Source organism: Mus caroli, unplaced genomic scaffold (assembly GCF_978045245.1).
Source record: "Mus caroli unplaced genomic scaffold, Mus_caroli_1 scaffold_7, whole genome shotgun sequence".
Taxonomy (NCBI): Eukaryota; Metazoa; Chordata; class Mammalia; order Rodentia; family Muridae; genus Mus; species Mus caroli.
The window spans coordinates 110,924,946-111,182,445 of NW_028227262.1; the positions used below are offsets into that span (position 1 = coordinate 110,924,946).

Genomic DNA, 257,500 nt, shown 5'->3' on the forward strand with positions numbered 1-257,500 from the left:
TTTTAAAATTAGAAATAATTCATGTATTGTATAACCCACCAATTTACTGTGTACAGTTCACTAGGGAGATTGCACATTAGTTTTTTAAATTATGGTAAAGCATGAAATTTAACACTTTAGCCATTCGGCGGCACTGATTGTCACCATTATCTATTCTAAAACTTTTCTGTCAGTCTAACCCAATATTCTGTAGCCACTAAATAATTTTATATTTTTCTCTGCCTACCCTATTCTCCTCTGATATCTGTAACCTTTTTTCCCTTTTGTATGAGTTTGCCTATTCTACATGTTTCTTGTGTTGACTCATGCAGAATTTGGGTCTGGCTTATTTTAAGTGACACATAGGGTTCCTATAAGAACCTCACTCAAAGGTTTGGAGGTGGCTGGAGAGTTCAGAGCACATAACACCCTTCAGGGGACCTGGGCCCATAGCAGGAGGCTCATAACTGCCTGTGACTCCAGGTCAAGGGCATCCTGGCATCTCTGGCTTCTGTAGGCACTTGCACACGTACATACACTCACACACACACACACACAACAATTAATAAGTAAGTAAATATGAAGAGCTGTAAATCTATGTGACCAGTTCATTCCTCACCTTATTTTGGGTTCTTAACAATTGTCATCTGGAAGAGTCCTTTGACAGTTCATCGTGGAAGGCTGTGTGACATCCGTTATTCTAACTGGTTACTTTAGAGCTTTTACCTTTTAACTTGTCATGTTGTTATACAGTCTCCCACCGAGCTTTTCATCTTCGAGGACAGAGGCGTGCTTCTGTTTCTCTGCGTAACTATTCCCTGTGGCACTGACTGTAGATCTCCAAGATCCCAAACTAATGACTTGTCTTTTTCTTTCCTATCAATCTTCGGGCTTAGCACAGAGTAGACAAGAAGCTTCCTCAGTAAGTCCTGTCCTCAAGGTTTCATGCAGAGCTGCTTTCCCATGTTATATAAGAGTACAAGTTGAATAGCCTTTATCTAAAAGGCTTGACTTGAGATGCCAGGTATGGTGGCGCGCGCCTTTAATCCTAGCACTTAGGAGGCAGAGGCAGGCGAATCTCTGAATCTGAGGCTAGTCTAGACTGCGTAGTGGAATCCTGTCTTTGATAAGGCTTGGATGGGGGCCTGCACAGGTCTGAGCTAGATGGGGTCCCAGCCCTGAGAGGGGAAGTGAGCACACGGCCCTGTCCCTAACACAGAAGCTGTTTTCAAGTGATAAGCACTTAGGGAGAATTAGCTCCCCAGAGGACTTTCACTGGGGTGCGAACCACACGAATGGGCAGGCCTGTGCCCAGCACCAGACAGCCAACACAAAATGAACTCAGTGGCATTTTTGGAGGACTTTTGTTTCCTAGTGATTTCTCTGATCATCTTTTTGTATATACTTTACAAGTCATTTGCTTATATATTGTGGTTTCTGACTGTGTTTTTGTAGGACTTCTCTGTGTGGATGAGGGAGTGTCTGCTTCTACATATCCTCACTCCTTTCTGCTGGCTTGTTTTATCCTATGCTGATGTGTTTGTATATTTTTGTGGGGTTTTGGTGGTGTGTGTGTGTGTGAGAGAGAGAGAGAGAGAGAGAGAGAGAGAGAGAGAGAGAGAATGTGTAATGAGAGAGAACGAAAAGGTGTGGATTGAGGTAGAGAGGATCTGGAAGTAGTTGAGGGAGAAGAAACGATGACCAGAACACATTATTTGAAAAAAATCTAGACGCACGCCTTTAATCCCAGCACTTGAGAGGCAGAGGCAGGCAGAATTTCTGAGTTCGAGGCCAGCCTGGTGTACAGAATGAGTTCCAGGACAGCTACACAGAGAAACCCTGTCTTGAAAAAAACAAAAACAAAAAACAAAATAAAATCTATTCTCAATAAAAATTTAAATTATTTTTAAAGGCTTCGAACCAAAAATGTTTTGAATTTCAAATTTTTCCATGTACTTATCTCCTGAAGGAAATTTTACACAGTTAATTTTAGTAGGCCTTCTTTTTTACTACAGCCTGCCATATCAGGTCAGACACGGGTCTTCCTACTAACACTACCATGTCACAACTCAAAAAGTTTTAGATTTGGGGGCCTTTGGGGTTTGGGGTTTGAGATGCTCCTCCTATACAACACTGGTGACACTTTACCTGGTGCTCTGCTTCACATGTGCTGTACAGTATGATACTGGTTCTGCCATGACCTGTATTATCATTGTGTAGACAACCAATTCCCAAGGCCCTATCATCCTGGGTTCTAACCCACAGACCCAGCTACAGTCTTCTACCCTAAATCAGCAAGAACAGGGAGCCTGGCCACTGCAGGAATGGTCCAGCCCTGGCGTCACTAGTGCTGGCTGTCAGGAGCAGGGCCAGGTCCCCCAGAGCTTTCACCTGACTGCCCTTCCTGCCTCTGGAGGTCCACAGCCCCACTGACCTTCTGCTGGCCTCCTGCCAAGCTGCCCTTGGAAGTGCCCACTTCCCCACTCTCTCCTGAGTGATAAAAATAGTTCACCTTGAAAAGAGCCCGGCCTGGGTCTGTGGTGTTAGGTAACACTTCTGGGGTAGGAGGGCCACTGGAAACCCCATCAGATTCTATAAATACTAGCTTTTTCCCATATTGGATTAGCTGGAAAGTGGCCCTCCTTGCCTAGGCAATTGTTATTTCTTAAAAATAAATGATCAGTGTACAAAAATAGATGAACATCCATTTTTTAAAACCTTGCATAATACACCATAGGTTCTACATCTGCCATCCCAGCAGCCTGTCACCAAGCCACAGGCAGATAGAACTGGTTCCCAGAGTAACCACAGGAGCATAAAGCTCTATGAAAAGCAAGCACTAACCAAGAGCCACTCCACGCTGGCTCTTCCCTGTTTCTAGGTACAGTTCTAGTTAGAAATGAAGACCAGGGTTTGGGAGCCACGCCTTGGTGGCATTAGCACACAGGAGACTTGCCCTTAGAGCTCAAGACAGTACTGTCTCCTGACCTTGGCCAAGGGGATGGGAACTCTGCAGGAAGGATAGGTCATCCCTAAAAATGAATACCCAGCAGTCGGTCCTAGGAGGTCTGAACATAATCACTCAAATTCATATGATGAGGTCTTCAGTCCCTCGCCCATCCTCTGCCCCTCCAGCAGCGTCCCGAATCACTGGGCACCTCTTCCCTTCCTGCTTACACTCTGCTAATTCTCATAGGCTCAGAGCCCAAACTCAGGGCCATTCCCTCCAATTCCAGCTCTCCACCTGCCTGATTCACTCAGACAGACTCCCGTTCTAGTGGTCGGAGGGCTTGGCACCCAGCTCCACTAACTCTGCCACCTGGGGACAGCCTAGACCCACCGCTGATTGTCTCACACGTTCACATGTTAGTTTCTAGAAGTATCAGTGTGCCCCAGACCCAGCCCAGCCCAGCCTGCTCTGCCTGTCTTCCCACGTACTCTGGTGCAGGGCCCAGCCAAGGGCTCTTCCCAGAACAGGTTCTCTTACCTCACAGCCAGCCTGCAGTCCTAACTTCTCCCTTTAACTTTGCAGCACAGTCTCCAAGCAAAGAAAAAATGTCATCAGCTGTGTCACAGTCCACGACTCCCCCTACTCTGACTCCTCCAGCAACACCAGCCCCTACTCGGTGCAGCAGCGCACAGGGCACAACGGCACCAACACCTTGGACACCAAGGGGGGCCCAGAGAATCACTGCACCGGCAACCCCCGCACCATCATCGTACCCCCACTGAAGACCCAGGCCAGTGAAGTGTTGGTAGAATGTGACAGCCTAGGGCCAGGTAACCTGGGACCACAGCACAGCCATGGCATTTCTCTGCTTTTCTCTTTCTCTGCTATTAGAAATGTTAGTACTAGTGAAACAGAGCATATCTAATCATTTCAGGTCATCTACATTGTACACTTGATTTTTCTTCAAGCAGCCACAGTGGGATTCTGCTATATCATACATTATCATCATATTCTATACAGAATATTTTCCTTTTGAAATTCCGAGAGCACAGCTGTCCTCTAGGTGGCTCTGCTTCCGTCATGGTTGATAAACAATGGATGCACCCCACTTTCTTATCAACCGGTTTGGACATTCCTGACATCTTTCTAGGGTAGAGCGAGTATCTGGAAAGGAAGCACATGATCTGACCTTGCCATGTGAGGGTCAGGACTTTGCCTTGGGCACAGAAATCTGAGCTGAGCACATTTCTCTCTCTGCCTTACTTAAAGAACTGACATTGCATGAGGCTTGTCCTGAAAACTGGGCCCTGGCAGAAAGCCAGTGACCTTAGCCTTTGAAGTCAGGCAGCGGCTCTCCATGCTCTTCCTCAACAGCAGCTGCTCAGGGTCTCCTTCACTCCTGCTCACATACAAGAACTGGGAGGCTATGCCAAAGAATCTGTAGGTTTGTTCTTCTGCTACATGCTGTCATCAGCCGCAGCCAGGCCAGGTAGCATCTTTGCGGCGTCAGAAAGGGACCTTCTGTTTGTCATGTGACATGGCCACAGGAGTTACCCTGGAGATGAGGAATCTTCTCTGGTGGTTACCAAGTTGCTGAGATGCTGCTGCTCGAGGAGCTGGGTATGATTAAGATGAGAACTGTGGAGACTTCCACGTCCCCTTCTGAGGGCAGCTGGCAATACTTTCCCAGTATTCACAGCAAGCCTGTGATTGGGCCCTCTTTACACCGGGTAACTCTGCCAGAGAGGAAATGGAAAGAGGCTTAGACTCCTTTCTCCCTTACCGTCTGACTGGGGGTGACCCATGTGGGGTGGGTATGCTCACAGGCCTCTTTCAGGCACCCCCGCTACTCTCTTCAGACATCTGCCCTGCACCCACTGCTGCTCATCTTCTTCATGTCCCAGCTGCCCACAGTCCGGGGAGTTGATGCTGGGTTTCAGAGTCAGTACTCAGGGTGAGAAGCAGAGTGTGGCCCACAATGCCCTGACTAAGAAATAACATGAGGCTGCTGAGCTGCTCAGTAAGGCAGTGTGCATGTGGAATGAACGCCACGGTTATATCTCTAATATAACTAGTCTTCCTAGAAACACGTAGCTACTGTGCTTACCAAACAGAAGAACTGCAAGAGCACAGAGGTTCTCAGAGTGGCCTCTCAGGATCTGCTGCTACAGGTTGCCTGTGCCTAAGCACATTTGCATGCACACAGTGCATGACTGAGCATCTGTTCCCTCGTGCCCATAGAATCTGCATTAGGATAGTGAAGGCTCATTGCAGGCCCATTGCCACCTCACTCACCTCAGTAAGAGAAAGCACTACCTGAGTCTCTTGACCCCTTCAGGCCCTTCCTCCATCCAGGCTCTTCCACTCGGACAGTTTGATCAGCTTATCTTGTCACCACAATAATGCCATAGGTAGGACACTGGGCTCTTTCTAACATTGCCATTTGGCAGGCCCAAGCTGTAATCCCTTGAACTGATTGATTCTTCTTCTAACATCATCCCTACAAGGTTTCTAGGATGCTGGACTAAAGCAGAGATCTGTTGATGATCTGTCACCAAGCAGGGAGGAGCTCGACCCCAGCACACAAGCTCCTGGTGCCTAGAGACAGGGAAGCTCTGCTGACAGCCAAGACGAGCAGCTTCCTGTTTGACCTCATAGCTCGTCCTCAAGGGTCCAGGGTTTGGCTGAGCTCTGAGAATCTAACTGGCTTAGTCTGGGCACTGAGTCCTAAATATAGTCTGCTCCACTGGCACCAGGATGCCTCTGGACTCCTGGGAAGTTCAATACACCAGTTCCCAGGCACCTCCTGAGAGAATTCAATGCAGGGGGTAAGTGGAAGAGGCCTTGGGTGCCAGTGCACATTTAGATTCAGGGACCCACCATCTCCCTCCCAGCAATCAATCTTCCTAGACTTGGGGTTGAGAGTTTCTTAAGAGGTGGGATGTTCCCCCTCTGTCTTCTGCCCAGCCCCATCGCAACCCCCACCCCCACCCCTGAAGTATCCAGTTTCCCTTTGTTCTGGACCCAATACCTTTGCTGGAACACTTCTCCCATTGACAGGGCTTGCCTTGGGCTTTACAACCCTGACTTCATAACCCTGGAACTTGTCAAAAAGTTGATCTATCCCAAGTCATTCAAAGTCTTTTATTATACATGGTTCCTTAGTGTGTAGTGCCATCTGTCCTAAGATAAGATTTAGACCTTATTTAGTCAATTCCAGAAACTCAATGAAGGAAATAAATCATTAGCTGCATGACACAGTGTGAGAGAGCTCAGATATCCTTGTGCTGGTGGAGATGAGGGACTTACTGCCTTCCTTAAAGCATGCTGTCTCCCCTTGGGCAAAGCTCTTAGAGAATCAACACCACCTCGAGCTCCTGTCTCCCACCTGGCATTTCGTTCCTGCCTAGGCTGGCACCCGGAACAATGGGAGGCAGCTGTCCTTCCACTCCAAACCAAAGCCATTTTCTTCTCAACTAATTCTTCTTTGTTCTTTAGCTTTTACAGAGTAGAATGAATATATTAACTGTGGCTTTTAAAGCATACAACACCAATAATACAGTTCATAGGCCTCTTGTGTTCCTTCAGGCATTTGAACCATAGAGCACAGAGGAGGTGCCTGGGGCCTTCTCCCTCACATGTTTGCCTAGGCTCTTGTGCAGGTTCTAGGGACATGCAGTATCTCCTCAACTGTGTGCCTGCTTGTTGCTTGCCTATTATTGGCTCTTGGGTATTGTTCAGGAAAGAGCCTATAGCTTGCACAGGTCTGGTGATCTATAATACCATCCCAGAAGAAGCAGAGACAGGAGGATTGCAAGTTTGAGGGCAGCCTGGGTTACATGTGAGACCCTATCACAAATAAAAGGGAGGAGGGTTGTGGCCTGTACATTTAGGTGCCTTTCTCTGCAAAATATCACTCTGACTTTACTCGGGGTGACGGTCTCACCATGCCCACTGGACAGTCAGAGCCTGTCCTGACCAACCATTAGCATCTCCCAGTATCCTCTACCTCTGCCTCTTGCCTTTATGCTTTGAGATGCTTCCTAGTTGCCGCTCTCACCCCATCTGTTTCCCGGGTGGTACCTGTTACAGTGTCAGGCAAACAGTCGGCTGTAATAAAGCTCTGTGCTCCCTTGGCCAGGTTCTTAAAGCCATCTGATGTAGGTATTGCCCTTCCTCAACCTCCTACCCATTAGGCTGTGGTCTTCTCACCCAGGAGCACCAATCAACTCTCAGAATGTGTTATAATGCAGACTCTTATGCCACCCCCAGCTACAGGTCTGGAATCACAGTGACCAAAGTGTAGAGCAACCTCCTGGCTGGGCAGAGTCTCTACATTGCCAGTAACATAGGAACAGCAGTTATGTCAGGCCGTTCCCCGGGAGAGTTAGTCTCATCCTGTCTGAGGTCAGGAGAACCGCAGCCTTCTTGTAACTTCTGCTGTGTGCTAGGTCCAGCCATTAGCATGATCACATCTGATCCTCTGGGAGGAAACCAGGCAGGCCTCCTCCCTTCCACACACCTCCCAGGTATTGCTATAACACTTCCCCCAGAGGACCAGGGAGTGTGGGGCTAGCGTGGGCCTGCACCTTTACCCTTGATTTTGCTTCTCCTCTCTCCCTCATTTGCAGCTCAAATACACCATGCAGCCAAGGGCCAGAGCCCAGCTGCCTCTCTAGAGTCAAGGTGAATGCCTGACTAGGTCTGGGGGCTAAGTGGTTTATGCCTGGACAGTCTTAGGAACATGTCCTTCCTGGAAGGCTGCTGTTGGGAAAGGGAGGGAGCACATCTAGACAGCCAAGGACATGCGACTGACCTGTGTGGCTGGTCTTCCCCCCTCAGCAATCAGTGCCAGTCACCATTCGTCCTCCTTCAAGTGCAAGTCCTCCAGCACCGTGACCTCCACCAGTGGACACTCTTCAGGGAGCTCTTCAGGAGCCATCGCCTACCGTCAGCAGCGGCCAGGCCCCCACTTCCAGCAGCAGCAGCCCCTCAATCTCAGCCAGGTAAACCCCAGTGGCCACAGGAGTCAGTGCCCTTAACGGGCTCCTTGGCTTATTGCTACCCTAGACCAACCCTGGGAAAGGCCGTATCTTGTTCGCAGAGAGCCAGGCCAAAGCTAAGTGACAGTACTTAGTAACGTGGTGGTAGGACAGACCTGCTGCTCAGAGGGCCCACATGGTGCTGTGTCAGCCCAGCAAAAGGTGGACATGCTGGCATGCTGTTGCCCTGGCCCGCCAGGCTATCCCTGAAGTTGCCTTGCTGCAGAGGTCCTCACAGCCAACACCCAGACCCATGGAGGGAGTACCTGGAGACTTGCATGCATGCCCCAGAAATGTGGGATCTTTACAGGAGAGAGGGTTACTGCTTGGACTCTTTCTAGAAGACCCAATTCTAGAGTGAGATCTCCCATGATGTGGGAAGGCAGTCAGTGAGAGAGGGTCCTTCTCCCCCTTCAATCAAGTGTCCCAGCTTTGCTCTGAGCTTGCTGAATAGCACCCTAGCCTGGTGATTGGCCAAACAGACATTACTTTCTCAATCCAAACAAATCTTCATGCTCTCTGCTTTTGAAGGGAAGCATCTGTTGTCACTCCTGCTTCTCCTTCTGTCCTTCCTCCCCCTCCTCCCCCTAATGCTGTCTCTGCTGCTTTTCCTTCTCAGGCCCAGCAGCACATGGCTGCGGACCGCACCGGGAGTCACCGTCGACAGCAAGCCTACATCACTCCTACCATGGCGCAAGCTCCGTACACCTTCCCGCACAACAGCCCCAGCCATGGCACTGTTCACCCCCACCTGGCTGCGGCTGCCCACCTCCCCACCCAGCCTCACCTCTACACCTATACAGCGCCCACAGCCCTAGGCTCCACCGGCACTGTAGCCCACCTGGTGGCATCCCAAGGCTCAGCACGCCACACCGTGCAGCACACTGCCTATCCGGCCAGCATCGTCCACCAGGTCCCTGTGAGCATGGGGCCCCGGGTCCTGCCCTCGCCCACCATCCACCCCAGTCAGTATCCGGCCCAGTTTGCCCACCAGACCTATATCAGCGCCTCGCCAGCCTCCACCGTCTACACTGGATACCCACTGAGTCCTGCCAAGGTCAACCAATACCCTTACATATAAACACTGGAGGAGGCCTGCCAGGGAGGAGGGTGGAGGAGCTCCCAGGCCGACCTGGAGAGCTGGGATTTTTCTACTGCAGGTGCCGCACACAAACAATGCAAATGGGGCAGGGAGGGGGGCAGTCGGGGCACAAATGAAACTTGAACTAGGAAGTGGGAGGACTTAGAGCGGAGAAGAGACCATTGTAAAAGGAGGGGTAAGGAGGGGAAATCTATGCTTTTTATTTTAAAAAAGAAAAAGGAAAAAAAGAAAAAGAAAAATGTTAGTAACAAAAGAGGACAAAAAGAAAAAACACAGCTCACAACCCATTCTGCACCAAACCGGAAGGAGAAGAGGCGCGAAGGAGCCTGGAGCAAGGGGCCCCAGCTTTTTGAAGAACTTTATGAACTTTTTAAAGATTATTTTCATATGGCAGCAAGTGACATTGAAGAACTTGCTGTCAGGGACACCTGATATGGAAGTCCAATAGATTTTTAATTAATTGAACATAAAAATTAGGGATTTTCCCAGAACTCCAAAAAAGGGTCAACATCCCTTTCAAATATCAGGCTATGGCCTGAAAAGGCTCATATTTGGGGGTTGGTCTGGGGTTGGCAAAGCCCAGTTCTGACTTATTTGTCAGAAATAGCGGGGTCAGCTAAACTAATGGAAGATTCCCCCAGAAGAAGGGCGGGGCTCCTCTTTTGGAGCATTCTGGGTAAATCCCTAAGCAATGTTATTCCTCAGATGTCATTAATTATGTATGTTGCAGTCTTTAGTTTTTTTCTTTTCTGAGACTTTCTTTTCTCTTTGGATCAACCCCTAGTCGTGTAGCACAGGCTAGTGGTTGTCCTGGACACCTTAGAAGAATGTAGCACTGCACCCTTGTTTCCTACCTTGTGTTCAACTCCAGTGATACCAATAGACTAGTCCTCACTATAATTGCACAAACAAAGTGATTTAACATAGGCATGGAACCAATGTGGTAGTCCAGGTGATCGAGTGAGTGTGCGAGCACGTGTGGGTGTGACCGGGGCTGCCACCCTCCCCGTGTGTCCCTTGGCACCGCCGGCCGTCACAGCCCTTGCAGTCTTGATTTTACATCATTCCCTCCTAGTGCCTTAACGACTGACAGACAGAGACATGGCAAAGGGTTTACTTCCACTGGTATTCCAAGAAACTGGTCGGGGCTGGTCGGATGTTCTCAGCTCTTGTGTAAGCTGTTGTAATATTTTACTTGGGTCTTTATGGTTTTTTCATTGTTTTAATGTCATGTGGATTGTCTTTCCTGGGCTCTTTGTGAGCAGAAGGATTTCAGAGAAGCTCGCATAATGAAAAGGGGAGACTCATGGATCTCACGAGGGACGTGGGCGCCGTATGGTGAGGCACACTGGTGACAGCTGGCTCTTTCGGTGAGTTTTACTTTGAGAGTGGAGATCTAGAGAGACTCCTCACCCTGCCCTAGCTGTGCCATGGATGGCGCTAGGGAGTCTTAGGAATGGCAGCTTTGCCAGGCAGCTGCCTCAGTCCCCAAGCCCACCACCTCCTTCTTAGAGCCTTACAGGGAGAGGGCAGGAGATGTTACCTCCTCAGTCCCTCCCTCCTGCACGAAGCCTGGTAGTCTCAGACACACCCACATCTCTCTCCACCAGCTCAGGAGCTAGGCAGGCTCCTAGTTTGGCCAGCTCTCTCCCACTGCAGACCCACTGGTAAGTCTGCTGTCACGTCTGTCCTGAAATTAACCTAGCTCTCCCTAGACAGTTTGATCTCTGCCTGTGAGAGAGAGAATGAGCTGAGGGCTGGAGGGACACTAGCGGGGTGGCCAGAGATCCATTGCACTGAGAAAACACTGCCGTGGACAACTAAGGCTCCAAAGAAACCCACCCTGAGCCCGTGCACCTTTGCTGCAGCCTGCAGACTCTCTCCAGCCTTGAACAGTGCAGTGAGCGGGTAGGAGTTCTCTGTCCTACCAAGAAACTCTGCAGCCGTTGATGTTAGAGACATGTCAGGTCCAGGACGGGGTGAATTGTTTGATCCTGATGTGAGTCCTAGCTGGCTTTTTATCCACATCATCAGGTACAAAGAGGTCTCTGGTCAGCAGTCCAGCATCCTCCAGTCCCCCTCCCTTTCCTCCCTCTTTAGGCCCTGATCAATCTACTGTGAAAGGCCCTCCTCATGATAGCTGTCCTCCTTCAGTAACAAAGCTTACTTAGCTTTTAGCTGTGAAGAACTCTGGAAACTTGCCCAACTTTTAATTCTTATAAAGTCCCTAAACTGGATGTGTCTCAGTGTACCCTGGGCCAAAAAGAAGATACGCTAGACTTGGGCATGGTGTGACCCACTCCAGCCGAGGGCTCACTGGGAGTGGACTGGATGATGCTGGCCTGTGGTAGAGCGCTCCATTTTTCTCTTCCTGGTCAGAATCATGTTATTCCAAGATCAGCTCTGGCTGGAAGTGAGAGAGCAGGAAAGCCATCCATTCGGAGAGGGATACGGAGCAAAGCCTGCCAGGGCCTCTGCAGCATGGAATTCTGTCACAGGCGTCTCTAGCAGCTAGATGGCAGCATTTCCCATGGGGCTGTCTCATACTAAGTCACCATACTAAGTCGCAGCTGACAGTGGGCCTGGCTTGCCCTGCCATGGGCAACACCTGGAAGGCCAGCACTCTCTGGAGCTGGCCTCAGGGGAGAGCCGAGCTCGCCCTTCATCTCCTCCTGTCTGCTTGCGCCGAAGCTTCTCCCTCTTCCACACGTCCTTCCCTTTCTCTTCCAGACCAGGAATGAGTGTTCCTTGCTGCTCATAAAGTTAGTATTGTACTGACTGTTTGCGTTATTGCCACTGTAATTATGATTATTATCACCTTGTTGCTATTTTAGTCAGGGTTTGAAGTATACATTTATTCCAGGTATCTTTGTGTTTTCTTCATAATATTTAAATTTATTTTATTCTTGCTGTGTGTATATGAGTAGACTGGAGGGACATATAGATTAGATGCCTGATCTTGTCAAAGGAAAGAAAAGGAAAAAGAAAAATAGGTAAAATAAGAAAAGGCCCAGGAATTAGGAAAAATTGTTTCTATCAGCTCTGTTCCTCAAAGAAAGACCTACCCTACCACAGAGCAGAGATTTGGATACACTGGCGCCTTCCCTTCTGTGGTACAAAGCCACTGTCAGTGCTGTGTCTTTTGGACCCTTTGGCAGCTTCTCTCACATCCTCTGTGCTCTCCTCCAGGTGTGAACTACTGACGAGATTTTAACCTGCCTCGCATCTGACATGTAGCATAAAAGGCCCCTCTCTCAAAGCTTCCACTAACCCCGCCCTGTCCCTTCACTATTCCCATTAACATACTTGGAGTGTGGCTTATCTCCCTCAATGCAGAGACAGTGGTCCCACCTGGAGGCCATTAGGTACAGTGAGGGTAATGGGCACAGTGTTCCTGTGAGATAGTTCCCTCGTCTGCTCTTCCCCAGGCAAATCGTCCCAGCTCCCAATTCTAGGGACACGAGACAGTCTCACGGGAAGGACCTCTTCTAAATCACTGGCAAGTGAAGGGCACATGGCACCTTTTAGGCCACCCTGCTTCTGAGCTGTGGCTGTGCCCTGCCTGCACTGTGATGATATGTGTGTGTTCACCCCACTACCAGGCAGAAACAACCAGGCCCCCAGTGAAGAAAGGATTGGAGCAATAGCTTCTCCAAACAGAAGACAGCCGCTCTGCAAACCTCATCCCACAACCACCACCACCCCCCACCCCCCGCTATGATCTCAAGTCCCATATTCAGAGCTGATGCATCAGGAGTAACACAGAATCCCAGCTAGTTAGCATCCTCACTAAGTTCCCACTGAGGTGCTCAGCACTGCATCCCTTTACAAAGAAGATGGAAGAAAGGCTGCTGCCCTTGGGACTATACTCTCAGGGGAAGGAGGGCCGCTTAGTCCTTACTAGACCATGTGTCCCTGGTGCATCCTCTGGGTTCTTCTTTAATGAAGATAAACTGCTCGGCATGAGGATGATGAATTCAGCTCAGGTCTGAAATCAGTCTGTGGTACCTTGTGACCCTCAGGTCAGCAGACTGCTGCTGCTCGCTGGTGCTTCCTGGGCCCTGGCACCCATGTCTCTGTTCGTGCGGCGGGGTGATGTTTTAGAAAAGTGGATAAGGAGCAGGCCAGTAGGCAAGGCTTGTGTTAGTGCCAGTTAGCCCTGTGAAATGTTGGATGTTTGATGTGATTCAGAGGGAAAGGGGCTGGGGTGGCCCAGTGTCCCTGACGGTATTACGTTCCCCCTTCCTCGTAACAAAGTTATTTGCAGCTGTACAAGCCAGCCTGGCTTGGTTCTCTTTGTCTAAGAACTGGAACTGAGCAGCCAGCGTAGAGCAGGTCAGGAAGGGAGGTTAACCCAGCAGACAGGAGCTCCCTGGACTGGGTCTCAGATGTTGCAAACACTCATTTTGAACAGTGTGTGGTGGAGGAGTGGGTTGGGTGATGTGAGTGGAGTTTATGTTCTTGGAAACCAGAGTGAGGTGCCTAGGAGGCTTAGGGAAGTATTGCTGCTGGTTCATGATGACGATGGTGACTGGGTTCCCACCTGCCCCTCCCTCCCCCCCCCCCAGGTTCTCAACATCTGGCTAAGGGAGGGTAGGGTGTGGGCGTGGCTCTTGCTGGCCTGCCAAGTAGCTGCTAGGACAGAAAACAGAAAGAAGATTGCTCTGTGCCCTCAGCTAGCAGACAGAATTCCATGAGGCAAGTTCTCCTTTCATGGCCCAGCCTGAGACTGCACACGTACACACACACACACACACACACACACACACACAAACACACCACCAGCCACTGTATCACAACACACTCCACCCCAGGTCTCACAGGCTTTGCCCCTCACTCATGTTTTTCCCTCTTATTTGCTTTACAAATTTTCAGTGGAGAAGCCTAAAGATTAAGCAAGCCTGAGATGTCCTTACCAAATTGGAAAGGAAAAGAAAGCTGTCCCTTTCTATAGCCAAAGAACCCTCACAAAGACATCTCTGGAGATGGACAGATGCATTCCCTGTCCTTCCTGGGCAATAATGACTTCAGTGACCTTCCATTCACCTTTCCTTTCTATCCTGCCTTTTTGTTTTTTTCATTGCAGTTATTTCAAAACCACTCATCTTCAAAGAGGAGTGGAGTAGTGGCCCTAAATGTTGCTACTCCAAGGAACTGATATCCCTCTAGCACTCCTTTGTGATTAATTGATCGCATGCTACTGTGGGCAGCTAGAAAACAAGCGAGCAACCTTCTCTGATGACCCCACACTGTATCCCAGGCTGAGAATGTGCAGGACGGGCTGGCCATGGCAGTATCCGCCCACTCGCCTTAGTCTCCACAAACAGACTCAGACAAGTCCGTCAAAGCCACTAGACAACCAAAGATGGCAAGATAAGGCTTAATTGCAAAAGGAACCTCATGAACTTTGGCACTAAGGCTCACTGTAGGAACCGCCCGAGGAAAGGTTTCCCCGAGTCTTTGGGGTAGCTCCTGAGAAGTAGCTCCAACCAATCTCTTCCCTTCTGACTCAGAGCTGCGAGAAAAGAGATCCTGGAGGTTCCCTGTCACAGAACCCCCATGCTTCCTGGCTTCTAAGCTAGAACCCCTCCCTGCCCCAATCCTTTGAGTGTCCCTCATCACAGACCCATCCAGGAGGACATTATACTAATCGTCTCTTGCTGCACAAGAGCGGTGTCCCTCATGGAAGGACTCACTGACATTTGTTGAGTATCCACACATAGTATGCCAAGCCCTTTCTCGGTGTCCTCTCAGAGATCCATCCCTGGGAAGAAGTCAACACCCACTATGTGACAGATAGAAAAGCTGGCCCTCTGAGGAAGTGGCATGTGTGAAAGGGGAACACAATGCATCTCAGAGCCCCCAGGTTCCTGGTCCTGGTTTTCTTAATCCGATGCTCCCACACCCTGTATGCCAAACACTGTGCTAAGAATTGCTGACAAGCCGTGCAGGACCTGTGCAGAGGAGGCATCTGGCTTGCAGACCCCGGGACCTGTCCAGGCCACCAGCTAATAAGAAGGGAAGTCAGGGCTTGACATTCTGTCTGCTTGGCTCTAGAGCTGAGCTCACACACCAGCCTCAGCTGCCTCCCTTGTATAACAAGGACAGTCCTTTGCAGAATGTCACACCCTGCCTACGGCCGTGTGACAGTGGACTTCAGCAGGTATGTGCAAAGAGGGTTCCTGGATTGATTGGATGCAGGTGAAAGAGGCAGAGTTTGACATTAAGAAAAGTCTCTGGGAAGTTCCTAGGGATTCCTGGAATTCCTGTTTCTAGCAACTAGCTTTAGCCACTCAGGCTGCTGCAGCTCCCATGAGAGTGCAGGGAAGGTGTTCTTTCTTTTAAATAAATACATAAAGATGATTTTTTTTCTTGCTTATAGTTAATCTTAGGAAGGCAATACTAAAAGTATATATTTTTTTTCCAAAATGCTATTTTTTACTGTACTTGATAAATATCATGACAGCTCTGATCTCTGTAATAGGCCCACTCTTCAGCTCTGCACAGAACCGGAAGCCAGGTTCACGCCAAATTTGTAAATACCATGTGGGTCTGTGTCCAGGAACTTCTGTTTTCTATGAAGAAACAGACAAAAAAACAAAAAAACAAAACAAAAAAAAAACAAACAAAAACAAAAAAAGGGGAGGGGGTAAAGGCAAGAGGACTTTTGGGAAGAGAACAAAATTGAATTTTCTTGCAGGAAACGCCCTTCTCAAAGAGAAGGACAACAGCAAAAATGGGCAGAGCAGCCGCAGGATGGGAGGAGGAGGCGGGCCCATGGCGGCGGGGCCATGGCGGAGGCAGCGTTGAGAGTGCTGTGCTAGAAGCTTCGGTTCATCTAGAAATGCTTTAGGGCTAGGCTTTAACTTCTTCAAACTCTGTTTTGGGTGGGTTTCTTGTTTCTCTTGTAAAAATGTCTGTACTGACTGGCTCCAGGCTTGTTTGCCTAAATTCTTAGGTGGTTTACACAAGTTCTCAATTCTTGTAGAACTTTAAATCCATTGGAAGCAAACCCAGCCAGTGTAGAGCTGAGGTCCTGGCTGGTGTCAGTAGGTGTTCTGGAACCCAGGCAGAGCACCTAACAAAGTCTTCAGAAGGTTTTAGCTATCTTACACAAACTGTGACCCTAATGGCAATAATTACCTCAAATGTGGGCATTCGTCCTGGCCTAGCCTTTTTTGAAATCATGTAGCCAGCTTGATCTTGTGATTTCAAAGACAATGAATTGTTCCCTGTGGGCTGAAAGTAAGGATTAATGCATACCCTGGTCACTGTTGCCTAAAGGAATTCTGAGAATAGAATTCTCATCATTACACCAGAAGTGAAACCAAGAAGAGATGAGTCTGTGTGTCATAATCAGCATGCTGTTCAAGTGCAGAGAGCATGTTTCTCTATGGTAACGTGCCCTCTGATTTCTCCACTATCAAGTAAATGACACAATTGACTGTAGATACTCATACATACTTCTGGCTACATTTTATAGTTAAAGTATTTTATAGTTTACATTTAATCTGGTACTTTTTAAAAAGAAAATTGTTTATAACTGACATCTTCAACCACAGCGATTGACTGGCTCTTGTGTTTGAAGCTGCCTCCCCAAGGCAGGCATGTTCCACTCATGCTGTGCCGCAGCCTGATGCATGTGTTTCCCTTATTGTTGCTTTCCAGTGAACCTGAAAGAATGTGAAAGGAAGTCAAGAGGGAATGGGAAAGGGCGAGTCCTGAACCTGGGCCATCCGCAGAGTCCGGTGCCGTGTGTGCCAGAGCTTGGAGGGGCGGTGACCCTGATCCCCGCCTCACCAACACTGTCTTGATATGAATGCTTCCTTTGTGACCAGGCCACTCACCTGGCAGTAGGCGATGCCGGCACTCAGCAGCTCTGCAGGTATGGATGCTGCTCCTGGGTCCGCAGTGAACCTTGGTCAGCATTTTGAGAGGAAGAACCATACCCCTGTGCCCATGTTCACTGGCTGGATTTTCTACATGTTGCTGGTTTTATCAGGGTTTTTTTTCTTTAAAACAAACCCCATGTAAAATAATGTGTATTTTAATTCACCCATTGCCTGGCTAAGATGTGAAACTCAGTTCAGAAGATGGCTTCAGAGCCAAAGGGCTGGGGTGGGCAGTGCAGGATGGTCCTGGAGACTCGGTCCACAGAGGGCTTTGCAGGGATGGAAGCAGGCTTCAGAGACATGAGCAAGAGAAGACAGGAAATGTCAATGTCCCTGACAGTTTTGTAAGGTTTGGGTTGGGTTTTACTGGGGTATTTTGTTATGTTGTGTCTTTCAACAGGTTCTTACCATGTATCCCTGGCTGGTCTTGAACTCACAATGTGAACTGGGTTTTGTTTGGTTTTGGTTTTCTCTTGTGCCACCACTGAACTGTGGAGGACCCGTGGCGACCTGTGGTGACTCCTCACCGCCCATGTTTGCTATGCGCTCACAGCATGCTCTTGTGTCTGTTGAATGTCCTTGTAGAATGTTGTTCTCATGCTTCTTAGTCATATCCTAGGCGTGTGTGTGTGTGTGTGTGTGTGTGTGTGTGATTTGCTTTGCACTAATAAACCAAATGAATTTTGTCTCATTGTCTTTGAAGCTAACCCATGTTTTTAAAAGTGAGAGGTATGGAAATGGGCTTTTCATTATTATTTGAAAAGTAAATTCACTGTAGCATAAAAATAAAAAGGGCTCTGCTGTCTTCTCTTTAGTTCCCTCTCAACCAATTTCCAAATGACTCTCCTGGCCCCATCCCCACCTCTGGCTCCCCACCGCAGATCCATGCTCAGGCACTCAGGATTACCAGAAAGCTCAGCTCTGGGAGCCATGCCCCTGCTCGCTGCCTGCCTGCCTGCCCGCCCACCCAGCTGTTGGTCCATGGATTGCTCACGTTGTCAGTACTCTGGCTCAGGTTATGAGGAAGGACGTGGAAGTTGAAAGAGACTTAACTGTGCCATCCTCTAGCTTTCTATGACTCTCACACACACACACACCATGTGCCCTTCAGAGCAGAAGTCCTATTCACACTGCCTCCAAGTCTTTTGGCTTCCTGCCCTCCACATCCCTCTCTCTTGTGTTACTGCCCATTTAACGCTGGCTTTCTCCCATGGGTTACCTAGGGCACAATCATTTATAGCCCCCAAAGCACCCTTCACCCCTTTAAGTGTGTATTTTAACCAAATGAAGTTGACAAGAAAGACATATGTTGGGGCTGCAGGATTCCTAGTGTAGTAGAAGCATTGTATAGATAGAGATGTTGATATATATGTTTGTGTATATATATATCAAGCCAAATTTCTGATAGAAAAGTATAGCTTTATGGATGAGAAGGAAAAGGAGCCCTCTAGAGGTTGGAGCCAGCCTCGACGTGTCCAATGAGCGAGACACACCGTGCTTCACGCGCAGCTAAGGCCCCAGGACCCGGCCCTGGCCTCACCTCTGCAAAGCTGGGGGGCCCCCGAGGGCTCTGCTGCTCTCTGTGGGTCCCCAGCAGTGAAGGCATAGGAGAGTGAGGAGACAGAGATCGTAAGGACTGGAATCCTTCATCCCTTTCTGCTCTGGCCACCTGCTTTGAGCTACAGCCTGATTATATCACATTTCCAAAAAGTAGTGCCACGAAGATGGCGAGAGAGATCTGTCACAATGCTTAGCTTTCGACTGCCTGTGGCTTCAGGATGCTCAGGACAGAAAGACACACTCCCCAAAACAAGAACATGGAGAAGGAGACCTGGCAGTCCCCATCCCCAAGGCCAAGGAATGAGGCTCCTCCCCCAGGCCATCTCACCTAGATCTTTCTCTACCAGGTCATCTCAGCTCAGTCTTGATAACCTCTGGAAAGCCCTGGCCTGTCGTGTTCCTTCACTGTGTGGTTTCTGTAATAAAGTGTTAATCCATGTTAACCTGTGTGGGGATTATTGCGTGCAACAGTATTTTCTCGTGTACCTCTTTCTCCTCTGTGACGTGTCCCTCTTTTTTTTTTTTTTATTTATAAATGTCTAATTTGTTTGTTTTTTTTTTTTTTTAAGGACAAACCAGTGTGTCGTAGACCTCTCTGTAACCTGCTCCTTAGTCTCATTATAGGTATAAGGATGGATATTTTACTTGGCTTTAGAATGTTTTTCAAGAAAACTAATTCTTAACTGATGAAGTTGTTGCTACTAAAATGCTTGTTTTCATCATGACGTCGTGCGCTTCTAAATTAATCATCATTTTCGTTGTAGAAAAATGGAGTGAATTTATATTAGTCTTGGAAACTAATAATAGCATTGTAAATTTATGAGATGATTTTAACAGAAAAATTATAGAAGAATATAGTTATTTTAATTGTAATATTACTAACTGTAGGGTGAGGCGAGGTCCTGTTGTGGTGAACTGTTATAGCTTGTTACTCAGTTTCTTTTTGATCATTTTCTCGGTCTCTGAGGTGAAGCGAGTTATTAATTGAATCTGTAAACTCACATATGCATATTGTATATGTGTAGCGATGTGATCACACTGTCTTGGAATTACATTAAACTGTTTGGAATCACTGAACTTTGTCCAGCCGCTTCCTTAGCCAAGCCTCACTAGGGGGCGCCATTGCAAGTAACTGCTCCCTGTCTCTGAAAGGAGTCACAGTCCGCATGCTGGAGAGAGGTGGGCCTGTGGTCATTTCACTGCCAATCCTGTGCTAAGTCTCCTGGATCCCCATTACCTCTCAAGCCACGATGACCCGATCTGTGCCCACATTCCTTCCCTGAGACCCGAGGCACGACTGTCCCATGAGCTTGCCAGCATCCCTCCCGGGCCTACATCCTGCTTCTTCACCCTTAATAGCAAGACAACCTCAGTGTGGCTCAGCCCCGTTGCCAGGGCTGCTGTCCCCACTGGAGCCTCACCCAGGCCTGCCTCCACCTACCCACCTTCCCCCAACACACCCTACCTCAGAAAGCCTTGAAGATGTCACAGCTCCTGGCTTCCGTGATTTTGTTGTTTTGTTTTTGGCTGTTCCCCTTTCCCCAGCCCGTCAAACCCCATTGCATTTGGGCTTGAGAATTTGCCTCTCCCGTAGACTTGATATGCGAGCAGCCATTCATGAATTGCCCTTTTAGGCCTGGTTAATTTTAATGAATAATGTTTTTAGGTTCATTCATGTTATAGAGTGGATCGGAATTTCCTTTTGCGGACAGAATAGTATTCCATTACAGGAACATAGCACACTTTGCATGAACATCTGCCCTGCTTTCCCCTGGGGCTTTTCTAACACCACTGTGAACTTGGGAGAGCAAAATTCTCTTCAAACCTCTGCTTTTGGTTCTCCCCATATGTCTTACAGAGGTGGGACTACTGGGTCACATGACAACTTTATGTTAACTTAAAGAGCCATCATAGTGTCCCCATGATGACTCAGTATGCAGCTTCCATGTTCTCCTAGGCACTCTCATCCTGGCCCCTCAGGATCTTCTGCCTCCAGCTCTTGCGTGCTCCCTATTCATCCTCACCACGGGCCCTTAACTTCCCTTCTCACCTCTGCCCTCTGGAGCTGCATACATTACTCCCAACATGCACCTTCTGTGGAGCCACTCAGCTACCCAGCTGATAGAAAAGTACAGCTCTCTGGACAGGAAGGAAGAGGAGCCCTTTAGAGGTTGGAGTCAGCCTGCGTCTAACGAGCAAGACGCCTGAGCAGCTAAGGTCCCAGTACCCAGCTCCTGAGATCTGTTGGTGTAATCCCCCAACTCTGGATCCTCTATACAGACCACTGACCTAGCAGATCCCCTAGCCCCATAGACCACTGACCCTGTAGACAACACAGAACCAGCAGACCACTAATCCTATAGACCATTGAATGAACAGACCCCTGACCCTCTATAGACAACGGACCCAACAAGCCAACAAGGCTCCTAACTAGGAAGACTCTCAATGATAGATTCCCACCCTCTTCAGCTATGCAGACAAGTGGCCCTGTGGCTTTAACCTGGTCCCCTGTACTCCAGACTCCTGGGACTGATAAGAAACATGTCCCCTTTTCACTGACTTACCTCCTTGGATTCCTGCTCTCCAGGGTAACCAGAGAAACCCACCCACAGTTTCCTCAACCCCAGCTCCTCTCCAGCCCTGGCATTTTCTTCCATGTCCTGGCCACTTAGCTTGAAACTGCAGCAGCTGTACTGCCCAGCGGCAACCCAGCTTCCACCTGTAGAAGCAGCTCAGTACAGCCAAGCTCTCCCCTCGCCCCTGCACTCCCAGCATTCATTTATTGATGGATTTATTTGGGGGTACTTGGATTTGAACACAGGCCTTCAGCATGCTAGTCACTCTACTGCTAAGTAGACTCCCCACTCTTCTTTTTTTGAATGTTGAGACAGGGTCTTGCTAATCTACTCAATCTGGCCTCAAACTCAGGAGCCCAACTAGGCCTTTAAGTTGTGATCCCCCTGCCTCAGCTTCCCCAAGTAGCTAGAATGACAGGCATATACCTACAGACTTGGCTCACCATTTCCTAAATACTTGCCCCACTTAAACTCATGAAGACTTGCCATATGGGGCTCTGCTTTTTTTTTTTAAGATTTATTTATTTATTTTATGTATGTGAGCATATTGTAGCTGTCTTCATGCACACCAGAAGAGGGTGTCAGATCCCATTACAGATGGTTGTGAGCCACCATGTGGTTGCTGAGACTTGAACTCAGGACCTCTGGAAGAGCAGTCAGTGCTCTTAACCGCTGGGCCATCTCTCCAGCCCCATGTGGGTCTCCTCTATGCATCTGATGGCACTTCTAAAACAATGCTGGATTCTAAGTAGGACACATGACACCTCTCTGTGTCTTTTAAATTGATCCAGTGGGGTGTTGGGTCTGTGGTGCAGCTCTCTCAGAGTCTTTACTAGGTAGGACTGCTTGTGAGGGGAACGCCTGAGTTTTTCAATTTTTTTATTAGATATTTTCTTCATTTACATTTCAACTGCTATCCCGAAAGTCCCCTATACCCTCCCCATGCCCTGCTCCCCTACCCACCCACTCCCACTTCTTGGCCCTGGCGTTCCCCTGTACTGAGACATATAAAGTTTGCAAGACCAAGGGGCCTCTCTTCCCAATGATGGCCGACCAGGCCATCTTCTGCTACATATGCAGCTAGAGACATGAGCTCTGGGGGTACTGGTTAGTTCATATTGTTGTTCCACCTATAGGGTTGCAGACCCCTTCAGCTCCTTGGGTACTTTCTCTAGCTCCTCCATTGGGGACCCTGAGTTCTATCCAATAGATGATTGTGAGTATCCACTTCTGTATTTGCCAGGCACTGGTATAGCCTCACATGAGACTGCTATATCAGGGTCCTTTTAGCAAAATCTTGCTGGTATGTGCAATAGTGTCTGCGTTTGGTGGCTGATTATGGGATGGATCCCCGGGTGGAAGGCCAGAGGCAGAGGATTATGCTGATGCCTGGAAGTAGCCTCTCTGCGTGGGGGAAAGACAGCCTCTTGGTTTAAGCTGCCACGGGCCACCGAGGAGGCATGGACAGCAGGCTGTGTGGTTGGTCCAAATCAGGTTCAACTCCAGGACCTGTTCTTTATCCCTATGAAATCTGGGAAGTCCCAGGCCCCTGGTGCTTCTATATATTACCTGGGGATAATGTTATATGTGCAGATTGGCCAGACAGCATCCCAAACCCTTCTCACTGTGTCAATCCACTTAAAGTATTGGTTTGTTATTGCTATTGAGAAATCAGTCCCTGGAAGGGAGTTCCTTCTTCAATTTAAAAAAAAAAAAAAAAACTCTAAAAGAAGGGTCACTGAGATGGTTCAGTGGTTAAAGGACACCTGCTGCCAAGCCTGAGAACCTGGGTTTGATCCCAGGCCCCACAGTCCTCTGACTTCCAGAAGCCCAACAAGGCAGATGCGCTCTACACACATGCACTAAAATGCAATCATGGTTTTGAAACATATAAAATAAAATGTGTGGCATTGACTTGGCAGGTGAAAAGAAAAATAAATTGATTTCAAGGCTGTCCAGGTGAGGCTTGAATAAAACTTGGACCAAGATGAAACACTAAAATTCAGCCAAATGACTCCAAGTTCCCAGAGGAGTGACAAGAAAAACATAGTGGGAGTTGGGAGAGGAGGAGCTAGCACTGTCGCCTTGCAACAAAGTTGTGTGTGTGTTGGGGGGGGGGGGTATTTTGTTCTGTTGTTCTTTTATTTTTATTTTTTCTTCTCAGTGAGGCTTGATAGGGGGTGAAATTAACCAAGAATCAGCTGGACATGGTGTTGAATGCCTTTAATCTCAGCACTGCAGAGGCTGAGCACAAGGCCAGCCTGGGCTACATAGTAAGATCTGAGAGGAGGGGCAGTGAGCACAAGTCTATTTGAAAATAAGTAAAGGAAAATTAAATTCAAAATGTGAAGGAATGTGGGAGTAAAAAAGACTCTACCAGGAAAAGAAGGCAGGTGCGACTTACAATCCCAGGACTCAGGAAGCTAAGGCAGGAGGATCACCAAGAGTTCAAGGCCAGCCTGGGCTACATAAGACTGTGGAGAGTTAGCACAGGAAGGAGGAGAAGGTGAGAAAGAGAAAGATTTTTTAAAAGGTTTTAGCAGAAAAATTCAACTGAACGAATGAACTGGGCTCCCCGGACATGTCAGGATTGCAGTATGGCTGCCATTGTGTGTCTTTTCCAGTTCCTTGAAGACTGCACCAATAGGTTAACAGCAAAGCACAGACAGAGTCAACGAGGAAGAAAAAAAGAAAGAAAGAAATTAGGCAGCCCTGAAAACCTGGGAAGGGATTTTGATGGGATGCAGATAATCAAAAGCATATTGCATCTCTGAGGAGATAACATTGCCATGGGAACCTCACCCTGGCACTACAGTTTAGGAATGTCTCCTGTTGTTTGCTTCTGCTCCCAGAACCCTCAGACTGGCTGATAGCTAGAGCCAGGCAGCCTACACACTGCCATCAACAGAACCGAAAGACTCTGCAGAGGATAGGGGACCCCTCAGCATAGCACGCAAAGGAGCAAAGAAGCCCCACCCACCCACCCAAGGCAAGAGAGTCAGAGCCACTGAGGCCTGGCCTCCCCAGCATCTGGATTTCACACCCCAGGGGGATGGATATCAGAACTTCTGTAAGCCAGTGGATTGTCAATGGACATCCCTTTTGTAATTATCCTGCCTCTAGCCTCTTTTACACTAAACAGGGGCCTGGTGGCACATGCCCATCTCTGGGTTCGAGGCCAGCCTGGTCTACAAAGTGAGTTCCAGGATAGCCATGGCTACACAGAGAAACCCTGTCTGGAGGGAAAAACAACAATAAAAATACCGGATGGATAGTAGACAGACAAATGGGGTTTTTACATCCAAAAGGGAGTTTAGGTTTCGCCTTCCATGGGGGCTATGTCAAGGGTGAGGAGGGTTTGTCTCTGCTGCAGAGGTGGCAAGGTGGTTAAGAGCACTGGCTTTCCTCCCAGAGGACCTGGGTTTGATTCTCAGCACCTACACAGTGGCTCACAAGTGTCTGTAGCTTCAGTCCCAGGCAATCTGATTCCCTTGTCTGGCCTCTGCAGGCACTCCATGCACACGATGCTCACACAGACATGCAGGCCAAACACCCATACACACAAAGTCACTCCATCCAAGAGTAAGGACACGCAGAAGCCAGCCGCACTGGTGAGAAGACACGAGGAACCGCATCTGCCTCCACCCAGATGGCAGGTGAAGACCAAGCTTACACTCCGCTAGACAGGCACTGTGGGGGTGAGAACCAGTCATGAGCGATAACGGCCCTTGGTTCAACATGATGAAAAAAAAAAAAAACTTAAAGAGTCCCCAGAAACTTTTTTTTCTCTCTCTACAATATTTTCATAGGGCTCATTGGCTTACGATGAGGATAAGCCAGAAGATGAGGCCACAGAGAGGCAGGATCATGGAAGATGCCAGCCTTATGAACTAGAGGTGTTGAGGAGGAAGGCGTGGTCTCTGACGGGTAAAGGCATCTGCAGGAGACCCAGAGCTCTGCTTTACAAAGGACAGTCTCCACAGGACCTACTCGTACTTAGTACTTAGTACTGTGTATACTTAGGAAAGCCCATGTGATGGAGATACAGACAAGTGAAATTGCCTGTGGACATGAAGAGGTGTTTCCCTGAGGTGGCCCCCCTCCTCAGCAACAGGCATATATAGACCAGCCTCCACCTCAAAGCAAGCCAGCCAGAGGACACTGATGCAGAGGCCACAGAGGAATATTACTTACTGGCTTGCTCTCCATAGCTTGCTCAGCCTGCTTTCTTATAGAACCCAGAACATCTGCCCAGGGATGGCACCATGAGCAATGGGCTGGGCCCTCCCCCATTAATCACTAATTAAGAAAGCTCCCTACAGGCCTGCCTACAGCCCAATCTTATGAAAGCATTTTCTCAGTTGAAGTTCCATCCACTTAGATGACTCTAGTTTGTGTCAAGTTGACATAAGACTAGCCCACACAATAGGTGTGAATAAGCATTTGCCATGTTGAGTCAAATATTAAGAAAGGTACTGAATGGAGTCCACCCTGCACACAGCCACCATTAGCATTAAATGAGGCCTGACTAGGAAATGTCTTTCATTTAGTTGCCTATTTTTTTCATCCTAGGTTCCAACCACAATGTGGCTTGTCACACTGGGATGAGTGCATCTTTCTGGTGGCCCCTCTGCCCCTCTGCTCATCCCCAAGCTGCAACCCTGGAACAAATGCCAGCAGACTCAGAGATGCAGTCATGTCTTTATTCCATTAGTGACTGATAGGACAGCACCACAGCACAGCAGGGGCCCTGCCTGAGGACCCTGGGAAGGCAGGGAGGGCAGAGAGAGCAGCCTCTAGCCCTGGGCTGTTCTCTCCAAGGTGTGGAGGAAGCTGTGCCTGCCTGTCTCACCCAGCAGTCTCAGAGAAGCCACCGGGTCGGGCAGGAGGCTGGGCCAGAAGTCATATAACCCATGTCGCCCCATCTGTCCAGAAGCACCGGGGCTGCAGTGAGGGAGGTTTCCAGGCAGAGCCAAGGAAGGGTGACCCGCTAAGAAGAGCCTGCGTGAGTGTTGTGTATGTGTGTGTACATGTGTGTACACGTGTGTGCTTGTGTGTATGGGGCAAGATGTCTACACTACTTAGCATATGAGATATAACTGCTAGGCCACAGGACCTGCCTGGGGACAAGAGGGACCAGGAACCTTTCGGAGCTCTGGAGCCTGAAAGGGGACAGTGTCAGAGGCCACCCTCCCCACTACTTCCATTCAGAGAGGGTGGTGGCTCCTGTTGGAAGCAAGTTGTGGAACGGACACTGCCCTTGGGCCTGGGCACAGGGGCCACCTTCAGCCTGAGCCACATCACGTATAGGCCATCTTGCTGCACACCCAGGGACGGGTTGTCAGGCACTCCGTTGACACCAGCCTGGTGGGCTCCACAAAGACACACTCCCCCATACCCGAGATAGTGAATCTGTAGTAGAAGAGAAAAGAGCAAGTGCTTGAATGCAGCCCATCACAGGTGCTCCCATGCAGCCCATCACAGGTGCTCCCATGCAGCCCATCACAGGTGCTCCCATGCAGCCCATCACAGGTGCTCCCATGCAGCCCATCACAGGTGCTCCCATGCAGTCCATCACAGGTGCTCCCATGCAGCCCATCACAGGTGCTCCCATGCAGTCCATCACAGGTGCTCCCATGCAGCCCATCACAGGTGCTCCCATGCAGCCCATCACAGGTGCTCCCATGCAGCCCATCACAGGTGCTCCCATGCAGCCCATCACAGGTGCTCTAAGGGCCCTTTGGCCTGTCTCTGCTCCCTCAAGCCATCATGGCAGTATCTTCCTAGACAGACACTGGTGCATCTTTCTGGCTTGGTCCTCCGCTGACTGTGCTCCAGCCATTGGAATTGCTACACACATACACACACACACACACACACACACACACACACACACACACTGATACTCCCTGTCTTCTGTGCCCTGTTTCTATCCTTCTGGGATCCGCTCTAAGGTACCTAGTTCAGAGCCACCCTCTACCCACCTTACCTCCCCCAGAACCCTGTTTGCACCAAGGGGCACCTTACAGTGTCCCTTGAGGCTGTGTGTGTCCCTACCGGTCCCCAATGCAGCCAGCTTCTAAACAGGGTGCAGGCTCTGTACCCTACTCATGTAGGCACTCTGACAGCACAGTGTCAGGAAACACAGGCTAAATTAAGTCATCCTCGCAGGGAGTGACAAACCAGCCCTAGTAATGGGGTCACACTGGAAGAAAGGGGCCGCACGGCTTACAATTCATCAAACCACACACAGCCCTGGGAGCACAACATAGAAACTGCACTGCTGACCCAGTCTGCTGCCTGGGAGCTCAGAGGGTGTTGACCCAAGTGCAAGGTCCCTGCCCAGTGGTCAGCCCTGGAGAGACCCTAGACTCCAGAACTCTCTGGAACACTAACAGCAGAAAGTTTCCAGAAAGGCAAAAGAAAGATTCTTGGGGCTGGTGAGATGGCTCAGCGGGTAAGAACACTGACTGCTCTTCAGAAGGTCCTGAGTTCAAATCCCAGCAACCACATGGTGACTCACAACCACCAGTAATAAGACCTGACACCCTCTTCTGGTGTGTCTGAAGTCAGCTACACCATACTTATGTATAATTATAAATAAATTTGGGCCGGAGTGAGAAGGACTGAGCTAGCAGAGTTGACCAGAACTAGCTGGGCCAACTGGAGCGAGTAGAGGTCCCAAAAATTCAATTACCAACAACCACATGAAGGCTCACAACCATCTGTAAAGCTACAGTGTACTCACATACATAAAATAAATAAATCTTTAAGAAAGGAAGGAAGGAAGGAAGGAAGGAAGGAAGGAAGGAAGGAAGGAAAGAAAGAAAGAAAGGAAGGAAGAAAAGAAAGAAAGAAAGAAAGATAGATAGATAGAAAGAAAGAAAGAAAGGAAAGAAAGAGAAAGAGAGAGATTGAGAAGAAAGAAAGAAAGAAAGAAAGAAAGAAAGAAAGAAAGAAAGAAAGAAAGAAAGAAAGAAAGAAAGAAAGAGAAAGAGAGGAAGGAAGGAAGGAAGGAAGGAAGGAAGGAAGGAAGGAAGGTAGGTAGGTTGGTTCTTCCAAGGTCTAGGCTGAGAGAAAGGAAAAGACACGGAGGGGTTAAGGGGGTGGTGCCCCAAGCACTGGGGTGCCAGGAAAAGCGACAGGAAGGGGAGCCGGCTGAGACTAGCCTTGATGGGCCACATTCATCACCAGCCCTGCTCCAGGGCCTTCTCACTTCAGCTCCTGGGAATACTCATCCCACCACCCACAAGTTGGCAGCTATGCTTCTTCCAAGCTGGCATCCTAGGGCACACTGGTCCCTAGAGTCTGGACTAGAAGCTGAAGTTTCCCAGAAGTGACCTGCCTGTCCTTAAACCTACCCAGCCACTCCCACACACCTACACTACCATCCTCCCACTGCCCAAGACCATGGCCACACCACTTGGGCAATACAGACACAGTGCACCCAACACCTCCCTCGGGGCACTGCACCAGAAGATGCTATCACAGTGGGCAGTTGGCAACCATGGACAACCAGTCAGCAACTGCGTTCAGAGCTGTTTTCCATAGCACAGTACAATCTGGGCTCAATACCTACAGAAGCCACACCTTCCATCATCCCTTGCAACCAGGTATGGACACGTGACTAAGTTCTGGCCAATAGGAGTGGCATAGATGGGGTAATCACAGATAGAGGGAGTCTGCACCCCTCACTGTGAAGCTCTGTGTACAGCAAAGCCACGGAACCAGGGTGGACTTAGGGGATGATCAAGCCCCAGACCCCTACTTTACCCTAGAGACTGGGAATCTCTAGCTAGCACAAAGCCGTGTGTCTCTCTCTGAGAAGGGCCTCGAGGGCTTACACCTTCCCTAGCTAAGCTCATCTCTCTCCCAGGAAATGGAGCGCTCACGTGTCTGGGTCAAACGGGTCCCCATTGACCCAGTGGAAGTCGTCCCCAACTCTGCGCAGGCCGATCCAGGGCTCCCTCCGTGTGAACTTGAACATAAATTCCTACAAAAGGAAAGAGAGAAACCCGGGCATGGGGTGCAGTTTTGTCACTGGGGCATGACCCAAGCCAAGGCTTGGACTGGGAGGGATGGAGAGGGTGTGTCGCTTTGATGGACGGATGAGCATCCTGGACCTCACGCTGCTAGAGTGAGACTGGAACAGCTTCCAAAGCCTGCCATGGATGTACACAACAGCCTGAAAAGGGTCCCATCCTCCAGCCTGCCTTGGCTGAAAGCTGGGAGTTCAGGGGTGGCCCGCTGAATACACTAGATTTCTGGCCAAATCTCACCCCTGGTAGGTTATTCCCACCTCTACTTCTGGATTCGCCCTCTTCAGACTGAATTGGCTCAGCCAGCCAGCCTTGCATGATGGCCTGGGGGGGTTGAGTGTTCAGACCCAGGGGATTCACCTATATACCCATGGCTGTGAGGTGGCTAAGTGACTGCAGACAGGCACACAGCGGGTCATTTTACTTGGGCGTGGGTGTCCCATTAGAGTCAGTCGTGGACCTGAGGGTCCCTGCGTCTGACCACGTGCTCACCAGTTCCTTCTGGCTTTGGATCACCGCCAGCGCCGCCTCGTGTGTATGGCAGTACTGCCTTCCGGTATTCCAGTCCCTAGGCTCCTCCGAGAAGTAGTAGCATTTCCTTCCGTAGAGCAGCCAGTCCTCCGGGCAGGGTGTCTCACACTTGATGCAGCCCTTGGAAGCTTGGAGAAGGGGAAGCAGGCTGAGGTCCGTGAGAGTGCCTGCCCGCCACCCTGTTCCCAGCATGCCCCAGTCCTTTTCCCACAGCTCTCTCCATCTCTCTGGACCTCAACGCCCTTCAGAGACACTGTTGATGCCTCTATGCCTCAGGAAGGGCTCCAGATGAAACGGACAAGAAGGGGGGCCCTAAGGAAGCTGACCAGTGTGTCACCATGGGAAACGGTACAGGGGCAAACACAAGGTAAGATCACTCCTAACCCAAAAAACCCTGATCAGGAACGGACCTGAAAGCCAGAGTAGGACCTGGCAGGACTGCATGCCACTCCCATAAGCAGGCTCCCACTCGCCAGGTATCTCTATAACCCTGCTTATCACTGAACTTCTGGGAAATTCCTTTTACAATTTGAGTCCTGAGCCAGGGAGATAGCTCAGTGACTAAAGACCCTCCAACCTAACTACCTGAGCCACATCCCTGGGACCACAAAGGGAGAGAACGAACTGCAAATTGTACCCTGAATTCTACACCCGTAACCCCACCACTAAATGTGTGTGTGTGTGTGTGTGTGTGTGTGTGTGTGTGTGTATTTCAATTGGGGGATAGAGAGATGGCCTGAGGTTAAGAGCGCTTGCTGTCCTTCCAAACAATTTGGGTTCAATTCCCAGCACTTACATAGCAGCTCAAACCTGTCTGCAACTCCAGTTCTAGGGACCCCATGTCATCTTCAGGCACACAGATACACTCAGAGACATACACATACAGACATGCACATAGACATATACACAGGCACACTCACACACATACATACACACACAGGTATATTGTAAATATACACACACACAGGCATTCACATACAGACACTCACTTACAAACACAGACCCAGAAAGACATACACACAGACACACTCATATACACACAGACATAAATGCACACATACACATGCATACATACATATACACAGAGACACACATACAGACACACACAGACACACATAGACATACATACAGACACACACAGACATATACATATACAGAGACATACACATGCATACATACATACACACAGAGACATACATACAGACACACACAGACGCACATAAACATACAGACAGACACACACAGACGCACATAGACATACAGACAGACACACACAGACACACATAGACATACAGACAGACACACTCACACACAGACATACACATACACAGACATAGATACACTCAGATATGCTCACACACACAGACATACACACTTGCGTGTATATACACAGCCATATATACAGACACACTCACATGGACACAAACATACACACACAGACATACACAAAGGCATATTCATATGCACACATACAGACACACACACACACACACACCCTTGTCTGTCTGTCTCCGGAAGACCATACCAAATGTTCATCAATCTTCCAAGACCTGTCTCTTGGTCTCTTTAGCCCTGGCTGGCCAGGACCTCACCATGCAAACCCAGCTGGCCTCAAAATCACAGAGATCTGCTTGCCTCTGCCTTCTAAGTTCAGGGATTAAAAGCAAGAGCCACAATGTTTGGCTCATTAGAAGTTTTGAAGGTAAGTTTTAGATTTGGATTTTGACACTCTCAGGTAGCCAAAGCTGACTTCAAATTCTCTAAGGCTGACCGTGAACTCCCGATCACCCCACATATCCATCTCTAGTCCTACGGTAACAGGTGTGTGCCACTATGCAGGCCTTAAAGGTAAATTTTAACCTTGTTTGTTTTCTCCATCCATTGTCTGTATGGAGTTGTGCTAACTTCAAATTCCATGAACATGTGTTTGGTTATTTCTTCATACAAATCAATAATTAAAATACTGAGTAAGATAGGGCCGAGAATACACTATATTACCTAAGGAGTTACACTGTCCTGGGGACCTGCAGCCCCATGGACACAGACTCCCTACTGGACACTCTCTAGACACACCTACTCACTGACACAGGTCCACTTGGGAGTACTGGCTGTGATGCGGCTGCCTCCCTGGGTTCTCCTGAGACACAGCTGAGGCTTGCTAGAACCGAAACAGCACACATCCCCTGACCTCCTGACCCAAGCCAAGAACAAAAGAAAAGTAATTCCTCTTGTAGCCTTATTCTAGGCGAAGTCGATCTGGTCCAGTAACTAGGCCCAGGCCCTCTGCTTATCAAACAAGCTGGACGAGGGAGATCGTGATAGACACTGATAGTGTCAGTGGAGTTCCACTGTTTTAATGAGGCTACCTGCTCCTGCTCTAACTGCTTTCTAAAGACCGAAGAGCCTGGTGAGATGGCTCAGCGGTTAAAAGCACAGGCTGCTCTTGTTGAGAACCTGAGTTTGGTTCCCAGCACCACATCAGCAGATAAAATAATAAAAATAAAATCCTTAAAGGTTGAAGACAAGGAGAATGTGGGTGTAGTTCAGTTGATAGGCGCTTGCCCAGCATGCACAGGGCCTTGAGTTCGATCCCCAGCAATCCATAAGCCGGGTGTGGTGGCATTCCATTCAGAGCCTCCAATGTCCCGCTTGCTTCTGGAGTCCAGTACCAGGCAGCCCTCCATGCTTGCAAGCCTTTCCCCTTTAAAATGTTCCCTGTGTAGCCACCAGCGTATTCCCCTCCAAGACATGCCCTTTGGCATAAGGGTGGCTTTGAGCTGAACACAACTGAGAGTCAGCACACATGGGGAAGCCCCCTTCCCTCCCACCCATTCCCTATCTGCCCACCTCCCCTTGCCACAACAACAGCACTTAGTCTAAGATCTTATATGTAGCAAAGCTCAATAAGTATTTGTTAAATAAATGTGACATTTAAAGTCTCATATCTCCAAATTATCACCTCCAAGAGGCACTAGCTGCTTAGCTCCTCATGCCCACAGCACTTACGAACTAATTCCTTGGTACCTCTGCTTCCTGTGTGGATGGTGAAGGGGATGTGGACAGTCCACATGGAACTGTATTGCTTTAGACTACAATTATATTATTAACCTGACACCCAATTTCTAATTTACTATCCCCCATACACCCCCAAATTCCTGGTATGTGGGGGAATTTACCTAGCTAGACACAGGGGGACTAGGTGTGCAGAAACCACACTGCTGACACACTGTGACATGCACACTCACCCAGGATGCTCATCACCACCAGAATGGCAAACAGGAGGACTGCAATGGCTCCTAGCAGAAGGCGTGTGGTAGTATCTAAGGAGAAGACAAACTTGTCAGTGTCGGCTGCCACCCAGTTGCCGGGTCCTAACAGCAAGAGCCTTATGTGGTGGTGAAGTAGAAAATCAAGGGTTCTTTGGAAAGTCGTTTGGATGGTGTTTTTGCTGGGGCAAACACGTGGAGGGATGTTTAAAGTGGACACAGGTGAAAGGCTAAGGCAGACTCGTGAAGGAACCTTTCACTGAAGCAGACACAGGAGAGAGGATGTTCTGCTAAAGCAAGCACGTGAAAGGACACGTGATGAAGGATTCTTTGCTAACAACAGGCATGTATTGGTCCGCCTTGCATTGCGTAGTTGAGCTGCCTAATGCAATTGATGCCATAGAGAGAAATGGACCATAAAACGTCTAGTGCTGTGCTGCAGTTTGTTGTTGCTTCCAACGATTCGGGCTGATTGGATGCACGTGTGGAGGCAAGACATGTGCTGACGCAAAGCACTGGAGGTCACTGGTGTTTGGAGGGCATAAATAGGACTCCAATGAGCAATGGAGACAGAGCTTGGCCTGCTGTTACAGCTAACTGTGCAATGCTTGTGGCTCTCACATCTTCACTGATCTCCACTTCTTTGAGAGAGGCACAGCTGAGAACTTCTCCTGGCATTCTTCCTGGTCCCTCCTGATTACTAGAGCCAAGGATGAGGCCTGGCTGTCGCTTTTGGGTCGTGTCACCACTGCTCCTAATGGGACTCTATTAAACTAGATTGCTGGTGCATCTGTGAGGTGTTTGAGCTGCGACTGCCTGCTGACCTGTGAAGTGAACTGCTGATTTCCCAGACACCACAGATGAGTTACCCCAAAGAACCTTTCTAAACAGGTCCACTTCCCCCACTACCTCTGGGGGATGGGCTACAGGGAGGTTAAAACGCTGAAGAACTATCATTAAAAATAGGATTTGAAAAAAATTAGTGGAACTGAGCACGGGCTGGAATCAGCCCTCAGGGTGACTGTGATGATGCCTGGATTTGAGAGCCACAATTCTGGACCATGACCCCAGGTCTGTCATCCCTCCTGCCCCAGCCTTCTTCCATGGCAGTCACAGCTTTCTGACCTAGATGCTCGTTAGCCCTATGACAGGATCCCTGCTCCCCAGGCCCTCCTCCTCCACACAGACCTCCTGACATCCCACCTGCCCTACGTGCCTGCCACCCACCCACACCTCCAAGCTCTCCTTATCTACTTTTATTTCCACTTTCCACTTAACAGTTTTATCTTTTTCTTTTTTTTTTTTTTTTTTGAGACGGGGTTTCTCTATGGAGTCCTAGTTGTCCTAGAACTTACTCTGTGGACCAGGGTGGCCTTGAACTCATAAGGATCCGCCTTCCTCTGCCACCCAAAGACTAGGATTAAAGGTATATGCTGCCACGGACTGACCTAACATTTTTTATCTTAATAAAGGAAGCCTTTTAGAACTAAAACATAGGGTCTTTGGGGGGGTGTTTGTTTGTTTGTTTTGTTTTGTTTTGTTTTGAGACAGGCTTTCTCTGTATAGCCCTGGCTGTCCTGGAACTCACTATGTAGACCAGGCTGGCCCACGGTATTATGATATGTAGATTTGCATTGTGGTATGTATCTTGTGATCATTGAATTCGCCATTTTAACCATTTTAAGTGCTCAATGAATAGCATTAAGTAGCCAGGCTATCCCCGCTATTGTTTGCAAGCCTTTCACCTCTGTAAGCAAAGGTTCCATACCCACTAAACAGTAACTCCCCTGCCCATGTCCTCTGCTCTGTCCCTACCCATTTGCCTGTCCTGCTGATGTCACGAGTGTAATCTGACATTTCTTCTTTGGTACCAGGCCCACTTCACTTAGCATGTCTTCAAGTCTTATCCATGCTGTCGCATGTAACAGAACCGCACTCCTTTCTGTGGTTCATTATCTCATTATATGGTCTATCTGCAACGGTCAGCTTTAACATGACACGGGCTAGATCGCCTGGGGAGAGCGTTTCAGTGAGGGGTTGTCTAGATCCAGTTGGGCATGTCTGTGGGGGATTGCCTTGACTGTGCTCATCACTGGGAGAAGAGCCATTGCCCTGTGGGTGGCACTCTTCCCTGCTTCCGGCCCTGCTTCAATCATACAGGAGTGGAGAGGGTACGCTAAGCAGTAAACATGCATGCATCTATTTCTCTCTGCCCTTGACTGTGGATGTGATCAGCTGCTTCCCTGCTATGAGGCACTAGAGCCTGAGCCGTGAGCTAAAATAGATTTTTCACCAGGAGTTATGGCAGACTTGCCTGTCTCTCTCTCTCTCTCTCTCTCTCTCTCTCTCTCTCTCTCTCTCTCTCTCTCTCTCTCTCTCTCTCTCTCTTTGTGCATATGTGTGTGTGTGAGAGTGTGTGTGTGTGTGTGTGTGTAGTTAGTAACTGCAGGGGCCAGAAGACGGTGAATAACATACATGGTGGACAAATCTGTTGGAGCCCTGGCTTCCAGTTCTTTGGGAGTACAGGCCTATGAGCAGAACTGCTGCATAGTAATTCTGTATAAAGATTTGAGGAATCACCAAACTGTTTGCCACAGTGATTGCAACATTTTACATTTCTGTACTGGCTAGTTTTGTATCAACTTGACACAGCTGGAGTTATCACAGAGAAAGGAGCTTCAGTTGAGGAAATAAGGCATTTCCTCAATTAGTGATCAAGGGGGAAAGGCCCCTTATGGGTGGGACCCTCTCTGGGCTGGTAGTCTTGGGTTCTATAAGAGAGCTGGCCAGTAAAGGACATCCCTCCATGGCCTCTGCAGTAGCTTCCTGACCTGCTTGAGTTCCAGTCCTGACTTCCTTGGTGATGAACAGCAGTATGGAAGTGTAAGCTGAATAAACCCTTTCCTCCCCAACTTGCTTCTTGGTCATGATGTTTGTGCAGGAATAGAAACCCTAAGACAATTTCTATCAGCAATACTGCAGGGGTGCAGTTTTCCCATGTGCTAGCTGGCACCCACTGGTTTCCCTTTTCTCATTATTGTCTACTTATTGTCACAGTTATTCTCATTATTGTCTACTTATTGTCACAGTTATCTGCAAAGTACTTGGAGGTGTGGGTGCCTCTTCTAAACTCTTTGGCTTGGCATTTTCTACTGTCTTGACCATTAAATGTACAGATACATTGGTGGGCCTCACATTGGTGCTTATGAATCAGCATATGAATATAGGGAGGAAATTGCATTCAATCCAAAGCAACTGTCTCGAAGATGTGGCATCTGGACCCTTCTGACCTGCTCTGGTCTGACAGGTCGCCAGCTGCCAGCCTGCCTGGAGTCTCCCTGAACCAGTGGCCTGAGAGTTTCTCTACCAGATTCTGTGTTGGTTTCTTCTTCTTCCTCTCCCATGTCTGCTCTTTTGTAGTTTGCTCCTTCATCTTGATAAAGCATATATCTCAGTGCCTGCCCCCAGAGGAAGTACAACAGGGGCAGAGAGATGACTGTGTTGTGAAGGGTGTGAACTATTCTTACAGAAGACTTGAACTCAGTTTCAGCACCCAAGTCAGGTGACTCACAGCCACCAGTAACTCCAGATCCAGATCCAACTCCCTCTTCTGGCCTCTGCAGATACTGCATGCACGTGTGTGTGTGTGTGTGTGTGTGTGTGTGTGTGTGTGTGTGTGTGCGTGTGCGCGCGCGCACGCGCGCGCACGCACACACACACCATAACTCCAAACAAATTTTATGAATCCCCATGATGAATAGTACCCTGGGCTAAGTATTATAGATTGGAAATTATTCTTCAGAACTTTGACACAAACACTTCTTTTGGGAGGCCTAGTTCTCTGTTCTCATCATGAGACATTTTTTTTTTTTTTTTTTTGGTTTTTCGAGACAGGGTTTTTCTGTGTAGCCCTGGCTGTCCTGGCACTCACTTTGTAGACCAGGCTGGCCTCGAACTCAGAAATCCGCCTGCCTCTGCCTCCCGAGTGCTGGGATTAAAGGCGTGCGCCACCACGCCCGGCTATCATGAGACATTTTTTTTCAACCTCTTAATTTGCTTCTATTTTGCATGTCACAGTTGTTGGTCATAGATATTTCTGCCTACTTGTGGGCAACTGATAGTCCCCTTCAACCTGGACATTCATATCCTTCAATGCCAGAAAGAAAAAATGAATTATATTATTGATTATTTCTTCTCTTTCATTCTCCGATTTCCTTCTGAAAGTCTGTCTTCAAATGTTTGAGACCTTGGATTGGTCTTTCTCTTTCTTTTTTCCCTCCTCTTCTTCCTCCTCTTCTTCCCTTCTTTCCCCCTCCCTCCTTCTTGTCTCTTTACCTCTTTGGTTTATTCCTGGGAAGATTTCTTCAGTTCTACCCTCTTACCAGGATTTTCTTTTCTGTAAGATAATTTAAGGCGTCTGGGGTTCACTCTAGCTGTGCCATGGCTGTCCTCTCTTAAAGCAATCTGTTCTTGTTGTAATGGCATAGTGCTTTTTTTCTGCAGATACTACTGAGACTTATTTGACAAGAAGAGAGGGAAGAATGTCTGTCCTCCCCCACAGAGTCTGAGCTTCTTTCAAAATGCTTATTCTGATTCCTGGAGGTGCTTGTATTGTTCATACTAAGGCAGGGGGACTAAGGGATTCACTGCAGCCTGAGTCCACTGTGGGAGCACAGCAGAGGTCGGCACTAAGCTCCTCTGGGGCCTATGCTGGGTTCCTCTAGGCTTTCCCTGGGCTGCCCAGGGATCTGTGCTGGGGTCCTCTGCACGCTACACTGGGCTATATCAGGATCCAACAGTACTTTCCTCCAGGGGCCTACACTTATTTCTTCCAGAAATCGACCAATGGGGTCCTCACTAGGATCTTCTAGGGGGCTAAAATGGATTCAGCTTGACACCTATTTGGGGCTCTACCAGGGTTTACACTGTATTCCTCCTATGCTGGGACCCACTAGAGGCTTCTCCAAGAGTCTTCATTAAGCTCCTCCAGGGATCTATACTCAATTCCATTAGGAGCCTATGCTGGGCTCCATTGGAAGTCTACACTGGGTTTCTCCAGACTATGCTGGGTTCCTCTCAGGGACTAAGTCACATCTCTCAGGGGGTCTATGCTGAGTTCTGCTGGGGTCTACACTAGGTTCCTTCAGGGGAGTACACTGACTTCTTCCAGGGGTCTATGCTAGGGTTCTCCGCTAGGATTCTTCAGGGGTCTATGCTGGAGTCTGCACTGGATTCCTTGAGTGGTCTACACTGGTTTCCTGTAGGGTCCAACCTGAGCTACAGCCAGAAACTTTGGCTGTGTACACTGGGAGTCTGGGTGGGTGGCTTCAGGCAGTGCGAGGGCAGAGGCTCCTAGAACCGGGAGTTCTGGCTCAGTGCTATGCTGTCCTCAGAGTAGACTCAGCCCAGTCCTTGACTCCTAGAACTACGCAACGCCACAGTGGAGAGCACAGGGCTACGCATGCCTCCTCCTCACCTTTCAAACCCGTGTACCGAGGACGTACAGTGTGTGAGTTATGTACTGAGGACAAGGACACAGCATCTGAAACCACGTCCCAGGCTTCTCTGCTCCATTCGGGGTATGGACACATAACGAAGTTACCAAGCATCTATTCTGTTTCACATTCTTCATCTCAGAATAAACCTCTCAGGTTTTTATGAGGTATCAATGTCCACAAGGCCTTCCCTATCTGCGAGGCCATATCGGCACACTCAACCAACTCCAGATCAAGATGAGTAAAACGTGCATCAGTACTGAGCACGTACAGACTTTCACATCATGTTGCTCTTCCTTCAACAGTACAGAATGGCAGCTAAGGAGCATTTACATTATGTTTGATATTAGAGTGAGTCTAGAGACCTCGAAGCATATAAGATGTGAGCAGATTCCATGCAAATATGCCATTTAGACTCAAGCACTTGAGTATTCTTGGGTTTTGGGGTCTGATGACGGTTCCAAGTCCTGGTGACCTGTAGCTGCTGAGGGAGGAGGTACGTCTCTGACATGGTGAGTTCTATGCACCACCACTGTGACCACCAGCCTTAAGCTCCTTTGTATTAGAACTGTCTCGAGTTCCTTTGGGTTCCTAAAGTAGGGCTCAGCCATCACTTGGCACAGTTCAGACTGAAACTCAAAATACCACACTGAATGCAGTGTCCTCAAATAGCCTTACAATTCATGTGGGTTGCAGGAACTCAGTAGAAAAGGAGGGTCCGTACATGAATACCCACTGTCACCACAACTGAAGAGCCTCCTCTCTCTCTGTGGGGACACTTCCTCTCAACACTGCAATGTGGGCAGAAGGACAGCCTAGGGCTCCAGACACGGTTCACTGCCGGCCTCCCCGAAGCCTGGGGTAGGCAGTTGGAGTCATTGTGATGCCTGTTTCCCAAGACCACATAACTTAAGTGCCATCACCTGGGTGGCTTCAGAAATAAGGTGTCCCCTCATAGTTATAAGAACCAGAAGTGCAAACATGGAGCAGAACCATGCTGCCTTTGAAGCCTCAGGGGAGCCTTGCTTGAGTCATCCTGCCTCTGCTGCTTTGCTGAATGCCCATGGCCTTATCACTTCATCCATCCCTAGCATGTGTCCTTCTAGGCTATGTCTGTGATTGTCTAAGGACGCCAGTTCATACTGGATCGGGCCCACTGATTCCATTCTGGCTTCCTCTTAATTAAGCATGCCAGCAGAGCCACAGTTCCACCCGAGGGCACATTCTGTGGTTCTAGGAGTTAGGTCCCACCAGGGCTCCTGTGGTGTGAATATAGTTCTACTTTTCATAAGCGTCTAACTGGATAATCATCCCAGTGTGCAGTGGCCCACCTATATGATCTGTATAATCTAGGGTTTACAGGTTCAGACTATCTGGGCTTCTAAATGCATTAGTATTAGAAGACTGGAAAACATGGGCTCTTCATGCCAGATAGATCCCACCCCACCCCCCTCTGCCCACATCCTAAAAAAGACCCATAGCTGACGTCTAAACCATCTGGGACACAGCCTGCCCAGTGTAATCCTGCCTATTTAAAAATGTTCAGATGTGGAGCTTGGTAATTTTTTAAATTTTAGGTAGCTTTTGCCAAATGCATGAGTATGGTTTTGATCAGGAAGTTGTGGGTTTGTGCCCTAATAAAAAAAAACTTTCAACATTAAAAATTCAGAATTGGTGACCACTGAGAAATCTATACAGCCTGAGGTATGCAGAGTCACTCTGTCCCCTCTCTTACCCAGAACACTGTGCCCCACTCTCAGTTCCAAAGCTAGAAATAGCCCTATCTTGAATCACCTTGAGAGTTTTCAGACCCCAGAAGAGCACTCTGGGTCAGTTTTATCAGCCTTCGCTGGGTTTGGAAGGGACAGACTCACAGCCTTCCCCAGGTCAACCTGTCTGGTTTCTGTTTACAGCGCTAACTGTTCGCTGAGGATGGCCCTCTGGACCCCAGTCTTTAGACTGATGCTCTCCTCGAGCTGTGAGGAGGGAAGCATGGCAGACTCTTCAGAGAGGGCAAGAGAGGAGAGCTGTGTGCTCAGAAAGTGCAATTAGAGTCTCTCCAGTTAGCCCCTCTGAGCCCAGTGTCCTTGGTCACACAGGAAGGGAGACAAGCTTTGCCTAGCAGAGGGAAGCAAATCCCTTGGCGGTTTCAAGTGTTAGTGGCGGGCGTGTCCTTGAGTGAGATACTCAACGCCCTCACTCTGCACATCCTCTCCAAGGCTGATCCACTCACTAAGGGTGGAGAGGAGAGTCAAGGTGTAACCAAGCCCATACCCTGCCCCATAAGGTGGGGCCTCAGCTGCATGGGGCAAGGATGAAGGGGCAGCTGCCTCCGGGGGCTCAGCTATATCATTTCAGAAGTTTTTCCAGCTTTCTGTCAAGATAGGGGCCAGACTAAGCAGAAGCTGCAAGCCCACTGGGCTCCCAGGACCACCTGTGAACTGAAGTGAGGGCTCAAAGGACTCAAGTCAAAGGACCCCATCCAAGAGGCTGGTCATCCTTGCTCCCTGGACTCCTCCCTCACCCAGGCTGTCGGGTTCTATGTTCAGGGAGCTGGGAAAGGAGCCACCACAACTGAGCCTACACTCCAGACCTTTCTCTGATTAGCACTGTGAGGTGGAAATCTTGCCATGGTTCACAGACGAGAAAGGTGGGGCGTAAATAAGTGAAGCCTACCAGCTGGGACAGTAGCTCATGTTGACCATCTCTCTGCACCTCACCAGACTATTCTAGGATCTCTGTGAGGGCTGGATATGTCCAGGGCCTAAGATGGTGTCTTAGCACCATAGAAAGAACAAGCCAGCTTAAGGTCCCATATGGTGGCAGCCACTGATGAGAACAAGCCCCACGCTCCTGACTCTCCTCTTTGAATGGAGGTAGGGCACCAAGAGAACTACAAGGTCCTGTAGAACATTCATCAGGCCAAGACACCAAGCACCCGAGAGCCATGGTGGGGGGGTCAGAGGGGGGGAGGGGGCTCTTATGTGCACCAGAGACCAAAAGAAGAGCAATGGCGATATCAGTGCTATCAGTGGTGCTAGTTCAGAGGACACAAGGCTGCACTACAAGAAGATGCCAAGAAGGGTTATGTGCTGGACCACCACAGAGAGAGGCTTGCTTTCCTCCATCCCAGTGTGTGACCAGTGAACAGGCAGGGTCAGTCAGCCACACTGGCAGTAGGAAGGACAAGAGTCAATATATTCAGGGCCAGAGATAAAGCCAGAGCCAGCCAGCCACGCTTCCCTGAAATAGCCCTACCCAGCGGGGTTAAGGGTAAAAGTTAGTAGAGCTGACCCTTTCAAATACCCCCCCCCCAAAAATGAAGAAACACAGACTAGGGAGGGAGTGACATAAGAAATACCATTGGTAGGAGGCAAGCTTAGGTCCCTGGGAAAACCCAACCACTAACCAGAAACACGCATCCCAGAAGGGCTGGTTGGCCTTTAAGCCCACCCAAGCTTCTGGTGGTCCTTTGTAATATCTTGCATCCGGGGAAACTGTGTCCTCGCCTCCATGGTTCCTACCCACTATTAGGCTTCCTTAGAGTCTGCCCCATCGCCTATCTGGGCACAGGTGGCCTTGTCCCTTCCAGGCCACCACCCACCTTCCTCACTGAGGAGCCTTCCACAACAGGTCCTCCCCATGGAGATCTGCTGACTTAACCCCTTGGCAGTGCCTTCGAACAAACAAACAACAAACTTCTGTAGCCTGGCCTGGGTGGTCCCTCAGATCTCTCGCTCATATTCTCTCTCCCCGTCCATCCCTCTTTTCTCATGCCCTCATCAGCACCCAGCACCCTAGGGTTCAGTTATCCACAAGGGATTGGCTAATTCCAGCCACCTCCTGTCTGTTCCACACCCCCAAAAGATCACCTACTCTGAGATGCCCTCCTCTGACTCAGCCCCTAGTTAACGCTACCCAGTTCCTACTAGGTAGAAGCTTGAGAAGTACCTGGAAGATGACCCTCCCTGTGTCCAACGCCTGCATCTCCCGAGCAACACTCACCACTCGCTGGCCGCCAACCCAAGTTTCCTAAATGAGTTTGTGAACTGAATGAAGTCTCTTCGCTCAGTGTCTTCTAGATAGCCTGAGGTCGCTCCCTGAGCCAGTATAACAAGAAGGAATTGGTGGCATCCCAGAATGGCTAGGAAAGTCCTCTGGGGTTTCCTCTCCATCAACCCCATCACTAGCAGGGCGCCCCCAAGGTGCAGGGAATCAAAGCTTTTGCTTTTATGAAGCACTAAATGTTTTCTCTACTAGAGATTCAGGCCGCCACGAAGGTGCTTCACTTTCGGACCCAACTAAGGTTTGGAGCATGAAGCTTGCTCCAAGGTCAAAGAGGGATTTGGCAGCAAAGATTTGTCAAAACAATGACCTGAGGTGGTCCCCAGGGACCCCTTTCCCCTCCCATAGTGACATCTGCCTGCCCTGATACTAACGAATCCCCCAGATCCATTGCTCTGCGAGCTGTCAAGGTGACTGGCTATTTCCTGGGTCTTGACTCGGGGACCGGGGGATGGAAGGCTGAGCGCTTACCCTCCAAGGCCGCCTTCCAGCTGGTGCTGCCCTCGTAGCCCGACCCGGATCGCCTCAGCAGCCCCTCTGGGCGGGCCTCTGCCTCCGCTGGAGAGCGCGGCCTGGGCGCAGCGGGCGCGGGACGAGCTGCGGGGGGCGGCGGGCGGGCGCGCGCGGGGGGCTCCCGGGCCGGCTCCATGCCGCGACGCGCGCGCGCTCCTGCACCGGGCAGCGGAGCCCGGCCCCACGCGCACTCCGCGCTGCGCGCGCCCCGCGGGCCGCCCGGGCCGGCTCGGTACTCCGGGACCGCGGCGTCCGCAAGCCCGGGCTGAGCCCGGCTCCCCGCGCCGGAGACGCTCAGGTCCCCGCCGTGCGCGCCGCAGCCTGCGCGCCGAGCCCCGCGCGGGGGAGGAGCCCGGGCTGCGAGGGAGCCGCGACCGCGGGGCGGGGTTGCGGGGAGGAAAGACAGCCCAGGCCACTGGCCCCACTACCCGCTCCCTCGCAGCTGTGAGCCAAGGTGCTCCTCCTCCAGAGTCAGCTGCTGGGCATCTTCTAAAGTGGGGGGCGTTTCCCAAGATAAGGACCTGGGAAGCCTGCTCCTGGGGTGCCTGGGGAGAACAAGGATGGGGGCTGGGACTTGTCCCACCCCCACCCCCACCCCACCCCCGACTCAGTGCTGTCATGGTCCAAGGGGACAGGGCCAAGCAGCACTGCAACCAGAGAGCCATATCGACCATCTATTACGGTTCAGGGACTTTTCTCCACATTTTGGTTTCTGTGTGACTGTTAACGTTTGCACATGGAAGCCGGAGGTCTTCGTTGGGTATATTCACTCTCCAGTTTTCTTTTTATTTTTAAATATAGGATATCACTATTCAGCCCTAGAACTCGCTATATAGACCTGGATGGCCTCTGACTCATAGCCTGCCTCTGCCCCTCAAGTGCTGAGATTAAAGTCATACGCCTCCACACTTGATACCATCTTTTTTTTTTTTTTTTTTTCTTGAGCCAGGTTCCCTCATTCAATTTGGGGCCCACCATTTCAACTAAAGTGAGCTGGCCAACCTGCTTTACGGATAGGTCTGTCTCCCCACCCCACCTCCCACTCCCCACTGCTGGGTTAGCTGCTCAACACCAGTGCAACTTTTACTTGAGCACTGGGGATCTGAACTTAGTCCTTTAGGCCTGTGCCACAAGCACTTTACCTACTGAGTCATTCCCTCTGCCTCTCTTCTGAGAGTTTTGAGACTGAATCTCACTTATAACTCTGGCTGGCCTGGAGCTCACAGTAGACCAGGCTAGCCTCCAGCAACTGTCCCCCTGCCTCTTCCTCCCAAGTGCTGGATGACACTCATGTGTCATCACAGCCTAGCTAAGCTGCAGGAACTTGTCACATGTCCCAGCCAGCTGAGAATGGACTTCAGGAAGCCTAGGGCACAGCTGGGCCTGGGAGCCCAAGCCAGTCATCCAACTGCTTGGGACACAAAGCAGAAGAATTGAGAGTTCGAGGTCTGCCTGGGTGGGCTACATAGACTGAGGCCAAACTGAAATGTATAGCGAGGTCCTGTCTCAAGAAATAACCAATCAAAAGGGCCAAGGGAGTTGGCAGATATGTGGTTGTCATGGAGATGTGAGGCATCTTGTAGGTCAGATGCCCTCTGTGACCTTTCCTAACCTCTTCTCTGACCTCTAGGAATCTACCATAGTCTCAGCCTCCAGCGTGGGTAATTCTCAGTGCGTGCTCCCACACCCCGTGTGTGTGTGTGTGTGTGTGTGTGTGTGTGTGTGTGTGTGTTTGCTTGTGGATGTGATGTGAGCTCTCAGCTATTACTCTAGTACCAGACCCGCCTGGCTGCTGCCATGCTCTTTGCTGTGATGGCCCTGGATTCTAACTCCCTGGAATTGTAAGATCCCTATAAACTCTTTCTTCTATAGGTTGTGCTGGTCATGATGTGTTTTCACAGCAATAGAAAAGTAACTAAAATACCTAGTATGCACAAAGCCCTGGGTTCTATCCCTGACACCTTATTAATTAGGTGTTATTCAAAGTTATCCTTGATTACATAGTAAGTTCAAGGGCAGTCAGAGCTAAAGACCCTGTGTAGATGATGATAGTGATAGTGACGGTGATGGTGGTCATGGTGGTGATGGTGGTGGTGATGATGGTGGTGGTGGTGATGCAGGAGTTGTGTTAGAAGGAGGTGGAGTGTGAATGCCAAGCACAGTAGTTGTTCCCTCTTAATCCTCCTGGACTAAGACTGGCCATGTTCTCTACTTTAGAACATTCTCCACCTCTCTAGGGAAGCACCTAAGTGGAATGCCACCCTAAATGCTGCAAACCTCATCATATTGGTACAGGAAGCACCAAAGACATTAGAGCAGGTTAGGCAATGGTCACAATTATAGGAAAGTTAACTCTGGAGTCAGGCGCAACGCTACCTTGGAGCAGAGGGTCAGCAAGAAAGCTCTTGCTCTGAATAGGTAAGCTAAATAGACTAAAGACAGAGTAGCTCAGCTGCAGCAGGGGGCTGACTTAGCAGTGTTCCAGCCCTGACCTGCAGACTTGAGAGTCTGATCTAAGACAAGGACCCAACCTCTGGAATCTTCCCAACCCCTAAGGGATCTCTTCATTCCAATGCCTTTGGGGACCACTGCCCCAAAACTGCTTGATCTCATAGCAACTGCTCTGGGGGTACCCAAACTCAGATAAGGCCTCAGCCAGTAAGGGATTGCCAAGATCACAGAGGAGACCTCATGATGGTCACAACCACTGACGTGTTGCTTGTGAGACACAGAGTTCCTAAGCTGGCCCTCCTCTGGGACGTGGGAGGCTAACTCTGCACCAACTGGCCCTGCAGAGCAAGCATATGTGTGAATGCTGTGGGCCTCGGTTCGGCCCACAGGAGCAGTAGGCTGCTGAGCCTCTGCTGGTAGGGGCCTCAGATGCGGGAGTCCTGCTCTGGATACAAGGGCGCCCGTGTTTACATCATTGCTAAACATGCTTGATCAGGACTGAGGTCAGCATGAGGGGCAGAGATCTAAGTGGGCTGCTGAGATGGCTCAGCAGGTAGAGGTACTTACTGCTAAAGCTGAGGACATGAGTTCAGTTCCATATGGTGGAAGGAGAAAACTCCAAGTTATCTTCTGACCTATACACACACGCATGCACACACAGAAGCACACACACACACTTATGCGCATGCGCGCGCACATGCACGCGCGCATGCGCGCGCGATGACTGGGGATACATCCCTCAGCCCCACTCCTTGTTCTCACTGCTCTCCATTCAGAGCCACATCCCTGTGTCTAGAAGGCTCTGTGCCAGGTGTCCCTGCGTTCCTTCTTGTGTCTCAGAATATGACCGTCTACTTCCACTGTTATGTAACTGTGAGTCCTGGCCCACACACCTGGAGTCGGGGGCAGGAGCAGGCATTTCCTTGTCTTCTTTTTAATCAACTGAGGTATAATTTGGGGTCACTGTCCCACTGGGATGATAGGAAATTCCATTTCAACTTTTAAAACTCTTCTTCAGACTCTGCCTCTCCCAGCTGCTCTGCCCCATGGCCACTTCAGTTGCACATCACTGAGTAATGGGCCCTGCTACCCTAAGAAGCCCCAGACCTCTTGACTTTCCCAGATGGAATGAACATTCCTCACCCCAGCAGAGCCTCCAGGAACCTCCCCTCCCCAACCCAAACACCTCTATAATCCCTCCAGAACCTGATATCAGTAGCACAGGTTAACCCTATTTCCATGTTGTCTTGTTCTCTGTCCCACCAAAGTCCTGTAGGCAAGGAGTGGTCTGTCAAGCCCTCTAAAAAAAAATTGCTTATAATTCACAAATCTGCAAAAAAAAAAAAAAAAAGTGAATAGTGTTTATTTCGGCCATCTTCCCACCAGCCTGGTTCATCTTTTCCTGAGTATTGAACATTTCTGAAATGCCTCTGTTAGCTGGACCATGGAAAATACGGATTTGCAAAACCTAAGCGTCCAGGACAGACAGGACAGCAGGAGTCAACTCAGGTTGGGAAGTGCTCACCGAGTGGCAACTGCTCCAGTGGGGTCAGTGTGCCCCAGTTTTCCAGAGGACGAGATGAGGTAGGAAATGACTCCATGTCTGATGCTGGTGAATAATTCATATTTTTAACATACAATATTATATGAAGAACAAACAAGCAGAAAGAGGCGGTCCTGGACTGCCAGGTCACAATGTCTGATTGAAACACCACACAATGTCAAGGTCTGAACAGCCTCCTCACACAGCACAAGTTGACAGAAGTCTCAAGAAAAGCAGTCACTGGATGAGATCCTGAGGACAAACGTCCAAATGAGGCCTCAGGTCACCTCACTGCTTCGGGGGTGGGGATGGGGGGGAGGACAATAAGGACTGGCTTTTGGAAAAATGCTCAAGGAGGGGGGCAACCAGGACATGGGGTGGGGACGGTGCTGGTGTGAAGATTGCAGGCTTTTTCCCTTTGGACAGGGCTGGAGACGTCAGGCTGACCCTCCTCCAATGCTGGCACGGTCAGAAGCCAAGCGAATCACCTAGGAGACTCGTCTACTACACCTGTCTCCTCTGCATTTCCACAGAATACCCGGCAGGTCTCAGCTGTGGGCAGAAAGAGGGCCAGGAGTGGCCTACATGTAACAAAATCTGAAGAAATCATTCATTGTGTGCTCTATACGTTAAGAGGAGGGGAAAGAGCCAGGCACTTAGGAGGCAGAGGCAGGCGGATTACTGAGTTCAAGGCCAGCCTGGTCTACAAAGTGAGTTCCAGGACAGCCAGGGATATACAGAGAAACCCTGTCTCGAAAAGCAAACAAACAAACAAAAACAAACAAACAAAAGGAGGAGAAAGATGGAAAACCAAGACAAAGAGAAGCTCCATGGAGACACAGGAGATAGTTATGATGTGGTCACGGGGTGGCACTGTTCTGTAGTCCTTGACTGACTGTTCCAACCAAATTCTCAGGGACTGGGGAGAACAGGAAATTGTTTGTTGGTCAAGGGTACCAAACTTCCTTAGAGCAGTGGTTCTCAGCCATCCTGATACTGCAGCCTTGATACAGTTCCTCACGCTGTGGTGACCCTCAACCATAAAATTATTTTTGTTGCTACCTCATAACTGTAATTTTGCTACGATTATGAGTTATAATGTAAATATCTGTGTTTTCCAATGGTCTTAGGTGACCCCTGTGAAAGGGTCATTTGGCCCCCAAAGGAGTCACAACCCACAGGCTGAGAACTGCTGTCTTAGCTGTCTTCTGAGATCCACCACACAGCAGCATGCCTATGGTGAATCACACACAGTGAAGTTTGGATTTCAAAACTGCTAAGGGGAATGGAGAGATGGCTCGATGAACAAGCCATTTGCTGTGTAAGCAAAGGGACCAGACTTTGGATCCCCACAACCCAAACAGATGTGAGGCGAGCTGTAATTGTAGCTTCAGAAGGCAGAGGAGATGAGGGACCCCTAAAGCAAGCTAGTTAGCAAGATTAGCCATAGCATAAAGCTCTGGGTTTGCCTGAGAGGTCCTGCCTCGGTGGATACAGTGGAAAAACAATCAAGGATGATTCTAGACATCATCCTCAGACCTCCACATACACACACACACATGCATATCACATGTGTGCACACAGAAATGAATGGGAAAGGAAGGCTGTGGATAGCTCATTTGTTAACACACTAAGCACTCCTATTTAAAAGCTGAATGTTATGACAAACGCGTGTTGTTCTTGCGCGCATCCTACTCAACCAGCAAGAAGCTGCAACAGGATCCTTCTGCACACGTTTATTGGGAGAGCTTGATTGTAGAGGCGAATAGACCCTGAGCCCAGAACTGGTGCTGCTTATATAGGCCTAGGAGAGGCGTGTCTCACACCTGGATTGGTTATGCACTATACCTCATTTGCATGTTCCTCATCCGATTGGCTACTTTCTCTCAGTATCTCACAGAACCTCATTAACATACCTCATTTGCATGTCTCACATCTGATTGGTTATTCTCTTAGTACTTTGCAGAGCCTCATTATCATGCCCGGGCCAGGCAGTGTTTTGGTGAAAAACTTTACTGCATAAATAAGCATTGGTCGTTTGCTCAAACTTATGCGTGGTGGCCACCAGAAGCGTGTGCCACTCTGCAATGGCACATGTGGCTTCCCACATGTTGTAATCCCAGGACTGGGGAGGAGGAGCCAGGTGGATCCCCGGGGCTGTCCCCTGGCACCCTCGCACTCAGGCACACACATGCATGCACACACTGAAACATAAGTCTTAAGTGTTCTTATCAAATGTAATAGATAATCGGGGTCAGAGGGGTGGCTCAGTAGTTAAGAGCACTGGCTGCTCTTGCAGAGGACCCAGGTTCAATTCCCAACACCCACATGGTGGCTTACAACTATCTTTAATAGGATCTGATGCCCTCTTCTGGCACACAGGTGTACATGTAGACAAAGCACTCATGTATAAAATACATAAAGAATTTTGAAAGAGGAATAAGTAATTAAGGGACTTGATATGCAAAATGGATTGAGGTCACACACAGGGATCACCCACAGCAGCAAGGACAGGGTTCTCAAAGATGCGGCCAAGATATTTTCCAGCCCCGGCGGCAGCTTCACATGTGACCACGGGTGCCCTGTCCTGGGATGTGAGCCTGGGTTCACTGAGCTGCTGGCAAAGCTGTCAGGAGGGTTGAATGCAGCAGGCAACATTACAAAGTTGGTGCTTTCTGTCAGTGCTCGTTCCTGGGCAGGAAGAGTGGCTGTGGAGTAAAGGAACGGGAAGGAGGAAAGGGCCACCAGGGATGGGCAAAGTAGCTCCTCACTGATGAAAAGGCCCGTGGGTTGCAAGAGGCCTGCAAGCCCAGCCTTTGTGAGGCAGACACCACTCCCTCATCTCAGGATCTCCCATCAATGCCAGGGAGCATTCACAAAGCCAGAGGTGTCATATCAGCCTCCACTCCTGGAAATGCCGTCCGTTGGACGAGGCCTCGGTGCTCTAACCAATGACTTCCATTGTGGTCTCTGCTGTCGAGATTCTAAGGATGGATTAGAGAAGCCAGTGGGAGGTAGGAGGTGTAGCTCATCTGTGGGCTGCTTGCCTGGCATGTAGTAACCCTGGGTTCCAGCCCTGTAAACTGAACGCGGAGGCACAAACTTATCCATCTCTCAAGAGGTGGAGGCAAAAGGGTCAACCTCAGCTACACAGCCAGTTTCAGACCAGCCTGGGCTACATGAAGAGTGGGGGCAAAGGGGCAGGAAGGCTTGGCTGCTAGGGCCTACGATGTTAGAAGCTGAGCTTAGGTCACATCCCAGCCCAGTCTCAGTGTGTTAACCACTTTGCTCCTCATTCTGACCAAATACCTGACGAGAAACCACTTAAGGGAGGGGGGGGGATTTCAGTTTGCCATTTGGGGTTAAACCACCGTGGTTGTGGAAGAGGTTCAGCAATGTAGAGGCAGGAGCATGAGGCCGCTGGTTCTCTAACCTCTAAAGCACCCAACCCAGCAACCAGCACCCTCCAGCCAGGCTCCTCCCCCTCCTCCTAAAGGTTCCACAGTCCCGCAAAAATAGTGTTCAAAGCTGATGACCAAGTGTGCAAGCACACCACCCCAGGGGCTGGGAGGTGGGGAGTCACACTCAATACATAACAGGGTTTAGCTACCTTTGTGGCTTTACTTCCCGTCTGTGCAGATTGTAACTCCGTTGATAAAATGGTAGAGTGTCTGCCTTGTATGCATGAGGATATAAGTTTGACTCCCAGAACCCGCATTTTAAAAACATTTTAAAACAAACAAAACGCCTGGTGTGGTGGTGTACCCATGTAATTTCAGCACAAGGGACGAAGGCTCACTGGCCAGCATGCCTAGCCTAATTGTCAGGTTCCAGGCCAATGAGAGACTCCGCTCCAAACTCTGTTCAAATGGAGAGGCTGGGGTGGTTCCGTGGTGAAAGCACTTGTCTCCAAATCTAATGGCCAAGAGTTCTATCCCTCATCGTGGAAAGAGAGAACTGACCCCACAAGTTATTCTTTGACCTCTACATATGTGTTGTGGCCCTTACACACTTGAACACACACAAATAAGTGCATGTAGTAAAACGCCGTCCATTTAAGTGTAAGCCTAAGCCTCTAGTAGGAAAGTCATTTCTCTAGCCCACAAAACTTTCACTAAAAATAAGTGATGGCTCCTGCAAAATGGCCCAAAGTTGTCCTTTAGTCTTCACACACGTGTGTATAGGTACACACACACACACACATTTCCTCGTTGCTGTTTGTCTTAGTCAGGGTTTCTATTCCTGCACAAACATCATGACTAAGAAGCAAGTTGGGGAGGAAAGGGTTTATTCGGCTTACACTTCCATATTGCTGTTCCTCACCGAGGGAAGTCAGGACTGGAACTCAAGCAGGTCAGGAAGCAGGAGCTGATGCAGAGACCATGGAGGGATGTTCTTTACTGGCTTGCTTCTCCTGGCTTGCTTAGCCTGCTCTCTTATATAATCCAAGACTACCAGCCCAGAGATGGTCCCACCCACAAGGGGCCTTTCCCCCTTGATCACTAATTGAGAAAATGCCTTACAGTTGGATCTCATGGAGGCATTTCCTCAACTGAAGCTCCTTTCTCTGTGATAACTCCAAGTTGACACAAAACCATCCAGTTTTGCACCATTATTGCACTAAGTTCCACACTTATCTTTTTCCTTGTGTAGTAGCTTTAGTTTGTACCCTGAACCATGTTGGATTTCAGGCTGCATGTAGAAAGACCTTTTAAACAAAGTTGTATCTTCCCATTTGCTGTGCGCTGTTTGTAAAACTTAGCCCAACACACACACACACAATAAAAATGTACCATCTTGGCCCCCTTTGAACTGGCCAGCTCAGTGCTGCTCCTCGTATCTATGCAGCCATCTCCACAGCTCATGTCCTGAACATTCCCATCTTGTAAATTTCTGAACTCACTAGACAACGCCTGCCCTCCTACCCAACCCCTGGTACTCAGCACTGTATTCCTGTCTCTGAGTCTGACCAGTCTATGCCACTGAAACTGCATGTAACTGGGCCCCAGACCTTAGCACAACCGACTCCATGTTGGAAGTGCCAGTGAGCTGTAAAACTCAGCATGTAGCCAGCACCACCTGTCACTGATGAAAACAGAGACCTAATCCATCTAAGTCCATACTTATGAGAAACTCATGTACTAACCTTGCTTTCTGGCTTCTGCTTCTGGCTCACTGTTCTTGTTAACTGAAGTGTGTCAATCCAGAACATGGTCTTTGTGCGTAAAAGCTTATCCTGCGACAATGTCAATGCTACACTGGGATCCTGAGCACCCAGTGCCATCACCAGCCAGCTAGTAAAGACTTAAACCCATATCCAAACCATATCCTTCTCTGGTGAGTACCCCACAACACTGCACAGCCATGTTTTATGAGCCTGGAAGTCTGTGCACAGTTAACATGCATCAGAATGGCTTAGATTTCTTTATTTGATCTTGTTGGAATTAGTAAGAGGAACTCATCAACTTTGCCCTTTTAGCCCCTGAATGCCCCTGGATCCATGTTAAACATAAATCCAAGGGGCGAGCTCATCAGCTGGGTCACCACAACATAGCACGAATCACCTAGTTGCTGGCCAAGAACAGAAAGAGATTGTCTTGCTCTGAGTCGACTTGGCTGCTTCTGTATTTTAGTTTTACTTGCAAACTTCATCCAGCCAACTATGCTACCTTATGCTGTACAGATACTTCCCGGGTTAGCAGCCGACTGCTAGACCCAGACCAGTGAGGGAAAGGAGAAACACGTTGGCTCTTACAGTTGAATGTTGGGACACCCTCAGTCGGACTCAAGCTCCATCACTGAGATAAGCACTACACTCTACCTCTCCATAGTCTGCCTTTGTCTTCAGACTCTGCGCAGTGGAAGGTAGCCACTGAACTGGCATCTTCCCGTGGGCAGAATCAGCAGAGAAAGTTCAGACAAACCCACACCAGCATGAAAACACCACGCACTCCCTGTCTTGTTTATGGTTTCTATTGCTGAGAAAAATACCATAACCAAAAGCAAACTGGAGAGGGAAGAACTTATTTCACTTTATGTTGCGCCCACCTCGGCCGGCAAGGAAGACACAACACGGTCGGATTCTTCTCAACAGCCTTTATTACAGGAACGCCTCAATGCTGCTACGGGGACCCCCGGTACCCAGGGAGGTCTGCTTATATACTCTCAGCCCCCATCCACTCACGGCAGGCCACGTCACCTCACCAGGCACGCAGCTTCAGCCAATCAGGGTGGCAGGGGCATGTCTCCACCAAATATGGACTTGTTTACACCACCAGCATCATGGTGCACCTGCACAGCTCTCACGATGGTTGTGGCTTATTTTCAGGTGTATGAGGAAGTCAGGTGCAAGTCATAAAACTTAGCTGCAGTCCCGGGCGCCATCTTGGGACTGCTGCCACACCCGCTCCTCACAACTTTACAACTGTCAGGACATACTTTATCCAGGGAAGCCAGGACAGCAATTTAAAGCAGAAACCTGGAGATAGGAACTGAAGCAGAGGCCATGGAGGAATCCTGCCTACTAGGTTATTCAGCCTGCTTTCTTATACAACTCAAGACCACCCAGCCTAAGGATGGAACCACCCACCATAGACTCAGCCAACCGACATCACTCATTAATCAAGAAAAGGCACTACTGACTTGCCTCCTGGTGAGTTTTATGGAGGCAGTTTCTCAGTTCAGACTCCCTCTTCTCTAAGATTCTAGCTGCTGTCAGACTGACAACAAACTAAGCAACATAATCATCTCCTGTGACAGTGACTAAGGCTAAAGTGTTGATCACACATCCAGCCCTGGAGTTGGGGTCAGGGCCATCCCCATCCAGATTACGGGACTGGAAGTGGGAAGAGCAGGGAGGTGGTGGTGCACGACTTTAGTCCCAGCACTCGAGAGGCAGAGGCAGGTGGGTCTATGAGTTCCAGGACAGCCTGGTCTACAGAGTGAGTTCCAGGGCAGCTAGGGCTACACAGAAAAAACATTTTCTGAAAGACAAAGAAAAAAAGGTAAGAAAAGAAAAAGGAAAAGAAGAAGAAAGTGAGAAAAAACAGTCCCCAAAGAAAATCCAGGCTACTGCACACAAGGGACCAGGGTCAGTGGTAAAGCTCTTTCCTCCCATGGGTAAGCTAGACCCCAATTCAATCCCCAGTGCTACAGGAGAAAGAGTGGGGGGGGAGAGGGGGAGGATGGGAGAGGGCAGGGGAGGGGAGAGGAGAGGAAGGAAAAGTGGTCAACTGAGATCCTCTTCTAAGAAGGGAAAGACTGCTGTTCACAGAACAACAAAGCTGGAGATGGCACTGGGGTTTGGGACACTTGTTTTAATAGAGGACCCAGGCTCAGTTCTCAGCACCTACATGGTGGATTACAGATGTCTACAGCTGCAGTTCAAAGGGATCTTGATGCCTTCTTTTGACCTGCACAAGCATCAGACATACACACAAGCAAAACACTCATACATATAAAATAAATAAATTTAAAAAGTTATCAGTAAGAGAAAAAGAGGGAGAAGAAAGGGTAACTACCCTGGAGCCCAGTCTGCAGGAGAGCTGTGTTTAGCATTTCCTGAGGGACAATCTGCAGCCCTGAGAAGCTGGTTCTTGCAGAGAGATTGGCTCGTGGGTGAAAATGCTCTCAGTAACGATTCTGCCAAGACCGGCTGCCTCATGCATTAGACTCTCCCAGAGGGTAACAGGAACCTGCAAGGGTCAGGAAGCTCAGCCGCACCAGCTGAGGAAAAAACCCAAATCTGATATGATAAGTATTTTTAACAACAGGAATAAATACAGGCTTTCTTCTTACAAAACAGATATGTAGATAGGCTGTTTTCAGTAAATACGTTATTTAAGTCAATTTTCTTTCTAATTTAATATACAGTATATATGCTTTTAAGAACTCTAATACATGGCCTAGCACTGCTTTCACTCTCTTGAGAACCTATATTGGGACAAGATTCTTGTCCCAGGCACCACAAGGCTGGCCGCAAACACTCTGCTTTCCTTTTGCACACGGCCGCCCTCTAGTGACAAGAAGGGAGTATCGCTGCAATCTGATGAGCTGGAGAAGACTGGCACCTCTATCTGGGTGGAACTTTCTGGTTTATGCACACAGCTTTATGGCGAGGGGTAAACCAGCTGTAGACCCTGCTAAGGAGCGTGGTTGGTGGCCCTGTTCTCCTTGACAACTCGAAGCCTGAAAATATCGCAACGAAGCTTTCTGATGACTGTCCTCCTGGTGACTGCCCAACTGAGAATTGCCCAGAGGGCGCACATTCAGCATAGCAGAGGGCTCCTATTCTCCCTGAGCCAAGGCCTGTTATAGTCTGAAGATTCCTGGTCCCTAAAACTGCTTCCGACAGCCACCTCGCACCAGCACCCCTCTTGTCCCAAGCATATACAGACAAGCATATACAAGCCCGTTGGCACCCATCCCAAACAGCAGGACCAGAATCCTGGCTCCTTAGATCCACCGAGAAAGATCTTTGCCGGTGTTTCTTGCAGCTGTTTTTCTTGGGCAATGGGACTCTTAGCCACACGTGGTGAGTACATCATTTGGAGCCGCTTGGATGCAAGCCGTGAACAGTACCTAACCAAAACTGCCTCACATGGCTGCACAAGTTGCTCACTGCACAAAGATACTGGACCTGGGGTCATGGGGATCTGGAATTCAGCCCTGACCTGATAACAAAGTTAGGCTTGCTGGTGAGGGGTTATCCCGGGAGAAAGGAGCTCAATTTCTAATGAGGATTGTTTTGTTTGTTTTGTTTTTGTTTTTGTTTGTTTGGAAGTGTGTGTGTGTGTGTGTGTGTGTGTGTGCGCCCCCCCACACACACACACAGAGTAAAGTACATGTGGGGGACTTTTTGTCCAGTTTTCACAAAGGCACAAACTGACTGCTACAGTTTAAATGTGAAATGCTGCTTCAGCCTAGGCTCCTTAGCCCCTGTCTTCCCATATGTAGAAAATCCTCCAACGGGCCCAGGACACTCACTGGTTAGGGCTTACTGTAGAGGTTACCCAGGTTCTGTGCTGCCCCCTAGGGACACTTTTGGGGACTAAGGTCAGCTTTCCTGTGGAAGGCTGGTATTGATGTGTCTTTACCCCTCTCTCTGTCTTTGTTCCTCAAGCTTATCTCCAACAGCCAAACTCATCTCTCTTGTTCTCAGAACGCCCCCAGACTGAAATACTATTCCAGCCGCTACATTCAGGTGCCACTGCTGTAGAAGGTATCCCTGGGAGGTCACACTACTTAGTTAAGACCCTCCTGTCTAAGGGGCTGGAGAGCCAGTTCAGTGACTAAAAGCACTTACTGCTCAGGGTTTCGTTGACAGCACCCACATGGCAGCGGCTTCTTACTTTAGCTCTAGTTTAGCAGTTCTCAACCATGGGCCATGTCCCCTCTGGGGGATGGAATGACCCTTTCACAGGGGTTACCTAGGACAGTTGGAAATATCCTATATCTAAAACATGATTCACAACAGTAGCAAAATTACAGTTATGAAGTAGCAATGAAAATATTTTATGGTTGGAGTTCACCACAACATGGGGGACTGTATTCAAGGGTCATAGCATCAACAAGCTGAAAACCACTGCTCTATCTCTAGGGGACCTGATGCTCTCTCTGGTCTCTTGGGGCACTGCATACACATGTGCTGAGTAAGTTTCCTCTAAGATTGAAACATTCCGTCCTTCAGAGAAATTCCTTAAACAGGAAGGTAAACAACACAAACACCTTCAGGAAGTCCCTAAAACTGAGCAGATTCACTAGGTCCTTCTCTGCCAGCATAAGCAATAAAAGCTGAGAATATTTCTCAGAGAGGCAGAATTTAGTTGCAAGTCAAACTGCCAAAAAATACTCTGAGACCAGACCAGCCTGGGAGAAGCAGAAAGCAGCCCAGCTGCCTGGAAGGGGTTTAGTCCAGGCCACTTGGGGAAGGGAGTCTCCAATCTGTTGGCCTGCCTGCAGGCTGTGTAGTGTGCTCCAGGTTCCCAGCTCTGTGGCTGTCACCCACACTGGGGTAGGCCTTGGTGGTGCAGCTGTCTTTGAGTCATTTCTGCTCCTGTAAGTAACCCCAGTAAAACTCCTGGCTCACCAAATTGGACTTTGGTGCTGTCCATTTTCCAGTCTGTCATGGGCTCCCTATTTAGGGTGAATAAGACATTATGTGTTTTATCCCAGAAAAGGTTTTGTCACACAAAAACATGGTGCATATACAAACATTCAGGCAAACAAATATAAATATAAACACAAAATATAAATTAAATTTTTAATTGTTTTAAAAAGATCTTCCAGCCTGTCATTTAGACACGTTCTTCAATATTTGGGGCTCTTCCCATAATTGTACCCATCTAAGGAAGCTAACCTGCCTGTCCTGAAGTAGCAGTAGTGGCTGGGAACAAGAACAGGCTGTTACAAGATTGACACAGGCTAGGGCTTGGATATATGAGTACCTTGTGCCAGGTCATATCAGTCTGAGACAGCCAAGTACAAAGCAAGACAGAACCAGAAAAGTTGACCCTCCCTCCCAGGTATCAGTGGGGTTCCTGAAGCTTTTATCTTGACAGCTTAGGGATATCCACTATCTCCACCCTGCCACCTTCCCAGAGAGGTCAACTTCTTTTTTTTTTTTTTCTTTTAAGATTTATTTATTATATGTAAGTACACTGTAGCTGTCTGCAGACACTCCAGAAGAGGGCGCAGATCTTGTTATGGATGGTTGTGAGCCACTATGTGGTTGCTGGGAATTGAACTCAGGACCTTCGGAAGAGCAGTCAGTGCTCTTAACCGCTGAGCCATCTCTCCAGTCCCGAGAGGTCAATTTCTAGAAGCACTAACCTTTAGAGACAGGCAGAACCAGAGGCTGGTGGGTTTCCAGTGACCTCGCTCTCATCCACAAGCTCTGCAGAGTGGGGTCCATCATGTTTTGCAAGGAGACCCAAATCCTTCCCCACAGGCTAGGCGCTCAGTGAGACGCAGAACAGGTTCTAGAAGAGGAGCTTGAGCAGGCTGCAAAGCACGGAGCCCCTGAGGAAGAATGCGTGCCTGGTCTCAAGGAAAAGTAGGCTGGTTTTTAAAGCCTTGACTTATAAAATAATACCCAGGAGGTCTGGCATAGAGGACGATCGATGGACTGAGACTATTCCCCAGAACAGCCGAATAGTTGGAGAAGGCTCAGTTGGTTCAGGGACGCCCATGGGTTCAAAGGAAGTGCCAGGCCCCAGACTAGAGGGGGCATAAGTGAATGCACAGGACCTCTGAGAGGATGGCGACAGGGCAGGCAGTACCCACATGAGACAGGAAGGGTGTCTGAGTCCTACAGAGATAAGACCAGTGTCTGGAAGCTGCCTTTGCATTGTGTGGGGGGGAGTGGAATGGGGCTTCTGACCCAAGGACACATGGCCTCTTTCAGAACACATTAAGTCCTGGGATCCTTGTATAATTCCCTGAACACAGGCAGCCCTAGAAATGGATTCACGGTGAAGCTGTGATACCCCTTCATAAAAGCAGAATGACATGACTTGGGGAAAGGAGGTGGCATTTCTTATGCCTGAACATCCAAAAGCACATTGCTACCCACTACTGACCTTTGGGGTCCTGTCCATCAAAGAGACAATGATAATGCCACAGTACAAAAGGAAGGTGCAGGGTGGTGGTGGCACATGCCTTCAATCCCAGCACTCGGGAGGCAGAGGCAGGTGGGTCTCAGAGTTTGAGGCCAGCCTGGTCTATGGAGCTAATTTTGGAACAGCCAGGGCTACACAAGGAAACCCTGTCCTGGGGGTTGGGGTTGGGGGGGAGGAATGGAGGAAAAAAAGTAAGGATGGAAAGAAAGAGATAGTAAATTCAACTAACATTGTTAATCAGCAAAGCTGCCCCCAAAATTGAGGGCTGCATTTAAAAGTAAGTCAGATGCCAAGGAGGGCATCCCCCATACTGACATGTGAACCCGCTGGGAACCCTCAGCTCTTGGCTCTCCCGAGACTAAGCAGGTGAACCCCCAACCATACATGCACCAGAACAAAGGACTGCTCACACAGACGGGAGGGACTCAGCATAGCCTCTCCTCTCTGTGCAAGAAGCTTCCTTAAAAAAAAAAAAAAAAAAAAAAAACAAGATCAGACTAAGAAATCAAGACAGATGAGAATCTAACCTGCTCACAAAAGCACAGAGGAGCAGAGAGCTGCAGACTCCTGGCAGGACGGAGGCTGAAGGGCAGCAAGTCACACGTGGCTTTCAGTGATGATGGACAATGACAAGGACAATTCACCGCAGGTGAAAGGATTCAGCAATCCTAGTCCAAATGGGGTGAGGGAGGAGGAGCCATTCACTAGGGGGCAGACAACTGTGGGCCAGGCATGAGAGTGGCTAGGGACTTCAGAAACGGCCTAGGTGGGAAGAGGAGCCTAGGATCTGGGCAGAGGCCGGGGAGAGCCCTGCATGGCGATCTATCACTTATATACCCTTGTGAAAGCCCCTGGGACTCCCAGGCTGGGTTCTACTCACACTGCCTCAGGGTCCTGGCAGCGGGTGGCCTGCAGCAGACAAGGGTGCTCCGCGTGTGCTCCAAGTTTGAGGGAACTGGACCTGTTGTTGTATCTCGGTCTTGGCCAATACTGGAAAAGCATGTGGAACTCTTGTACTTAAGAGACTTTGCCCTATCCCCCTTCCCCTCATCGCCAACACCAATTTCCCTGCTTTCTGATTTCCCTCCAGAATCTGTGATTACTCTGCTTTGCCTTGAACCATAATTATCTGACTGTCAACATATCTGATTAGACTATTGTTTTTAACCGCTGTCATGAGTTTCTGGTGACACACCCTATGCCCATCTCTCTCTTTTTATAAGATTTATTTATTTATTATATGTAAGTACACTGTAGCTGTCTTCAGACACTCCAGAAGAAGGCATCAGATTTCGTTGCAGATGGTTGTGAGCCACCATGTGGTTGCTGGGATTTGAACTCGGGACCTTCAGAAGAGCAGTTGGCGTTCTTAACCACTGAGCCATCTCACCAGCCCCCTATGCCCATCTCTTAGACCTTTGCAAGGTAATCTGAGGTGGGAAAGCCCCTCTATCTAAAAGACTCCCAGACTAGCAAGTCTCATCCCAAATGCCTGATGTATTCACAAGAGGATTTTAATACCCAACCTTGGCTGCCTCCTCCCTTAGCCTCTGAGACCCTCAGACTTTGCCAGTCTGTCAGGAAAAGCTTTCTGTAACCTACCATGTGAGGAAGGGACTGCTTCGACTCCTCGTGTCCCTTGGACAGGCTGTACCACTTTGTCCTCCATCTAGATCTTTCTAAGCATTGAACCACAGACCCAGAAAGATCCGCTCTGACAGGATGATAATCCACGGTACAGGGAAGCTTACCACAAATGCCACGAGTCAGTTGTCCATTCACGCCTATCAGTTATGACCCCACTTCCCAGGAGACTGAGAACCCATAAGTTGCTTAGTCAGCTTTCTGGTACTATGACAAAATATGAGATATGAAGCCACCCAAGATAAAAGAGGGGGAGAAGTCTGAGAAAAAGAACAAAAAACAAAGACACAGCCAGGCTTGGCAGGCTCTGGTGAGCACCCACAAAGCCACTCACTGAGAGGCACGGACGGTGCTGTCGCTCTTCCCCTAATAAACCTCTCTACTTATCTCCCACTAGGGACCACTAGGGACCACCTGGGAGAGTGGCCGCCAAAGGTGAGGAGGGGGTGGATAGACCAAGAGCTGTAAGCCAAACGCTAGACAGAGGTGCCCAGCACAGCCCCACCATGGAAAACCATCTTTTTGCTTTTGCTTGCTCACCCACTGAAAACAAACCTTGAATACTTGCTTGTCTGACCTATCTGTGCCCTGGTGTGAATTTTTCTCTCTTTGGAGCATAAGAATTATAGCGGCTGGGATCAGAAGGATTTGGGGGGGTGGGAGTGGGAATCTCCCCACCCACAGCAGAGGACAATACTGGAGTTTTTTGTCCAAGACTGGCTGGGTCCCTGGCTTTAAGCATGAGGCAAGGCAGAATATCATGGTGAGAGAGGGCTGTGCCCGAAGTTACTGCTCCTCTTATGACAACTGGGGTGGGAGAGGCAGGAGCAGAGTACCCTTCAAAAGGCAATCCAGTGACCTGTTTCTTCCAGCTGGGCCCATCTGCTAAGAGCCCATTCAGCTATGGACTCATCAATGGATTAACCCACTGATAAGGCTAACACTCTAGGGCTCCAATCCCCATTCAACAGCACCTGAAAACCAGGCCTTTAACACATGCACCTTCATGGAGGGCACTTCATATCCCTACCATAACCAGGGTGTGACTTCCAACAAGGGTGGTGTGTGTTCCAACATGCAGATGACTCAGGGAGGTGTCTCCCTTTGTGTGAGGCTCTTCTCCCGGTCTGCAGCAAGCTTCCATGCATGCAGCAGGAAGGTCTGCAACAGGGTTGTCTTCTCAAGCCTGTGGCTGCCTCATTGGCATGACAGATGGGAGCCACCTTTTGGGCCTCTACAGGCCTTGCCCAACTACAGATGAGTCATTTACTAAATAATAACTGCCTCATGTCTCCCAATTGAAGACAGACAGCCCTGAGAGATGCAAGAGGTACAGGAGGCATGTGCCTAAGGAAACGTGAAAGTAAGACCTGGTCTGCTGTGGCAGGCCAGGACCGTTCCTCCACACCAGCCCAGGACCTGCAGAAACCAGATCAGCCAGCGTGGGGATGGTGAATAAACCTGCGAATAAACATGACCAGGTGCTGGCCTGGCCTCTGCCTGGTGTCTGCTGAGAGCCATTTGCTGCATATGGTGGAGAGTATCCCATAGTAAATAAAAGAAAACCATGCCAGAGATAGCTTGATTTCTATAACAAAGCCACTCCCAGGAGGAAGCTATTAACTCATGAGCAGATTTAAAGTTTTATTTATTTATTTTATGTATATAAGTACACTGTAGTTGCCTTCAGACACCAGAAGAGGGCATCGGATCCCATCACAGATGGTCGTGAGCCACCATGTGGTTGCTGAGAATTGAACTCAGGACCTCTGGAAGAGCCATCAGTGCTTTTAACCACTGAGCCATCTCTCCTGCCCCTTCATGAGCAGAGTTAAAGATTTTGTTTAGATTGTTTTTTACATGTACACTTCCTTTGTTTGTACATATTTAAGTGTTCCATGCACATACCTGCTACTGGAGTTACACAAGTGCCGGGGACCGAGCCTGGATTCACTGCAAGAGCAGCAAGTGCTCTTAATCTCCGAGCCATCTCTCTAGCCCTGGTGAGTGGATTTAGCCATTCTCAGGACTCGTGGCCCGGTCACCTCCCCAAAGCCCCCTCTCCAAACACCATGAATTTGGAACCTGGGGATTATGTTCCCCACACATGAATCTGGGATTCAAAGCACTGGAAGAAACTTCCAGAGTGATCGCAAAGAGTTAGTAGGCACAGTGGCTAGCTGGAGTGTGCCACCTTTGATGGAAACCAGGTTTGAAAGTCACTGGGGCAAAATTAACATGGTCTCTAGTGTGGTGACGCTGTTAGCTCAGTGAGAGGATGGTGCTGGTGCTCTGAGAGGAGGGGGTGTGTGCTGAGAGAGGACAGTGCTGGTGCTCTGAGAGGAGGGGGTGTGTGCTGAGAGAGGATGGTGCTGGTGCTCTGAGAGGAGGGGGTGTGTGCTGAAGCTTTGAAGGAGGAAGCTTCAGGAGGTTTGCTCTCCCCATCAAGGGCTCAGGAACAGAAAGTGTGTTTGCATGGGAACAGAAAAAGAAGGCAGGTATTACAAAATTCCAGCTGCAGGATCTAGGTGAGAGGTATATTTTGGCTATCGATATTATTTATTGACAAAATATATAACTAAAGCAATGGAAACGAGGGAGGGGAGGGAGGGGGAGGGAGGGAGGGAAGGAGAGAAGGGAGAGAAGAAGGAAGGAAGGAAGAAAGGAAGGAAGGAAGGAAGGAAGGAAGGAAGGAAGGAAGGAAGGAAGGAAGGAAGGAAGGAAGGAGTGATTCTGGCTCAGTTGGAGGGCAAGTGCATCTTGGTGGAGAATGATTGACAGCGGGAGCCAGAGGCAGCTGGTCACACTGTATCCTTAGTGAGGAACCAGAGGAGCAATGACCACTGGTTCTCAGTTCCCTCTCCCCTTTTATTCAGTCCAGGACCCCAGCACATGAAGTGGTGCCATCCACACTTAGGGCAGGTCTCCCCCCCAGTTAAACCTCTGGAAAATCTAGGGGTGTGTTTCCATGATGATTCTAATTCCAGTCAAACTGACAGTGAAGGCAGATTCCAACATTTTGCAGTCTTTCCACTGTCCTTAATATTTAAATTTCATCAACTAAAAACTAGGAAGAAAGGAAAACGGAGACGCGGTAAAGCAGGCACCCTGCCCGCTGCCTGCTTGGCATTATTTATTAGCAAGTATTCACTAAGCCACTGGGTGACATCATCCCAGAAGCAGGTTAGGCATGTCAGACCTTGGGCATGTCAGACCTTGATCTCAGAGCAAGTATTTCTAGAGAGCTAGAGTTCAGCACTAAATGATAAAACAGACACGTGAGTGTGCTAGCTTCTCACAGTGCTCAGGGTTGTCCAGGATGAGACTGAGCACCATGGGGGAGGGGTGCCACTGGAGCATGGGTGCCTTGAAACCTCTGAGCAGGTGGAGGAACATAGACTAAGGTGGAGCCATGCCAGAAAGCCAGCTCTGAGGTGACCACCCACATGTCCTTGTGTGTCTCCATGGATGAGGGCAGTTTAGGATGTCCCAGGGAGGTGACATAGCTAGAAATTCAAATGATCCGTGTTTGTTCCTCAGGCAATCGAGCTGTGGTAAAATCACTCTTAGCTCTTCTGTCTGATCAAACAAGCAGATACCATCAGCATTAGGCTTCCTTGGCCAGTGAACTCCATGGTGTGGTCAGGGTTCCTGCTGGGCCACTTCCTGGAACCAGCCAGTGATCTGAAACTGGCATTAGGGGGAATCTCATTGGCCCTTTAGCCCGGTTAAGAGACTGGCCCAGACAATTCTCAGGAACACCATTAACAAATGAAAAGACATTCAACCTCATACTCATGCATAATTAAAGAAATGCACATTGAAATTCAATATTTTCACCCATGTGTTGTTTAAAAGCTAAGGAGATTGATAACATGGGGCTGTGGTGAGTCTGAAGGGAACAGTCCTTACAGACTGTTTGCCCAGCCTCTGATGGGTGACTTGGCACTACTCATCACATTTGAAGTTGTGGCCACCCTTCAACACGGCAGTTTCACTGAACGGAATCTGTTCTGAGATACTCAGAGGTGTGCTCTTTAAACAACACAGTACGAGATTGTCGATGGAGTTATCCCCACAGCATGGGCAGCACTGAGGTATTTAACCACAGTAACAGTTCAAATGCTCACCAGCAGAGGCAGACATTAAAAATAAAGATAGCGTTGGTACACCGGCAGTAATAGTGAGTGAGCGCCATTACAAACACCCAGGAGGCTACAGTGCCAAACATCACTCTTGATGAGAACCAGAGATGGAAACAGGCAGCTGTTGCAGGCGCCTGAAAGTGGCAGCTCCCATGTGCTTGGTTCTCTGGCCTTACAGAGAGGGGGGTGGGGAGGGAGGGAGGGAGGGACGGAGGGAGGGAGGGAGGGAGGGAGAGAAAGAGAGAGAGAGAGAGAGAGAGAGAGCGCTCTGGTTTCTTACCTCCTTCTGAGTGTCCCTGCCTTGAGACTATATACAATGGAATGACCTAAGACTCCAGGCCAGACACTAACCCCCAACCACCTTGGTGCTTAATCTCTTAAGATTTTCATCATGAAAATGGTTTCTATCTAGTCCCCCAACTTCAGCCTGTCTCCTAGCTGATTTTAGAGTTACCTCTTCAGAACGGGAAATGGCACAGTAGCCTTAATGAGGTTCTGTTGAAACTCTTTGAGGGGAAGCTATTTCTTCCTGTCAAAGAATGCCTTGGGTGGATAACTAACATTCTAAACTACCCAAAACATAAGAGTTACCCCACTGGGCTGCTTGCTGAGCCACCACACGGAACTCCAAGTGAGGGCAATTGAGAGAAGACGGGAGGAAGGAAGGATGGCAGTGGATGTCTGACCTTCTTTTCAGCATCTCACCCATCTCCTCCAAGGATCTGGATAACTCACTAGCTTCCATCATAGCAGTTAGAAACGGCTTCTGGCACCAAGGCTCTTGTGCAATGAGAGCAAAGCCTGACTCTTATTTTAAAGGAACCCAGAGATTTGGAAGGACTTGGGCTTCCTGCCACTTGCATTTGAGTAAATGAGATGCTAACCATGACGGTTAGTTTAAGATGTTAACCTGGCACAACCTATAATGACCTGGGAAGAGTCTTAATTGAAGAGTTATCTAGATCAGGCTGCCTGTGGGCATATCTGTGCGAGACTGTCTTGATTGGCCATTGATGTGGGAAAAGCCCAGCCCAGGTGGCCTCACTCCTAAGCCGGAAGTTTTGAACTGTGTAAGAGAAGTCAAGCTAAGCACAGACAAACAAGGAACACGAATACACGTCTTTTTCTCTGCTGCAGACTGTGGACATGTGACTGCCCTGACTTTCCCTCAGGAATGAAATAGAACTGAAACTAGAACACCAAAGCTTGGCAAAGGAACAGGACACACAGTAAAAAGAAAGATACACGGTGTCTCGTGAAGCCCAGAAGACTGAACGAATGAGCCTGGCGCCCAGCCACGACCAGGAACCTTGAGACTGGGACGGTATTTGCAGATCTTCCGGCAGCTGCTTCCCCGATGGTTCTGATACTTCCAGCTCTGCCTTTCCTACATTTGGAGTGACATATTCCTAAAAGGAACACCTCACATGCCAACTGAGGCCATCACAAACATGCTGAGCTGACCACCCAGGATGGCAGAGCCCTCCCAGGAAGCCAGCTTACTAGGTCGGAGAAGCTGCTAGGGTAAAGTCCCACAGGCTGAGTGCAGTCAATTACCCCCTCAATTCTGGAGACCAGAAATTCAAGATCAAGGTGTTTGGAGGGCCAGTTCCTTAGGAGAGCATCTCTTCTTTCCCCTCCTGGCTTCTCAGAGCTCGCTGACATCCCTCATGATTTCCTTAGTGTTTTTGTTCATTTGGCTTCTGGATGCATTATCCTGATCCCTGCCTTCAAGTTCTGGCATTTTCTCTGTGCACAGGTCCCTCAATGTCTTCTTTCTCTAGAGATACAAGCTACATTGGGTTAGTGTAATTTTCTCTCAACGAATTACCTCTTCAGTGACTGTTTCTAGCTGAGGTCCGGTGAAGGAAGACTTTGATATATAAACCTGTATTGGGTGGGAAACAGTTCCCCCTGAAATAATGAAAATGGGGAGAAGCTGAAGACAGCAGACCTGAGACATCAGAGCCTAAGGGAAGGAGGAAAGCCAATCAGCTCTGGTGTTGGGGAAAGTGTGGGTGAGAGGGACTCTAAGGCAAGAAAAGTACTCAGGTGTGTTGGTGCACGCCTGCAATCCCAGTGCTCAGAGGTGGAGGCAGGAGAATCAGGAGTTTAAAGCCATCTCCATCCGCTTCATCTCCAGGTTTGGGAGAACCTGGGTTGCTGGGAAAACTCGAAAACAAATAACAACAAAACAAAACAGGAAGAGAGTGAGAAAAGGGGCATGTCGAACCATCAAAGGTTCTAAGGGCCACCATACAAAGAAGAGCACCTGCTGGACTTGGTGACAAGGGTGCCTGCTCCCCACAACAAAGGTGTTGGAAAGGTAGAAAGGACAGAAAAGAGAGCAGAGGTTTAAAATGCACTAGGGACATGGACTGAGGTCTCGGGTGGGACAGTTCTGTTAAGAGAAGGTTGATGGTGACAAAGGGTGCTAGGGATCAAACCCAGGGTCCCTTATGCCAGGTGTGAGCATCACTGAGCTACTCCCCCCACCATTTTTTCAGTCTGGGTTTTTGTTGTTTGTTTTTTGAGACTCCATCTCCTGTAGCTCAGGTTGGCTTGGAAATCACCATGTATGGTCTGGAGCTGCTGATGTCCCAAGTGCTGGGATTATAGACAGCCTATCCCCACCAGGAAATATCACAGTCCCATGCCTTTTAAGATGCATTTTCATGGGACTAGGAGAAGACAGCTCAGTTGGTAAGGGGCCTGTTGTGCAAACACAAGGGCTTGAGTGTGACCTCCAGAATGAATGTCTTGTTCACCTGAAGTCAGACTTTGACTGAATTTGAACTTGTTGTTCTTTTTTGCTGTTGTTTTTCTTTTTCTTTTGTTTGTTTTTTGTTTTATTTTGTTTTGTTTTTCAAGACAGGGTTTCTCTGTGTAGCCTTAGCTGTCCTGGAACTCACTCTGTAGACCAGACTGGCCTTGAACTCAGAGATCCGCCTGCCTCTGCCTCCCAAGTGCTGGGATTAAAGGCGTGCACCACCATGCCGGGCGAGCTGTTGTTTTTCAAGACAGGGTTTCTCTGTGCAGTCCCAGGTGTCCTGGAACTTGCTCTGTAGACCAGGCTGACCTCAAACTCAACTGCCTCTGCTTTAAACTACCTCTTTTATCTGCTAGCCCTACCCTGGAGTACTGGTTAAAAACAGTAGTGGCCTCATGCCTCTTCAGACTTAGGAGGTTCGGGAGGGACCTTAACAAATCTGTATTTTAAAAGGCTATTTAAGAACTGGAGAGATAGTTTGTCAATAAGAACTTGCTGCCCTATCATCAGAAATCAAGTTCAAATCTCAACACCAACATCCAGCAGTTCACAAATGCCTGCAACTTGAGGTTCAAAATAGCCGAGCCTCAAAAAGCAGGCATATGCTACACACATGTCAACACTACAAGTAAGTCTATAATAACAAAAACTGTATTCAAGCCAAGTGTAGTGGTGCATGCCTTTAATCTCAGCATGCTTTTAACTCCGTGAGTTCCAGGACAGCTTGATCTACATAGCGAGTTCTAAGATAACCAGGACTACCTAGAGAGATTGTCTCAAAAAACAAAATGAAACCAAAACGGCAAAACAAAATAAAATAGGACAATAGCAACAAAAATCAAGACAAACAGAAAAATCCACAAAGTTGTCTTCGGGCCATCATGCTACCTCACTAAGCTGGTGGAGCGCATGACACTTCATGGGAAAATGAGCATTCTCTTCTCGATTTTTTATTTCGTTTTTATTTTTGTTGGTTTCACTATAAACTCAGGCTGGTCTGAACTTGCTATGTAGACCAGGCTGGTCTCAATTTCACAGAGATGTCTCTGCTGCCAGAGTGATGGGGTTACAGGCATGGACCAAAGCGCCTGGCTCATTCCTCATTCTCCATGTTAAGTCTACAAGTAGTCAAGCTCCCAGAGTTGGAATCAGGACTTCAACCTTTCACTTGCTACCAAACCACAACCGGTGACCCTGTCGCCATCACTTTTCCTTGTTCTGATATGTCTGAAGTCCTTATCCACGCTGATTTAGCCAATCCCTTCCCACTCAGTCTACAACTGAATCCACCCGCAGCACAGAGCCAGCAGGGGTAACGGGTGGGGCTCGGGATGAAGGAGAGGAAGGAATCTGCCAGTCTCTGGGTTCCCAATGTTGCCTTAAGAGCCACCGCCCACTCTGTGACTCGCTCAACCGGGTCCTCCCAGCAACCAGTGCCACGGGAAGGCCAGTCTGGAGCTCCGAGGGTGTGGCCAATCCATAGCCACAGCCAATCACACAGGGTCCTCTAGTGAAGCTGTTAGTTGACAATGTGAACGACCCGAAACTTCTGGGGACCTAGCCTAGAACGCGACGCTCGCACTGCGAGTCTCGAGTCGGCGCGAAGGACGGAGCGGACCCGGGAAGCGTCGAGAGGAGGCCAGGGTGAGACCCGGTCCCCAGCGGAGCCCTCGGAAAGCTCGGAAATGGAGCCGCCGCAGGTCCCGGCCGAGGCGCCCCAACCCAGGGCCTCCGAAGACAGCCCGAGGCCGGAGCGGACCGGGCGGGAGGAGCCGGACGCTCAGCCCCAGGAGCTCCCGGAGAAGTCTCCGTCTCCAGCCCTGTCCGGTTCCCCTCGCGTACCTCCGCTCAGCCTGGGCTACGGCGCCTTCCGCCGCCTGGGCTCGTGCAGCCGCGAGCTGCCGTCGCCGAGCCCCTCGTGGACCGAGCAGCCCCGGGATGGCGAGGCGGAGCTGGAGCCCTGGACGGCGTCAGGAGAGCCCGCGCCCGCGTCCTGGGCGCCCGTGGAGCTGCAGGTGGACGTGCGCGTGAAGCCCGTGGGCGCGCCTGGGGCTAGTCGCGCGCCCTCGCCTGCGCCGTCCACGCGCTTTCTCACCGTGCCAGTGCCGGAATCGCCAGCCTTCGCCCGCCGCTCCGCTCCCACGCTCCAGTGGCTGCCCCGCGCCCCGTCACCAGGCTCCACGTGGAGCCGAGGATCGCCGCTTGCCGCGAACGCCACCGAGTCTGTCAGCCCCGCTGAGGGTTGCACGGTGCCCCCGGGCTCGCCCGCCTGCCGCTGCCGCTGCCGCGAGCCCGGGCTAACCAAAGAAGATGACGCGCTGCTGCAGCGCGCAGGCATAGATGGCAGGAAACTGCCGCGGGCCATCACGCTCATAGGTGAGTGCTCAAAAGTGCTCGTGCCCGGTCCCTGAACTAGACTAACCAGGAGCCAATCTGGATGCCCCCAAATGCATCCTGCTTCTGTCTCCGAATTAATAAGAATCAACCCAGGATCCTGCCCCTAGCCCTCCTCCCGAAAACTTTCCTTCCTTCTTAGTGTGCGCAGCATCTTGGAGAAGTAGAACTCTGGGTAAGGTGAGGGGAGGTGATTCAGAATCACGTGGCAGTGGTGGCCTGGGTACACTTCCAAGGGCTGGGCTCCTTTCCGCCTTCAGGAGGGTCATCCATCAGCACGCACACTGAGCTGGCCCCGCGCCAGATGGCATGTGTTTTGCTTTCCTTGTGAAGGAGAGGCAAGTCTAGCAGTGCAGAAAGCCCCTGTGTTGGTGTACTTTTTCTTACTGTGATAAAACGCTGACCAAAAACAACTTGGAGAGGAAAGGATGTATTGCCTTAGAGGTTATAGTTTATCATCAAGGGAAGCCAAAGCAGGAACCTGGAGGCGGGAACAGGGAAACAGGAGCAAAACCACGGAGGAAAGCTGTTTACTGGCTTTCTGCTCGGCTTTCTTTCTTGTACCACCCACCCCACCTGCACCCGCCCGTAGTAATTAAGAAAATGCCCTACAGACTTGCCTACAATCTGTACTTGCCAATCTGGTGGGTGCATTTTCTCAAGGGAGGTTCCGCTTTCCAAAAAAATCTTAGCTTGTGCCAACTTGATAAAACAGTAACCAGTACAGCCCCCTAAAGGTTGTTAGTCCCGAGTAAGGAATTGCTCTGTTATGGTTGGTTTACTGGGCCATTCTAGGTCGTGGGTGGTGGAGGTTCATATTAGCCTGGAGAGAACAGAGAAAGAAGCCTGAAGGGACTAGAACCTTGCCCAGTAAGCAAACTGCCCAAACGTGGGGTAGTGGAAAAGTTAAGCGATAAGGAGCACCCAGGGGTCCTCAGGTTGGGGGAGGGCTCAGAGACTTAGTCACGAAAAACTTTTAGAACCTCTGTGAGCAGATTTCTGCAGTGTGGGATGAGTTCGCCGTTGCTATTGCAAGTTTCCCACACGCTCGCTCGGTGCTTCTAGTTGATGCAAACTTGGTATCTTGCAGTGTGAACATCAGAGGTCTGACACAGGCTCCCTAGTCTAAGGATGCTATCAGCAGGGCAGTGCTTCTCTCACTGAGGCTCCTGGGCGGATCCTTTACTTCACCTCAGTGAGAGATCCTTCACTGTTGATCCCAAGTAGTATTAGGTGGGATCCATCTGCTCTGGCACTTTGTCTCCCTCCTCTCAGGTAATGACCCTCGTGATTACACTGAGACCAGGACAGCCTCGATTTCAGGGCCAGCTGAGCAGTAACTTCACCTCCATCTGAACTTTAATTCCTCTTTGACAAATGGCCCTAGTTTTGTCACTGTTCTAGGGATAATGACATGCACCTCTTTAGGTGTATGAGTGTCTGCTTGTATGTCTGTATACCACTTCCATTCCTGGAGGCCAGAAGAAGGTGTTAGATCTAGAACTGGAAGTAAAGGCAGTTACTTTGGAAGCCAGATTGTGGGTGCTGCGAACTGAACCCAGAGCCTTTGCAAGAGCAGCCAGTGCTCTTAACCACCGAGCCGTCTCTCTAGCTCCTTCATCAGATCTTTTAAAGAATCGGATTGTTGGGTTTGTTCTAGAAATTAAACTCCTACAGTGTTGTGGAGGAGGGCTGAGGCAAACGCCAGGCTGAGAAGAGACAGGAACACTGGCAGAGGGCAGGATCAGGAGGCAGAGCAGTGGGCAGGACCACGGGCCGGGTACAACTAAGCGAGCTGAAGGATGGAGATCTCTCCCACCATTCTGGTGGGTAACTGGATGGTGGGCCATATGCCCATCCACAAAGGAAACCATGGGGAGAGTTAGAGAAATAATAATAAGGTGCAGGATCCTGCTTGGATGAGGAATTCTTCCAAGTGCTTGACCCTGGGAGATCAAGCCGATTATCACGAGAGATGCAGTCTAAGGCGAGACTCTGACTTGCTGGATCCCAGCTGGTAGATGTCACAAGCTGGATACTTCTCAGCCCTGTGTGACCTTGGAAGGAGCAAGCTACTGTGGAGAGGGTTGGGAATGCTGTTGCTTAGTCTAGTCCCTTGTTTCTTTGGGCAGGTACCCTGAAGGAGCTGTCTAGCTGTTAGTGAAGGTACTGAAGACCAGGAGACACATTTAAAGACAGGGTCTCATATATGCTAGCTGGTCTCCAACTCACTATATAGCTGAAGAATGACCTTGAACATCCAATTCTCTGGCCTCCACCTCCAACGAACTAGAATTACAGGAATGTATCACTGTACCTGGTTTGTGTGGTCCTGGGGCTTCATGCATGCTGGGCAATACTCTACCAATTGTTCAGGCAGCTGGCGAAGCAAGAGGAGGTCATGAAGCTGAGAAAGGGAATGGTGGACCACATGCCCTTCACAAAGGAAAGTGTGGGAAGAACGGGAGGAATAAAAGGTGCCTTGGTCTGCAGGATCCTATTTGGATAACGATCCAGTCCCACATGGTGGATGCTTCTCCCTGGGTCTTGGCTTGGATTTACATTCTCTCACCCCCAAGGGCAACTTAGGGCTCTCTATGTCATACTGTTTGATTGTGCCTCATTATCCCAGGATTCTCCACACAGGCAGCGATTGCTCCTTCTAAGTATCTCCTCGGGGGGGATGGAAGGGAGAGGCATGGACTTGCCCACACCTCCAATACCTGGCACATCAGTGTCTTCTCAGTCTGTCTGTCTGTACAAGTCAGAACGTGTTATTCACCAATCCCTCTGGGGAGAAGACAGGGTGTTTGATCTCGGGGGTTGTCTTAAAATTAGCACACGTCCTATGGAGAAGGATCTGAAGACAAGCCTCACCTGGCCCCTGTCTTCCATATTGTGCAGGCAGTAGGGAGCATTAAAAAAGTGTAAGCACAAGTCAGTTTGACTACAGTGTAGAGGGCGGGCCAGGGAGACTGTTGGAATGAGGCTGGGGGAAGTGGACTCTTTGGAGACGAGACACATTAGAATTCCAAAGATGGTTCAGGTTTTGATGGGGTAGTGGGGTGGTTAGGAATTTGAAGCAAGACTGTTCTTGGTACTCAGTGCAGAGTAAGACCAATGTCACCGCATGGAGGGGACAGAGGCCCTGAGCAGAAGGAGGTGAGCCTGTCAAGCCTGACTCAGGCATAAGCCCCTTTTTGTTCTTTTGGGGACATCATGTCCTTTAGCAGTAACTGCGGAATCTGCAGGTCCAGGGTTGGGGGAAGGGAGAAGACATTAAGGGAACCTGGGTGTGTCTTATGTTCTTACAAGTTGAGTGTGTATAGAGGGTATCTGTGCTAACTGTGTGACTAAGAGTCACCTTGTAAACCCAGCATGGTGACTCACACTGCAGCCCCAGCTCCCAGGAAAGTCAAGCAGAGGACTAAGTGTCCTTGGCCACCTGGGCCACCCTGTCTTATTTTTGCCTGCTTGCCTTTTTTTTTTTTTTTTTTTTTTTGGTTTTTCCAGACAGGGTTTCTCTGTGTAGCTCTGGCTGTCCTGGAACTCTGTAGACCAGGCTGGCCTCGAACTCAGAAATCTGCCTGCCTCTGCCTCCCAGGTGCTGGGATTAAAGGCGTGCACCACCACATCTGACTGCCTGCTTGCTTTTTGACATAGTTTCTCTGTGTAGCCTTGGCCATCCTGGAACTCCCTCTGTAGACCAGGCTGGCCTCAAACTTAGAGATCCACCTGCCTCTGCCTCCCAAGTGCCTGGACCACCACCACCCAGCAGAGACCCTGACTTTTAAAATGAAAATGTGGCAGATGTGGTGAACGGATGCCTGCAATCCCTACGTGGCGCGGTTGTACAAAGAAGTTGCTGCAGGTTTGAAGCTAGCCTGGTCCAGAAAGCTCCAGGCCTCCTGAGCTGTAGAGAACCTATTTTCAAAAGAGAAAACAGAAAGCAGTGGTGTGGGACCTTGCTCTTTGGCTCTGTGGGGGTCCTCACCAAGCTCAGCAACTTGGCATTAGGTGGGTGTCCCTACCTGGTGTGGGACAACTTACCCACTGGGCTTTTTCATGCTTTGCTTTTTGAAGGACAAAGCCAAATCCAGGTTCAGATGCAAGAGTCGCACTGACTATAGTGGCTGGTGGGTTTATCCTCCTTGTCTTGGCCAAACTTTCCAGTTCTGCTCTTATTCTTTGCAAGCCTTAATTTAAGGCTGGAACACAGTTCGGTGGTAGACCTTTTGTCGAGCATGAACAAGACCCTGGTTCAGAGCCCTGTTGGAAATGAACCTCAGCTTATGCATACTCTTTGTTGCTAGTGGTTTACTTCTAACGTGTATGTTTTGCCTGTGTTTATATCTATGCATCACGTTCCTGGTGCCTGCAGAGTCTGGAAGACGACATCTAATCCTTTGAGACTGTAGTTGTGAGCTCCTATGTGGCTGCTGGAAATTGAGAGTCCTCTGGAAAGGCAGCCAGTGTTCTTAACCCCTGAGCCATCTCTAGCCCCTGGTCTGAAACTCTTTTTTCTTTACTGAACAGGAAAATACCTGTAGAAGGTGCTTTTATTATGTCTTAATATTTTTATAATTGTATATACACTGGGTAACAAACATATCTTTATTCCATCAAGCTACTTAATATGCTACCTCAGATAGTTACTAGTTTTTTATTGGATATTTTCTTTATTTACATTTCACATGTTCTCCCCGTTCCTGGTTCCCCCTAAAAAACACCCTCTCCCATCCTTTCCCCTTCCCCCTGCTCATCAGCCCACCCACTCCCATATCCTGGCCCTGGCATTCCCCTACACTGGGGCATAGAGCCTTCACAGGACCAAGGACTTCTCCTCCCATTGATGTCTGACTGGCCTGAAACTCTTGATGCCTCTGCCTCAACCACCTGAATGCTGGGACTGCAGACTTGTGCCACCACACTTGGCTGTCTGGCTTCTTTGACTTAACATGTTCCAACTTAGCAGTTTATTCTTTTTAATTGCTGGTTAGCATTTCTTGGCATAAATATGTTGTTTTGATTATACACTTATTGGCTGATAGAAATCCCGAGGATGGGAACGAGACACTGTGGTGCCCCAGCACTTGGGAGGCAGAGGCAGGCGGATCTCTGAGTTCAAGGCCAGCCTGGTCTACAGAGTGAGTTCCAGGGCATTGAGGGCTATACAGAGAAACCCAACCTTGAGGGAGAAAATACATATAAAATGAGCATGATAACTGCGCATTGATGCAGTCATCCCTCACTGACTCCTTGTGGACATGATGTGACAGCTACCTCAGGCTCCTGCTGCCTCCCCCCACCCCCGGGATGAAAGGTTCTCTTTAACTGGGAAGACACCTGATATTCACTCTCCGGGTGACTCAGCTATTAAAGCTGTGTCTTGGGCCAGGCATGATATTCTTAAAGGTGACATTTATATTCTTAATGGTGGTGGGTGACGTGCATGCACCACTGGATGTGTGTGGAGGTCAGGCAGAAAACTTATAAGAGTTGATTTTTCTCCTACCATGCGGGTCCCAGAGATCAACACCAGGCTTGGTGGCAAGCACGGTCACCTGCCGAGCCATGTGCCAGCCTTGGTTACAGCCTGTGATCCCAGCTTCTCAGAAGGCTGAGGTGGGAGGAACAAAGGCGTGATACCAGACTGGGAAACAGTAAGACTCTATCTCAAAACAGAAGGATAGCTGGGCGTGGTAGTTAAACCCGGCTCTCCAAAGGTAGGGACAGGTGGATTTCTGTGAGTTCAAGGCCAGCTTGGCCTACATACCAAGTTTCAGGCCATTCATGACAATAGAGAGAGACCCTGTCTCAAACAAAACAAAACAAACAAAAAACCCATAAGGATAAGATAACAGAAAAGACGTGGGTGTGTCCTGTCTCCTGTTGTTCATACTCTCATTCCCTGCCCACAGCCTCCCATACCTCATGCCCTTGGTCCTGGAGCCACTGACAAGGCTCACAGCTGCAGAGAACTGAGTTTGTACCTGACTTCTTCCATGACTTCAGACCTGGAAACACAGCTGGGTTTTGATGAAAAAAAAAAAAAAAAAAAAGGAGTGAAATGTAGCACCGGGACTTGACCTTGGTTGACCTTGACCTGTGGCATTACAGTTTAGCCCCTGCTGGCTCTTCTGTGGCATGTTACCCCTAGTGCCCTGGTTCCTCCATCCTCTGCTGCCTGTAGGCACCTGGCACACACTGTACATGATGTGTGCCAGCCCCTTGCTGTTTTGTAGAGCCTTCCTCTTCTAAGCCATGTGAGAAGGAAGTAGACCGTACTGTAGCATGTCTCTCCTGAATATAAGGTTCTGATCTAACCTGGGTGCTTTGCCTCTGTGGCTCGAACCAAGGTAACCATGCAGCTGGTGTGTGGGGTGAGACAGAGACCTGTATAGTTCTGGGTTGTACGTAGTTGGGGTGGCCTCTTATAACTTGCCTTTCTGTTTGCTCTCCAGGGCTGCCCCAGTACATGAAGTCTCTGCGCTGGGCTCTGGTGGTCATGGCTGTGCTGCTGGCCGTCTGCACTGTAGCTATTGTGGCCCTGGCCTCTAGAGGAGGTATGCTAGCTATCCCGTCCCTCTTCTGTGTATTTGCAGCACCTTTGAGGCCAGGGAGGGATATGAGGTGCAGCATAAAGACACCAGCCTTATTTAGCAAAGAAAAGAGAGCTTGACCCTTTCTTCCCGGCAGTCACAGCCTATAACCTGACTGCTAATGAGAACACCAGCCCCTATCCAGGGGAACTTGTCACAGCTGTACAACCTTCCAGGGGCCCTCTCTGGCCACCATCCTTCCCACTGGACACTTGTTAGCTCCCTACCCATAGATTCACCTCCTTAGCCAAGGTTGGGACCATGATTTGTTTTCTCAGTGTATTGATGCATAGCTCCTTAGACACTCCCCTTGACTGACAAGTCTCTGCTTTCAGGAACCAAGTGCCAACCATGCCCTCAAGGCTGGATGTGGTCTCAGGAACAATGTTACTACCTCTCTGAAGAAGCCCAAGACTGGGAGGGCAGCCAGGCATTCTGCTCAGCCCACCATGCCACACTGCCTCTGCTGAGCCACACCCAGGTGAGAATGGCTGGCTAGGAGAGGGTGTGTGTCACCCCAGATCCCTGAATCTTAGCTCTGGAAGGATATCCCCCGCCCTTGTGTGTGTGTGTGTGTGTGTGTGTGTGTGTGTGTATCTGTCTGTCTGTCTGTCTAAGTTAGGGTTATATTGCTGTGATAAGACACCATGACCAAAGTCAACCTAGGAAGGGAAAAAAAAAGATTTATTTCATCTTACAGTTTTCAGTCCTTGCTGTCCTTGGTGGTCATCCCATGGTCCTAACATCTCCAAATTGTTGAGGTCTCCACTACAACTGGGCTGCACCTTCACCTAGCCTCTCCTGGGCTCTCTTCAGAGACTCTGACCCTGCCACATGGGTAAAGTCTCAACTTCTCTCTATGGTCCCTTCAATCCTTTGGCTTCTACTTCAACTGAGGCTGCACATTCACCAGTGGCCTCTCATGACGCCAAGCCTCAGCTGCTCTCCATGACCTCCTCATGCCTTCAAAACCAGTACCCTCTGAGGAGCTCTTACACATTACCAAGGTTGGCTACTAGCACAAGGTAAAGCCTTGGCCTTCTCTGGACCACAAAATTGTGCCTCGGTGATGCTAGTCTCTTCTTAATCACAGCCCTAGCTGACTAGTATCAATTGGCCAAGCAAAGCAAAGCAAAGGTGTCACTATCATGGTTCTTAATTCAAAAATATCAAATGGCTCTGATAGTCTTTACAGGACTCTCAAGTTTCCCCTGTCGCCATCTCTACCTGCTCTCAGCATTACCTTCTGAGACAATGTTCCCACAGCAGCTCACTGAGAGCTGAGTACTCCAAGGGCTTTCCAGCCTAAGGTTCACTATCCTCCCAAAACCACATGGTTAGGTCTGTCACAGCATTTATAGCTAGTTGGGATTCCTACTGCTGTGATAAAACACCGTGATCAAGAGCTCCTTCTGGAGGAAAGGGTTATTTCCCTGGTAGCTTAGAGTCCATCTTCTAGGGAAGGGAGGGCAGGAACTCAAGGCAGGAACCTGAAGGCAGGAGCTGATGCAGAGGCCATGCAGGAGTGCTTACTGGCTTGCTCTGCATGGCTTGTTCAGCCTGCTTTCTTACATGGTCTGTATTAGTCATGGCTCTCTTGAGTAAAAAAACTTATAGAATGAATATAAATATTACACACAAACATGCAGGTTTTCTGTATATATATGTGGGGTTTATTAGAATGGATTCAAGCTGTGGTCCAGTTAGTCCAACACTAGCTATCTACCAATGGAAGATTCAAAAATCCAGTAGTTGTTCAGTCCATGAGGCTGGATGTCCTTACTGGTCTTCAGTGTCTGCCAGAATCCTGAAGAAGTAGGCTGACTCTAATGCCAGTGAAAGAATGGACTTGCTAGTGAGAGTGAGAACAAGCAGGCAAAGAGAGCAAGCACAATGCCAGGCCACCAGCAAGCATCCTGATCATCTCCCATAAGTGCAGGTATTTTGCAAGATCTTTGAGCGGATAACTTCCTGGAAAGGTGTGCTGGAATCCTGCAGAAGCCTCAGGGAAAACAGATGCCCTGGTGAACCATGATATGCAAAGAGTAACTGCCTGCTTTTCCCCTCAGGATTTCTTAAGAAAATACCGGATCACCAAGGGCTCCTGGGTGGGGGCCCGACGAGGCCCTGAAGGCTGGCACTGGACTGATGGGGTCCCCTTGCCATCCCAGCTGTGAGTACCTGGGTTCTCTCTTTCTCTGTTGTGCTGTAGCCTCCTTTTGCCCCATCCAACCTTCAGTACTGATAGGAGAGGGGGTTAGCATTGGCTTATCCTTTCACTCCAACCCGGGTGTGGGTCCCCAACACATTCACCCAGACAGAACTGTCATGGCTGCTTTTCAGGTACAAGGTCTGTAGCTTAGGAATTTGGTGTTTCTGCCATGTAGCTGACCATTGGGGGATACTGCTAGGGCTCTTTCCAGACATTTCCTGCCTGTATAGTGACTGGCACAGTACTGAGCGTGTATAGAAGACAGGTCCCACAACCTGAGTGTTTTCTCTCTCTCCTCCCTCAAATTCACCCCACTGCAGATTCCCGGCAGACAGTGAGGACCACCCAGACTTCAGCTGTGGGGGTTTGGAAGAAGGCAGGCTCGTGGCTCTTGACTGCAGTTCTCCTAGACCCTGGGTCTGTGCCAGAGAAACCAAATGACTTAGTCTCCTGTGTTAGACCTGTCTGGAGTTGTCCCCATGGCTTTTGCTTTGGTGTGACCAAAGTATCTGACAGAAACAACTTCAAAGAGGCAAGAATGAGCAGGCTCGCGGTTTCAGGGGGCTGCACCTGGCAGAGCTGCCCAGTCCACCGCAGCAGAGGAAATGCTGGAGCCAAGGGGTGGGAACAACCTTCAAAGGCCTGTCACTGTTGACATACCTCCACACCAGGCTCTACCTCCTCAAGCTCCCAAGTCACCCCTAAACCCAGCACTACCAGCTGGGAACAAACCTGTGGCGGACATTTCAGACTCAATCCAGAGCATTCCTATTACAAATCCCCTCAAGATTCATGACTGTCTTGTCTTGTTTTGAGACAGGGTCTCTCTCTCTGTACCCCTGGCTGGCCTGGAACTTACTGTGTGGTCCAGGGTGGCCTTAAGTCCCTAGGCAAGCCTCCCAAGTACAGGAATTACAGATGTGTGCCACCACACCCAGCCCATGGCTAACTCAATGCAAAATGAATTCAGTCCAATTTCAAGAGCCTCTATAGTCTTAACAGTCCCAACGTTGTTCAAAGACTCTCCAGGTTGGTAGTCCCCACAGCAGTGTGTGGGGGAGCTGCACCAAACCTCCCCACCTCCCATTTCCTTCTTCAGCCAGCCTCATGCTTCATAGAACTTTCCACTAGCCAAGCTGGGGCACCTTTGTTCTTCTGACCAGGCGCCCTAACTTCTCCCTATGCTGGTCTCCAGCAGGTGAGTTCCCAAAGGGAGGCACCAAACCTATTCTGAGATGGCTGGCTGGGATCCCATCTAAAGGAGTGGGGTACCAAAGGGAGGTGGTGTCCATCTTCCCTCCCCCCTCAAAAAAACCCCACAAGTTCACAGACTAAAATATTTTTTTTTTCAAAGACTAGGCCCTCACAAGATGGTTTAGCAGGTAAGAGCACTGTCCCAGAGGACCCGGGTTTGATTCCTAGAACTCTCTCAAAGTGTAACTCCATCACCCACCCCACCTCCCATATCACACCCCCACCCTCAGGCACTGCATGAACATGGTGCAGATATACAGCCAGAAAAAATACCCATACACATAAACTGAGGGGTGGGGCTCGTAGAGACACATACACTAAATAAACTTGAAAAAAGATACACACACACACACCTGGGCATGCCTGTGAAGGAGCTCGGTTAAGGTGAGAAGATCCATTTTAAATGTGAGTGGTAGCATCCTAGGGCTGTGGTCCTGGGATGAATAGAGAAGTAGGTTGAGCACCAGCATTCATCCCTCCCTGCTTCCTGGCTGCAGCAGTGTGAGCATAAGCCTCACGCTTCTGCCAGGCTTCCCCAGAATGTTGGCCTGCACCCTCAAACTGGGAGCCAAAACACTCTCCCTCTAAGTGGTCAGTATTTCATTGCAGCAATAAGAAGAGTAGCTAATATATTAGCAAACTGCACTGTGGATTGAGTAAGCACCCCTGGAACATCTGGCCATGCCCTGCTCCCTAACATCTTCCACAAGCTATTAAGGATCCCTGCCGCTAGGTACCCATCCCTGATGCCTCTCTGGTTCAGGGCTTAAGATGTGTTCATTCTGAATTCATTCTTTGGGAGAATGAGCTTGTTTCAGCTTGCTTCCTGCCCTTGTTGCTCATAGGGATATTTGCAGATGAAAACACAGCTGCACTGTCCTGGCATCCCTACACTACAAGTCAATAGTCTGTGTGTCAGTCTGTCCAAGCAGCCAGCACCTATTTAGAGAGCATCAGCTGAGGGAAAACCCTAAGCAAGAGAAAAAAAATCTAGAACATCTATATCCTTACAATTAGCACAGATCTTTGAGACTTTCTACGTTGCAGGCTGTTGGATGTCAGTCAGTAAATAAAGCCAGCAGCATTGTCATTTATGATAAGGATCATGCCTTTGGATTGAACTGAGTCCCTTTCAAACTATGCAAGTTCTAGTCCCCAGAACCAATAATGTGACCTTTATGGAAATATTGTTGGTGCACACTCAGGTGAAAATGAGACCAGTCATGTAGCTGGTCAAATATGACTGGTATCTTTATAAGAACTTTATGGCCAACAAAAAGGCTCAGCTGGTAAAGCACTTGCTGCACAGCCTGGTAACCTGAATGTGATCCCCAGAATCCACATAGAGGAGGAAGAAGAGAACTGACTCTCACCTCCACATGTGCACAAGCCCTGACCCCTCTCACGCACGCACACACACATACATACATGTAACTTTTAAAGTCTAATGCTGGCAAGATAGCTCAGCAGGTGAAGGCACCATCAAGCTTGATTTCAATCCCCAGGCCCCACAGGGTACAAGGAGACATTTAGACTATCTGTAGGGAGTCTGAGAATAAAGGCATCAATCAGTTAATCCTGCCTCTCAGAGATATCAGTTCCCATTTCTCAGTCTTAAAGGTATGGTTTAGTCCCTGCCAAAGTTCTGACAACCTATGCTTTGGAGAGAAGCTGGCCTTGAATTGCAAAGGCATTTCCCCACAGTGCACATGGATCTGTGGGTTAAGGGGTGTGTGTGTGTGTGTGTGTGTGTGTGTGTGTGTATCTAAGGACATCCCAGGAGCACTGGGGGCTCCAAACAGCAATACTAAGCAATTCCAGCCAGGAAAGCCATCTGTCTTCTTACATTAACAGCTCTTGTTTGTGCTATCCAGTGTACTTACCTGTATTCACACATCTAATTCCCACCATGACCTAGTAAACGAGAAAAGCTAGATTCTAGGATATAAACAACAAATTGTAAATAGGACAAATAGAAAAGGGAAATTGAAGTTGTTTCTCTTCATATAATCACCTTTCTCCTTTAGGACCACAGGAGGAACACAGTCACCAAAAGTGCTTAAATGTCCTCAAGTCAAGAGATAGCCAACTTAAGCTGGAAGCTTCTAGTCAAAAGAAAGGGCTCTGAACACCTTAGGCAGGCTCTAGTGCCACCCCGGGATTGCTGAACTGCAGCCAGGAATGAAGTCACACTGCAACCAAAGTGGAAACTTCCACATTGCACTGAAATATGAAGACAATGGGAGGAGGGGAGAGTTTTCAGAACGGACAGCAGGCAAATGGTACAGTGAACAGTAGGAATCTTCCAGCCTTGTGTTACTCTGCTATTCCAAAGCTGAGACTCAAAGAGGATAAAAGAATGCCGGACAGCCGAGGGAGGTCAAGAGTGCAGACCCTGGAGATGTGAATCCACACTTGCTCAAAGAAAACATGCAAAAACCAAAAAACACAAAGAGTGAAGAGACCATGGCGTGTGTGTGTGTGTGTGTGTGTGTGCAACCTTACAGTGGATTATACTCAGATATGAAAACACATAGCTCTGGGGCTGGTCCAGTAGTTAAGAGCACTTGTAACTCTTGCAGGGGACCTGATTTGGTTCCCAGAGCCCAGCTGGTGGCTTACAAGCATTTGGACCTGCAGCCCCAGATCTGAATGCCTCTTCTGACCGCCACAGGTGCTAGGAGTGAACATAACATACATGGAGGCAAGGCACTCACACACGCTTTACATTTTCTACTTTATTTGTTTACTTATTTATTTAATTTTGTGGTTGTTTGTGATGGTCTTTTGATGTAGTCCTGGTTGTCCCAGAACTCAGTAGGTAAACCAGGCTGGCCTCAAACTCATAGACATCCTCTTGCCTCTGGCCCGAGTGCTGGAATTAAAGGTGTGTGCTATACATATGGCCACGTCTTTTTTTAAATGCTTGTCTTTTGTATGTGTGCTCGTGCATGTGAGATGTGCTTGTGCACACACATGAATGTAAGTGGGGTGTGACACTGTGTATGTGGAGGTTAAAGGTCAATCTTGGGTGCCAATTCTCATTTTTCACCTTGTTAGGCATGGAGTCTGTTATTCACTGTTGCACATGCCAAGGCAGCTGGCTGCCAAACTTGGCTTTCTCCTCTCTGTTCCCATCTCATGGGAGGAGCCTCCACATCAGGCTTTCTATAAGTTCTGGGGGGTCCCGCAGGTCTTTACACTTGTGTGGTAGACACTGTTCTACTGAGCTACTTGTCTGACCTGTAAACGTTTGTCTACCGATAGACACAAACACAGTTGAGTCTCTGGAAAAGCAGCCAGACTTGAAAGGGCTACTGATAATTCTACCTCTGCTAGTCAAAAGGAGACAGAATTAGTTTGAGAATAGAGATAATTCTGCCAGAAATAAGGCAAGACAGGCTTTTCAATGGTGGGATAAACTTGTCAAATTTACTGAGTATGTAATTGCTGAAAGTCACTGGGGAAAACTCCATCTCAAAGTTTTTGTTGAAGAGGCAGCCTTTCAGGCATTTTTCTTCTCTCCTTTTTCTTTTTTGCTTTTTGGCTCTGTAGACCAGATTGTCCTCGAACTCACAAAGATCCACTGTAGTGCTATATAACACTAAAAGCCTGTGTCACGACTGCCCTGTCCTTTTAAGCACCTTGATCATATAATTTGCCATTAAGTAAACTTGGAACAAAAAGAGTTGCAGGCTAAGAGTCAGTCTGAACTGAATTTAAATCACTTTGTCCACTGATTTCTTGAGCAGTTTTTTGGCTTCCTTAAACCTAAATATCTGAGAAACTAGGGAACGTAGGCAGTTCTTTAATGCTCGGCTGTTCCTCAGTCTGCCTCTGGTATGTAGTCACATAGCTAGTATGTGATAGAACCTGGAGTTCCAGAGTTTGTCAGCTCCTGCCCTGCTTAGCATTGCCTTTAATATTTCTAAGCCACCCAACATGCTTCTGATGGTGCTCTGTGGCTTTTACTTTTTAGATTCATTTATTTATTATATGTAAGTACACTGTAGCTGTCTTCAGACACCCCAGAAGAGGGCCTCAGATCTCATTACAGATGGTTGTGAGTCACCATGTGGTTGCTGGGATTTGAACTCAGGACCCTAGGAAGCACAGTCAGTGCTCTTAACTGCCAAGCCATCTCTCCAGCTCCAAGCTCTGTGGCCTTTCTTGTAGAACAAATTCATCAGCAAGCAGGAGCATCAACTACAAGATGTACAAGGAGGAAACAGATGTTCTGCTCTAACACATTAAGAAAAAAGGGGGGAGCAGGATGTGCCAGAGCTGCAGGTCTATTTTAACAGGCAAGACAGGTGAAGAGCTCTGAAGCTCAAGGAGTCTGAATGCCTCAGTGCAGAAGGGCAGGTGTGACTCAGGCTCATTGTCCTGCAAAGGGCCTCATGTGTGATGAGGATGTGTGGGCCGTTGCTTCTCTATCCTCCAAGAATGGTGGCAGGGCCTCCTTATACACAGGACCACAGAAATCACTATTTGGGGTGGTGAACAGAAACTGAGAACAAACTGTAAGAAATTGTATCAGAACAGCCAAAGGTTAAGAAAACAGAGACCAGAGCCAAACAAAAGCAAAGCTTAACCCTGGCTATTCAGATGCTGACTCCCAAGAGCACAGGAGGTGAGCATCTTAGGAACATCATTGGTTTTCTCATGACTCTCGCTCTATCTTTTGCTGTTTCTTTTTTCAAGACATGTTCTCACTATGTAGATCTGGCTATCCTGGAACTGTGTAGACATCACAGAGATCTGCCTGCCTCTGCCTTTCTGAGTGCTGGGATTCAAGGCCTATGGCACTACCAGACTTCGCATGAGTTTCTTACGGTCACTTCTAAGACCTTCCAGCAAACATCCATCACTCTTTTGGTAGTGGTGATTTCAGGACTCAGTCCCCAGCTGCTCTCAGCTTCAAAGCTAAGAGCTATCAGCTTGGAGCTCCTCTGCCTGCGTCGAAAGCCTTGTAATCATGTGTGAACATTGACAAGCATACCTGGATGTCAAACTTAGAATCTTAGAGGAAGAAAGTGACCATGTGGATGTGGTTAGTGCTATAAACAAAATATTTTAGCTTCACTTAGAATAGCAGGTAAAGCTTCCAGTCCATCATTTTGAGTAGCTACTGCCTGACAAACCAAGAAATAACAGCAGGAATATAATTTTACAATATGAAGCCAATTACCTTTAAACGGAAACTAGAATGGTTATCTTGGGGTCGAGGAAAATTATTTCCCAGGGAGGAACAGTAGAGGACATTCTAAGATGTCTTAACCGGGCTGAGTAGTAAGTATATACAAATCAAGCTACACTCTTTTTTTTTTTTTTTTTTTTTTTTTGGTTTTTCGAGACAGGGTTTCTCTTTATAGCTCTGGCTGTCCTGGAGCTCACTTTGTAGACCAGGCTGGCCTCGAACTCAGAAATCCGCCTGCCTCTGCCTCCCGAGTGCTGGGACTAAAGGCGTGCGCCACCACGCCCGGCCAAGCTACACTCTTAACTGCACACAAATGGTTTACAAAATCTTAAGCTGCTCCCTCTTAGAAACAGAACTGAAATTACAGGGTGTGATGGTTTGTATATGCTTAGCCCAGGGAGTGGCACTATTAGGTGTGGCCTTGTTGGGGTACATGTGCCACTGTGGGCATGGGCTTTAAGACCCTTGTCCTAGCTCCCTGGAAGCAAGCCAGTCTTTTACTAGCAGTCTTCAGATGAAGATGTAGAACTCTCAGCTCTTCTTACACCATGCCTGCCTGGATGCTGCCATGCTCCTGCCTTGATGATAATGGACTGAACCTCTGAACCTGTAAGCCAGCTCCAATGAAATGTCCTTATAAGAGTTGCCTTGGTCATGGTGTCTGTTCACAGCAGTAAAACCCTAAGACAGAAGCTGGTTGGGTCCAGGGACTGAGGTATTGTGATAGGCCTGGCCATGCCTTTGTTTAGAAAAATGTGGATTTGGGGACTTTGGACTGGAAAGCAATGTAATGCTTTAAGTGTGGCTTAATGGGTCATTCTAGTAGGAATATGGAAGACTATGTTGCTAAGAGTGATTAGAACTGTGCAGACCTGGCACAAGAGGTTTTCAGTGGAAAGTTTCAGTTTATGGCATAAAGACTGTTTTTGTGGTATTTTGATGAAGAATGTGGCTGCTTTTTGCCCTCGTCTGAAGAATCTACCTGAGGCTAAGGTAAAGAGACTTATACTAATTGCATTGACAAAGGAAGTCTCAAAAAATCCCAATAGAGACTTTGTACTCTGGTTTAGCTTTATGAAGAGCATTTTAATGAAAAGGAACAAGGTAAGAAAGGAAAAATACAAAATATATGGTTCAAGTATTAAAGGGACACCAGGAAGTAGAATGGAAGAGAGTGGGACTTTGGGGCAAGATTCCATCCAGCTAAGTTTAGGTCAAGGTATGGTGATACACACCTTTAATTCAAGGAGACATAGCCAAGCAGATCTCTAAGTTTAAGGCCAGCCTGGGACAAAGCAAGTTCTAGGAGATGAAAAGCTTAAATCCAGGCATGGTGAACCACACCTTTAATCCCACCATTTAGGAAACAGGCACGAAGATCACTGAGTTCAAAGTCAATCTAGAGAACAAGTTCCAGAATAACCAAGCTTAGGCAGAGTAAAGGCACTGAAAACAGAAAGCTGGTGAGAACAGAATAGGGGGCCATGTTCCAGTGCCAGCAGAGCTCTGCAGCTGCTTCAGCCATGTGGCTCTGGCTTTAGAATCAAGAATAGATGAGACTACTGGGACAACTGATACTGGATTGCTGGAGCTAAGAAATTACAGTGGTTAAAGAGAGACCAGCATCACTGAGGTGAAATCTCTGTGAAGTGTTTTCTGAGAGCACAAAGAATCTGTGTTTCAGAGATAGTCAAGGTTGTACTTCATGCTGCAGCTGGACTTGATAATGTATAAGAATCACCCAGGTGGTACTGGTTTTGAAGGTATTAAGGGGTCACGGAGAGCAGCTGAGGCTTGGCACTATGAAAGGCCATGGAAAGCCATTGGTGAAAGTGCAGCCTCAACTGCAGTTGATGGCCCAGGACTGAAGGGGCCATGCAAAGAAGTTGAGGCTTAGCAACACGGAGAGGGCCTATGAGAGGCTATTAGTGAAGCCTCATTGCAGCTGAAGACTCCATGTATTGTAGATGCTACTACCATGGAATTATCATAAAGGACAGCAGCAGCAGTGGAGTAGAGTAAACCAGAGCCTAGAGTGCTACAGAAGGCAGAGCTGGAGATGAGACCCAAACCCTTTGGAGGAGCTCGGATCACGAACAAGAAGTTGTAACTGTTGAAGTTGCCTTAGAGACTCCAAGATGCCAGACCTGTGCGATGCCTGCTGAGGAAAGCTACTAACAGGAAGTGAGTGGAACCAGTCCAGGAGAATGAAGTTTGTTGCAAGTCAACAAAGATGAAGAAGGAGTTGGAGATCTGAAGACCGCTCTGACATCAGACATGGAGATGCAAGAGTTTGCCCAGCTGGTTTCTTGACTTGCTTTGATGATTACAGTTAAGTAACTAGATGAATCTCAGAAGACACTTTGAACTTTGGACTATTACCATGGTTAAGACTGCTGAAGACGACTGGGACTAAATATACCTATGGTGAAAGATCCTGACAGAATGTAAAAGGTCACAGAAGCCCTGAAATTGGCAAAATAGATTTCATTGTTAGCACAGCTAGCTTCACTGATTTAGAAAAACAGAGGTGCTTTGGCCGCTCCTTGAACCCGTGTGTCTGCCAATGTTCTGACCCATGTGTGTGCCCACTGCTGAAGTCCACTGCCAGGTGTTTGTGATATTGGTTGCTGGGGAAGAGTCGGAAAATCTCCCCAGCAACCACAACCGGGGCCAATCCGCAGTTGCTGCACCTGCACCAGACTCTTCCCTTGAACCCCTCCCATACCCATTTCTTGAGAATAGATATTGTTTAGATCAGGAAATCCCCTACTCCCTCCTTCTCCTTTCCCCCCTGAGGACCTCTAAAAACTGGGACCCCTTTCCCCTCGGGGTCGACTCCTCTACCCCTGCGTGGGATATGAGTCATCCCCAGAGCTCTGGCTTTCCCCGAATAAATAAAAGCCTCATGTGGTTTGCATCAAGCTTAGTCTCTCGTGAGTTCTTGGGGGTCCACTATTATCCCGAGACTTGAGTGAGGGTCTCCTTTCGGAGGTCTTTCAATGGCTAGGTATGAGCCCCATAGACTTATGTCTTTAAACACACCTACAGGGGCAGGAAGTGAAATGTGATGGCTTGAATTAACTTGGGCGAGGGAGTGGCACTATTAGGAGGTATGGCTAATGTGTGTGTCACCGTGGGCATGGGCTTTAATACCCTCATCCTAACTGTCTGGAAGCCATTCTTCTCCTGTTTGCCTTCGGGACAGAATGTTGAACTCTCAGCTCCTCCTGCTCAGTGCCTGCCAGGGTGCTGCCATGCTCCTGCCTTGATGATAATAGACTGAATCTCTGAACCTGTAAGCCAGTCCCAATTAAATGTTGTCCTTAAAAGAGTTGCCTTGGTCACGGTATCTGTTCACAGATGGGGATGGGTCTGTTGGGTCTGTTGGGTACTGCTCTGCTGTTGCTATATTCTGTACCCCAAGATCTGATTGCCCAAAGATGAGAAAATTCTCACACATATCAGTTTTTGTTGTACAAACTCAAAACTATTGGCTAAATAAAAATAGCTACAGGCAATTACTGAATGGAATAAAGGTAGGCAAGTTTTCAGTTACCTGGGAGGTAGGGACCACTAGGAAATGAAGTAGAGAGGAAGAGGGGAGGAGTGGGGGTGGTGGACAGGGAGAGGGAAAGGGAGAGGGGGAGGGGAGAGAGAGAGAGAGACATGAAGAAGGTGAAGAAACAAGGTTTCCATTGGTCATGATGGACCAGCAGCAAGTGCCAGAATAAAATGCCTCCCCAGAACACCAGACTGCTGGAGCAGAAATAGTCCAGGAGGATTCAAATATCAAGTATTTGGGGAACACAGGGAAGTCGCCAGGTAAGAGAACTAAATTAGAGGTAATCCCCCAGAAATTTCGCAGAGCCTAAGAAATAAATCATAGTTGAAGCTCGATGGGGTTAAGTATAATTCTTCTATTTTGTGTTTGTATTTGGCACCAAACGTGTGGCACAGAACCAACTGAACCTGAGACAGGTCATTGGATACAGGTACAGCATACCTCAAAAACTGGGCTGCAAGGGTCAGAGTCTATCCTAGAGAGGTAACTGGGAGGTTCCCTCTCTGCATAAGATGGAGCAGCACTCCCCCAAGCCAACCACATCAGGCAGGAGGAGGGAAAGACAGGACCACCCTACGTGGGAAGCAGCTGAGACAAAAAATATCCATGTTTAGCTCACAGAGTAAAAAATTATAGACCTATATAGAAAAGGTATCTAAACTAACTCCAAACTAAAAGGAAAAATGAGATTTCATCAAGTGAGCAGAAATAGACCCAGCAGAAATTGTGGTACCTCTTATTAATGCTGAGACTGCCTCATTAAAATGAACATTAGTAAAGAGCTTGCAGTACTTTTCTGGGAAGAAATTAACAACAAAAGCCCAAAAGCAAGTAACCCCAGATTATAAGAAGAGCTGATCAGACTCTCCCTCATATAATAAAAGGACACCGATTTTTGGAGTCCCTACATTTTATGCTTATGCAAATAAATCAGGAAAGGCAGGATATAAATCAGAAAATATAAGTAAGGGAGAGTCCATATGATTGGTTAAATATCAGAATTACATGCAATTCTTATGGTATTAGATTTTAAAGAATCTCTTAATTTAGTGACTGACTATATGTAGAGTACTGTTTTGCATATAAAAAGTGGTGAATTTATTCAGGATGATTCTGAATTGATTTCACTATTCAACTACAAGTGATCAAAAATAGTACTCGGACGCTGTGCCCTCGCTCGGCTCTCTCCGCCCCCCGCGCGGGCCGCGGGCTGCGCCCGCAGGCAGCCATGGCGGCGGGCGCCGGGGCCAGGCTGGCGCCGCGCTGGGTAAAGGCGCTAGGTGAGCCGCTCAGTGCCGCGCAGCTGCGGCGGCTGGAGGAGCACCGCTACACCGCGGTGGGAGAGTCGCTGTTCGAGCCGCCGCTGCAGCTTTACTGGACCTGGCTGCTCCAATGGATCCCGCTCTGGATGGCCCCCAACACCATCACCCTCATCGGCCTCGCCATCAACCTGGTCACCACACTAGTGCTCATCTTCTACTGCCCTACGGTCACGGAGGAGGCACCATACTGGACATACCTTTTATGTGCCCTGGGACTCTTTATCTACCAGTCACTGGATGCAATTGACGGGAAACAAGCCAGAAGGACAAACTCTTGCTCTCCCTTAGGGGAACTATTTGATCATGGTTGTGACTCTCTTTCCACAGTATTTATGGCCATCGGTGCTTCCATTGCTGTTCGCCTAGGCACGCATCCTGACTGGTTGTTTTTCTGCTCTTTCGTTGGGATGTTCATGCTTTACTGTGCTCATTGGCAGACTTACGTCTCAGGAGTGTTGAGATTTGGAAGGGTGGATGTAACTGAGATCCAGGTAGCTTTAGTGATCGTCTTTATGTTGTCTACATTTGGAGGAGCAACAATGTGGGACTATACGATACCTATTCTAGAAATAAAACTGAAGATTGTTCCGGTTCTTGGAGTTGTAGGTGGATTAATATTTTCCTGTTCAAATTATTTCAATGTGATCCTCCATGGTGGTGTTGGCAAGAATGGATCTACTATTGCAGGCACCAGTGTCTTGTCACCTGGACTCCACATAGGATTAATTATTATATTGGCAATAATGATCTATAAAAAGTCTGCAACAAATGTGTTTGAAAAACACCCTTGCCTTTATACTTTAGTGTTTGGATGTGTCTTTGCTAAAGTTGCACAAAAATTGGTGATAGCTCACATGACGAAAAGTGAACTATATCTTCAAGACACTGTCTTTACTGGGCCAGGTCTTTTATTTTTAGACCAATACTTTAATAATTTTATAGATGAATATGTTGTTCTGTGGATCGCAATGATCATTTCCTCATTTGATATGATGATATACATATGATATATGATATACATATGATATATGATATTCTTTGTGCCTGCAAATTTCAAGACACCTTCATCTAAATATCTTCAAGACTTCATGTCAACAAGCACCGGAACAGGTTTACAAGCATATTGACTGACTAGTAGCCCAAGGAAAAGAGGAGAAGCAGTTAGGGGAACCCATGTATGAAGGATATCTCCCTATACAGGAGGCTAGTATACTAACTATAAGGTTATGTTTAAGTATAAAATATAAATCTGTAGCTTCCATTATGTCTACATCAATAATGAATCCCTTGTCGTTGACTTATCACATATGTTATCAATGTAATATAATGTATGCATTAGAAACAAGAACAAAAAATAGATTTAAATATTAAGGACAATAGGAAATTGTACCCCAATAAGTCTAAATAGCATTATGTCTACAAAACACCTATCAGACTTGGGGTTTGATTGCCAAAGGATTACACAAATATTCAGAACTTAAAAGAACTTCTATCCATCTTGTCAGTGACATTTGATTGATACAACTTGAAAAGTGAGCTCATAATACTAAGTATCTAATGATAATACTATGAGTCAAGTGATACACTGAGATATTTGTATGTACTAACCATTGTTCAAAAGAGGTATGCTAATTATAGACATACTTTAGTATGCTATCTAGAATTTAAAGCAATGATTGTGGGATTCTGTTGTACTAATTCAGCATAACATGAATCTTTGAGGGTAGCTTGTGCCTTAAACTTGTGTCCAAGTAAACAATTTATTTCCATGGGAAAAAAATGAACCTTAAGTCCCCAAAGAAGACGAAAAAAAAAAAATAGCTCAAATAATTTATAGGAAACTGGTAACTTGGGAAAATGGCAAAAAAAGGTGTAAGGGGGAAAAAACCAAGTGTCAGTATTCAACACTGGGTACATTAAGTACTGATTATCTTTTCTATTCTCAGTTGAAAATATTTAAGAATTGCTTTATAAATACCACAATTACCTTAACACTCTTCAGAGCTTATGACCCATATGACCTCATCTCTAATTTCATACAAAATCTTCATAGGTTATATACCATATAATGAAAGAAACAGACAAATAGTGTACATGTGTATTTTAAGTATTCTAAGCAAGAAGAAGAGAGTTGAAAAAGTGTATGTTTCTCAAAAGGTAAAAATATGTGAATACAGAGAAAACACTCTGAAGTATTTATGCTGCATATCTAACTCTTGGGATAGATTCTCAAGGTTTATATTCCATGTTGCAGACATAGCTAAGCTTAACATGGGTGAGGACCCGGCTTGATCTACTAGCAACACCTACCCCACCCACCTCGAATAAAAAGGAATTAAAGAATTGGACTGTCCTTTTAATGTTAAGGCTAATGGTAGAAGGGTAATTTCTTCCTAGACAATAAAAAGAGTATTATATAGACTTGTCTAAAGTCCTTAAAAGGTGGGTTATAGAACAAAATTTTTAAAAAGATAGTTTTCCTTCTGATATGTTTTGTTTTTATGAATGATTCATTGAATGCAGTTTCAGCAAAACTAGGAAGCTCAAATGACTTTAAAGAAATGCTGAAACATCTCAAATATGTATGAAATTGTTTTTATAAGTTTCTCTGTATAAATGCCTATTTTTAAAGTTAAAAACAGTTCAAGTTTAGAAATGAATGTGAAATCAAGCTTCAGTATATTTACTGAAAATTACAATGGAAAAGATACCTAGGAAATACATATTTGAAGACAGATATGAAGTACTTCAACCATAAATACCTTTAGCTGTGTTTGTGATAATGCTCTTAATCATTACTAGGGGCATCTGTCATTTAAATATAGACTAGGCAGTTAAGTGGTATTTTGATGAACTTGCAGAATGAAATATAAATCTACATATTAAAACCGATACTTGGAAAAAAAAAGTACTCATTCATTGTATATAACACATATAAGATCTCATTAGAGTCTTCTAGAACAAGGTAATGATGAAATCGATCAGCTTTTGATAGGAAGTATGCTAGAGGCTTCAGAATTTCATAAAAACGGCATGTTAACAGCAAAGGTTTAAAGAAAGAATCTTCTATCATGTGGCAACAAGCCAAAGAAATTGTAAAGAAATGTCTTATTTGTTCTTTATATAACCAAACTCTATTACCTGCAGGAAGAAACCCAAAAGGTACCCAGAGAAATAAAATTTGGCAAGTGGATGTTTCATTTTGGAGTTTGGTAAACTGTGTGTGTACATCATATTACAGACACATATTCAAGAATTGGGTAACTGCTTTAACTTCTGAAAAGGCTGGTTCTGTGATGACACATTTATTAGAAGTTATGGCTATTATGGGAATACCTGTACAAATTAAGATTGACAGTGGTTCAGCATGTCTCTAATAAAATAAAACAATTTTTTACATATTATAAAGCATGTTATAGGTATACCACACAATCCTGCAAGAGAAGCAATCACTGAGAGATCTGATATTTTAAAAGAGATATTTTACAATCAGAAAGGGGCAACAAAGACCCCCAGAGATAGATTACATAGCACTTGACTGACTTTAAATTTTAACATGCTATCGATTACATAGCACTTGACTGACTTTAAATTTTAACATGCTATCGAACAAAAAAATCTATAGCTGCTGAGAGACACTGGGTTATAGAAAAAACTGCTGAACTAAACCAGCCTGTTTTAAAGGTGTCCTAACCTCAGAATGGAAAACAGGAAATGTACTGGGGGAAGGGATATACCTATATTTCCACAGGGGAAAAAACCCTGGAGTCCTTCCAAATTGGTAGAAACCAGGTAAGGGGGAGGGGGTGTGTGACCCTCCTGAGGATCTCAACCACAGAAAAGGAAATTTTAAAAAAAGGTAATGTATATGTTGAGCTCTCTATATGAGAACAGCTCTTAAGACTGACTGAGAATTAAATATCCACGTATAGTCGATAAATATTGTTGGCTACAATGTCCTAAGGACTTACCATGGCATTCTTTTATGGCACAGAATTTATATTGCCATTTGTTTACAATCCAAATTAGCCTAAGAAAAACAGATGTCTTTTACCTGCTCAAATAAAAAGAATCTTGGTCCTTAGCTAACTGCAATGTGCACCTTGCACATTCCATACATACGTTAATACACAACTTTGTAAAAGATTATATGTTCACAAAAAATAACATTGAAAATAGTGGCCTTGACAAGATTCACCCTTAGGGATACTGAGACACCTGATTACTACCCCAAACTGCCTCAATGTTGTTTGCTCAAAAGACTTTCAGAATAGCTTCAAAGAAAGCTGTTGACCCCAGATGACCTCAATTCATCCACCTACATTCTGATTCAGTCAGGACTTCACTTATGCCTAAACTTTCTCAGAGTACAGAGACTGGACAACAAATGCTACAACTAGCTTTCCTAAGACTAACCATTCTCCAAATCTCCTTGGCCTCCAAGAAAGAAATACTATGCCCCAAATAAACATGAAGCCATTTTAATATAACAAAGTTCCATTCCATTAAGCTGAGGTGAGTATGTTTTGGTAGTTATTTTTGAGTGGAGGATGCTTATTATTATAAAGGGGTCGATACAGTTATTAAATGGTCTTGACCAGTGAGAAAACATGGTATAGGAGGTTAAATTTGAGGGTTTCCCTTTTCTTTTATCTGTTTTCCTTATGTACGGGGAGAAGGGCTGAAAACAGAAAAGGGGGTGGGATACAGGACTATTACAGGAATAATAGGAAAGATAGATTGCTAAATCTACTCCTGAATAAACAAAAAAAAACTGCTTATAGCCATAATCTTACATTAATATGGATTTATGAATATTGATACACAAAATTAAGGTTATACTTTGTTACATTTGTGTATTTTATTATATTGGTATAAGGCTTTGCATATTGACACAAAATTTGAGGTTATTTTTGTTACAACATACTTTATATTAAGTTTTATTTCTTATATAGTCATTTGAAGATGTAAAATTCTAGTCCTTTTAAAAGCTGCTATTACAAATTGTTCAGGATAAATAAGTAATACAAACTGATAAACAATCAAACTTTCCAGTCAGATACTAGACCAGTTTATCACAAAATATGCTTCCTGGGTTAACCAGACAGTAAATAGCTAAAAAAAAAAGCTTATCTACTCAGATATGGTATCAATAGATGGTCTTCAGAAACCTCAGAGACTTAACAGTATACAGCATTTAGAGAGATTTTTATTAAGGACTTTTTTGATGAGACATGTCAACTTGGAAGAAGATAAGAGCTTCAAAGGACCTCCATTTGGAGATAGCTTCAATTACGCAAGCTAGCCACAGGGGGGGGGAAAAAGCCCTAACTTCATCTGCAGACAGAATGCTGTCCAAAATGGATAAAACATGGACACAGGCAAAGTCGATTGCCAAGTTCTGCTAAGACAGAGCAAGAAAGTCCTTCATAATTCCTGCTTCACCAAAGTTTGTCAGATATACTGGTTCAGAAGGCTGAAGACAGATGCTCCAATGTTATATATAGACATTTCTAGCAGACAGTTCAGGCAGCCAACTATGTCATTTGTATTAATTTTGAAAGCAGCTTGCCTGTGCTTCCTAGATATTCAGGTAATATTTATTCCTTCTCAAGTCTCTGATGGGGTTGAAGACTGGACAGTCATGGTCTCACAAATAATCGTAAGGTTACAAAGAATTTAAGCAAATGTTCTAGGGTCTCAGATGTTTTAAGGATGGTAAATGCAAGTTATGAAGGTTGGAGTAGGTGAACATTTAAGTTGCAGGTGTTTTAAGGTTGGTATTGAAGGTTAAAGGATCTAGAAGTGTTTTTTTTTTTAATGAAGACTAGAGGAAATTTTAAACAGGTGTCTTAAAATTGGTTAAGTGCAAGTTGAAGTTAAAGAATTTAATTGCTTAAGGTAGTAATGAGAAAAGTACTGAACTGTGAACTCACCAAGACAGGACAAACAGAAGACTTTCTCATAAAGCTGCCAAATACAAATGGAGTGAACATTGTGAATGCAATTACACCAGGGATTTCATAACTGTTTAATAAAAATCTTTACTGTATGCGACAGCCAACTGCTGTAGGGAATAAAGGCAGGTGGGTTTTCAGTTACTTGGCTGGGGGTTGCAAGTAGGGACCACAAAGATTGGACCAGCAGCAAGTGACAGAATGAAATGCCCCCAGAACACGAGACTGCTGCAGCAGAAATAGTCCGGGAGGATTCAAACACCAAGAATTTGGGAGCACAGGTGGAGACTCAGCCAGCCTAGTGCTAGAGAACTAATTAGGGTAATCCCCCAGCAACTGAGCAGAGCCTAATAAATAAAGCATAGTTTGAGTCTCATTTGATAGACAGGGATAAGCCTAATTCTTTTATTTTACATTGATCTTCAGAGAACATTATTGTCCTGGGAACTTGGGCACCTTGGACGTGAGAAGGTAAGAATGTAACGTCTGGGTGTTTTTTCACCGTCCATGTGTGTAATGAAGGCTGAACTTAGGTTGTCAGCCTTACCCTGCAATGGCTTTCACTTGCTGGGTCATCTTGTCAGCACTTAGGAGAAACTTAAAATAAAAAATTAGAACATTATACACTTGGAATCACATTTACATTTTAAAAGATGTCATTGTTCGCTGAGCAGTGATGGGGCACGCCTTTAATCCCAGCACTTGGGAGGCAGAGGCAGGTGGATTTCTGAGTTTGAGGCCAGCCTGGTCTAAAGAGTGAGTTCCAGGACAGCCAGGGCTACACAGAGAAACCCTGTCTAGAAAAAAACAAAAAAAACAAAACAAACAAAAATGTTAGTGTTCTCAACTATGTATATGCACCTGTTAGGGAAGTTGTCAGTGGACACCAGTTCCAGATGGTACCACATGACATGGGTTGGGAACCTAACCCCAGTACCCTTCATTGTTGCGGGAAATATTAAAAAAAAAAAAAGACTGGTTCATCCCCGCCTTTGTGCCAGCAACTCTCTGCCCTGGTAGCCTGGCCTGCCATGCACTGGTGGGCAATGGCAAACCTGAGATAAACCTGTGTTTTATCTCATGGAGCTGACTTAGAACTCCACAATCTCTCTATACAGTTTGCTAGGTTCCCACTGGCGGGTCTACCACTCCAACCCTGTGCTTCAAATCCCCCATAGCCTTTGTGGTACACATTTGGCAAACCCAGGCTTTGTTGTCATACCTTTCACTCTTGAACCCAGTTGAACCCTTGCATGAAGGAAACCGCCACATAGACTTGGTTCAGAAACAATGGTAACTCAATCTCGGGACACAACTAAAACCTTGTCTTGTGAGCCCTATTAAATCTGATTCTTTCGGTGGCAAACCCTGACAGACCTGCCAGGATATTGGGAAACTCTAGCAGCTACATCTTGTCCTTATGCTATCCCAGTTCCAAAAGGACCTAACTCTCTCCTCCTTCCTCCATCCAACCCGGAAGTCCCTCGTACTCACCCAGTGATTGGTTCCTTTATTCACTAGATTGGTTCACAAGACCAGCACCAGGTCCATCCACACTTCATGAGCCGTGTTCTTAAGCCGAGTCCTCCCTCTACCCCCATATTCACAATTTTAAGGTACCAATATTTATTTTTATAGAAATAGAAACTTTTTAAAAAGGCCAAGGAGTAGGCAGCACATAAACATTGCCACTCAATGTACGGAAAATGTCTAACACCCTAAAAGGCTTACTGCTCAGCAGCAAGCCCTAATAAGGCTTACAGGTTATTTTTGCCTGTTTAATTCACATGAAGAGAACTGTACAGTGTCCTCTTTTGAGTCTAGCTCCTTCAGTTGAGTATATGAAGTTACTCATTGCTATATACATTAGCAATTATTTCCATTGTGTGGATGCACGGCAGTCTGATTTCTAGTTGATAGATCTAGTATTTGTGGTTTGGGGATTACTATAAACACAACTGCTTATAAGCATTCAAATACAAATCTGTGGAGTCTCCTGGTTTTTTTTCCCCCTTGGGCAGCAAGACGACTGAACTGTGTTATGGACATGCCTAATTTATAAGCAGCAGCTGTGCCATTTTCAGTCCTTTTGGGGGTTCCAGTTCTTCACCACCTATACTAGCACTTGATATTGCTATACTGCCCCTCTGTGGGCCATTTCAGTAGGTATGCAGTGGTGTCTCAACGCTGACCTCAGGTACTTTTTGTGTATGTGTCCATTTGTGTTATCTATTAGTGTGATTCTGATAAGGTTCAAATATAAAATCTTAAGAAATAGCCGGGCAGTGGTGGCCCACGCCTTTAATCCCAGCACTCATGAGGCAGAGGCAGGCGGATTTCTGAGTTTGAGGCCAGCCTGGGCTACATAGTTAGTTCCAGGACAGCAGGGCGACACAGACAAACCCTGTCTTGTCTTGAAAAGCCAAAAAAAAAAAAAAAAAGCAGTTTCCCCCAAAGTAAGTTTGCCAGTTTTGTTTTATACTGAGGTTCGCCAGGTCATGGTGCCAGCCTGACTAAGAAGAGGACGCTCCTGGGAAACGAATGAGGAACCACCTCCTCCTGCTGTTCAAGTACAGGGTCCTGGTGCTCAAAAGGAAGAAAAGCAAAAGACGAAAATGGCTAAATTTAAGGTCCCTCCAGCCACTGCCTCTGACTGCAGTGACATCCTGCGACTGATCAAGGAACTGGCTAAATAGGAATACATAGAAGATCAAGTCATTTTAACTGAGAAAGATCTCCTAGAGGTTGGTTTTGGAGAACACCACTTCTACCACTGCCTGGTTGCAGAAGTGCCTGAAGAGCACTGGATCCCTGAAGGACACAGCATTGTTGGGTTCGCCATGTACTATTTTACCTATGACCCATGGATTGGCAAGTTACTGTATCTTGAAGACTTCTTCGTGATGAGTGATTACAGAGGCTTTGGTATAGGATCAGAAAATTTGAAGAATCTAAGCCAGGTTGCCATGAAGCGTCGCTGCAGCAGTATGCACTTCTTGGTAGCAGAATGGAATGAACCATCTATCAACTTCTACAAAAGAAGAGGTGCTTTGGATCTGTCCAGTGAAGAGGGATGGAGGCTCTTCAAGATTGACAAAGAGTACTTGCTAAAACTGGCAGCAGAGGAGTGGGCGTGCCGGTGTAGACAATGACAACCTCCATTGTGCTTTAGAATAATTCTCAACTTCCCTTGCTTTCTATCTTGTGTGTAGTGAAATAGAGCGAGCACCCATTCCAAAGCTTTATTACCAGTGACATTGTTGCACGTTTGAAATTCGGTCTGTTTAAAGTGGCAGTCATGTATGTGGTTTGGAGGCAGAATTCTTGAACATCTTTTGAAGAAGAACAAGGTGGTATGATCTTACTATATAAGAAAAACAAAACTTCATTCTTGTGAGTCATTTAAATGTGTACAATGTACACACTGGTACTTAGAGTTTCTGTTTTGATTCTTTTTTAAAAAATAAACTACTCTTTGATTTAAAAAAGAAAAAAAGAAAAACCAAAAAAGAAGAAAAAATTGAAAATATACATAAAACTCTTCTAATACTTAACATATTACACACTATTTTTATATGTATGTAGATATACAACTGGATCATTTGAAATAAGTACCAAATATCATGTCTCACGTGAATACTAAAAATAAGGTTTTTTTTTATGTACTGCAAGTTTATCATTATATAATTAACAAGTTTTTTCCAGTCTATATAATCTCTCAGTTTCTCTATTTTTTCTTACTTTTTTCCTCCAAAGGGCATGGTTTTTCTATTGTAGCCCAAGTTGGCCTCAGAATCATGGAAATTCTCCTGACTTTAATGTGTCTAGATAACAGGCATGCAACAACATGGCCAGCTAGTCAAATACCTCTTTTAGATCTAACTAGACTACAAACAGAGTTATTGGTTAACCTAAATCTTTGACTCTTTGAAGAAAAACTAGCCAGTTGTTTTGTAAAGTAACATACATTTAGAACTTACCTTATTTTCTATAAACTGGAATTTGAACTTAGATTCACTCTAGGCCTATTTTTGAGATGGGTCCTTTATATGATTTCAAAAACCATACTTTTACAAGTGTGCTTTGTTTAAGGCTTAAAAGCTGCTCAGGCTGGTGTTGAACTTCAAATCCACCCTCAGCTTCCGAACTACCCTCAATTGTGGTACCAGAGCACTCACCATGCCTTGCTCAGCAGCAAACACTTTTGACAATATAATTTTCATAATGCTAGGAACTGAAACTGGGACATCATACAGGAAATGGAAGTGCTTCAATCCAGCCCTCAAGTCATTTATACTGCACTTTCTTTGGGGGAAAATTCAGGAACCTAAAAAACATATAACTCACACCCCAATTTTACTAACTTTGATATATTTTTTTCATGTTTTTCTCAGTTCAAAAGAAAAAGTTAAAGTAAAAAAGACTGTAACAATGGTGCTTTGGAAATAGGGCAACACCACGTACAGTTATCCTTCATAGATGTTGGCTTTGTCCCAGGCATTCCTGACAGTCTTTTATAAATGTGTTCACTTGGTAAACTGGAAACTGGAGTGCCCCTACTGACCTTAAACTTGCCAAGCACATGCCTCAGCCTCACAAATGCTTCAGCACTGAGATAACGGGCATAATTTATCATGCTTTTGTTCCTTTCTGCTGTTAAAAAAAAAAAAGTTTAAACTACACCCGCTGGTCTGTGCCTATGTTCCCAATATTTAGAAGGCTGAGACAGAAAGTTTGCAATTCAAGGCAAGCCAAGGATACATAAACAAGATCTCATCTCTAAAACTCAAGAGTATCTAGTAATCACACAAATGGCCATTATTTTTCTGCTCTTTCACATTCACAAATGGTCAAATGCCTGTCATTAAATTTTGGGAACTGCCCTCCATTGTACAGATCTATAATCTTGGGCAGTGAGGCAAAGGCTCAAAGGTCAGGAGTTCAAAGTCATACTGTGTTACACAGTGAATTCTAGGTCAGCTTGCACTACATGAGATCTTACCCTTCAAAAAGTGATCTTAATATATACTAGCTTTACTAGTTAATATATTATTTCCCCTATATTCTAGAAGAACAAAAGGTGTTTGTTAACTACTAGGTAGTCAGTAGGTAATTAGATCTTTAATGCAGAAACTGCTGTTTCAGTATGTTGGTTACATATGGTTTTTATTCAGGCTTGTCAATTAAGAAATACAAACCGAGCAACTCTTGGTTGCTTCTACAGGTCCAACCTTTCCTTACAGAAGCTGCTCAATCCAGCTCTGAAGTAGTGCAGCATAGGCAGCAAGAGATTGGGTGGAGCCACAAGTCATCTGAAACCCAGAGTTAAGTCTTTACTTCCTTTCGTGCCTTGTACAGAAAGGCACTGTTAAGATGTTACAAAATAGAAAATACCCACAGCAAATAGTTCTAGTGGCAACTTACTATCAACAAGTTACAGTGGTGGTGATGGTTCTCTTCATTTTTTTTTACAATTATAGTCTTTAAACTCCACACACACACACACACACACACACACACACAAACACACACACACACAAGTGCTATTATGAAATAGTCCCTGGCCCCCACCCCCCTCAGTATACTGAACATAGCAGTTTATTAGAACAAAAAAAAAAAAAAAAAAAAAAATCAAGACAAGTCTGATTTCAAATTTTCAATATAAAAGCAAAAGTATGTAATGCAACAGCTGTTCAACTTCAAACTGTATAGGCCCCTAACAAAACAGCCCCATATTTAAATTTCTCCAGCACACAATCCAGTAGAAATGCTCAACTGCAATCAACTAATAACCAACGTGAACAGAACCTTAGAAAAGAAGTTATATTACTCCCCTTCACCCTCTCCTCTTAGAGTTGGAGGAACAGGTATCAGGAAATATAAAAGTCAAAGGAAGAAGAATTATAATGAAAAAAAAATCCTAAAGCTGCTGCTGTTTGGAATAGAAAAGAAGACAGTATTTTACAAATGTTCAAAAACTGCAAGACATTAACACAATTCATTCACTATCATTCCTAACTTGAAAGAATAGAGAACAGTATCTCATCATATAAACTGTTATGTTCAGGTTCACAAAAAACTATGGATGTAGTTTTAGGCTTTATGAAGGAAAACAGGTTCAGTTCAAATCACTGGATACTGTACATCTAGTCTGACTGGATCGGTGTCTAGAACTGCTCACTGTCACCCTGAACAACTATGAACGACAGCATGTAACTCCATGGGAAGCTTAAGGATTGAAGATATGTACACAGCTAGTTAGATCTCCCCTGCTTCACGCTCTTCAGAGCTCCTCCTGTCTTCTGATCTGCCATTAGCACTCTCATAGAACCGCTTCTTATCTTTTCGATCTCGGTCACGAGGTGATCTGTCTCTTGAACTCCTGTCTCTGTCACGTGATGCTAAGTCTTGATCTCTGAATCTTTCTTTTGAGGATCTGAAAAATATTAATTTGAGGAGCAAAATATGTTGGGACACCCAAAATCCAATGAAAGAATAGGATCAATATTTTCTGAAAGCTGAAGAAATAGATAAGAATATATCTGAGAAGAGAGTTTCTTATAGAATAGAGTCCTACTATACAGCTGAAAAGGGCACCAAAACAAAATTGGGAAGAACAAATAGCTATACAGTTAAGGGTAAAAGAGCCTAAACTAAACAATGTATTCTTAGTATTTCAGAGATAAAGTTTCTTCAACTAATAAAAAGGCATTTAGTATAAAAACATAAAGTAATTGCTTTTATAAGTGAAAAGTATCAAGATTCCAAATTGGATGGAAACCAATGAATTTGTATAGCAGTCATCTCTTGTGCTAAATAAGGATTTGAAGTGTTGTAAATCACAAGATCAGGGTGTATGAGTCGTTCTTTCCTATCAACTTTAAAAATGCAGAAATGCAAAACCATCCACAGCTTTCTGGTTTTATACAAACAGGCTTCAGCCACATTTGTCTTATGGGCAGTATGTTGCAAACTAGGTAAGAGAACTACTTAATATGGCTTTAAATAACCATTTGCTAATTTAAAAATCTGCTTTACAATTCAAGTGAATTCATTACACCAAAATGTAGAGTATCAAAAAATGATCACACTATAATAAAATTCTGCCGGGTGTGGTGGTGCACGCCTTTAATCCTAGCACTCGGGAGGCAGAGGCAGGAGGATTTCTGAGTTGGAGGCCAGCCTGGTCTACAAAGTGAGTTCCAGGACAGCCAGGGCTACACAAAGAAACCCTGTCTCAAAAAACCAAAAAGAAATAATAAAATTCTAACTGTTCCTAGTACTAGTATCTTCATTCTAACCCCATCTTCAAAGATACATAATAAACAAAACACCCTCAGGTATGCAACCAGAAAAAAACAAAACAGAAACACATTATGTAGAACCTAACTATATTGGTTAGCATAGAATATATACTTTTCAACACCTAAAATGAATTAACAACAAATATCACATTTATTTAGTTCTTTACAGGTGATACAGAATGTTTATACATAATTTATCTCAATCAAGGTTAGAATTATAATCAGAGGCACTGCCAAGTCCTGCATAATACTTATTTTTTTTTAAAGTTGGAGTTTAAACTTGGATCTCAATATGCTATGTTTGCATGCTACTAACCCAGAAAACACAATACTTTCAGAAAAACATAAGGCAAGATAAAAAATACTATTATAACCAGTTTAAAAATATAGATAAGGAGAGTATTGTAGTTTGAATATAAAACAGTCCAAAAGGCTCATGTACTGTTGAAGACTTGAAACTGGTGATAGTGCTACAGAAAAAGGTGGCTAGCTCATAAAGATGGTACAACCGCTGAATTAACCCACTGTTAAGTTCATAGCTAAACAGCCATTAGGAGGTGGTTTCTGGCAGGAGGAAACAGGTCAAGAGGGGTCTATTTTATTATAACTAGTACCCTGTTCTTTGTTCTCTATGCCATGGTGTTCTGGTTAGGCATGGGCCCAGAAACAATTCAAAAGTGGCCATGAGCCGGGCGTGGTGGTGCACGCCTTTAATACCAGCACTTGGGAGGCAGAGGCAGGCAGATTTCTGAGTTCGAGGCCAGCCTGGTCTACAAAGTGAGTTCCAGGACAGCCAGGGCTATACAGAAAAACCCTGTCTTGAAACAACAACAACAACAACAAAAAAGTGGCCATGAACTGAAATCTCATTTTCACGTCACAAAAGTGTGAGCTAAAAATAAAGACCTTCCTTCTCACAAATTGTTTCAAATACTTTGTTGTATACAAAACTATGGCAACAGAAACGAAGATTTAAAAAGCTTGAAAAATCAACACCAATTTCAAGCATTCTACTTGAAGTTATATAAGCCTTTTTCCCCTTTTGTTTTCGGAATCAAGTTCTCTGGCCTCAATTTATGACAAGCCTCCTGCGCCTCAGCCCCTCAAAAGTTATCATTTCAGGAGCCCCTGCTAAATAAGCATTATACAAGGAAAAATAATAATAACCACATTCCAAGTCTACACAAGCCATCTTCAAAGCTTCTATTAATGATAGAAATGATCACTAAGAACAATGACATTAGATGCTGGCAAGTCCCTGAGGTCAGTGATAACTGAAAAAGAACAAAGACACGAACTAATGTTTGTACAAGATTTCAAATATCCTCCTACACACTATTTGTTACTTGTTACTACTAGTGAAAGCCTAATAAGCCAAATGTCTCTATTATCTCTATTTAATGAAATATGGAAAAACAAAGGGATGTAATTAAATTATTTGGCAAAGAATTCTGAACCCAAGTAGTCTGACTTTGAAGTCTACTATAGGACAGAACACCCCCAAAAGCACAAAATTGCTGAAGGTCCTCACTGACCTATGGGAACTCTTGCCAAGACAAGGTTCATATAGACAACCTACTTGTAGTAACAGAGATAAGTACTTCACAGCAAGGGCAAGAAAACAGCAAACGGCCAAGACTTTTAATGGACTCTTTTTACCATCAAAAACTAAACTCACATATATAACAATAATTTGATGTTATATATTTGAAATAACAAGTAATCATTTGCTTTTTTGTTAAAAACAATGATGTTTTAAAAGTAATTTGAATTCAAAGATATGAAATACTCTTGAGAAAAGCAAAATTTTTAACAATTTTACAAAAATAATCCTCTCTTGAACACGCTGAATATGGTGGGAAGTTTTCCTATATAACTAAACTTCCCAAGTTCAGGAAGCCTCAGGATGACACAATAATAGGACAGACTCCCCACCCATCCCTCCCACCTCCATCACCAATAAAGACAAGGAAGATAAACATCAGAAAAATGACAGCTGAGCAGGTCAACACAAGAATCATCTAGATCCTTTATTGCCTAAGCCACCCGATTCTCAGATTTAGTGTGCAGATTTAGAATCATAAAGAACATTACCAGAAAAAAAAAAATGTTTCTGGCCACTGCACTAAGGACAAACCCAGTTTTGAAATGTAAGAAGCCTACAGATATTTTCCTACTTGTTTAGTTACAACCAGTTATTCAAGCCTGATCCATTACCTAAAACCATTTTTAAGGAATCATTCTGAAAATTTTCCTCATCTAAATTTATGTTATTTACCCTACAATATTCAGTTTATCACTTTATGATCTGTGGCTAAGTATTCTCCCACACAGAAAACTCCATAGAGCAACATAAAAATGGTTGTTTATATACACTACTATTACTTTGCTATTTTTTAACAAGCCTAGCACAGAGGAAAGTATCTAATTCATAAAACCAGGCAGGGTGTCATATGCCTATAATCCCAGCACTCAAGAGGAAGCTGAGGCTAAAGGATGAATATGAGATCAATTTGAGCTACTCAAGAGCTTGGCCTCCTGACCTCTCCCGCAAGCCCTCCCCCAACAGACAGACACACACGGAGACACACACACACACACACACACACACACAAACCCCTACCTAGTTAAAAATCACTTTAAGGGCTACTAAGAACATAGACAGAAATACACAAAATAAAAAGCTGATTGAAAGCCTATTAAGAAACTCAGCTTGTGATTTCAGGGAATGGGTCATTCAGTCTAACAAAGATTTTGTCAGCTTTCTGTGGGTTTAATTTATGTGGAGTAAGCCACAGAAAATTTAATACTAGTAACTAGGGTTTCCAAGTTTTTCTCCTATATTTACCTAAGAATAGTTGTCAAGAAGGGAAAAAGTAATTTTAAGTATAATTTATGCTCTATAGGATTATGGGACCTGAATTTTGGGAATTAAACAGCTCCACTATATTCTAACCCTTTGTTAGCTCTCACTATATAATCAGTGTCCGCTCTCATTGCATCTTTTGAAGTTTCCTGCTATACTAAGGTGTTTTGTAACTTCCTCCAAACTCAGAATATTCCCATTACACTAAAGGTGAACATGAAAATGTATGATTTATACTGTAGATTAAACAACATAGTAGAATCGGTTTGCTCTTTAGAAGTGCACCAAAATGTGGAAAACAGGCAAACAAAGCTAAACAATGCTTTTAATGAAAGGACTTCTCAGAGTCCCTATTTGTTAATACATATTGGAAAACAAATAAACAAAACCCCCTACAACTCTCAAGAGTATTAGTACCTAAAATTATTTGCCTATAAAATAGTTTTTATCAGCATCCCTCCCGTCTCCCCAACATTCCAAGTAAAGAAAAGCAATGGCCTCTGCACATACTGGCTTCAGTTTCTTACTCTGGCTCATGCATTAACTGTGCATGAACTACTCATACAATCAGAAAAAAAATGTATACACCTACAATTGAGTACATATCAATATATCAGGTGCAGGTTTCAAGCCAATAATCTAAGCATAAGTAACATAAGAAACAAAAGGCTAAACCATAAAGGTATCTCCGCATCCTCTGATCGGCACTTCAGTACCTCCTCTTGGATCGCTCTCTGCTCCTATCTCTTGAACTGTGCCGACTTCTCTGGTGGCTACGGCTGCGGCTTCGGCTACTTGACCTGGACCTGTGGCGATGGCGTTTCTCACGAGACTTGGATCGAGTCCTCCTCTTGCGTTCTCGTGACATGGAGCGAGATCGGTGTCTGCGATGCTCTCTGGATCTAGATCTACAAGAAAGTAATTTATTTCATTGTTAGTGCTATAAATCTCATTTACACTAATAAAGTCCTTTCTTTTTTTTCTTCTTTTTTTTAAAAAAGGGGTTTTAAAAATTTTTTTACTTTTAAAAAGTTTTTGTGTGTACACACACATTAAAGAACATAAGTGTAGGTCAGAGGACAAACTTCTTCCATAATGTGGGTCCCAGGAATTCAACTCAGGTTATCAGGGGTTGGTGGCAGGAACCTTTAACCAGCTGAGCCGGCTTGCCAGTACTGAGAAGTTATTGTTCAGTAGCTGTACTTGATGGCAATTGTATTCTAAATAAACTATATGTGTAATGGAAATAAACTGCTAATGTGTTATTGGCTAGATACTAAGATATCAAAATAAAAACAAGAGTACCAATTCTCAGAAGTCAACCAATCATTTATAAATTTAATGTAGCTCAGTGGTACAGAACTTGCTTATTATCCAAGGGGCTAGTAAGATCCACACCCATTAGTAGGGAAAAAGGAAAAAAGAAAGCTAAGTAGTTAAAAGTGCATGCGGTACAACCTTGAATACTAGAGTACTACAGCACAGACCTGTAAATGCCAGCTCAGAAGGCAGAGGATAGACAAGTGTAGCATAGACCATAGCCAAAGAAACCCAAATCTCAGACAGGGACCATACAGCATTAAAAGCATAAGCAATACAGCATTTCATTAAAAGCATAAGCAATGCTTTTAATGAAAGAACTTCTCAGAGTCCCTATTTATTAATACATATTGGACAATACCAAAGCCCTCTTTTGGCCTTCATAACACACACACACAGTTGTGTATACAGATAAACACATACAAATACACAAACAAAAACAGAAATAAAAAAGGATTAGAGCATATTGTGAAAAATTGATTTTGAGGCCAGCCAAGACTACATATACATAGTGAGATCCTTTTAAGAAGCATTTATTTATTTCGTGTACACTGACACTGTCTTCAGACACACCAGAAGAGTGATCAGATCCCATTACAGGTGTTTGTGAGCCACCATGTGGTTGCTGGGAATTGAACTCAGGATCTCTGGAAGAGCAGCCGGTGCTCTTAACCGCCCAGCAACTTCTCTAGCCCCCTTTTAAAAGTTTTATCAGGAATATGGAAGAAAAATTAAGGCAACAATCAGTATTACAACTTCATGCCAATTCTTAAATTTTTCTGCTATTCATTTAAGCATACTTAAAAATTTTAGGGGGCTGGAGAAATAGCTCAGCAGGTTAAAAGTGGCTGCTCCTCTTCTATGACACAGTTCAGTTTCCACCCTGCACCTGGGTAGCATATAATTCCAGCATCCCTAATTCCAGTTCCAGGGAACCTAACACACTCCCCCCGGTTTCCAAGGGCATTCCCTCTCCAGCTCCCAAACACATAGGACATGTGCTCAAAAATAAAATTAAATCATATTAAAAGAATAATAAAGAACATTTTAAGAATAAACCACCCTTTCTCTGAATTATATTTTGACCATTAAAGTTCTAAATGTCAATGGTAAGCCAAATATTACAGTGTAAACAAAACAAAACAAAAACCAAAAGACATAAACAACAACAACAAAAAAAATCAGGTGAGCATTTTACAAAAACATGAATGTGTGTGGTGGACTGTGTGTGTGTGTGTGTGTGTGTGTGTGTGTGTGTGTGTGTGTGTGAGATAAAGATGTAGATAGCATGAATAGAACAGAAATATGTGAGGGAAAACAAAGATAAGTTTACTGTTTAGCTTAAAGTCACTTTAAGAGGACAGAAGTGATGATGTGGGTTATGTATGCTTGTAATCTCAGCATTTAGGAGATGAAGGCAGAAAAGGTAACTCATCAACAGCATGGGATACTATAGCTAGAACATGGCAAAAAAGGAAAAAAGAAAAAAACACAGACACTGTTTAAGTTGGATTGTATTGATAACTCCAAATTTAAAACAGATAAATCTAAGGGCATATAAATTATACCTAAATAATATAAAACATTTCAAGTTACCATTAAAATGTAGCATTTTTTTCATAATTTCAAAAGCAATTAATTAGGTGACACAATTTGTTTGTAAATATTTTATTATAATTTTCTTCTTTAAAAAATTTACATTATTTTTAAAAAATTTTGAATTTAAATCTTGAAATACAAGGTTGGCCTTGAACTCACAGTGCTGGGATTGAAGGCACAAGCACCATATCTAGCTACAGAAGAACTTTCATATAAAAATGTTTTTAGATTTCATTTTTATATGTATGAATGATTTGCTTTAATGAATGCCTATGAGGTATATGCATGCCTGGTATCAACAAGGTCAACAGAGAGCACCGGGTCCCCGAGAGCTGGATTATGGACTGCTATGAGCTACCATGTGAGTGCTGAGAACAGAAGTCGGGTCCTCTGCAACCAGTGCTCTTAAACACTGAGCCATCTCTCTAGATCCTATAGAAGGATTTTAAAAGCACTTAGCTCCAGTCTATACTATATAGTCAAATAAATGTACATATTGTAGACTTCATGTTTAACCACAATTGAATAGTTTCTTCAACAAACAGAATTTCCCATGTAGTCAAAGGCAGCTGAAACCTTGCTCTGTGGAACTGTGTAATCCTGTATCGTGTTATCTGTGTCATCTGAGGCTCTTCCTTCTGCTCATGAGCACTGGAATTCCAGGCAAACACTGGGGCTATAGGAATGTGCTTCCTATGACACCTGGTTCTAAAAACAGGCACAGGAAAGCTTTCTGTCCATTCCTCCATCCATTTAGTGTGACAGAAAGATTGTTTTATTTACCTGTCTATCAAAAGAAAGATCTATCTATCTAATCTATCACAAGAGAAAGAACACCAGAAAAGATGGTACAGGCCTTAAATCCTGGCATTTGAGAGGCACAGGTAGGCAGATCAAGCCTGGCCTACATGGTGAGAACAGGCCAGACTGGATACATAGTGACACTCTGTCTCAAAAGTAAAATAGGGGCTAGAGAGGTGGCTGCTCTAAGAAAAGCCAGGTTCAATTTCTAGCACCGACATGATGGCTAAAACCATCTTTAACTACAGTTCCAAGGGATCTGGGCACAAAGCATGGATGCTGTACAGATAGATACATGTAGGCAACACCCATATACTGATAAAATGATTCAAAGGAAAAATTAGGATAATTAAATCCACTTAAAAGAAATTTCACCAATGATGTTTTGTTTAACCACTCTTGAGCTCGTTAACCTATTTCTAATACATAATCCAATACAACTTTTTAAAATGTCAAGATAATAATATATAAAATATTTACTATGTACCTAACACCTTTTATTTACAAGAGAAAAAAATAGTAAAGTAAAATCAAGCTCCTGCATTGTTGGAGTTTATAGTTTAGAGACAAGTTTCTAGAAATCTACCTCTAGTAAAGAAATAAGTAAATGGAAAAATGGGTAGTAATAGTTTACATAGGAACAGGAAGAACAGGATATTCTGACAAGATCCCACTGAAAAAGAGAATAAGCCAGCATTGACAGGAGCATTCATGCATAAAGTGCTGGAATGGGAGCACGTTCAACATGGGGGAAGGACTAGAAGAATCTATTGAGCTACAATGAAGTGAGCAAACAGGAGCAGCTTGAAGACTAAGTATTTTATCATTCAAACCAGGAAGCTCTAAGCAGTGTGTTATATAAAGTGAATGGAAGTATTATTGTGTGAAAACAAAAATATCTTATGGCACACTGGAACACACTGTCACCCCACTAAAAGCTATGTTATCAGATGTGGTCACAGCTCAGCATTAAGGAGAATAATGAACTCAAAACACGATCCTGCCTAGAAAAATTAATAAACTAGGCATGCAGACATATGCCTGTAATCTTTCCTAACAGTCCATGTGATGGGAAAGACCCATGAGTTCCAGAAGACAAATTGGAGTCAAACAGGGCTACACAGATGGCTCAACAAGACTCAAAAAGAAAACCAAGCAAATCCCATACAACAGCAGCAAAATCCCAAGTAAAAGGCTATTTGTATTTCCAACTGAATTTTGTTTTTATTTCAAATTGCCTTTAAAAAACTCCTGTCACATACATATTTACTATATTTCTAAAAAGTTTTTTTTGTGTGTGTGTGTTTGCTTGCTCATTTAAACCAGAGTGGTAATGTACAATTCTACTTTGATAAAACTAAGTAGTAGTTCTGACTATGTTCTGAGCAGTTACTCTTCAATTGCAATGCTCACACCTGAACTACCAAAGAGTCAGTGGTAATTTTTTGTTTGTTTTGAGACAGGGTTCCTCTGTGTATCCTTGGCTGTCCTAGAATTTGCTCTGTAAACCAGGCTAGTCTAGAACTCAGTAGATTGCCTGCCCCTGCCTCCTGAGTGCTGGGATTAAAATCACACACCACCACCACCTGGCTAGATCACTAGTAATTTATTAATTCTCACTGAAGTTTAAAAGAAATATAATCTAAAAACATACATTTGAAAACTACAGCTTCACTATTATATCCATATGCTACAGTACCTACCTTTTGGTATTCTTGCTATGTGATCGGGACCTAAAAAAAGAATATCTACTTTTAGAAAAGTGACTAAAAATTTTAAACTGGCACAATGTTCTGCTATATGACAATTTTCTTGAGTTCTGACTTTATGTTACTTCTATAAAAACAAGGCATATACTTGAATGAGAGTCTCCCCCAACAAACAACAACGAAACTCTATAGAATTCCCCTCCTTGTCACAGAAGTTCCTTTAACTAGGCACCTGGCTTAGAAAACAATATACTTCTGGTGACTGAAACTGTCTGCTTATCATAAAAACTTAATTCTCCAAAACCCACTTCCTAAACTAGAACAAAAACAGACTTTTTTTTTTCCTATAGCTTTTACACTGAGCTTTTCTCTTCTGGAAACAAAAATGTTTTGGTATGTAAAATGAGCATTCCGAACTTAACAACTTCACACTATAGTCCTAGAAAAATGATGTCAAACTTACACCTTTGTCTACTTACACAAATTATATTCTTTTATAAAGAATACAGAAAATTAGACTATAAGAAAATTAGTATTTCTAATTGTGTGTGTGTGTGTAAACTTGGGTGTGCATGACTTAAAAGGTTAGAAGTATTGGATCCCCTGAAACTAGAGTCACAAAAAATGATTACCTGTCCAATGTGGACAATGGCAGTAACAAGACTCAGGCCCTCTGTGGAAGTGCAGGTTCGTGTTCTCAATCACTAAAGCCATCTCTCTAGCCCCAAAATGATTATATTCCTTCATATTTAAAAAATTTTTGAGGGCTGGAAAGATGGCTCCACGGTTAAGAGCACTGACTGTTCTTCCAGAGGTCCTGAGTTCAATTCCCAGCAACCACGTGGTGGCTCACAACCATCTGTAATGGGATCCGCTGCCCTCTTCTGGTTTGTCTGAAGAAAGCAGCAGTGTACTCCTATACACCAAATGAATCTTTTTAAAAAAATTTTTTTTCCGGGCGTGGTGGCGCACGCCTTTAATCCCAGCGCTCGGGAGGCAGAGGCAGGCGGATTTCTGAGTTCGAGGCTAGCCTGGTCTACAAAGTGAGTTCCAGGACAGCCAGGGCTATACAGAGAAACCCTGTCTCGAAAAACCAAAAAAAAAAAAAAAAAAAAAAAAAAAAGCCGGGCGTGGTGGCGCACGCCTTTAATCCCAGCACTTGGGAGGCAGAGGCAGGCGGATTTCTGAGTTCGAGGCCAGCCTGGTCTACAAAGTGAGTTCCAGGACAGCCAGGGCTATACAGAGAAACCCTGTCTCGAAAAAACCAAAAAAAAAAAAAAAAAAAAAAAAAGATTTTTTGCCTGTATGTGTACATGTATGTTAATCATGATTTTGTTTAAAAAAAAAAAAGTCTTTGCCTACATATGTATATGTATGTTAACCACGTACATGTGTGAGATCAGAAGACACTGGCTCCCCAGAACTACAACACTGCAGTAGTTTATCTTGTGGTATGAATGTATATATAATGGAAAGCATGTTTAAAGTATGCTTTGGACTGTCTTAACTATATATAGTTCTATTCATTCATTGTCTGTGCAACCAGGGGAAAGTTATATATCCTACCTTATTTAATCTATCATTTGTTAAGAAAGGAATAGCAATATAAATGTGAAAAGTGTAAAATATTCCCCAAAGTTTGACATGCTGATGATCTGGTCCCCAACTGGTATATCTAATCATTCAGAGCTAACTGGATCCTAAGTATTCTTACCTAATGGATAAATACTGACAATTTTTTTAGATGTATACATGTATATTGCAAGCTTGTGGATATTCATTCATGGAGGTCAGAAGGTTTTAGATCCCATGGAGTTGGGAGTTACAGGCAGTTGTGAACTGCTCAATGTGGCTGCTAAGAACTGAACTCGGGTCTCCTCAAAGAGCAGCAAATGTTCTTAACCATTTCTCCAGCCCCTACTGGCAGATTCTAACTGTTGTTAGGTTACAGAAACCAGTAGGTGCGACCTAGTTCAAAGAAATAGGCTCTGTGAAAGGTGGGTATTATCCCTGGACTTGTCCTGAAAACATTTTGTGTGTGCCTATCTTGAAGTAAGCAACTTTTCTCTACCATGGCTGGATATACCTTTCAGCCACCAGGATGTTCGGCTCACAGAAATGTAGCGAGCAAACCAGGTGCTGAAACTTCTGAGACCACAAGTCAAAATAAATCTTTTTAAAGCTCTTTTCTCAAATATTGTTTGTTTGTTTGTTTGTTTCTCTGTGTAGAACCTGTGTAGACAGGGTTTCTCTGTGTAGCACTCTGAGGCTATCCTCGAACTCAGAAATCCGCCTGCCCTCTGCCTCCTGAGTGCTGGGATCAAAAGCGTGCGCCACCACCGCCCAGCTTCTTTTTTTTTTTTTAAGGTAGTCTTACACTACAGGGCAAGATAGCTTTAAACTAGTTACTCTCCTGAGTGCTAAGATTACAGATATGAACAACTACACCTGCTTTTTTTCATTTTGGGGAGAATGAGAACTCACTATGTAACTTAACGTACTACACAGATTAAGCTCAAAGCTGCCAACCCTTTTATTTCAGTTTCTTATGTTAGGATTATAGGTATGAACTACCATGCCTTGCTAAACACTTCTCCAATAAGGTTATATTTTGCAATCAAAAGAAATTGAGGTCTTGAGAATTGAGATTGGTTATGCGTCCACCATAACTCATAAACTGGGGTAAAGATGTGAGCCTCAATAGTGTGGGACTTCCTGTCTAGGCATATTGGTTGGCACTGCAATTCTCCTGGTCTTTCATCCCCAGAGGTCCCAGTTCCGCCCTGTCCACTGCTGCATCCCAAGGGTCTATAATGTTACCTGATACACAACAGGTGAGCTATGAATGCTGTCAGGGCTTACCTCCGTGGCACTGGGGGAAAATTCAGGCCCAATAACCCCAGTGCAGGGGGAGTCAGAAAAAGGATTACAAAGTAATCAACTGGGGACTGGAGAGATGGCTCAAGCACTGACTGCTCTTCCGAAGGTCCTGAGTTCAAATCCCAGCAAACATATGGTGGCTCACAACCATCGATAACAAGATCTGATGCCCTCTTCTGGAGTGTCTGAAGACAGCCACAGTGTACTTACATATAATAAATTATATATATTAAAAAAAAAAAAGCTGGGTGGTGGTGGTGCACGCCTTTAATCCCAGCACTTGGGAGGCAGAGGCAGGCAGTTTTCTGAGTTCGAGGCCAGCCTGGTCTACAGAGTAAGTTCCAGGCAGCCAGTGCTGCACAGAGAAACCCTGTTTCGAGAAAAAAAAAAAAAAAAAAAGTCAACTTTCTCACCATCTACAAATATTGCAGTCCCACAAACTATTTCAATCAAATCTTAAACTGAGAATTCCAACATTATTTAAAATGCTATCTACTCTATACAAGTAAGACCAGCCTAAGACCGAGTATAGTGACTACTACTTGAAATTTCTGCATTTAGGCAGTTGGTTTGGGTTTAACAAGAAAGTAATATAGATGTGGTATACAACTTTTAATCCTAAAAATCAAGAGGCAAATACAGGCATATCTCCATGAATTCAAGGCCAATCTATTCTATATAGCTCTAGGATGACCAGAGGAGGGGGTATAGAGAGACCGACCTTGTCTCAACAAAAATAGTGATATCAACAATAAATTTATAATTAATTGCAAAAATCAGTTGCGGAGAACAGTCCTCTGACTTACACATATACAAAAAGGATACAGACACGCCATACAAACAAATAAACAACAAAAAACTGGAATGAGGAGGAAAACCTCAGTATATACTAACAGAGATAAGCTCTGAAGTAACATTGCTAAGTGGAAACAGAGATAGGGGAAGTAGCAAGACAGTGAGAAACACAGAGAAAGAAACAAAGGATTTCTCAAAATAGGTGACAACAACATAGCATTGTACAGTTTTGCCCTTAAAGTAAAAAAGATTGCCAGCTAAATTCCACCAACACTGGGGCCAGTGAAATGAACAGACACAGGAGTGCACGCGCATGCACACACAAATTATGAAATGCAAAATAAAGTTCACCTAAACTGAGAGTAATATGCTAAGACCTTTTAAGTTAGCATGACCAATAAAGGGTTTTAATTATTTCGAGACACATGTTAACTCTGAGAGAAAGTATGTAAGTATCATAGATGTAATATAATCACAAAACACTAAAAATCAGAAGAGGTAAATTTCTTTATGGCATGACTGTCTACTATAAAGTTCTGAAAAGGTGCTGTAAACAATGTCATTTGTGTCATGTAATTTTAGTTGCCAATGGGTAAAAATGACTTAGAAGGATGTTTAAACATACTAAATATGATGAATACTAAATTTAACAATGTTAATATAAGCAGACGTGTGTACGATCAAGTTGTATCGAGTTAATGGTGTTGTACACCTTTAATCCCAGCACTCAGGAAGCAGAGGTAGGATGATGTCTATAAATTCAAGGCTAGACTGGTCTACACCGTGAGTTCCAAGTCAGCTCAGACTACACAGAGAAACCCTGTCTCAAAGAACATAAACCAAAATTACAGCTCCTACAATTGAGAAAATAATAGTTTAATATAAAAATTAAAACTCCCATATATTTACTCAAAAAGTATAAAATAAACAAAGGATAATCTTTTGCACTGGAGTCCTTGCCTGGCACACAACAAGAACTGGGCTTAAGGCCTAAGACTATAACCAAAAAGTAGAAAAGGCCAAAATTCTGTGTTATAAAGGTACAAATCTACCCTAATATGAATTAATCAATGGGTAGTAAAAGGTTTTACTGTAACTCATATACTCTGAAGACATGAAACATCCTTTATTCGATTTTCCACAAATTTTGAAAAGAATGAGATCAGTTTAGTTGACTAAGATCTGTTAACCCTGAAGATCTCTAGCATAAAAACACCCAAGCATACTCAAAAACCTATGCTTTCTAAGTTTAAAGTCAAATCAGATTTTAAATGAAGAGATGTTAAACAGGTAAGGCTTGTGTACTCACAGTTCCAAATTCAAAACTCCAAATTTCTAAACATTTCTGGTCTAAAGCATTTTACATAAATACAAGCTATTGAATCTGTATTATTTCTATTGAAATAGTCTTGCATAGTAAAATTTTTCAGGGCAAAAGTTTCAAAATTTCCATGTCCAGAATCAATTTAATGGCATCTCCAAGTCCTATCTCTTTCAGGCTGGAGACTTGAGCTTCAAACACAAGCACTATTTCTGACTCAGTACATACCTCCTCAGTTTCTCCCGTTCTTCTCTCTCCCTCTCTTCTCTTCGTTTCAGACGTTCCTGGTTTCTCTTCTCCTGCTTCTCAGCTACAACTCTCTTTAAGGTAATAATTATAAAATCAGTCATAAATTCACTGGGCATATCCCTTAATTATCTTTACCTGAAACCATATCTGGCTTCCCACATAGTACAATTAGCATTAATATAATTTAAAATTTTGTGAGGTGCTACAATTATTAGACTTCTAGAATTGGTCTTCCAGAATTGTAGAAAACATGCAAAACCTCATGTTTCACCACGATTTGATTTTTTACCACGATTTGATTTTTTTTACAAGCAGGAAAAGCAAGTATGCCACTAAACTCTAGTCCCACCCACATCATTCCTCAATGACATTTAATAATTAATTAATAATAATGGTATTATACTACATTGTCAACAGAGTCTCAATACCGCCAAATCAGAATAAACAATACCATTCAAAGCCTAACTAATTACAGTACAGGGAGACTGAGACAAGAGGACTACCAAGTTCAAGATCAGCCAGAGGTGCAAAATGAAGCCAAAGCCTTTTATCAATGAAACCGGGGGGGGGGGGGGGGGGGGAACTGATACAGACCAAAAGAATCAGGTTACACAAGATAAAGGGGCATTAATTTAAACAATGTACCTTTAATTCTTCCAGCTTCTCTCTTATTTCAATAAATCCCAGGTGCAATTTACCCCCAAAATGATCAGCAAGTCGTCTATCATTATCATGAAGACCTAAATAAGCAGAACAGACTTCACAGACACGAAGTTTCTGCTGTTGAAAGCTGGAAGCTGGCATAGAATTCCGATAAACTTCCTAAACAAAAGCAAGAAAAACAATGTTCACACAAATGTCCTTAAAATAATGTAAGAAAATATACTATATTTAAATAAAATGTTTTATAGTAAATCCTTTGAGAGGCAGCTCTGTTGGAGGTCAAGGCTTAAACTCTCCTTTACTTTCCGTCTCCCTGTGATGCCAAGACAACAGATGAAAGGTTATCTTCACCAGGACTCAGATGATTTGTACTCACACATTTCATTTAAATGGTATTCTTAATACACATTGGTAAATTTGCCAACCCACTATCCTGGTTTTCTTGTTTTTTGTTCAAAGCAGTTAATAATATAGTTTCCAAATCCCTATGTAGCTTTGGCTATGATAATACAGATAAAATAGCTGGATACAATCTACTGTAATTGTCATGAAAATAATATTCTAATAGTTTGAAGTCAGGAAGGAATTGACAAAGCAAAAAATAACAACAACTTAATCTTTGGTTTCATAAAGGTTTACATGACTATATTGCTGTAAACTATGAATAAAGGAAAAAAATTCCCTTTATCTCAATATAAATTTTAAGGGGATTTTTTTTTTTGTGCGGGTTTGAGTACATACACCAAATATATGGGAGTGCCCACGAAGGCCAGGTGTCGGATCCCACAGAACGGAGTTACCAATGGTTGTAAATCACATTATATACAACTGAATACAATCTATGTGTAGCATGGGAATAAGGAGGTGGTTTCTTTTAAACTACCACAAGCGGGTATAGCAACTAAAACAATTTGTTTACATGATATAAGATTACTGACCTGTCCCATAAAACAGCATATTGTACTGCTATAGTAAGTAAAATCACTGTAGAAAAGAGTAGGTAGCACAGTGTATATAGGTGTGTTTCTTTTATGTGAGTAACTAGTTTAATTACACGTATGAGTTATAAATTTCAATACAGCAATGCTTCCAATTGTCCCAAAAATACTTTGAGACAAAACCCAACAATGTAACAGCAACTGCTTAAGTATTTCTAAAGTGATTTAATTTTCTTTAATAAAATTTTTAATAAATTTGAATAAAATATATATATTCTCTAAGAAGTATAGACACTAACCTTTTACCACTATTAAGAATTTACCTCTTTCCAGGATAATTGGGTCTCATAATAAGACCTTATCTCAAAATAAAACAAACAAAACGAAAAAAGAAAAAAGAGATTTTACCTCTGCTTCTCTTTTCTTTGCCCGTGCTTTTTCTACTTCATCCATGACTTTCTGAGATTCTTCCACATTTCCTTCAGCTCCTAGTTGTTCCACTTTGGCCAACAACTTGCCTATTTCCTCATTTAACTCATGAACACGCTCTGCCTAGAAAAACAACAATAAAAGATCATGAATGATAAATAAAGTGAGGACCGGAGAGATGGCTCAGCAGTTAAGATTACAGGCTGTTCTGTTTCAATTCCTAGCACCCACACTATAGCTAATAACCATCTGCCGTTCTGGAAGATCCAAAGCCCTATTTTGGCCTTCAGAAGCACTAGGATGACATGTGATACACAGAAGGCAAAACATACATATACACAAAACAGTAAAATTACAAAAAAAAAAAAAAAAAAGCAAAAGGAACATACACAAGGTATTTCAGAAACGCATAAAAGACTCATTTATGAAGCAAGACAAGAGTCTTGCTATAGACGAACAAGGACTTCATTCCCAACCCTCCTTCCTGTACCTCCCAAACACAATTTTAAATCACGACACTTGGAAATGAAAGCTTTAAATTAATAGAAACATCCAATATTTTTTATACTAGGGTTTTTTCCTTAAGCATTTTTTAAGATATGTTTTTATTTATTTATTTGTGTTTATTTTCTCTATTTTCTGTATGAGTACTCTGCTGCATATACACCTGTGTGCCAGAAGAGGGCATCAGATCCCTTTAAAATGGTCGTAAAAATATAATAAAGGTGCTGGGAACTGAACGCAGGTCCTCTTGAACAGCAGCAAGTGCTCTTAAACACTGATCCACCTCTCCAGACCCTGGAAAATACCAATCTTAACAAACTAGTGTGCCAATAATAGTTACTTTTTTTATTAGGTATTTTCTTCATTTACATTTCAAATGCTATCCCCAAAGCTCCTATACCCTCCCCCCGTCCTGCTCCCCAACCCACTCACTTCTGCTTCCTGGCCCTGGTGTTCCCCTGTACGGGGCATATGATCTTCGCAAGACCAAGGGCCTCTTCTCCCAATGATAGCCAACTAGGCCATCCTCTGCTACATATGCAGCTAGAGACACAAGCTCTGGGGGTACTGGTTAGCTCATATTGTTGTTCCTCTTATAGGGTTGCAGACCCCTTTAGCTCCTTGGATACTTTCTCTAGTTCCTTTATTAGGGGCCCTGTGTTCCATCCAATAGATGACTGTGAGCATCCACTTCTGTATTTGCCAGGCACTGGCATAGCCTCACAAGAGCGAGCTATATCAGGGTCCTGTCAGCAAAATCTTTCTGGCATATGCAATAGTGTCTGGGTTTGGTGGTTGTATATGGGATGGATCCCTGGGTGGGACAGTCTCGTGATGGTCCTTCCTTCTATCTCAGCTCCAAACTTTGTCTCCATAACTCCTTCCATAGGTATTTTGTTCCCCATTCTAAGAAAGAGCAAAGTATCCACACTTTGGTCGTCTTCTGGCGTTTTATGTGTTTTGAAAATTGTATCTTGGATATTCTAAGTTTATGGGCTAATATCTGCTTATCAGTGAGTGCATATCATGTGTGTTCTTTTGTTATTGGGTTACCTCACTCTTTCTTAAAGTACCCCCAACCTAAGATATTTCTTTCCTCAAAGATCATAGTATGTACAAGGCTCAAAGCATGCATATGCTACATATACATACATGAAAGTAAAAGAGTCATGCACATAAAAATATAAGTCTTGCTGGGCATTGGTGGCATATGCCTTTAATCCCAGCACTTGGGAGGCAGAGACAGGTAGATCTCTGTGAAATTCACAGCTAGCCTGGTTTACACACTGTGTCCCAGAACAGTCAAGGCTAGAGATCCTGCCTCCAAAAACCAAAAGGGGGAAAACAAAAGGCTTAAAATTATTTTTTAAAATGATAGAACTATACATGTATGTGAATGAATAAATACATGCATGACTAACAAATTCTGAGTAATATATAATTATCAATAGTACTGTTATATTCTTGTTATATTAGTTGTTAACATTTGAGTAGGTAAAAATTCTATAGATAACTTATCAATAATCAAAAAGTTGGACCGTGCCTGGCATAGAGGCTTTATTGATCTTAGCACTCAGAGGCAAAGGCACGTAGATTCTTTGAGTTCAAGACCAGCCTGGTCTATAGAATATGTTCTAAGCCAGCCAGGATTACACGCAGTGAAATCCTGTCTTAAAAACAGCACAAAGAAAAAGAAGTCAGTGAATAAGACAGGGTAAAAGTATACTTTATAATCTCAACACTTGGGAGGCAGAGACAGAGGCAGATCTCTTGTGAGTCTGAATCCAGTATGGTCTAAAAATGAGCACCAGAACAGACAGGGATACAAAGAGAGTCCCCTATTTCAGGCAATTACAATAAAACCGGATAAAACAAAAAACCTTGATACTTTGAACTAATGAAACTCTTACCTTTGCAGCCACTTCAGCACTTATCTCTTCTTGAGTTTCTGCTAATCTTTTCTTAGATACTTCTGTTCTTCTATCACAATCTGCAATGAATGACTGAAGATGATCCATGGCCTAGAAAATTTTAATATAAAACAATTACTACCACAAATCAATGTTATCATGAACAATCTTCACAAAACAATGTATTTTGAGTAGTGGAAGAAGCCCTAGGTAAATAAATGCTTTCCTATCACACAGGAAGCCCTGAGATTAATTTCCAACCCTCCTGCAGCCTCCTCTTGAAACAAGAAAATCACAGGGCTGAAGACATGTTAGTGACAGCATGTGTGAACCTCTGGGTTTCAAGCAATTCTAAAAAATAAAAGTTCAGGAAAAGGAAACAAACAAACAAAAACCCAAAACCCTCAAAACAGTAATAAAAAGTTTCATTCCTATGGTATCATAGGAAAAAAAAAAAAAATCCAAACAATGACAATTTAGAAGTACACTCCTGTCATCTCAGCACTGAGAAAGAAAGAATGGCAAACTGAAGAGTGGCTTGAATAACAGCATGTGCCAAGTCAACCAAAGCAATACAACTAAGAAAAGGTCTCAACCAAGCCAAGATGACTTGATTGCTACTAAGCCTAAAGACTTGAGTTTCATTTCCAGGATACACAACAGAGAAACAATTCCTACAAGCTAATCTTTGACCACAGACAGACAGGGACACAGACACACACAACATGGAAGACCACTATAATGTCAATAAGATTTATTTCTGGATATCTAAGTAACTATTTGTATCCTGTGGTTTTCAAATTACAATAAAGAGGAAATATGCCATAACAAATTTAGCAATGCCTGGATCAGGAAAAAAATGCAAACAAATAAGGTATATCTGATTTTATAAAATAAATGTCAAATCACTAGGCATGATGGCACACACCTTTAATCTTAGTTCTTGAGAGGCAAAGGCAGACAGATCTCTGAGTTCAGGGCCAACCTAGTCTACATAGCTAATTCCAGGACTGCCAGAGATACGCTGAGAAATTTTCTCTCCAAAAATCAGAAGGAAAAAAAGTAAATTTAAAAAACAAGCATTCAACTGTAGCAGTTTGAATGAGATATCCACCATATACTCAAGCACTTGAAGACTTGGTCCACAGTTGATAGCCTTCTACAGGTCACTAGGTCAGGCTTTAAGGTTTCAAAAGCCATTGCCAGTTTGTTCTCTCACTTGTTTGCTGCCAGGCCTCCCTGCCATGAAGTGAATGTAGACTATTATTCCTCTGGAACTTTACATCCAAGTTAGTTACTTTGGTCCTGGTGGTTTTATCACAGTAATAGCAAAGTGACTATTATGTACATCAGCTAAAAATAGAAATTTATTGTACAAACACTGAACTTAAAAATGAGACAAGAAGCTGGGCGTGGTGGCGCACACCTTTAATCCCAGCACTTGGGAGGCAGAGGCAGGCGGACTTCTGGGTTCAAGGTTAGCCTGGTCTACAAAGTGAGTTCCAGGACAGCCAGGGCTACACAGAGAAACCCTGTCTCGAAAAAAAAAGAGACAAGAAATTCCACAAAGTTAAATCACAAAACAAATCTACTTTCATTTCCTTATATAAAGTCAAAGATAGCATCCTAAAGTAGTAAAAATAACAATGAACTCATCAAGAAATATTATTGGTTCTACGAAGTAGCTATTTTGGCTGTTTTTTTTTTAATATATATAACAGAATAAATCCAAGATGTACAAAGGATTTAAAATAAGCCCCTCACAGGGCTAGAAATATAGCTCAGCACTTGCTTTTCTTGTAAAACACCTGTGTTTGGTCCACAGTATCCAATGTAGCTCAGCCATCTGTAACTACCAGGGTATCTGATGCTTCATGAGTATCAGATATGCACCTGATGAACTCAAAGATGCACACTCAAGTGCAAAACATTCGAACAGACACACGTACAAAAAAAAAATCTAAAAACTGAAAATAAAAACATAGAAGAGGAAAACAGATAAGAATTATTTTAGGTCAAAATTGAAGAGATTTTTCAAATTGATAAAATAAGTATTATAAGCACTGATTAGACAGTATAAATAAAAATACTATCTAAAGGCAAAGTCATCAAAAGAAAAATAAGATAGGAAAATGTATTTACACTATACACAAGAAAATGGGTTGACTTTCATAATTTATAAAAAATTATTAAGTCAACCAGAAAGCTGATAACACTCATGTTTAGCAAAGCTGAAAAATCCATGGCATTATGCATAATGTTAAATACGATCAGCACATTCACCTTCACACATAAAAATGCAAAATTAAAACCCTTACACTCATTCTCTCCTGTTTGTCAGCAGTGCTTTGACAACAGTGTGCAGCACAAAAGGGAAAATCCTTGTAACTTATGCCCAGACAGTATTAAATGTATTTCTATAGATGGTTTTCATTTCCATTAACGAAAGTTTTTAGATGTTCAAAGAGACAGTAGGACCTATTTATTGCTAGCTTCAACTAAATAAAATTACCTAATTTCACTGATGAAGAGCAGATTTTTATTGACCACAATGTCTTATGTACATGTATTTTAAAAAAAAAATGTAAAAAGTTTTAAGAGATATGTTCTGTAAACCATATTGTGTAATTTAATTTCTCTTTGCCTGCACATATATATGTATAGGCACAGTGTCTACAGACATCAGAAGAGGGCATCAGATCTCCTAGAACTGAAATTATGCTTGTGACCGAAAATATGAGTGCCCTTAACCATTAATCCCCACGTTTCTCTATCTTTATACAAGAAATCTTTCTTTTGTCTTCCTCTTCTCCCCACCCCTTCTTCTTTATTTGGTTTTCGCTTTGAGACGGGCTTCTGCTCTGTAGACCAGGCTGGCTTTGAATGGAAGATTTGCCTGCCTCTGTCTCCCCCGTGCTAGGTGTGCCCCACCACCACACAGCAAGAAAGTCTTCTATAAAAAGAATGATATTAAATCACTCTATAACTCATAGATACCTAAACAGCATTTTCTATTTCTTTTATTATTTTACATTAAAAGCATGCCAAACTGGGAGGTGGGTGGGGTGGGATAAAGTGAAGCAAGCCTCTTAATCCCAGAACTTGGGAAGCAGAGGCAAGTGGATCTCTGAATGTAAAGCCAACCTGGTCTACAGAGCTAGTTACAGGACAAGCAGAGTTTAAAACTTTTGTCTTGAAAAACCATTAAAAAAAAAAAAGGGGGGGAGTGGGAGGGAGGGTAGCAGTGGCAGGCAGTGGTTGGTGGCAAAAACAGGTGGATCTCCAAGTTCAAGACCAGCCTGTTCTACAGAGCGAACCCCAGGATTACCAGAGAACTGCACAGAGACCTAGGGGAGGGATGGAAGGATGGAGGTGAGGGTGTGTGTGTGTGTGTGTGTGTGTGTGAGAAAGAGAGAGAGAGAGAGAGAGAGAGAGAGAGAGAGAGAGAAGGGGGGGCAACATGGTTCAGAGGCTGCAGGATAGTCTGGAGATAAGTGCTTGCTACTATCAGTTAAGACTTTTATACAGCTGGGCAGTGGTGGTGCATGCCTTTAATCGCAGCACTCGGGAGGCAGAGGCAGGCGGATTTCTGAGTTCGAGGTCAGCCTGGTCTACAGAGTGAGTTCCAGGACAGCCAGGGCTACACAGAGAAACCCTGTCTCGAAACCCCGCCCCCTCCCCCCAAAAGAGAGAGAGAGACTTTTATACATTTTCAAAAATATTCAACCTCATATACTGAAAATTTTGCGTTAGGGCTAGATCAGTGATAAAGTACTTGTCTACGCTGTACAGGCCTTGGGTTTCATCTCAGTACTACAAACTGGGGTAGTGTGGGTGAGTATTATCTATGTAGTAACCTTCACACTATCACAAAGATACCTTCCCAAGTAAGAGACATTACGTTCAAAACTTTACCACAACAATGTCATATGAAAGCAAAACCACATACATCAAGTTCAAAGAAAAAGTCTTGTTCTTTGGACGCAATTTCATAATCTGCTCTTAAAGCCAGGTCATGGACTTTCAAGCATTCTCCAAGATCCATTCTCTAGGAAAGAAAATAAAGACAATATATTAGAAACATGTATTTTAAAATTCATCACTATCACAGTTCTCTTCAGAGAACTGTATAATATACTAAGTCATGCAGTGAGTACACTTCTTCATTTAATGAACTGTCAAAATATAAAATTTTAGACAATTAGAGCTGAGGAGGTAGAATGGTTGCTAAGTGCTTATCTGGCATACAGAAAGTCCTGGGTTCAATCCCTAGCCCTCCATAATCTCAATACGGTGGTACAGACCTATACTATCAGTGCTGTGTAGATAGAAGGAGGAGGATTGGAAGTCAAAGGCCAGATACATAGCAAGTTCCAATATCAGCCTGGGCTCATAAGGAAATCTCAGAGGAAAAACACAAAACAAAAAAGGGGGCGGAGGGGGATGAAAACTATGATTCTTTTTGGAATGAGGTGGCCTTTTCTTGTTTTATTATATTTTATTTTCTTTGTTCACATGCACAGACACTTGCCATGGTATAAATGTGGAGGACAGAGACCAACATGTGGGAATTGATTCTCTCCTACCAATCCTGGGGATCTGAACTCAGGCTATCACTGAGTCATCTCATCAGCCCAGAAAAATGTTTCTCATGAGGATGCATCTAAAATGAATCTAATGAGTGGTAAACAACGCAGCTATGGCAGCAAATATCTATAACCCTAACATCTCAAGAGTATCAGGCTGGGGCTGGAGAGATGGCTCAGTGGGGCTAAGATGTTCACTGGTTGCTCTTTCACAGGACTTGGTTCCGTTCTCAGCACCAACATGGTAGCTAACAATGGTCTGCAACTATAGTTACAGGAGGTATGACACCCTCTTTTTGCTATGATACCCTCATCCAGCACCAGGCATGCATGTGGTACACAGATATACATGCAGATAAAATACTCACAAAAGATGCCGGGTGGTGGTGGCGCACGCCTTTAATCCCAGCTCTTGGGAGACAGAGGCAGCTGCCTGAGTTCGAGGCCAGCCTGGTCTACAAAGAGAGTTCCAGGACAGCCAGAGCTATTCAGAGAAACCCTGTCTTAAGAAACAAAAAACAAAAAACAAAAACAACAACAACAAAAACTCAAAAAAGAAAAATTAATCTTAAAAAGTCTCAGGTTACAGGATCTCATGGCAGACAGACAAACGACAAATCGGGGGAGGAAAGAGGCAGGGGTGGAGGAAGCAGAATTGTAGTAGTATTACAAACACATTTAGTGGAATGTTCCTGCAATCATAGCATTTGAAACACTGAGACATGAAGACTGCAAGTTAGGGGCCAGTAATCAGTCAGTGTCTCCCTCCTACCTCCAAAGAAAAACAAAAACCAGCTAACGAAACAAAGAAATTAGAGCATCTTCTACAGCAATCTGAACCTTACTTGTATATCTAGAAACTAAAATGACTCAGCCAACCTTACTTTTTTGCCAATAACCTACATACGTACGAAACAAAATATATGAACAGTCATTTTGTATAGTACCCTAAAGATAGGACATTCATTAAAGATTTTGAAAAATTTTTAAAGATTTAAAAGAATTGATATAAAGCAGGCAAAATTTAACTAATCATACCATATATTTACAAAAATTTACAAGTAGTTGGGTATGAACAAAGAATTACAGAAATTCTAAAACTAGTCAAGGTTTGGGGTGGTGGTATGAGCCTCTGACCCTAGGGCTTAGAAGGCAGAGGAGGCACTTTGTGCATTTGAACCAAATCTACATAGGGTACCTATAATCCTAGCACTTAGGAACCTGAGGCAGAATGATCTCCAGTGAGTTTCTTAGACTACAAAACAAAACACTGCCTCAAAAAATTAAGCTAAGGGGCTAGAAAAATGGCTCAACACTCGCTCCTCCTCTTCCAGAGTACTCCACTTAAGTTCCCAGCACCCATGTCAGGCAGCTAACAATGACCTGTAAATATAGCTCAGGAAAGTGACACCTACACAGTCACCTACATATACCTGGCACACATACACAAGGATACACACCCTAAAATATATAAACAAACACACACACACATATAAAAAACTAAGAATATTTTACAGTATGGCATAAGATAAATCTGTGTGATCTAAAACTGTACTCTACAATCTCATAACAAATTTATTACTGGTTTTAATGAATACTTTGATAATTAACTTCACATCTTGATTTTCTCTTCTATGATTTCACCTTATCTGGCTTTTATGCACGTTTTAGTATTAAGATACCTGGTCTCAACTACTCATCTTTCAAAATGTGCTTCTTAGATCAGAATTTGCTCTAATATATTTTTTTATTCATTATTATTGTTTGTGTGTGTATGGAGGGGGGTCTGGGGGGAAGTGAGTATCACAGGATGCCCGTGAAAGTGAAAAAACAATCTTGTAGAATCTGTGTGTTCCCTACCTCTACATTTATTTTACATGAGTCCTAAGGATGGAACTCTGGTTGCCAAGCTTGCATACTAAGTGCTTTTATCCATGAAGCCATCTGTACCAGACCAAAGTTCATTCCTAAAAGCAAGCCTTCTAGAACTGGGGACGCAGCTCAGGGTAGAGCACTTACTTAGCAAATACAAGGCACAGAGTTTGGTCCTCAGTCAAAAACAAAACCCCAAAACAACAGCAAAAACCCAAGGCAACTAAAACTAGCCTTAAGAGATTTTTTTCACTTCCTTCTAAAACTAGCTATAATGAGGTGTATCTGCACCCCAGTATCTTCAGTCAACCTCATTTCTCCAGGAACATTTCTCCAAGGACAACAGCTATCACAAGGCAGTTTTTCTGAATTATAGAAGCCAGTCAGTTGTTTTCTCTTTTGTATCCACCATGACAAAGTATCTGCTTTGACATGGTATCAGGCATAGTATTAAAAAAATCCGGGGGCTGGTGAGATGGCTCAGTGGGTAAGAGCACCCGACTGCTCTTCCGAAGGTCCAGAGTTCAATTCCCAGCAACCACATGGTGGCTCACAACCATCCGTAACGAGATCTGGCGCCCTCTTCTGGAGTGTCTGAAGACAGCTACAGTGTACTTACATATAATAAATAAATAAATCTTAAAAAAAAAAAAAAAAGAAAAAAAAATCCACAAAGAAACTTCCTGCCCTTATAAAAGTCAATGCAAGGGGAAACCTACCTTGGTCAACAATTTCCATGACCCTAGTCCCCTAAGTAATTAAAAGCCACTACAGAAATACACCAAGGACCAAAACAATTCTCCAGAGCCTCTGCTTCTCTTAAGCTCCATCCAGACACCACATAAATGAAAACTAATGCTTCCAAAACCAAGTGAAAACATACTGGTTGCTGCCGGTGGTACTTCTCTTCAGAAATAAAGTGAATAAAACAAAATAAAATGCTTGGTTTACTCTGATTTCAAACCATTTCAAATGTTTCTCCAAGAAGTCTTGACCAATTATTATCTCTGATCCTAATAATTCCTCTTTAAAATTCCTCAACATCTACGTTTTTTCCTGTTTAACAAAGTAGATTCTATTAAGTGCTTTTAATTTTTTAATTTCTGAAAGTTGATGTTATCATTCCAAATGGACTCTAAGCTTCCTAAGAAAAATGGTCTGTTTCTGTTTTTCTCTCTACAAACCATGTTTTGCACTGTCCATGTTTCCCAAGTCATTACTATTAAATACATTTGGCTTGAATAAGCAACTCTGAAGAATTTGAGCAATATAACCTGTACAAAGGTACATGGATATAAGCTTTAATAATTTTTTCTGACTTAGAAAATAGAAATATCTTACTTAAGAGCCTCTTTACCAGAGTTTGATGGAACATATAACCATTAAAAACCATGATCTCGGGCTAGAAAGGTGGTTCAGGGGTTAAAAGATCTAGTAGCTTTTCCAGGACCAAAGGTCAATTCCTAGGACCTACATGGTGGCTTACAACAGTCTGTAACTCCAATTCTAGGGGATTCCAATGCCACCCTCTAGCCTTAAAGGGCACCAGACACACATGTGGCAAAACACCCATGTATGTATATGTATGTATGTATGTATGTATGATGTTGAAATAATAAATTTTAAAAGATCAAGACCCATGTTCCTTCCAAGTTCCTTCCAATGTGCCTAGTAGTCCAAGCCTATAAAATTAGTATTTGAAAGACTGAAACAGGAAGATGAACGTCAGCCAGGGGTAACACAGGCTCTAAAAATTACACTCTCTTGCAGGGTGTGCTGGCATATACACTTAATTGTATCACTTGGGAGGCAGCGAGAGGTGGATCTCTGAATTCCTGGTCGGCCTGGCTCTAGAGTTCCAGAAGAGCCAGGGCTACAAAGAACAACTGTCTTGGGGGGTGGAGGTGTCAACAAAACTCTCCTTTAGCAAATGGTTTAGAACGAGTGCTCACACAACACAAAATTTAAATTTTTCACACATCCTTGACAAGTGGGAGAGAGATGGCAAAAAGACATAAAATATGTTCCTTATATGTGTGTGGTTTAGAAATACATGACTAAGCTAGTGGTATGATGGGCATGGTGCTCATGAAATTCAAACACAGCCTGGATACACAACTTTAATGCAAGCACTGGCTGGGTGAAACTATGAGGAAAGAGGTGGGGTGGGAAATGCATTACTATGAGACATTTGTTTTGTAATTTTGTTTTTGTTGTTTGTTGTAGTAATAAATATTAAAAATCCCAGATTCATGGCCTTTGACCGTTTATGTTCCTGGATGAAAAATGCACACAGCCATCATATTTTTACTATGCCTTAGATAGCACAATAGCTGTTATGCTGACTAAGGGTTTTGGGGTTTTAGAGATAAGGTTTCTCTGTGTAGCCCTGAATATCCTCAAACTCAGAGTATATTAATATATGTGTACACACACACACACACCGCTAAAACTAGAAACAGTAATAGATCTAATTATAACTATATGTACAGGAATGTTTAGTATTGTACTATACACCAAATTTGAAAACAAAATGAGTTACTGATATTAATATCAGTAATAATAATCATTGGATAAAATGTAAAAGGATCCTATTATAAAATATCATACATGAGTGGGATACGGTGGCCCATATCTTTAATCCCACCACTATGAAGGCAGAGCCATGAGGATCCCAGTGAGTTCAAAGGCAGTCTGGTCTACATAGTGAGTTCCAAGACAGTCAAGACTATATAAGGGACCCTGTGTCAAAACATAAATTAGCTAAAAATGATACTACACATGGTTTTAATAAACTTAAGGCAACTGTATGAAGACCTCTCAATAATATCAAAACAATTTAAACAACACAATGCTGTTTCTCAAAACATATACTAGGTGCCAGGTGGTGGTAACCCCCGCCTTTAATCCCGGCACTTAAGAAGCAAAAGCAGGCTATCTTTGAGTTCAAAGCCAAATTGGTCTACAGAATAAGTTCCAGGACAGTCAAGGATACACAGAAACCCTGTCTTGAAAAAGCAAAAAAATAAAACAATAGTAAATAAAAAATTCACACACTTGTAAATGGAGAAAAAATGTGGATATTATATAAAAAATATACTAGACATTAAGCCAAATCCAAAAAATAAAAATATCCATTTATCTCTTATCAACCTCCTGATTCTGAAAAACTCATTTCTCTTTCTTTTCACAAGTACTTTTCGATTGTTATATGAATCAAATAAGAGGTTTATGAAAACCCTTTGAAGATAACTTGTGCAAACTGACTAAATTGAGTTAATAAATTCAATGGAGACAGTTTTGATCACTGTCACACTCCTCAGGCCTATATCAGGAGCCACCACTCCTTGTGCTCAGCTCCTTTTCATACAGCATTATCCTCCAGCAAGTACTGAAGAACAAAGAACATGTTTTCTTGACTCAAAACTTTCCAGTGCTTATATTTTCAAAACAACTCATGGAAGGTTATTTCGATCAAGTATCAGGATGTGTGAGGTACATTTCCAGGAACAGTAAAGCCATTTACACACACTAAAGACTAATAAGCAGTATGTTCAGCAAGTTTTGAAAGAAGAATAAATTACACCCTATTTGGAGAACAAAGAGTGGCATAACTAGAACCAAATGACTTTCTAGGAGAGAATTGTTGGAAGTGGTTTATATATTCAAAGCCATGAACATCAGCCCAGTAGGATGGACTGAGAAGAAAAAAGGACAACAGTAAGTAGAAGGGAATATAAAGACATTACTACTAACAACACAACCACCATCAATACCACAACCACCATCAATACCACAACCACCATCAATGAATAGTTGTGGTTGCTCAAGCCAGTAGGATTTGCTGAAGAAGACAGGATGATCATAATTAAGTTCAAGGCTAGCCTGGGCTACTCAGGAGCTGGAAGAGTTTGCTCATTGGTTAAGAACATTTGTTCTTGCAAAGGGCTCAGGTTTGATTCCCAGTACACACATGGAAGCTCACCTCTTTAGGCATCAGGCATACATGTGGTACAAAACACTCTTAGACACAAAGTAATAACAAATCTAAATGAAGTAAATAAAGTAAAAATACAAAAGGAAAGAGAATGGAGGCACCTAGAGTCCTAAAAAGGTAAAAGCAGATGGGAACACCATCTATGATCCAAGTTCTTTATACTTTAATTAATTTAAATATTTAACTTATCTTTTTGTATTTTCTTATGCAAATTCTAAAAGGAAAAATGAAAGACACTCAAGGGCTGGCGAGATGGCTCAGTGGTTAAGAGCACCAACTGCTCTTCTGAAGGTCCTGAGTTCAAATCCCAGCAACCACATGGTGGCTCACAACCATCTGTAACAAGATCTGACACCCTCTTCTGGAGTGTCTGAAGACAGCTACAGTGCACTCACATATAATAAAATAAATAAATCTTTTAAAAAAATTTATTAAAAAAAAAAAGAAGACACTCAAATGTGTAATGATAATTTAGGTAAAGTACAAACAGCAAGTAATATAAAAGTAGGTAACTCAGCCAGGCGTGGTGGTGCACGCCTTTGATCCCAGCACTCTGGAGGCAGAGGCAGGCGGATTTCTGAGTTCAAGGCCAGCCTGGTCTACAAAATGAGTTCCAGGACAGCCAGGGCTATACAGAGAAACCCTGTCTCAAAAAAACAAAGAAAAAAAAAGGTAACTCTCAGAACAAAGTGATACAAAGACGAACCACAGAAAACACACTACAGGTTTAACATGCATAGCTTTCCACCTACCACTGTTAGGCACACTATTTTCTAAAGCAAAAATCACGAACATCTTGCCCTTGAATTTTGAACCCTCAATTCCTTCCTCTGTTGTATTTGTTAAATCACTTACCATCCAAATGTAATGCTTGCTTAAAAATGAGAGAAACCATAACATGACATGCAAATAGCAAAGCTTTAACATAACAAGAGGTGGGTATGAATTTCAATTACACCAGTACTGCTTAAAGATTTTTCCCTATAAATTCCAATCCTTACATTCAAAATTAACTTTATGTAGTTCTACTTAAATACTATTTTTATTCTTTGACAATCTTATGCATATATGTAATTTATCTTGATCACATCCAACCACAATTCTCTTTCTACTCCCTTCATATTTCCAGAACTTTCCTTCCCTCCTTCCCATTGCACGTGCATGGGTATGGGCCATTCACCTAAGCATGGTGAACTTAACAGCAAATTACCAATGTTAAAAATGAGTATCTGGCCGGGCGTGGTGGTGCACGCCTTTAATCCTAGCGCCCTGGAGGCAGAGGCAGGCGGATTTCTGAGTTCAAAGACAGCCTGGTCTACAAAGTAAGTTCCAGGGCTATACAGAGAAATCCTGTCTCGAAAAAACAAAAACCAGCAATCCTGTTCTTCTAACTCTTCACAATTTACTTTCATGTTTATTTACAAGACAGAGTCTCACTATATAGTCCAAACTGGCCTCAAACTCAAAATCCTCTTGTCTCAACTTCCCAAGTGCTGGCAGTACAGGTAAGGCAGTACAACCATACTCACATCTTAGCATTTATTTTTTAAATGTTTATTACTTATTTATTTAGAGGCAGGATCACTCTACATAGTCCTGGCTGTCTTGCAATTTACTCTGTAGAACACAGTGACCTTAAACTCACAGAGATCTGTCTGCCTCTGCCTCCCAAGACCTGGAATTAAAGATGTATGTGTTACCACCTTGCCCTACAGATATTTGCATTTTAAAGATTGTATCTGGTTATAGTTTTGTATCTGATCTGAGAAATGCAAAGGGTAGCTTGAAAAGACTAAGGTTCATCTTACCTCTCAAAGATTATCTTGACTAAAAAAAAAAAAAAAAGACTACACATGCCTATTCAAGTAGTACAGAGAACAGGCATCATAGTGGAAATCAGAAGCTCAATTATTATGCTAAGGCAATCATGTATAAGCTTGACAAGTTACAAATTCATAGACAGTGGCTAGTCTAGGTAGAGAAAAAAAGATGAAAAATGAGAAACATATTATGAAAGAAAAGTAATGATAAAAATAAGACCATTGACTTATCCAAGTGACAAATAGGGAGGACAAGGATTTGTTTTACACTATATACAGGAAAAAAGCACAAATTTTTAATGCAGAAATAACATATGACCCTGGGGTGGTGGCATACAACTGTAATCCTAGCACTGCAGAGATAAAAGCAGGAGAACTGATACAACTTTCCAGACCAACCTGTTTTGCATATCAAGTTCTAGGACAGCCAGAGCTACACAAGGAGACTCTTAAACAATACTAAAATTTTTAACATTTCAACTATTCAATTACATTGTTTTGTATTTGCTGGTAGGACTTCAGAGATCCTTCCTTCCTCCCTTCCCCCCCACCCCCCCAAAGGCAAGGTCTCATAGAGCCCAAGCGAAGCTTGAATTTCTGGTCCATCTGTCTGGACCTCCCTCCTCAGTGCTGGAATCACGAGCGTTGCGTGTATCATCCCTCACGACTACAGGTAACATTTATAAAAACAAATACTGTTTGAGTCTGCTTTACCTTTCCACTAAACTCTCACTAACCTGGAGCCCTTCTTACCCCTTTCAATTACTTCCTCTACTCAATTCCAGTATTTAGTTTCATTACTCCAACATTACTAAAATCAATATAACAAAGAATATAAAAACCCATCTCACTTTGCAAGTTTTACCATACATATTTGAATAAACTTACACATTTATACCTTTATTTTTTTATGTACCAAAAAATTTTTTCATAAGACTTATGATTATTATTGTATATGCTCACCTAAGAGAGCAGCACTATTAAAGGTGTGGCCCTGTTGTGAGTAGGTGTGTCACTGCAGGTATAGGCTATAAGACCCTCATCCTAGCTGCCTGGAAGCCAGTATTCTGTTAGCAGCCTTCAGAGGGAGATGTAGAACTCCGCTCCTCCTCAACCAGGCCTGCCTGGTTACTGCCATGTTCCTGCCTTGATGTTAATGGACTGAACCTCTAAACCTTTAAGCCAAACCCAATTAAATTTTGTCCTTTATAAGACTTGCCTTCGTCATGGTGTCTGTTCACAGCAGTAAAACCTCAACTAAGACAAATGGTCAAAAGGAAAAAAACTGAAGCCCAGTCTCTTCTCTTTTTTTTTGGTTTTTTTTATCCCACAGTCTCTTCTTGTAGTCCCTGGTGCTCTGGATTCTGGTATGCAGCCCAGGCTATCCCCAAACTTGCAATACTCTAGAATACTAAAATTATAGGAATGGAGGACTGGATGATGGAGCGATTATTAAAAGCATTTGCTGCTCTTCAAAAATAACTGAACTCCCAGCATCAATATCAGGGAATCTGATGCACTTATGTACAAATGCCCATGCACATAATTAAAAAGAAAGCCTAGGCCGGGCATGGTAGCAAACGCCTTTAATCCCAGCACTCTAGAGGCAGAGGCAGGTGAATTTCTGAGTTTGAGACCAGCCTGGTCTACAAAATGAGTTCAGGACAGCCAGGGCTATACAGAGAAACCCTGTCTCAAAAAAACAAAAAAAAAAACAAAAAAACAACAAAAAAAAGAAAGCCTTAAAAAATTCTAGGAATGTGCTACTACACCTGCTTAAGAGGCTGTAATTCTATATAGGCTAAGCAAAACATTAACTGCTTTTAAAAGTTATTTTTCTTTAAAGCAAATTTTGTGGGGGGAACAGGTGTCGACTCTTGTCTATTTGTAAACCAAATGAATGCAGTGCCTCCAGAGGCCAGAAGGTGGTGTTGGATCTCCTAAGATTGGGATTAAGAGTATTATAAACTATCATGTGGGTGCTGGGGATTGAACCCAGATCCTCTGGAAGCACAGTCAAAGCTCTAGGTCACTAAGTCACCACGACTCCAGACCCTTAAAAGTTATCTCAGCTGGGCTTGGTTGGCCAGACCAGTCATCTCAGCTGCTCTGAGGACTGAAGGAGTTTAAGAATAAGTTCAAGGGGAGCATGGGCCAGAGAGATCTCTTCTCAAAATAAAAATAACACAAAGAGGATTAGGCATGTAGCTCAGTATTGAGTTCTTTCCCCTGCATGCTTAGAAAAGGCCCTAGATTTAATGCCAGTACACATCCCTGCAAACCCCAAGTTCTCTTGATGAGCAGAAATAATCACTTTTTAGTGGGCTGGTTAGAGTGGTAGTAAATACCTTTAATCCCAACACCTAGAAAACAGAGGCAAGGTAAACTTAAGGCCAGGTTAGTCTATAAAATGAGAACGTCTTCTCTACCTTCCCCCAACAAAGGATTTTATCAAATCATTCTTTTTGCCCTTTATTTTTAAAAAATATTTGATGTTTGTGGCTAATCAACTGTATGTATATTTGAAAGTACTTCAAGTTTTTATTAGCATGTGTTTGATTTGCTTTACAATTAATTGGTGCATTTGTAACTCATCCTCCCTTTTCAATCAAGAGCCTCAAAAAACACAGTAGTTTCCTTAGACTTTTAAGAGTAACTTTTGCTGGGCAGTGGTGGCGCATGCCTTTAATCCTGTCTCCAAATAATAATAATAAGAAGAAGAAGAAGAACTTTTGAGTTTGATTTAATAAATTCAAACAATCTCTTAAGATGATATACAAGATTCAGGGGAAAGTGAGAGGCTGTTTCTTGATCCTTATGTAATAATAAGTATTTTACTCATCAGCTAGCTGGGAGGTTTGACCTGCTACAGTTTACCCCTTCCTCCAACCCCCAACCCCATGAGGCTACTATACTGTTGCTAAAGTTGATAAGGATACCTAAAGTGGTTTGAATGGCAGTGGAGTAGGCTAGGTTTCAAAAGCCTGGGTATGAAGGCCCCCTGGAAGTCTCTGTCTCTGCCTATGGAACAGGATGTACATGAAGCTCTCAGTAACCACCATACCTTTTGAACTGTTTCCTTGCCATGAGTGATAATGAATTAGCCCTCTGAAACTATAAGCAAGCTCTTTTCCTTTTTAAGAGTTACCTTGATCATGGTTGTCTCTTCACAACAATAGAACAGAAACTGCCTTAAGTTTTTAAACTTGTCTAATACCCAGTTGTCTCCAACACCAGAAAAAAAACAGCTGTGGTACCATGCTTGTTAAGGAGATAGACCAAATTATCAGAAGTTCAAAGCCATCCTCCAACGCAAAGGGAAGTTTGAGACCAGCTTGGGATGAGTACACAAAGATCCTGTCTCACAAAAAAAAAACTAAAGAACAGAACAAAACAGAAGACAAGACTTTGTGATTAGGAGAACTGGCTTCTCTTCCAGTGTACTCAGATTCCCAGCACAGGGGTGGAAAAACAGCTCCCAACAGTCTGAAATCTAAATGGTAGAAGAAAAAACTGACTCCTATACGTTGTCCTCTGATCTCTATACATATGTAGCAACACAAAGCACATCATGCAAACACACACCATTATGATTTTTTTCTAAAAAAAAATTAAGGCTTAGGGGTTGTTCAAGAATGTTTAAAAAGGGGCTGGTGAGATGGCTCAGTGGGTAAGAGCGCCGACTGCCCTTCCAAAGGTCCCAAGTTCAAATCCCAGCAACCACATGGTGGCTCACAACCATCCATAACGAAATCTGATGCCCTCTTCTGGTGTGTCTGAAGACAGCTACAGTGTACTTACATATAATAAATAAATAAATCTTTAAAAAAAAAAGTTTAAAAAGATGTGTGGGGGCTGGTGAGATGGCTCAGTGGGTAAGAGCACCCGACTGCTCTTCCGAAGGTCCGAGGTTCAAATCCCAGCAACCACATGGTGGCTCACAACCATCCGTAACGAGATCTGGCACCCTCTTCTGGAGTGTCTGAAGACAGCTGCAGTGTACTTACATATAATAAAAATAAATAAATCTTAAAAAAAAAAAAAAAAAAAAAAAAAAAAGATGTGTGTACTTCTTGAAAGACAGTTCAGTGGTTAAGAGCACTTGTTCCTAGAACCTACATGTGGCTTACCTGTAACTCTAACTCCAGGGAATCCAACACCCTTTCCTGACCTCTACTGGCACCAAGCTAACACATAGTAGTGCATAACCTACATATGTGTAGGTAAAACATTCATATAAAATAAATCTAATATAAAAAAAAACTTTAAAAAAGATGTGGTAGGATACAATCTATAACCCCTGAACTTGGTTGAAGAAAAAAATCTGAAGTTCAAGGTCATCCATGGTTATATAACCAGTTCAAAGATAGGCAGTGTTATATGGTTTCCTGTTTCAATAATAGAAAAATAAGTAGCAATAGATTCTGTCATTTTGTTGCTCTTATTTTCTAGGTTTATCATAAAGTCATTTTGGTGGCTAGAGAGATAAGGACCTGAAGGTGAGCCCCAGTGTCTTAGGTTACTATTGCTTGATGAAACAGCATGACAACTTGGAGAGGAAAGGGTTTATTCGGCTTATGCCTCTACATCATTATTTATCATTAAACAGAGTCAGGACAGGAACCCAAGCAGAGCAGGAACTTCGAGGCAGGAGGTGAATAGAGGCCATGGAGTGGTGCTGTTTACTAGCCTGCTAAGACTGCTTTTTTTATAGTATCTAGGACTTATGAAGGTTTTTTTTTTTCCCTATATAGAGGCTCTCTCCTCTTCACTGTCCTAAGCTTGTATCAAATTGACATAAACTAGCCTGCACATCCAGCACCCATGTAAAATGCCAGATATTAAGGCTGAGGGCAAAAAAGCATAAGGATTCCTGGGATTCACTGGGCAGCTGCTTTGGCATTATCAGTAAGCTCCAGGCCAGGTGAGTGAACTGTGCACCCATCGCCAAGGAGCAGAAAGGTCTTCTAAGGAAGACACCCAATAGTATCGTTTGCCTTCCACATGTACACACACACACCAATATATACACATACCAAAAAAATTACAAAAATAAAAAATTTATTTAATTTTTTGTAACACTAAATGTGAAAAAATTCTGGGGCTAGACAGATGATGCAACATTAAGAGTACTGGCTGCTCTTCCAGCGGGCCTTAGTTTGACTCCCAGCACACACATGGCAGTTCACAACTGTCTAGAACTCCAATCCCCAAGGATCCAATACCCTCTTCTGACCTCCCAAGTACCAGGCACACACACGGTGCACAGATATAATACATTCCTACACATATTATAAAGCAAGCAAATAATTTAAATGTGGAAAATACCAGAGTAGTCTACAGATGAGAAATTTATTATAGATCATAAATGGATTGGTACCGTAGAAAATATCTAAAAGTTATGCACACTGGTGCTTGCCTATAATCCCTGCAGTCAGGATTATCAACAAAATAAAATTTAAAATGAAAACATAGAAACACTAAAAAATTAGTTTATTACTTATTAATATTTGTCACAGTCCTAAGTCAAGGGCTGAACTTCTCACAAACTAATTTTTTTTTTTTATTCTGTTGTATTATACTTAGAACTCTTTTCAGGCTTTTTGTTAAAAGTCCTCAATATGTAGCTCGAGCCGACCTCAAACTTCAGATTCTGTTTTCAGGCTGGCAAAATACTGGAACTCCACATTTAGGCCACCACACCAGGTTTAGGACACAGTTTCAACTGTTTCCTACTAAAAATGACAAAGCTGCTTCCTAGTCCATGTGTCTGGATACTTTTATGCTTAGAAGATATCTTTAATTTCACTTAAAAAATAAAAAACACTCATTTGGGCATCTGTGGTCAGGGGTACTCACTGCTTATGAAAAGTAATCTGGAAATCTTTTCTTCATTCCAGATATTTCTGGCAAATGAGAAATAAAACCAGGGTCAAGATTTATCCCCTAACAATTCCCCATCAGCAAGTGTATCTGTGAAGGGAAGTTACTCATAATTTCAATCAATCAAATTATAAAGTTAAAGGATCTATGCCATTTAAAAATAAAGGATAGGGGACAGTGACCCTGTGAGAACATGCCCCTGGCAAAATATTTCTTTCATCCCTCTCCAGAAGAGAAGAGAAAATAAGAAAAAGCACCTAATTAATACAGAGCCCCAACTCCTACTTCGTATGTATAAAATGCTCAAAATGCTATAAAATCACCCCAGTCTTTAGCCATGTACAAACAATAGTCCTGTGCACTAGTTGATCCACTTTCTTCTCTGTCAGTCTACAAACAGAAAAGACTTTACCAATAACTTCATTTTTTCTGGTACACTATTAATAAAACAATAAATAACCACGTACTGTTCCAGAAAGGACATCATGGGGGCAACAGTTGAGAAGGTGGCTCTTGCATACTCTGTCATCACTGAATTTGATTCGTTGACGAGTAGTATCTCCTGTAATATAGAAAGTTAATAATATTCAAGGTTAGACAACTAGACAATATTTATTTTTTTGAAAGTCCTAGTTATTACTAGCTTTTGGTGTGTGACTATCTATATACACACACATATAAATCAACCCAGGAGGGATTAGTTTCTTATAAACCACCCTATAGAAAAACTATTTTAGACAGCATGCAGTTGCAGTCTATGTACTGCAAATGTAATTCAAATAAATAGTCAAAGTGGGAAAGCAAAGCATTCTGTTAAATAACAGTACTTCAGAAAAGCATAAGATTTTAGAGCAGGAATGGACTTTATTGGTTATCAAGTCCAACTCCTTCACATTGCAGATCAGAAAAATGAGGCCCCAAGAGGTTAAGCAACTTGCAGAAGACCCACCAAGAGTTTCTACTGGTATACAATGGTCTCTTCTTGACAGTAAGCACTAATTTATTTTGTAATTATTTACATTAATTGAAAAACATAAAAGTAATCTTGCAAACAATGCATACACACTGCGAATCCCCACTGAACCCCAGACGCCATTTCTTCCACTACTTTGTTCCAGCTGAAGTGTCTCCCTTTTGCTGCTGGGAGGAGTTAGAGGGTAGAATAAGGTGTTTAAGAGCGTACAAACCTGGAAGAAGGACTTATACACCAGTCAAACAAAGGCACATTGCCTAAATGAAATGCTAACTTTTAATACCTCCAAAGATTCCATACTTCCAAGTTTTATGTGGTCTGTTCTATATTGACAAACCAGGCAAAACAAAATACATTTTGTGCTCATATTAAAAGAAAAAAAAAAAAAAAAAAAAACCCCACACAACTCCTAAGCAACAGAAGCAACCAACCTGCTTATCAAATACAGCTATTTACTCAAAAGTTTAAAGACTCTAGAGAAAGGAAAGGTAGCTAACTAGAGTAACAAAATACAAATGTTAGTTACAATTGTTTTTGTTTTTTTTTGCTTAGAATTTCTGAAGAAATAAAAGAAAAACTCACAAGGGTCGTTTCCTCTATGCAGAATGGTATGCCCTAAAAAATGTAGTTTAGCCTTAAATTGGTATCACTGTTAAAGGAAAACCTACTGATGAATTACTGAAGCAAAAACGACTGAAACAAACCAAAAGAGATTGTAAAAACTTCTGCAGTTCACATACCTAGAGCACTCCAAACATTTCAACTAGGAAGTAATTCTTAAATTAAGTTCTACAATTTCACATGTGAATAACAAACAAACAAAAATTCCAACTTTACCCCTTTCAAGTAGTCTTATATTGTAGAGTTTAACTCAATCCAACTAAACACTGTGGGGTAAGATTTTGTTCAAATTGTTTTAACTTGATTAAGAAGATTTAAAGAACATTCTAATTTGCAACTAGGACACATACATTTTTAAGATAATATTCCTAAAATCGTAGCTTCAGAGCAGTTCAACAATAGGTTTTCTGAGGCTAGTCTCTAGTAGGTTATTTGTGACACAATTTGGAATAATCCATTTAGTGTTCAAGCCTGCTACTATAATATAGGTTACTTTGGTGGTCTTTTATTTCCTTTTAAACACAACTGCTTCTGTTCCACATTCATTAACACATCTGAAAAGTTAGTGATAACTCACGGCTCGGCGAATGCGGGGCCTTTCTGAAACTCCCTTGCAGATTGAAGTAGGCAGGCATAGATACATTGAACCTTTACAAATAAAACAAGGGGCCAGATTGTTCAGTTTGTATAGAATAGACTCTGCCAGCAATTTCAATACAGCACCTAGAAGTACATGTTGACTGTAAAGATTCTTGCATATAAAAACAAAAGTGAACAAAATCAGAGTGCTCGGGTTTTTGTTTTGTTTGTGTTTTTTTATTTTGATTTTGTTTTTGTTTTTGTTTTTTAAACAATACTGATTTAACAAGTATAAGCCCAAAGAAAATTGTGACTGGAGATAACAAAAGCCCAAGACTGGAGCTCTAAAAGTGGCCCTTAGGCTAGGTAAGAAATATTTCTTTAAAATATGTTTCAATGAAGACTAGTGAGTGCCTCAAGCTCTTATCAGAACCAAACTATCACAAGCTCACACCCGAAAGCAAAAAATGCAGAAGCTTTTTGACCGTAGAAAGACTTTAAAACATGATTATGTGAAGAACTTTAAAAGTGATAAATTTTTAAGGGTTAAGGGGCACTTACAAATTTCGTACTGGCCCTATTACAAATGATCTAAGCTTTTTGGTAATGAAGCAGCAGTGTCAGTTCAATCAATTACAAAACATAGCTCAAGGGAATAAGGATTATATTTAATGGAGGTCTTAGAATAAAGTTAATATTTATGGAAGTTTTAATAATCAAACATCAATGCTTAAAAAAATCACATTAAATATAATAAGGTATACATGCCCTGACAATATTATCAGATAAAGCATTAATAATTACAAATAATAACCTTGGTGAGCTTTAAAATAATGAAGGAATCTATATCTATAAATGCCAAAAAAAAAAATCACCTACACTACCTCACTTATAGGTATTCTATAAACATTTATTTGATAACTATAGCAAAAGTATCATATATAGCTTTCACATATTAGCCATTATAAAAATCTTTTTAACAAAATAATAAAACTAGCAGTACAAGATATAACAATGAGGGACTTGCAAATGAATGTCTATTGAAACTTCAAGTTCTATTTAGGGAGACTTTATGCTTACGTAATTTTTAAAACAATTTGGCTACAAAATTACAAAATCATTCAGCATTTGAATAAATTTGGGCTTATGACATAAGTATAATTTAACTACACACTTCTGAAACAGAAATGTTTGTAATTTTTATTTCTGTCATGGTATCTGGCCCAAACCATGTTTTTCAAAAGAAACGAGGTAAATAGTATCCTTAAATGGGGGAGAAAAAAAAAGAGACTGGAAATAGGCAGTGAATATGAATAAAGTATCCTTATAATGTAGGATTTTATCAAACGTGCTTTATGTGTGTTTCCTAGTCACTGAATCATACCAAAAAAAAAAAATCTGAGTTAATCCCCCTAATAAATTCTCCTATGTTTAAAAAAAACTAATAATGGGGAGAAACTGCCCTGTCAATGATAATAGATCTTAATCATAGAATAAAACCTATTAGTGACTCCATCCTCTGTGCTACAAAATGGAATAACAAATATTTTGCTCCTAAGGAGTTGAATTACCATTAGAGATGTCAAACATATAAATAACAATAACATAAAATAGTATATACTCCAAGTGCCAAAGAGATATTTTGAACGATCAGCAAAAGGTTGGAGAAACTAGGAAAGGCTTCATAGAATAAGCAGAAGCCAAAATCTGAACACTACATACAAGACTTTAAGAGGAAAAATGAGCATTCCATACCAGAATAGTATCTTTGACAAATTTTACAAACGCTTCAAGGTTTGGGGAACAGTAAGTAAACTACAGTCAGCTTTGGTACACGGCTGAGTACATCTGGAAATACACTTAGTGCCAAAGATACAATTTTTGGAGGGTGAAATTTGGTGTCTTAAAATCTTTCTTCAATCTGTATTCATTGTGTATATATGAACTTTTAAGGAATTTTCTAAATGAGGCAGCAATTAGATCAAGTTGAGTCAAAAACAAATTATCTTACCTATAAAAGCAGGTTTCCCTGTCACAAAAATCAATTAAACTTTATATATGACAATAGCAAGGTCTTTTTTTTTTTCTTTTTTCAAAAGAAATGAGGTAAATAGTATCCTTAAATGGGGGAGAAAAAAGAGACTGGAAATAGGCAGTGAATATAAATAAAATATCCTTATTTTTTTTATTTTTAATATTTTTTATTACATATTTTCCTCAATTACATTTCCAATGCTATCCCAAAAGTCCCCCATACCGCCCCCTACTTCCCTACCCACCCATTCCCATTCTTTTGGTCCTGGCATTCCCCTATATTGGGGCATATAAAGTTTGCAAGTCCAATGGGCCTCTCTTTCCAGTGATGGCTGACTAGGCCATCTTTCGATACATATGCAGCTAGAGACAAGAGCTCCGGGGTACTGGTTAGTTCATCATTAAAATATCCTTATAATGTAGGATTTTATCAAACGTGCTTTATGTGTGTTTCCTAGTCACTGAATCATACCAAAAAAAAATCTTACCTATAAAAGCAGGTTTCCCTGTCACAAAAATCAATTAAACTTTATATATAATGACAATGGCAAGGCCTTTTATTTATTTATTTATTTTTGGAGACAGGGTTTCTCTGAGTAGCCCTGGCTGTTTTGGAACTCACTTTGTAGACCAGGCTGGCCTCGAACTCAGAAATCCGCCTGCCTCTGTCTCCAGACATTAAAGGCATGTGGATTAAAGGCATGTGCCACCACCCCCACCTAAGCAAGGTTTTTGAATAAGGTATTAAATCTTATTTATCTATTTATTAAATAATGTTTTTAAAGATTTGTTTATGAGTGCTCTATCTGCATGTACACCTATATACCATAATGGTTGAAAGCCACCATGTGGTTGCTGGGAACAGAACTCAGGACCTCTGGAAGAGTACAGTGTTCTTAACCTCTGAGTCATCTCTCTAGCCCAACCTCTTTTATTTTTGAGGCAGGGTCTCATGTAGCTCGAGCTGCCCATGAACTCACTCTGACTCTGGTGCTCCTGTTCTACACCAAGTGCTGAGATTACACACATGCCTGCACCACCAGGTCTAATGAGGAATCTGGTTTAGAATTTTGGGTGGCCACAAGTTTTTCATTTGAATAGAAGCACAAAAAGTTCTATTAATCATGTCCATTAAACAACTAACTATGAAATTGTAATGAATTACAATTTCATTGCCTTTTTCTTGTTCAATCCGCTCTTGGGTGTTATAAAATAGTTCAGAACACTTGTGTATAAAGTATACAATAAAAGCTGAAATGAATACCACATAACTCTCTAGTAACTGAACCTAAGGTGGCACTAAGACATCAGTTTCACTCTGGGATATGGACTGGCCTCCTCTAAAACCAGGATTCCTACTCAAACTGTACTCAATACTGCTATCAAAATTCCCTTCAATTTGCTGTGAAGGAAAAAGAGCCCCATTGCAATACCCAATATGAAATTATGATCCTACTACCTGATATAAATTGTATTAGTAACACATAAAACCTTGGCCTAAGTGGTATCTGACATTGTACACAATGCATGCTATTTTCCCAAAATCCACGCCCACTCCCCCCTCCCCCTCAATATTTCCCACCCTCTCCCTCCCCTTACAAACAATAAACCAAAACAACTTTCATAAATTCAGGTGCTATTTTAAAAACATCAAAATTTTACTTTACCCATTCTCTCCGATGCTCCCTGTATTTTTTTAAGATGTGAGTGGATGACCATGCTATGTGATCAACAACTGTGAAGTTAGCAAAAGTGAACTGAGTTTAGTATTGTAATTTCAAAAGAACCTTAAAGTTTGTAATATTTGACATATTTAATGGTAGGCAGAATCCTATCTTACTGTATTACATCAGGCATTAATGGCAAGCAATTTATAAAAGCAGTCAATATTTCTTTGTACAGATTTAGCTCAGAGCTCAGCTTTGAAATCAAAAGTGAGCAAGAAATACATCAACAGCCGGGCGTGGTGGCGCACACCTTTAATCCCAGCACTCGAGAGGCAGAGGCAGGAGGATTTCCGAGTTCGAGGCCAGCCTGGTCTACAAAGTGAGTGCCAGGACAGCCAGGGCTACACAGAGAAACCCTGTCTCGAAAAACCAAAAAAAAAAAAAAAAAAAAAGAAATACATCAACATACAAAGCAACAGATGTATCCTGTGTCTATAAATGAAGGCAGAGGCAGGGACAGGGAAGCTCTCCCACAATTGCAAGTGTGACAAAGTGTCTACCACCACCATCTGTAGATGTTTCTAGGACCTTTTGTCACTCAGTTGACTTGGGACACAGCAGGTCCCTTCCTTCTGAATAAGATCCACACCCCTTCAATGATACTAAAGCTAGAGCTAGAAAAAACAGAAAACCAGTAGCATCTTGTTTACCTAACCTCTCTCTTGAATCCCTCAGTACAGAGGAAGCATTATAACCTTTCCTTCCAATATAAATTCCACTTCCACATAATAGTGTAGAAATTACATAAAAATCTATTGTCAGTTTCTAGTCTACTGCAGGGCAAGAAATCATTTAAGATGTGCAAAATTAAACCCATGTCTTCACATGAGCCAAGGTGACTCCTGGAGTCAATCTGATCATTCTTATGTAATTCTCCTTGCACCTTACCTGTGTCACCTATCTTTACAAGTTTTTCAACATTTATCTATATAAATCTTTTTGGCAACTAGTTTTTCCTTGAGACAGAGAAGCTGGCTAAGTGTCGCAAACTTCAGCTCATGATCCTTCTCCCTCAGTCTCTCCAAGAGCTGAAATTATAGGCGTATACACCACACCCAGCTTGTAATTACTTTTGCTTTTATATGTATGAGTTTTGTCTGCAGGTATGTATGTGAATCACACTTGTGCCTGGTGCTCTAATGTGAGAAGAGGGCAGAGAATGCCCTGAAACTGAAGTTACAAACAGTTGTGAGATGTCATGTGAGTGCTGGGAACTAACCCAGGGTCCTCTACAAGAGCAGCAAATTCTCTTAACCACTGAGCCACGTTTCCAACCATCATTACTTTTCTTTTTTGAGACAGTGTCTCATGTAGCCCAAGATGGCCAAGAACTCATGCAGACAAGGGTAATTCTGAACTTCTGGTCTTCCTGTTTTCAAGTGACAAGTGTTAGAATTACAAGTATGTATCATCATGCCCAGTTTTTGTAGTTGTTTTCAAGATTTATTTATTTATGTATGTATGAGTACAATTATAGCTGTCTTCAGACACACCAGAACAGAGCATCAGATCCCATTACAGATGGTTGTGAGTCACCATGTGGTTGCTGGAAATTGAACTCAGGACCTCTGAAGGGCAGTCAGTGCTCTTAACCACTGAGCCATCTCTCTAGCCCTTGTAGTTACTCTTTAAAATACTTATTTCCCTCTTCATGGTACCTTAATAAGAGTATCCTGTTTGACCTAGTGTATATGTAAGCAATTTAAAGTATATTTTATAAGAAAACAATATTTTAATATAATCAAAGATCCTTTGAGACTATTTGATATAGTTAATATAGTTGGTACTTTTATAAGATGTTCCTTTCTGAATGGAAGAAGTCATGCTGAGCAGTAGCAGCGGCTCTCTCTTCAGGAAATGTGAACATAAGACTACTACACAGTTTAGAAATGGCAGTATTTCTTTATAGTCCGTTAATATAGTCTTATACGTTAATAATCACTAATAGCTACTAGTGTAATTTCAACCATAATCCTCTTGACAAGTTTAAAAAGAACAATGGTTATTATAGGGAAAAAAACTTCCAAGGTAAATATGGGGACGGGGGAGAGCTATGGGTTAGAAACATAGTATGCAACCCTGGCTGCTCTCAAACTCACAATCCTTCTGCCTCAGTCCTCCAAGTACTGGAATTACAAGCATATATCAACACACATAGCTAGTAATATCAGTGTTATTGGGTATAATCAAAGACTTTTGATATTTTACAAACTTTTAAAATCCAAAATCACTTATGTATGAAAACCCATGTAACAAAATTATATTAAAAAAATGAAGTTGGAGAAAAGGCAACTATAAGATGCTAACAGACTAGCAATAATGAAAATATAAGAGCAGAAATTCTAAAGAAACTACATTCCAAGCCTATGCTCCAACCCTGTCTTCTCTCATTACACAAAGCAAAGGGTCTTGACAAACAGCAAAAATTTGTGCCATTATATTCTTTTGGACAACTTCAGGAGTTTTTTCATAAACATACTTCTTGAACTTAAAGAGAGATATTACAAAAACCTAAAGTGTTGACTTAGAATTGGAAAAGTAAGTTAATACAAAACTAGGCACAGTGCCTCGTGCCGTAGCCTCAGAATTTGGGAGACGGAGGCAGGACTGCCAGTAAGCTTAAAGCCAATGAGTGGTACTACATAGTGAGTTCTAGACCAGACTAAGGAGCTATAGAGTAAGACTTTGACTCAAAATATCTTTAATAAGGTTCTACAGAATTTAGCATGCATGCCAAAAGTTACAGCCTGCTAAATTTTATTCTGACACAAAGTTGCAGTTCAATTCTGATACAGTAACACCTGTACTCGGGTTATCTGGTACCTTCTATCCAGAGTTTTCCTACATACAAAATTAGAAGCAATGGAAGCTATGTTTTTTTCTTATTCTTTTAATTCTTCTTCTTTTGAGATGGGGTATCTCACTATGTAGACCAGGTTAGCTAGAACTTAGGATTCTTCTGCCTCAGCTTCTCAAGCACCTCATCTACATTAAAGGCTATCTTAAGAAATAGCTGAAAAGAACCAAAGATGATACAATTAGCTGATTTGTTCACTAAAAAGACTCCCAAAGAGGTGGGTGTGATAGGGCTCCCCTCTGATACAAGCATTCCTGAAGCTGTTCCAGACTATCAGGGCACAGTGAAACCCTGCCCCATAAAATAAGTCCCCAATTGTTCAAAATAACTATAAACATCAAGGAAAACATCCCCAATCAAAATTCAACAAAGGAAAGGAAAAACAAAAAACAAACAAAAAAAGAGAGCACTAGTGACAACTTAAGGACAAGTTAAAATGAAAAACACACCTCAGAAAGGGGATGTAAGCCTTAAAGCTACAAAACAGTACAGCAGAGAAATTGTAGTATTGAATGTACATCACATTCTCAAGAGCTGCCTCTGGGGACTCTGCCATTCACTTTAAAATATGAGCAAAATATACAAGGTACTTTCATTCATATAGTTGTTTTGTTTTCAAAATCAGATAATTATAATCAGTATAAAAGAATGTGTCACTTAAACATAAGTGTTAATTTGTAAATATTTACATATTAGGTTTTTTTTTGTCTATCTGGGATTATTGGTAGCTCATACCTGTGATCTAAGCACTCAGAAGACAGAGGCAGGAAATGACCTAAAATTAAGGCCAGTTTGGGCAAGACAGACAAAGAGATGAAGCAAACACACACCAAATTTCTAAGAAAAATAACAACTCGGGAGATAGAGGCAGGCAGGTCTTTGTGAATTTGAGACGAGGTTCATCTATATAGGGATTTCCGAGTCAGCCAGGACTACATGGAGATCCTATTTGAGGGGGGTGGGAGCGTGGATGGGTAGAGGGAGAGAAAATATGAATTGGGGGATGCCAAGGAAAGTAGTTAAATTCTACTGCTATCAATTAATTATACCCTAAAGTATGTCAACCAACAATTCAATTAGAATTGTGAGCCGAGAGTGGTGGCGCACACCTTTAGTCCCAGCACTTAGGAGGCAGAGGCAGGTGGATTTCTGAGTTCAAGGCCAGCTTGGTCTACAGAGTTCCAGGACAGCCAGGGCTACACAGAGAAACCTTATCTCAAAAAACTAAACAACAACAACAAAATATTACTACTGTGGGGGAATAGCCCAACAGTTAAAGGAACTTAGGAACTCCTACAGATGACCTAGATTTGATCATCACCCACATCAGGCTAGTCATCCATCCACTGTCTGTGACTCCACTTCCAGGGACCTCTTTCTGCCTTCTTCTGGCACTATACACACGGTGCGCATATACACAAGTAGGCATACACACAAATTTAAAAACAAAAAACAAGACAAAACACCACTCTAGTCAAATACTCCTTCTAATACTACAAATTAAATTGTGACACAAATTCCCTATACTATTAACAGTTTCTAGAGTCTAAGATAAAACATGTTTCCTAGAAAGTATATCCCTATCTGTTCCATAAATCACAATCATGTTCTCAGGGTTTCTACTGCTGCATCCTCATTTCACATTGCCACTGTGTTTGTGACATCCTGCAAAACTAGTGGCTCTCATGAACCAAAACACTAAAGGAAAAATGAGAAACCAAGATAAATAAAGTAATTTCATTCTGCAGGTCTAGATGATCTCAAGAGATGACCAAGAACTCTCTACTTCACAAGTTTTGTGGTTTCTGATTAGTCATTTCTATTCATAAGCATGGATATACACTGGATATAGACTGGCAATTAATTTTACATCTTATATGAAAACCTAGAACAGTATTTTCCAAAATATGAAACTGGCACAAGGTGATTCAGGATATCATTCAATTTCATAAAAAACATACTTACCACACAGTAAGAAACATTAACTCAAGAAAGAAGTTTCTTCTTGGCAATGTTATCTATTTAATATTGACCTGACAAACTAACTTTAAACATATGGAATTTTAAGTGACAAGAGTATAAGCTGGGCATGGTAGTGTACCCCCTCGATCCTAGCACTTGAGAAGTAGAGGTTGACAGATCTCTCTCTGTATTGAGGCCAGCCTGTTCTACATTCAAAGTTCTAGGCTAGCCAGGGCTACATTGTGACACCCTGTCTAAAAAAAAAAAAGAAAAAAGAAAAAAGAAAAGAAAGAAAGAAAAAGGAATATAGTTCTATTAGCATGCCTTTCTATTTGTACTTATTTTTATGGCAATACAAATGTCTTTTTAAAATTAATTTAAGCACAAACCTATAATGCCAACTCCTTGTAGAAGCAGGACCACAATTTCAAAGTCTGCCTAGAGCTACAGAGGATGATAAAAAGCCAGCCTAGTACACACACTGAAAGCCAGTCTAAAACACCAAGTGCTGTAAGGTAGCACAAGTGCTTTTCTACCTTTGTAGAAGACCACAGGTCCAATACTCAGCACTACCCCAACAAAAGCTTGTGCGCATACACACACAAAATTAAAATTTTTAGAAAGTTACTTGACAAAAAATATTAAGTCAGGTAATGGTGGTTCACGCCTTTAACTCCAGAACTCAGGAGGCAGAGAAAGGTAGATCTTTGGAGCTTAAGGCCAATATGGTCTACAGAGCAAATTTCAGGACAGCCAGGGCTACACAAAAAAGCCCTGTCTAAAAAAAAAAAAATCAAAAAGTATTAATAGGAAACAACAAACAAAACCCAGTAGGGGTGGGGAAACATTTATCTACAACAAGGTTTCTTGAATTTTCAGTGTGCATCAAAACCAAGATCCAAACAAGGTGCCGAATGCCTTTAATCTCAGCACTAAGGAACAGGAAGAGTTGGAGCTCAGTTCCAGATATAGTTAACATAAGATTCAGTACCATACAGACTCACTCTCAAAAAAAAAAAAAAAAGTCTCAAATAAATAAATAAATAAAGACTTTTACTCTCTTCTCTTCTTGCTCCTGTTCCCTTATTCTCTTCCCCGTCTCTCTCCACATGCTCATAGCCAGCCTCTACTCTTCTCTCTGCCTTTCTGTCTCTAATACTCCTAAAACTCCCCCTCCTCATGCCCTAAATAAACTATTCTATACATAAGAAAGGAAGGAAGGAAGGAAGGAAGGAAGGAAGGAAGGAAGGAAGGAAGGAAGGAATTAACAAGAAGGAATTAACAAGACTTTCTTAAACCTAATTGTTGGTTTGCATCTCAAGAATAAGCATTTGACTACAGGAATGCCGCTGTTGCTACTCTGGGACACACTGTTACCCAACAGTAGCCAACAAATTTTGTTTTGTTTGGGGGGAAGGGGAACTTAGAGCTTGAGACAATCTCATTCTGTAGCCCAGCTAGCCTCAAACACAGAAACTCTCTTGCCTCAGCCACTCACTAGGCAGAATTGCAGGTATGAGCCACTACCTGGCCAAATAAGTGTTTATTTATAGAGTGTTTTGTCTAGCATGCATGAAACCCTAAGTTTGATACCCAGTAAACAAAATTAGATGAGAAAGCCCATGCCTATAATTCTAGCACTCAAGACAATTAGGAAGATCAGAAGTTCAAGGTCATCCTGGGATACAGGAATTTCTGCTTTGTATTTCTAAAAATAAATTTATAAAAACGAAACCTTTATTTAAAACATCTTCAAGCACTAACTGCAAAGGGCATAATATATAGACAGCAGAACCGAATATAACACAGAACTTGGTACAGTATGTATCCTCCATAAATATCCCCCCTCCCTAACTGAAAAGCAAAACTTTGGATAGTTTAACTCTTAAAATATAAAATTGAGGCCTACAGAAATCTGAGGTCTCAAGAAAATAAAAATAAACAATTTACCATATTCTTGAGACAGGATAAAAGAGTCAGCAAGGGCAGCTGGTTAAATTCTTTTCACGTTGAGTCAAATAGGTCAAACATCAGTTGTACATGGTTCACAACTAAATTAAAACATATGGGTCAATAGAGTGTTTTCTACAAAAAAAACAATAAGTTAAGTTCTCTCTTTGGCCAGTGTTAAGAAACAAGATATGACATTTACTCAGTTGACTGAACTACATGTTACTTTCTGATGCCTTTGACTTGTTAAGTTATTCAGCAAAAACAAAAACATGATGTAAACTTTATATATGTGTATACATATATATGTATAAATAAATAAATAAAACGAATACACTGTAGCTATCTTCAGACATACCAGAAGAGGGTATCAGATCCCATTACAGATGGTTGTGAGCCTTCATGTGGTTGCTGGGAATTGAACTCTCAGGACCTCTGGAAGAGCAGTCAGTGCTCTTAACCACTGAGCCATCTCTCCAGCCCCATAAACGTTTAATTCTTTAAAAACTACTTCCCTCTATGCCCTCAACAATCCTACAAAATTGATAAATCTATTTTCTATCTTAGCCTTGCCTTTCCATTTCTACCCAAGCAGCTGCCAGTAAATGATCATTTAAACCCCGAAGACCAGGAGTGGAACAATGGTGCATGCCTATTGTCCCAGCAACTTGGGAAACTAAGGTTAGAAAATTGCTTGAGGCAGGAGTTCCAAGACAAGCATAAAACAGCTGGAACGATTAACTTCATTGCTAAAGTGCTTTGCTTGGACCATAGTTTGATCCTTAGAACCCATGTTTTAAAAAAAAAAGTTATCCACAGTGGTACACGCTTGTAATTCTAGCCTGCATGGGCAGACACAGGTAGATCCCAGGTCACTGGTCAGGGGAACAATCTTACCTCTACACATACACACCTGCATGCACACTCATGCACAGACCCACACCCACCCACACCCAAAAAGGAACAGACTGGGTTTTGGGTGCTAAAGCTGTTAAGATTCCTCTCAGAAACTTACCCTGGTTCACTCCCTCATTTTTTTCTCCAATATGATGATCCAACTTCTTTCGTCTTCTTAGTCTACAATTTCTTCAAAGACTCATTAGGATGGATAGGCCTGTTTATATTTCCTCAAAAGTAGCAGTTCTGAACTGCTTCACGCATCTTTTTTTTCCATTGAAACCTACATTGACCTCAAAACTCATCATCTTCCAGCTTCAGTCTCCCAAATGGTAGAATGCTAGGATTACAAATATATTCCTTCCATGTTTGCAATTTCACTTTTTGTTTGTTTGAGCCCAACCCAGCCTAGAATTCTAGGTACTCCTGCTTAAGTCTCTCAATGGGATTACATGGTGTGTCACCATGCCCAGCTAGAAGCTCATTAAGAAGCAGCTATCTCATTTTTTCTATTCTTACCACACTCACTGACCTTCATTTAGTGCTCAGCCCATTGCTTATCTAAACCCTAAGCAACTTTAAATTTCACTGTCTATAAGAAGCACATTACTGAACAATGAACCTGAGCATGACCATAACATCTACTTGCTTTTGAAGTCCCCATCCTGCACACATTTTATCCTTAGCTGACATTCTACTTTAACTAAAAACGTACTTCCCACTTACATTACTTACACATACACAAAAAATAATTTATCTTCTGTTCTATTTTTATTTTTTTTACCTGAAATACTGTCTCAAAAACATAGGCTTACTTGAGGAGTGCTAAACAACTGCAGAGATTCCAAGATAACAGGGTTCTATGAGGTGAGATTTTTATTGTTTTCTGGGCTGCTCTGTAGACAGAAATATTATTTAGAATTCAAAATACAAAGTGAGGGGGAAACTTTAACTGATTCACTATTCAAGTGCTAACAAGAGTTTTTCAATGTTGTGGAAGATGCCTGAACAGTAACAAAAATCAAATGGTTACAGACATACATGAAAACTGTTTGGCCTTATATGTACATGCTCTAGACTAAGAAATATCCCATTTATGTATTTTTATAAAATGTATGCTCGTGCATTTAAGGCTATACCTCTTTTACTTAAAATGAAATGAGCCAAGTATAATAAATGGATGGCTTACAACTGACCAAGATATAAGTATAATTCATTAAGATGAGAACAAAATTAAGAGAATATGTGTCGATGACAAGTCAAGAAACACAAGTTACAATAAAGATGATTTTACAAAAAGATAAACCCACAAAAGAAAAACACTACTGAAAATCTTTGATTCAATAATTTTGCAGTAATGTTCTATACAAATGTAGATGTATTAGCTAGGTATTTCTAACTTGTACTAAGAATAGGTACATTACTTTCTGAACTGCATTTTCCAAGGTTATTACCTAAAAACTTTTCCTTCAATTTTATGTTATCACACACTACACAACTGGGTAGCAGTTAAGATTAATATCCTGTATTATAAACTGAGTAAGTATCCTATAGCTCATTAAAATTACTATTCTAAATAGCTAAAACTATCTAAAAATTCTTATGTATGTTTTTGGTGTCTTGTTGATTTGGCTTTTGAGATGGTGTCTCATGTTGCCTAAAGTAGCCTCATTAACTGTGTAGCTGAGTGTGGAACACTCCTGATCCTCTTGCCTCCACAGCCAAATGTTAGGATCAGAGGAAAGCCCCATATACAACAATTATGATCTACTACTCCAGGAACATTGACTGACATCCCTGTCAGGGTCCAGAGCCATTAAGGAGCTTTTTGTCACTCAGGAGTTAGATGGAAGGGTTGTGGTACTGAAGATTGTACAGGTCACTGCTCATGCTAAGAAAGCGCTCCACCACTTAGATACATCCCCAGCTGTAGGTAGCTTGTCTGCTCAAAGATACTCAGTATCATGGATGATACCATACAATTTTATTTCTACGATCTACATTTTGGGTCTATAGGTTGACTTCGAAGGCACATTTGAAGATACACTATCACTCCTATTTTATTTTAACCTTTCAGAAATGGTTTGTGCTCCCATAAAAACAACTTTAAGGGCTGGCAAGATGGCTCGGTGGGTAAGAGCACTGACTGCTCTGAAGGTCCTGAGTTCAAATCCCAGCAACCACATGGTGGCTCACAACTACCTGTAATGAGATCTGACACCCCCTTTCTGGTGCGTCTGAAGACAGCTACAGTGTACTTATGTAAAATAATAAATAAATCTTAAAAAAAAAGAAACAAACAAAACAATTTTAAAAGCATAGTAGCCTTAGAACAACCTTCTAAACGTCAAACTTCAAATTTTAGGATGTAATCTAGGTCCTGGTCCTAGGCCTAAGGGTATAGTTTAGTGGTTCAGAGCTCCCTAGCACACGAAAAGCCTGGAGTTTGATCCCTATTACTGGGGAGGTGGTGGTATTCCAGTCCACCTCAATTATGTTTAATTCACTTTAGTTGTACCTTCCTAAGTCTTTCTGGAATCTCAGCCAGATATTCATACCCAAACTACGTGCCCATAGAGTAACATTGCCAAGGGACATTCTTACAATTAATCCAATCTAGTCAAAATAACCACTATCCATCTGAGGGCACTACAGTGCTTTCTCTCAACTATCACAAAAACAATTTTCAAAATGTTTCTTAAAATTTCCTGTGTTACTGTTACCTTCTAGAATATGCTCAGCGAAAACCAATTAATTATCTCTCTTTTCTAAGGCAAAAAATTTCTTAAATGTAACTAATTTAAAAATACTAGTAATGATATCTACTTGTGACTTTTCTAAGAAAAACTAATTATATTTATTTAATATTTTTAGTATAACATAGAAAACTACTTGGCTTCCCATATAACAAATTACAGATTTAATTTGAGGCAAAAAGGTTATGTCACTTACCCAAGCTTCTAATTAGAAACCAGGTCTCCTGAGTCTCAGCCCAATGTTCTTTTCCTAAACTTATATCTTATTAGAAAATTCCAAATATAGACAGACCCCCAGTTACATGGGTTTGAGTTACACTGATTCACATATACAAACTTTATATAGTGTGACCAATGTTTCAACTCACGCGGTACCCTGCTTCCATTTATGCAGTATGCCAGGCATCGGCACGATTTTCAGTGGCACACAGGCGGTTGCCACCACCAGGGCCCTAGGCAAAATTGCAAAGAAGGCAAAGTTTGTCTTTGGCCCTCCCATCTCCCTTATGCATTTCTCTCCCACCTCCTGATTATCCTCCCAATGCCCAACCTCCCAATGCCACCAAGCTGCCCTTCTGACTGTCCAAAGCAACCCCCACACACACACATCACGAACTATCCTTTCCTGAAGTGCCCAGTAATCCAAGTTATCTATTTTACTATCACCACAATTCCTATTCCTAAGGATTCTAGTGAGATTTAAGTCACTTAAGTGATTAGCTGATTTAAGTAATCGATGATACACTTAACCAACAGATTTAAGTCTCCAAGTAATTTAAAAAGGAATTAAAAGTTCTTTTCAGAAAAGTGTGAGTGGGGAATATTTGGAAAGGGGGAGCAACACCTTCTCAAGAGTCCCAGATTCCTTTATTCCTTTACTGTTTCAGATTCCTTCACAAATATGATACTGTTAAGGGGATAATTGCCATCTAAAGCACCACTACCCAAAATAGTCATGGCTGTTTTTATAGTTGTCTGCAAGGATAAACAAAAAACAAAGCTCCTTTAAATACCCACCCTTACCTACCTTTTCCATCTCTCCCCCACTTTCTGGGTCCCCAATTCCACCTCTTAAAGCCAAACACACAGTATTTTTGGTAAGCTGTCCCATGTGTATAACACGAGGTTTTCCATTATGTGGTCCAAATGACATGGTGCTTCTCAGTGATGTACCTATGTCCCTTATCCTTGTCTAATTTTGTTTATGGTACACAAAAAAAGGTAATTCTGATTTTATTTCAAGGTCCTCAATTAAAAATTCATTAAATAACAAGGAAATGTACTATGTTATATCAAATATATGAAAGAACTAATACGGTACCTTAAAAAAGCTTTCTTTTTGTTTTCTTGAGCTATGGGATCTCACTGCACTACACTTGGCTAACATTCACTCCTTTTTTTGTCCCACTTGTCCATAAAAGTAGTTCTTCTCTATTGTTTTTGCTTGAGCCTTAACTCAGGCTAGCCTGGAACTATATAACCTAGGGTAGCCTTGAACTCACTGAAATTCTCCTGCCTTAGCATTCTCCAAAGCCAAAATTGATGTTTCTTCTGAATCAATACAGCACTGAAAATCAAATCACTTCAACCTCAACCAAATACTATTGTTTACTCATAAATATGTGTTCATTTTTAAGTTCAATTGGTCTGAAGGGTTAAAAAATATTCAGGGACAGAGACAGGAATATAAATTTAAGTAAAAAATAATTAAACTTTAAGAATCCAGCTTCATTCTGGGACTACAGAGAGAAATTTACAGATATACTACATATTTAACAGTTCAGTTTTGTAATACTAGAGGGGGCTGCTATCAGAAAATTGTCAGCTGGGCATGCCTTTAATCCCAGCACTTGGGAGGCAGAGGCAGGAGGATTTCTGAGTTCCAGGCCAGCCTGATCTACAGAGTGAGTTCCAGGTCAGCCAGGACTACACAGAGAAACCCTGTCTCAGAGGAAAAAAAAGAAAAAAAGAAAAGTAAATTGTCAGGTCATAGTTACCTTGATCCAACTAACCTCCCAGTAGAATACATAAGGAAATCCTATCTATGCAGAAGTTACCAATAATGGCATCAATTCATATTTAAAGATTACATAAGGTAAGCCTTTAAGATTTCTAAGATGTTATTACAAATATTGAACTGTTAAGTTCCTGTATGAAGCCCCTTCTAAACATCCTCACTTATGATGGAGAAGGAAGGAAGTTAAGACATGCTGCAATTATAAACATTCTTACCCAAGCACGAAAGGTTAGGTTATTCCAGTGGTGTTTTTAACTACTTAGCTTTCAAGGGATTACTTACTACTCACAAATAAATCTTATTTTCTTTCCATTTTTCCCTCCTCTCTATACAATAAATCTGTTATCCGCCTTTATCTATCGTTAAGAAAAATTTCCAATGGGTTTTTATTAGGACTTAACCTTACACTGAAAGCTGTATTAAGTATTGCTAAAAAATATTTGAAATAGGTTTTATCTTCTCCCATATTTTCCGCAAAGAACTCAAGAAAATTCAACAGATTTTACAATTAAGCTAAATTTATGTACGTCTTTTCTTGTAAGCCAAATTTGTCCAAAAAAAAAAAAAAAAAAAAAAAAAAAAAGCATTTAAATCGCTAAGAAACTTGCCTAAACGAGTTTTTACAAGTCAGGATTTGGACTTGTTTTGTTGGGTTTTTTTTTTGTTTGTTTTTTTTAATGGAAGTGCTGAATTTTAATTTGAAAGTACATTGTTAATTATCCCCCAAAAGCAACATTTCATCATTTTTAGAAACAAACACGTAAATAACTCCTTATAAGAATTCTAATCTAACTGTATTTTTAAAAACCCTTTCCTTCAATTCTAATTCAGTGGGCATCAAATATCCAAAATGATTCTGTTTTCAGCACAGGTAAAATTTGCCAATATTTACTGAAGTCTCTAATACGTGGTCTAACAAAATGGAGGTCTCTCGGTGGAAAAAAAAATAGGCTTAAACACTTCTACAAAATGGGGCCAAACACACCCACATTAAAAAACCATGGTTTGGGTCAGATTTTCCACACACACGAAAAAAAAAGTCGATTCTGTCAGGGCTCGACGAAGCGTCCCCTGGAACTGGGGGTTAGTAGTGGTTTCGTTAAGACCAGGGAGGGAGGGGGTGTTTCTCTCCACACTCTAGAGGACGGCGGCGAGGGGTGATCCGAAAGCCCAGAGGAAAGGAGCTGGAGCTGGGGGGAGACCTGAGCGCCCCGCCGGTCCCTGATCAATAGTCAAACTGACCGCCCCACTACTCCAAGACAGACTTGGGCTCTCCCAACCCCGCCAAGTCAACAGCAAAAGGCACAAACTCCCTTTTCTGCTCCCAGGCCCCGCCTCTCCGCATTGGCAGCAGTTCCCGCCAATCCGCACGGTCACCGCCCCTAAGCCCGCCTGCCAAGCCCTGATTGGACTGGAAGAGAGACGGGGGTGGGGGGGGGGAACCTCGCGCTACCAATCTGAGAACCCCTTACTCGGTCGCACGCGCGCGCCCAAGTGCTCCCTCGGAGGCCTCCCCCGCCCCGACCGCGGCCCCTCCCCCACCCCCAGGGCTCTGGCAGCGACTTACCGTCCCGAGAGGTGCCCATTAACTGGTCCAGCATAGCGCGCATCTGGGCCTGCGCCGACATGGCGACAGCGTAGCGGGCGGGCGGTCCGGCAGGCAGGCAGGCGGGGGTGGGGCACCGGCCGGGCCCTGGCGGGCGGGGGACGAGGGGAAGGGGTGGGGGAGGTGCGGCGCTGTCTCGGTGGCCGCGGCGGCCTAGAGCCCGCGAGTAGGGAGTCGGAGGGGTCGTGGAGAGTCCGGGCTGCGCTCCTCACGACGGCGTGGACGTGGAAGATGGCAGCCCCCCTAGAGAGTGAGCCCTGGTGCCCTCACTCTCCGTCCGGTTCCTGAGACAGACGCGACACAGGCTAAGCCGACTCTCGCCTCCTCCCGACACCGACACCCGCCAGAAGCCGTCAACCCCCCCCGTAGCGAGCGAGCTCTGACGCGGCTCGCCGCCGCCGCGACGGGAGCGCGCACGCAGCTCGCGCCTAGTCGTTTCCTGTGGGGGTTCGGCCAATCGCCATCCAGCTCGCTGCGCTCCGCCCTGCCCCTCCCACGAAGGGTCCCACCCTAACGGCTGCGGAGCGCGTTCATGTCTGCTTACCCCGCCCCTCTCGGAGGCTGAGTCTCGCGAGAATGATGCTCTTTTTTTTTTTTTTTTTTTTTTTTTTTTTTTTTTTAAGCCTACTCCGAAGCCTCTTCGGCCCCGGGCGTCTAAGCAGCAGGTCACTTAGGACCTTGCTGTTGCTGTGCTGGTGTCCTCCAGCCGCAAATTAGCCAGTGCCGAGCTTAGAGCGAGTCGGAGTAAGTAGTGCGACAGAAGTTCTCAGGGTTAGTGCTTTCCTGACGGATGCTGGCGGAATCGCAAGCCCGTAGGAGGCCCGAGCCGAGGACACCTAACCTTATCCTCAGGCCACTGCCCCTCATCCCCTCATCGGTGCCCGAGCTCGGGACATGTCAGGTTCAGGAAAAAGAAAAAACAAACTGCGAAATCAACACAGTGGAAATCAGGCCTCCCGACCCCTTCCGCTACGTTTAGGACAGCTGGAAGCTGCTAGTCTGAATTCGGAGCTGGGCAAGTGAGAGCTTGGGACAGGCCATAATGCAGAGCAGCGTTCCCGCGGGGTTCTTGGCTGACTGTCGCCCTGCACTCCCACGCCTTGCTGACTGCGACCTTTCATCCGTAGTTGATTTCTTAATCTCAAGGCTGGTGGGGCTGAGGCCAGAGTGAGCCAACGGGAAAGAAACTGGCGAGTCTTTTAAACTGAAACGTCGCAACTTTAGATAATAGTTGGGAAGTTATGGATATTTTTTGCCGTTTCATTATAATTGCCCATGCATTGAGGAACTAAAATTTCAAACTAGTGCCAGCTTCATATTAAAATCATGTGAAAGAGCAATCACAGTTCCAAGGTTTAACTAGGTACTGAGCCGATGCAAATTATTTACGTTATCGTCAGCAACTTGCCAAAAAAAAAAAAAAAACCCACAGTCACTCAGTACTGTTTTTGAAACAGGGTGACAATGTTATGAGAAAAATAGCCTTAAAAAGTGAGCGGTCAGCCGGGCGTGGTGGCGCACGCCTTTAATCCCAGCACTCGGGAGGCAGAGGCAGGCGGATTTCTGAGTTCGAGGCCAGCCTGGTCTACAAAGTGAGTTCCAGGACAGCCAAGGCTACACAGAGAAACCCTGTCTCGAAAAACCAAAAAAAAAAAAAAGTGAGCGGTCTTCTCAGCATAGGTTAGGAATTGAGACGTTTTTCAGTTCTGCAGAAGTTAGGCATCACCCTGACACAAAAGACAAACTAACTGAGCTGCCAACTTAGCATAAAACTGTTTAGTTGTTGTTTGGGTTTTTGTTTGTTTTTTTTAATTGCATGTCGTCTCCACTTTTTCTTCCCAACTTTTGGTTTTAACGAGACAGGGTTTCTCTGTGTAGCCCTGGCTGTCCTGGAACTCACTCTGTAGACCAGGCTGGCCTCCGAACTCAGAAATCTGCCTGCCTCTGCCTCCCAAGTGCTGGGATTAAAGGCGTGCGCCACCACGCCCGGCTTCTTCCCAACTTTTAACATTACCCACTCTGCAAATTCCTTAGCCTTCTGGTTCAAGACACAAATATTACCCAGTGAAGTGCTTGAAGCCCAAGGTGAGCACCTGCTCCTCCTTCCATTTGTGAGCCCAGCTGTATAGCCGATTGCCTGCTACATTTCAACCCTAGGTTCAATAGCAAGGGCCTAAACAAGCAGCCAGCTGCCAAGTAGGGATTATAGGGCCTAGTGTCTCCTGTTTATCCGTGATTCCATAACCAGCTTTAGCTAATTGCAGCTCATACTAACAAAGGACCAAATGATTTATTCCTTTCACTGTGTAGCTCCAACTGCCCTGAAACTTGTCATCCTACCTCAGCTACTCTAGATTTAGGCATGTGCCACAATGTCTGGTTCAAAAGCTAAATTCTAAACAATTCCAAACAACTGCTTGGAGAATCCTTTGAAAATTGTACAATGGGGGCTGGAGAGTCTTAGAAGTTAAAAGTCTTTGGATCCCATCACCCTTTCGACTGCTCAAAACCCTCGAACTCCAGTGTCAGAATTGATATTTTCTTTAAGACACCAAGCACATATATACACATACACTGAGCTAAAACAAATACGTAAAAATGTTTTTTTAAAAAGGAAATTGAGGGCTGGTGAGATGGCTCAGTGGGTAAGAGCACCCAACTGCTCTTCCGAAGGTCCAGAGTTCAAATCCCAGCAACCACATGGTGGCTCACAACCATCCGTAACAAGATCTGGCGCCCTCTTCTGGAGTGTCTGAAGACAGCTACAGTGTACTCACATGCATAAAATAAATAAAAATAAATCTTTAAAAAAAAAAAAAAAAAAGGAAATTGATGTAAATAGAAAACTGCAAACTATGTTCTAGAGAGATGCACTATTATACAGTATTATCCTGAGAAACACATTCTTAGAAAAGTACACAAAAATGCTGAGTAATTAGGTTGAAGTGTTTGTGGTTTTTGTTTGTTTGAGCCAGGTTCTCACCATGTAACTGTGACTGGATTGGAACTGACTGTAGACCAAGCTGGTCTGAAACTCAGAGATTGTTTCAGAATGGAAACAAAAGGAAAACGATATAGGTTAGTGGTAGATCACTTCTTTAGTGCTGCTAAGGTCTTGGTTTCAATCCCCAATACTCAGAAGGAAGAGAAGGGAAACAAAACTTACCTTACAAAACACATTAGCCTAATTAACTTGAATATAGTTTTAAAAATTGCATTGCTCTCTTTCCCCGTCACATAATTGTAGAAGATAAGCATCTGCTGCTTTTTTTTTTTTGGGGGGGGGGTAGGTTTCAAGACAGGGTTTCTCTGTGTAGCCCTGGCTGTCCTGGAACTCACTTTGTAGACCAGGCTGGCCTCGAACTCAGCAATCCGCCTTCCTCTGCCTCCCAAGTGCTGGGATTAAAGGCGTGCACCACCACACCCGGCTAAGCATCTGCTTCTTACCAAATGTTTTTATTTGTAATTCAAACTCTCAACACCAAGAAAGTTAACAGCAAAGTAATAATTCAATGCTATAGAGCAGAAATTCCCTCCCTTTGTGTTGTGACCAGGTCTTTTGATTTGTAGGGTTTAGTCCAACTGGAAAACAGAAACATTTATTTTTGTGCAACAGTGGGAGTATAGCACAACTTTCAGAGCTACCATGTTAATCCCAGGAACAAATTTAAGGTTGTCAGGCTTGGCCGTGGTGGCAAGGGTCTTTACCTGTTGAACCATCTTCCTACCCCAAATCCAGGTATTTGAGCATAATAAGCATGCCTTCTATCACTGAGCTGCATCTAACTCCTGATGTTCTATTTCAAAGCAAGTTTCATAGAATCAGGGTTTATATATTCACTTTCCTTTTCATTTTGGTACCTCTACCTCCCATTTGAAACATTTTTGTTTGAAATTTTCTTTGAATAGGGTTCAGGAAACTGCAGCGCAAAAACTGAATCCACACCACTGTTTTGATTGTTTTGGGGTGGGCAGTGTTACTCTTTTGGCTTTGTTGATTGGCTGGTTAGTTTGAAATAGGATCTCACTATGTAATCCTGGCTGGACTGGAACTCATTATATAGACCAGGCTTCCCTTACCTCAAACTCATACAGATCTACCCGCCTTTGCTTCCCCGGGACTAGGATTAAAGGCATTCAATACCATGTTTTGGGCTTTTTTAAAACAATGTGACACATAATTCAGGCTGGCCTTAAAGTTGCTATGTAGCTGAAGATAACCTTGAATTGGTCATCTTGCCTCTTCTCAAGTGCTGAGATTACAGCTCAGCAGCACTGTCTGTTTTTAATCAAATCTCACTGGAATATTGCCAGGATCACTCATTCTCATACTATCTGCAGTTGCTTTTGCCCTTTAACCAAGAGTTATAAGGTCATAAGACACTACTATATGGCCTTTAAGACTTACTCTTTTTTCCAATTGTTTTGTTTTGAGATAGGATTTCTCTGTGTGGCCCTGGCTTTCCTGAAACTCCCTCTGTAGACCCATCTGGCCTAGAACTTGGAGAGCCACTTGCCTCTGCATTTCTCTAGTGCTGGGATTGAAGTTTGCCCCACCACTGCTCAGTAGAAATACTCTCCCTGAGTTCTAGTGAAAATAAATAGGCATTGATATTTGAAGTCTGTGGAAGGAATACATAGAGCCAAACCAAAGCTAAAAGAATTAAGCCACGTAGGGCTCTGCACAAAGAGGACGTGCAAATCTGTGAAGTGTTCCGTTTATTTTTTTCCTCAGGTGAAATTATACTTTTGGTTGTATATATTTCTACACTTATTTCTTGAGTGTAAATTTATAATATGGAAAATATCAGTATAAATAGAATTTCTTCTATGAACTATTTATTCACTGTACAAAATTTTAAAATTATTTATTTACCTGAAATGCTAAACTAGTTTAATTAATGAGCTTCAATGGGATTAGAACTAGAAATATTAAATGTTAAAATTCTTTTCCTTGTAGGAGGAAGGTTGAATTTTAAGATACTTAAGGCATTTTAACCTTCATGTGGCTTATTAAAAACTGGTAAAGGCTGGTGAGATGGCTCAGTGGTTAAGAGCACCAATTGTTCTTATGAAGGTCCAACCATCCGTAACAAGATCTGACACCCTCTTCTGGAGTGTCTGAAGACAGCTACAGTGTACTTACATATAATAAAATAAAATAAATAAATCTTTAAAAAAAAAACAAAGAAAACAACCTAGTAAACCATAAGAACTTGTACTCAGTAACATTAAGTTTATATGTTCCCTTTACTGGTTCTGTTTACTGTTCTCTTTAATTCTCCTGGTATTGACTTCTGAAAATTCTGTATTATATATCTTCAGAGTTGGATTAAAAATGTCAGAATTGTCATTAAATAATTTTTTAAAATTTTTTTCAAAGATTTGTTTATTTATTATATATAAGTACACTGCAGCTGTCTTCAGACACTTCAGAAGACACTTCACAAACTTCAGATGAGAGAGTCAGATCTCCTTACGGATGGTTGTGAGCCACCATGTGGTTGCTGGGACTTGAACTCAGGACCTTCAGATGAGCAGTTGGGTGCTCTTAACCGCTGAGCCATCTCACCAGCCCAATTTATTTATTTTTATTTATATGAGTACATTGTAGCTGTCTTCACACACATACCAGAAGGCTGCATCTGATCCCATTACAGATCGTTGTGAGCCACCATGTGGTTGATAGGAATTGAACTCAGGACCTCTGGACAAGCAGCCAGTGTTCTTAATCACTGAGCTAACTCTCCAGCCCAATAATTTTAATTTAGAAAGATTATCAGGGGCTGGTGAGATGGCTCAGCAGGTAAGAGCACCCGACTGCTCTTCCAAAGGTCCTGAATTCAAATCCCAGCAACCACATGGTAGCTCACAACCATCCATAATGAGATCTGACTCCCTCTTCTGGTGTGTCTGAAGATAGCTACAGTGTACTTACATATAATAAATAAATAAATCTTTAAAAATAAAAAAGATTATCAGCTGAGCAGAGGAGGTTCGTCCTCTGCGGATCTTGTGGGGCAGTGGCCACTCTCTTGGTCCTCCTGGCCTCACTGTGTCGTTGTCACCGCCAGTCAGGTAGGTTTTGGCTCGACCGTAATGGTGTCCCAGCCAAGTTCTTTGAAGAAGAGGAAAAGGGCAAGAACATCCAGGTGGTGGTGAGATGCAGACCATTTAATTTGGCAGAGTGGAAAGCTAATGCCCACTCAGTAGTAGAATGTGATCATGCATGGAAAAAAGTTAGTGTATGGACTTCGGGGTTGACTGACAAGACCTCAAGGAAAACATACACTTTTGATATGGTGTTTGGAGCATCAACAAAACAAGTTGATGTTTACCAAAGTGTTGTTTGTCCAATTCTAGATGAAGTTATTATGGGCTATAATTGCACCATGTTTGCATATGGTCAGACTGGCACTGGAAAAACTTTTACAATGGAAGGTGAAAGGTCACCTGTGGCCTCCCTTCCCCCCAGCCTGGAACCTGCCTGCTCAAGGGTGGAGCTACCGGCTCATTCGTCCTGCCACGCCCACTGCTGGAACCTGCCCTCTGCTGCCTGGAGGCACACACGTGTTCGTCCTGCTACTGGACCCTGAGTTACTTGGCGGGAAATTGGGTTCCCTCCCCCTTCCTTTATAAACTGAGTGTCTGGAAATATTAAATGGAGTCTTGATCCGAATGTTGTCTTGACTCCATTGTTTCTTCCGCCCCGTCTAGTTACCTCTCTTTCAGCCTGAACTGCCATTCTCAGTGAACCGTTCGTGTTGTGGACCGCGGGCGGGCAGCAACAGTTGGCGCCAGAACTGGGACCTGAAGAATGGCAGAGGGATGCTAAGAGAAACGACTGCTGTGTGGAGCTCCACAAGAAAGAAAAGAATCTTCGTATCGGAGGAGCATCGGAGCAACGGACAGGTACACATGCTAGCGCTAGCCTAAAAAAATTCAGTTTTGTAGAGTGTTGCTGGGGATGCAGTAGGATACGAACAAGTTTGAAGCAGTGCTGACCCAACACTGGTTCTGCTTGGGGTCAGCAGTTCGTAAATCGGAACTAGATACGGAGACAGGCGGTGTGCCGCAGTTTTTTAGAAAACTGCTTAGGTGGAAGAAAGAAGGGTTCAAAATCATGGATCAGGCAATTGTGTTTAGTTTTCAGGAGTTGCTTAAGGATAAAGGAAATTCATACCGGAGAAGGTATGGGCTAAGCTGAGACAGCGTTAAGCCCGAGCGCTGGTTCACTTAGGTTCAGCAGTGAAGCTTAAGAGGAGCTAGGCACAGGCGGTAGGCCGTGGCTAGAAAAAAGCTACATTGTTAGGTGTGAGAAAGGAAAGGGTTTATTAAAAGGAAATTAATACAGGCGGATTGCCGCAGTTATAAAAACTGCATCATGAGGGAGGAAATTGTCCCAAATAGCAGGAGTACTCTGCCCCATTTTGTGTCTTGTTTATGTCTGGTGCACCAATCTGTTCTCGTGTTCAATTCATGTATGTTCGTGTCCAGTCTGTATGAATGAATGTTCTATGTTTTATGTTGGATAATAAAAATGGTATAAAAAACTTTATCTGCAAGGCCGAGAGCTGCCACGAGTTTCAGCCAAAAACCAGACACGTGGCAGGAGGGCCCCTGATGGAAAAAATGTTCGTTTTAAGAAAAAGCAGCGAGTACACAGCCTCTTAGTTTCGAATCTGATAAATGGTTCATGATTAATGTGTTTGACAATGGTAAAGTGCTTTTTTATTCTATGATTGTAGCTACAAAGATTAATATTCTCTGATTGGTCTAAAATTAACTGCTTCATTTGGTTCTTTATTAAAAATGTGCTCTGCATGTTTTCGCATTCAGCTCATAAGTTGTTGGTTAAAATTAATAATTGTTACATTGCTACAGATGGTTAATGTTAAATTTGATAACTCAAGTTTAGAGTCCTTCCGACACGTGGCCTAAGGCAGCCCTAGAGGCTGAGTCTCTTAAGATATTTCTAGTTTAGATAATGATTAATGTGGTTCCTATCCTAAATAGTAAAATTTAAGATAAGATATAAAGCAATGCCTCTTTATTAAAGTGTTAAAGCTTGCTTTAATAGGTATTCATAAGTATTAATTGATATCCAAACTTCGTAATATGATAGTAATGCTTCTAATATTGATTTTAACAGTGATAAATTGTTTTAAACATAGGTTTTGCTTTCCCAAAGTTGTAGATATTATCCTAACCTTGCACAAAAACTTAAAAATTATGGTTAAATCTGCCATTGTTCCATTGACTGCAGCTTGCAGTTTGATTGCAAATTTAAGATTAATGCTCAGATTAAAAAGTATTTTACTGGGCAGTCCCAGAGCCCTGTATTGACTCAAAGGTAAAATACTTTTTAATCTGAGCTTGTGAACTTTCTTTTGTTTTGCAAACAATGCCTAAAAAAGTTTTTCCCTGTGTTCAAGAAAATTTCTTTTTAACAGTGTTACAGATCTATTCAGATGTTTAAAATAATGCTTAAATTCAAAGATTTTTGCTTCTAGTAAACTGGTAATCACTAGAAAATTTTGCCTCTATGTATGGCTAATATAGCTTTACATTATGTAAGAAAAATGTTTATTGTTTCTGCTTCTTTACAAGAAGCCAAAAGTTTTAATCTTTCAGTATATATTGTTTCCTAAGTGGAAAATATTTTATTAACTAATGCTTCTCAAGGGAAGTTTACCTTAAATCCTTGCTCTCACCCAAAAGATTCAGAGACAGTATCCTTTTGTTATTTGGTGTTTTGGTTTGCTGCAAAAGGTTTTACAAAAAATAAAGAAAGCTTTTATAATTGTTGTTAATTGGTAATTAAAAATTAGTTGTGCCCAAGACAATTCTTTGGCCAGAAAAAACATTATTGTAAAGTCATTTTTCTCATCCTCCCAGCCAATCGTTAGCCCACGTGGGCCCAACTAGCTGCTGTGGAGCAGTCTTAAGACACACAGTTGCCCCTATTCCAGCACAAATAATCTGGTTGTGTGCTGTAGATGGTGTTTTAAAATGCTGAACAATCAAACCTTAATTTATATTGATAGTCAATGCTATATCTCTGAGCTCATAATTACTTAAAATTGTTCGTCCCTCAGATACTATTAATTCTCAAATTTACAATTGCTTATACATATTTCTAGTTAATAAATAAATAAATTATGCACGTGTGACTCTTAATAACTTTTCTAGCCTTCTAGTTACAACCGTTCCTTAAGAAAAATGATTGAAAGTGCAATTAGTCACTGCCCCTTTACAGCCAAATATTTAAAATGTTTTGTCCAAAAAGTTATTAATTCAAAAGGTTAGATATTGTAAAATTTTAAACTTTAACCTCTTAAAAGACAAAAGAGAGAAATTGTATCCCCATATATACTATTTAGTGCATTTCCATGCACACTATTTAAAACATACCTTTATTTTCAAAATTTGAGATTAAAATGTCAAATTTAATAAATGCTTTTTAGTATCTTAAAAGGATCTACTTATTGGCTTATAGATTGATCCTAAAACAGCTACCTTATTAGGAAAGAGAAAAACAAGTTCTCTCCACAGAACTCTACAGAAGCATATTGGTAATTCGTGTGCTGAGCTGACAGGTAAGTTAACACAGTGTCCTGATTAAAAGGACTAAAAGATTAAATTCATGTTTTAGATCCATCCTTGCTTGTCATTTTTCCAGTTTGGACTAGCTTCTAGCCTTTTAACTTTATGGCAATAGTACATCAGAGACTGTATATTCAGACTTAGTAAAATTAGTCATTTAATAGAGTCATAATGATTTTTCACTCTTCTTCAGTGTGACCAGCCATTCTAACTCAATCTTAGACTGGTCTAATATTCAGTTCAATTATTAGAGATTCCTATATTCTAAATTACCTAGCAAAGTTAATTCAGAGCATTTGCCCCAAGGTCACCAAAGGCTCACCTTGCCTTTACCTTATTTGTCTTAAACTTTTTGCAAACTGACATTAAAGGTCAGTCTGCAGCGGAACGCCACTGGCACCCAGTTACTTCTAATTCTTATGCATTGGTAAAATGGAAGGACGCCCTGACTAATAAATGGAAGGGTCCAGATCCAGTTCTAATCTGGGGAAGAGGCTGGGTTTGTGTTTTTTCACGAGATGAAGATGAAGCACGGTGGCTACCAGAGAGATTAATTCGTCAGGTAAACACAGATTCTGTCTCTCCTCGTAAGTATCATTCTAGAGCCTAAAATTCCTCTTGAGCTGGGAGTGGAAGCTCTCAAAAAACACTGTTTCCTCTGAGCCAATTCCCCTACAAGAGGCCGGAGATTAACTTTAGCTTTACAATTTGCATCTAAATAAAGTACCTTGACTTCTCCAAACAGAAAATTTACATTACTACACTCTAATTGTTTAGTATTCTTCCTTCTCTCAAGCAGGTCAATCTACATTCTCCGGTTCTCCGCCCCGCCCCTAAGAGCAAACAGGTGGTTCTGCTAATCTCCCTTCCAGGGACATCCCAGCATGTGGCTTTTCAGTCTAAGATAAGATTTAGATTTACCAGGAGAGCTAGGGAAGTAGAAATTTCATATATATTTACAAAGATTAGTTCTTATTTTGATAGATATAGGCTTAGTCCCTTAGCTGGCCTCTGGCTTTTCACCCTTGCTGTTACTGCAAGGTGTCCTTAGTTCCTCAGGCTACTGGGAATAACAGAGATGAAGAGGAAAGACTTTCAGCTCCTAGTTTAACCAAAATTAATGGTGTTAATACTGACATAATTCTTGTCTAGGCCTTGCTAAATCTGAGGTTGACAAGTCTCATATAGAGACCTCGCAATAACTCAGAATTGCGATACTGATTCATAATCATATGAATACGGTATGGGTACCGCTTGGTGCAGGAGATTACTGCCTGAGGAGGGAAGGTCCAGTTTGACCGTTTCTGAGTTCCCTGTGCGACACACCTGATTTGAAAGAGGTTGGTATCTGACTCCAGCAAAAAACTAAAAATACTTAAGGCTCTGCCTCCCCTCCCCAAAAGATACCAAGAGCCACAGATGTGAGTCGTTACAATGCTCACGGGAGGAATCAGGCCAATGTCCACCCAAGTCAAGGTTAAGGCCCACTCATCTACGGATGAGAAAATCATTTGATCACCTCTGTTAAGCATTGCCTATTTAAACTTAATTAATAGGGGGGAGAGAGATTGGAGACTTTGCTGTTGTAAGAGCAGGCCCTTCACTGCCTCCCACCCAAAAAATAAAAAAGCCAATTGGCCTTGTACTAGGAGCCAGCCAGTCTTAATCGCTTCTCACTGTTCCCCTGCCTGTCACCCAAAATTGTGGATAATTATCAGTTCAGTGTTATTCTAAAATTGTTTAGCTAAACTCAGCCAGGGTTCCAACGCCCTACTTAAAAGGCAAACAGGTAGCTACCTATTCAGCACTAATTAGCATTATAAAGTCAGAGCCTACAGCCCAGTGCTGGTATTTCAGTCAGTGCTTTTAAGACAGTCTCAGCCAGATACAGTTTACCATTAGAATAGTTAGGGAATCCCACGGAAATAGGTTTTTTCTTTAGCCCTAGGAACTCAGGCAGAACTATTGAACATAGATAATTTTTCTGCCACAGGCCACCTCCTTTTTTTTTATTTTTGTTTTGTTATCTAATGGGGGGAAATGTGGCCTCCCTTCCCCCCAGCCTGGAACCTGCCTGCTCAAGGGTGGAGCTACCGGCTCATTCGTCCTGCCACGCCCACTGCTGGAACCTGCCCTCTGCTGCCTGGAGGCACACACGTGTTAGTCCTGCTACTGGACCCTGAGTTACTTGGCGGGAAATTGGGTTCCCTCCCCCTTCCTTTATAAACTGAGTGTCTGGAAATATTAAATGGAGTCTTGATCCGAATGTTGTCTTGACTCCATTGTTTCTTCCGCCCCGTCTAGTTACCTCTCTTTCAGCCTGAACTGCCATTCTCAGTGAACCGTTCGTGTTGTGGACCGCGGGCGGGCCGCAACAGTCACCTAATGAAGTATATACCTGGGAGGAGGATCCTCTGGTTGGTATAATTCCATGCACTCTTCATCAAAGTTTTGAGAAACTTGCTGATAATGACACTGAGTTTTCAATTAAAGTGTCCCTATTGGAAATCTATAATGAGAAGCTTCTTGATCTTCTTAGTCCATCTTCTGATGTTTCTGAAAGGCTGCAGATGTTTGATGATCCCCAGAACAAGAGAGGAGTGATAATCAAAGGCTTAGAGGAAATCAAAGTCTACCAAATCTTAGAGAAGGGAGCAGCAAAAAGGAAAACTGCAGCAACCTTGATGAACGCTTACTCTAGTCGTTCACATTCAGGTTTTTTTTCTGTTATACACATGAAAGAAACGACAATTGATGGAGAAGAGCTTGTTAAAATTGGAAAGTTAAATTTGGTTGATCTTGAAGGAAGTGAAAATATTGGGCATTCTGGAGTTGTTGAACAGAGGGCCCAGGAAATACCAACCAGTCCCTCTTGACTCTGGGAACAGTTCTTGTGGAAAGAACACCTCATATTCCTTATCAAGAATCTAAACTAACTAGAATTCTGCAAAATTCTCTTGGGGGACATACAAGAACATCTACAATTGCAACCATTTCCCCTGCATCTCTCAATCTTGAGGAAACTCTGAGTGCATTGAAATATGTTCACAAAGAACATAATGAATAAGCCTGAAGTTAATAAAAAACTCACCAAAAAAGCTCTTGTTAAGGAGTATATAGAAGAAATAGAGCATTTGAAGCAAGATCTTGCAGCAGCTCATGATTAAAATGGAGTGTACATCTCTGAAGAAAGTTTTAGAGTCATGAATGGAAAAGTAACTGTTCAGGAAGAACAAATTGTTGAGTTGGTTGAAAGAAATCAGTGTTCTCGAGGAGCTCAGTAAGTTGCTTAACACAGTTAAAGAAACCACTAGGAATGTATCTGGTCTACATTCTAAACTGGACCACAAGAGAGCAATCGATGAGTACAATGCTGAAGCTCAGGAGAGCTTTGGCAAAAATCTCAACAGTCTGTTTAATAATATGGAAGAATTGATAAGGATGGCAATGCAAAACAAAAGGCCATGCTAGACATTCATAAGACACTGTTTGGTAACCTGATGTCTTCTAGTGTCTCTGCATTAGACACCATTACCACAACAGCACTTGAATCTCTCATGTCTATTCCAGAAAATGTGTCAGCTCGTGTTTCTCAGATTTCTGATATGATATTGGAAGAGCAATTGTTAGCAGCACAAAGTAAAAGTGTTCTGATTGATGAACTTGTGACCGACCTTTTCACTTCCCTGAAAACCATCATAGCCCCTGGTGTGGTTTCCATCTTGAACATAAATAGGCAACTACAACATATTTTCAGGGCTTCATCGACAATGGCTGAAAAGGTAGAAGATCAAAAAAGAGAAATGGACAGTTTTCTCAGCATATTGTAGAACAATTTACATGAACTTCGAGAAAACACCATTTCTTCCTTGGTTGAATCACAAAAGCTTTGTGGAAACCTAACCGAAGACCTGAAGACAATAAAGGAAACCTATTCACAGGAACTTTGCCAGTTAAGCAGTAGTTGGGCAGAGATTCTGTGCTTTAGAGAAGTATGAAAACATCCAGAAACCACTGAACAGTATTAAAGAAAATACAAAATGGAAGTCTAATGATATAATCAACAAAACAACAGTTCACAGTAAGAAAATTGCTGAATCTAATGGATTATTACAAGAACTCAGACACTTTAACCAAGAAGGCATACAGTTGGTTGAAGAGTCTGTAGGACACTGCAGTTCACTCAACAGCAACCTGGAGACTGTATCCCAAGAGATCACACAGAGGTGTGGGACCCTGAACACAAGCACACTTCCTTTTTCTGATCAGTGGGCATCCTGCTTAAGCAAGAAAAATGAAGAACTTCAGAATTTTTTTTTTTTTTTTTTTTTTTTTTTGGTTTTTCGAGACAGGGTTTCTCTGTGTAGCCCTGGCTGTCCTGGCACTCACTTTGTAGACCAGGCTGGCCTCGAACTCAGAAATCCGCCTGCCTCTGCCTCCCGAGTGCTGGGATTAAAGGCGTGCGCCACCACGCCCGGCAGAACTTCAGAATTTAATGGAGTTTGTAAATGGATGTTGTGAAGTTTCAAGTTCAGAGATCACTAAAAAAATAAGACAACATACACAGCTATCGAGAACCTGCACAGCTCGTTTGTTGTTCAGATAGCTTCTGATAAAAAAAAAAAATGTAAACCAAGAAGCCTGGAGCTTGATAAAACTATAAAAATTGGTTTAAGAAACGTAATTGCTTTCTGCAACAGGATCTGAAATTAGATATCCCAACAGGTATGACACCACAGAGGAAAATATATATCCATCAACACTCATGAGAACTGAACCACGGGAGCAGCTCCTTGATCAGCTGTAAAAGAAACAGCCCAAGCCACTAATGATGCTAAATGGCTCAGAAACCAGCAAGGAGACCAGTCAGGACATGGATGAAGAGAGGGAGGCTCTGGAGCAGTGTACTGAAGAATCTGTAAGTCAAGAGACAAGTGTACATACCAGGGCAGATTGCTCTTCCAGCAGAGGTGTTCCATTTTTGCAGCATAAAAAGACCCATGGAAAAGACAAAGAAAACAGGGCCTTAACCTGGTGGAGGAGTGTAAAGTGGAAGAGGCCTTGGTTCTTTTTTTTTTTTTTTTTTTTTGGTTTTTCGAGACAGGGTTTCTCTGTGTAGCCCTGGCTGTCCTGGCACTCACTTTGTAGACCAGGCTGGCCTCGAACTCAGAAATCCACCTGCCTCTGCCTCCCGAGTGCTGGGATTAAAGGCGTGCGCCACCACACCCGGCTTGGAAGAGGCCTTGGATCTCTACATCTTCAAGAGCAGACTGCCACTGCGTGCCTCCATAAACCTCTACCTGATCTGAGGCTTAGGGTGTCATCTTTAAAATACAACCTGAAACTCCACAGTCTGAAGTTATGTACAGATGAAAATGGGACCGTTATATGAGGGTCCCACAGTAACTGTAGTTGGACTGAAAGTCTTTTTTTTTTTTTTTTTTTTTTTTTTTTTTTTTTGGGTTTTTTGAGTCAGGGTTTCTCTGTTTAGCCTTGGCTGTCCTGGAACTCACTTTGTAGACCAGGCTGGCCTCGAACTCAGAAATCCGCCTGCCTCTGCCTCCCGAGTGCTGGGATTAAAGGCGTGCGCCACCACGCCCGGCCGAAAGTCTTTTTTTATAATCCTTATAGTCCAAGTATGTAGTAAGCTGGGTGCCATTTGGGATTTACATTGAATATGTGTGTTTCTAGCTTTTTATATAAAGCAGCTCTTCTGCAACACGTATTTTTCTTGTATATAATTAAATACGAAATATATGCAAAAAAAAAAAAAAAGATTATTAGTAGCCAGGCAGTGGTTGGTGCACGCCTTTAATCCCAGCACTTGGGAGGCAGAGGCAGGCAGATTTCTGAGATTAAGGCCAGCCTGGTCTACAGAGTGAGTTCCAGGACAGCCAGGGCTATACAGAGAAACCCTGACTCAAAAAAAAAAAAAAATTTAAAAATTGAAAAAGAAAAAGATGATGAGTGCATGAATTGGAGGCAGACACATGGAGAAAAAGCAAGTAGAACATGCAGAAGCAGATTATGGAAGATTAAACATGATGAGCAAGGAGACCAATACTAAACAGCCCAAGTTTTAGACAGAATTAGCTAAATGCAGTAGAACCATTTATTTCTAATGCAATTTAAAAGGAAGAGCAAGTTGACAGTTGTAAGAGGTAGATATTAATGTGCTCATTCAATTCACCTCTTCCTGGACATCCTGTGGGCTGTGGTTCAACTGTGGCCATAGTCCTTACGAGTTATTGCTTATCAGGACTAAGGAAGAAATATCTCCCACTGTGGTTAGCTTACAGTGTGTCATTACTTTCATCCCACATCTTCATGTTTCCCTTTAACTCTCCTCAACCTTATTCTGCTTCCTGCCAGGACCCTAACGCATCATAGTTGTGTTATAAAAGATAGACACACTGGACTGGTAAGTTGGCAAAGCACTTGGAGCATTAAGACAAAGTCTCTGGGACCTACTGTGGAAGGAGAGAAATGACTTCCTAAAATTGGCCTCTGACCACTCTACCTGCACTCACACATACCACGCAATAAGAAAATAAACATTTTAGAAAGATGCCCATATGTATATTTATGTGTTTGTCTAGCCATAGAAAATATATTAATAGATGCTGTCTTAGTCTATTCCTGCACAAACATCATGTCCAAGAAGCACTTGGGGAGGAAAGGGTTCAGCTTACACTTGACACATTGCTGTTCATCACCAAAGGAAGTCAGGACTGGAACTCAAACAGGTCAGGAAGCAGGAGCTGATGCAAAGGCCATGGAGGGATGTTCTTTACTGGCTTGCTTCCCCTGGCTTGCTCACCTTCTCTCTTATAGAACCAAGACTACCAGCCCAGAGATGACACCACCCACAAGGGGACCTCCCCACTTGATCACTAATTGAGAAAATGCCTTACAGCTGGATCTCATATGGAGGCATTTCCCCAACTGAAGCTCCTTTCTTGACTCCAGCCTGTGTCAAGATGACACACAAAACTAGCCAGTACACCCAAGGCAATGCTCAAAGCAGTGCTCAAGGCAATGGCCAAGTGTCTTAGTCAGGGTTTCTATTCCTGCACAAACATCATGACCAAGAAGCACTTGGGGAGGAAAGGGTTTATTCAGCTTACATTTCCATACTGCTGTTCATCACCAAGGGAAGTCAGGACTGGAACTCAAGCAGATCAGAAAGCAGGAGCTGATGCAGAGGCCATGGAGGGATGTTCTGATCTGTTCTATGCCAGTACAGATGCATAGTAAACTTAGTAATGCTGACCCAAAGCAATGGAAATGTGAGACGAGACAAAGGATGAATATGTGTATTGTATTTATAGCATTAGAATAAGAGAATAGGCTTACTGATTTTTATATTTTAAGGTATTTATATTAAGAGTTCAACATGGCCAGGCGTGGTGGCGCATGCCTGTAATCCCAGCACTTGGGAGGCAGAGGCAGGCTGATTTCTGAGTTCCAGGACAGCCTGGTCTACAAAGTGAGTTCCAGGACAACCAGAGCTACACAGAGAAACTCTGTCTCAAAAAAAAAAAAAAAAAAAAAACAACCAAACAAACGAGTTCAACATGATGGTGCTTTCATTCCAGTTACTCTGGAGGCAGAGGCAAGCAGGTCTCTGTGAGTTCAAGGTCTGCCTGCTCTATATAGCAAGTTCCAGGTCAGAACTACACAGCAAGACCCTATCTCACAAAAACAAAACAAAAACCAAAAAAAAACCTTTATTTTTAAATTATGTATATGTGGGGTGCGGGGGTTTCACATGAGTGCAATGCTTACACAGACCAGAGGTATTGGATCACTTGTAACTAGAGTTACACAAGGTGCTTGTTAGCTGCTTGACATGGGTGTTGGGAACCAACCTCAGCTCCTCTGCAAGAGTAATACACACAATCTTGACCACTAAGTCCATCTCTCCATTTATTACCAAAAACAAAAACAAAAGCCCTAAGTTTAAAAATTAAACCAAATACATTAGGGACTAGGGGGCAGGCTCACTGGATAAAGTGTGCACACATAAGGGCCTGAGTTTGAATCCCTAGCACCCACATACGTAGTCATGGCAATGCATGTTTCTAACCCCAGAGGTAGAGAACCAAGATAGACAGATCCTGAAGACTAGTTGCTAGTTAGTCACTGAACCTAAAACAGTGAGCTCCAAGTTCAGGGAGAGACACTGTCTCAAGAAATAAGGCAGAGAAGTACTTGAGAAAGACATCCCTTTGTCAATCTCTAGTCTCCACTTGAACATCATGTGTAAGATCACTGACCCATAAGAACAGCAATGAATCCAATGTAAAAAAGTTCAGCAAATTTACTCTGATTTTATTTCCCTATGTCATGGTTTGTATATTCCTGGACCAGAGAGTGGTACCATTTGGAGGTGTGGCCTTGTTGGAATAGGTGTGACCTGGTTAGAGTAGGTTTGTCACAGTGGATGTGGGCTTAAGACCCTCATGCTAGTTGCCTGGAAGTCAGTCTTCCACTAGCAGCCTTTGGACGTAGAACTCTCAGCTCTGCCTGCTCCATGCCTGCCTGGATGCTGCCATGCTCCCACCTTGATGATAATGGACTGAACCTCTGAACCTGTAAGCAAGCCTCAAGTAAATGTTTTTTATAAGACTTGCCTTGGTCATGGTGTCTGTTCACAGCAGTAAAACTCTGAGTAATATACCCTAACTACTCAGTCAACAAAACATACAGAAAAGCAAACAAAAACCAAACACTACACTTTAAAAAAGATTTAATGATAACTACATATTGTCAGAAATGGTTAAACTCTTGAATGAAGGAACATCTGAGGATTCTCTGCATCACGGCTCCCAGCCCTTCCCTCCAGGCTGACGGGGCAACTGGAGGCCCACCAAACCAGCAGACTCCTCCACTGAACGCTCACCCTTGCCATGATATTCCTGATGAAGGGCTACATGTTGCCGGATGCTACGCAAAAGGCAGAGATAGGTGGCAGCTTGGAAGTGAAGTTCGTGTTGGGCTCTACACAACTTCTCACTGGTAACCTAAAAAGAGTAATTAGCAAAGTCAGATAGCCTGTTCACACCACCTACTGTATCCACATACGCACAGAGGGAGAATTAATATGCTTTTTTCTCTACAAAGTAAACATAAAATACAAACATGCACATGTATGTATTTAATACCCCCACAGCAGCACTATAGAATTAGGAAAACTGACCTCCAGGTCTATTTGTCATATAAAGAATGCATGCTTTTCCTCCCTTTAAACAAATTAAGGTTGCTTTATGTTCTATGGCTTAAACAATGCATATATATTTTGTACATGAGTGGGTACATTAAAGAACACACTGAAATGACCACTCCATGGAGTGGTTTTTATTGTGACTGAGAGAGAGAGAACATCCAGACACATCTGGGAGAGTCCACAACAGAGAGAAAAAGAAATAGACTGGCCATGGCCAAGAGACAGCAAGAGATAGTAAATTAAAGGACTGCGTAGCTGGGAGGGAGGAGAGGGACAAGACTGAGTGAGCTGGAACAGTCCTGGGAGTTGGGGTGGGGAGGGTGGGAGGGTCCAGGATAAGGCTTTGATGTGAATAAGAACTTATGAATAGGAACTGATAGAGCCTACAGGCTAGCATGGACTCTGATGTACAACCACAGATGCAGTTCAATAGAGAGCCAAGCCCCTTCTGCCAGGAACAAGGGAATTGACTCCTTTATTGGGTAGAAAACCTGTCCCTGAGGCGCACTGGCTTTTATATAGCCTCCGGGAGTCCTACACTCAAGCTCGAGCGCACTTCTGCATATATGCCCCCCCCCCCCATCTAACACCTTTCACTCTCACTCCAAAAGTCAGAAATTTATTTTATCTAAAATATAATGGCTTTGAGCCGGGCATGGTGGTGCACGCCTTTAATCCCAGCACTCGGGAAGCAGAGGCAGGTGGATTTCTGAGTTTGAGGCCAGCCTGGTCTACAAAGTGAGTTCCAGGACAGCCAGGGCTACAGAGAGTGCTGACTGCTCTTCCAAAGGTCCGGAGTTCAAATCCCAGCAACCACATGGTAGCTCACAACCATCCTTAATGAAATCTGATGCCCTCTTCTGGAGTATCTGAGGACAGCCACAGTGTACTTACATTTAAAAAAAAAAAATGAAGATCATGTATGTATGTATACATGTATACATATGTATATGAAATAAGTATGTTTTGATATTAAACGGGTTTTTACAATTTAACTATATGGAAAATCTGAATTCTAATGACATTAAGAAGCTATAAGTCCATATCAATGTCCACAATGACTCCAGATAATGGTTGTTCTTCACAATGCTTCATTTTTAGTATTCTGTCCTTAACTATTTTGGGGTTCCAAGGTTGTGAGGAAGGAGCAGGAACATAAATTTGAGCATAATTGGGGATATGTGGATTAGTCCCTGGGCACCACTGCACACATAATTCCTTTTCTCAAGGTTAAAATTTGAAAACTAGAACATGTAATACTTAATGTACTACAGCAGCGCTCAACTGCTCTAATGAAAACATTTTAAGACAAGATCATGCTGTGTAGCCAGGACTGGTCTGTGATTCAGCCTTCTTGCCTTGGTCTTACAAATGCTGAGATTTACAGGTATGTGACACCACAGTCATTCGTGGGTCAGAGTTAGTTTATGTATGTGAAGATGACTTAGGAGAGAGTCTCACTATGTATCCTAGTCTGCCTGGAAATCACTTTGGTCCTATCTCCAAAGATCAAGATACAGTTTCTGAGACAGCTCAGTGGGTAAGGACACTTGCTGCCAGCCAGACCTGATGATGCTCAGAGTTTAATCCCTGAAACCCACACAGTAGAAAAAAAAAACAGACTCTCCTTTGTCTTCTGACCCCCACGTTTGGGACGCATGCTCCCCCATAAAGATATATAAATATATTTATTAAAAGATCAAAGTAGGGGGAAAAAAAGAGATGTCCCTGGTTGCATCTTTTCTCCCTAAGGAGTGGAAAAGATGAGCACAGAAAATGTTTAGCCCTGAACCAGAAAATGAAAAAGTATCCCCCACATTCTTATGTGCCTTCAGTAGAATACGGTTTCTCATATTTTCTCTTTCTCCCCAGTCCTGGAGGTAGAACCCAGGGCCTCAGGCATGCTAGACAAGTACTGTAGTGCTGCCTCTCACAATCAGTCTTGGTGTTTTGAGGGGTCGTTTGTGTTGTTTTGACTGGTTGGTTTTTTTAGTTTCTAGCTCTGGTTGGCCTTGAATTCAGGTATCTGCTGGCCTATGCTTCAGGGATCAACAGTGTGGATCACCATGCCTGGCCCAGCCCTAGAATTTTGAGCATGAATTTATGGTATTTTTCTGAGGAATTTCTTTTGTTGTTACTGTTTTGTTTTGTTTTGTTTTCTAGATAGGGTTTCACTATGGAGCTCTGGCTACCCTGGAATTCAACTTTAGACTAGGCTGGGCTCAAAGTCTGAGATATGACTACCATTACCTCCCAAATGTTTTTTGTGAGGAACTTCAAAACCTTTACTACAAAGTCCCTTCAAGGACAAGTACTCTCTAAGGTACAATTGCAGTCATATATACCTACCTAATTATCTTCCCCTCTTTGAAACTGTTGGGTTTGCCTTAATTATGCTTTCTTTAAATTTTTAGTTATGTTTTCTTTCCCTGTACCCTTACTTTTCCTAACCTCTATTCACTTGCCAATTCCAGATGCCTAATTATAGCCTAGTAGCCTTTCTTAAGCACCTCTTCTTCATACCACTGTTCCCTGGTTATCTATACCCTTAGCACTTATTTATGCTAAACATGATCTTATTTTTATGGCTCTTCAGGGAGACTTTTTTTTTGGTTTTTCGAGACAGGGTTTCTCTGTATAGCTCTGGCTGTCCTGGAACTCACTTTGTAGACCAGGCTGGCCTCGAACTTAGAAATCCATCTGCCTCTGCCTCCCGAGTGCTGGGATTAAAGGACATGTTCCACCAACACCTGCCACATCTTATTCTTGATATTTGGCCCTAGTTCTTTTTTTTTTTTTTTTTTTAAAGATTTATTTATTTTTATTATATGTAAGTACACTATAGCTGTCCTCAGACACTCCAGAAGAGGGAGTCAGATATCCTTACAGATGGTTGTGAGCCACCATGTGGTTGCTGGGATTTGAACTCTGGACCTTTGGAAGAGCAGTCGGGTGCTCTTACCCACTGAGCCATCTCACCAGCCCCCTGGCCCTAGTTCTTAATACACAGTACCTAACATAACTTTTTAAAAGATAAGTGAATTTTAGTTCTAAAGTTCTTTGCAATGCTCAAATTCTGCAGTTAAGATAATTGCTCAAGAACATAAGTTTCCATTCCCCTAAACTGTAGCCATGCTTGATCAAGCAGAACTGTGCAGTTAACTGTCCCCGAGCCTTCGTGTTTGCATCTGATCTTGTCCAAAAGGCAGAGAATTGAGCACTACCACATTTGGAAAATCAACCATCTTCCATTCCTTTCTAAGAGGAATATGAACTGTGGATTTCACAATGGTCCTTCCCAAGGATAGCATTCTGTATGTTTATGTTTCTTACACCAGTAAAACATGTCATGTATCCTGTCATGCAGAGTGCTAAAGAGGTGACATCTCCATAGAATATAAGATATTGCTTTCCTCAGTGGTGAAAGGCTAGTACTAAATAAAACAGTACCACTCTTCAACTCTTGAATATTCCCCACTAAATTGCCTTAAAAATTGCCCATGCCTTTAATCCCCACACTCAGGAGAAAAGGGCAATCAGATGTGAGTTCAAGGTCAATCTTGTCTAAACAGCAAATTCCAGGTCAGTCAGAGTAATGCTGAAATTCTGTATCTTCATATCCCACCAACACGCAAGCAAGCAAAAGGCACGCGCGCGAGCGGGTGCGTGCACACACACCTACACACACACCCGTCAAATCACAAAAACACCGCTTCCTATTAAAACTTTAATGTAGAAAGGGTGAGGAGAGGGGATGCTTGTACCCTTACGCCTTTAAGTCTGACGACCCCTAGGACCCACTTCACACAACGCCCGCCCCTTACCCCATTCCACACCCCATGCACCAGACAAACCAATGAAATCGTCAGAGACAGCTCCACCCCGGTGGGTGGCAGATACGAAGTCCCTAGGAAGGTGCGCCCCACGCGGCTTCTGGGCCAGTAGGGGATTTCAGACCGCAGGTAGCCGAAGGGCTGGAGTCTGTGGTGAGACCCGCAGGTGGAGGACAGGGCGACTCAGACACGTTTGTCCTGAGACCCTCTATCACCTGCCCAGACCGCCCCCTCATCTTCCCTCCCGCGACCTGGAGCCCACCAGACGCGGATGCCGTACCCGATGTGCTCGGAAAGCCTTAACGAGGTACCGGTAGGCCGCTGTGTCGCGATATGGCCGCCCGGTGGCCGCGTTCAGGTAGCGCAGCTCCCTCAGAAGGCCCCGCAGAGTGCGCGCCGGGGACCCCAGGGCCGCCATTTTTCTGTCCTTGGCGAGCCTGGTCCCTCACAGCCTCGGGCGAGGTGTTCGCCCGCCCACTCCGCCCCACAGCGCCCTCTACCGACCACCCTTGGAGGGAAACGCCGAGTGACAGGCACCTCAGGGGACCAGGAGAGCAAGGGAAGGTGCGGAATCCTCTCGGCCCTTCTGACTGCGTCACTTTGGAGTGCCGTAAGCTGATGGCCGCCGAGTCTCTGAGGAAAGGTGTCTGGCAGGAGAGTATGTGGATGTCTGGACATAGGTCACGCCAAAAAGATCTTACTGTTTCTACCAGGGATGTCAAAATTAAACGTACCGACCTCCAGCTTTATGATCCCTGCAGCCTAGGGGAAGAAAATGAGCTCATACCCTGGTATGGCAAACTGCAGCCCCTCAACCAGTAAAGCCTCACATCCACTTCTCTAGTTTTGTTTTGTTTTTCTGTTTGTTTGTTGTTGTTTTTCGAGACAGGGTTTCTCTGTGTAGCCCTGGCTGTCCTGGAACTCAGAAATCCGCCTGCCTCTGCCTCCCAAGTGCTGGGATTAAAGGCGTGCGCCACCACCGCCCGTTTTTTTTTTTTTCTTTTTCCGTTTTGTTTTTTGTTTGTTTTTTCCCCGCAGTTCTCTAGTTTTAAATTGTGGCACACGCCTTCACTGCCTGCAGAAGCAGGGATATCTCACAGCTCATAGACCATTATGGTCTGCAGTTTGTTCTAACCCAGCCAGAACTAGGTAGAGAGACCTTGTCTCTAGATACATAAAATAAACTGTAAGTTTGACTCGCAATAATCATCTAATTAGATAATGTTAAAATCGAAAAAAGTGGACCACCCCAGATGGGACTCGAACCCACAATCCCTGGCTTAGGAGGCCAATGCCTTATCCATTAGGCCACTGGGGCTTCTTCCACCGATGTCCTCGAACACCATAATCAAGTTATTTCCTGTTTCGTACGTCATCGCTTAAATTTATTGAATTTACCCTATCACAGAGAACCAAACTCAGCCTCAGTGTGAAACGGATGCCTGCTGGGAAATGTAGTTTAGATGCCAAGAGTCAACCGCTTCACCCTGCAAACAGTGGATGCCACGAAGCCGAACGGCCTCCGCTTTTGCTTACGTGTTCGTGTTTCTGTGCGTAGTAGTTCTGCGCCTGCGCAAAACTGGGCCCGGGAGACGTCAGAGCCAAACGGGCTGCGGAAACCAGTTCCTCGAGCCTCCCTCTGGTCCTATTCTTTGTCAGATTGTAACAGGAAAAGCCAAGCCCCTTCCGATTGGGCTACTTTCAGGGTTTGTCTTCGCTCTTAGCTGGTCGTTAGGGGGCGTTTAGGTAGTGGTCAGTTTCTGTTTCCGGTTACAGCGCTGAGGCCATTTCCGCAACCAAGGATGTATTAGAATGGGGTTCAGTTTTCGAATTTTCAAGTGGGCTATAAGTATAAGACGGTGCGAAATTAGTACCTACTATAGTAGAAATTAGGGATAATTGGAATTTAGGTTTGTTCCTAATTGTATACCTTAGACAAAACCACTTTGGGGCAGGGGGTGAGGAGTGAGACAGGATTTCTCCGTGTAGTCCTGGAGGTCCGAGAACTCGCTCTGTAGACCAGGCTGCCTCCCGAGTGCCAGAATTAAAGGCTTGCGCCATCACCGCCCTGTCATAAAACCTCTTTTTGAGGTGTCAGTGGCTCTTTATTTTCTAAGAAGCAGTTCAGTCTATTTAAGGTTGCCCTTGTAGACCCTACCTCATTAGCTCTTTATATGTTAACCTTCGTCTAGTTCCGGTCGCTTCTTGTTCCCCTCTGTTCAGATATCTCCTCTTTCCTCAATCCCAACAGCCTGCATATCGCCTTAGTATTACTATTTACTCTCTGGGTTTTTGACTCGCTCGGTGTACGTTAGAAGCTGTTCTAGGCCCTTAGGCTCTCTATGACAAGGTTACAGTTAGCTTTGTCATTCGTGGTGGCATGCTTAGGAGGAAGAGGAAGAAGGATCTCTGTAAATTGGAAGCCTCAAGTGAGACCCTGTCTCAAATTACATTAAAAAAAAAAAAGTTACTCCCTTCTGTTAGAACCTAGAGCAAACTCATCCACAACTATGTCTCTCTTCCCTAGCTGCTGCTCCTGGGTACCAGCCCCAAGCTAACGGACTCTTAAGTTATCAGCAGCTACCAATGACCCACTGTATGATGAAGTCACACCAACTAAACGGGGTTTCTCCTCCCAACCTCTTCACATCAAGATCACACACTATCCTCTCCCTCCCCAGCCTCTCTCTCTCTCTTGTCCCCTCCCCATCTTCTCTCTCTCTCTCTCTCTCCCTCTCCACCCTCCCCCTCTCCATCTATTCTCTGTTCCTCTTCCCTCCTACATGTCCCCAGCCCCCCCATCCCTTCTTCCTCTCTCCTTCTCTTCCTCTCTCCCCTCCTCCCCCTTTTCCTTTTCTCCAATAAACCTCCTCTATATTAAAAAAAAAAATCACACATTATCACACATTACATCCTCGGATGTAAGACTTTCTCCTCTCCCCCTAGTTACAAGCATGGACTCTTGACATGGAAGCTCACTTACCCTTCCCTCTGAAACCATAAGAAGAGATATCCACTCTGACATTTGAGCCTGAACTGCCCTTGGATTCTCTTCAATGCTGCTGACTGCTTGTTGATTTGTGGCATTAATAATTTAAATAGATTTCTTACCCCAAAGAAATTTTCTTACAGTGTCTTAAAAAGTGTCTTACCCAAAAGACAGTGTAGCCCTGTGTCTCCTTGAGCCCCAAACTACAGTAAAGTGTTCATCTCTTTCCTGGCTCCCTCTCTTTACCACATTAATATCCTGTTGTGCTTGTCTATTTTCTTCTTTCAACTTGGAGACTTGTCATCTCCCAAAACCCTGTACCTAAGAGGAAAAAAAAAAAAATGTTGTGTCAGGCCTATCATGACAGTTTAGTTTGAGGCTCCTAAAGGTGATAGACATAAAGGGGCTTCAGATTCAGAGCTTGTGGCAGCTGGGAGCTAGAGGCCAGGCCAGCAAGTAATTGGTGGTGGTAGGAAGCAGGCCCACCTAATTGGGCACACACTTGGTGGGCTCAGTGTTCTTCCCTTCTCCCTCCAGGTTTGATTTTGAACTCACTTGTAGCAGGCAGGAAGACAGCCTTCAAGACGAGCCAGGGACAGAGGTCAGAGAGTTTAGTCAGACTTCCAGAGTCAACCATAGCTGCAGGCAGAGGCAGAAGGGCATCCTGTTCCCACTTCCTGCCTCTCAGGACCCACTACTTCTGAGACTTGTAACTCCGGGCTTTGAGACCATCGGGGCCTTAGTATTTCTCTGTTCGAGATCCAGGCTAGCTTACTTCTACACTGCTGCTTTCCAGTTGCCAACTCTGTGTGGCAACCTGGTTGGCTTTTTTCCTAAAGACTTATTTATTTTTATGTCTGAGTGCTCTCTATCTGCATGTACACCTGCATGCCAGAAGAGGGCATCAGACTCCCAGTGTAAGTGCTTGGTTGCTGGGAATTGAACTTAGAACCTCTGGAAGAGCAGCCAGTGCCCATAACTGCTGAGCTGCCTGTCTCTCCAGCCCACAACAATTCACAGTTGTTAATCCATGTTTAATAAAAGCTGTACTGGCTAGGTTTGTGTGTCATCTTGACACAGGTTGGAGTTATCACAGAGAAAGGAGCTTCAGTTGAGAAAATGCTTCCATGAGATCCAGCTGTTAGGCATTTTCTCAATTAGTGATCAAGGGTGAAGGGCCCCTTGTGAGTGGGCTTGTGAGTCCCCTTGAGGACTGGAGAGATGCTCAGCGGTTAAGAGCACTGACTGCTCTTCCAAAGGTCCTGAGTTCAAATCTCAGCAACCGCATAGTGGCTCACAACCACCCTTAATGAGATCTGATGCCTTCTTCTGGTACATCTGAAGACAGCTACAGTGTACTTAGATATAGTAAATAAATCTTTTTAAAAATTAGTATTTAGTAATAGCTAACAAGTGTGCTGGCTTACACTTGTAATCTCAGCACCTTGGAGACTGAGGTAGGATTGCTGTGATTTCTGTGGCCAACCTGGGCTATAGAGCAAGACCTTGTCTCAAAACAGCAAATATTAGTAATTACTAAAGAGCTGCTATTATGGAGGACAGGGTAAACTGGGATGCCTTTTTATAGACTTGGCTCTTCACCTCACTCTGTTTGTGTCCAATCTTCTTTGTTGTCTCTGCAGATCTCAAATTCCTGCCCTCCCTCCCTCCCTCCCTTTTTTTTTTTTTTTCTTTACGAGACTTTTTTTTTTTTTTTTTTTTCTGTGCAACCCTACCTTGGCTCAGTAGACCATCCAGGCTGGCCTCTGCCCCTGCCCCCCCACCTCCACCAGGATGGAAGGCATTGGCCACCATCACCCAGCTTCAAATGCACTCAACTTTTCATCAGCTCAGTCCACAAGTTTTCAAGAAACAAACATCCTAGAGAAGCCTGGGCCCCTGACACCAGGGGCATTGTAGCATGGTGTCTCCTACCAAGGCAGAGTGAATAGAACATCCCCTTTCAGCAGATAGGAGGGTGGTCAGGGCTTGGCATGTAAATGACCCTTGTGTTTGCTTCAGAGCATGGCTCAGTCCCATCACTCACTAGATCCTGATGAGTTGCTAAGATGGTTTGTGGAGCTGCAGGGTCTTGTTGATATCTGGAATTCACTATGCTTGGAATTCTTCCTACATTCCTTCCCACTTCCCTTCTCCCTTCCTTTCTTCATTTACTTAACTTAATGTCTTTCATTGATTATTTGGAAATTTCACATAATGAACCCTGATCTCATTCACTTCCCAGTCCCCCCAGGTCCACCCCCTACCCTTATGACCTCCCCTAAAACAAAACAAAACAAAACCAAGATCAATTTGTGTTGCCCATATACTCACCAGAGCATGGTCAGAGTCCATGGGTCAGCCCTTTAAAGATAACTGGTTTCAACCAGGCATGGTGGTGCACGCCTGTAATCCCAGCACTCAGGAGGCAGAGGCAGGTGGATTTCTGAGTTCGAGACCAGCCTGGTCTACAAAGTGAGTTCCAGAACAGCCAGGGCTATACAGAGAAACCCTGTCTCTAAAAACCAAAACCAAAACCAAAACAAACCAAAACGATAAACGGTTTCTTCTCCTCCCCACCCCCACCAGAAGCCACCAACAGTGAAGATCTACATTTCAGCATCCTTATTACCTGGGGTCTGGGAACTGCAGCACAAACCACTCAGACACTGATCTCAGTCAAATGGGGATGGCTTATTGAATGCTACACCCCAAGACTGATGGATCAGGGGCATGGCTCAGACTTTATCAGGCTTTTTAAGCCTGAGATCTACACACATTGTGTCAAGTCATTCCACCAATCAGGATCTAGGAATAGGGGACTTCCTTAGGGACACGTCTTGGTTGTACACTTATCCCGATCCCATTGGTTGGGGTATTCAACTATGGCAGGGGGCTTTTACTAACATGCATGCCTTAACTTGGCAACCAGGATGCCAGTTACCCACTTACACGTCTTTTTCTGCCAAGTAGGATGTCAGTTCCCAGGGAGGTCTTGGGAACTTACACCTTACTCAACCCCTACTGAAAATGGAAGCCTTAAATCAAACAGTTTCTTATATTGATGTGTGTCTCTCTCATGCTGTGATCCATCCCAGGGGCAACTTCCAAAAGCAAACACCCAGAAAAGCTTATGCACAGGTGCAGACAGTGCTGCTGGGTGGCTGGTCCGGGTCCAAGCCTATTGTGGGTAACTATACAAAACAGTTCTGCCGACTTCTATCCTGACTGGTTTCTAGGGTCTCAGAACATTACAGAATATGTAATAACTTGGGCATGAGAGTTCCCTAGTAACAGCAGAAACACATGAGGAAGGTTTTATATAATGGCAGGCTAGCAGTACCAGGTAACAGTTACCTAGGCCTTAATGTTTTACCTAGGTCTTAACATTCTATCCAGGCCTTACTATTTTGCCTAGACTTTATTTAATACTTACCATAATTTCTAAGAGTTTCCTTCAATGTCTTCCTATCTAGGCTGTTTTTGTTTTGGGAGGTGGGGGGTGAGGGTAAAGAGAGCTTGTCACGGACGCCTTCTTTCTAGTTCTCACATTCTCAACTGTGAGTCCCTAGTGTTTCATATCCCTGCAGAAGGGGGAGCTCAGATCATAAACTTCCACATGGGTTCTGGCTACAGCATAGACCAAGGCATAGCCCCTCTGGAGCTTTGCCATTCTCTCCAGCGCTCCCAGGTCCGTTCTGCCATCTTTCCTTTCAATTTCCTAAGTCCATTTTTAAAAAGCATCTCCCTATGGACCTGTCCTTTTCTAGCTCTTCCGGGGACACTGCAAGCTCTGCAGACTCCTCTGTCGATGCCTGATCTCCCTTTGGAGTCTCTATGGGTCCTTCTCAGAAGACTCTGATCACAGTCATGCTTCAGGTTCCCATCCTCGCTGGTGATGCCTTGTTCCGGGACTTGGTTCTGTAGCTTCTCACCTGTCCCAGCAGCTCGTAGATGTTGGGGCAGACCAACAAGAGGTGCTGGATCTGGGCCCAGAAAGTAGCAGAGTTGGTCCGCCCTCGGGTCCCCCAGGGGTGCCTTCCAGAGCTGCAGGTCTTCCTTGGAATGGGTTCCTTTGCAAACAATCTACTCATAGCAACTAGGCCAATTAACCACAGATTTTCCTCTCATCTGATTTCATACCAACTTCTTCCCTAGGGCTTGAAGTTTGTAAGCTTCAATTTTCAAAACCTACTTTTAATCCATATTAAAATTTCTTAAATGCTTTAACCTCCCTTCTAGTCTACCTCCCACCAGAGGTAGTGAAAAAGAAAGGTTATTAAGGGGGGCTGGTGAGATGACTCAGCAGGTAAGAGCACCGGCCTGCTCTTCCAAAGGTCCTTAGTTCAAAGCCCAGCAACCACATGGTGGCTCACAACCATCCGTAACAAGATCTGACGCCCTCTTCTGGAGTGTCTGAAGACAGCTACAGTGTACTTAGATATAATCAATAAATAAATCTTAAAATTAAAAAAAAAGAAAGGTTATTAGGATATGGGAGGTGGGGTGGGAAGTAAACCTGTTTAGAAATTTTTCTTTGAAGCAAATCCCATCTGCGTTGTCAGGAACTCAGCAGTTCAGTTCACAGAAGTCAGCAGCAGCAGCAGCAGCAGCTCTATCTACTGGCAAACACTTCATGAATATACCAGCAGTCCAATTCAGTAGTGTCGGGATCACAAACACGAATCAGCAGCGGTGGTACGACCTAGCAGAAACAGCCAGGCCTCTGCTGAATTGGCACAAGCCAGCAGGAACAATTATGCCAGGAGAAGTCCTTTGCCATGCCTCTCTCTCAACGAAGTGAAGATCAGCAGTGGAAATGAGACCAAGAAATGTTGCAAAGCTAGATATGCCAGCCTCTTTTGACTGTTCACTGAGTCCTATTAATACTCCCTCTAAACATCACACAGTGTGGGTCTTGCTTCATCAAGTCTTGCCTCAGCACATGAGTCTGGGTTGTTTTTTTTTTGGGGTTTTTTTTTTTTTTTTTTTTTTTTTTTGGTTTTTCGAGACAGGATTTCTCTCTGTGTAGCCCTGGCTGTCCTGGAACTCACTCACTCTGTAGACCAGGCTGGCCTTGAACTCAGAAATCCTCCTGCCTCTGCCTCCCGAGTGCTGGGATTAAAGGCTCCACATGAGTCTGTCTTATGAAAACTCCATGTGAGTCTGTATCAGGTAACGTCACTTTGCCAATCAGCCAGAGTCCTTAGAAGTGGCAAGAAGCTGCCAGAACACCAATGCAAGCTTTTTGGCATGGTTCGCTCTATGGCATCACCCAAACAGAGCTCAACATTATTGAAGAATCTGTCATCACTAGGCCTTTCACCTGTCTGCTTTAGCAAACCATCCTTTCACCCGTGTCTGCTTCAGGAAAACGCTCCTCCACATGTCTGCCCCAGCAAACACCATCTGACACAACTGACTCTACAAAGAACCCCTAAGTTTCCACTTCATTTATTTTTGCCATTTACTGCTGTTAAAAATTCCCAAGTTAGAGGCAGGTGGATTTCTGAGTTCGAGGCCAGTCTGGTCTACAGAGTGAGTTCCAGGACAGCCAGGGATACACAGAGAAACTCTGTCTCTAAAAACTCAAAAAAAAATCTCAAATTACTTAAGTGCACAGTCTCTTAGTTGGAACGGCCGCCTTTCTGATTTTTTAGTTAGTTCTCAGTCCTGTAATTCTGAGCCTGGTTCATCCTTGCTGTGAGGCATACTTTATCTTTGTATTTCCCCTGGACTCCGTCTCAGCCCAGCTAGACTACTTGTATTTCAGCTCTGTCACCTTTTTTTTTTTTTTTTTTTTTAAAGATTTACTTATTACTTGTAAGTACACTGTAGTTATCTTCAGACACTCCAGAAGAGGGCATCAGATTTCGTTACGGATGGTTGTGAGCCACCATGTGGTTGCTGGGATTTGAATTTGGGACCTTCGGAAGAGCAGTCGGCGCTCTTAACCACTGAGCCATCTCGTCGCCAGCCCCTGCTCTTTCACCTTCTAATTGAGCTCATATACAACTATACAGTCCCAGGCCTTCCCACTGTGATAGCTCTTCTGTACCAGGTCCCTTTCACATTGTGCTGGCTTTTGCTGTGACTACTTGAACATGAATATAGAATAATCTCTCCTTGTCACACATAACAAATTAATCCTATCAACCTCCAGTTCATAGTATGTAATTTTAAAAGGGAAATATGTGGGAAGATTACAGAAAATTCTATCAGTTTCCTCTCTCTCTCTCTCTCTCTCTCTCTCTCTCTCTCTGGGTATGTGTATCACTATGTAGACCAGACAGGCCTTGAACTCAGAGAGATCTGCCTGTCTCTGCCTTCCAATTGCCTAGAGTAAAGGTGAAAGGTGCACACATTCTTACATACTCTCCTTAGACAGTGTTTGGTTTGAATTTGAAACGTCCCACATAAGTTCACATTGTTTGAACACTTCCCCGGCTGGTGGCAGTGTTGACTGTGCAACCATCTTATATCCCTAGCATAGCACAGGCCAATGAGCTCAAAACCCACCATTAAAAATCAAGCAGAAAACATCGGCAAATTTTCCTACCTCTTCCAAGAGTCTGATTTTTCTTGTTGTTGTTTGTTTTTTTGAGACAGGGTTTCTCTGTAGCCCTGGCTGTCCTGGAACTCACTTTGTAGACCAGGCTGGCCTCGAACTCAGAAATCTGCCTGATTCTGCCTCCCAAGTGCTGGGATTAAAGGCGTGAGCCACCAAGCCCAGCTGTTCGATTCTTTGCAGTTCGTTCTCTTCTGTGGCGTGTGCATCTCTATGTGCACTTGTCTTTGGGTGTGTGTGTAAGTGGAGCTGGAAGTTAAAGTCTGTCAAGTAAATTACTTTCTCCCTTACTGTTTTGGGACTGGGTTTCTCACTAAACCTGGAGTTACTTGGTTCAGACAGAAGGTGGCCAGCGAGCTTCAGGGATTCTGTAACCTCTCCACTACCTTCCAGCCAGGGGTTAGAGACACATGCTTGGAGCTGGGGATCCAAACGCAGTTGTCTCCTGCTGCACATCAAGCCTCTCCCAACTGAGTGCCCCCAGCTTTGGCTCATATTAAAGTCATCAAGAATGTGTTCCTTGTCTTGTCAGAACTGTATTTTTTAAAAAGTGCCTGATCTTTTTTCTGGTTCTTTTCTTTCCTTATTTTCTGGGTCTTTGCAATATGGAGACTGAAGCTAGGGCCTTAGTTAGATTCCCTGGAGCTGAAGTTAAGGTGGCTGTGAGCAGCCTTATATGGGTGGTAGGAACTCAACCCTCATCCTCTGTAAGAGAGGCAGGCAGTCTTAATCACCCAGCCCCCTCTTTTTTTTTTTTTTTTTTTTTTTTAAGACAGTGGTTCGCTAAGTTCTCCAGGCAGGTCTAGAAATCTGAACCTTCCTGCCTTAGCCTCCCAAGTAGCTTGGATTACAGGTTTTGACACTAGGCCTAGTTAAGTGCCATTTCCATGTTAGTAACCAGATAAAAACAGTCACTATCACAACTCTGGGGGTTTTGGTGGTGGTAGGCTTTTGGTTTTTTAAGGATTCATTTTGTTTCTTTTCTTTTATTGGATATTTTCTTTATTTACATGTCAAATGTTATCCCCTTTCCAGGTCCCCCCCCCAAAAAAAACCCCTCCCTATCTCATCCCCCCTCCCCCTGCTTCTATGAGGGTGCTCTCCCACCCACGTCCCCACCCTGGTATTCCCCTACACTGGGACATCGAGCCTTCATAGGACCAAGGGCTTCTTCTCCCATTGATGCCAGACAAGGCCATCCTCTGCTACATATGTGGTTGGAGCCATGGGTACTCTTTGGTTGGTGGTTTAGTCCCTGGGAGCTCTGGGGAGTCTGGCTGGTTGATATTGTTGTTCTTCCTATGGGGTTGCAAACTCCTTCAGCTCCTTCAGTTCTTTCTCTAACTCCATTTATTTTATGTGAGTTACTGTTGCTTTCTTCAGACATACTTTAAGAGGGCTTTGGGTCCTATTACAGATGGTTGTGAACCACCATATGGTTGCTGGGATTTGAACTCAGGACCTCTGGAAGAGCAGTCAGTGCTCTTAACTACTGAGCCATCTCTCCAGCCCTGGCAGTTTTGTTTTTTAGACTTCTCACTTTAGACAGTCTGGCCTGGAACTCAAGGCAATCTTTCTGCTTCAGTCTTTTTTTTTTTTTTTTTTTAAAGATTTATTTATTTATTATATGTAAGTACACTGTAGCTGTCTTCAGACACTCCAGAAGAGGGAGCCAGATCTCATTACGGATGGTTGTGAGCCACCATGTGGTTGCTGGGATTTGAACTCTGGACCTTCGGAAGTCGGGTGCTCTTACCCACTGAGCCATCTCACCAGCCCTGCTTCAGTCTTCTAAATGCTGGGGTTACTAGTGTGAGGCACAGCATACAAGCCAGAAATTACCTATTCTAGAAAGACTAGAAATCAAGCTTAGAAGATACATGCCCAGTATCTTGATGACAGACTGTGGATCTGAGCCAATGAAAACATTCTAGGCACATAGTCATTGCAGCTTACTATGCTGACACAGGGCACTGGTCACCTGCAGCATTAGGTGGGGTATTCTATTGCAGTGATAAAACACTGTGACCAAAATCAACCTGGGGAGGAAAGGGTCTATTTCATCTCACAGGTTATCATCCAGGAAAGTTAGGACAGGAATCTGCAGGTAGGAGCTGTGGCAAAAGCCATCAAAGAACCAGCAGCCCATGGTGGTACCACTCACAGTGACGTGAGCCCTCCCACACCAGTCATCGGTCATGAAAATGCACTGGCAACCTGTCTTCTGGAGGCATTGTTTCAGTTGAGTCTCTCCTTGAAGATAGCTCTGTGTCAAGTTGATATAAAGCTAGCCCACACACCTGCCAAACACTTAAGGACAATGGCTGAAGCTGGCTTCTCTCAGAATCGTTGCTACCCTAAAGTCACACCCTTTGCTGGGTTGCTCTGACTTGGATCGTGTGTTCAAGTCTTGTTTGGGGGGAGGGGGAGAGGAGATCAATTTTATCATTTGATCAATTTTATGAAGCACCTGTTATGCGTCCTGTTTCTCTTCTAGTGCTTGGGAAACAAAAGCAAGTGAAGTAGTTAACTGCTATACTCAGAAGCTGCTCTACCTAGCAATATGTAAAACATGAGCAATTTGTGGAGATAAAGCCGGGCTGCTGGGATCTGGGCCTTGGTAAGTTGTTCAGGGACTTTACTGACAATGCAGTACTGAGCAGAGCCAATCCCTCCCTGTGGGAAGCACTACTCTGCATGATGCTTTCAGACATGTATGTGTGTCAAGGACAAAGTCCGCACATTTTGAAATTGCTTCTTTTGAAATTATATAGTCACATTTCCCCCTTCACGTCTTTCCCTCCAAATCCTCCCATGTACCCCTCCTAGCTCTCAAACTCATGGCTTTTATTTATTTATTTATTTATTTAACAGACAAGACTTTCTCTGTGAAGTTTTAGCTGTCCTGGAACTCACTCTCTAAACCAACCAAGAGACCTGCCTGCCTCTGCCTCCCCAGTTTAGGATCCCTTTTTCATTACTGATTTGTCTGTCTGTCTGTGTATTCTAATGTTGCTTGTATGTTTTCAGAGCTGACCATTTAATATTGGATAACCAACTGGTGTGCCCCTCCCTCTGCGCTTTCCTGGGGGTCCTGTAGTTCTCTGTAGAGGGTTGGAACCTTGTGGTCTCCCCTCCAGCCCACTTCGGCGTGTTTCATGTAGCTCAGCTCATGTTTAGGCTGTCCTGTTGGCAAAGCTTTACAGGTATAGCTTCTGGCATTAGAGGAGACATGGTCACCCAGTCTAGCTCCTTCCTCCAAAATGTCTGCTGAGGTATAAGGGAGTTGCTTTATAGATGAGTAGCAAGGTCTTCCCCCCCCCACCCCCATGTGGTGAGCTGACATGCATGCTGTCCATCCAGCTTTGTATAAGGGGATCTGGAATGTCAGCTTCTTATACCCTGAAACTAGGGAAACGGGTCACGGTTGGTCCCATCCTGTGTGCCACCGTGGCAGTGACTGGCTTCCTGGCTATGGATACGAGACTGTGGGGAAATGGAGTAGAAGAGTGTGGGGGCTGGAAGAGGGGGCTGAGCTCCTGCTCTTCCCACACAGTCCCCACAGGGCAGGAAACTGCAGCTCCAGGGGAAGCTGTCATCTTCTCTGGCCTCCGTGAGCATCCACACGCATGGCACACACTCACACACACAGCGTGTAAGTGGGAGGAGACAGACAGATGCGCAGACCTGCTTCCTTCAACCTGGCGTCTGCTTATATCTGCCCTCCAGCAGGAAGCTCTAGACTTTCTGGATTGTGTGCCCAATCTTGTACCCTCTCTGCGGGTACTTTTAGATTTCAGGCATGTAGTAAGTACTGAGCTAATATAGTATGGATATTGTAAAGCACTTTTACAGCAGAAATAAGAGCTATTTTCAAAAGTAAACAATATTTGGAAAATACTTTTATTAACAGTTAAAAAGTCCTAATTTCTCAGCAAAGATTATTTTATTGAAAACAATGTAATTCAATATTTTCAGTATTTTGAAAAACCATTGTTTATCACATTATTTTGGACAATAGAAATCACAGTCCTAAACACTTCTAAGCATCCATTGTTAAGTTTCTCGTCATAGCATATTTCTTTTAAAATGACAGTTGATATCTCATAGCTTTGAAAAAAATCACCTTTAACTTAAAGAGACCCATGAAATACATTTCTTTCTTTCTGTTTATCAGCTAGGTAGCTGGGCCAGTCTAGGTTCAATGTGAAAACAAGAAACCACTGCAGGGCTCTGACGCAGGCAGCAGCAGCCGAGTGCGGGGCACTAGAGGCTGCATTGAGTTGGGAGTTAGGGGATATTTGTGCCACACAGCACTTCAGAGTATAGGAGCTCGATTGAGTCTGGTGCCTAGGGCAGAAGTGTGTGGATTCCTCTATGGTCGATCTCTGCGGCTTGGAGGCTAGTAGAGAATGTTGTCTACCTTAGCCTCCACAGTCACTGAGTACTCATAGCCAGTGACACTTTCCCGTCCTACCTAAGGCTTTGAGTGCAACTGGCAGGAAAAAAATCACACCCAAAACCTTGAAGGCAGAGATGGGAAGTGACCTTTTTATACTTTGAGTTCCCATGGCCTGCAAAGGAGCCTGTAAGGACATGGAATGAAGGCTGGTTCCCAAACTATCCATCTGATCTGCACTCCAGCGCCCTGCCCTCCTGAGAGCCTCTGCCCCACCCGCACCCCCACCCTGTGGGCAGAGAACAGACTTTTTGTCAAAGGAAAACAGGTGAGTGGCTTCTGCCAGCTCTCTGGAAGGGAGGCCCATGCCTATTTATCACCACATCGTGGCTTCTGCAATTACTTAAATGTCTAACTTTCAGCTAATATTTGTTTCCAGACAGGCTGGCCTGGAACTCACTTTGTAGCCCAGGCTGGCCTCAAACGTAAGGGGATTCCCTTGCCTTAGGCTTCATGTTAAGGCATGTGCCACCATGCCCAGCTAAGGTCTTACTTTTGATCAGATCCACTCTATTGATAACATCCTGTAGCATTTAAATTGCAGAACATTACAATCAGAAGAAAATGTGACTATTAACAAGCACGCCAGGACAAACTATTTCTTTTCCCTTTGGCCACCAGGAACCTCCAAGATGATTCCTTCCTCTCCTGCTATAAACCGGAGGTGGGTCACACAGCTTTTCCAGGAGATGCTAGACCATCTTTGGCTCCAAAAGAGTTCAGTCTGTATCACATTAAAATACTGAGCCTTACTGGATGAAATGTTTTCCTCTGTCTGCTGAGGTGCCCTATGCTGCACTGTGGCCAGGAGCTCCAAACACAGCCAAGCTGGTTTACTAACTTGGTAGATACGACTTTAAACTTCCTCTGAACAGGCTCAAGGACAGCAGAGAGCATCCTTCATTCCTCACAAGTGTTCCCAACAATGATACATTTTTTTCTACACCTGGATGAAACGTAGGTACAGAGTTAGCAGGCTCTTCTGGGTAACACACAGGTTACATTTTGTGATTTTTTTTTTTTTTTAAGTCTCTTTTGCTAGGAATCAAGTCTCATACACTGTCAAATCAAAACACCAAGAGTTGTGCATGCCGCTGGAAGCTTGGCTGCACTCACGCCAGCTAGGTCGTCTGTGGCAGAAGGGCCATGCGTGGCTCAGTATCCTTTTTGTTTCTTGCAGCCCTTCCATCTCCCCGTTTTTGCTAGCTTCTGTGCCAGGGCAGCAGAGACCAGATTTCCCTTGGTTTTTAGAGCTGGACACTGGCTGAGTGTCCCCGCTAGTGACAGATCTGGAATGTTGCTTCTCTTCTTGTTGCACTTTCTCACAGGTGTGCAAAGCCTTCTGCAGTCTCCTGCCCTGCAGGGGCCTCCTCGGTTGCATGCTAGAACACGTGCCCAGTCTTTCATTCGTCCCATCCCTCTGAGTGATCCCTTTGGCTGGACCCCACTCCCCACCCCACCCCACCTCAGCAGTACTGGGAACTGGATTCAAAGTCTCCTATGGATTTCTTCTTGAAAATGGTCAAATTGGCCTCCCTTCCTCTGCGAGGCAAACAGAGATTCTGAGAATGCCAATGATTCCATGAACAACTGTCTTCTAAAGGTGCTGGCCACCGACTGTCCATCTGTAGACTTTTAAGAGCAAATCTGATGGTACCAATCTCTAAAGTCTCTCAGTCTCTAGGAAGTGTGCTGGCCACACTGGTCCTCTGGAAGGCCCCTCACTGGGTCTGAGATGAGAGGAGCTGCTGTCAGAGAAATCTTCTCCTGGTCCATGGTACAGCCCAGAGGTAGATGCTAGCGGTCCTTCTGGACTTGGAGCTAAGGACTGCATGGTCTCTTAGCATGGGCTACATGATTGGCCATCCAGCTCCTCCCTTTAGAACTCAGAAGGACACCTATTGTTTTGTTCTCAGCCTTTGGGTTCTCTGGTGAAACTGACACAGAAAGAGCCCCATTTTAGAAAGTAGGGGTTATTATGGTTATCACGGTTAATCTTCCTTTCTTATGGAACGCCTGTTCTTGAAGTAGGTTATCTGACGGACCAGTGGTGACACACAACAGTTTGCCTTATGAACTGGGCTGTGTGGAGATAGTTAAACAGAACTATTAACTATTTTTATATTGTATTCTTACCTGGGTATTTCAATAAAAATACAGGGGATGTATAGTTTTCACATATGTACAATTAGATGTGCAGAGATTTATGTCAATAAGTGCTTGTGGAAACTTTAACATATAAACCACTTTTCTGAAGCCTGATACGGCTGAAACAGCTGAAACAAGTGGAAAGGTGATGGTCAGATGGAAGAGGGACAGGCCAGAGCCCACTGCAGCCTCCCCTGATGGTCTACACTGCTATCAGAGGGAGGGCTGGACTGTGCACATCAACTTGCATCTGCAAGTCAAGGAGAGCAAAGGCCTCAGACTGGCGCAGTAGGAGGGAGGGCAGGTCACAGATCCACAAAGCATGCTGGGGCTGGAGAAGTGACCTTCTTACAGAGAATGAAAACACCCAAGCAAACCCCCTCATCTCTGCTTTCCTGATAGGAGATTTTTCTGTTACTTCAAAGTCTAGGCGAATGACAGGGTAGGGATCCTCCCATGAGAATTCTTAAGCTCTGGTATCAATCACTCCCACATATTAAAATTCATTCTATGTTGTCCCAACATCCTGAGCTAAAACCTTAGTTTGGAGTGGTCTTGGGTTAGTAATGTCCCTGGAGTCTGGAAAATGCAAACTCAGATACTCTTTTTACAAACAGTACACTTTTAGCCAGGCATGGGGACATACACTTTTAATCCCAGCAGAGGCAGGAGAACCTCTAGGAGTTCAAGGCCAGTTTGGTCTACATAGTGAGTTCCAGAACAGCCAGGGCTCCATAGAGAGACTTGTCTCAAAATAATTATAACAACACACTTTAGGGTTGAAGAGATGGCTCAGCAGTTAAGAGCACTGCCTGTTCTTCCAAAGGACCGGTGTTCAATTCCCAGCACCCACATGGTGGCTCAAAAACGTCTGTAATTCCAGTTCCCCAGAATTGACACACTCTTCTGGCCTCTGAAGGATAAAAACATGCAAGCGGTACACAAACGTCCATGCAAATAAAACCAAAACAGCAGCCCAGGACTCAGGAATCATAGCTAACATTTCAATGCATAGAGATCTCTATAGCATGACCCAGGAGCATGGGTGTGTACACTATAAAATTACACATAACAGTAAACAGAAAATCAGGTTGATTAGGGACCAAGGTAGTGCCAGTGCTTTGCACTGGGACAGGGCGGGTGCTCCCAGTGCTCCCAACTGACTTGCTGGTCTTAGGACCTTGGCCTCATCTCTTACTAGATATCACCAGCTAAGAAAGCTGATAAGCCCAGGGAAAAACATAAACACAGCTTAAAACAAACAGTTACGTCAAGAGTATATTCACAACAAGAAAATAGACTTAGCAGAGCGCTAGATAAATCCAAAAGGACCAAGACAGAACAGGAATGGGCACACAGACTGGGATACAGCTGGGCTGGAAGAGTGTCTGCCTAGCTCACACAGGACCTCTGCTTTGTTTGATCTTCAAGGTGTCTAAATCTGGTGTGGTGGTGCACACCTGTGACCTCTGTAATCCAAGTGCTAAGATGGTGGAGATGGGGCTAAGAGAAGATCAAAGCTAGTCTCAGCTACATCTCAAGTTCAAGGCCAGCCTGGCTATGTGAAACCCTATCTTCAAAAGCTAAAAGACAAAAACAGAAGAAAAAGATATGGAAAGTATGGGGAAAAACCCGAACACAATACAAAAGTCTCAGCAAAAAAGAAAACAGATGTCATTAAGAGAATAAATCCTAAAAACTAACAATAAGCGGCACCAACTCAAAGGTCTCCGGGAGCACCAAAGGGCAGGAAACCCTAAATTCGGGCACAAAAGAGTGAAATCTGAGAGCATCAAAACCAGCAAAGCATGAGTGACATCAGTCTTACAAACAGAAGCACCAGGGAGGAGGGAAATCAATGACATCATTCTTCTAAGTGATAAGTGAAAAATAGCAAGTATATTCAGTTCAACTGTTAGTTAAACCGAAAACTTTGGAAGCCCATCTAGAAACTTCTTGAAATATTTTATAATAAATTAGAAATATACTAATACTTAATATACTACTTAAGCACAAGGAGCCAGGCGGTGGTGGCGCACGCCTGTAATCCCAGCACTTGGAAGGCAGAAGCAGGCAGATTTCTGAGTTCGAGGCCAGCCTGGTCTACAAAAAAAAAAAAAAAAAAAAAAAAAAAAGCACATGGGAAGGGAAATGTGGGAAATGTGCTGAGGGGATAGGTTACAGTTTAAACATGGAAACTGGGGACTGCAGAGAGGCTCATCAGTGTGAGCAGACATCTGAGTTCAGTTTCCGGTGCTCATGCCTCCTAGAGCTCCAACTCCAAGGCACAGACATCTTCTGGCTTCTGTGAGTAGGTACTATACATACATACATATATACATACATACATACATTACATACACAATGCATACACACATAACACATAAATACATACACATGCATACATGCTGCACATACATACAATGGGGAAAAGCACTTATACACATAAAAATATTTTAAAGATCCTACAATGAGCACATACCCACTGACATTCAGAGTTCTTTGAAAAATGAGCAAGAGAAATAAGACTGAATAAGGAGGAGAAGATGTACATAAGCAAAATGGAGTGTGGAAGCTGAAACAGCAGACGGAGAAGATTATACAAATAAAGAGAAATATGAGTATACTTCCCAGCATTTTGTGAGTGTTGCTAGGGACAAATATTATGGGAAAATACTTGAAATTATTCAACTTGAGCATATGATGATCTACATTCCCAAGCAACTCTAAGTTTATAAATACCATGCATCCAAACCATAACCCAAGCATAATGGTACAGGTCTGAAATCCCTGGACTGGGAGGTGAAGACAGCTGAGCTCCAGGCCAGCCTGAGCTACATATCAACCAAGAGACCATCCCATAAAACAACATAAGGGAATTCAAATATGTATCACACTAAAGAAAATTTTACTCTGGAGTAAAGGCTTTAATGTTATTGGTAAGGAATATAGATGCGAGCTTGACCACTGCTTAGCATCATGGGAGACACCCAGTAGACAAAAGTCAATGAACTGAATGATGAGGCAAAGCCGGCACAGTTTGGTGGCACAGTGCTTGCTAAGTTTGTTCCATACACAGAACCCTAGTTCTGAAAAATGACACTTTCACTGTTCTATTGTCTAATACAATGACAACAGAAGTTACTAGAACAGATGGCAGGATGTAGCTCGAGGTCAAGCTCATGCTTTCCGTGCGTGAGGTTCTGGGTTCAATTTCTAATACCACCTCCACCAAAATTCACAACTGTTTAGCAAAGGTGCTGGGCATATATATCATCAAATATGAAAACCCATTGGCTATTTGGGTGTGGTGGTACAAACCTGCAAGCCAGCACTTAGGTAGCTGAATCAAGAGGACTTTCTGCTCAAGGCCAGATCCTGCCACAAAATAGCAGTGAGGGAAATCGAGTAATATATGGCAAAGCCTCACTGTGGCTCCATTGTGGAGTGTCTGGACCCCATCTGGCAGAGCAGAAAAGAAGGGGGGGGGAAGGCGAGCAAGAAAAGGGAGAACAAAGAGAACCCAGAGAAAGGAAAGGACAATTAATGGTAAATAAGGCATCTTGTTGCACATCTGCAGCGTTCAGATGAGGAGAGTTCGGGAAGAGAGAGGCGGAAGGGAGGGAGAGAGTAAAGCTGGGCAAGGTAGCATGGAGTGTCAACATCAGGAGGTTGAGAGAAGAGAGAACTAGGCAACAGCCCAGCCAGTGCTTCAGCTTAAATACCATTTGTTCCAAGTCTCTCTCCTTATCTTTCCATTAAAAGAATTCTATCCTGTCATTCTCAAATCTAATGCTACTTTAAGAACAAAAATAAACGATTTTAATTCATGATGATTATTACTTCAAGTGTATATGTGTTTTACCTACATGTATGTCTCTGTGCCATGTGCTTGTCTGGCACCCAAGGGAGTCTAGAAGAGGGCAATAAATCTCCTGAGACTGGAGTGGCAGATGGCTCCCAGTTGCCATGTGGGTGCTGCTAATCAAACCTGCATCCTCAAGAAGAGCAGAACAAGCCATCCTAAGTGCTAAGCCGTTCTCCAGCCCCTAATACTACTCCTGCCTCCTGTCCTCCTCCCCACCCAAGCTCCTGCTCTGACATTTGACAGTCTCACTCAGTGGACAAAGTTGAGCTCAAAGTCAAGAGCCTTCTGCCTCAGCTATTTGAGTTCGAAGGTTACAGGAGTGTGTGACCCTGCTTGGCTAATTACATTCTTTAACACAAGTAACAAAAGTACAGAAAATAGAGACTAGGATCCTTTTGTGAAAATGACAACCATTGGGTACTGAAATGACAGTCAGTAAGACCTCTACAGAGAAAAGTAGAGAACACAGAAGGCAAAAATCATTTGAATGAATGAACAGACCACAGATATTTGTATTTGAGTTTAAAACCATTCTACAAATTGAATTCCATCTAAACAAACATTTCAACTTTGTGGTGGTTTGAATGAAAATGACCCCCGTAGGCTTACGTACTGAATGGTTGGTTCCTAGTTGGAACAGTTCTGAGAAGGATCAATAAGAGTGGCCTTGTGGTGCTATCACTTGGAGTGGGCTTTGAGGTTTTAAAAATCAACACCAGGTCCAACTCTGCCTTGTGCCTGTGGATTAGATGTGAGCTTTGAGCTACTTCCCTAGTGCTTCCTCTGCCTGTGTGCTGCCGTGCTCCCTGCCACAATAATGGACTTAACTCTGCATAGTAAGCAAGCCCCCAGTTAAATGCTTAAAAAAAAAAACAAAAACAAACAAGCAAAAACTAGTTGCCTTGGTCAGCGTCTTTTCCTATCAATAGAAAAGTAACTAAGACAAGCTTAAAACATTTTTTTTTGTGTGTGTATAGCTGTTCTGCCTGCACCATGTATGTGTGCCTGGTTCCCCAAAGAGGCCAGAGGGCACTGGATCCCCTGGGATTGAAATTACAGATGGTTATGAGCTGTGTGTGGGTGCTAAGTCCCGCCTGGGTCCTCTGGAGGAGCAGCCAGTGCTCTTAACCTATAAGCCAACTCTATCTGCCTCAGCTTAATTTTTAAGTGCAATGTGATGTGTGTGTGTATGTGTGTGTGTCTGTGTGTGTGTGTGTGTGTGTGTGTGTGAGAGAGAGAGAGAGAGAGAGAGAGAGAGAGAGAGAGAAAGAGACTCGGAACTCAGTTCTTTAGAGAGAGAAAGAGAGAGAGAGAGAAAGAGACTCGGAACTCAGTTCTTTAGACCAGGCTGGCCTTGGACCTGAATGATCCTTTGCCACTGGAGTGCTGGGATTAAAGGCATGTGCTATATTCAAATACAATGTGAATTAAAAAAATTAAAAAAAGAGAGATTTACATTTTTTTTTCTGTAGACAGCCAATGGGTATGAGGTTTTAATTGCATGTATGTCTGTGTACAATGTGTGTACCTGGTGCCCACCAGGGTAAGAAGAGAATACTAGATTCCCCAGGGCTGGAGTTATGGGTGATTGTGAGCTACCAGGTAGGGATAGCTTGGTCCTCTGCATGAACAAGTGTTCATGACCATCAAGCCACCTTGCCAGCCCCACACAATGTGAAATTCATGTGACAGTAAAAATCCAGTTAGTTCAATCAACAAAGGTGGACAGAGGACAACTGGGGAGGTGATGTGAAGCATCCTCTAAACCCACAGGAGTGGCAGGCAGCACGGTGCTGGTGCAGAAGTACACAGTCCCACGGGGGAGAGCAGAGCTCAGGGCCAGAGGCCTCTGTCCATCAGAACTGACACCACAAACTGATAGGGGAGTATTATTACATGATTCTGGGGAAGTGCCTGAGTGAAACAGAAGAGAAGAGAAAGGTAAGCTAAGTCTAAGTCTTCGAGGAGAAAATGAAGAGGGAAAGCTGCCGTCTAGGATAGGGAAGTGTGTTAAAAAGAACCCCTGAAAACACCTAAATATTCGCACTCATCTCTCCCCCAGGCCCTTTATGACAAGGTCTCTTTATATAGCTTAGGTTGGTCTCAAAACTCACAAGGTTCCTGCTTCAGTCTCCTGAGGGTGCACTACCATCCTTGCCTAAATTGGACTATAATAAAGCAAAGATTTCTGTTCAGTAAAGAACACCATACACAAAGTTAAAAGGAAGGGGATGGGTAAAAGTGTGACACCCAGGACTGACCAGAGGAGAGTGTCTACAGCCGAAGAGCAAGCAAAAGATAACAAGGAGTTCCCACAAGGGAAGACTACCTAGAACCTTTTTGGGTTTGTTTTTTAGTTTTTCTGTGGTAGTAAGAAATTAAAGACAAACTAGGGTGCCCACCTCTAGGGGATGAGCAGTTTACAGTAGGGTAGGAAACACTTAGTATAAATGACGCAACAGACCATGACAGCACACAAGTATGTAGACTAATGTAGATAATCCAACAGCAAAGGCAGGAAACTTGTAGTTTAGTATCCTGAGTGCATGCACAGTAACGCTACTTACCAGGATGCACGCACAAGGGAACACATCAGAAAAGCAACAGGTGCTCACAGGACAGGGCAGGGTAGGGCGAGGGTCAGAGAAGAGAATGCTTTTGAACTGACACATCATCAGCCATACATGCTTACTATTATTTTGGAACAGCAGTAGCCAATTGGCTATGAAGCAAAAGCCTGAAGCCAGCAGCAGGCAGGCTGCCAGTGAAGAGATGAACTTGAGTGATCTCTAGATAAAACTTCTCCAGAACCAGGGTAATCTTTGAAAGACTGCTAGGTATGCAAGAAGATTCCCTTTACTTTGTAAGTCAGGAGTTCCCGACGCCAGTGACAAAAGCATTTTAACTGGGTTTTATCCATACTTGTATGCTCAGCAATGATCACAGCACTTTACAAGACTGTTTCATTTATGTTTGGAAAAAACGGGAAAACGACGAGGAAGCACGCACTGAGAATAACTGTAGCAGCTGCCATTACAAGTACATGCTAGGCACTCTGCTAGGTACGGTCTGCATGTCTCAGGCCCAGCCACTCTCACTGGGGGAGAAACAGGCAAGAACACAGTTTAAGTGAGACTTTCATAGTGGAGCCATGTGAACCCAAGTCTGTCTAATAACCTGTTCTCCTTCACACTATGCCACCCTACTAGAAAAAAATAGTGGGGAGACAGTGAAGGACACACACCAGGACACAGGACAGTAAATACAAACAGAAACACCCACATCAAGGCACGTGTGGGTGATACACATTTTTGAGATGACAAGACATACTAGTATATACCGGGAGAGGAGGCCTTTGAAAAGCACAGGATCTCTCCTACAACGGAACACTGCTCTTGCTCTGACACGGACTCACGTAGCCCCGTCTGATCTCAAGCTCATGATATAGCTGAGGATGATCTGAGCGCCTATCCATCTCCGAAACAGTAGCATGCTTGCCTTGGATCACTTTAAGAAATGCTATGAAGTGTTAATTTAACTTACCAAGCTAATTTCATGTTAGACTGCATTCCTATACTGTTACTGTAATGCTAGCAACACACTTTGACGCAAACCTCTGCACACTCCCTCCCCTGGAATGTGTAAAAAAAGCATCTTCATCAACAATTTGCTAAATCTAGCTTGAAATTCCACTTAGCACCCTTCCTTAGCCATGTTCTGTTGCTCAGTGGTGAAGAATAAAACTGGTTTCTTTTGTTTTTCTCTCTCTTTTTTGAAACAACAGGGTCATACTATCTAGCTCAGGCTGGTCTGAAATTTGTTGTGTAGACCAGCATGTCTCTCAGCCAACTCAGCCTCTACCACACCTTCTTCTACCCCTGCTCCTCACAGAGCTCTACATGACAGCGTCAGTCTTACCCATTCATTTCTTGACTCTCTAAACCACTAGCTTATTCTGACACCCTTTACCTTTTTGGATGACTTTTCTTCAAAAAACTTAGGCGTTCCATTTTCATGTACAGAATAAGTGATGAAGTAAGAGTCTGCCGGGAGCATCAGCATAGAGCTGTAATCTAGCATTTAGGAGTTTGAGGTAGGATTATAAGTTCAAGGCTAGCATAGGTCACAAAGAGAAACTAAAAATTTTTTAGTATACATGATTAATAATAATAAAGCTATTGCTTATCCACTACTTCGGGTACGACAGTGTATCAAACCAAGGATGGACTTTTTAAAAAGTACATTTTGAGAGGGAGAGAGTATGTGTGTGTTTTTGTGATTGCACAAATATGTGAAGGTCACAGAGTAACTTTCCTGAGTGGGTTCTTGCCATCCACCATATGGGCCAAGGATCAAGCTCAGGATATTAGGCTTGGCAACAGGCACCTTTCCCCACTGAGCCATCCTACTGGCCCAACAACAGATCTTTTAACTAACTACTTTGACTGAGGACAATGCATCTCTTGGGATCTGGAGCAATGGCTCAGTGCTGAAGACCACATTCTGTTCCTCTTCCAGAGGATGCAAATTCACTTCCCAGCCCCCATTTCAGCTGTCTCACAACGTCGGCTACAGGGAGTCAATTCTTTTGGCCTTTATGAGCAATCGCATGCACATTCCACTCATGTACCCACACATGAACACACATCTAAGTAAAAATCAAAATAAATCTCTAAAAGCAGCTGATCCCGTTTGAAGTTCTTAGTCCCTTTTAGCTTCAGGACAAGACACTCTACACCATGTAAAAGGAAAAAAAATGAGGACAAGCAGTCAAACCCTGCTTCCTATCTTGGGCGTCTATGGTCTTGTCTGTATTTGCTATGCACAGATGTGTATCACCCAACACACACACACACACACACACACACACACACACACACACACACACACTCTGCTGCCTACAGGAAGGATCTAGTGAGCCTGCATTCTCAGACTCCACCCACTCAGGCACGCATCTCCAAGTACACCTAACTGTCACTGCTTCCTGACAGCCAACAGCTCAGAGGTCACCTCAAGCTTTCTCTACTTCCCGGAGCCCTCCTGTGTTGTTTCAGAACAGAACTCAAATGTCTGGTGGCAAAGCAAGTTTGAAGAATTCTTTTTGTACACCATCAAGTAACTACAAATTGTTTTATTATTTTAAAACCTCAACCTCTGCTGACTGTGGAACATTTAAACCTAAGTTAACCCAATAATACAAGAGACACAGAGTAATATTTACATTCATCTTTATTTAATACAACAAACACATTAACATATACAAAAAGAAAAACCCACTCATGTAAAAAGGTCCTGTCTTGGAGGATAGCCAGGAAACATCTACACTGCATCAAATGAGGCTCTCATTTTAAAATGGGTTTGCTAGTTACACCTGGGATATGAACAAGGCTGTCGCAAAGCAAAATGAACACAGAAATCCCTGCACTGAGGAGTGCACAGTGGGGCTAGTTTAATAAGTTCTCAGATTCATGTTTGGAAATATCTAAAATTCACTGGCGGTCCTATGAAATGTGAGGCTCTTTTGTTGCTTTTTATTTATTTTATAATCCGCCCCCTTTTTTTCTCTCTCTTAGGAAAGTTTTAAGAGCTCTAAAACCAGGAATCTTCAAAGTGTGGAAGCTTTAATGCCAGAGGTCAAAGAATGTTGGAGCTAGACCAAGAACACCAAGGCACTATGGCCAGAGGAGAAGAGCTTAGCTCCTGACTTCCGGTTTGCTAGTACTACATGAACCACCAGAGGGCAGAACGAGGGACCTCCTCCTCGCTCACTGTAAGGGTCAACAGCAGCACTTTGTCTATATTCCTGCTGAACTGAACTAGAAATTCAACAAGCACCAGTTTGCCTCAAAAAGAGCCTCTCTCTCTCTCTCTCTCTCTCTCTCTCTCTCTCTCTCTCTCTCTCTCTCTCTCTCTCTCTCTCTCACATACACACACAGTCACACACACACAAATACAAACACACAAACACACACATCATCACCACCCCCTTTTATTAAATTTATTTATTTATTTATTTATTGTTTACTAAAATAATACAAAAAAAGGGAGACAGGTATATTTACAAAACTCCATGGCTGGTACAGTACATAATTTTTAAGACACACTAAATGCTACAATCTTTCGGGTCCTGAGATTATTACAAATACCAACTCAAAGCTGTGTTCAGGTCCAGTTTTAGAGGGAAAAAAAAAATCCCAAAGTATTAAGTCACACACTTATTTGAAGTACAGCATATATTCCTTCAAGTTAGCAAACGCACTTTCCTACAAGCAGATGCAACCCAGTAACTGAGGCCTCTCCTCTAAAGGACCATCAACTCCTCGGCTCCTTCTTGGAGACTGGCTTGCAAACATGGTAGCATCTGTGTAGGGCAGAAGGGACCAAAGAGGAGCTGCTTCCCTACTGGGAAGTGGCTTTGCAGGGTGGACACTCACTGTATAAATAATTATTTTTCCTTCTGCTACTAAACAAAAGTCCCCCCTTATCTAAACTTTACCAAAGGGTTAGAAATCTGTGCTTAACATGACTAAAATTCTGACTCTTGTTTTCTGGGTATTGCAAATAGGTCTGCAGTTCCATGGTAAGTCTTACAACCATAAATAAACCTTGCTCACAAGGAGAGAGAGAGAAAACACCCATCTCTTAGTCACCTTGGTTAGACTTAAGTTCAGTATTTGGGACACAAAATTCACCAGAGATTTCTCTTCCTTTCCTTAAAGTCTGATAAGTTTAACAGGACAAGAGACACCATGAGGAGGGTCAAACTAGCACACTCTCCTCCAAGAACAGTTTAGCACGCCAGCATTTTCTAGAATAAGATAGTCTTTCAAAGACAGCTGAAAACAGGTCACTGAAAAGCTTGGCTCTCTTTCCTGAAAGCTGTGTGGGAGGAAAACCAGTCTTTACTGGGAGAGGGTCCCTGATGATCACATGCCAAAGTGTACATGCAATCTATGATGGAGTCAGAGCCAAAATGCCAGGAAAACTGACCAAAGCTGGCTCAACTTTCTAACTATTTAAAACAAATACTTTTGTCAACTAAGAAAAATATTTTTTTCCTTTTTATATTACTAGCCAAAATTAGGGCAAATCCTTGGTAATTTTGCCAGTGAATTTTCTAGTAGGGCATAACGTTTCTGTAAACAGTAGAGATAAGTATAACAGGAGGAAAGTCTACAGTTATAAGTACAGAAGATACAATCTGGTGTGGAAACTTCAGCACAGATTATCACACACACAGTGGCTAGTCTGGACTGCTGCTGGCTCTCGTGTTATCTCAGACAAATTACCTTAACTGAATTCTAACCAGAGCTCTATTAACAAGCATCTAACAACCAGATTTAGCAAACAAACAAACAAACAAACCCAGAATACTGTAGCAAAGTTGGGGCAAGTAATGTTTTTTTTTTGGAGAAACCTAAAATTAGGACTTAGGTCCTAACTAGGATTCAATGATCTGGTTGGCTCAGACCTTGGCAAAAGAGCTCTGTTGCAAGGAGGTATGAAAACAGTCAGCAAGGCAGACTGCTGTGAGCCCCTAATGAAAATCTGTATTTCTTCTGAAGAATCTTAAAATACACTGGTATCCCAGGCTATGTAAAAATGAGATCTACTTACTGTTACTGTGCACTGCTGTGTGGAGCTCTAGCTTACGTACATGCTGGGCAAGAGTCCCACCAGTGAGACAGACTCTCAGCCTATGAAATCTATTTTTTGAATATAAATGAAAAGAGAAGAAACCCCAGTCATCAGTGACCCCCAAGTTCTAGACTATGTATAGAACCTTAATTTGTACCATGAAAACTTCAAAACACGTCACTGACTAGTTTGGGTAGCAGTGTAAAATGTATACAAAGTTTGAATACTAGCTGCTATGAAATGGAAGTACATAGGAAAGACAGACAAGCAGAAACATCACGACACAAGGAGATCACAAATAGCCACCTTAAAGCAAATGGTCTGTTGAGTGTGCGTAAGAAAAGTGTCATTTAGCATCAGGCTACTCAAAGGTATTGCCACTAAACTCTAATATAATCTGTATTTGTATCCTTCACTAAGATGCAAACTCTCCCCATACAATCTTTACACTAGCTTGATGGGAACTGAGGGCAGAGGGCAAAGTAAGGGAGAAGAGGATATGGAGACAATTTACCTTTTCTCCCTAGATGTAACAACAGGCAATTTATACTGTAGTGGAGCAAGTGGTAACTTAAGAGCTCACACCAAAGGCAAGAGTGAAGACTGAAAGAAATGAAGACAAATTCAACATTGATATTTGAAACTAATTTTAATCAGAGCCCAAGACTGCAGCTCTGTCATCCTGAACACTAAGCTAAGCCTCTCAGCATTACACCGAGGTGACACTGTCATAAAAGTGCAAACACATTCCACAACATCAACTCTAGGTCTGCATGGGCAAAAGGATCTTCAGCTAGCGTTTTATGTGACGTTCACATTTTAGGGCAGATGAAAACAGATGATATTTATTTTAGGCTTCTGTTACTCTTCTCTAGAGGAAACACACATTCATTTGGGTTAATCTTAACATTTGTTATTGAACAATGAATAGGAATATAATGTGGAAAACGAAGCATATGCTTATCTGCATAGCTGATATTCAGAGGCTACTGGAGAGAAAAAAAAATCAACAAAAATCCCCAAAATGATTTTAGAAGGACTAGAGAATAACTAGGTCTGAGCCAGTTCTGGGTCAGCCCAGATGTGCTGGCTGCCTCAGCCCAGTGTTACCTCCTAACTCACCTGAGCTGGGTAATTACTCCTCAACACCCTGCACTCCACTCTCTCTGACCCTGAATATTTGCTGTCATTTAGACTAACCCCCCCGCTCCCACTCTCACATGCACTACTCAGCCCTAACAAAAACTATAGTATCCATTTGTTCCTGTTGTTATCGTTTTAAAGAGAAAAATGTTATGGATTACTACTTAGTGTGCATGCCTGGAGGGCAAAATAAAATGATGCTAATTTCCTTCCAGGAGTTAGGGAAATCATATTTCCTTCTATCCTGACCATCTTTACCTCTGCCCTAGCTAGGGAGTGAATTCTGTCGTTCTTCCTCCCATTTTACTACAACCCGAACAGCTGATGGCTCTGGCTGAAGAAGCATGAAATACAAAGTTAAAAGAACTCACAGCCGTCCCAGTGTAGGCTTGCCCACCCCCATTTCCATCCCCCGGGCAAAGATGGAGAATCCTACTGATACAGGAGTCGTATGTGGGAATCTGACTTACTCTTAGAAAGGTAAAAAATAGTTTTCCATCACCAGGCAAGTACTACAAGGAAATTAGATTCAGAATGTAGACAAAGGAGGCTTAAACTTTCAGGATCATTTATCCATAATTCAAACTTTATCTAACTTTACTTTCACAACCTTTGCAAATATCACACAAGTAATAACATCATAAAAGCTTTAAAAAATCTATTGATAGTTAAGAAACTTAGTGTTCATCCCCCTTTGATTTAATCTGAAACTAATAATTATACCACACAACAAATATGGCATGTTTAAATAGCAAATATACATCTAAATTAAAATTCCAGTGATTTTTTTTTAACTTAAAGACCATAGGGTGCTCTTTATATCCACTATAAGGAAAACATTTGTTTTTTTCAACCTCTGCAGGAAGATAATACTATAATTATATAGAATGTTTTAGAAAAACAAAATATTTTTGAAATAGTAAAGTCTCTGATATCCCTGGGAGGTAGGTGATTATTATTATTATACCCAACTGTCTCATGGGTAATCTGAGGCACAAAGGTTAAGTGACTTCCCCCTAGATAAAGTAGTTTAGGAACTAATGCTCACTACTGACCCTAAGCTGGCTAACAACAGTTTTGCTATAGGAACCTCTTCTTTTAGCCACAAGTCTCCTTTTTCAACTAAAATTTTACTTAAAAGGGGGTCCTTTGTAGATATACAGAGGATCAGTTCAACTTAGTCTTTTTCAACATGTTACATCTAAAAAAAAAAAAAAACAAAACAGAACCCTCCCCCCCAAGTCTTAGATACTGAAAGTTATGTTATTTTATTTTGCTCAGGAAAGACATTTAAACAATCATGAAATCAGAGCAAATCTGATCATCCGGCAATAAACAGACTGAACATTTCTCAAGTATGTCCAGATTATATAAGTGTTTTCTCACTGTCTAAAAATCTAAGTTTATTACGTTTCAGCTATACAATTTCAAGATCATTTTCCAGAAGAAAACGTCTTTTAATATTGACACGAGTGCCAACCTCCTCAAAAGTGTATTCAGACACCACCCCATGGTTCTAGCACTAGTACTGAATTTTGTCTGCATAGGGCATCATATCACCTTGACCAACAAATGCTCTTATTATCCTGATGCTTTCTCACACACTACTACTGAAAGATTTGAGGGGTAGAGAGAAGTGGATTACATCCAGAAATAGTCAATGAGTCCACCGAGTTTATTATGTTTGCAATAACCAACACATATGTTTTATATATATAATGCCCTATATGTATATATATATATATATATACACACACACACATATATATTAACTTCTACAGATATTCAGAAAGGGAAGCCAGCATCATGTGCAAAGACCACTTCCCAATCTGCCCATCTGAATCAACTCAAAGCAATGGAATAAACAAGGCAGTTCTGCAATGTCAACAGGGCAGTGCTTAGGAGGATTGCCATGGCACAGCTGCTCCTGGTTTCACACACGCTGTGCACCTCATACTGTGTCCACACACACAGAGCAGAAGGAAGAGAGTTATTACATGACATGATTTTGGCAAGTCTCAGATTCTTTCTCCTGAATCCCCTGACTTCATCAGTCTGTACTTGAGGGTATTTGAAAGTTTCAAAAGAGGGAGAAAAAGAAAGAAATAAAAGGCACTTAACAAAGACAAAGGCCTGAATTGAGCATGGTTTAGAGGAGTAATATAAGCATTTTACCAGAGATAAGAACTTATTTACAACGAGTTAAACTTTTCCCTTAAAACTTTACAAAATAAAATTGCATAACATGTTTGTGATCATTTATCTACTACTGTACTTTTCTCTGCTTTGTTTTTACAAAACCAAAAGCACCCTGAAAGCAAAACCAAACAAAGAGCCGCACATGTACAACTAGAAATCAAAGTGCCCTTCGGAGAACGTGGGTCAGCAGAAGCACCATGCTGAAGCACAGGGCAATGCTCAAGTCGAGCCTGGACTATAGACTTTTCTTTCTTCTACTTTCAATTTGAAAAATAAAACAAAACAAAAACCAACAAGGGGAACAAATCCCAAACTTCTCTAACAATACCAGGACCAGTGTGCTTTTATAGTACACTCCTAAATTAAAGTACCCTAGTTCTTCTACACAGGGGTCAAAGGACATGACAAAGTCTCCTACGAATAAAGCAGTTAAAGTCAGCCAACACAGGCAAAGATCATCTTCCAATGTAGCAGCAAGTAGGACAAACAATGAGTTCTAGAGACATTCCCAAAGAACAGAGTTCTCATAACCAATGGCAGTCGCAATAACAGTAGGATTTTCATTTTAGAAAGTCTTGAATCAAGGAGAGGTGGGAAGGGCTGTGGGAGAGGACAACAAGAGGAGAATAGGGGTGCCTACCCTTTCCATCTCTGCATAGTAAACAATTTAGATCTGCTTTGGGAAAAAATATTCTGGATTAAGATCACTTTCAATAAGCTGTTTCCAAGCAGGTGTCAAACCCACAGTCAATATACACCCACAGGTATATGCCCAGTTCTTTCCCCAGTGTTGGGACCCAAATAAGCCTTATTCGTTGTTTATGACACAAAACAAGATAATTTGGGCTAATAACATCCATCAAAGGGGTGGTGGGCATGAAAGAATGTACTAATTGAATCTTCTTGATTTCTTCAAAGTATCAGGACTCTGTTATTATACATTAACTTGGCTTCTTTTCCCCAAATCTTTTCTCCAGATTGTTTTAAAATCATGATTCTCACTCTTTGTTCTCAGAAGCAGGAGAATAACTATAATTTGATTTTAGTAGAGATTATTGCTTGCATTTACTTTGGAGGCTCTGAGTGAGCATGACACTTGGCTCGCAAACAGTCTCCAGCTGTGGTCCAGCACTGCTGCCCGAGGACAGCGCTGCTGACTGTTATTGCTTGTGAATACTGAGGATCACCTTTATATACAGTAACAGCTTAGACATCACATCAGTGAAGGCAATTTCAAAGATAAGACAGTTGGAAACAGACAGTTTAATCTTCCTGAATCAAGGACCCCATCGAATGGGACCTACATGTGCTGATTTACTTCTGCATTTGGATGTTGCTAACGTTCTTTAGTGATACACACTGCTCTACAGATATCCTTTCCAGTTACTCACCATTTTAAAAATAACATAATTTGACTTTAAGTGCAAAAATACAGTATGAATTGCAAGTCTCTGTTAAAAAATAACCAACTTATATGCTTGTTTAGTAATAAAAACTGTAAAGACAGGTAACCATAAAGTATGGACACCATTTTCAATGTTATGATATAGAAAGAAATGTATTTACATTTAGAAAGGACTTTGATTCACTTGTATAACATGAAAGGGTTGCTGGACTGGGGATCTGGCAGCAGTCCTTAAGGAGTCAAGACTGACAGGAACAGGATATATTTTACACAGCATAGTCTCAGAGCCCAGGGTAATCTTATAAAATGACATGGGAAAGAGAACCATCAAGGGTCTTCATATAGCATGGTTCAGAATCGATGGATTTAAGAACCTACAATTATTGTTTGACTTTTAATATCGATTGATTTATATGAATATGTATGTGTCTGCAAATACACAAATACACAAGTATCAGCAAGAAGAGACACTAACACACATGGACTTCTCTCTGGGTAGAGAAAATGAAGTACAAGGCTGCCTTCCTCAACAGACACCCCAGTACAGCAATCTATGAAGTATAAGCAGGCCTGTGAAACCAAGTTTCCTGGTGCTGACTTAAGCCAAGAGCTGAGCAAGTTTCTCTAAGAGACCTTTCAAATGAACCTTAACATGCTAAATTCAAGTCAAACCTCTCTGCAACATCCCAATATCTTTCTAAAATATCTACTGGGGCTTACATAGCCTCCTTATTTGTTTTATTGGTAAAGTAAATTTCTACAGTTAAGAAATTATACCAGTGATTCCTTTCCTTTGTTTACCTTTTTTCTTTTCTCTTTTCTTTTTTGAGACAGGCTCTCATTGTTAGTCCAGTAGAGACTAGCCTGGGACTTGCTGCTAAATACTTCAGGCTGGCCTCAAACCTGAGATCTTCCTGCCTCAGCTTCCTGAATTCTAGGATTACAAGCATGGGCCATCATACCCAGCTTCAATGTTCTTCTAAAAAAAAAAAAATCATCTTCCTTTACTGTAACGAGTTCTTGGAACTAAAGCTTTCAATTATTCATTGACTTTTTTGCTACTAAGCATGCCATTGCAACTTTGAAGTCAAATTATAGGCATAAAAATTGGAGCAGGTCTGTGATTGGCTATTATAGTCCTAGAGGCTTCTTGGGACTTTTGCTCATCAAAGGAAAATGGGGTCTGGTTAACACTCTTATCTGAATAAACTTAAATGATACAGGGTAATATGTAATGAGATTATAGAAGCAATCTTGTTATTACCAGGCTAGTCTGTCACCATATATAAAACTAAAGTTGTATCACTCAGAGCTTATTCTAGGATAGTCTGAAAATACTCAGAAGTTTAAAATTCAAGGACACCACAAACATAGCTGAGGCAAAATAAAATGTATCCCAAGAGAATTGTGTTTTCCCCTTCACACCCTTCATTGCCTCTATTCGCATATGAAAACTAGAATTAACAAATCTTATAATCTGTAGGCTGACTTGAATATTAACATTCTGAGTAAGTCCTAGTAAAACTTTTAAGATTCCAAATGCTCAAAACATCCTCCGCTGGGTATGGGTCATAAAGCTTCATTGTGATAGTTATATAAGGTGATCCTTTCCTGTGCACATCCGTATTCCTATTGGAATTCATCCCTTTAAAAATACCACTTCAGGATGAAAAACAGTCCACTATTATACATACACTATTTGTTTGACCCATGAAGAGACAGATGCTGTGCACACTCCTGTTTATATCAACAGCTCTAGTCACCTAAAGTACCGCTAGTGAAAGAGCACTGTGCAGGGAGGGAACTGGGCGTTTGCAGTTCTTGGCAGGCTGCAAGAGAGATGAGCAGCAAAGCAGCAGCCCAACAACAAAGACCCACATGTCAAGAGAAAATGCGAGCAGTCACTTCTGCGCATCAGGACTAGAAAGAACTATTAAGCAGTCAATACCAGATGACAAGTCACCTGTGGAAAGGAGTGCAGCACTTCCTTCTGAATGGAGGGCGAAACTGACCCTTTATAAAAAGGGATTATCTACATTTTGTCTCATAAGAGCACAGGCTCCTTTTCCTGACTTTAAAAATCTAGAAGCTATAGTACTACACATCACTGTGTTCACAGCAGCTTTGCTAAAGTATCTTCAGGCCGCTGACTCGCACGGGGACCTGCTATATACTGTAGAAGATTCAAGTTTGCTCAGGACATTTCAGGGCACAGTACTCTTCGGCTACTGTCTGGAGAGCCTCATTGCAACTGATTGTGGAAAATCTGTCCACTAGACAGACATGACTGAGTCTCCTTAAGCTGGGCTAATTCTACTTGTAGCTGCTTTTATTATGCACTTATCTGTAGAGTGTTCAGACCTAACCCCCAGGATGGATGGCCATTTACCCAAATCCTCTTAACTTCCTTCCTTCTCCCCAGTTTTTTCTTTTTCTTTTCTTTCCTTTTTTTTTTTTTTATACAGTCAGATTGACACTTCTGTGGGTTTGACAGCTGAGTCTGCTTTAAGTCGGTTAACACGGGAGCTTGGGTTTGAAAAGACCAAAGCTCCCTGACTTTGCACAAAAGCATCTCTTCCTCCTGCACTGGCTTTGCTCAAGTAACATTTCCTTTCTCTTCCTCCTCACCACAGTGCTTGGGACAAGCATGTAAACATGGACAGAAACAGCAGCCCTGTGACCACCAAGACTTCCCATCAGGTCGGTCCCGCCAGCCAGCCAAGTGGTTCCTCTCTCCCTTGCTGGAAAGTCACTGAGGTTTCCGTGGTAACTTAGTGTCCCCTTTACTTTGGCCTCCATCTGAGAAAAGAAACATTAAATTGATATGTTTTGCACATCGCAAAAAAGCAAAAGCAAAAGCAAGAAGAATCAGTTTATTGTGAATTACATTTCTAAAAAGATAACCTTTACCTCACGTGGTGATGGTATTACAGAAGTTGGTTCTGTAGACTGGTAGTGACTGAAAACTCTATGAAAACTATCCTGGCAGGTATGTACCATTCCATTTATTTACCTCATAATCATGTTCAATGCTGAGTTCTAAAGGAATCAGATCACACAATGCCCACCTTCCAGGGACCTACTCCATCTTTTGATTTCTTTGGAAGACTAGGCCATTTTTATTTTCTTATAAGTGGAATTAAGTATTTTTCCATAATATGGTAGGTGGTAATTCCCAAGTATTGTGAACATAGCACATTGGTGGTAAAAAAAAAAAAAAAAAAAAAAAAGGTGCAGCTATGTCTTTGTTTAGGTCCTAACCTTGTGGTACTAGATGCAAGCCTGCTGCTGGGCCACTTGGTTTCTTTTTAATTTGGTTTTTATTGAGACAGGGTTTCTCTGTGTAGTCCTGGCTGTCCTGGAACTAACTCTGTAGACCAGGCTGGCCTTGAACTCAGAAATCCAGCAACTTAGTTTCTACATCTACCAATGCTGCTGTAGGTCACTTTTGGCAGAACATATGTAACTGTTCTATGTAACTCTCAGCCATACACTTCTAAAAACATTGGAGGAAGAGAAGATAGGGTTCCCCAGGCAAGAGTGGTACCCAGCAGCCCAGAGCACTGGATAGAAAAACAAAGACCCAAACAGAAGCCAGGTCTGAGAGAAAATGACAAAGGAATGGAACTTCACAAGAAGAGGAATCCTAAGTCACATAGTCATATCTACTCATGTCATAGCCAAGTATCTTGAAAAACATTAAAAAAAAATCAAAACAGACTGTTTTGGAAGTAAAGCTGTATCAATGTTAATGATTATTTCAAAGTTGTAGTAACAGTTCTACTAAGTAATCAGGGTTCTTTTCACTCACAATATATACATTTGTAGAGAGAAGTGAACTGATCTATGGTATAACCAAATTATTAAAATGGTAAATTATTTAATAATACTATTAAAATAGGATATTGTTCAAAGTAATGTTTAATTATCAAAGTAATTTAACTATCAAAATAAAGCAATCCCATTAACTGGACTGTGAAATTCTTTATAACAGAGTTTGGTACAATATGGCCCATGCCCAAGTCTGGCCATATCTGCTTTTGCTAATATAGTTTTATATTGGAAGTCAACTTTACTTGTTTATAAGTTAATTGTGGCTATTTTACAACGATAAAGTTGGGTAGTTATTAAAAAAAAGATTGTAGAGACTACAAGTCCAAAATGTTTATTATGTTAGCCATGTATGGTGGTGCACAGCATGCAATGTGTTCAAGGCTGGTATGATCTACAAAAGCACATTCTAGGCCAGCCAGGTCTACACAGTGAGACCCTCTTTCAAAACACAGACCAAACTGACCAACTAACCAAAAAAAAAAAAAAAAAAAGCTCCCCTTTGGCTCTGTTTTAGATAAGATAAAGAGAATAAACACTAATGGGCTCTTACTATCAACCATTTACTAAACGAGACTCTTTCAATCAGTTATTTTTATTATATTCCCATAGGAGGTCTATTAAAAGCCTTTTTTTTTGTTTTGTTTCCTATGTGGAGCAAGAGAAGTGATGTTGAGGCTTTTCAAACTCAATCTAAACTCAAGTTTAATGCCTTTTATTGTACTTTTTGAGTCAACAGTTTCAAACTTCAATTTTAGTTATTTGGAAAATCCTTAGTTTTCCCTTTCCTGTTCTGGGAAAGTGGTATTAACCAGATAGGAAGTTAGTTTACACAGAGCTTGAGTCTTTTGAGCAACAAGAATCCTGTTTGTCTACTTCCTTGTCGGTGGTCACATTCACACCAATCAGTCTCTAACTGAATCACACAACAGGAATATAGTTACCAAATCAAGTACAGAAAAAGCAGATGGGATTTCTGTTCCTTCTCTCAAGGATGAGCCTTGAGCATCTGACCACAGGATTAATGAGAGTCTACTGCCTCAAGACTGCTCCTCACTTCTAATTTCTGCCCTATGCTCAAGAGTAAAGCGGCTTAAAGATAGTTTATTTTAGTTTCAACTTTACGTGTCTGGGTGTTTTGCCTGCATGTATGTGTGTGCACCATGTGTGTGCCTGGAGGCCAGAGGGCATCATCTCTCCTAAAGCTACAGATGGTTATGAGCTGCCATGAGCTGAACTTAGGTCTGCTGTGAGAGCAGTCAGTGACTTTAACTGCTGAGCTCTTGACAATGCCTTCCAAGAAAGACTCCATGTGTGCAACGTGTATACTACAGTGTTTGTGTGCAAGTGAGAGGACACTATTGAGGAGTTGGTCTCATTGACCTTTTTTGTGAGTCCTGGGAACTCAAGGGCCTTTACCTGCTTGCTGAGCCTTCCTGCAGCATCTATGACTTTGGCTAGTTATTTTATAAATTCATACTTAAGCAACACATCTATATAATAAAACCCTTCAAAAAAGTCTTCTTGGGCTTGAGAGATGGCTCAGCAGTTGGCTGCTTCTACAGAACACCTGGGTTCAATTCCCAGCACCCACATGGCAGCTCACAACTGTGCAGGGGATCTGATATACATGTAGGCCAAACATGTACATAAAACGTACATAAAACAAACAAAAAAACCAACCAAACAATACCAATTGTTTTTTTTTTTCCAAAAAAATAAATAAAGTCATCTTCTAACAGATCTCATTCATCCTTTCCTTTTTCTTAAACGTGCTGCTGCCACTGAGGAAGCAGTCAAATGAGACACTTCCCTGGTGTTTTGTAACTTCACTCCACTGAGGAGGCAGTCAAATGAGACACTTCCCTGGTGTTTTGTAACTTCACTCCACTGAGGAAGACAGTCAAAGGAAACACTTCCCTGGCATTTTGTCACTCCACTCCCCCCACTTGAAGAACGTTTACTCAGCATCTCTAAACTCTTATAGACAGTAGCAACAAGCAGCTTGCTTACCGTTAAATGCTTGCTGTAAGTGTGCAGGCAGAGGAGAGTGAGGAAGGGCTGCCGCGTGCTGAGCTCCTGGCTGTAAACTCTTTAGTAAATCTGAGAGGAAAACACACTGGTCAGTGATCTCAAGATGTGAGCCCCTTGGATCAAACTTAGAAATAATGCCTTAGCTAATACCAGTGTAAGTCCAAGCGCCAAGGGCTTTCTAATACCACAACACACATACTTAAAACATTAACTTATGGAGATACAGTCAAGATTATAATAAGAACCCCCCAAACTTTGACTTTTTCTTGCATGTTGCATTTCAATAGCAATATGGTATTAGATGGTTCATCTCATTTAAAGTAGAGCAGCACTTACTCTGGGTTAGGCTGTGATGGAGAGCCGCTGAGGTAGATCCCGAGGTGGCTGTCACTCCAGCTGTGTCCGTTCCAAAGCCAAGTAGCTCCAAGGGAAACTGGAAGGGCATGGTCACTGGAACAAGGCCACCCAGCATCCCAAAAGGAGTCACAGTTTGATTTGTTACAGACAAAGGTGATGTCATGAGAGTCAGAGGTGAGGCATTAGCCAATAATGATGCTCCTGCTGTGGACTGTGTAGAAACCAGGGGTCAAAACAGATAAGAAATAAAGCAATGTCCCTAAATTGATTTAACATATTCATGGATGCAAGACTGTCTCTTTATTTGTTCTAACAAATCAAGGAAATTAAGACTGAGGTGAAAAATATAATCCAAAGAGTTACTAATAATGGTTCTGAAAGTTTGCAAGTGACAGTTGAGTATTTCTGTGTACACAGTTCTTTTGCCAGCACTGTAGTCTGCGGCTCAGATGCTCAATGCCCATTCTTGCTGGTAAGCCTCAAAGTCCAAAACCTACATTTCCCCTTCTCTGCTTCTCTGCGAGTCACTAGGAAGTAATTCCAGCCACTTCCACTGGGTCTCTGCAGGTTCACACCTCTGGTACAAGACCTGCGCTGCTGTCCTCACCTAGTGCTCCCTCATCCCAGGGCCTGAGGGGGATGAGGCCCTCTGAAAGCTCTTCATCCTTGGTCTTTCCTGTGCTTCTTTAGAGCTGATAACTGCCCAACCTACACCACAAAGGGTTCCAACTGTAGGACAGCACAGTACCTCTCCACATCCCACCCCAGACTCTCTCTTTCTACATCTTCACAGTTATGTCTAGATTCTCCCCATCTCCCAGTAATAATCTGATACTACTTGTATTCCTTTTTAAAATCTTAGTCAAGCATAGCCTCCTCCACTTTCCAGTCTAGTTTCTCCAGAACTACTGAAAGCTGGTTTCCATCACGCTGCTTTTCTTTTTTTTTTTTTTTTTTTTAAGATTTATTTATTATATGTAAGTACACTGTAGCTGTCTTCAGACACTCCAGAAGAGGGCGCCAGATCTCATTACAGATGGTTGTGAGCCACCATGTGGTTGCTGGGATTTGAACTCTGGACCTTCGGAAGAGCAGTCGGGTGCTCTTACCCACTGAGCCATCTCACCAGCCCCACGCTGCTTTTCTAAGTGTAAATGCTTTCTCACCGGGCGTCAGTGGCGCACGCCTTTAGTCCCAGAACTTGGGAGGCAGAGCCAGGTGGATCTCTGAGAATTTAGGCCACCTTGGTTTACATAGCAAGTTTTGGGCCAGCTAGAACTTCCAAAAAACTTTTTAGAATTGAAATCCAAGTCTTCCAGCCTCAACATCTTAAGTACTGTGATTACTGGAAGGCCTCAGACATCACCAGGCCTGGTAAGGGCTGAATGTGTTAGAAAATATATGTAACTCTCCCACACATGTGTGGCACATTCATATTATACACGGCAGGGTTCATACTACTGCTGAGCAGAAAGTGAGCTCACTCTGCAGAAGCCATCTCGTTCGCTTCTACTCTCCCATCTCCTCCTCTTTCCTCCTCTCCTTTGTTACTAAGGAGATTTCTAAGCTCAGTTCTGACCTGTCACTTCAGGTTTGATCCTATGAATCAGAGTTTAGCAACTAACACCATGTGGGTTTCCAACACTTTACCTGACGTACCCCGCCCCGCTGCCATCTCCCACTTTGTCCTGCCTCCCCTGCCTTTGGCAAGCATTTCTTTTTCAGGTGTTGGGACTGTGATCTTAGCCTGCAGGCCTCAGAACTGTAGGGCAGTTTCCTCCTCACACCTAAGAACTAATCCTCACCACTCTGCTAAGTGGCACTTGGAAGGAAGGGTTGCCAGCCTTTTTCTTTATTATGCCGATTCTGATACACAGAGGGTACATTTATGAAAAATATCCAGTTAAAGCAACTAGGATAAAAAGGATCCTGCATCAGTTTAAAAGTAAGCAATAATGATTTCTTCATATTAAACATTAAATCTATTGAAGCATCAAGATAGTCTCAAGGCTGTATCCTGAATGGACTCCCTCAGTGAAAACAGTAAATAATGCAAATGAGTTGAACCTATTAAAGTATTTCTGCAAGGATCTAACTGAAGCATTACAACAGATAGAGAAGATAAATTGGGACAAGTTCCTATTTTTAAAAATAACTTGAATATCAGCAATTAAAAATATGTTATAACTAATGTTTTATACTTTCTAAGAATTTTTCAAATCTGGTTTTATTTATGGAACTGGAATGCCAGGTGATCTCCATGTCACACTGACATGTAGAAGTTTCTTTAAGGGACACTTTAGGAAGCAGAAAATCCCACTGTTTATATAACATTTGGGAGCACAGAAAAGCTGTCAACATTATCTACATAGGCAGAATACAGAGTGTCCATAATCAGACATGGTTTCTAAGCTGTCTCCATTTGAGGAAAACCATGAATGGAAAGCGCTTTCTCTGGCAGGCAGGCACTTGTTCTTACAAAGTTGTCCATTCTGTTTGGTGAGTCAGAGGTTTCCCATTCACGCAGAATAATACTCTGAAATGCAGCCATACTGTTCTCTCAGGTAAGACTTCCTTCCAGCAGCAGCCATACCATTCTCTCAGGTAACACTTCCTTCTAGCAGTCTCCCTTCCACAAACCCCAAGTCCTCCCTGGTCCCCTTGACATAGTGTGGTTTTCTCCCCAGCCTTTGCTCACACAACACAGGAGGGCTCTTTCACTTGGTATGTTTATACTGTTGTTTCCTCTAGCCCATACCAACTTCCGTCTTCTCTACACATGGTTGTGCCCTGTTTCTCCAGCTCTCTGCTCAAACTCAATAGTATTTCCTTTAACAGGTCTTCTGTAGTCGATGATCTTAGCAACAACCAATTTTAAACAATCTTTTCATAGCACATGCTTTTTTAAAAAGTACAACTTGTATTTAGTTTATCTAAAAAGGTATGTTCCACGAGAACGGGTAATAGAGAACGGGTAATAGAATGTTGTTCACCCTGGTTCCCCAGCACAGAGAAGAAGCTTGGCACATAGTACTCAGTTTGCTTACTGAATGATGACTTCTAGAATCATAAAGAGGCAAATATCCTGGGGTCGTATAAAGTCAGTAAGTTGAAGGTCAAGAAAGAGGAAGAACGTTCTGGAAGGGAAGTTATTAAGTAGAAAGTAGACAGAATTAATAATAAGATTTGAGCTTCCAACCTTTGTCAAAAGACACTGTGCTTCAGATAGCCCTGCAGATGCCTTGTAGACAGGAGGTGCAGCCTTTGAGAGCAACAGGCCCCAGATTTACTCGCTCATCAAGGACCATCTGCTTTCAGCAGCTGGCTTTAATAGGCATCTGGAGGCCATAAGCCGCTGAGAACACGTCAGAGATGCTAATGCATGACAACAACTACCCAGCTGTAAATAAACTGTTGACTTTTCCTGAGTCAAACCAGTAAGAGAGATTAAAAACAGATCAAAGAGGCAAGCACCTTGGGGTTTCCGTGTCACAAAGCCATTTGGGAGTGGAAGAGTACCGGGAAGGAACTTGTCTGGAGCACAGATTTTGTCATGCAGCTTTCTTGCTGACAGATCAGTTATTCTTAAGATAGTGAATAGCTTCCTTTGGCATAAATGATAATAAAATGCAAGAAGGTCAGACAGATTTCAGAGGTGAAAAAAGTGAAGGACAATTTAACCAGGTACTTGGAGGCATTGAGGTAAAGAACAATACACAAAACCATCTTTTAAGTGTAGAAAACTCCCCTAACATTTTATACTAGGACAGTTTCGAGGCCATAACTCTGACAGTGCAGCATGTCATGGGAGAGTTAACCAAAATCTGATCACCATTTCAGCAAAACAGTACAGCTACATGAGAACTGAAATTCTTCTTTTTATAATGGAAGTTACAAGATAGCCAATGGTAACATGTATAAAATTAAGTTTGTCATTCAGTCATTCATTCATTCCTCTTTGTACAAGGTCTCACTAGGCTCACTATGGAGCCTGGACTGAGTTGGAACTCACTGAGCACTAGGCTGAACTCAAACTCAGATGTTATGCCTCTCCCTGGGAATAGTAAGCCACACCACACCTGATTGCCATTCATTATTGCTACAGGCTGGGCACGGTGGTGCATGCCTAGAACCCCAGCACACAGGAAGCAGTGGCCTTCTTGAAGGCCCTGTCTCAAAAAAACAAAACTGTGGATCATAAGAGAAGAGTATGGACCAGGAACTACTACTGTTGTTGGAATTAAAGGCTAATTTTAGAAAGTTGCTTCTTTAGCCAATATGAATAGTAATGAAGGCTAACTCCCAGATCTTATCCATAATTAACAATTTTAACAAATAATCCCCATAGTCAGTGTATGAGTTTTGTTATTTACCTTTCTACCCTTTTTCTTTAACACTCTTTGAGGAAAGGTCTTACTATCTTGCTGGTCTTGAACTTATGGGTTCAAGTGGCCCTTTCACCTTAGTGCTGAGATGTAAGTTAACAACACCTCACTCAGCTTCATTTTCTTATGATTAGTATTCCTGAGCCTACAGGAATGGGGAAGAAGGATACAAGTGGAAGAATGATACCTTGGTATTATTAAATGTGTATTCAACCCAAGTCTTACATTATACTGAACTGCATGAAGCCTCTACAAACAGCAAGGGGAAAATTTCATTAAATTACCATTCCACAAATTAGGAAGCAGCAAGAACTTAAAAGCATTGACTTAGACAACTCATTTCACAGATGAGTCACATTCTCAAAGATTTAAGTACCTGCACCTCATAAAATACTTATTTTCTTTCCCTTTCTTTTTCTTTCTTTCTTTCTTTCTTTCTTTCTCTCTTTGCCTCTCTCTCTCTCTTTTAAGTTTTTTATTTACTGTATGAGTATCTGCATGTGCACCTGCATGCCCGAAGAGGGCCCTAGATTTCACTACAGATGGTTGTGAGCCACCATATGGTTGCTGGGAATTGAACTCAGGACTTCTGAAAGGGCAGCCATCTCTCCAGCACATGTATTTTCAAAAAGGTATTTACAACATAACATTATGTAAGGCAGCTTTCTGAAAACAGCCTTAGAACGCCCTACAAATAAAAGGTGGTGCACACAGGCACACAAGCGGCTTTTGTCTTCTCTCTAAATTTGCTCATAGTGAATATACATGACTTCCAGGAGGAAAAAATATTAAAGAAGCCACATCATTTATATGAAGAACAAGTCTCTTGAAAGCCTCAAAATATAGACAAGGCAGAAAAATTAACACAGTACAAGTGATTTAGAAGTCAGAGCCAAGAAATATATGAACAACATATCAGATGTTTTAGTCCAAGACTAAAATTCAGCAGTTGGGAGACTGTAACAGGAGGATTGCTACAATTCTGAAGCTAGCCTGCACTACAGAGTAAGGTGCTGTCCCAATAAAAAAAAAAAAGTTGGGTTTAGCAGCATATGCTGGGAATCTCAACTTCAGGGACAGGTAGGCAGGTCTGTATACAAACGTCTAGTCTCTAAACAAAGCACTGAATCAGAAACAACTACCAAACACAGAATAACATAGCCTTTATTTTTATTAAAAAAAAATCCTAAAATTACATTTATTCTTGGGCAGGGGATTGTGCCATGGTATGTGGATGTGAGGCCAGAGGACAACTTTCGAGTGTCTGTTCTCCTTCTACCATGTGGGTCCCAGGGATGGAACTCAGTCGTTACCCTTGGTAGCAAGCACCTTTACCCATTCAGCCATCTCACTGACTAAAAATATAATATTCTTGAGCTGAAAAAATAGTCAGTTCTGAGGTTCTTTATGTCCTAAGTACAAAATTAATGAAATTAGATAAATACAGCTACAGTCGTCTAAGAATACTGGGATTTAAAGGTATATTTTCTACTCTCAGCACAGAAAACTCATCACTTATAAAAGGGTGTAATATAATCATCACAGCCTTAGACTGCTCTATAATCCTAAATACCAAAAAAGGAATTCTGAGTGGCAGTTTGTGAGCCATGAAGTGCACTCTCGGGTGTTACAACACACAAAGATGTGATCAGGTTTGCAACAGCAATGGTGAAGGAAATACTATTTATGTCCCTTCCAGCAAACAAGCCTTGACTAATTGAGAGGCAAGTTTACACTTAAAAATTAGCAAATTGGGAAGATGTGGTATATAGGCATCCCACATTAAGCAGACAGGATTATACATAACAAAAAAGTTCATGTAAAATAAAATTTTGGGGAGGATAAATGCTTAACATACAAATGTATAAATTTGATTTACTAACTAAAGAAGGTAGCTCAGTGGTTAAGAACACTTGCTGCTCTTTCAGATGACTTAGAGGCTGGTTTCCAGCATCCAAGGCTGACACCTGCCTATAACTCCAGCTCCAGGGAATCGGCTGCCATCTTCTGGCCTTTTAAACCACTGCACCCACTATGCACATCATGCCCTCTCACACATTATAAAGACAGAAGAAAAGGTAGTCGAGTGAATATATGCTAAACGCCTGCACTACTTATATATATATTTGCTTTTAGTAAGAGAGAGAGTGAGTTTGTGAAGACTTTTTTCCCTCACCAGGGTGTCATACAACCCATGCTGGCCTTGAACCTGATGTGTAACCAAAGATAACTTAGAACTTCTGAACATCTGGCCTCTACCTTGCAAGAATTAAGATCGCAGGAATGCACCACCATGCCTGGCTAAGAGATAAAGTTTTAAATAACCACTCAAGTATTGTTTTTCAGAACAAATACTAAGGTAAACTTGACTTTTCCCGGGTATTGGGAACTGACTTTGGGGTTTCACACATTAGAGAGACTATCTCTCAGCTAACGTGCCCACCGTCTAAAGTTATTTTTTTATTTTTAAGACTCTGTTGTGCAGCCCAGGTTAGCTGAGAATCCCCTTCATATAGCCCAGGCTGGCCTTCAACCTGAGTTCTTCCTGCTCCAGCTTCCATGTGCTAGAATTACAGGTGTATGGCAGCATACACAAGGCCTAACATGACACTTGGGTGAAGAAATGAAAAACCCACATTCCAGTGAAAGCTTCACCCAGCACTAGGATGTCAACACTGAGAACATTTGATAGGCCTGGTTGTCTTCAGCCCATTTTAAACACATACCATGTGTTGTGTGCATCACCTGGGAAGTCATTAAGGCGACTCAGAGTTTGCTCAATCTTACATTCATTATATAAATGCACAGTCCATACATACCTGCACACTGGCTGTTACCACTGAAGACCCTGAGGCAGAGGTTGGTCTATGTGCAGTAGACAACGGTTTAGTAGCACCCTGTGTTCCACTTCCTGTTCCCCCAGATAGACTAGTCCTATTAGCTCCACTTGAGTTAAGGTTGCTACCTCTGCTGGCAGGTACATTCATTGGGATTCCACTCAAGCTGTTCTTCCCAACAGTTCCAGTGGATGATGAGTTTGTTAGTTTAGAAGGGGCCTGAAGAGTTTTTGTAGTCGGAAGGCCAGAAGTGCGATTTGAGGGCAACAAATTCAGAGTGGGAGACTGTCTGCTGATGTTCATTCCACTGGGCTGTTTATGGACAGGGTTGTTACTTGTGGAGTGGCTACTCTGGGCTACTAGTGCGTTTGGACTAGAAGAACGTGGGCATACAGCAGGCTTGGGAGTTGGGTTGGATTTAGAAATCAGTTTAGTAGATATTGAAGGCTTAGCTGACAGAGAGGGCTTGGGTGAAACAGAAGGCTTAGGTGAGGGCAAAGGTTTGGGAGATGTGGCAGGTTTGGGAGATGCGGCAAGTTTGGGAGATGCAGCCATTGAGAAGGGAGATTTGAAACCCTGCGTGGAGATTTGTGACACCATAGCCTTGGCTAAATAGTTACTGGAGGTAGTGGTACTCGGTGCTGTCCTAGAAACTAGGGGGTGGGGCCCCTGAGAACCATTTCCAGGTGATGGGGTAGACAAAGGGAGGCGATACATCAGTGGCTTATCTGAAGTCTTGAGTAGTTGGGACGAACAGGAAAGTTGGGGGTTATTACTTAATTTCACCACTGGGTTGGTCTGTGATTTACTAATGGTGGCTTGCAATGGAGACACATAGTTCTGCTGGACAGCTGAGTGCTGGTGCACCTTTGTGACTTGTGTTAACGAAGAAGCATCTTGGGCCTCTGATGTTCCCAGAGCATGAGAGGAGGCAGCAGCTTGGGCTTGGGAGGAGGAGACATGAGTCTGTGAAGAGGAAGAAGCATGTATCTGGCTTGACCTTTGCAGTCCTTGCTGGAGTAGCCTGGCTGGCAAAGGTTCTAAGGAAACTTTAGGGTTCTGAATTGAAGAACCAGCAATAAGGCCTGAAGAAATACCAGTATGAGCTAAATCCTGGGGTTTCTTTGGTACTGGCCCCGTGTGACCAGCAATAAGACTTGATGAGTGAGCAGTCTGAGTAGAATCTAGTTTTTTGGGAGTAGCCAGTGGTAACTTACTCATGATACTTGCTAGCTTTTCTTCTCTCAGTCCTGGACGAGGTTTTGTAGTTGGCACATTTAGCCTTGAACCAACTGAGGGGCCCTTGTTCCCATTGTTGATGACAGCTAGAGCTTCAGATACAAGATCCAGTGAGGCTGAGGGGAAAGAAAGGTCTTCATCGAGGGAGTCATCAAGGCAGATGGTTTCTTGGGCTGGTGCTGAGCTAGAGCTGGCTGAGGCAACGATGGATGTACTGGAGCTCGTGGAAGGACCGCCACCTGAAGCCACCACGGATGCAGGAGCTTTGGGGTCTTTTTTTGGGCTACATTCCTAGCATAAGTAGCATTATATTAGAAAAAAAAATACAGTTAATTTACAAATTTTAAATTTAGTTTTTATAAGGCTAAGAAATTCTTATGATGACTAAAATTATTAATTTTTGGTTATTTTGTTTGTTCTGATATAGGTCTGTTTATAGCCTTGCCTGTTCTGGTGCTCCTTCTGTAGATTAGGCTGACCTTGAACTCACAAAGACATATATGTGCCTCTGCCTCCCAAGTACTGATATAAAAGTCATATGCCACAGTACTGGGTCCTTTATTTTAAAGCAAGAAATTTTGAAAAGACTGCCAAAACCAAAATAACATTAAGACAGTACTCTACCCAGCTCTCCAAGTAACAGCGTGTGACACACTACACCACCATGTCCTTGCAAGTCATCTTACCAGGACCTGAAAATGGGGCTAAAGGATACTAACTGACATCACTCGTTAACTCCACTTAAATTAGAAGTTCAGAACCTATGTCCATCCCGGCTTATCAGACACTTTCACTGTCCTGGTGCTGGGAAGGGACTTCATTTCTACATCAAGACTATGACTCTTGTCTAATAAGGTTTGCTGGGGTGTTAACTCTTGCTCTCTGCTTCCTTGTATTTCTACAGCTCCCAACCACCACTGTATTAGGAAACCAGTGAGTTACTCAACCATATTTAAATCATTCTACTAATTTTGACTGACATCATTTGTAATGTATCAAGTATGTGCTTACTGTCTCCTACAAGCGAGAAGACACTGGTCTAAATCTTAAGTCTAAGTTTTACTGTCCTAAGAAAATGACGGTATCAATAATTAAAATGCTAAACATCTAAGTGAATACTGTCTGTTAAATTAACTTTCTTAAAATTCAAGGAAGAGTTAAGAGAATTATAGTTTAAAATAGTTCAGAGAAAAAAATATTAGCAAGTTAAAGAGCAACCATTTATTTGTTGATAGTAATATAAAGTTCTAGATTTCATGTTTAAGATAAAGACAAAACTACTGCACAGTAGTTATCAGTAAATCATTTCAGAGGTGCTACTAGCTCCTTAGAATGAAAGTCCCAAACCCAGAGTCTTTATATACTGATGTACACAGCCACACCACTTACCTTCAGCATAGTGGGAAAAGAACCAACAGGAAGGGTCTTTACCAGCACCGCCTACGGTGTTACAGTAAGTAAGCTGTTAAGAATGCTGTCACACTGACTTCCATAGCACTTGTCCTACACTTTTATTCCAACAATGTAAAAGCCTCACTATTATAGTAGTGTGGGTAGGACCCCATTAGGGACCACTGCTTGCTAGATGAGGGGTAGACATGGACACATGCTTGGACATGTTGACAGTCCAAGCACACTATTACTAAAACTTCATCTTTAGAGAGTAAAGGATTGAGGTGGGGGCAATAATACCAAAGGTATCACCAGCACAAAGTTTCTATTTTAATTATCTCTTTTGGGGGAGGCAGAGTCTTTTTTATCCCAAGTTAACCTCCAACTCCATCAGGTCAAGGGTCAGCTTGAACTTCTGATGCTACTGTCTCCACCCACTGAGTGCTGAGATTACAGTCACGCACTACCATGACTGCTTAGTAATGATGTGAGGGCTTCAAGGATGCTAGAGCAAGCACTTATCAAATGAGCCCTACCTATGTTATGGATATGTCTGCCTTTGTACCTTAAACAGTCACTTTGGTAGTGAAGGAAGACTTGTTCCTGGCTAAAGAACAGATGAAATGTGATAGGGCTCACAGCTTCTCCTTAGCACTGTCAATATGTTCTTTTTTCTTGGAGGTAAGAGCAGGTCTATGCATCCCTTAGTGACCTGGAGTTATATAGAAGACAGACTGGTCCCAAACTTGCTGCAATTCTTCTGCCTCTCCCTCCAGAATTCTGGGATTACAGATTAGTACCACTATGTCTAGGTAATTTTATGTTTTAAATTAATAAATCTATGGCCTGTCCTCTTGGGGATTTAAGTGTTTGTGGTGTCCACTGATTCTAGCCTATACTAATGTACCCCTGCCATGTAGTTTATATTTCAAACAGTAGACAGTAAGCTCATAGCTTTTCTTGTTTGTTGTTTGTTTGTTTTGTTTATTTATTTATTTATTTATTTTTATTATTATTCTGGGTCTTTTCTGTGGTGGTAAGATTAAACACAGACCTCTGCCATGCAAAGTCTACACTATGTCTGAGCTCTGTCTATAGCCTATGTTTGACAAGTAAGCAAGCCTAGGATGTGAAACATTACATGGCACAAAATCTGTTTTAATCTGCTGTCCTAGGCCACCTGTAAGGCTTTGTCAAGTAATGCAAATTAAAGTCCTAACACATGGGACATTTTTAGGCAGGACTGTTCTTCTCTAATCTAGACCCTTGGCCAAGACATAACTGTCTTCATTTCTCTACTGCTCCCTCTTCTCCTCATCTGTAACTAAAGATGGAATTCTTTTAGAGCACTGTTTTTTTGCTTTTTGTTTTTTAAAGATTTATTTATTTTATGTATGTGAGTAGACTGTTGTTTCAGACACACCAGAAGAGGGCATCAGATCCTATTACAGATGGTTGTGAGCTACCACATAGTTGCTGGGAATTGAACTCAGGACCTTTAGAAGAACCACTGAGCCATCTCTCAATCCCGCTCAGGGCCCTGTTTTACACTGGCTTCTTTTCTATTTCTGACTTATACTAACCCCAGAAAATCCTACCTGCTATACTCTGAAAATAAAGTGAAAAGAAACCATGTCTCACTCCATATGTAGTCTCTCCATAAAGTGATTGGTAGTCTTTCCAAGGGCAATGAGGCCTCAACAACAGATCAACTGGGTAGCTTCTCTTTGACTCTGGATTTTCTCCTTTCTATTTACAATCTTAGCTATGTTTTTTGGAACAGAGTTTCTCTATGTAGCCCTAGCTATGCTAGAACTATCTCTTTAGACCAGGCTGGCCTTGAACTAACAGAGCTATGCCTGCCTCTGCTTCCTGAGGGCTGGGATTAAAGGCACATACAACTATGTCCAGACAACTATGTTTTAAAGGAGCATTTGTTTTATTTAATCCAATATTTCTATATAGAATTAATGTATGCAAATTTCCACTGCTCCACAAGCATCTATTTTTCAAATGGACTTTTATGACATTGAAATCAAGGAATTTAGCATCTATTAATCTTTGCTAAACAGCATATGTTCTTTTCATCTTAAAAATCCATGCCAACTCACCAATTAGGACCAACTATAGATTTGCTGGACTCTTACCTTGACTTTGGGTTTTGATGCAGGAATCACCTTTTTCTTTGCCCTATGATAAAAGATTAAAATGAAGGTCATTTCAAAAGCAGTTATATGTTACAGATTACAGCACACTAGTCTTTTTCCACTACTGGGAAACTTCCTTGAAGGCAGGAACTACATATAAGTATTCAGCTTGCCTGGGGATACTTAGCAATATTTTTCTAATTCAAATGGACTAAAAGGCCAAATAATTACTAAAATAAGAAGTATAGACAAGAAAAATTAAAAACCACACATAAATACACAAAACATAAAATAACTCAACACCGATGCCTAAGGAGACTGATTTCAAAGGATTGGTAAGAGCTTACAATTAGAAGTAGGGAAACAGCTTTAAGGTATATCAAATGCAAATTAAGGGAAATGGGTTAGTAATGACATTTTACTTAAGAAAAATTTTTTAAAGATTTTATTAATAATTATTTTTGGCTGGGTGTGGTGGCGCACGCCTTTAATCCCAGCACTCCGGAGGCAGAGCCAGGCGGATTTCTGAGTTCGAGGCCAGCCTGGTCTACAGAGTGAGTTCCAGGACAGCCAGGGCTATACAGAGAAACCCTGTCTTGAAAAACAAACAAACAAAAACAAAAATTATTGCAAAAATCAAATAAAAGTTGTTAGAATGATAATTAATTAGTTAAAAGGCGAGAAGAAAACTTTGTGAGTTTGAGGTCAGTCTGCTCGATATCATAAGGTTCAGGCCAGCCTGGGCTATATAATGAGATTCAGTTTCAAAATAAATAAAGCAAGAAACTTTGAACATTTAGGAACTGTCATGAAACACCTGCCAATCTTATGTAGTTTCAAGAAGGCAATAGTAATTCTCCAGGCCCTTTTAAGAGGAAGGAAGTACAGCATTAAGACAGCTATATTTACCTATCTTGGTTTTTTTTTTTCCCCCTTCTTCCTTCCTTTCTTTCCTCCTCCTCCTCCTCCTTTTTTCTTTCTTTTTTTTTTTTTTCTTTTTTTTTTTGGTTTTTCGAGACAGGGTTTCTCTGTGTAGCCCTGGCTGTCCTGGAACTCACTCCGTAGACCAGGCTGACCTCGAACTCAGAAATCCACCTGTCTCTGCCTCCCTAGTACTGGGATTAAAGTACAAACACTGTCTGGCTATTTTCTAATAAAAACACAAACAAACATATATACATACATGCACGCATACAAACAACAAAACACAAAGGTAGCAGTAACAATGGAGCTAGGATGTAGCTCAACGACCAGCATGGATGGGCGCCAGACATAGTGGCATGTAGTCATGATCTGAGCTACTTGAGAAGCAGAGACAGGAGGGTCACGGGGAGCCCATTAAGGCCAGACTGGGCAACAAAGCAAGACTGTCTTAAATGAGAAAACAGAATAACTGAAATACAACAGATCTCTGATAATAAACTAACAGTGGCCTTTCTATACACTAAAAATTTCTATTTCTTCTAAGTGCATGTATATAGGGAGAGCAACAGTTTTATAATATCATTCCCAAAATGATAATTAAAAGTACATTAAAGTGCTAAGCAAATTATAACTTGATAACTTTATATATTTAAATAACCCCTTTTTAAGTGCTATTGATAAAACCATTCTCTCTATACATTGTAGGTAAGTACTCAAAGAACTGAGCTATTTTCCCAGTGGATCAATACGCAACCATAAACAAAACCTGGCATTCTCCTATGTATTAGGAGAATAAAGGCTCGTTCTTTAATAGTCTCACTGTACTAGGCATGTGGCTGAGTAGAAGAGTACCTGCCTAGCATATACTGGGACCTGTGCTTAATTTCTGGTATTTACACTTTTTAAGATTTGATTTTATTCGTGAGTGTGTGTATAGATATAAGCATGCCTCAGTGTATATATGGAAATCAGGGGTGAACTTTCAGGAGTGGTTTTCTCTCTTTGCCATTGGATTCTAGGGCTCTAATTTAGGTTTATAAGGCAAGTGCTTTTATCCACAGAAACATTTTGCAGACCTAGACATTTGTTTTTTTTTTTAACTAAGGAAATACCCATTTCTGTGTACACAAGGAAGAACACTCTATGATCAGCTCATCTGATGTAGTTATACACGCAGACAATAAGAACAAGAGGAGCTAACCTAAGCTCCCTGCATAGCTCCCCATAGAAGAATACCAACCTAGACTGGGAGAGTATCTCAGGACTGTTTCCAAAGTCATCAGTCAAAACAATATAACAAAACAAAGGGTGGCAACAGAGAGATGACCTAAAAGTAGATTTAAGTCTTACCTATGTCAATCAGCACTTTAGTAAAAATCTTTCTTTCTTTTTTTTAAAAAGAATTATTTATTTAATGTATATGACTACACTGTAGCTGTCTTCAGACATACCAAAAGAGGGCACTACATTACCAAACAAAACTATTAACAGCTTTATTCAATAATGTATTTCATGAAAAGTTTTATATGGTTTCTTTGTATTTAGAATTTTAACAAATCAACAGAAAAGGTTTATGGTACTTTAAGATAAAAGGTTGAAACCAGGCTTTGGTTGGCACATGCCTTTAAGCCCAACCCTAGGGAGGCAGATGTAGGCAGATCTCTGAGTTTGGGGTCAGTCTGGTTTACACAGAGAATTTCAGAGTAGCTAGGGCTACAAAGCAAAACCCTGCCTTGAATAAACAAAACAAACAAAACAAAAGATGGTAGGTTGATAACCAAGTTATTCTCTTAAAATTACTCCAGCCAGGCATGGTGGTGACTTCCAGTACAAGGCAAACAGATCTTTGTGAGTTCAAGGCCAGTTTGGTCTCGTAGAGCCAGCTAACTTTGAACTCACAGAGATTCCTGCCTCTGCTTCTAGGTTATGAGCCACGATGTGGTTGCTGGGAACCGAATTCAGTACTCTTGGAAGAGCAGTCAGTGCTCTTAACCATTGAGCCATCTCTCCAGTTCCATCTTTGTTTTTTACAGCCATAACATGAATAAAAACAAATGGAGAAATCTGGAATCAGGATTTACTCACGGAGCAGAAGTAAGATGATTATGTACACTCCGGCTTTCCTTAAAAAGCATTCTGGAAACATTAAAAGACAACATTATTTTTATAGTAACATGGTATTGCTTCACTTTCTGTTTTTGCTTTACATAACCTCTCAGACTAGAGGCGTGCACCACCATGTAGAGTGACTGCATTTCTTTTTTTTTTTTTTTTAAAGATTTATTTATTTATTATATGTAAGTACACTGTAGCTGTCTTCAGACACTCCAGAAGAGGGCGCCAGATCTCGTTACGGATGGTTGTGAGCCACCATGTGGTTGCTGGGATTAGAACTCTGGACCTTCGGAAGAGCAGTCGGGTGCTCTTATCCACTGAGCCACCTCACCAGCCCGTGACTGCATTTCTTAAGATTGGTTTTTACTATACAGCCCAAGCTGGAACTCTCTCCTAGGCTGGCTTCAAACCTGCAAGCCCTCTGTATCATCCTCACTCGTTCTGTTATAGCAAGCTCTGCTCGAGATCCAGCATGGAGTTTCCTTCTATGCATTAAAAAAGCCCCTCAAATTTATAACCATCATCCCACAACCTTTTTCCTATTACTAAACTCAAAAGCAAAAAAAGGAAAAGAAATTGATTTAAAAACAAAATAGAATCTTTATACTTATTTATTTCCATAAAACATGTTTTGTTAAGTGGTGATAATCTACTACCACTACACACACATACAACGCACACGCACACACACACACACATAGTTGTTTACTGAAATGGAGATCTCTCAATGTAGCCCTGGTCTATAATACTATATATTAATAGAATGTTGAACATGTAAGTTCTTACTTTAAGTAATTTTTTGAGATTATACCCCTCCGTTCCCTTTCCTCCATCCAAATCTTCCCATGTACCAACCCCAATGTAATTTCTTAGCAAAATCAATGTAGTGTATTTTTGTGCAAATCTATATTTAATAAAATTGACAACAAGACAAAACCATCGAAATTCCAGCAAAGCATATGTCTTACCTTGCCTGCATCCAGCCCTTAGGCCACAGTGGCTTCACCTCCGTCTCCATGAAGGATTTAAGATAATCCTCAGCAGACTGGCTTTTATTTGGCTCTAATTCATAGCATCCCAATTTGATCTCAACAAGGTTACATAACAAAGTTCTAAATAGATTAAAAATATATATATTGATACAGAAATCTGAATTGTGAACTAAAGAAAAAAAAACTCAAAACAGGTATTTTTGAAGCACACACATCTGGTGACAATAAAGAATTAAGATAAGAGAAATAAGAAATAAACATTAACCATTCACTGCACAGTCACGCCCCTACCAGTAAACAATGGCCTCTAGTACCTTTCTTCAAGTGAGTAATGACTGAAAAGAATAGTTGTTTTCCGGGTGTACAGCAAACAGTTTACACACGCATATTTATTACATGCTTGTCCTCTCCACTCCCCTCAAGAGCTGACTGAATGTGTTGTATAGAAACTGAGCCCTAACACCCTGAGGTGACTGCATCAGATTAATATTCATGAGTTTGTTTTCTTACACACTAACTAGTCTTTGACTGCTTCCAGTCTAGTCCTCTTGTGCTGTGGATTCTTCTTGCTCTACCCTTGACTAAGTGACGACTGACAGAGCTCACCTGATGGTGTCATCCCAGTGGAATTTCTTTCGTGGGCCTATGACTCGCTTCCCTGGTTTTTCATCGTCATCATCATCGGATCCATTTTTTTCCCGTTCTTCATCTGCTTGCAACCTGAAAATTGAAAAACACTTTATGAAGCAAAGTTTTCACCCAGAGTTCACAATACTCAGAGTTGCTCAGCCAAATATTTACTTAGAACAAACAAGAAACTGTATTTCTACACACTATGGTGAATTCTGAACAGCATAAAGTGGCTGAGTAAACAGGCCTCTGACCTACAATACGGAGGTACAAATGCTCATCCCTTAGGTCAAACGCTATCTCTGTGTAGCCCCAGCTAAGTCAGATTCGTCAGCATGTAATCCTAACCAGTCTCAGTGCCTGAGACAGCATTTCAGTATGAAGTGCAGGCTAGTCTGGAACCTGAAACATCCTAATTGCTATTATAAGCATGTCCCATCACGCCTGCTGGGTTCTTGTTTTGTTAATATGGATATTAACCAGATAAAGCCCTGTGCTTCTGACAGCAAAGCAGTTGAGTGGGGAGTGACAATTAGGGAAAAAAATCAATCCATCATTTCAGTGAGATACAAGGTTTCACAGGGTGAGGACTACTTAAGAGCATGAGGTAAAGTGTTTTTGTAAAGCCAACCCAAAGGAGCGGTACATACTTGGCACATTTGGCTTGACTGCGAGCCTGGCAGTCCTCCTGGTATTTAAACAGCTGTTCAGGCATGACATTGCTAACTGCTAGCTTCAGCTTCTGTAGAGGTTCTCTTAAACGATCATCCTAGGAGAGGGGATACATTTGGAACTTTTACAAACATCCTAACAAAACTTACTCTATAAGCAGACCTCAATAGTAAAATCACATTTCACATACTGATTAGAGACCTGAAAAGATTATCTAACACGGCTATTTCTCCAACAGCACTGATTTGTCAAAAGGCACATTGGGCAGTGGTGGCGCACGCCTTTAATCCCAGCACTTGGGAGGCAGAGGCAAGCAGATTTCTCAGTTCAAGGCCAGCCTGGTCTACAGAGTGAGTTCCAGGACAGCTGGGGCTACACAGAGAAACCCTGTCTCAAAAAACCAAAAAGGCACATTGGAGGCAAAACTAAGATGATTGTATCTCACCAAGCAGAGTCCCAGTTCCTGCCTGCTACTTTACATTCTTTTTTTTAAAGATTTATTTATTATATGTAAGTACACTGTAGCTGTCTTCAGACACTCCAGAAGAGGGAGTCAGATCTCATTACGGATGGTTGTGAGCCACCATATGGTTGCTGGGAATTGAACTCAGGACCTTCCGAAGAGCAGTCAGTGCTCTTAACCACTGAGCCATCTCTCTAGCCCCAGCTACTTTACATTCTTAATCATGAGCCCAAGGCTTGGTCAGTAAGTTTTACGAATTAATTGTAATGCAAATAAACTAGACAATGGGAGAGACATTGCCCAGACTACTGTTTAACTCCTAGCTAGAAGAGAGGCCAAAGAAGACACTACTCTGAAATACTACAAAACTGGGGGCTCCCGATGTGAACATCCTACTGTCCCAGCTGTTGTGAGCAATTTTAAGTTATGCTGCAAGCAAAACTCAAATTCAAGGCCAAATGAAAGAAACAGAAACTCTTCTCCATATGGGTTCAGCACAGAAAGAATTTTATATCTGACACCTTACATCAGCCAATAGCATTTTCATCTTGCAAATAACATATACTTAGTGCTTAAAACCTTTATTATTGTCATAGGCCCAGAAATATATTAAATGTTTCTTCACTAATTTTCTTTGCATTTTTATAATGAGGACTGAACTCAGAGACTCAGGCATACTAAGTGAATCTTTACCCCTGAGTTGCACCCCAAGTCCTAAACAACAAAACATTATAATTTTTGATAAAAGATATATTTAGAACATGAAAATGACTAGAAATCATGTTAACTATTCCATATCAATTAATAAACTAAGCATATAATGGTATCTGGAATAACATATCATTTAAAAAAAAAATCTCAACCTTTACTATCAAGGTTTCTTGAAGAATTATATAATTAAATTAAGACAACCTCTCTGGAAAATATCAAATATCCATAAACAGAAAACAGAAGCTAAATGAGATCTATTCATATAATAGAGAACTTTATACACATCAGTAGCAATAGTTTTACATGTAGACTTACATCTGAGGCACAGCACAGTGCTAGAAAGCAAGTTACAGAAGACAAGTTGTTTCTATTTATACGAAGCTCAAATAATGTAAAGCTTGCAATACAATGTTTATGAATAGAAGTGGTGTGAAGAAGCTTATATAAATAGCAACAAGAACAAGATAGATGGTGTCTTTTTCCCCATATCCAACGGAATATTAAATAACTTCAAATACCAAATTTCAAATGTTTCTCTGAAAATATTTTGTTTGTGTTTTTTGTTTCTTCTTCTTGATGTTTTTATGATGGGGTTTTACTATGTAGCTCTGGTTGTCCTGAAAGTCATTATGTAGAATAGGCTGACCTCTTCCTCCAGAATGCTGGTATGTGAATGCAGCATTAAAGCTGGTGCTGCTGGTACCACTACAGCTGGCCAGAACATTTTATAATCTGGGGCTGAGGATGTAGCTCAGATTGAAGGTCTGCCTAACATGCATTAAGTGGTAGTTTTGATTCTTAGAAAAGCATAAAACCAGGTGAGGTGAGGCCAGTTATGGTTGTTCATGATTTTAACCCAGTCTGATTTATATAGCCAGCTCTAGACCAGCCTGAGTTACATAGGAAGACCCTATCTCAGAAGAAAAGAAAAGAAAGACGCATAGGAGAGATAGACCCAGATTCTGGGTCTATCTAACTAACCCACATGGCAGCTAGCAACAACCTTGGCTTCCAGTTTTAGGGAAGCCAACACTTTCTGCCCTCTGTGGGCACTATGAACATTCATGGTACACCAATATACTACAGGTAGAATATTCATACAGGAGATAAAAATATACACTAACAAAAAAAAGCAAAATGGTGAAGGCCTAAAGTCCCAGCACTCAAATGTAAACCCTGGGTTAGTTTAGGTCTTATGTCCTTTTCAAAAAGGAAAATTAAGTGTCTTATACTATGCAAATGGTGTTTCTCTGGGCTGGGTATGGTGGTGCATAGCTTCAATCCCAGCACTGCTGCTGGGTCTCTGTGACTTCAAGGTCAACCTGCTGTCTATATTGAGTTCCAGGCTAGCCAAAGCTATGTGAGACCCTGTTTCAAAAAAACAAAAACTAAAAAATGTTTCTACTTCTAGTTCTATTTTATCAGTTACTCATTTTTGTCATTTGAATTTTGGCTCTAACTGCCAATGTCTGAAGTTGCCAGCAAAACCACAAGATATGAGATAGTAATACAATTTCTTTATTCATTAACTTGCTTTGAACAAGAAAGAACTATAATTTCTCAACTCTCATCTTGCCACCCCTAAAGAAGAGGCTCTCAAACACCTTTTGTAATATCCCATGTTTATTAAAGATAGAACTATAAGTGGATGCTCACTGTCAGCTATTGGATGGATCACAGGGCTCCCAATGGAGAAGCTAGAGAAAGAACCCAAGGAGCTAAAGGGATCTACAACCCTATAGTTGGAACAATATGATGAACTAACCAGTACCCCGGAGCTCTTATCTCTAGCTGCATATGTATCGAAAGATGGCCTAGTCGGCCATCACTGGAAAGAGAGGCCCATTGGACTTGCAAACTTTATATGCCCCAGTACAGGGGAATGCTAGGGCCAAAAGAATGGGAATGGGTGGGTAGGGGAGTGTGTGTGTGTGTGGGGTAATGGGGGACTTTTGGGATAGCATTGGAAATGAAATTGAGGAAAATACGTAATAAAAAAAAAAGGAAAAAAAAAAGATAGAACTATAAAGTATTTGCAAAGACTCTGAGCAAACATTTTTTTCCTTATTGGTTACAAAATCCAAGATGTAGAAATTACTCTTCCACTTACCTGAACATTAAGGTGTAACTTCTTTAGACGTTTTACCAGTGTTTCCTTATTGCATGGCACAAATGCTTCAAGATGGGAGTAGACACCACTACGAATGACAGGACCTAGTTCTTGTAGCTGTAACTCGATGCTGACCAAAACAAACAAACAAAAAAACCCAAAACAACAAAAAGCACACAAAAGTAAACAACACAGAATCCCTTTTACATAGCAGCATATAAGCTATAAAGGAGCCAAGTGGTGGTGACACATACCTTTAGTCCTAGCAGTAGGGAGGCAGAGGCAGGCAGGCCACTGAGTTCAAGGCCAACTACACAGGGAAACCCTCTTTTGAAAATCAATCAATCAATCAATCAATGGAAGGAAGGAAGGAAGGAAGGAAGGAAAAAAAGAAGCAAAAAAAAGTAGATGTTTCCAAACCCGAGTTCTCACACTCCATACAGTACTTTCCCTGAAGGTATCTGAAAAGCAAAGCTCCTCACACCCAGCTATAGGTACATGCTATTTCTCCACTTTTGTTTCCCTATTGTAACTGTGACACAGTTGTGTAGTTAATAGTTTATTCAATTTAGTGTAAATGATTGGTCACGCTTCCTTCTTTTGGAGCAGAGAACTGTTAAATCTGCATTTTGCCTAGTAGCTATTTTATTTTGATGGAGCAGCGTGATGCAATCTTAAGATTAGAAGCCATCTTGTTACAAGGTCAAGATAAATTCCTTCCAGTTTTCTGACCATGTCTTGACCCACTCTCTGGAATCTGACGTATTCCTGTGCCTTCAGCTCTGCCCTGATGTGATGCTCTGCCGAGTTCCTAGGTAACACAACCCTTGGAAATCCCCACTCTTGTAGTTTTGAGCTATACTACCCCGACTTTCTCCTATGTTCAATACCATTTTCTCAAACCCCACTTTAGGGAGACAGCCTGTCTGAAAGAAAATAAAGCTTACTTAATGCCCAAAAATTTTGGTTTAGTGGTCTTTACTCTTATTAGATGGGATTAATAACTTCTGGAGGCCCCAGAGAGATCAAGACTCCAATTCAAATTCAGAGCAGACTGCTGCCTCAGAAGGTGTGGACCTTGAAGATAATTCAAGGCCCCAAGACATACCTTCTGTTTGGCAGATTATTAGAACTGCCACTCAAAAAGAAATCGTCAAGCATCTGTCTGAGGAGACCTCTATCAGTATTGGTAAGTAGGGCATCTCCTTCTATGACATCTGGTACTGGTCTGCTGGGATCCTTTCTGGGACAGTGAGGGTACCTGATGTCAGAAGAATATCTTCTATCTGAAAGTCCTGTCCCCAATCAAAAGATATGGTTGGTCTACACAACAAAGATTCAAGGGTATGGGTAGAAACCAATGCTCAGGGACTAGCCCAACACCGAGTTAGTTCCTATAATTGTCCAACTACAGTTTGGTCACCTCTATCCAGACTAAAGAATACTTACTAATAAAATATTAAAGCTGCACCTCCATGCATTTATATCAAAAAACGTATCTTGTGTTAGCAACCAAACTTTGTAATGTAAGAAGAGTCAACAAGATGGTACTAGTTTTAAAAGGCACGAAAGGGTCATGAAGAGCAGCTAAACCTTGGCACTATACAGTCCTGGAGTCCGGGAAAGACTATTGAGGAAAATGTGGCCTAACTGCAATGAAGGACCTGAGCAAATATGGAAATGCCAGTGCCATATGTTGACCATCAAGAGCAGCAGCCATAATGAAATGAAGCCAACTGGAGCTTAGGGGGAAGGCTATATAGGATGCTGTCAAGGGTGGAGCCAGAGAGGTAACTTGAGCCCTTTAGAGGAACCCAAAGGACTATAAACGAATCCTGGATATTAAGCATTGAGTTATTTACATTGCTAAAGTTTGGTCTTGTCTTGTCCAGATTATGATTGTGCCCTGTTTCTTCTCTGTTAAGAGATATAACAGGGCTCCCAGAGGTGCCCTGAGATATTCCCATCCTATGATGTAGCAGGACAATAACCTAAGCAGTCAACAGCAAAGAGCCTATAGAATGTCTTTCCTTACTTAAAAGTTTATTCAGGCTAAAAAAAAAATTAACTTAGTCTATACATAGTCTCTTTGCCTCTTCTTTTTTTTTTTTTAAAAGATTTATTTATTATACATAAGTACACTGTAGCTGTCTTCAGACACCAGAAGAGGGTGTCAGATCTCTCATGGTTGTGAGCCACCATGTGGTTGCTGGGATTTGAACTCAGGACCTCTGGAAGAGCAGTCAATGCTCTTACCCGCTGAACCATCTTGCCAGCTCTTGCCTCTTCTTTTTATTAAGCTTTAGCAGCTTTGATAAACTGAGTCAGACAAGAGACTATGATAGTCTATAATGATGAAACATTGAAAAGACTAGGAAAGGACGAGGAAACATGAAAAGACCAGGAAAATAAAGTTGCCACTCTCATGACTTATAGTTTCATTTTGATAAAGTTTCATTTTTTAAAGGCTAAAGCTAACAGGGATAAAATACAAATTCTAATCTTATAAAAGCAAGTAACTTGTTGTAAAGAATAAATTGAAATACAAAAGTTAGTAATAAGTTACCTAATAAATAACCAAAATTTTAATATTTCTAAAAATATACTTGTAGTCATACTCAATATAAAATTTATAGAAATAAACTGTTTATACTCCTGTATATGTTTTCAAGGTTAAACTTATAAAGCTAAAAAACTAAAAACAAGTAAAAAGCTTTAAAAAGCTAAAAACAAGTAAAATTTATTTAAAATCAGGTATACTTAGTTAAATGGTTCTCACAACTTTATAGAGTTCTACTGAATATGACATCTCATCTATTTAATGGAAAAATAATCCTACGATAGATAGAAATGTCAGCTCCTAGAGGCAACCATAAGATCTCTAAAGGCGATGGTTGAGACACAGACCTAGATTATGGTGATGCTAACCACTGGGAAAAACTGCCTGATACCTCACCTGCTGCCAGGGCCCTGCACAAACTGTGGGCACTGTTGGGTTGACTATCTTTATTCTGCCTAAGCCAAGGGAGGCCAATTTCACCAAGTTCCTCATCCCCAGGAAATCTCTCTGACCTGTGGGTCTGGCAGCGAAAGGCCTACCCTGTCCCTGCAGCAGCTGAACATGCAATGCTGTTCTATGTGACAGCTGAAGACAGACCTCTTCCCCCAGCAAACTACCACTGGAGCCTGTGATAACCATCTAAGCAGTGTTAAGCCTCCGTCACTTTAACTGATATTTCCTGCTATACTTTATCTCTCTCATATCTCTGATGATGTTGCTGGCTAACTGTAGCTTTACTTATTTAGCAACAGCTTGCCTGGAAAACATATTTCATATATGAAAACCAGGCCTTGAACCAGGTATAGTGATGCACCCCTGTAATCCCAGCACTTGGGAGGTAGCGGCAGGTAGATCTCTAAGTTTGACGCCAGCCTGGTCTACAAAGTGAATTCCAGGACAGCCAAAGCTACACAGAGAAACCCTGTCTTGAAAAAAAAACAAAACAAAAAGACCCACCACCACCACCAAAACAAATAGGCCTTGCTTTTCTGGAGCTATTAGTTCTCACGATGAAAAAGGCAAACTCACAGGCTAACAGGCTTCATATTCAAGTATAAAACAGGTTTCAGATGTAACTTTTTACTATTCCTTTACTTAAAAAAAAAACAAACCTTATTTTGCAACGACTTCTCTCAATCAACTACATGTATAAATACCTGAATAAAAAAATTAAGGTTCATATAAAGCATAAAGGTTTAAAATAATTTAAAATATATAAATGAAAGTTATAAATATCTAAGGATATAAAAAGCTTGAATAACTTACAAGAGTCTAAAAGGTGACTTAAAAATAAAAGTTTTAGATTGCTTTCCCTCGCTATACTATTGATATACTAGAGTTTTAACATTGATCAATGGAGTTCTGACAAGCTGGTGAGGCACTAACTACCATTACCTTTTAAGTATAGACCTAAAGGTGCTTCTCATCATGCTAAGAAAGACATCTCTGTAGAGTCTGTATAGCCAGCCTTTTGAGCAGAGAACAGAATGTTCATGCTTTTTAACCCAAAGCTATAGTTTTGGTTTGCAATTTGTTTCAAAACCATGAGTCTACTCCAGCTATTTTACAGACAGACCTGTTAGCTGCTGCATTTTCTACAATGTGGATTTCAATACAGATTACAAACAATGTAGCTACAAATGTTCAAAGCTAACGTATCTAAAACTCTCACTTTTTTTTTGTAAACTTAAAATTTTAAATAAGCTTTGGCTGGGCAGTGGTAACTTATATCTTTAATCCTAGCACTCAGAAGGCAGAGTCAAGTCTATCTCTTGAGTTTGAGGCCAACGTGGACTACAGAGCGAGTTCTAGGACAGCCAGGGCCACACAGAGAAACCCTGGCTCAAAAAACCAAAAACTATTTAAATAAGCTTCTTGATTTGCAATTTGAATCGACCTGTCACAAGTCATGACAACAATCAGCACCCTAAATTTCCCTGCCTATTACCTATCCCTGTAGGTAGAAGGTCCAAATGTAAACTTTTCTTTCAAGTTCCTTAACTTTACAGTTTCCCGTCTCTATCTGTCCTGGCAGATTTCTACTTGGTTGACAAACACCATCCAGGAGTCATCTGCTCACTACAAATTGTTTCAAAGACGATCTATATGATGCCAGATACAACTACTTCTACAAAACTGGAGAGCTGTGGACTTGCTGCAAGCTGATTTGAACCAGTTCAGCAGACATGAGTGTTCTGTCTCTCCAGCAGGATCAATGAGCCAGATGCTTCTGATGCGGCCCCAGTGCCTGAATCTCCTTCCTGGCCTTTGACTAACATACCAGCCTTCTGGGGTCCTGACAATTTCAGCCAAGAAGCAGTTACAGAAGAGAAGACACCACCCCTTATTTTCAACAGAGGTTGGAATATTAGGTCCAAAGGAGACTCCCTGCCAAAGGGGACGAAGTGGCTACATATAATGCCTATTGGCATACCAAGTTCCCTCATTGTCAAATAATGTACCTATTAAAACCTAACAGACCAAGATTTATTAACAGGTAGTACATTCATTAACTGAAATAGTTCTACAGTGATATAGTACTCAACCTGCTCTATACAGAACAAAGAAGATGGCTTTAAGAAAAGTTTATACTTTCTAAGCTTTCTTTCTTTCTTTCCTTTCTTTTCCCCCCCCTCTTCCCTTCTCCCTCTTGCTCTGGGCTGCTTGCTCCAGCCCCCGTTTGCTCTGGCCCAAAGATTTTTTTTTTTTTATTTGTTTCTCATTATGGTTGATTGTGAGCCACCATGTGGTTGCTGGGATTTGAATTCATGACCTCCAGAAGAGCAGTCAGTGCTCTTAACTACTGAGCTATCTCACCAGTCCTCTTTCTTTACTTTCTAATTAGAGACCCTAGCCATGATACAAATTTGACCCCTTGACAGTTAAAAACTGTCAATACTTGCTCCCTGCCAGATAAAAATGACTGTTCCCTAAAAAGGATTTGAAAGGTATACCTAAGACAAGGGGGCAATGATGGACTAGCCTGACTTTATCTAGGATTAGAAGCCATCTTGTTACAAGGTCAAAATAAGTTCCTTTCCATTTTCCATAAAACTCTTGACCATGTCTTGACCCATTTTCTGGAATTTGACATGTTCCACACCTTATACCCTGACCTCTGTCCTGATAAATTTTCTACCAAATAATTTTGAGATGTACTGCCAAGTTCCTAGGTGATCAAAACCTTTATGAAACTCCTTAGTCTTCAAGTTTTCTGGGCTACATAAGCTCTACTTTCAATGCTACTTTCTCAAACCCCATTTTAGGGAGACAGCCCTGTCTGACAGAAAATAAAGCTTGCTTAATTTGACCAAAAAATTTGGGTTGGTAGTCATTAAATCTCATTCACTGGAATTAATACTTTTTCTTCTTGCTTGATTACTCTTTTAAAAGCAAACGTGCAAAGCTTGTAATAATTACCATATTTTAGCAGAGAGAAAATATTAATAAGGTGTCTCTAAAAATGGAAAAGATTATAACTGGCAGCTACTACTGTTCCTCCCCCTAGACCCCCACCCCCACCTCCATGTGTGTCTTTTTCTGTCCCTACTACCTTCTCTACTCTCCTTCCTATGCCCCACATAAACTATTCCATACTATATCTCCTTTGAATGGCTGCTAACTCAGGGGTAAGGGATGCCTCAGAATGGGCCTCCCAAGGTACCTCTCCCACCTCACCATACCTGCCCTCTACCAAATAGATCCTTGGCTCTTTATTTTTTTAATAAAACACAATACCTACACATGAAATAAAAATACATATATCCTTAAAAGAGTAACAAAAGTACATAAACTTCCCAATTAAGAGATTTGTTTTGTGACAGATGGGGAAAGAATAAAAAGAAAAGCCTCTTAATGGACTGCTAATGGTATGTCTACCTGTGCTGCCAGAGCACAAGGATGGGCTCTTGGCACTCCCTGGGGGAATACGTGTCCTCTATCATAGAACTTGAAATGGAATGGGAAAGAGTAAAAAGGCCAGTATTAGCCATGAGAAAAAGAGTTGCTCTAGGATATAAGGATGGAAACAATGGCTAGGAGAGCTCATTTTGGAACTTGGACAACCTGATGAGTCACAGCTGCACTGTCTAGGGACTCCGGAGTTAAAAGTAACCTAATCAGCACAAGTATATGATGAATCACACACCTCTTCCACACACCTGCATTCAACCTGAAAAATGGAGGCTGACCAAGAACTCTACTGCTACTCCGCTAGAAACATATTTATGTGTGAGGAGCCTATTTTTTAAGTATGAAGGTAATGAAAACAATAGGTATAAAGCACCACATTCAGTTTTATGCAGTACTGGGAAATCTGATCCAGACCTTTATAAATTAAAGGCAAGAACTGTACCAGTTGAACTATATCCTCAGCCCTTCAACCACCTACTTATTACAGTGTGAGTACATGTATGCAGATGTGGGTGAATGCATGTCAAGTGTGTGGAGCTAAAGGGGTAACACTGGGAGTGGGTTTTCTCCTTTCATCTGGGTTCTAGGATTCAAATTAAGAACAAGCTTGCATACCAAGTATTTTACCCACTGATCTATCTCTTCAACTCTCAACTAAGATCCCAAGCTAGCCTCTAATTTGTAGTTCTTTTGCCTCAGTGTCTTGGTGCTGAGATTAGAGGCATACACCACTACTCTCTACAAAGCTTTTATTAATTAGTTTATTATTTGAGATAGAGTGGTCCAGGCTGACCTTGAACTCACAATGTAGTTGAGGATGGCCTTCAACTGTCCATCCTTCACTTCTGAAGTGCTGGAATTACAGATGTACCAGCACACCCAGCTGATGCGAATCCGGGTTTCAAGCATGCTAAGCAAGCACTTTACTAACTACATCCTCAGCAGCTGCAAAATCTGTCATCTGTTCTCTTTTCTTTCTTTCCACTTAGGACCTCATGAATGCTGGGCAAGTATCCTATCATTGAGATTTATTCCTAGTTCAGGTTTAAAAAGAAAAAGATTTAAAAATCACTTACTCCAGAAGAATATTATTCATGTCCTGTGTAAAGAATTTTTTCCTTCCTTCTTCATCAAAAAGTTTGGCAGCCTAGAGAAACATAAGAAAAACAATCTAATTCACAATAATACTGACATGAATTGTATAACAATAACAACAACAACAATATAACAGTAATTAGTAAACAATCATTATCAGTAAAATAACACAAATTCTGACCCAGAGTCAGGCAAAGCCATTTGAGATCCAAATCAAACAGGCTATCATGTATTTTTGCTGCAGTGGCTGTAACAGCCAGCACAGACTCAATGGCCTAAAAGGCAGAAACTTCGGCTGGAGAGATGGTTCAGAGGTTAAGAGTTTTTCCAGAGGTCCTGAGTTCAATTCCCAGTAAAAACACAGTGGCTCATATAACCATCTATAATGAGGTATGGTGCCCTCTTCCGGCCTGCAGGCATACATGCAGATAGAACACTGTATACATAACAAATCTTTTTTTAAAAAGCAAAGACTTATTCTCTTATTTGGACATTTAAAATCAGTTCTGTTGTGCTAAAATCAAAATGGCAATAGGGCTAGGCTCTCTTTCAGACAACATTTTAAAAAACAGAGAGAATCTCTAAGATGCTAAAAGCAAAGCATACAGTGAGTTAAAGATACGCATGTAATTGATAGTACCACTTGAAATAAAGCAACTTCCCAAGGGCCATTTGAATGACAACTACAGGGAAATACTATCCTTAAAAAGAAGCAATGTGAAAAGACATTAGCACTGCCTATTTTAAGACTTAATCGTCATCAAAGGTCACAAAAAGTGAAAACTGAAAACTGAGTGTCAATCCTGTGATAGATGGTGCTTGCCAAACTGTCTAAAATAAAAATAAAGAACAGATATTTCCTTTAAGTAAAAACCCATAAAGAAGAATTATAACTCTCTATCTCTCTGTCTCTCTTATACACACACACACACACACACACACACAGACACACACGCACACACACAAGCACACACACACAAAGACATAGGACCCTATATAGCACAGGCTAGTTTTGAGCTTGGTGATCCCCTGAAACAGACTCCAGAGTACTGGGCTGACAGGCATTTTCCATTATGTCCACGTTAAACTTTATAATCTTAAAAGCCTTAATGTGATTAAAAGGTAGATTTAGCCAAAAACTCAGACTCAGTACTCAATGTCACAAATATGTATGTATCTAAAAATAACTGCCAGGCAATAGTACTTTCTGCTCCTGTCTTTGATGTTACTTCATTATTCAAACTGCTGGATTTTATCTACCAATATGTCAACCCACATTGTTTTTTCTGTACTGAGTGAAACCAGGACCGTGTACATATTAGGCAAGTTCCCAAACACCAACTGAGCTAATCTCCCAGTCTTCAAGCCACAATTTTTAAAAAACAACATTATTCGTTTCTGATAGAATAAAAAGTCCTTGATGATATAGGTCTATGAACTGTTTAAGTTCGTTTTGTATTTTTTATAGTTTTTAGTCTATACTTTTACTTATTGTCATATAGCATCTACATAAACAGCCAGATGTTGGTATTCTATCTCCACAATCTTATAAATAAGTAGTCAAAAACTTAGAACCATTACATAAGATGCCCCCCAAAGACTGTTAGAAAGTTGTGCAGTGTCTGAACTATTGCAGTAGTCTGTCTTCTACTTTATTAAGAATAAAAAAATTATTGGGCTGGAGAGATGGCTTAGAGGTTAAAAGTACTACTGACTGCTCTTCCAGAGGTCCTGAGTTCAGCTTCCAGCAACCACAAGGTGGCTCAAACCATCTGTAATGTGATCCAATGCACTCTTCTGGTGTGTCTGAAGACAAGACACGAACAATGTACTCATATACATAAATAAATAAATAAATCTTAAAAGAAAGAAAAAACCCAAGACAATTATCAAGGAACCAGCACAAACTATTTACAGGAGTTTGAGGATAATATTGCCATCACTGTAGTTCCTCTTAACCAGGTGAGAAGCAAAAGAGTTTCTAATGTGGAAACTCTGGCATAATCAATCCCTCACAGCACAACAGACTGGGGAAGTCAGAGGCGCAGCTCAAGTCAAAGCCTCCAGAGCACACTGACTGGATAGAGCTGATACACCAGGGCACATGTGCCATGCTACCAACATATCTGACAATTTCACATGCTTTAGGTAGAAAAGGCAAATTTCCAGGACAGAATGTAGATTAGGCATGTGGAGGGGACGGAAATGTACAAAGAAAGCCAGAATGAAAATGAAACTTGAAAGAAAGAGAGAAAGAGAGAGAAAGAAAGAAAGAACAAATGAACGAACGAACGAACGAACTCAAGTCAAAAGGTTCAGCCTGAAAGGATATTTATTCATTGCAAAGTAAAATATGAACAGCAAGAAAGTGTTTATCAGGCAGATGCAAATGTTCAAGCCAAAGATAAATTTTCATCGCTTGAAGAAAAAGCACCATCCTCATATTTCAAAGTAAGACATGAAGAATTCATGGATATCAGTAAGTGAATCTTCTAACTGGCAATTTCCTACTAAAGCCTTAGGAAAAAAAGCTGTAGTGACCCTGCCATGGCTACTACTGATAGCTTGTCTTTTGATATGAGACATCACTGAGCCTTTTAAGACCAGGACATGCCCACAAAAACCTTGTGAGTGTATGAAGAAGGGTGGCTTATATGACAGTGTGTATGCTATGCAGTGCTACCTTGGCAACTTAAAATCATAGTCATGCTGCACCTTAGTTTCCCAGCCTGCAGACTACGAGGTATGGAAAGTCAGGCAGTCGGGGCTACTATCCCTTGAGAGAATGGCAACAGCATACTCATAACAGAGCATCAGTTTTTATTTTGTTTTGCTTTGGCTAATCAAACAGTATTTTTTGTTTGTATTTTTTGGTTTTTTTGAGACAGGGTTTCTCTGTGCAGCTCTGGCTGTCCTGGAACTCACTCTGTAGACCAGGCTGGCCTTGAACTCAGAAATCCACATGCCTCCCAAGCACTGGGATTAAAGGTGTGCGCCACCACTGCCCGGCTTTCAAACAGTACTTAATGTTACTAATAACTCCATCTTTGAAAGCCCAGTCACATCGCCACTGTTTTTTAAATCCTAGAAGAAACTCAAGCAATTAGGGTTAGGGCAAAAGGAAATGGAGAAAGCATGAAGACGAGGTGACTCCTGAGGCTTAAATGTCACTTCTGTTACTTGCAAGATGTGAGTTCCTGTGAATTATTTAGCCACTTTCCACTTACGTAAATAATGCTTGTACTTCAAATACAAGATTGTCAAGAAAATTAAGAAAAAAAGAAAGGAAGAAAGAAAGAGAGGGAGGGAGCTCAAATTAAAGCATTATGGAGGGGAACACCAGGGCCAAAAAATGGGAATGGGAGGGTAGGGAAGTGGGGGGAAGGGTACGGGGGACTTTTGGGATAGCATTGAAAATATAATTGAGGAAAATATGTAATAAATATATATATATATATGTAAAAGAAAACAAATTAAAAAAAATTGGAAAAAAAAAAAAGCATTATGGCAGTAGTCAGTGGTACAGTGCTTGCCTAGCAGGCACAAAGCCCTGGATTCAAATGCCAGGACAATTAAAAACAATCAATCAAACAAAAAAATTCATAAACAAAATCTCCCCAACTCACTCAGATTAGGTCTACAAACTTCAACTTATATCTTATCTTTAAGGAAAACTAAAATATAACAAATCAAAATGGCCAAAGGCACAGAATGGCAAAAGTAAAGGGAAAGGCGTCCACAATAGAACAGTGTGAACGGGAGCCTCTGCCACTCACAGATCTCTGTGCCTTCTGCTTGGATAGCTACTATGGCTGCAGCTACTGCACCAGCATCATGCCTGTCTGCCTGCTGCTTTCTGCCATGATGTGCAGAGGCTATAACTTTCTGGAACCCAAGTTCCAAGGCCCAAGTTAAATATTTTCTTTTGTAAGTTGCCTTGGTCAAGGTACTTTGTCACACAAATAGAAAAGTAACATACAGCTGGGCAGGAAGTGCATTCTTTCCTGCACTTTGGAGGCAGATTTCAAGTTTGAAGCCAGCGTCACCTTATCTACAGTTCCAGGAGAATGAAAAATCTCCTCTGGCCTCAAAGGCATTACACTCATGTGTACAACCCACTCCACCCCCACATATACACACATAATTTAAAAAACAAAACAAGGGGCTGGAGAGATGACTCAGTGGTTAAGAGCACTGACTGCTCTTCCAGAGGTCCTGAGTTCAATTCCCAGCAACCACATGGTGGCTCACAACCATCTGTAATGGGATTTGATGCCCTCTTCTGGTGTGCCTGAAAACAGCGATAGTGTATTCACATAAATAAAATAAATAAATCTTAAAAAAAAAAAAAATCAGCCGGGCGTGGTGGCGCACGCCTTTAATCCCAGCACTCGGGAGGCAGAGGCAGGCGGATTTCTGAGTTCGAGGCCAGCCTGGTCTACAAAGTGAGTTCCAGGACAGCCAGAGCTACACAGAGAAACCCTGTCTCGAAAAACCACAAAAAAAAAAAAAAAAAAAAAAATCAATAAAACAAAATCCTTAAAAAGGAAGACAAACAAACCAAACCTAGAAATCACAGTCATGGAAGAAGAAGAAACACAGATTAAAGGTACAATATTTTCTGTTTTCTTGCTATTTTTCATTTGTTTTTTGCTGTTGTTTTATTTTTTTGGTCTTTTAAGACAGGGTCTTATGTAGCTTTTGCTGTCCTGTTGCTATGCAGGTCAGGCTGACTTCAAATTCACAAAGATCCACCTGTCTCTGTCTCTTGAGCACTAGGATTAAGGATGTATGCCACCATGCCCCCACTTTACAGAAAATATTATTAACAAAATCATAGAGAAAAAAATTCACAAAACTAAGAAAAAATGCCTACCAAAGTGCAAAAGGCATACAGAATATCAAACAGATAGGACCAAAAGACAACACGTAGCAGCCAAAACACTAAATGTCCAAAACAAAGAGTATTGAGAGCTGCAGGACAAAAAACAGTCAGACAGAAAGCCAGGCGCATGAGAGCAGCAGCTGATTTTCCAATAGATACTACAGAGCCAGGAGGGCGCGGGCAGGCAGACGCTTTACAAGTCTGGATAACTACTGATGCCAGCACGGATTTATCTGTACTAATCAGAGGCAGTTTAAAGGAATTTATGATCACCAAGCCAGCCTCACAGAAGGAACCTTAAAGGAACACTTGGGACTGAAGAAAGAGTTTGGCACATTCAAGTAGTAGTAACAGGAAAACATAACAAAGGAAGACTAAGAAAAACAAACACAATAAAAATCAACAAAATGACAGGAATACCTTTCAAGAATAACTGTAAGCATCAATGGCCTTACCCTCCAATCCAAAGACTTAGACTAGCAAAATGAATTAAGAAACACTATCCTCTGTTACCTCCAAGAAACATACCTCACCACCAGAGACAGAAACCACCTTAGAATGCAATGATGGACAGAGACATGCCAAGAAGACAGACTTCTCCAACTAAAATAAGGACACCACATGCTGATCAAGGGAATGATCCATCAAGACACTACAATCTTAAATATATATGCACTAAATTTTGATGCACTTGCCTCTACAAAGGAAATACTTCCAGATGTAAAGTTAAAACACACACACACACTCTCTATCAGTAGCTGGCTTCAATGCCCCATTTTGACCATCCTTTTCACCAATAGATGGATCATATAAATAAAAAATGAACAGAGAATTAATTAAATGACATCATAGATCAAATGCATCTAATATGTATGTATAGAACATTCCATCCAACCACTAGATCATATACATTCTCAGCAGTCCATGGAACCCTACTCTAAAATATTGAGATGCAAAACATATCTCAATAAAGAAAATTGAAATAATTCTTTGAATTTTAGCTGGCCAAAGTGAAATAAAACTATGTAGCAACAGCAATAACAGACCAGGCAAGGTGGCAAAAGCCTCTAATTTCAGAAAACTAGGGATACAGGAGACAGATCTCAACACAATAGCAGTAAAAGAACAAATCCACAGCCAACTATGTTAAAAAGAGATAAACTTAAAGCATTTCCACAAAAATCAGGAACAAGACAAGAATGCCTGTTCTCTCCACTCCTGTCCAACATGGTGGCAGGACTCTTGACTAGGTTATATGAAACCCAGGATTTGATCCCTTGGAATTGCAAAAATATATAATAAAATAAAACAGCTACATGTTAAAATAGCTTCCACCAAGTAACTTCAGGTACAATTTCCATAATGCATCTTTGTATATAGCCAACATCTAAAACAGGTTATGGAAAACAGCAAGTTGAGACTGTGGGTTGTTCTTGTCTTAAAGCTGCAGACTAAGTGTGCAGCAAATAAAAAGCAAAAGCTTCATTACACTTACTACACGAAGGTCCTCAATGCGTTTCTCAAGAAGCACGGGGAGACCATCTGGAAGTGTAGGTACCACCTTGGGCACAACCTGAGAGGGGAAGGTGGGATGGGTGGTATTTCCATTTTCTCCCCCTGACTCAGAGAGGGGACTTCCGTCAGAAGTAGCATCCAGTAATCTGTCAAAGTCAAAATCATCTAGCATCTCTAGGGCATTTTCAGCTTCCCGAAACAATTCATGTTCATTTGTGCTAACAAAAATAGGGAGGTCTGGATCAGCACTGTTCAGACCTAAGTCCGGGATGTCATCCCCCAGGGCTGTTGTGACACAAGGGGGCTTAGGCAGAGAGGAAGATGATGGGGTCACTGGGACTTTAGGGGTAGATTCCTTCTTCAATGCATCCTTCTCTTTTTGAAATTTTCGTATCATGGCAGCCAGAGAAAGGGAATCTTTATACCGCTTTTTCTTTTTTTCAGACTTGTGTGAATTGAGAGCCACAACTCTGTGAAGGAAAAAAAGATTAGCTAGGCTTTGTCATTTTAAAAGTGAATCCCCTATGTAAATACGTGAAATAATTAAAAGAATCATGTGGGAGATGGCAGAGCAAAGCTGTCTTCTTAGTTTCTTATTCTACTTTCACATTAGCAGCTTCAACATCTGGATAACGACAGGAATTCACACTCACACTCCTTATATGTCATCCTCAGGATGCCCTGAACTCCTGCTTCACCCTCCCAAGTCCTAGAATTACAGATTTGTGACAACACATGTGGATTAAACTGGTTCTTTTAGATTAAAAAGCTGTATTGAATAAGACAGTCAAATGAAAAATCTGTAAGTGTAATCTGAAACACCATGAGTCTCTAAGATGACATGCAGAAGGTCAAATTAAACATAACTAAATATATTAGTGGTAAATATATATTTCTAAGATGATACTGGAATACTGTGGTAATAATTTCTTAGTAGGCTTATTCAGCATACCCCAGTTGCTTGGGTACTTTTTTCCTTGGCTTCTTTTCTTTTTCCCCTTCCTCTTTCCGCTTCCGCTTCTTTACCTCTATATCATCTTCTTTTATTTTGGGAACCTACAAAATAATAAGAGACTGTATCATACACTGCATCAGCAGACACTGCGTCAGACACTGCATCAGACACTGTATCAGACACTGTATCAGACACTGCATCACAGCATCTAAGGTAGGGGTTTTAAGTGGTTCTTTAAGTGTCAGAATTACGAGCTGAATGTACAGATCCTTGGGGTCTGTGAACACTCCTGCCTAGGATGTTGTTGTTTCTGCTGTGTTGTGTCTATAGGTGTGTGAGTACAGACACATATGAAGCCAGGGGGTACCTGTGGGTACCTTCTTCAACTGTCCTCCATCTTACTCAGTTTCTCACTCACCACCAGGCTATGCTGGCTGTGGGCAAGCCCGACAGTCTTCTATCTGTGGCTGGGCCTCAGCTCACTGGGACCTCAGAGCTGATGTTTTCAGTAAGGATGTTAGTGATTCTGGTAACAATAAAGTCTGTGACTCCATAGCAGAGAACAACTAAGGATGAGCTTCAATTCTCAGCTACGGTACAACAACAGAAGTTGTTACAAATTAGGTCTGAAGGAAGCTCAACAGCTATTAATAGTTCTTATACAGAAAATCCTACTTTCTTATTTGCCCATTTTGTTGTTTTATTTTTGGAGGCAGGGTCTCACCCTGAACCCATGGCTGGCTATGAAACCAGGCTGACTTTAAACTCATTAAGATCCACCTCCCTTTAACCTCCCATATTCTGAGATTAATGGTTGTTTGTTTGGATGACTTTTGTTTCTTTTAAATAATGTAGAGATCAAATCCAAGGCCTTTGGAGGCAATGATTCTACCATTAAGCTATTCCTCCTACCCACACATCAATAATTTTAAACAAATAATTAAGTACAATTTCACTAAACAATAGTTTGTATTTTTTACTTTTCCTTATGTTCATAGTTGTGGCACAAATAATATTCAAAGTCTATCCTAAGGCTAGGTATGGTGGCACATGTCTTTAATATTAACACTCAGGAGGCAGAAGCAGGTAAATTTCTGTGAATTCGAGGCCAGCCTGATGTACATAGCAAGTTCCAGTCCAGTCAGTACTACAAATATATCCTGGGGCAAGAAAGACGGCTCAGCAGGCAGAAGTGCTTGGCATGCAAGCCTGATGGCCCGACTTCAATTACCAGAGCTCACAGTGGAAGGAAAGATCCCACTCTCAAGAGTATTGCATATACATACATATACTTACCACACACTCACCATACATACACATACAATGATAGTAATAAATGAATAATCAAAAAATATTCTGGTCTGGGTATACAGATCAGTAATAAGAACACATATTTAGCATACAAGAATACCTGGGCTTATTTTTTAGCAAGCACAGCAAAAATATAAACAAAATTTTAGAACAGAAGACATATCATATTAATTCTATGCTTTCCTTCCCACTGAGATGTCAAACTCACCTTGGGTGGCTTGTGCTTTTGGT

The 257,500-nt window shown here is 43.0% G+C and overlaps 5 protein-coding genes, 1 non-coding gene and 3 pseudogenes across 38 annotated transcripts in view; 5 read left to right on the plus strand and 4 right to left on the minus strand.

Annotated features, from left to right (window-relative positions):
• Positions 1-19,602, plus strand: part of Hipk2 (homeodomain interacting protein kinase 2) — a 193,343-nt gene extending 173,741 nt beyond the window's left edge. For all 5 annotated transcript variants that reach the window (XM_085840688.1, XM_085840689.1, XM_085840691.1 and 2 more), the window contains exons 13-15: positions 3,512-3,759; positions 7,772-7,935; positions 8,591-19,602. In XM_085840688.1, coding sequence (XP_085696814.1) covers positions 3,512-3,759; positions 7,772-7,935; positions 8,591-9,052 — 874 coding nt within the window. In that variant the 3' untranslated portion in view covers positions 9,053-19,602. The remainder of the gene's footprint in view (positions 1-3,511; positions 3,760-7,771; positions 7,936-8,590) is intronic.
• A 6,188-nt stretch (positions 19,603-25,790) lies between these two features.
• Clec2l (C-type lectin domain family 2 member L) lies at positions 25,791-43,146 on the minus strand. The gene is made up of 5 exons (XM_021165866.2): positions 42,969-43,146; positions 32,917-32,991; positions 29,633-29,799; positions 28,994-29,094; positions 25,791-26,513 (listed from the first exon to the last, which is right to left on the minus strand). The coding sequence occupies exons 1-5, from the start codon at positions 43,144-43,146 to the stop codon at positions 26,402-26,404; spliced, it is 633 nt and encodes a 210-aa protein (XP_021021525.1). The 3' UTR covers positions 25,791-26,401.
• Positions 43,147-68,711: 25,565 nt separating this feature from the next.
• Klrg2 (killer cell lectin like receptor G2) lies at positions 68,712-84,922 on the plus strand. The gene is made up of 5 exons (XM_021165770.3): positions 68,712-69,557; positions 76,040-76,141; positions 76,513-76,658; positions 78,247-78,350; positions 78,710-84,922. The coding sequence occupies exons 1-5, from the start codon at positions 68,867-68,869 to the stop codon at positions 78,828-78,830; spliced, it is 1,164 nt and encodes a 387-aa protein (XP_021021429.1). The 5' UTR covers positions 68,712-68,866; the 3' UTR covers positions 78,831-84,922.
• Positions 84,923-89,636: 4,714 nt separating this feature from the next.
• On the plus strand, positions 89,637-91,093 carry LOC147004011 (cholinephosphotransferase 1 pseudogene; annotated as a pseudogene).
• A 7,102-nt stretch (positions 91,094-98,195) lies between these two features.
• On the plus strand, positions 98,196-98,839 carry LOC110295904 (diamine acetyltransferase 1 pseudogene; annotated as a pseudogene).
• A 1,995-nt stretch (positions 98,840-100,834) lies between these two features.
• On the minus strand, positions 100,835-182,310 carry Luc7l2 (LUC7 like 2, pre-mRNA splicing factor). 26 transcript variants are annotated; one of them, XM_085840694.1, is made up of 16 exons: positions 159,074-159,192; positions 155,858-155,941; positions 153,549-153,629; positions 152,852-153,073; positions 151,837-151,937; positions 141,305-141,375; positions 140,200-140,273; positions 139,601-139,695; positions 124,925-125,023; positions 120,976-121,086; positions 118,541-118,684; positions 117,177-117,353; positions 116,511-116,602; positions 111,281-111,310; positions 106,574-106,765; positions 100,835-102,123 (listed from the first exon to the last, which is right to left on the minus strand). In XM_085840694.1, the coding sequence occupies exons 5-16, from the start codon at positions 151,837-151,839 to the stop codon at positions 101,946-101,948; spliced, it is 1,266 nt and encodes a 421-aa protein (XP_085696820.1). In that variant the 5' UTR covers positions 151,840-151,937; positions 152,852-153,073; positions 153,549-153,629; positions 155,858-155,941; positions 159,074-159,192; the 3' UTR covers positions 100,835-101,945. The 26 variants fall into 26 exon arrangements, with proteins under 26 accessions (XP_085696820.1, XP_021019948.1, XP_085696829.1 ...); XM_021164289.3 differs by lacking the exons at positions 155,858-155,941; positions 159,074-159,192 and adding exons at positions 139,110-139,156; positions 145,008-145,075 and having other exon boundaries at positions 140,196-141,375; positions 152,852-155,847; XM_085840703.1 differs by lacking the exons at positions 155,858-155,941; positions 159,074-159,192 and adding an exon at positions 145,008-145,075 and having other exon boundaries at positions 140,196-140,270; positions 152,852-155,846.
• Positions 165,212-174,027, plus strand: LOC110296564 (kinesin-like protein KIF11; annotated as a pseudogene).
• Positions 182,311-183,025: 715 nt separating the features above from the next.
• On the minus strand, positions 183,026-183,098 carry Trnar-ccu (transfer RNA arginine (anticodon CCU)). Its single transcript has one exon. It is a non-coding gene; the product is annotated as a tRNA-Arg (tRNA).
• A 32,083-nt stretch (positions 183,099-215,181) lies between these two features.
• The window catches only part of Ubn2 (ubinuclein 2), a 68,677-nt gene continuing 26,358 nt past the window's right edge, over positions 215,182-257,500 (minus strand). The window contains exons 4-18 of one of the 4 annotated variants that reach the window (XM_029478831.2): positions 257,478-257,500; positions 255,956-256,059; positions 254,978-255,473; positions 248,585-248,655; positions 241,037-241,166; positions 237,731-237,849; positions 237,057-237,170; positions 236,427-236,570; positions 235,429-235,479; positions 232,420-232,462; positions 230,270-230,320; positions 227,624-229,171; positions 220,399-220,630; positions 220,042-220,131; positions 215,182-216,996 (exon numbers count right to left, since the gene is read on the minus strand). The exon at positions 257,478-257,500 is cut by the window's right edge and continues 115 nt beyond it. In XM_029478831.2, coding sequence (XP_029334691.1) covers positions 216,947-216,996; positions 220,042-220,131; positions 220,399-220,630; positions 227,624-229,171; positions 230,270-230,320; positions 232,420-232,462; positions 235,429-235,479; positions 236,427-236,570; positions 237,057-237,170; positions 237,731-237,849; positions 241,037-241,166; positions 248,585-248,655; positions 254,978-255,473; positions 255,956-256,059; positions 257,478-257,500 — 3,266 coding nt within the window. In that variant the 3' untranslated portion in view covers positions 215,182-216,946. The remainder of the gene's footprint in view (positions 216,997-220,041; positions 220,132-220,398; positions 220,631-227,623; positions 229,172-230,269; positions 230,321-232,419; positions 232,463-235,428; positions 235,480-236,426; positions 236,571-237,056; positions 237,171-237,730; positions 237,850-241,036; positions 241,167-248,584; positions 248,656-254,977; positions 255,474-255,955; positions 256,060-257,477) is intronic. The other 3 variants (XM_021165456.3, XM_029478832.2, XM_021165455.3) reach the window with 3 other exon arrangements.

Excerpts from the sequence above, each read along its gene's own strand:
- Clec2l (XM_021165866.2), bottom strand. The coding sequence starts at position 43,146 with ATGGAGCCGGCCCGGGAGCCCCCCGCGCGCGCCCGCCCGCCGCCCCCC. Across the intron at positions 29,800-32,916 it reads GGTGGTGATGAGCATCCTGG|CTTCCAAGGGCTGCATCAAG; the intron begins GTGAGTGTGCAT and ends CCCTTCTCCAAG. Across the intron at positions 26,514-28,993 it reads GACCCGTTTGACCCAGACAC|ATTCACTATCTCGGGTATGG; the intron begins GTGAGCGCTCCA and ends CTTCTACTACAG.
- Klrg2 (XM_021165770.3), top strand. The coding sequence starts at position 68,867 with ATGGAGCCGCCGCAGGTCCCGGCCGAGGCGCCCCAACCCAGGGCCTCC. Across the intron at positions 69,558-76,039 it reads GCGGGCCATCACGCTCATAG|GGCTGCCCCAGTACATGAAG; the intron begins GTGAGTGCTCAA and ends TTTGCTCTCCAG. Across the intron at positions 76,659-78,246 it reads CTCTGCTGAGCCACACCCAG|GATTTCTTAAGAAAATACCG; the intron begins GTGAGAATGGCT and ends TTTTCCCCTCAG.
- Luc7l2 (XM_085840711.1), bottom strand. The coding sequence starts at position 182,198 with ATGGCGGCCCTGGGGTCCCCGGCGCGCACTCTGCGGGGCCTTCTGAGG. Across the intron at positions 177,745-182,060 it reads AGGCTTTCCGAGCACATCGG|GTTACCAGTGAGAAGTTGTG; the intron begins GTACGGCATCCG and ends TACTCTTTTTAG. Across the intron at positions 106,766-111,280 it reads CATAGCAAGAATACCAAAAG|ATCTAGATCCAGAGAGCATC; the intron begins GTAGGTACTGTA and ends ACTTTCTTGTAG.